Genomic DNA, 225,590 nt, shown 5'->3' on the forward strand with positions numbered 1-225,590 from the left:
CTCAATTAGTTTCGTTTCTGTGGGGAGTTGGCCAAAAAGAAATGTCAGCCAGAAAGCTGACATTTAAGCAATTTCAAACGTTTTGCAGCCAACAAATTGTACAACGGCAGCGCACTGCAGCAAATCACAACAAAAACATCAGCATTGACCTTTTGACATATGACTCGCCTGCTCCCTTGCTCCTGCTGCAGAGCTCCCCAACTGCTTTGCTTTGGTCTTTTGTTTTTGTCTCTTTCACTGACTTCTTAACTTTGTCGTCGTCGTGCCTGGCACTCTCATATAGGACACACAGTCAGGAGTCACAGACAGCGACACACTCACACACACACACACACAGCGAGACATTTTACAAATGTTTTCAATTGAATTGCTCTGATTTTGGCCAAGCTGCAGCAGCAGCTTTTGGCCGCTGGCAGCGCCGTTAAAGCCAACGCCGCCAGCGGCAGCCGAAAATGTCGTGATGATGGCAAATTGTAAATAGCTTAAATGGTCTAAATGGTTTAAATGATTTCAATAGCTCTACTCCAGTGGAGGCGGCTCGTTTGCTACGGCTGCTGTTGCTGTTGTTGTTGCTGTTGTTGCTGTTGCTGCATCTCCTTGCGCTCCCAGTGGTAGCCAGGCAGGCAAACAGGCAGACAGCAACAGCAACAACGTCGACAACAACGACGACGACGACGACGACTACGTGAAGCAGCACTGTTGGCTCGTTTTCAATGGTAACAGTTATCACACAAACTAATGACATGAAATTAGGTATTGGCTTTGGCTCCGACTGCCAACCAGCCAGCCAGCCAGCTTTAGAGACCGTTTTTTGGCTGACTCCGCCAGTTGGAGCAAAGCACAAAAGGTAACACAGCTAACTGCAACAACAACAACAACAAATAAATAGCTATTTGTTGTTGTAATATTTGCCATGGCTACCTTTGATGTTAAAGTTGAAACGGAGAATTACACTTGACAAAATGGTATTTACTTTTTGGAAATATACAGATGCAACAATTGGTAGAGCTTGGTAAAACATTATTACAATTGCATATTTAAGAGAAATTAAAATGAATGATTTAATATATACATGAAAATAAAAACTGTATGAACAATATAATTGGTGAGAGATTTATTAAAATAAATATTACATATTTAATATTAATCATATATTTTTTAAATAATATTTTGTTTATTTTAAAATATTTATATTATTTATTTATCTAATATTATACATACATTTTTTTAATAAGGCTTACAATGTCATATTCAAAGGGAATATATTTATATTATTCATGTATTTAATATTATACATATATCTTTTGAATAACTTTTGTATTTATTTTGGTTTCTCGCTGTGTATATTTTCGTCCGAGATCCATAAAGTCCCCCTCACAGTAACAGCCCCATCCCCTGGCTGGCTGGCCAAGCCCCTCGACTAACAACCGCTAAGCAAAGCCTTTAAAAAACCGTTACAATATGAACAACAATCTGTGTGGCTACCAAAACGTTTTCCCTGTGTTACAACTATTGCAATAATATTTTCGCTTTTCTTTTTTTTTTTTTTTTTGTCTTTTGGCCAGCTCCACTTTAAAATATTCCGCTTTGCTTTATTGATTTGTGCTACCAAAATTATCAGCAAACAAACCAAAAAAAAAGAAGAAGAAAAAGTTAATACAAAGGCAGCAAAAACAGGCCGAGTTCATGATCTTCGAGACAAATAGACAAAAAGAATCTCAGACAGCGCCATTGTTTCGGGATTTTCCGGTGAAATTTTAATAGCACAAACAAATTTTCACAATTTCTGCCAAGCAATTCAAATTTGGCCTGGCATTGAATTATAGCGGCTCATTAGGGCCCTTTTACTTCAATCACGGCTCGGCCAGCGAACCGAACGAACAACCCAAAACATTTAACAATTGTCCATAAAAGGCCCGAATTGAGAACCTGAGCGAGAACCACAACGAAATAATTTAGATCACGAATTGGTTGTCGTATGCAAATTAATCAAACGTCTTCAAGTAATTCAATAATGTCAAAACAAAGCAACGAAATCAATTACTTAACCGCTCGAGAACTTCATCTGTATTAATTACGAGAGAAGCTAAAGAACAAGAAGGAGAGGAAAAGATGGAATATAATATCAATAATGTTAGATAAGACTCTACGTGGAAAATGGAAAAGCAAAGGAAAACACAGGCCAAAATGCTCTCTCGGGGTGGTCGTTAAATGCACATTTATTGAAAGGAATCGGAGACAACATTTAGCTGTCTGCGCTTTGGGTAATCCAAGACGGCATTTAACCAATTTAATATTATTATCTATGATCTTGTAAAGCAACAGCATGTCAGCCCCTAAAACTCTCTAGCGCACTCCCCCCGCTCTCTCTCTCTTTCTCTCTGTCCGAGTCTCAATGTCACTGACTGTAATCAGAGAACAGAGCCAGGCAAACACAACTGGCCCAACCGCTGCAGCCAGCCAGAGACGAGCCGAACAGCAACGAAAATGAGTGAAATATTTTTGTGTGTGCATTGGGGCTCGGCGGCTCCGGTGCTTGCGGCTTGTTCTAATTGGCGCTTGTAGCTGCTTGTAGCTCGAACTACAAAAATCTCGGACTCAAATCTACAGCGTTCGGTTCTTATCTTATACCAGAAATGAGCATTCGACATTTGAGCAAAGAGCATTCCATGGCTGACAGCGCAATGCGACGACGACGACGCTGGGGACGACATTGATGCATGTTTATGTAACAGCAAATTGATTTTTAGCTTAAAGACAACAACAACAAAATATACAAAAAATAAGAGATGTACATAAGAACAGTTATTAGCGAAGATCTAATACCCTTTGTTATGTACACTGAGTAACATTTATATTCGGATTTTGTCTTTTTCAACTTCAAACATAATATTAACTGGAATTAAAAAAGTTTAAATGCTAAATTGTTGATTGAAAAATAATCCAACCGATGGGGTTTGGATCAATATAGTAAATTTAACATAACTAACAAGGATTATAATTCAATTCAATTCTATATATGCTTTATTTTCAAATTATCACATGTTGCTTAAAGCTAGCTTTTTTTTTCTTATACAGAGCTTAGACTTATTTGATGTCCATGCAGCTGAGATATTATATTTACATAGAATTTAATTTAAACATTTTTTTATATATTTAGATGGTAAAGGAAAATGGATGATAAACCTTTAGTTGGGACTTAAAAGACAACTTAAAACTAGATGGGAAGGACAAGGGCCCTATTAACTTGTAGTCAACGATTATACATAAACAGGAACAAATTTGGTAAAAAAAAACCTAATATTAATATTACTAACGTATTTCAAAGCTCTTAAATAACAATTAACGCTTTAAATATTATTTTTATATAATATCTTATTTATATATAAAAAATGCTTTAAATATTATGTATAGCTAATATTCTATTCATTACATATAACAATATTCTTGGTTTGGTTTTTATACTAATATCTTACAAATGCATAAATTTAATATATCTAAAATTAAAACTTTTTTTAATATAGATATAAAAAATATATAGAGCACAAAATATATACAAAATAAAAATATGTTTCTATTCATATTTTAAAACATTGATTTGATAAAATTAATAAAATATAATTATGAAATTTGAAACAATAAGAAAAAACTTTATTCTTTTTTCAATGTTTGTTGTTTGTTTGTTGGACTATTTGCATTTGTAGCAAAAATTGTATTTTACAGTAAAAGTTTATGACATATTTAATATTCTAAAGAGCTAATTCGCTGTCGCTGAAATTTCTCTTCACATATATAAATAGTATGAAAGCGATAATACCAAAAGCCTTCTTTAAATGTAAATGTCGGACATAATTTGAATGAGCATGGGAAATTATTTTAATGAAGACCATTTTTTTTATGACACAGACAAATAAAACTGTTTTACAATCAAAAATTAGTCTTCCCCAACTAATTCAATTCGGAAACTGTTTCAAATCCCATAAATGACTGCTGGAGGGCACAGATAAAACCTTTTTAATGGCACACGGCAACTCTCTGTCTATCTCTCTCTCTCGCTCTCTCCCTCTCTCTCTATATCTGTCTTATTTGATTTGCTAAATTTTACCTCAATTAATTACACTGCATTGTGGTTGATCTGAAAAATCTGGCCAATCTATGTTGCATGCATGTGCAGAGCTATGCGTTCGTGGTGTTTACTTTATGGTTAAATTGATTTTTGGCCGCCTGCTGGCGGTTTCTGCTTCGAACTGGGTCAACTTCAGAGTACCAACTGTTATCAATTCGTCTGAAAATTAAATCAGAACATTTTTAATTCATTTCACAAAATACTTGGTATGCTGCGAATGTGTGCCTGTGTGCGTGTGTGCGTGTGCGTGTGTTCATCTGTTTTAGTGTTTGTTGTGCGTTGAGCTTTGTGGTTTTTGCGTTTTTGTTTTCATCTAAAACTTTAATTGATTTTTAACCCGACCTTGGCCACAGACCAGCTCTGTGGATGCTAGGGCGGCTTAGGCGGCTCGGGCGGGGGTTCCCCCATCTGGCATTTGGCAATATGCAGCCACATGCAATCAACATTCATGCCCTGGCCGCAATGCTGAATTATTCATTATAAATTGTTGATGCTGGTAATTTATAATATTTGCCCAAGTATTTTTCGATACGAAGTTAACAATTTTTGCCGTTTGCCTGAATAGCTAGTGATTCGCCATTAGATGTTTGTGCCACTGCATAAATATTTTCAGTTGTAAAAATAACGAAATCAAATAATTGCGGTTATCTAAATTGAGATATCTGAAAATGTGCTTAAGATATCTGCATTTAAACCGAATATTTGCCATTGAGTGCAACCGTCGGGCAGCTGCTAATTAAACTGCACTTATCGCTGCATCTTTGAGAATTGCATAGAGGGGCACAGTTCGTGCCATGACCAGAATAGTCCATGCCAAGCCCCAAATTCGTGACACTCAATCAGACCCCAAAATGGGCGCCCTTAGCCAAACAGACGGCTCCCAAACTTTTGAGGTGCACCACAGCACTTACGTCACTAACAACACACATACACACACACACAGACAGGCGAGGCACTCGCAAATATGTGAAACAGGGAATTTAAATTGAAGCAAAAATGTGTACAAATATTTAAACATGTGTTCAGCTCTCCCCCCTTGGGGCGCCCTGAAGCTAAGTTGCATTCAATTAAAAGGATTTTCGATTTTACAAAGTTCGTTTTGTCAGGCCCAAGCGGAGGGAGCTGCAGCCAGGTAAATAAGAGTAGGCATGTTAAGCGCTTTCCACATGACAACTGCCACAAAGTAGAAAAGACGCAATTCCGTCTAGGCCATCAGCAGTCTATAAGTCCTGGCATTTTCAAATAGAGCAGACACAAGCAGAGCTCAACAAAAACTAAAAACGAAAAACGAAAAATCCAAAAACCGAAAAACCGACAAACGAAAAAATAAATACAATGAAACAGAAAAACCACAACAGAGTCTTGGAAAACAACAAGCATGTAGTTTAAATGTTCTGCCATGCGAACTGAATTGAAAAGTTGGAATGGCGCAAATTTGACTATGCCAAAAATTGATTAAATGCAACGCACATTCAATTCTGGGCGGGCGGAGATAGAAACCTCTCAATATGGGCGATACTTGGTGGTGCTAAGACTGCAATCAGCCATCGCCAGCTGACCGTAGCCAAAAGGCTCTGGCTAGAAAGAAAAAGAACCAAGTCGAGTCGACTTGAATCTTTGTCTGATGCGGGCACACTGGCTGTCGGCATCGTCTCGTCCTGTATGTTCTCTGCTCTACTGTGTAAACGTGTTGCGGACAGGCTCTGGCTTAAGTTTGCAAGGATATTTCTGTTTGTACGGCAAGTGTATGTATAGGTGTGTGTGTGTGCTTGTGTTGTTTGTAGCGCAGCTTTGTTGCTCAATATCGACTCAGCACACACAGCTACTACACACAAACTGGGTCAACTAAGCATACAATTTTTATTTTATTTTTGGGTTTTAAACACCTCCAACTCCGACTCCGTCGCCGTCTTCGTCTCCAGCAGCAGCAGGTAGCAGGAGTCGCACACGTAGTGCCAACTATCTGAGAATGACGCCAAATTACCAATGCAAAATATCCTGGTAGCATTTACCAAGCACAAATAAAATGAACCAAAAAATACAAAACAAAAAGAGAAGAAAAAACGTAACAAAATGGAACAAAGGAAAATGAAAATTTAAACAACGCTGTAAAAGAAAATTCGCTGCCATTTTGGAATTTTCTTTTTAGGCAGGCAACAGCTGCTGTTGCTGATGCTGTTGCTGATGCTGATGCTGCTGGTTGCCAGCCAACATATCTTGAAACTTGGCTCACATTGTCACACACTAGAGCAAGCTGTTGGCCAAGTCATTGCCACACGCACACACACACACACACACACACACACACACACACAGCTGCACAGGTGTTGTCGGCTTTGAGTATGATGAAGTGGATTGCAATGGCTCAGCTGTGAGAGCTTTGTGCACAGCATGTTGGCTAAAAGAAAAGAGGCCAAAGCTAAGCCGGGCTGCTATCCAACACCATTCAACGAGATCTTTTTAGCAATGTGCTGTGCTTGGCTATAAAACAGACCAAATTATAGGGTATTGCTTTCAGTTGTATACAAAATTGCCAAATAGAACAGAATCAGGAAAAACTTAAATGAATAGAGGCGATGTCACACAGTAGAAACATTATTAATGACGGTATTAGAGTTTAAAAATATATAAAAATATTTATTAGTTTTTACAAATGTTGAGGAACCATTTGTCATTTTACTGCACGTTTAATTATTCATCTGAAAGCTGTTAAATTTTGAGATTATTATTTATTAAGTTTCGTAGATATATATAATAATTTCTCTTAATGTGCACATGGGAAATACTGTATAATTAATACTGCTGTAGTTGTCTACACCTCAAACTACATAAATCTGTTTGTATTTATTGTATTTCATTTATAATCATTGGAAAAAAATATATATTTTCGCTCTCATTAATGACTCATCCAGCATATCCGAATTCCGCCATATATATATTTATATAAATGCAAGTATATTTATAACATTAATACAATTTCGTATAACTATATTCGAAATATATATCATTTTTCACTTTTATATATTTTATTTTATCTCACAATTAGGTCAAGATGTACATAAATGGAGGCTATATTTTATTATTAATATTTATGGCTTTGTCGAAAGCAAACAGAAAATAAACTCAATATTCTTTAATTAAATACAATAATCAAAACTCAGATAAAATTTTTTGTAAATATTTTTTCTTGTGCCCAACCAGAAATAAATTTCAGTTACTTCTGAATTCTTTCCTTACATAAACTATGTTTTTTTTTTTTTTTAAAAAGCTTAAGGCCATTTTATTCGATATTTAATAGAAATATTCCTTGATAGCGAAATATCGTCTGTTGAATTTGGTTATCTCAGTTGCCTGCTTGATACAAATGCGCATAATTTGTTTTTAGCTATATTTGTTTTTTTTTTCCACATTCTCAGCTTAATTAGACCAAATTAAAAGTGTACATTGCAACAGAAATGACAATGAGCACCCACAGAACAAAAAATAAAAAATAAAAAAAAACGAATAGAAAACGAAAAGCTGAAGCACTAATAGCCAAAGGGAAGACGAGCGAATGACTTAATCGCATTTGTGAGACTTTGTTGCATTCGCCCCAGACATTTGCCATAAAAATGCAAATGAAACATCGAAAGAGCGCCAGCGCAGGGCGTTAAGAAGAGCAAAGTCTAGTGAGCAAACAGTGATGGAGTGCAGGAGTTACGCCGTATCACGATGTTGGCTGTTGGTTAATGCCCTGGCTAATCCGCAGCCCGTTACGTTAATCCCCCCAGACAACAATTTTGTTAACAAACGAACATCAAAGGAAATAAAATGTGCAATAAATTTAATTTGCAGCTCCAAATAAAAATCACACCTTCTGAAGTAAATAAATGAGTTTTTGCTGCGGACCAAAGGCAGAAGGGAACGGGAAGGTGCAAACCCTTCAGCGCAGCTCAACTCCAAGTAGTAGGAAAAGCAAAAATAAAATAAAAATAAAAGCGCGACTGGCTACATTTTTATCGCTCGCCTTTATCGCTAAAAGTTGCCAAAAAGACAAAACCAAAAAAGTAACAAAAAAATAATGATATACAAAGTAAAAAAGTTTCAGAGACGACAACAAAATACTCTATATTGCTGTAAACTTGCTATGATTACCTAAATTATATTTGTGGCTCAGAAGTAAAAATTTAAAAATTGTATATATTTAGTTAGGAATTTAAATTATATTATTAATACATTTACCAACGCTTTCGCTAACTTTATCCATAATATTACACCAGCCTTACAGGGTATTCGAATGGTTATATTTTAAAAAGCGAGAGGGGCAACTTAATGCCAGTTATAAGCAAGTGGAGCGTGCTCTGTGTGTGGTTTAACCTAGAGTAAAAGAGCGAAAGACCACGTGAACTTGCAAGTGACTGCAAAGGGAACTCAACACTTGATCAAAATGCCACAGAGCGATTTGCATATTTTAATTAAATTCGCGCGCTTTTGGCCGGAACCCAGGCAACACAAGAGAAAAGCGCAACAAAGAGTGAAAGAGACATATACAGATGAGGGGGAGGTAGAAAAAGGAAGGGAAACAGAAAAAACTGTCTGCTTGCTGTCTTTGCTATTTTTTAAAAATATGTAAAAAGCGCGCAACACATGTGACCACAAGCGTATTAAATTTTGTGCGCACTCCAAACAAACGAAAAAACGTTACGAGCTGGAAACTTGGCTGGCTATGTGGGCTAGCTTAAAAAGAGCGTGAGAGAATGAGAGAGAGAGAGAGGGCGAGAGAGGGAGAGGGAGAGCACGCTCACACCCAAGAGGCGTGCCGCGGGCGTGGGGAGTGGGAGGGGCACTAGCCCGGGATTTGTGTCGGCCAAAGGTAGCCCCAACTAACGGAGTCGCAAAGTGACTGTGTGACTGAAAAGGTCGTACACTGTGCGAAAATTGTGCCAAGGGCCAAGTGGGAATCAGAGACAGCAAAGCTGACACCGAACGGAAAATAGAGAAATGAAAATCTGATGAGCGTTCGGGGAATATCTGTCGTATACGCAATACGCTCTACGATATTGAGCGCATAGCAAGTCGCCGGCAGCTGCAGCACACTGGGGCAGCTTGGCAGGAAGAGAATAATTGAGCAAGGAAGCAAAAGATTGATATTACGCTTGGCAATAGAAAGCAAGCGAGAAAATGGAAAGAATCAATAGACTAAGCTTGGCTGCATGGCATAAAGTTTAAGGAAAACGACGTTAAGAGATTGAATCAATAAGCGATGCTAAATGAAACATGAATAGAGCAGGAATACAGAGAAGATATATTAAAAAAAAAAAAAAAAACATGAGTGAATTTAAAAAAATAAAATGAATAACGTGTTGTTTCTTTATATTGGACACTTTACTTTTAATCTCTGTATACAAAGTGTTGTGTTTGTGAATAAAACTTACTATATTAACGAAATAGCTCAAAAGGAAAAAAATTCATTTTTTATAAACAAAGTCTTTTATAATGTATGTAAATAAATTAAATAAAACTTTATAGTTCGAAGGAAAAAAGTAATAAATATAAAAAAATAAAACTTTCTACATATATTTGCTAAATTAAATATTTTTTAATATCTTAAATTGAAAATAATTAAAGAAACGGCTTTAATATAATACCAAATGAAATATAAAAACAAAGCAAACTATTAACTAATTAAGCTGATACAAAAAAAAAATATATATATATATAACTAAAACTGAAACACAAATTAAATTTTAACGTAAAATGAATTCAATTCGCTATAAAAAATAAGAAAACAATTTTAATTTCAAATATGTTTAAAACTTTTCGACTGTTATACATATATATGTTATACATATATAATGTAAATCAATTTTTGTTCGCCTAATTTTTGGCAGTGTATTGCAGCGCTGGCCAAGCATTAAGTTTGTTCATATTGCAGGCTAGCAAAGCGCTCGGCTTGTGGCTGCTGCTGCTGCTGCTGCTGCTGGTGGTGGTGGTGCTGGTACTGTTGCCTGTTCATCCGCCCGCCCGCCTGCCAGCAACATGGCCAAAGCGCAGTGCAGCATAAAGTGTTAAATTGGATTAATCCACAAGATTTACGCTGCGGGTGATATCAATATGCTAACATGGCGACCGGCTACTACAGCAGCAGCAGAGGCAGACGCAGCAGAGGCAGAGGCAGCAGCCGTCGCAACAGCAGCGTAGGAAGTTTAACGTAAGCAGCAACATGTTGCTCTCGCTGCAGCCAAGCAGGAGACTGCGTCAGCACTTGAGCAGCGGCGGCAGCAATTTTATTAAAACCGGACGCATAGCGCAGCAACACCGGAAATACGCCAACACCAACACCAACAAGTAAGTGTGTCAAGCAGTTGTTGTTGTTGCTGCTGCTGCTGCTGCTGCACGTGAACGACCATGCAAATTTCAATGTGAATTTGGGATTAACGACGGCCGCAACTCGACAGCCTGGACCAGCCGCAACGTGAGCTAGTTGTTGAACAACAGCACAACAACAACTACAATTACAACAACAACAAGGCAATGGCAGTAATAATGCCTTGACAGGCAACAACAGAGCACAACAGAGCAACTCGGCGAAACGCGTTGATTATCCCAATCAGCAACACTTTACCAGCGTAAATCTATTTAATTTGCCATTGGGCTCCATTTCAATGGCCCCTGCCCCAATCTGCTGCCACTGCCGCTGCCGCTGCTGCTGCTGCTGCGCCTCGCTGCTAGCTAACTACAAATCAGCTGTTTGAAGCTCTTGTTGAATGTAATTGAACCTGTTCTTTGAGTTTTGTTTCGTAATTTATTATTGGCGCATGAGTTCTCGGACCGAAAGGAAAATAGCTGCAGCTCCAAGATCGTTGCGCATGATGTGAGCGAGGCATGCGAGGATCGCGTCAAGATCGTGCCTGACGCGTAATTGATTATTACGAGCAACAACTGCAGCAGCAGCAACACTAACAACAACAGTAACAACAACAACAACAACATCTAGAGCCAGCAACATGCCAACATAATGATGTATTAGTTAAAGTTGGCCAACCGGTTCGCATTTCGGCCATGAAAAACGGCTTAGAATTAGGCGGCCGTGATTACATGGCCAAGTGCGTTGAAATTGAAAAGAAGCGGGTCGGCACTTTTGTAGCCAGCCAGCCAGTCAGCCAGCCAACGTGTGGAATGTGGCAAAAGGCTGTTGGCCACAAAGTGTCCTCACTGAACTGAAATCAGTGCAGCAAACAGCGGAATGCGACATGGGCATGAGCACATTGTTGGATATGTTGGCTAATTGAATTCAGTTTCAGCGTCGCATTGAATTGAAGCATGCGATTTATGTGAGTTGGAAATTGCAGCAGATAGTTAATATAACATGAATATTATTATAATGTCAGTTAATAAATAAAATCGAGCAATCATTAAAACAGCCAAACAGTAATAAATTAATTTAATAATTATTGATAATTAAATATAGAAATGAATTTTTGTTCTCAAAGAAAATTTCTGCAAATATTTATAAATTATAATTGCTTTGTTGGTTTAATTTGAGTTATCAATGAAATAGTAATTTTACAAAAATAAATTAATAATTAATTTTTAAAATGTATGACTGAGTTTTTAAAGATTGTATATGAAATATTACTTATAAATAAACATTTATATTGAATTAGGTCGATGATTATTAGTATGATTATTATAATATAATTTCATTATTATTATTATTATTATTATTATTATTATTATTATTATGAAGCTACAATTAATAGATAATTGACTCCAACTTAAGGCTAAGCACTGGCAGCAGGGGCCTTCGACTGGATGGTGTTTATCGTAATTATAAATTATTTTTAAATTAGTATACACAGATTTTATTTTCTAATGGCATTATTTCTATATTTACATTTCATTTTATTTTTATTTAATTTCTTTCATAGAAGGTGGTATGTTTTAGATTTTTCAAGAACAATTTCATTATATTTAATTTAAATATGTGAACGAAATAATTTTATATAAATATTAAATAATTCAGAATATAATTCAGTGTGAATGCTTAATTTGAGTTATTAATAATGTAGTTTTTATATATATTTATAATATTTTTAGATTCATTTTATGATTGCCTATTAAATATTAAACATTTCTTTCAATAATCAATTTATAATTACTAATTAATAATTAATCTTTAAGACGCATACATTTTTGATTGTAATGCATTCAATTTTACGTAAAAATTATATGATTATATTATTTGTTGATTATTATTATTAACTAATGCAAAAAAATATTACAAATATTTAAAGACTTCTTGCTGTTCCTATTTCTATCAACAGCACATTTTATCATTAACTGCATACAGAAAAATATATTAAAATTTGCAAATCTCTAGAACAATCCGGTTTTTGGTTATTAAAATAACAATAAAATATTAGAATGTAGATACCTATATCGAATCTCATATCGCACACCTTGAAATCTATTGTAAATAAAAACTTATAATGAATCATTTTCCCAGTTATGCATTTGCATAACAATAGTCTTCAGATACATATACATGTTCACACATACATATATGTGTGTAGGTACCAGCACACATTTGTATTTCACACGTATCTCTGGCCATTGCAATGACAACAACTGAACTGCAGCTGATTCACTTTAAGCAACACCCCCACAGACGCTGAACGAATCCAAAGGCCATAATTCATAAAAATAAAGGCAGCACATATTCAGAAAGCGAGAGAGAACTCCAATTTTAATTGCCCGACATTAAACGACGTCGGCATTTGAGCAAAGTCACAAATCGAATATAGCGAGAAATCGAAAAGCTAACAGAAATACTGAAAGAGCAGCAACAACAGCAGCAACAACAGCAGCAGCAGCAGCAGCAGCGCTAGCAATTGCAATAGCAATAGCAATAGGAATACCATTACCATTACCATTACCAATAGCAATAGCAATAGCAATGGCAATGCCAATACCAATACAAATGGGATTCGCAGCGCCATAAAATATGCGCACGTTTTGGTTTTGTTTGCCGTTTGTTTGCATACGCGAGAGCCAAGAGGAACCAGCAGACGACGACGAATGGGGCATATGGTATGGCCTGGTCTGGTCTCGTCTGGTATCGTATGGTCTCTGGCCTCTGGTCTGGATCGGGTTCTCTTCTACTTTGTGCTGTTCGATTCTGGTCCAGACAGCATTTAGCGTACGATTTGGCGGCGCGAAAAAGATAAACTCATAAATTATGGCATTGAATGTCACATCGACGACGCGGCAGTTGCACAGTTGCCACCGACAATGGAAAAGGCGAGAGAGAGAGAGAAGGCGAGGCTGTGCGACAGCGACTGCAACTGCGGCGATAATGAAGCCCATTTTAAAGTCAGTGCCATTGAATGCGATTTGATTTACAATCCCATTTCGATTATAATCGATGATGATGTGTGTGCGCGCTTCGGCCATGCCGTGAACTTGCATATAAATACCAATCTGCGACGACAACACAAGTCTTGGCCAGCCCAATGCTAAGCAGTCGCCACTCGGCAGTCGGCAGTCGGCGATCGGCAGTCACAGGCCCATGCCAAAGTCTCTAGCGGTTTTCCAAGGAAATCGAACCTCTGAAGCTTTGATACTCTGCCCACGGGCCAGTTCAACGAGAGGCAGCCGGCTCAACTTTACCTGTTGCGCTCAAGCCGTTTGCAATTGCACTTGAATGCATTTTGGCTTACTTACTTGTCAGCCAAACGAAACGAAACGAAACGAAGCGAAATGAAGCTAAACGTAACGCCGATTGCGACTTCTTCGATGGTGGCAATTGTTTTGATTTCCGTTGATAACTGCAACAGCGGGGGCATTACCCATGCATATACTACAATCAATATATACCGATTTCACCAGGGAATGAATTTGAGTCGAAAGCCCCAAAATAAAAAGATATCAATAAAAAGAAATAACAATGGCCTTTATACTTTGTCACGCGTTGCTCGCCCCGCGCAGCTTGAAACAATTTTTATGGCATTTTAATTGAAGCTGAAAACCAAAACTGAAAGAAAATACGCAACTCTTCGCTCGAGTCTTAATTCAGCCCACGCAGCGATATAATTTATTACAACTTAATTGTTAATGTTGTTCCTGGCTGTTCTCTGCTGTTGACGCTTGCCCATATACGATATATACGTATGTATGTATGTATGTATCTTCATTTTCGAAATAACGCCCCTTAAATGAAGTTGAAACAAAGCCAGCGAATCTTTTGTTGGCATGAGGAACGGATATGAACAAGATCATCTAGTAGATAACAAAGTAGAATTTCAGAAATCAGTTTAAATTATAAATGAAAAGTGCTCGACTAAAAAATACCCTAGCTCTAAATACATATATACATAAATAGGCGATTCTTTAAAAAATGTTTTGATAAAATATATTGAATCAAAAAACAAATCTACATTCTATATTGTTAATATATTCTACCTTTATTTTTAACTCATTTCCATTATCGAAAACAAATTATAAAAATATATTGGATTATATAATTTTTTACTAAAATTATATTTTATTATTTTTAAAGAAAATAATTTTTATTTTGAGCTTATTCATGATATAGTTTTCATAAGGGTTGCGATAACAAATGATACTTACTATATGAACGACTATATATTTATAATCATAAAACAAAGAGCCGGATCGTCCTCTGACCACTCTAGGGTAAACTCTTTACCCAACATTCTATAGACACTAACATATTAAATAATACATATAATCACTCTTCACTCCCATTTTTAAAGCGCATTATGTTGTTCTGCTTAGATGTTGGCAAACAGGAAGCAGCCACAGCCAATTGGCTAGCAGCTTCAAAGATAGCAGCAGAGTCGAATAGATAGACCAAATGGATATATAGTCAAATGGAATGAAGTCGAGGCCATTGAAATGTAGACCACCAAAATTGTTTGGCGTGCATTTGCCATATTGTCTACTTAGCATCTTTCATGTCTCTGTGGGAAGGAAGCTGCTCGTATTTGTATCCGCCAGACAGGCAATTACAGTAAAAGCTCGCTGGCAAGGAAGCTCTGTGCTCAATAATACCAAGTAGACGTCAAGCCATAGAATGATTGCGTTTGGTGGACTCTTTGCCATGCAAGTTGACCATATATATATATATAAATATATATAAAGTCTCTCTCTCTCTATCTCTCTCTTTATCTCTCTCGGTATATATTGCTATATTAAGAAAAGTTGTACTAATTAAATAATAATTGTTGTTTAATAAAGCTTTCCATTAGTTCAAACTTCACTGTACTCTAAATGTGCGCCAACTTGGCAACCATAAATGGCCTAAAATATGGCACATTGCATTCGCATCCATAATTTCATGAACGATTTTTGGATACGCAACCAACTGCCTAACGACCAGGCCCATAAAAGAGAGGCACTCTCTCTCTCTCTCTCGCTCTCTATCACACGCACACACACACTATGTACCTCTCTTGGTCTATTTCTCTCTCTCTCTCTCTCTCTCTCTCACTGTCCGACTCTGCTGCAGGACAAAGTGCAGTGATAAATCAAATTGTCACTTTTGTATATTTTGCACCAGCTGTCGACGGCCACCAGCAGAGCAGAGGCGTGCGAGCTTTTAATATTTCGCCATACCAGTTGCAGTTGCAGTTGCAGTTGCAGCACATTGCACAAGTTGCCACAATCTGTAACGGTAACTGTGTGACGTCTTTGGCGACAGGTAATAGGATGCTTAATTATAATTATTGAAGATAATTCCATGTTATAGATGTTAATATTGAAATCATTAATATAGCGCAGCACTCTAAACGTCAGAGCAATAAAAAAATTAAATTAAAAACAAACTGTAACAGTTTCTAAGGGACATTGAACATTATTGAGATTTTTAAGGCAATATTCGCCATTTAATCACAATTGGTAACAGTTAACATACAAACATTACATACACATGTATCTACGATAATCTGTTCCCTCTATAAAAGCACTTAACATAATCAGTTTAGAGTGGGAACAGATTATTCTGAATCGAAAACTGTTCCCACTCTGGTGACTTTGCGAACTGTTCTGGCTCTATTATTGCGATTACACATACATGCACACATGTAGTACTATTCCAGAATATACCGCATTTAATTAGCAACGCACCCATACAATTGTCATCCACATACATATGTATGTACATACATGTATGCATTTAAATACATATGTAAAGAATAGCCGTGAGCATGAAAACATAGAGCGTTGAATGTGATGTAATTAATGTAAAACACTAATTGATCGATGTAGAGCACTAGAAAAATATATATTATTTTAAAGTATGTGTACATGTAATTATAAATGTATTTTAATGCTTTAAATTAGAGAAGGAGGCGTTACAAACGCACACCCATGCATTGTAGATATGCTGTCCCAATAGGAATTGCTGGCTTCAAATTTTAAAAACACGGCAGATACATATACACATACATATGTATGTACATATGTATGATATACACAGTGTTCACATTGAAACTCATTATACGCGCACGTACTAAGTGGCATTTGATTAGCTAATTGCACACTTCATATTTTCCACTAATTAGCACTTATGTATAACAAAAATTTGCTAAAATTTTCTAGCACGCGAAATTGAAATACGACGAGTTGATTGTTACAGAGATGCTTTTTGCACTGCTATTGTAATTAACTGCTACCGATATAATTAACTACATAAGTATGTGTGTATGTATGTTTATGGAATTGGAGAAATGCCAAGCGTCGACTACGTAACATTCCACAGAATTAAAATAATTACTGAAGCATGTAAAATAACATACATACATAGCTTGGACTATAAACACTTTGGTTAGTGCTATAAATAAAAAAGTTCGCAGAGTATCGATATCGATACTGTTGGCTGCTGCTAAAGTTAACATGCTGTTATATGTAAGTGATGTTAACCAATATCCCAATATGTTAATTTGGTAGGGAAATATGACAGTTTTACTTTTAAATTTGATTATTGTCCACACACAATCAGAACATCATTTGTAATATACTTAACATTAGTGTTGCACATCTATGTATGTACATATATGTATGTGTATGATGTTCAACGACAACTAGGGTGCACGCACATTGACCAGTACACTTTTGTGCAAATAAAAATGCGCTAGTCACGTGCTCACTCCACTAATTCCAGGCTATTAAATCCTCTAGATTGAGCTTCTTCCTCCGCGAGCAATTGCCGAGCAGATTCGATGCGGGCCACGCATGTCGAGGGCGGCGACGCCGACGTCGGAAGAGAGTACCAGCTACTGCTTTTGATGCGTTTCATCATGGCCTGATGCTTTTCGGGACGATAGCGTTCAAAAATAATATAATGTGGGTCATTGATTGGCGGTTTATCGAACATATGCTTCCAGCTCCAAACAATGCTAGCCTTGGCGCGCAGAGCAAAGTCCACACGATTGTTGGCCAAGAGCCGCAATGCTTCCATATTATTGACATCCGTCAATGCAATCGGTTCGCCGTCGTGGGAGTTGCAGACGCTGCCCTCGGGATCGGCGAATACAGCTTGAATATACTTGAGTACGTGCCAAATATGATGATGATCCTTGTTCCATTCCTTAAAAACGGGGCTCAGATCTAGGCTGTGCGATATGGGGCAAATGTGCGGATGGAAGATGTCCTTCTGAAAGATGACAGTGGGCGGACAGTTCTCGTCGGGAAAATTATCGGGCAACAGAATAGAGAAGCGGAATGCGCTCTCCGAATACATCCCACTATGTATGAATATCACACCGAACCAAAGCAAGAGACTGGAGTAGCTGGGTAACGCATAGATGCCCCTCAGTTGCTTCTTCTCTATCATTTCATACTCGGCGAGGACCTTGTACCCTTGATTGATCAGAGCCAATGTCTTGTTTTTGGTCAATGTGGTCTCCAAACACATGGCAACAGCTGAAATTTACGATGCCAATTTCAACAAACTTGCATTCGACTCACTAAAATTTTGCACAATCCGGACAGGTGGGGTGGAATTTAAACGGAGAGTGTGTGCTGGTGTGTGTTGTGTTGTGTTCTATTGTGTGTAATGATTGAAAAGTTTAAAAGGCCATTATGACAAAAATATCCCACAATTTGAAACAGTTGTTACTAGTGTTTAAATAATATCGCTTAAAATATCGATATCGATATGGATAGTGTAGCCAGGGCTGCAATTGTTGATGTTGGTCCATCTTTATAAAAAGTTCTTTGTTTTTTGTTCAATCTAAAATTTATTTAAGCTGAAATTATTTTAAAAAATATATATATATGTCAATTTGTTTTCATTTGAGCCGCTTAACAGAGCAAAACATATGCTTTGAGCATATATCGCTATCGATACTTTTTGCAAACATTGCCAATTTGAACAACTGCCATTCGCTGTTAAGTAAGTGAATTTTTTGTAAACCATTTTAATTGAAAATTTAGTACGGCGTACAGTACTGTGTGCAACATTGTGGCCACTTACATTTATGCGCCATGTCAACTTGGTACACACTACACATGCAGCGATACGGGAATTGCCCACTGGGACAGCGCAAAAACTATGTTCAGCCGCAGTCGCAGCCACAGACGTCGGAGCAGCAGCAGAACAAGCAAGAGCCGTGGACACTTGGAGGGCACGGGCGCTGCGAGTGGGCCAATGTCCAGCAACTGGTACCTCTGCATTGTAAGTGTGTGTGTGTATCCATATGGCTGCAGTTATGTATGTTCTCGCATACTCAGCGGTATATTCAATCATGTCAAGTGTAATAATTTTTGCGAATACTCGCAGCAGATACAAACAAGCTGCACACACGCAGACAGCGAAGTCAACGCATGCTGCGCAGTCAGCGCAGCTAAGAGCCAAGAGCAGCGCATAGACAACAACGTCGCATGTGTTTGTGGATTTTGATTTATGGATGTTGTGCTCTGATGTACGGTTCTTTCACGCACTAGCAACATAATGTGGCATTATAATGTCTCATGTCACACACAGACAAACACACACGCAAGCTGATATTGTGTGTGTGTGTGTGTGTGTGTGTGTGTGTGTGTGAGCATGTATGTACCAGTATACCAGGTATTCAAGAAAACGTATAGAATTAACAGGGTATATTGCAGTTCTTACAGCAGAGGAATATGTCACAGTTTTGTAAGTAAATATTTTAATACATAGTTAAAGTGTTTTAATTACGCACATATGTATATTCATTTTTTGCCTTAGGTAAATTAAATGAAAAGGTAAAGTATATATGTATATATTTTCAATTCTGATTAACTGTGTAATTTAACGAATTTCCTATTTATAAACAGATAGATTGTAGAGTATGATCATTGAGAGGAAACGATAAATTTCTTTAAAATCAAGTTTATATACATTTGCACCATTCTCTTCCAGAATTTGTTAATAATGCAAGAAGAGGGTATCTACTAATAGGAACACTCGCTGGAAGCACATCAATTAATGCTCTTGGCGAAGTTGGGCATCCACTTGGAAGTTCTGCTGCGTAAATATTTGCATGCCAATGGCCGCAGCTGCTGCTAATTGGCAAACGCGAAATCCGGAGACGGCAATTCATATCTCTTCATGTGTTTTTTTGGCACTTTCAACTTAAGGGCAAACATATCATAAAGACTCTGACAGACAGACGCCAAGAAGCTCTCTTTGATAAGTAACCAAACTGTGGCAGATAAGAAAGTCCCAGAAATGATGAGCGGAAATGCAATATTCGTTGCATGCCAGGCAACAGAAGTAAAAAGGCAAAAGTACAAAAAATATATATTTACATATGTATGTATATAAAGTAAAACGAACGGCAACTCATTAAAAACGTATGTATGAGCGCTGCGATATGACATGATATGATATGAGACGATACGTTATGATTTCTGACTTTCTTTCCAGGTTGGTTAACGCCAGTTGTCAGTGCAGTGACATGGGTGCAACACCCAGGCGCAGAAAGGGTCAGCCGCTAGGACTTTACGGCTACACCTCATTTTCACCTACCCACAGCTTTGGTGAGCGCTGCAACCCATGTCAAAATGTTTAGCTTGTTTTATAGCGCTAAGGGCAATTGCTAATATGTGTGTATGTATATATACACCTTAACTGTTTCACCTGTGGGGAATTGCTTGTCACCTGGATACGCCACGGAAACGAATCGCAACATTCAATTTCTGTTTTATTTTATTATTACATTCAGCGCGATCCCTCTCACATCTCCCTGGCTGTTCGTCTACCTTTATGCGGGCAGCAATTTTGTGCCGCCTTTTTAGCAGGGTTTCTTTTTATTTATATTCGATTTTTTTCTGTTTTTACTGTAGGCATGCTGCTGTTGCTTTTCTTATCAGCTTTCTTTCATTTATGCTACGCTGCATTTTGGGTCGTTCTGAGCGCGACTTTGGGCCCTCCGTCCGTTGTAATACGGTGGCATATAACACTTAAGTGCTTGTTGTTGTTTTATAAGATAAACTTTTGCGAGGCCCACATGTCTGGCCAGCAGCAACAGCAACAGCAACAGCAACAAAGAGGCAAAAGAATAATAACGTGATGCCAATTTCATTTACTGCCACTTTCATTAACCGAAAAGAAGGTACAGGGAAACGCAAAAAAAGGCCAAAAATAACCGCAACTGTGGCATGTTTTATTATCGGCCCTCAGAAAGTTTTCGCGCTAAACTTTGTTCTTGAAGTTTGGGCAGTTAAGTTGAGAGTGTGTGTTTTTTATTTGTAGCCCCTGCATAGAAAGGGCAAACATGCCAGTATTTGCAGAAAATTAAAAGCTACGTCAAAGAGGTAAACAGTTGAGAATTAAACAAAAAAAGACTATAGCATAGTTAAATGGAAAGCTCTGGAATTTAGTTTTTTTTTTTTTTTTTTTAATTTCCGTTATAGATATCATAGATATTTTTATACCCTGAACCCATTGAAAATGGGAAATCAGGGTATAATGGTTTTGTTAAAAGTATGTAACAGGCAGAAGGAGGCGTGGCAGACCCCACAAAGTATATATATTCTTGATCAGGGCGACGAGCTGAGTTGATTTAGCCCTGTCCGTCTGTCTGTCCGTCCGTCCGTCCGTATGTATGAACGCGTCGATTTCAGAAGATATAAGAGCTAGAGACTTCAACTTTTTTTTAAAATGTCCGTATAAATCACGCGCATATCGAGTTTATCACTAAAAAACGATAACTCATTCCGATACTTTTTTATCGATAAAAAACCTTATCGAAGATCAGTTAAAAAATTATATCTCCTACATCTTTCAAGCTAGTGTCTCCAAATTTAAAATGTATATTAACATGAATTTTATACAATTTCGGTTTTTGTTAAAATTTACCCCCCACCCCTAAATCCACCCCCTCACCCTCATCTTTGTAAAAGTCGTATATCAAATACTAGAGACTTGTCCTTCGGTATACACATACATTTAAACATTATAATTATGTTCTGAAAGTTTCATTACGATCGTACGTCTAGAAATTAAATTATTCATCAAATAAGTTATCATTATATTGCCACACTTCAGCGCAACCCAAGCGCAATCGCCTGTATGTGTGTGTGTATGCGTGTGTTTGTTTGTATGTGTATGCGTGTGCGTGTGTTTGTTTGTATGCGTGTGTGTGCGTGTGTGTGTGCTAATTATTATTGAAATATCAGTTCCTTGTAGGGTTCAGGGGATCTCGTAGTCGAGCAATCTCGACTAGAGCTTTCTTACTTGTTACATTTGATCTACTGTTTGGAGCTCCAAAGCTTTGGCATATACTTGATTATCCACTTTATCACGCACTAAAATTATGAGAGTAACTTAGTAGCATTATGTGTATACTCTGTTGATTTTCTAAACGTGTCAAATTATATAGATTTTATTAAGCATCCCATATCTATGTATTTCAGAGTTTATTATACGAATTGCATAGCAATTCGACCTTGCACGAACTTGATAAGAGAAAACCTTATTGTGCACAGGACAACCCCTTTTGGTGTCTAACGAGAATGGATACATGTACATATATACATATGTATATGTATATCAAAAAACTCAGGTTAGTATACATTTGACTCTTAAATTTTAATAAACATTAGTTGTCTTTTGTCTTTTAAGGTTTTAAGAATAAAAGAATTGAATATCTGTAAATGCTAAAATGATGTTTACATACATACATACAAACTTTACTTTGGGATAAATCAAATATTGAGGAATAGTATGGAGAGTCGAGGAATCAACTAAAATAATTGTATGCTAACTGAAAGAAAACACAACAATAAATACAATATCTAATACAGGCTATAAACTTCCAATACAGAAAACTTTAAGAGCTATAAACCTATGAAGGGTTTCTGCAACAAGATTTCCACAAACGCAAATTCGTTTATAGCTAATTGAGTTTAATTCAAATTGAGAGCTAATAAGTTAAGCAACTCACATCTGTGTCTAATTGACGCCATTACGAATAATGCTTGTTGAACTGTGTGCGTGATTAAGCACTCAAACTGCTATTATAGAAATTTAAGCATAATTTATGTCACCCATGCGCTGTCTCGTGTAACTTCAAGTTGTTCGATTGGTATTTTGTGAAACATACTTTCAGGCATCCGCTTAAAATGCAAGCAGCAATTAGAACTATTGAGAAAGAAAAGAAAATATGTAATTGCTATAATATGTACACCGAGTTCTCAATTGATTTATGTGAAATTTGTGTAAGGGATTCGCATTGTGTGTGGCATATTCAAATTGTGTGATATGCAATCGTGCTGGACGAACTCTCTCACTTGCCTTTACGTGCGATTATTATTATTATGCCGAAGTTATTTGGTTACCAATGGGGTACGACAACAGCAGCAACAGCAGCAGCAGCAGCTACGGCAAATACTAATATTTGCATAATCGCTGGTAGAGCAACGGCAGAGCAATTATTTCTTTAAAAATAAATTGCATGCACAATTGGTAGCAATAGTAAAAAGCCATGGCCAGGAGTGGACCACCACAGTGAATGCTACGGCTCAGACTCCCAGCTCCGAGTCGGGCCTCGTTGTAGTAGCCAGAAACAGTTGCCGTCTTCAGGTACACAGAACCAGCGACGAATTTGGTCAAAACGGCTTTGGCTGCCGCTCTCCGCCGGCCGAAGGTTTTTTGTTTTCTGTTTTTTATTCTGTTTCGTTTCGTACAGAAAGGGGGGCGTGGCAGCTGAGCAGCAACTGGAGTTCAGTTGAGCACAGCTCGTTCTGCGATTTGTGTGTACGCCTCATTCGTTTATTTGCATATCGATTTGGAGTTTTTAGACTGGCAGAACACGCTGGCTGCTTGGCTTTGCTCGGTTTGGTTTGGTTTGGTTTTTGGGTTCTCTTCTTTTTTTGCGACTCACTGTGCTGTCTTCCTGCTAGCCAAAAGTATTTGCATCCAGCAACGTATACACTTGGCTTCATTTTATTTGCAGCACAAACAATTGCATAATTGCTATGCGGCCATAGAATTTGAATTTATTGGCCAAGCATTTGGCCTATGGGGCCCGGACTACAAAGCAAACAGTTAACCGAACGCAAATCTATAGCTCATAAATTTTCATTCGCAACAATTTCACACCGAGCAGATTTGTGCGACAATTAAATTCAATTATGATCATCATTTTTGGCCTTCTCCTTTCATATTGTCTATTCCTTTCGTTCGTTCCTCCGTTCTTCCGTTTTCGTAGCACACTTATCGTCGCATCGCCTCATCAGAGATGAAAACCCAGTCAATGGTGACAAAATGCTTGAACTGCTGCTGATATGCTCGATAAGCACGTGCCATTAGCTTCTAAGAGGCTGATAGCGCTGCTTGCCCAGCCCAGCAACGTTGAGCTGGGGGCTACGTGGGGCTGGTGGCTGGGGTCAGAGGTGGTCTGGCACTTTGAACAATTTTAATTTGCCGCTCGAACGGGACTTGTCCCAAAGTTTTTATTTCAGCCCAGTCACGTAACCATAACTCGACAGTTGCCTCGGCTGACCCCTTTGTTGTTGCAAGAAAATTGAAAAGTTTCTGTGGCCAAGTGCCTAGAACATTTTCCGCAGCTCAAGCGGTTCGCTTAGGCATTAACGGACGATTCAGCTGTATTTATAGCAAATGACTCGAATCGGTTTCTAATTGAATAGTGAAATACATGAAATATGGATAAGTTGCTCAAGTTTACATTCAAATTCGAGCGAAGAGTTTAAATTAACTCAAGTACATCTGGCATATTTTTATCTGTTCTAAGAATTAAAAAAAAAAAAAAAAAAAACAAATCCTAAAATTATATTAAAATCAAATATATATGTTTCTAAATATATAAAACAATATTATAACATATATATATATTTGTATAAAAATACTAATTACGCTAACACAAAAATTGAATAAAATATATGAGGAAAAACTATAACAGTTTAAAATAGTAAAAACGTATTCTAAATAAATATATTTATGTAAAATGAAATAAGAAAATACAAAAATATAAATATTTAAAAAATTACTGCTAAAAATATATATACTTTTTATTTAGTTTATATAATTATATATTTGTGGAATAAATTAATTAAAAATTAGAGAAAAAGATAATCTGATACATATGCATATTTAATTTTTTAAGATAATTATTTAATATTCTTCCCTTTTATATTTTTTTTTTTCGACTACATATATTTTCTTAAATTTTTCCAGCATAATATTTTACAATTTAAGCGCACATCATTTCCTACATGTCACATATTTACGTTTACACAAATTCATCCTTTACGGGGTATCTGATAGCACAGTGTACACAAATAATCAGCCTTGTGCAAACATTTTCCAACTCAGCCTCGGGAAATAATTAAAATTTTGCAAAATGCTTCTGTTTTCCAATTCGGTTTTTTTTACTGCTTTTCTTTTTTTTTTTTTTTTTTTGTTCATCTGTGACTTGAAAATGCTCGTACATTGCCCTGACATCTGGCGAGTCCTATAAGTCACTCATTATGTCCGCATTGGGTCTCGGTTTATCATGTTCGTGGTTGACATTCGGCGCGGACGTAAATGAAGCAATTTTCTTGACATGCAAAACGTGCAACAGTTGCAAAGAGTCGACTGCACCGAATTGGAGCAACAGTTGCTGTTGCTGTTGCTGTTGTTGCAGTTGCAGTTGCAGTTGCTGTTGCTGCAGTTAATTTTCGTACATATTTAATTCAAGTTAAATTATTGTTAAACGAGCTGCCATGCCGAGACGCGAGCCCAGCAAAGCTGGCCGCGCTTTGATGTGCGCTCCATTAGCCGGGGCCGAGTCAAGTCGAGCTGAGCTTCAGTTTCAGCTTCAGCTTCAGCATCAGCGACGTCAAAGGTAAAGTCGGTTGAGCTCTTTTTGCTTTAGCATCCATTTGCAAGGCAAATCAAAGGCTTAATGAATTCATTTCAATTAAATGCAAAAGCAAAACAGAAAAAGAAAAACACAAAAAAGACAAAACAAAATGAAATAGAAATAAAAGCAAATCAAATCGCCAGCAAACAGCATCGCCGTGATAGACGAATGCCAAAGACCCGCCAGACAGTCAGCCTTTAGCATTAATAAATAGTTGAGCTGAGCTTTGTTTCTACACGACTCTCGCTGGGGGAGCAAGCACACACACACATACACACACACATACCTGTGTGAGATGAGAAGAGTTGGCATTTGAATTGAAAAAATAAGCCAGCAGCTTCTGCTAATTGATAGCGATCTAGAACAGATACCAAATCCAAATACGACCTGACAACCGAGAATGAGCCACGGAATCTGCTGTGCAGGCAAATCAGAGCTCTTCTCTGGCTTCTGCTTGACTGCCACCGAATCATGATAGCAATCAATAGAAATTCTATTTTACATTGCACTGCGCTTTTCTCATGCCAGGCGAGTGGGCACAGCTGGCAGCCCCAGATCTATTGGTTTTTATTTGCAAGTTGTCATGAACTAGGTGTAGTACGCTGAGCAACATTGTGATAATGATTAAATGCCAATCAATAATTAAAGCTAATTAGTAAACAATAAAATTATAGTTCGGAATATTATTGTTATTATTTAATATAACATATTTAAAACAATGTTTGTATATATATAAAATATGTTTTTTTTTTTTGGTAAAAATGTATAATGAGCAATTTTAAAATTGTCGCTTACAAAATTCAGTTTTCTTTTTAATAGAAATAAAAGGTAAAAAAATATACTTTTGCATTAAAAAATACAATTATTAAAAATTGGTAAAAAGTGCAATACTATTTTCTTAATTCCATTTATTTAATATTATTATATTAAATGATTCTGTGGATTGTTGACTATTGACATGCTCTGTGGGCTAATTAAAATATACAAAAATATGTAAGAATTAATAGATCTCAATTGTCTCCTTGTATAGTCTTACCCTTTCGGATGCTCATTGTGTAATATTAGCTCTATACTACATTTTTGCATTCTTCAATGTCTATCTCTACCCATATACATACACATATGTGTTTAAACATTTCACTGGTATGCGAGCAAGAGTCCATTGAAATTCCATAATTTTTAGCAGCCAGAGATTGGATTATTTACGTAGCTACTTAAGACCTCCTGGCTGGGTCAATCACCCTACTTTCTTGACAGCCCAAAAAAGCAGGAAGGCAGACAGCCGGATAGGCGATAAGCCTTAAGCTGCTTAATCGATGACCAAAGAGTTGTCAAAAAATAATTCACAAGGCGGCATCAAAGGTAAATACGAAGACAGCTTGGCGTATACGTAATGTTATCAGCTGTGCAAATCTACCCTGTGGGATCGTTGTTGTTGTTGTTGTTGTTTTATGTTATTTACTCTTCTTCCTTCCCTTTGCTTCGTACAATTTTAAATGCAGCCAACGCTAAATCAGCGTCGGGCCCTTTACATAAGAAATATTTTAGCGTTCGATGCAAAAATGGTAGCAACTCGCAGCGTTCGCTTATCAGCGTCTGACGTATGCAGTCCAGAAAAAAATAAAAAACATAGGGGGAGCTATAGTACCAAAAAAAATAAAAATAAAAAGAAGTAAGTTAAGTAAAATAAAGAAAGAACAGGCCGTGAGATAACGCCACAATGAAGACAGCAGAACGCGCCGCAGTTGAAAAATCGCAGTCGATGCCAAAAGCAGCGCGAAAGACGCATCAAGATAAATGAACGTGCGCCCTGCTTTAGCTGTTGTTCTTGTTGTTGTGTTGACTTGGAGATGCTGGAACCAAAATCAAAGTTATAATAATGCATAAGTAATTTGCAGCAGCGGCAATCAAACAAAGCCATCAGCTGAGGAGCTGAAGAAGAGCCACAGAGGAAGCAGCTCGTGCCACGGGCCCTGCCCTACTCTGGCTGTGCCCAGCTCTTGACAACAGTTAATCAAAGCCAAAACGGATTGACTACGTCCACGTAAGCCAAACCATCAGCTACGCCCGGCTCGGCCAGCTATCGCCTCTTTAGGCAGTTATTTATTAACTGAAAATCATATTATCGGCATATCGCTTACGGCTTTGAATTGGCTGCTGATGCTGCTGCTGCTGCTGCTGCGCTTGCTGCTGCTTCTGCTTCTACTTTTTTGGACTCCCTGAACTTTAAGAGTGTGTGTGCAGTAGCGCGTCTTAAGTTGATCATCCCATAACAATGCCCTACACTCAATCCGAAGAAACACTTGGTTATGCTAGACCTTAGATTCGCCATAGATACAAATATTATTATATTTAAATTCTTACAGAACAAAAATAGATATATATTTAAATTATAAATTTAATTTAATTATTCAAAAAAAAAAAAAAAAAAAAAAAAAAAAAAACAAGAGATAATTGTGTATAAATTGACAAATTGTGCTTTGGTCCACTTATTATCAGTCTCTCTCAATTATATAACCATTTCAAGCATTTTACAAATTCAATATAAATGATATATGTATATTTATTATTCTCATAGAATATGTTATATGTTGTAATTTGAACTATATCATAATTTAAGTAAGAATATTAAATTTGGAAATATTTAAGATAAAATATGTATTAATAATTATATTAACGCCCCTTCTCATTATTAATAATATTATTTTCCAAATGCGATTTATATATGATTTTTGAATATATTAAATTTTGGTTTTTAATTGAGGACAGCACATTAATTTAATGCTAAAAGTCGTATTCTAAAATTATTTTCACTTTTAATTTGTTATTAATATTTTTTTAATATTTGGTTTTATTTATTTCTTGATATTTTTAATGATATTTGTTTACTATAATATTTATTATAATAATTTATTACATATTTATTATTTTATGACTTTTTATATATAAATTTCACGCTTTGTTTATCAAATGTTAATTTCTTTAAAATTTTGTTGTATTAATAATAATATTATTATTATTATTTATATATTTTTTTTGTTTTTTTTTTTTCGAGTACTGTTTCGTATGTCGAGAGCGTATCAGCTGGACCTAACTAACCGCAACCTTCTCAATTTTCACGTCCTTCCGCTGAGCATTTTATTGACTCTTTTTAAGTTGAGCAGTAAAAACGGCAGCACAATGGCCTGAACGAGGCCCAAACCTTAAGTTGCTGCCATAGGGCTGGATAAACAATGCCGCGGCATGTTAAGACAAATGCGCGGACTCAGCCGAGGCTGAGAGGCCAGGGCCTGTACCATTGTGGACTAGATTTTCAAAAACAAAAAATAACAACAAAACAAAAACTGCAAGGAAAATTGAAATCAGGAAGTGTATTATATAATTTTATAGATACTAAACTCAACTTTGACACAAATCGACTGAGCGCGGTCTGTAAACATGACATTTGCTGTACACGAGCAGCTCGAAGAGTGGAAGAGCTGCTGCATGGCTAACAGCCGACTCGTTTAGGCCACAGTCAACAGGCAGCAACAGCAGCCGCAGCAGCAGCAGCAGGAGCCGGCAGCATCTTTAGACGCTGTGCTGCGCGATGCTTATCGCAAAACGTTCAATTATTTTATTTGGTGCAGATGTGGCCGGCGATAAAAGTGCCTCTGATAGCAAACGGCTTGAGCTCCTTCAAGTGGAGGCCAACAATGCAAGCGGGCCAAGTTAATGCTGTGTGAGCTATCGTAGCACAATACAAATACGGCCAAGAGTGCCAGCATGTGTGTCTGCTCGCCCTACTCGCTCTGGCCTCTGCTTTGTATACGACTATATGAGATTCAATTAAAATCACCAGCAACAGCAGCAACAACAAGAAGAGAACCAAATAATTGACACAAGAAAGCAAAGCCGCAAATTTGCTGTGCCGCAGCATCCCCACAGCAAGAAAAAGAAAACAAGACAACAAAAACTGCAAAAAATTGCAGGAAAAAAAACAGAGGAAAATTAATGTCATGCTATAAATGTTTAGTGTTGATGGCCAGGCTCATAAAGTACCGAAACGAGGCTGTGTCCAACGGAACTTGAGCATTAATTGAAACAAAATTAATGAATTCAAAGAATCAAACATTATAAATAAGATGTGGGAGATATAATTATGCTACTGAATTTATAAAAGGTTTTCAATCGATAAAAAAAATAAAGGGATGAGTCGATTTTTGGAGATAAACTCGATATCCGCGCTATATAAATGGACATACTAAAAAAAAACAACTATCTAGCTCTTGTAGCTTCCGAGATCGACGCGTTCAAACATACGGACAGACGGACGGACAGACAGATAGGGTCAAATCGTCTCCGCTGGTCGCCCTGATCAAGAATATATATACTTTGTGGGGTCTGCCACGACTCCTTCTGCCTGTTACATACATTTCAACAAAGCCATTATACCCTGAAAAAATGAAGAGAGACTTCTCGACTAGGAGATACCGTGAACCATGCAAAGAACATTATGATAATTCAGAATATATTGATATGTGTACATTCCAAAACACAAGTCTCTACCACTTAAAATACTTTCTTTTTAGAAATTGAAAAACTGTAAATTACAAAATCTTGATTATCAAATCTATGTACGCACTGAAAATGAAGGCCTGAAGTCTAAGCGTATTCAAATTGGGCTGAAAAAAAAAAAAAAAAAAAAAAAAAACAAACAAACAAACTCGAATATTCTTGATAAAAAAAGAAAACGGATGAGCTATCGAAAAAATATGATAAGCTTCTACTGCGTATGGTATACGGGAGTATGCATTCAACATTGACCAACCTCTTGTTCATGCGCGCTGCCGGACACATCGTCTCAGCTCATCGCCCTGATAAAGAATATGTATATATCGGTATACTATCAAATTGGCCACAAAAGGTTTGCCATTCAATCTGTGAAAGAACAATATTAATATATAAATATTTACATGCGCGCCTAATAATATTTGATATATGCCTATAATATACATACACATATTCATCTACATGATACAAATTTAAAGACAGAAGAATTTTTAATTCAGATCAAATAGGGCGTATCATCATTTGCACGAATTTCATGGAATAACTTCGGCCATGCCAATCCTGCCAGTAAATGCATCCAATGTTTTCTAATTGTTTCGACTCTTCCATTTTGCAAGAGAAATTTTGTCCGTTCAGGTTGCTTTCAAAGAGAAAAAAAAAAAATATTTTAATTAAATTTATTAATTATTTATTATATTTACCTAAATGCACAATTCCAATACCACCAGCCACCTTTCAGAATTGTGGCACAATTATCAGATGAGAAATCATTATCTCTATCATATGTTGAAAATGGTTCCCCCTCGTGGTATCTCATAGAATCTCTAGTATTCCCAGTATGTGTACCAAGAGAGATCAATTTGAAATTTGTATCCTCGCTCCCAATTTTAAAGTTATCATATCTGGCATACCGCTGCTCGTTATCCTGATCAATAAGGTGTATGTAGAGCTCATATCTCTTCTCGTTTGTCATTTTATGTAGTTTTTGCAGACCTATCCAAAATTCCCTATTAAAGTCTCCGAAGCCATGTTTGTATTCGTCCCAGTTTCTATAGAAACCGACCTTTCCATCAATGCGTCGTTGTATTACGGTCCACCCTGATCCAGCGATATTTGAATCACACGACACGGTAAACGGACTCAGTCCATTAACTTCTACTGTTGCTCTTCCCGAATAATCTTTACACCGATCACAACTTTTCGGAAGATATTCAAGACTTTTTTTGCATTCGACTAATTTGTTTTGAAGGCTGCTTAGCTCAAAATCCTTGGCAAATAAATACTTTTCGCATTGAGCTATGTTTTCTGACTTTTTTGGTTTTTGACCAATAGTATTTGATTGATTTGATACGGTATCTGTCAAATTCGCTATTCGCTGTTTGTATTCATTGAGAAGTACTGAACTCTCCTTGGCTGTTTTCTCAATAACTAATGCATTTTTTTCACAAGATGCTAATTTATAATCTAATATTGTATTTTTTATTCCTAAATTTTCCAAATCAGTTTTACATATCTCATACTTCTTAGTCAGTTCACCTATTTGTTGTTTATTGATCTTTAAGTGATCTTCGTGGGTTTTCTCTAATTGAAGTATTTTATTTTTGTTATCCGCGACTAACAATTCACATTTTTTATTTTCATTATTTTTTTCATCTAAATTATTTTTGAAATGAGTTAGATCAGTTTGTAAAGTTGCGATCTCTGCCTGTTTCATAGTCAGACTATCTTTTAATTTTGTATTTTCTTCTCTTAGTTCAAGTTCACTTTTTTCATCACTTTTTGGCTGTGGAGCAATGTCTCCGCTAAGAGTTTTACTTTCTAGTTCTGCGATTTTCTTATCTTTAAGTTCGATATCTTTGGTGATTTTTGCAAAATATTCCATCATAGGCTTAACAATGCTATATGTATAAGGCCCACACTTGGCATCCAGTTCGTCGCGCGATTTGCAAACCTGAGGAGAGTCGAGTTATGCCACAATAAATAAATTTTGCATTTTAATAATAACAGCACCTTCAGCTTAATAAACTCACATTCTTATTTTCATCTACGTTTGCCGATTCTATCGTCGTTGACAAAATAGCTATCACAGCCACAAACACTTTTTGATTTATTATCATTTTGCTTGTGCAAGCCACAAATTATAAATATATACACAGCTCTGCAAGCGTATGTAGATTCGCTTTAAGCACTCCGTGCAAATTAAGACTCGTACTCAGTGGCACTCTCTTTAAATGCATTCCTCAAGCTGTGCAGACCTGCTGTGAGTCTGTTATCAACCAATGTTGCCTTCATAATTTGATTATACTTTAAGGGCAAAAGTTTCCGACTGGGAGAAACCTCACAGGAATTATATACTTCCCAGAATTAATAAGCGTACAAATTCAATGCGAAATTTTGTTGATAAGAAGTACTTGCAAGTATTTTAATGTACATATAACACATTATTCTCATCTTCATATCGGTCAAGAACAAGTATTCGTACATTCTAAAATAACAACAAATAAGTACGAATGCTCGAGTGGAACTCTACTCGACTAGATACCCTGAACCCTTCCTACTAATGATATTCGAATTTCGAACCATGTATAAACTCGTACGCTCTGCTAACTGCGCAGCTAACACCGACTACCATTGTGTGCACACTATTGTTTAACGATTATTTGTTGCCGTAAAACAATTTCTCTTGTCGTAAGACCAGCTACATCAGACATTAAGGACGTGATTGAAGCCTCTTGCATAATAATCGTTGAAGCCATGGCAAAATCGTTAAAGGATTCTTAGATACTATTCGCCTTACCCGACTAGGAGATGCCCTGAACCCTCCAAGCTGATATTCTAATCATTCTGCACTTCTTTTATGCACACATACATACACACGCACGTATTAGAACGCGCCTGCTAACTGCGCAGTACGCACCGACTGCGCTTGGGCTGATATTATACGAGTTTATTTGTTGTAATCTCTAGACGTACGATCTTAATGAAATTATCAGAACTTAATCATAATGTTCATATGTATGTACATTCCTACGCATACGGTCGGACGGACAGACCCACTGATAGGGCCAAATCGACTCAGCTCGTCGCCCTGATCAAGAATATTCATACTTTATGGGGTCTGCAATATACCCTGATTTCCCATTATCAATGGGTCCAGCGTATAAAAACTATATTATGCGCTCTCTCGCAACTCGCTTTACTTTTCGCTTTGACTCTCTTCTGGATTCTATTCCATGCACTATGACATACTAAGTGAATACATGCAAATTTGCATGCATGCATGGACAGACAGACGGACAGGGCTAAATCGACTCAGCTCGTCGCCCTGATCAAGAATATATATACCTTGTGGAGTCTGCCACGCCTCCTTCTGCCTGTTACATACATGTCAACAATACCATTATACCCTGATTTCCCATTTTCAATGGGTTCAGGGTACAAAAATACCGTATTTCTTAAATCTTCAGTTAACAATGAAACCCAAATTGTGTTTAATAATATTAAAAATATGCATACACATATTCATTTTTATTATATGTGTATGTAAAAACATTAAAATATTTATACAATTGGAACAAGAACTTTTAGTTCAGATTACTTTGGGCGTATAAACATTTGCACAGATTTCAGGGAATAGCTTCGGCCATGCCAATCCTGCCAGTAAATGCATCCAGTGTGTTCTAGCTGGTTCGAGTTTTCTAATTCGCAAGTGAAATTTTGTCCGTTCAGGTTGCTTTTAAATAGAAAATAAATATATTTCAAATAAATTCTTTAAATATTCTTCATTAATTGTTAATTAATTTACCTAGATGCACAATTCCAATACCACCAGCCACCTCTCAGAAGTTTGGAACAACTCTGATAAGAGTTATCATTATCTTTATCATATGTTGAAAACTGTTTTCCCTCGTGGTATCTCATAGAATCTTTAGCATTTCCAGTATATTTACCAAGTGAGATCAATCTGAAATTTGAATTCTCGCTCCCAATTTTAAAGTTATCATATCTGGCGTACCGCTTCTCATTTTTCTGGTCACGAAGGAGTATGTAGAGCTCATATCTCTTCTCGTTTGTCATCTTATGTAGTTTTTGAAGTCCTATCCAAAATTCCCTATTAAAGTCTCCGAAGCCATGCTTGTATTCCTCCCAATTCCTATGGAAATCGACCTTTCCATCAAAGCGACGTTGTATTATGGTCCACGACGTATCACACGACACGGTAAACGGAATCAACCCTTTAGCCTCTACTGTTGCTTTACCCGAATAATGTGTACACTGATCACAACTTTTCGGAAGATATTCAAGACTTTTTTTGCATTCGACTAATTTGTTTTGAAGGCTGCTTAGCTCAACATCCTTAGCAAATAAATTATTTTCGCATTGAGCTATATTTGCTGACTCTTTGGATATTTGATCAATAATATTTGAATGATTTGATATTTGATTGTTCGATTTGTCTAGGGTATCTGTCAAATTCGCTATTTGCTGTTTGTATTCATTGAGAGCGACTGAATTCTCCTTAGCTGCATTTTTAATAGCTAATAAATTGCTTTCGCAGGATGTTAAGTTTGTCATCAAATTTCCTACTATGTTTTCTAATAATGCGTTTTGTTTTCCCAAGTTTTCTAAGTCTGTTTTACATTTCCTAGCTTTTTCAGTCGGTTCACCTAATTGCTCTTTATTGATCTTTAAGTCTTCGTGGATTTTCAATAATTGAAGTATTTTATTTTTGTTGTTATCCGCAACTAACAATTCACATTTTCTATTTTGATTATTTATTTCATTTAAATTATTTTCGGAATGAGTTAGATTTATTTGTAAAGTTGCGATCTCTGCCTGTTTCATATTCAGACTATATTTTAATTTTTTGTTTTCTTCTCTTAGCTCAAGTTCACTTTGAATGAGCTTTGCTATTTTTTCATAACTTTTTGGTTGTAGAACAAAATCTTTGCTAAGAATTTGATTTTTTATTAGTATATGATAAATAGTATTAGATTGATTTGATATTTGATTGTTCGATTCGTCTAGGGTATCTGTCAAATTCGCTATTCGCTCTTCGTCTTCATTGAGAAGTACTGAACTCTCATTGGCTGTTTTCTCAATAACTAATGCATTGTTTTCACAGGATGCTAATTTATCTTCAGATATTGTATTTTGTTGTCCCGAATTTCGCAAGTCAATTTTACATATCTCAGATTTGTTAGTCACTTCACTTATTTGTTGTTTATTATTCTTAACATTAACATTAATTTTATTTTCGTTATCCGCAAAAACCAATTCACGATTTCTATTTTCATTATTTATTTCATTTAAATTATTTTTGAAATGAGTTAGATCAGTTTGTAAAGTTGCGATCTCTACCTGTTTCATATTCAGACTATCTTTTAATTTTTTATTTTCTTCTTTTAGTTCAAATTCACTTTTTTAATCACTTGTTGGCTGTGGAGCAATGTCTCCGCTAAGAGTTTTACTTTCTAGATCTGCGATTTTCTTATCTTTAAGTTCGATATCTTTGTTGGTTGTTGAAAAAGATTCCATCAGAAGCTTAACAATGCTATATGCATAAGGCCCACAGTTGGTATCCAGTTCGTCGCGCGATTTGCAAAGCTGAGGACAGTCGAGTTATGCCGCAATAAATAAATTTTGCATTTCAATAATAACAGCATCTTCAGCTTAATAAACTCACATTCTTATTTTCATCTACGTTTGCCGATTCTATCGTCGTTGACAAAATAGCTATCACAGCCACAAACACTTTTTGATTTATTATCATTTTGCTACAAGCGTATGTAGATTCGTTTAAAGCTCTCGGTGCGAATTAATACTCGTACTCAGTTTCACCCTCTTTAAATACGATCCTCAAGCTGTGAAGATCTGCTATGAGTGTGTTATCAACCGTCTCCAATACGTTAAAGGCAAAGGTTTCCGACTGGGCGAAACCATGAATGGCAAGGCAGACATAATAACAATTATATATGTACTTCTCAGAATTAATATGCGTACAAGCTCAATTCAAAATATTGTTGATAAGAAAAAGTACTATCAGGTATTTTATTGTTTACTGAATAACACATTCTTCTCATCTCGAACAATTGTGTTTGCTATATTTTAACAAGTAAGGGTGCTCTAGGAGAGACTACTCGACTAAGAGATACCCTGAATACTACTGCATACTACTGATATTCCAAACATTCTTATGCAGTCGCTGTCAACCGCGCAGTTAGCAGAGCATATATGTTTATATGTATGTTATAAACATATATGCTCTGCTAACTGCGCGGTTGACAGCGACTGCGCTTGGGATGTGCTGCAGTGCGGACAATATTGTTCGACTTTTATTTGTTGAATGATTTCTCTGGTAGTAAGAGTTTCAGGATATTTTTCGATATGCCACGCCCCCAAAGAGACGTAATAATTATTTTTTGGTCATTGATAGAGGAAGTTACTAGTAACAAAACTATGAATTTGAAACTCCAGCTCTTAAACTGTAGGAGATCGAAACTTTTGCGGATACCCACCAAAGTCTATTGGTTTTGGGTGGCAAGCCCGAGTTTATATATTTCAGGTTCGTAGCATCCCAACATAGAATATGAAAAATCACCGATTTGACACGCCCCTAGTTTGCGTAGACATACAATTTTGTTTAATCTAATATATTGCCTAATAATCGCTTAAGCCTTGGTAAAGTCGTTTAAGGATCCTTAGATATTCCCAATCTGCTGTACGTTTTTGGTTGTATTTACTTATATTGTATTAGAAACTTATGCAGTTAGTCCAGATCAAGTTGCTGATCTATGCTAAGACATGTATAACTATATTATGCAATAAAGCGATTCAGTATCGCTCTCTCGCAACTCGCTTTACTTTCCCGCTTTGGCTCTCTTCTGGCTTCGCTTGCACTATGACAAGTATTAAGCGAATGCATACAAATTAGCATGCAGAGCTTTCTCGCACATTGTCGCTCAATGTTATCGCATCGCTTCGCTTATCACGGCCATGCTGACGTCACCCTGTCGGAATGTACATATGCTGAGACCCCAATCATCTGACTCATGTAGGCTCTATGGGCTGCAATTTTAGAAGGTTTGAGCGAAAGTGTACTCCTAATCCAACATCTAACATCGACGAGGTGAAGCTATAGAGGTGAAGATATAGATAGATTGAGAATGAATCGACAAAAAGTCTAACGACGACGAGGCCACTCGAAATCCGACTTAATAGTCTTTAATCACTGCCAGCATATTTGGGTGACATTTTATTTCGTGTATAAAAACATAATATATAAATTCGTAGTATATATAAGCATTTCAAAGTAAAACCAGAAACAACTTAATGCCAAAAAACCTTCTTAGTTGTGTTGCACTTCGATTTGCTTTTGGTGTTATTTCAAATACTTAAAGTTTAAGCTGCATGCGCTACAGTGTGTGATAAAAGTTAGTGAACATGTGCAATTGAAACAAGCCGACGACCAACATCCAAATTCAAACGGGCAGCGGAAATTGCGGGCAATGACACTGCTTCTCGCTCGCACGCACACACACACACACTCTCTCTCTCTCTCTCTCTCTCTCTCTCTCTCTCTCTCTCTCTCTCTCTCTCTTACTCTTAGTCTCGCACTCTACCAATTTATTTGCTATTGTTGTTTTTGCAATTAAAATTATTCGTAGTTCATTTTTTGCGACAGTGCTCCCAAAGGGTTGGGGATACTGCACAGTTTGGGGGGTGTGGCCTATTGATCGCTGATGGTACAGAAAGTTCGCAACGCCATTTTGTCGGGCAAACGGAAACGGAAAGTGTGCCATTATGCGAGTGAGCGAACGGATGCGGAGTCGACGCAGCTGCTGCTGAAGCCGCATCAACAGCATCAGCTGCAACGGTTGCCTGATTTAGTTATCTGCTGCCGAGACCGCACTTTGCGGCAAGAGCTCGTTGTCGTTGTCGAAAGTTGAAGTCGCCTCGCCACAATAAAACAGTCTAATGCCAAAGACCACAGAAACTTTCAAGCGCCACACTCGAATTCAAATGTTTTTTGGACTATATTATATTATTTTTGTTTTATTTTATTTTATTTTCATTTGGATTTTGATTTTCATTTTCATTTGTACTTTTCACATTTCGTATTCGTGAAAAGTTTCGACGCGTTACGACGCCACGCTGCTGCAAATCAAATCAAAATCGCAATCAAATGCAAATTGCTATTAGATTAGTTTGTTTGTCGACGCTCCAAAAGGTGCACCTCTGTCAGGTGGCATCAACTTCAAATTAGACAGCCAGTCAGATAGACAGACAGACAGACAGACACACTGGCAGACAGACTGACAGGCAGCTGGAGAGTTTTTTTTTTTTTTGTGCTGCCGGGATTTACGCATCTGTTGGGAAAGCTGTGACAGATTTTTACCCCAAAAAGCTGAAACTGAAACTGAATTATGTTTGCGTTCGTCTTGCAGCGCATTTTTCAAAATAAATAAGACTGAAGAGCATTTGGGGATATTAGCGAAATGTGGTTACTCTACTGAAACAACATATTTATTATTTCAATACAAATAAGTATAAATGAAACAGTTTATGCAAATTAAAATCAACGTTTACTTAAAATGTATCTAAGATAAGATAAGATAAGATATTATTGTTTCATATTTTATTTACTGATTTGTCATATAGATCATTTAACATTTTACTGATAGAATGGAGAACAAATTCAATGCATATGAAGTATAAATATTATATTAAAAATGTTATATGTTTTTTATATATAATACAGAATATAAATCAAATATTAAATTATATAGTAATATATAATATGTGTCAATATGACTGTAAATTTCATTGATTCAATTTCATTTCGTTTCTTTTAAAACTCAATTATTCATTCGAATGAATTTTTTTTTTTTTTATTAATTATTCATATTAAGTATTCGCCACTTCTGGTTGAAATGATGTCCATTCCTTGTATTGGACGTAGTTTAAACTGTTATATATTTCAAATGTTAAATAAGTACATTTTCAGGTATCCATCTCGATGCAATATTATTTTATTAAAAAATTATTTTAAAATGATTTAGTTACATTTTATCAAATGTATGTATGTACATGGAACGGTCTGCGTTGTATCACACTCGATATCGAATGGAAAGCACTTGTTAGAGTATCCGTTGGGGCAATGCAGTTAATAATAAAGTGACGGAATATGCGACAGCAGCTGTCGCGATTTGAAACAGCAGCCAAATGCCAAAAGGTACGGCCATGTCAGTGGCAAGACTTGCAGCTCAGTACGTCCGTCACTCAATCAGGCAGGCACTCAGTCCGTCAGCCAGTAAGGCAGTCAGTCAGTCAGTCAGTCAGTCAGTATGGCAGTAAGTGCTTCGCTCTGCCAGGGCACACATAAATTCAATTTGATGAAATTAGTTTGTGTGCGGTGAAGTGTGGCGCACTGAGCGATGTTTTATGTTGTCTTAAATTGTTTACTGAATGGAAAATGGAAAATGGAAAACGCTGTGCCATAGGGTAAGGTATACACTGCATGTGTGTAGGTATGCGTGTGTGTGCCTGCATGTGACACACGCTCAAGTGCTACTCCATTATGCCAATATAAAACAACTCGGGTTGTTGATAGAGCAATCAGCGTATCGAAAGAGTCACGAATGCATATAAATAATATTGCCAAGCTGACATCTTTTGGCCACTACAGATTGTCAACAAAATATCCATTTGCTTATTAATTACAATTAATCATAATATTTATTTCCTTGAAACGTATTTTCTGAATAAGAGAGCTTAGGTCTTGTCTCAAATCTCTGTCAGCATAAGTGATGCTAGAACTTCTCTTAGGTTTAATGGACGTTGCTTAACGGTGCTAAAACCTTAGATATGCCTAGGATGATGGAAGACGGTCATCTTTGCTTTATTGCGTATTAGCCTTGACAAGAGCCAATATTCTATTATAAGAAGGGTATATTGGCTTGTAGACCATATTCGAGTAGTCCATTAAATGGCACGAAGAAATCTATTGAATGCCTCCACTACTGAGATCAATTTTATCTATTATGCTAGTTATTTAGCAATCTTTGCTTTGTTCCTTATTCGCACTTCAATTTGAATCTCTTTTCTTTTTGATGTTTAATTATTTTTTGTAATATTTCAAAGTATTTGCTTGTGATTTAAAATTAAATTTCTGATTTTTGCATCTTTTAAAGTGTCTTGTTGAAATGAAACCCAAAATTAACAATAAAGAGTTTAAAAAAATAAATTTAAAAAAATTAATTACATGTCAAGCTATTTTTTTCCAATAAATCCTTTATTGCATAAATTTAGCTGTGAGCAATAATAAAATCCCTATTATATTTTTGCAATAATTTTTCTCTAGATTAGCGAACTCCATATATTAATTCCAAAAAACTCTAACACTTTCTTTAAGTAAAGATATTTAAATTTATTCACTTTAACGAGCGCTATATTATATCTGTATTTAAGCTTTAATAACCTCTTTGACACTCACCTTGACGTAACAATATTTAAATGCATGCCACACATTTTTACTCCATACTCCGCTCTCCGATAGTCAATGAGAGCATAATAAAATCGAATTTAGTTTGCTTACGACACAGTAAAGTTTTAAAATAACTTCCATATCGTGAATGAGTTTTATCTAATTTTATTTTAACGCCAGAGTGAACTTCTTTAGTCACATCTATTCACTGCATCCCCGACAGCTAATGTGTAATTTATAAATTTAAATATTGCCAATAGTACTTCAATATATTCCCTTGGTATTGCTTGGATTTTGAATTTAATGGCAGCTCTTTTGTGGCCACAGATTCTGTCTACTTTCCGAGCTGTTAGCCTGCACATTTTGGCCACATTTGCGCAAAGTGCAGACTGTCAGTTGCCAAATTTGCCTGCTCTCAGTTTTTTTGCTTGGCTGCACAACAACGACAACAACGACAACAACAACAACAACAACAATAGCAATAGCAGCAACAGCCACAAAAAATAAAGACTGCCTTGCTGTCATTGACAAAATCAAAACAATAAGTTTGTTGTTGTTGTTTCTTTTTTTTTTCAACAGAACCAACGAACCGCATGCGAATCTATGCACCCCTTGCTCCCGTCTCTCTCACTATCTTTCACACACACAACTGCCTCGTTATGCAATATGCTTAAACACTCTTCAGGGCATTGGCTGGACACAATTCAGGTCTTGCAACGACAGTTTTTTACTTATTTTTTAATGCACTCTTTAGTCTATAGTCCATGGAGTAAAAGGGCATTTCGATCTGATGCCGTGACATGAAAACTGATATTTATTTAAATGTTTTTACTTAAAAATAAATTTACTTCATTCGAGATTGATGCTCGACTAAGCATTTTCGTTTGTTTGTCCATTCATTTATTTACTTACATATCGATTTATAGGCATATTGATTATCTATTACTATGCTGACAATTACCTAAAACTTTTTAATTAGTTGAACTTGAAAAGTTCCCAATTGTATGCCGAATTTTCATATAATAAACTCAATTCCCTAGCCCTTAACTTTGAGTTGTGAATGAAAAGGTATAGTAATATAGGTACGCTTATAAAATATGCAAACTCATTGATAACAGATTAGTTGACTTCAGCGTACTCAATTGTCATTTGATAGCCAGTTTCATTTTGGCATGGATAGAATTGATTTCGGGTAGATTCCATTTCGAGGCACATCATTTAACAATATTTACGTAGCGAACTGTTTGCCTAACTGGCACTAATTGTTGCACAATTTGGGGCCATGTCACATGACATAGAACAGAAAAAAAAGAAACAAACAAACAACAATCTGCAATAGCAACAGCAACTAGCAACGCTCCAATTTATTGCTGAACCTTGAAAAGTTCTTGCTAAATCTGCATATTTGACAGGCGGTCAACAGGTTAAAATAATTTTTGCATATCTGCATAGTTTGTATTATTTTTTTTTTTTTATATTTGTATTTGTTTGTTTTGTGACATTTGGCCCGAAATTTCTGGTGCAACATTTTGACATTTCCAAAGAAGTTAAATTATTGTTCGAGCTCTGGCTGAGCATTGTCTAATGTGTCTGTCCGTGTGCCTAAACAACTTTAGAGTTGTCTAACAACATTTGCACACATTAGAAATTAATTTCAAAATGCAAAATAAATACTTGAAAGCCAGACAAAGAGTTTTAAGATAGTTAAATATATTTAAATACTATTATTATTTTACTTATAGTTATTTATTTATGTTTTGACTTAAATAGCTCTTAGCCTTTCGTGCATTGCAAATTATACTTATTATAAATAAATACAAAATAATCAATTTAATAAATGAATTATAATAATTATAAGTAACAAAAATTTAGTTAATTTATTAATTTATTTTATTTTATTTAATAACTTAAATTCAATTTAATAAAAAATAATTAACTTAGCACTAAGTTAATTTAATAAATATTCAAGTAAATATTTATATTTAATTTAATTAATTATTTAATAATTCATTTAAAAAATAAATTAAAAAATGTAAAAAAGAAAATGAATATCTGCATATTTTATATTTTATTTAATTTAATAACTTGAATTAAATTTATTTCTTTTCAAAAATTCAGCTTAATTAAGTATATAAATGTATTTAATAAACATTCAAATAAATAAATTCATTTAATTATACTTAATGTAATAAATTCTATTTAATAAATAAATTAAATAATGTAAAAATAAAATAAATATCTATATATTTTACATATATATATTGTAAATTACCGTAACACTTTCTTGCGTTGATTTATACAAGTTATTCTAAACTGTGAACTGTAAAACTATCAAAAAATTGCTAATAAATATGATATGCATAGCTTTTGCGAAGAGATTTGCATAATCGCTCTTTGATCTATTATATTCTTGTGGCTCTATATAATTTAATTTTAAATGGATTCGCTTAAAGCTCTCAGCATTGGACATAAATTCAATGTCGCAGTCTTTAAGTAAGTTGCCAATGCCGTGAGGATCTGATGCGAAGCTGTTATCAAATTTACTTGTTTATCAAATTACATACTGAATATTTAAGCGAACATGAGGCAAAGGCTTCCCATGGGGATATAAACATGCAAGGATTTGCACACACACACAGTATGCATATATATAAATTGTATGTATATATACATATATCTCGCCAAGAGTTACATATTTAAAGCTAAAGAACGCATTAAATCATTGAAAACGAAAACTTTCATTCAAATATACTTCCGTATAGAGAGAATCTAGTTCGCCTATCCATATCAAATTATTGGCATAAATCTGCAGCTGTTTGTTACCTTGTTTACTGAATTCTGTTGACCCACCTACTGCATAGTTATGGCTCAGCTCAGCTATTTGACCTGGACCTGGTCGTGCAAATTGTTTGTTCTTTTTATTTCCTTTTTGTTACTCTTATATTTGACAACTACGATGCTTTTATTGGGCAGCACACACACAAAATTTATGCACCTTGATGTGCGATGGCAAATTATGTACACTTCATTTCGTGCAGCATACGATGGGAGCAGGAGAAACGAAAGAGAAAACAGAAGAGAAATAAGAAAAACTCGCCATATATTTCACACCCGCCTCAGAGCGTGGAAGGTAAAAGCAGAGTAGTTCTTCTGTGTGAGTGTGGGTGTGTGTGTGTTGGGGGGTCCTGGGGTCAGCTTGTTGTTTACCTAACGCTGTGGACGTGCAAAAAGCTGTGTGTAAGTGTATATGTGTGCGTGTGAAGGGAGCAGTCGGGCAGGAGTCGGGGAGGGAAGTCTGCTTGGTGACTAGTAAACTCGACAAATTCGACACAAATGCGAAAATGCGACAAGATTTATGCTAAAGTAATAAATATAAATGTGGTTTTGAGTAGAAAATAGAATTATAGCAATACACGTCCAACTATTCACACACACACACACGCCGACAAAGGTGCGTATACGTAATATGGCATAGGAGGGCGGATGCTGCGGTTGCTGCTCCGGCTGTTGCAGTAAATCATTGTGGTTGGCCTGGCAATTTATTGTAACGCCTTGCCTCCATTGAGGCCCCGCCCATCATTTTGGCCATATGTTACGGCAGCGTAAATATTAAAATAACTTCAAGAACTGGCAAATTCTTTGGCCGGACCCTGCCACGGGCCACGTGGACATTGAGGCGCCGCAATAAATCAAATGCACAACACGGCCAACGGAGCGAATACGTAATCTATTTAAAAATCGACAATTTCTTGTTGTTTTCTTTTTCTGTTGGCAAATCAAATTGCAGCTAACAGCACGCAAAATGCTTATACACACATACATACATATATGTATGTATATGGAGCGAGTGTACAGAGGGACATTCTCATTTCGCATTTTTATTTTGCAATATTTTCCAATCACAGTGAGTGCGAGAGGGAGCGGGCAAACGGTGGCACGCCCACTCTTCATTTCGACAATCGCATCGACTGAGTGCCCCGAAAATATGCAGCATTTGCAGCTTTTAGTCGAATTTATGGTTATTTGTGTTGCACTCTTAATGCTATTGAACTTGTGCTTAACAAATGGCATCGAGTCCAGCGCCCAACAGCGTCGTGCTCCTCCAACTCCTGCTCCTGCTCCTGCTCCACCTGCTGCTCGCCTGGTTACACTCTATGCAAACTCCATTTAGACGATGAAATAAACGTTTGGCGTTGCCTCCTCCCATCGCTCTGGCACTTTAGCATTCCCTTTGTGTGTCTAGTTTTATTTTTGCTCTCTCTCTCTCTCCTGCTTCCTCTTTTTTGGCCATCTTTCAAAACATTTGCAGAGCTACATTTTGTGTATTGCATTTCAATATGCGTTTTTGATATGCGTTCGCAAATTGGAAATACCGACAGGCAACAATGCAGCAAAGAGACAGAAATCTATGGGAAAGAGAGAGGGAGAGAGAGAGAGAGTCAAATGGCAAGTGCCATAGCAGTTTTGTGCTGAAAGTTAAGATCAACAAAGTAAAGTTACTTTATAGTCCGATTTTACGTTGACAGCATATCAACAAATAAAGAATAATATTGAGTGCTGGCAGAGGAACTCCAAGAAGAAGTCGGAACACTCGACATTAATAGTGGATTACTGTGACTGAACGACATAACATATGTATACTAAAGCCAGCGTGATATAACTATCAAGTACACATACACAAAAAAACATACATATATGTATATACGTGTTTAAATTGCTGGAAAGGTAATACAATCGAATATTTATTTATTTTAAAAAATATATATATATATCAATTTCCTTCTATTTGCCTTTTAAATAATTTGCTCAACCTTAGCATATGCTTTCGTTTCCTTCATTTGCGACTCAATTAGGCACAGCGCATTGTGTTTGCTCGCAAGTCAATTAATGAGCTCTAATTGCAAATCGTTAAAAATGCATGTGCTTCTATTATCTTGCCAGCGTGCACGCCCTCCTTGTCATCTTTGATCTGATTTGGGCGCTAATTAAAACCCATATGCGCCAGCTAACTGACAATAATTAGCACACAAGCGCACGCAAACAAACACACAATTAAAACTGCATAAATATGCAAGAATGTGCATGTCAGCTCAACTTGAGCAAAGGTCGACCTCCAGCGCTCTCTCTCCCTCTCTCTCGCTTTATTCCTGTCTCACTTTATATCGCTGTCTCTTCAATTTATCATTGTGCATGCGTTTTTGTGCGTATTAGGCAAGAGTTATTGACTCGGATATACCTTAACCATTTTATTCCGAACTTGACATATGTTTTTGTAAAGACTGTGCTAAAGATTAATCTAGATGTTAATAAAATATTTTAATAAATTAAACTTTTATTGAGCATTAATGTATGTAATGTATAAAAATATATTGTATATGACATCTAAAAATATATATTATACAATTACATAAACTTATAGATTAAAGATGAATATAAATAACAAAATATTATTAATTCAATGCAATTATTTATAGGTTATATTTCCGTAAATATATGCATGTTTAATAAAATCAAAGTATTCATAAATACTCAAGTGTGGCCTATGCTTTAAAATAACAGTTTTCCTATGTCGGATTGTTAAAAGTTCGTACATATTTTGTATTTATTGTATATATTGATATTATATATATTATATTTGAATTTATTATATATTGTTACCAATATTATATTTATATTTAAAATACAATATATTTATTATATAGATAATATTTTTAATAAAAACAAAAAAAAATGTTTTACAAGCTGATTATCATATCAGCAAAGCAAATCATTTTGATATATATATAGCTTTTGACTGCATAATATAAATATAAATTTTCACTTAATTTTTACTTTTACAATTAAATAAATAAAAATAGTAAAAAAAAAAATGTTTTTTTTTAAATAACTACCCTTTCACCTTATTAGGGCATAATCATCCACTGAATAGAGTCGCTGGTAAGGGTATAGAACAGTAGAGCGCATTGTACTGTCAGCGGTAGGCTGACTGCTGTGCAGCACTGTGGCAAAGGCTAAACACTAGTGCAAACACACACAAACACACCAGCCGCGCACAGCAAATAAAGTGAAACCATAATTGTTGTACTTGGCAACTCGACTTGCCTCGTTTTGTGTTTGGGTTATAAAATATGAATAATGTCAGTTGGTTGGCTGGCTGTGTGGATGAATCTGCTCGTAATATGATGTGCGTATTTGCTAAGCCCATTTCATTTGTTGCTGCCACACCCCCAGCCTCATTCATCCCCGCCCCTCGCATTCTCTCTGCTCGCACTAATTTGGTTTAATTTGCAGTCGGTGGGTGGGCGAGCATTTGCTGGGCCGGATTCAGCAGATTTTGTGGTAGTTTGTCGGGGGAGCATAGGCGGGTATTATTTTTAATGAAATGATGCGCGGACTCGTAACTGCAAATTGGCCCCAGTGACCCGAGCGCTAGTGACAGTTGTCCATAAAGTGTAAATGCGATGACTGCCTCCACACCTCAGCGAGCTGCCGAGCTGTCGACAAAGTTATTTGCATTTCAGTTAGTCTGCTGGGCAGTTAAATGTTTCGCAGCGCCACGTGGGCGTAATTAAACACTAAAAGATGAATTTCAACTGGGAGCCTGGCCACTTGTTCTTGGCCTGTTTCGTGGCTGATAAAAAGATTTGCCAACTAAGCGTAGCTCATCAAAGTGTAATTGAACTCTTATGGGGCAGAGCAAGACTTGCATGAAACAAGCCAGGCTATTAGCCACATTAATTGCAATTACGTAGTCAACAACAAACGAAAAATAAAATGGTATGCAAATACAAATATTTACAGCTTGACTAAAATATAATTATTATTGACTATACAAAGCAAAACAAAACAAACAAATAAATAAATATTAAATCTTGCCAAGCATTTAAACATTTCCATTAACTACGACCATTTAATCTACTTATTATAGTTTCAACAATTTGGTGAAATTAATTGAATTGCATTCATTACTGTGGCAGTGCATGAAAAGTCATTTAAATAAATATGAATTAAAATAAAATCGATATCAGCGACCTGCGATGAAAATAAAAACGAAAATACAAAAACAAAAATTGGCAAATTGTTCAACCTTAATTACTTAATGGCTTAAAAATGAGCTTATTGAAGGTCCAGTCCGTTTAACTTGCGTTAAGTTCCGTTCGCTTTCAATGACCACATCCCCCATCCCAGGCCCTGGGCCAGGACAGTCTCAGCTGTAAGTAAACGCACAGCATCTGTGCAAAAGTGCTTGTTGTGAACAGAATTTAATTTTTAATTTACATGCTCTTCGGCACTTGTGAGCATGGAAATCGCGTAGGAATTTCACAATCTTATTTATACGAACTGCGAATGCTCTGTAAATAAATCGAACAAAAATCTTGAACAGAGATGACTTGTTAGTTTTAAATAAAAATTCAACTTCTATAATGTAAAAAATATTATATATTTTGTATTCATTTATGGAAACGTTTCTTTAGTGCATTGATTATTTGATTTTAAAATAGTTTTTTTAAGGCATATTGTTAATTAATATTTTGTACACAAATCATCATTTTTTGTTAGTGCAGATATAAATAATTAATATTTTATATAACAAAAAACGTTTTTACTTAACGGCTATCACTCTGCGTGTCATCCCTTCATTCAGGTTTGCATTGCATGCACTATAAATATGCATGATTACAACAAAAGAATTTAAGGCCTGCATACTGTACGCTGTAATACATATAAATGTAAATAAATATAAATACGTATACACATACATACGCACACACATGTATATACTATATGTATTGTAATGAAATCCCTTTAAATGTTTATGAAAAATTCATGACGCGTGCAAATGGCGCGAAAACAAGTTGTCTGCATGTGTGCGTGTGTGTGTGTGTCTGTGTGAACAACATTGGCCAATGCACTGGGCTGCTTACACAACTGGCCAACGTTGCCACCCAGTTGGTCTGGGTGAAAATGACGGCGCCAAGCTTGCCAGACACGCAGCATTGCATGCAAAATATGTTATGAAAAGAATGCAGGCAATGCATTGTATTGTTGTTGTTGCTGCTGCTGCTGCTGTTGCTGCTGTTGCTGTCTGTACACGTGCACCAGCAGCAGTCAGGCTCTGTGCTGTGTTGTGCCCCATAAATGGCCAAGGAGCATGGAGTCGCCACGCTTGGCACGTGATCACAAAAATGAATCCATTTGTTTGTTTGTTAACTCATTTTACTTCAATTATGCCACAAACAAAAAGTGTTCGAATTGCAAATAAATAATCAAAAAACGTTTTGGCAACCCTAGCCGCAAAAATGGCGTTAAACTGGAAATCGTGTGGCACACTTATGTGAGCGAGCGCGTCAAAGCAGAATATGAGTGTGTCGAGGGAGTGGGAGTGCGAGTGAGAGAGCTGGAGTATAAGAGGGAAACGGGCTAACCGGTTATATAACTTTTGACCGTTTCAATACTAATGAGGCTGTCAAGTGTTTTGCATAAAAAAGCATCAAAAGTGCTTTTTGGGCAGCGCGCGCGCTCGAACGTTTTTTTATGTTAATGGGCGAGGCGCACGCAAGTCGCACACAAACACAAGCAAACAAGCACACACACACCAACCCACATGCGGGACACGCACAAGAGTAAATGGAACTAGGCGGCGTTTGTAGTGCAAGTCAATTTTTCGATAATTTGAAAAGTTTATTTAATACAAAACGTGATTCAATTACAAAACTGACCAAAAAATACACACGCACTGCGAAGTGGCTGTCTGTGTGTGTGAGTGTGTGTGGTGTGTTTGAGTGTGAGAGCAAGTGGGACAGAGTTTGCCCTTTTGCCTTCTCCATGTAACGTTATAACTGCTGTCGATTCGTTTTGTTCCTGTTGTTCGCTGCCAAAAACTATTTTTTTTTGCTGTTTTGCTTGTAAAGCTCAATTTTGTTGTTGCCTTTGTTCGTGTCGTTCAATAGCGCTTTGTTAATGTAACGGAAATGTAGCAGCAGCAGCAGCGGAGGCAGCTGTTAGTGCGTGTGTGCAAGTGTGTGTGTGTGTGTGTGTGAGGCAGCGGCAATCAACGGATGTGGCACACGCTGTGATTGTGGTCAACGCCATCTTTTATTGAGCGAGTGACTTTTTATCGTGCTCACTAACCGCAACACCTGGACCAGAATTAATCAAAAACAACAACAACAACAACAAAAATGAAGGAAATATATTGTTTTGTTAGCTGTTCTTATGTCATTACATAATTGAAAATGGATATTTAAATTGAATTATTTTAATTTACGCCGTAACAGCTCGTAATATTGTTTTAATTAAAAGCTCATTTTTCATTCAAATTTTTTTTTCACATATAACATTAATTGCTTTTGGAAAGCATATTAATTGGCACGGTAATAAAATAAACAGATATATTCATGAATATTGGAGTGTGAATGAGCAGCTATAAACACAATATTTTGAAAACTATTTGAAACGAGTATGAAAATTAACATATTTTTTACTGAATATAGTTGTTTTCATTATTAATATACGATAATAAAAACTTTGCTTTTATTTTTAATAATTGTTTATAAATATATTTATTAATTACTTGATATATTAATTTTCAATTATATAACAATTATATTTGCAACTTTAACTTTTACATGAATATAATATATTATTGTCGCTGTACTAAATATGATTTATTAGGTTTGTATATATTATAAATAATTTAGAAAATAATAAAAATATATATGTATATATGTAATAATAATTAGTAATAAATTTATTAAATATGTTCAAAATTAATAATTAAAATAAGTTTATTTATATCACTTATTTAATTCACTATGCTTGATTTTTTTACAGTTTGTGCCTGAAAAAAATATATGCATCTCAATCCTAAAATTATTTATTTCATATTCTTTTCTATTCAATTTGAAACACTTTACATATTACATATGCATTCCCCTGTGGCTCAGAGTACTTATCCTATGTCTGTATGTGGAGCTAAGTCCCCAAATCGGTAAGTCCGCAGGTATCACAGATAACAAGTGCTTTCACTCAATTATAATCAAATCGGTTTATAGTTAAATTTGTTTGCTGAAAAGTATGCTACACTTATTGCTTGAATTGCATTGGCACAGCTAATAGAATAAGTCAAAGCAATACTAACTGCTAGTTATTACGGATGTAAGTATTGGTAATGGAATAATTTACTCGCACAACAGTTGCTGGTAGCACCTTGTCTGCCTGTTTGTGTCCCAACAGGTAATTCAACGTGTTGACTAACTTTTTAGATTCGTGCTAGCTGCTGAGTTTGTTGCTTTTTTTCATCTTCGTCTGCTCTGGTGGTTTTTGTCAACTTTGCCGCATAACCAATGAATTTTTATGCAAATTGCAATCGCCTTGCAGCTGACAACGTGCCACATTCAACTTTTTGCGTCATCTTTCAGCAAGAAGAAAAGGCGAGACCGAGGCCCCAAGGCGTTGCCCATAAATCTTTGAGCAGCTAGCACCACTTGAGTATATATGTATGTGTGTGTGCGGGTAAGTTGTTTACCTTGTTAACTTTGTGTAGGTGAGGGCTGATTCAGTCAGGGGTTGGCCTGTTGAAAAATACTCGTACTTGGCAATCAGTCGGCATTTGCATAATTTGACAATTGTTTTCAAATTGCAATAACAATTTTAGCTTAATTGTTTTGCACACGCCAACAAATATTCGCGCTGCTTTAATTTCCATTCATTTTATTAGTGCGCCAAAGTTTCTCCAATTGTTTGTGATTGTCTTTTAGGAGAATGGAATGGTAGGTAGAACGGGGAAGGGGGATGGGGAGGGGGGGGGGGAAGGGCGCTGAAGCTGACACACACAGAAAACTTTTTCAATTCAATTGTAATATAAATATTTTACAAATAATTGCTGTCATTTCCACGCAAATAAAAAACTGGTAAAAAGTTTCTATTTTATATAGCGTTTTTTTTAATGGCCACAATTTGCTGCGTTTAGTGGGCGTTTAAAAGGGTGGGCGGTGGGGCGGTGGGTTCATTGGGTGGTTGGCTGTAGATGAACCGCAGCTGTTGCTCAATTAAAATGCATGACTATTGTCAAGTCAAATTACTAAGAGGGTGGCAGCGACCCAATTGGCATTCGAGAGCCTCCGGCATGGAGTAGAACAATTGAAATTGCACTGGGGTTGCTGTAGCATGAATGGGGAAGTAACGTTTTTTTTCTTTTTTTTTCTGCTGTGATTGAGATTGAGCCCTGCTATATGTAAGTTTTTTTCACAAAAGTTTCGGGGGCTTTAAGTTATCCACTCAGCAAAAGAACTTTGCATAAGCAACAGCTGCGCGCATCCAAATTCATAGCAGGCAGTTGCAACTGTCAGAAAGTTCTTATTTCTTCTTTTTTTCCTGATGTAAGCCACAGGCAACAAAGCTGGGGATATACCAACGTAATATGGCACATATATGGGGTATGGAGTACGTAGTATCAGGCTACATACAGCGAGCAGCTGACAAAGCCAAGCCAAAACTTAGAGGCATATAGCCTCTCCTTATATAAGTTAGACTATTATTTGAAACGAACAACTTTTTCAAAGTATTAGGCATATCATTTTAAATATGATTAATTTGAAATATATAAACTTGTAATTTTTATTTAATTTTTTTTTAAATTCTGAATCCATACAGCAATTTTACATATATATTTAGTTATGTTTCTTTTATTTATTGAGCATAGTTCAACTCCATCAAATGTTTTGTTATGCATATGTGTACGAATAGAGGAGCCTAACTAAGTAGGGCAGAGTATTTCTAGCTGAAGCACTCACTGCCTTGTCTCAGTTACATACATATAGCAAAGACTAACTATTGTTGAGCCAACTTAAATGCAAGTTGGCAGCTAGAAGCGAATGCGCTCCAAGTTATGCTACAACAACAACAGCAGTAACTTGAATTCATAATGACTTGGCAAAATGATTTGCAATTAAAATGTGAGCATACACAAAATAGCATTTTGCATCTGCGAACAAAAATCAAAGTCATGCGACGTTTTTGGCCATAAGCTCTAAATTTGCATAACCACATGGCAGAGCTAAGTGAAGGGCGGAAGCGGGCGGGCTAAGACTACCACTACACCTGCTGCTGCTGCTGCTGCTGCAGACTGTATAGACTCTACATAATTAAAATGCTGCAAAATTATACATTAAATGGCCAAAACTTGGCAACATCCGACGGCCAAACAATGGCCCCAAAACAGCTGCCAGCGCGTTGCACCTGGACAAGGCCAATGCATTGGCCAACAGCAGCAACAACAACAACAACAGCAACAGGAAGACAACGTCGAGTGCTTGGCCGGGCTTGGCTAACCAAGCCAACGAGCAACTTCCTGTTTTACAGTTTTAAGCTGCCGGTAAACTCATACATGCTCACACACGCACACTCACACACACACACACGCCTGACTTCGCTTATGCATACTTATGCATATTCACGTCAGTGATGAACCATCTTACTTAATTTGGATGACAGCTGCCAGGAGAGAGTCCTTTGGCTTCCTTCTTATATATGTGTATGCAAAAATCAAAATATTTGCTGAATATTATTTTGTAATTGTGCAAATCTGTCTTGTAGTTCTCAAATAAGAAGCATAACCAAACAATATTAAGAAAAAATCGTTTTCAAGAAAAAAAAATAAATAATGAATTTAAATATAAAATTAGTCACCATAAAATATTTAACAAAAATCTGAATTAAACAATAAATGAAACCTGTGGAGAATAAGAACCGCAAACAAAAAATTTTAATACGTAAAATATGTACAATGAATTTTATTTTATAACTCCTCTTTTTTTTGCTTTTTATAAATTTAGACAATTTATTTTTATACAAAATACTGATTATGATTTAAAAAAAAACCCAAGATAAATATTAATATTTAATTATTAATAGTTATATTTATTTATATAATGTTATATTTATTGATGTAAAATTATATACATTTTCAATAAGAATTTATTTCACTTGTATCATGCTTACCTCTTCTTGTTACAAGTATTTTATAATAAATATTAAATTTCAATATTTATGTATCCATATTTTTTATGATTTAATAAAACTATAATAACAAAACTAAAATAACGAATATAAAAAAAAAGTACTAATGAATATTTAATATTATTTCCATACTTAATGTCAAATTTCCTTTTTAAGAACTTTCACCACATGCTTAAACCTTGGTAATTTGCTCAGCTAGGCACGCACGCATCTCTATTAAGTACGCACACTCATGCACACAGTTACAAACACACACACACACAGGCACACACCCGAACGGAGGTTGCATTAATTTTGCGCAATGCGCTTCGTGTTGCCAACTCGGAACTGTAAAGCTTTTTGGTAAATGTTACGAAAATGTTTGCCGTGCAGCCGTCTAAAATGGCAAACGATGCCACAAAATCAGGTTTTTGGGTTAAACGCCAACGTTTTTGTTGACATTCAAATTTGCATAGCCAAAATGTTGCGAGGACGAGAGACGAAACGTTTTGCTGCTGTCATATTTGATGTGCTCAAACCGAATGCGGAAGTGAGCGCACTGTGTGTGTGTGCGTGTGCGTGTGTATGTGTGTGAGTGTGTTAACTGCTTTTAAATTTGTTTTAATTACAGCCCGATTGCACATTGTTGCAGCTCGTAGCGTTCAGCTGGCAGCGGCCTATAAAATATTCAGCATATTTTTAAGTGCTCGGGCGCGAAAAACGCGCTGATCCTAAAAGTATGCAACGGGCATTGCTGAGCGAATAATAAGAGTAAAAGGAAAACTACAACACTACAAGGGAGAGAACAAAATGAAAATGGAACCAAGTCACTTTTGGTCACTTTGCACAAATATGCCAAAGAAAATTGCAAAATGCCTTTGCACATTTTTTCAGCTCCTCCAGCGCAGCCCAGTTAAGTCCACCGCCAACTCGCAGTGTCCCGCCGAACCGCAACATAAACAGCTGTTTCCGCTAAGTGTAGCTGCCGGAAATGACAATGGCCTGTGTGTAGTTGCTTCCTTGATGGCAATGGCAATGGCATGCCGGACAACTGGACACGTTTGGCCAGTGTGCACTGGCCAACTTCAACAGCAGTTTGCTGGCATCGTCAAGGCAACAAACTGCAGCAACAACAACAGCAACTACAACAAAGATGTGAAGCATAAGGACATTGGCATTTTCTCCTTCATCCTCGCCGACACTGTGCAAAGTGGTGTCAAATGTCAAAGGCACTCGCCTGAATTGTCAAGTAGCTTTTCACACAATTTTCACCTTAAAACAACAAATAAATAAAAATGTGAAGCGTAACTGGTATAGAAATTTGTATATTTATAGATTATATTTATTATATATTTCTTATAAATTATTTTGTAATTTTAAATATTGTCAGTTCTGTAATTGTAGCTAAAGTTGTAGAAAAATTGTAATATAATATATGAATAAAAATATACAAACAACTTTATTGGGTAGTTCATAAATCCATTAGAGTAGAGTTTCACAAACATAATTTGGCCTATTTCTGGCTAGATTAAGCCAAAATGAGTTTAGATGGAACAATCTGAAATTGAGGCAGACTAGGCACAAGTTCTAGTCCAGTTAAGAGCACTATCCACTAGAAGAAAAGACAGTTTAAGCCATCGGATACATATTAATGTACCCAAGTTATTTATTATATATCTTATCAATCATTTATTTTCTTGAGCAGCGTAATTCTATCTGTATATCTGTCTCTCTGTTTGTCTCACTCTCCATCTCACAGTCTGTCTCTCTATCTTTCAAAGATAGATACTGAAGATCATTTAAGTTGTCATCTTTCGGCATTTCTATTGCAGTAAACGCTAGAGTGCTCATAGCAGAGAGACAGAGAGATCTCCTATTGGTCACTTACAGCTCGACTGCATCCTCGACCTCCTCTTGGTGCGCTACATTTGAGCGCCACCTAGTGTATGAGTAGAAGTCGCCCTATAAAAAGGGCGGCAGCTGCAGCATTTCTTCAGTCGCTCAGACCTAGTGGGACTCAGTGCCGTGAGGTGAAAGGAATAGTGTGATCGTTCAGCTAAGCATTCAAGACTTGGAGAATATACTTGATATTTCCTTAGAGAAAATTGAGACAATATGAAAAGAATATAATGGAAAAACTCAAAGAAAATGCTTGGATAGAATGCATTTTCGCAAATGTGCTTTATAATTATAAGTTACAAAATTGTTACTTATATAAATGTAGCTAAACTTGTAATAAAACAGACATTTTTCAGCGAAAATCAGTGTAAAGAGACGAAATTAAATAATAGTTTATAATACTAAACTAGCTTAAGTTAATGATCGACATTCCAAATATTTGTTAACTTTGCAAATATTGAAATTTTATTTATTTTCTTTTGATCAAATAAAATATACACTGGCATTCACCTTAAGCTTATCAGCTTGTTATGTTGTTGTTGTCACTTGTATTATTACACATAACCAAATGTTTATAGAAACGCAAGCATGACTAACTAAAGCTCAATTAGAAGAGAGAGAAAGAGAGTGAGAGTGTGAGTGAGGCTCTTATTCAATTGGGGATCGCATTGCGTATGGTGAGTCGATCGAGAGAAATGTTTGTTTATAATGAACACATCAACGAGTAAGAAAACACCAGCAGCAACATCGGCAGACGCAACAAGTTGCCCCAGTTGCGTGTGGCACAGACAGCCCTAAGACCTTGCCGCCACCCCCAAAAGCCGGCCGTCTAATTTTAACAACGAAAATCAAGCGAAAACAGTTTCTGTATGTAAATAAACGCGCAACAATATCTAAAATGTTGGCCCTTTGGCTCACCAAGAGAGACAGATAGAGAGAGGGAGAGAGGGAGAGCGTACAAAATAAATAATGAAACCATTTCGAAACTTGACGAAGAATCTGCAGAAAGTTTTCGTTTTCGTTCACGTTCTCGATTTCGAAAATAGCATTTAGAATATTGAAGGAATTAGTTTTGAAGACTGTGTCAGTCGCTGCCCAAACGCGAGGCGACGCGCTGCGACGTCCGAGCGAGCCGAACCAACCCAACTATATAAAAATAAATCGCGTCTAAGAAAAAAAAAAATCAACAAAAAAGAAAAAGAAGAGCAATAAGAAAAAAATAAATAGCAATCGGTGCCAAAAATTTCAAAATTAGAGTCGAATAACGTAATGTGTGTGTGTGGCTGTGTGCCGCTTGTTGTGTTGTAAATAAATGAGACAAATGTTAATGCAAATCTATAGCGAAGCCATATAGATAATACTAGATAAATCTCGGGAAACATGTCCACAGTCAGCGCTGGGCGCAAGAACAGCGCCCAGATAGAGGTTATGCAGAAAGCTGGCTGGAAGATCGATGAGAATGAGAAAGGTGAAGCGATAAGCATAAAATGTCAACACGATGACAACTCTCGCTGTCTCTTTCTGTCTGATTCTGTCTCTCTCTCTCTCTCTCTCTGTTGTACAGCCTGCTATATAGATATAGAGGAGGATGACGATGCGAATGCCAACGAGAAACTGGATGAATCGCAGCGCGTTTACTCCCGCTGGTCCGAACTGCCCAATCTGATATTGGAGGAAATATTCACGTACCTCACGCCCAAAGAGCGCTACTACGCCAGTCTGGTAAGTGGCCTCCGGCGCAAGCTGCTGTCACAGCTCACTCCCCCCACTGACTGCCCCCTCAGGTCTGCCGGCAATGGTACAGCGCCTTCTATCTGCCCACCGTGTGGAGCAATTTCGTGGTCGACGATCGCACGCTCACGCGACCCAAGTACAACTACTACTCGGGCTGGCAATATTGCCTGGACCACATGCGCACCCAGAACTGCTTGGCTCGCATCGGCAAGCATCTGAGAGGCATCGAGTTCCGGCCCTGGCACAGCTTCAATAACATCTATCAGTTTATGACGATGCTGTCATGGAGCATAGACAAGGTAAACAAGCGTAGAATTCGGCCTGGACTCTGAACGAAAATGTAATATGAATCTCAGATGTAGTGGAATTCGATTGGCCAGAGAAGCCTTTCTGGTAGCTGAATAGTTTCTTTAGCCAAGCTAAGCCCAAGTCTCGATTAATTTGCAGGGCCTGGAGCAGCATCCGCAGTCCGAATTGATTGGCATGGGTCAGCGCATACGATCGCTGGTCTACCATTTCCCCTGCAACATGTCGCAGCCCAACGACCCCGAGGGCATCAAGCTGTTCGGCACCGGCGGCCAGCTGCTGAAGGGCCTCAAGGAGCTGATGCTGCGCCTGCCCGATCTGCACACGCTGAAGCTCGTCGACTTTGTGCTGGAGCGCTTCGAGGCGAACCATTTGCTGGACGAGGTCGTCTGCAGCTGCTGCACCAAAATGCGCGTGCTCAACCTGGTGAATGTGACGACAATGCATTGCCCCATCATGCACGTGGGCCTGTTTCTCAACTTGCGCGAGCTCACGATATCGCCGCAGAACATCGACGACGACGTCTTGTCCCTGTTGGCGGACACCAAGCTGCGGCACTTGCACCTGCTGCAAAATTGCTATACGCCCAACCATTTGAGTATCAGCGCCTGCGGCGTCAAGGCCTGGCGCAGCCTGAAGGCCACGAATCCGCGGCTCAGGGTTCATCTGCGCGTCGAGAACATGGTGGACGGCGATGTGGTGCTGCAGCCGGAGGCGCCGGTGCACAGCATCACCTATTGGGCACCACAGGCGCGCATCCGCACCGAGCTGCTGCTCCGCATGGTGGATCACTACAAGAATACCTTGGCGGTCTACGGCCACGAGCTCCTGCCACGCTTCAGCAGCCCGAAACCCTTCGACAGTCGCGTCGACAGCGTGCTCTTGCTGATGTGCAGGCAGTGCTTCAATCTGGATACACTGGTATTTATACATATTCATTCTATATATGTATATATTGTACTATATTTACTAGCTGAGAGGTTGGGTATGTGGGCACTTTGAAATTGCGGTTTTACTTGGTTTTATTTCTTTATATGATTGATTAGTAGATACGATATGATTCATTATAATTTTTGTATATTTAAGCAGGCTTTCAATTTAAATTTGTAAACATTTTAGATTTATTTTAATTTATATAGATGAAATATATAGATCACAATCAAATGCATAGACATACCCACGGACGGACAGACGGATATGAATGAACATGCCTTCATAGCTAATAGTGTTGCTCAAGAGAATACATATACGTATATATGATATGTTATAAAGAAAAATATTATAAAGATGGGCAGTGAGACAGAAAAACTACAGGCACTTAGATCAAGGAGTAGAGGAACTGCGGGGCTGGCAAACAGATTTTAGACAAAAATGTATAAATACATATATGTGTAATGTGCAATTGCCTTTAAAACGAGCGAGCATGGGTAAAGCGGTCACAGGGAAAGCAAACTCTGGACGAACGGAAGATCAGAATGTTACGCGAACATAGCTTGATAGAGTAGGTGTTGAAGAACAAGCACGGAGAGATCCACATTTTCGCTCTTTCAATTCGAATTGAAGTTCTCATAAAAAATCATTTAATGCTAATTTAGTGACTGTTTCATAAATTACAATAAGTCTATTATATATCCAAGTGATATCCAAGAGTCTCCAGACAGTATTTTCAGTTGCAAAGTTCCGCAATAAGTTGAATTGTAGATAAACAGCCTAAAATTTAATAATAAAACCAAGTACTGAAATAGCAGGGAGACAAAAAATGGAAAACTATAAGAAAATATGCGGAGAGTAGTTACTAATATTTTTTTTGTATTTATTCAATATAATCCATCAGATAATACAGAAATGAAATCAAGTAATCAACATAACTATAAGAATTTCAAGACTTGAGCTAATTTTAAGTACTTTATTAAGACTCCAAACGCTGTTATCCTTACTCGCATAGCAGACAAATTCTTATGACATTAAACTCAATATTAGCAAATCAAATTTCAGCTTCAATAACTGCCTTTAAAATTAAGAAACTACAAAGAGAGCTGGTTATGCCTCTTAGCTATAAAAAATATATGTGTATATACGTATGCACTTGTCATTTTGTCACATCTTTCACGCTCACTCTCTAACTCTCTTCCTCTCTTTCTCTCTGAACCAGGTCATACGCGAAAAGGTGTCCACGTCGACTTTGCTGCTGCTGGCACGCACCGCCAAGAATCTGCAGAGGCTGCACGTGCGGCGCTTCGCTGTCATCTTGCGGTGCGACTGGCCGCGGCACCCGGAGTGGAGCGACGAGTTCCACTTGTGGCTGAGGCGCAACTCGCGCTCCTATGAGGCGGTCGAACGCGAAATCTCACAGATCTTGGGCTACAAATGGAACTTGCTCAGCGATCGCGACTTCAAACAGCTGACGGTGAATGTTAGGGCGGGTGCGTAAAGCCACGCCCTCTCTCAAATGAGAGAAAAAAAAAAACAAAAACAAAGAAAAAAGAAGTAAAAAACGTGCAACTTGTGATAAACGGTGTAGAGCTTTATTAGCTGATAACAATTTGAGAAAAAAAAAACGAATAAAACAAATATTTACAAAATAAATTTGCAGACTTTTTTTCTAGTCTACGGGGAAAAACATAGAAGAGTTGCTAATTTTTGTAGAAATTGATTTTTGCACATTCATCGTCAATCTAAGCTTGACATACTTATAAGAGAGCTGTCAGCATTTGACTGCGCTCAGTTTACATTAGCAGCTCGACGAAATATGAAAGTCTTGGCAATTATTTTCACAGTTTTAGGCCTTTTGATGGCCCCGTTGGAAGCGACGCCAATTATCAGCATTGACCTGCCTGTGCCCATAGCGATTTCTACGCCGTACTATGGATATTCGTCGCCGTATTACTATAGTCGTCCTTACCATCATCACCACCATCACCATCATTCATCGCCCTATAGCAGCTATCACCATTATTCGCCGTACTATGACACCTTCCCAGGAAACTATTGGTGAATCGCTTAGCCCGAGCAAAAGCTGTCAAAACTAGTCGAAATAAATTTGCAAAATTTGATTTAATTTATTTTAAGAACAGTGAATTGCGTTTTATTCGTGTCTTTAAATTCGAGCTATTTATGTGTGTGTTTGGATGTGTGTGTACAAATTGTCTGAAGAATTGGCGTAAAAAGGTTGAAAATAAACAACATGAACAAAACAAAATAAACAAATACGTTTATGGCTGAACATTGCTTGTTGATACTCAAACTTATAATATATTAATAACATATAGTCAAATGGATTTATATATTATAATTGATTAGCCCACGTAAATCTGAAATTTACTTCTAGTTGATATTTAAATTTGTGCATATATAAATAGATCAATAATATATTATTGTAATATATATTAACATATAAGAAAATTGATTATATTCATGTAAGTCTGAAACCTGCCTAGATTTGATACTGTAAGTTGTCTATATATAATAGATAAACTCATATTATCGGATGAATATAATCAGTTACAACAAATAAGTAAAGTTCATATTTCAACTTATGAATATGATTTACAGTAATTATTTTACACATTGTGATTAAGCTTAGCGTAAGACTAAAATCTTTTGAGCATATGTCAAATCAGCTCTCGATCTCGATCTCTCTCAACCTTTAAGAACTCAATTTCTCCGAATAAACTCGTTAGATCTGCGAAACTACATCTATAAGCATAGTTTGCAACCATTTAAATGAGCTTTTGAAACTTGGCTGAGCTTTGCATAGGCCAAGCTTTTCGCATACGCAGCTCTGCTCGAGCTTTAGCACAGAAACGCAATGGGCGAGCCACGGACTGAACTTTTAGCACAAAAAGCTGACGCTCAGTAAGGCCCACGCCCACTTCGTTGCCGCAACGACCTTGAGAAGGCGGCAACAACAATCAATGCAGTCGCTTGCATTGCACTGGCAACATTCAATGTCAATGTCGTCCAAGCTTTTGCTTTTGCATACTCTCAGGCGGCACATTACGTATACGCCAGCAAGCCTACCAAATAACCAATTATATAGTGAAATAGAAAATATTTGAATAAATGAAAAGTATAGTGCTCTGCTCGCTGTGCTATTAAATGAGAGACTGAGCGATTTCTAATACGCTCACGAGCATCTTGCCGAAAGACAAAAGTCAAAAAAAGATTCCTCTTGGACGAGCAGAGCAAACTGTTGCTGTTTGTTTGGTAAGGCGCCCAGTTTCGTGGTTGACAGTGAAGGCGCCGCATGCCAAATTTTGATCATGACCGCGTAAAAAATAAATACAGCTATTTACACTAAATAAAAATATATGTGTATGTATATGTATGTATATATATGCACATGTATTTGAGTGGTGCCAAACCAAACAAACAATCAAAAAACGTCCGTTTCAATTAAATGAGTACAATAATTGTGTAATCCATCCACCTCGCAATGAATAAGACCATACTGCACTGGAGCTACTTGAACTTCAAAGATGTGCCCATGGACTTGTTCTTGTATGAGGACCTCGAGGAGGTCTACTTGAAAGAGAACTATATATCCGCAATACCCAAATGGCTGCTGAATATATCCACACTCAAGTTCATCCACTTGGCTGGCAACAACCTAAGCGAGCTGCCTGTGGACATATATATGCTGGAGAACCTAGAGTTCTTGGATGTGTCCAACAATGAGATCAGAGAGCTGCCCAAGACACTGGGGTTGCTGCTGCGCCTCCAACAGCTGAACGTCAGCGGCAATCAGCTGACCGAACTGCCTGTGGGTAAGCGAACCACGCCGCCTGGCCTTGACCGCGTTCACACTGTAGATGTCCACTGTCTTCCTCAGAGCTGAACACCTTGCGCAATTTGGAGCAACTGAATATAGCCAAAAATCAATTCCGTCGTTTGCCCATACAGCTGAGCGAATGCGTGCGCCTCAACGAGCTGAACGTGAGCGACAACGAGGCGCTGCTGCATCTGCCCGAGCGCATTGCGAATCTCCCCATGCTGCAATCCCTCCACGCCGATCGTAAATATATAGTAGAAATAATGAGTGATACACTTCTACTCTCTTCTCTCTCTCTCTCTCTCTCTCTCTCTCTCTCTCTCTCTCTCTCTCTCTCTCTCTCTCTCTCTCTCTCTCTCTCTCTCTCTCTCTCTCTCTCTCTCCTTATTTTTCTGTTGCAGGCTGTGCTCTTATTTATCTGCCGGCAGCGCTCTCCAAGTTCATGAACCATGTGCGCATCTTTCACAACACCTCTGTCAACTATATACCCATGATCTACGAGCGTTTCTATCAGAATTTCTACGATAACAGACAGAAAGTGACGCCCATGTGAGTGCAATCAATAAATATTATGTTAATATTAAGTTATCTTATGACTGACACTACTTTAAAAATATTTTTATATTAGTTCTTGAATCAAATTAGAATTTAATTTACTATCAATCCAATGCATATACTATATTATTGGCGTTAATTAATTATATTATCATATGTTCTATTAAGTTAAAATCGATTTTGTATGAAGGCTTTCAATTGGGAAGAATTGGAAAAATATTGCTAATTTATTTTATAAAATTTCATATTTTGCTGCACTTTGATAACTAAAGTATGACGATAATATTAAAAATCAAAATATAATATTATACTAAATATTTGAGTCCTGAATTGAAATCTTTAATAAATTTAATATATATATGTTTTATATTTGATATACATATTTTAGCGCATATTTTGTGGAATTTTATAATGCCAATTAAATTTTCCGTTTCTTCTTTACAGCCCCATCGGAAAGAAAGGATTTTTCTGGGTACGGGAATTGGAGACAAATAAGCTTCTGCTGCTCCCAGTGGGCACACGCAAGATTTATGCCGTGCCCTCGGCGGAGAATCAGGTCACGCTCTATGATGATTGCTTGCATGCGCTGCAGACGCTGAATCGGCACGTGCCTGTCTATGAGAATGCCGCACTGCATCGCCTGCTGCCCGAGCCGTATATGAGTGGCCACATCAACAATGGACCCATTGCTCGCTGCACCACCACCAACTGCTCCAGTTGCCTCTATACAACCTACTACTTTATGGTCGTCAAACGGTAAGCCCACCGCTGGCCGCCATTGTTCTTAAGAGATTCGTTTAGCGCTGTGCCAAAAACAAGATGAGATGAAACCGGTTTCAGTCTTAGAGATGTCGCGAATGGGATCCAATGAAACTTGCTTAAGTCAGAAATTCCTATTGTGTTTGATTTATGTGAGACAAAAATCTATCATGACATATTATAAAAGTGTTAAGGATAGTATAGCCTAGCTGTGGTTCGTAAGGGATTGCAAAGTTAAATGTATATTACTGATAGATTGTGGTGGATTCAAATCTTATTCGAGTGCAAATACCTAGAAGTTCTCCTCGTAGAGTTGACCTAAGCAACAGAATTTTCGAGTTTTAATCACTTACCTGCTTATCCGTTTGTTTCAACATCCTGATTTCCCCACTTTTATATATAAAAATTTCAATTCTTTTGTTTCTTTGCAGACGTGGCAGCGCCTCGAAGCAATTATTCACATGTAATTTTTGCACACAGTACTGCGCACTGCAATGGCTCTCGGGCAATATGAAGAAATATTATCAAGTCAACTGGAAAGTTTGCGACGGTGACGATCTCGATGATGATGAAGATAGTAATGGTGATAATGACAAGACAAGGCAGAGTTAAGTGGGCTGGCGTGATCTTCACGAGTGTTTGTCCAACAAATTAGCATTGCTTTAATTAGACCTTAGTTTTATAATTGTTATTCAAATGCCTAAGCTTTGATTGAGTGCTCATTAAAGTGTCTATCCCTAGCCAATGGGCAACCAGCGCCATATTATACCGTATTATCCATATTACTAGCCTACACATAGCTCTGCGTCAGGCCGCGTTCATGGACATGCACATAATCATCCAATACGCAGTGCACAGCTGTGGGAAATGCCTGGCGACAGTTGATGCCGTGCCTGCCCATGCTGTAGGCATCCAGATAATGTTCAGGCAGAGATCTGTGGGGCCTGAGCAGCATCGAGTTATACACATATTCTATGTTCATATGATTAGCGGCTCTTTGGCTACTCACATGAGCAATCGGTGCAGCAGCTGCGCATAGAGCCCATTGTGCTCGTGGACCTGTCCGTTCTCGCAAATCAGGCGCTGCAGGCAGGCCTGGCCATCTTGGCCACGTTGATTCATGTACTTCAAGGCGAGCTCGTATAGAAACTGTTGAGCTGCATCCACTTGGGTGGGCTGCGAGGCCTTCTGCTGCCGCAGCTGCTCTTTGGTTAATTTAAGGGGACCCTTAAGGTAACTGTGATCTCTGTGATCTCTGCGACCTTTGTCATGACTCCATAGCCTCCACCAGTAGACAGGAGAAGTTGGCTCTGGGAATTGATAGTGAAAGTTCATCAGGCAGACCAGCTGACGCCAGGCGTGCTTTTCGCCCAAGTCCACGGGAAATGCGATGCCGGTTACCAGCTGCAAAGTGTCAAAGGTCAAACGAACTCCTTCGCTGCGTAAGTATGGCAAATGGGAGTACCTTTATAATGCCACCGTCCTCGTAGATCAGGAAACGCTTCTGTCTGCGATGCTGTCGCCAAGTGGTCAAATTAGCATCCATTGCCTGCACAGCGTCCAGCACCAGCAGCAATGTTAAGAGCAAGCCCCTAAAGTACAGGGTAAAGTAAACTAGTTAATTTGAATTGACTAATTCAAGTATGGAAATATGTATACTAAACGCACATTATGTTCATTTTGTGCGCTCGTCTCGTGCTCTCCGGTCGAGCGTTAGGCCGTTTATGTTTCTACGCTTTCGATTGCATCTCTGAAGACCTGTTCCCGTGACGATCTCGAGTGCGAGGTGTGAGAAAAGTTCACGTGCTTTGGCGGGTTTCCTACTTTTACCTGTCGTCTCAATTAGCACGTCTACGCATTGACTGGTGCTATACGCACTGTTAAAGTAACGGAAAATCCATAAGACTTAACGGTTTAGCCAAGTAATTAACATTTCGACCTTGCCTTGAACAACTACAAGCAAAATAATTAAACTTGAGGCCCAAGATGCATTCTCATTTGTTCCCAATGCAACTCAAAAGATATGGAACGATAAATACAATGGAATGAATTCGGATGGGGGTTAGTAGACAGGGTCTAAATATATGTGAATTGAAAGACCCTTAGGCCTATGCTCTATTCTACAGGCTAAAAGTTTTCAAGACAAATTCCATTAGACTTTTAATTTAATAAATTTTGTTACAGAATTATAGTATATAAGGAATATATTTCAATTAAAACCCAATAAAATGACTATATAGTTGAACAAATAACAAATGATTATGCATATAAGATTATAATTATTATGCAATCAGCTTAAAAGATGTAAAAGACAATTACCATGAAGTTCCTATAGAGAGAATATGTACAAAATTGGTTGATGAGAAAGAATTTATATTGGTATACGGTAAGATAAGAAGAAGAATATAAAATGATCTATGCCCACATCTCTATTATGCTAAACTCTCCATTTAACTCCAAGAAGGAATCAAGAGTACTTTAGCAGGGATTTTTTTACTACGATGTAACTTACCCCTAATCCTCCTTTTTTGCATATAAGGGAAGGTGGCCGGGTATTCAAAATCCAATTGTATAGCATCAAATGGTATATTTCGAACTGTTGTTCTTTACAAATGAACTCAACTCTTCGTCTCGCTCAAGTATGTATTTATGTACTTTACCTACTACATACATTCCCACTATTTTACTATTATACCCTAATTTCCCACTATCGTTTCTTTCACTACGTTTTCCCAGCAGAATGTTTCGTGCAACATAAATCCTTTCACCCAACTGCAGATATAATCAAATGGAACTCCCTGACTACGCGCGTTGCTGCAACCAGTTGCTGCCTCAGCTGCTGCCATGGCATTCGATGGCATTGCCATAGAGCTGTTTGTTCCATTTATTAGAGAGACAGTCAGCCAGTCAAGAAGAAAATGTCGAAACAGTTGGGCAGCTGAACTTGGACTTCTAAGAAATACGGCAACAAAGTTTGGCAAACCCAAAAAGAACTAAAATTTAAATCAAAATTTATATTCAAATTTATAAATTCAAAGGTGTTGGCAAAAATTGAGAATGATCCGTTTGCCTGGAATGCCAATGCTGCCAGGTGCGCAGTTCTACGATGTGAGTAGTCAACTGGTTTCATGCATACACACACACACACATACCAAGTGATATACCCACCACTCGCCCACCTCTCTCACCTTCCTCTCTTGCTAGTATACCAAACGCCGTCATCCGCGTCGCCAGACCTTGATGCACTACCAGGGCATACACATGCTCTCGGATCGGCGTGAACCGGAGCTGGTGGAGCCGAATGGACCACTAGTGGACCCCAAATGTCCCCCACCCAGCACAGAGCTGACTTTGATGAGTCCACCCAGAGTGACGACCAAGCTGCCGCCTTGGCTGGCCTACGATAAGCAGGTGCTGTGCTTCAATGCGTACTTCAAGGAGCCGCTCACCGAGATCTATCACGCGCCCTACCAGGTGCGCAAGGTGAAAATCTACTTCTACCTGGAGGACGGCACCATGCAAGTCACCGAGCCCAAGGTGGAGAACTCGGGCATACCGCAGGGCTGTCTCGTGCACCGACAGCGCATACCCAAAGGGCCGCCCAGCGAGCACGAGTTCATCTCCATATTCGATCTCAATGTGGACACCAATGTGCAGATCTTCGATCGGGTCTATCACATAACTGGCTGCGACATCTTCACGAGGCAGTTTCTTAGTCGCGCCGGCATCGCAGTGCCCGTCGCGCTGATGGAGCCCAAGTAGCCACACTAGAGCTGCCAATTTGAGCAGAGGTCAGCTAATTTCTCTTCATCTCTCTTGCAGTGATCCCACCACGGAGCTGCGAAAAAAGTCCGCCATCAGGCAAACGACTCGTCCAGCAACGAGCGCCTTGCCCAAGCGACATGCATTCGCCCAATTCCTGGAGTTCGATCGACGTGTGCTCAAGTTTCAGGGCTACTGGAACGATCGCTCCGAGTTCGGCGATGTCCGGCGGCTGGACGTATGTTACTATCTAGCCGATGATACCATAGACATTAAAGAGAAATTCCCACGCAACTCCGGCCGTGAGGGCACCAACACGTTTCTAAGGCGGGGCAAACTGCCCAAGGAGTTTACGGGCCTCTCGCTGCCGGGTCAGCAAACAGCGATCACATTGCTGAATGTCCTCGGCTCCAATATGCGCGACGTGCGCTACGTGGCAGATCCCCTAAACACGGGCCAGAAGCAGACTGTCTACTACACGGATCAGGATTTGCGAATCGGCGCCGTGCTGAATGTCTTTGGACGCGATGTGGTGCTCACCAGCTGCGATCAGTTCACCCAGCAATATTACAGAGAGAAGGTTGGCAGTGTTTCCTCAGTTATACTTCAAGATATATCCAGCTCAATGGCTCATATGAGAATTCTTTTCCCAGTACGGCATTCAAGACTTTACACCTCAGCCTCTGCCGGAATGCAACGATGAGCGCGTTCTGAATCAGGGCAAGATGCGCCGGCTGCCGCCTTATAATGGCTGGGGCAGCTATGAGGACTCGGAGGGCAACTGCATCACCGTGGAGCCAAAGCCGCCGCAGGCGGACTTTAGGAAGCTGATGAAGTACGACGGATGCATTCTGCGCTTTGGTGCCAAACTGATGTCCATCATACGGGAGAACTGCGAGCGCAGCTTTGTGATTAGCTATTTTCTAGCGGATGACACCATCCAGATCTATGAGGTGGCCCGGCGCAATTCCGGCTTCATGGGCGGAGAGTTTCTGAAGCGAGCGCGCGTGGAGCTGCCCGGACAGGAGAAGTTCAGCTCAAACAGACCGGAATACTATCGCGCTAGTGACTTCTACATCGGTGCCACGTTGAGCCTGAGGGATCACATCTTCCACATCAATTCAGCAGATGAGTTTACGCTGCTCTACATGGAACAGCATGCCAACGAGGTGAGCTATTTCCGTATGTGGCTTAACTCTTAATCCCATTTCCTGTCTTCCATTTTCAGTTTCCCGTTGCGGACATACGTGCGATTATGCAGAAGATCCGTGATGCAGTGCGTCCGAACTACAAACAGTTTGTGCTGCGCTGCCAGCCGAATGCTGATCTGCGCGAAGGCACCACCGTCAGCTTCGATACACTGAAGTCCACCCTGCTCGCGTTTCTCCCTAAGGAAATGCTGCGGAATCATGAGATTCTCACGGTGTGTCGCTACTTCTCGTCGGAGCAGATGCCGCCACCCAGCTGCGATCGCAATCATGTGCGCGCCGCTGCCCAACTGGAACTGAAACGTGCGCTGTGGAACAATGTGGATGAGATCAGGGAGCACTTGAGTCACATAAATCCCACCTGCAAGCCGTACCTAACGGAGGCGCAAGTGAGATCCACGCTGCGCGGCTGTCGCCTGCCGTTCAGCCTGGAGCTGGTGGAGGACATTCTGCAGGTACTGCACCGCAACGAGCAGGGCGAGATTGAGATGCGTGATGTGCTCTCGTTCTTCAACATGGCTGCCGACCAGGTGCCCGACATAGCACCCATCAACATAGCCTTCGAGCTGTGTCCAAAACTGCCCTTTCTACACAAGGGGCGCTTGGTGGACTTCAATTGGTTCTTGCAGTATCTGGGATTGGAGGACGAGATGGTGCGTGACAATCGTTGAGATTGATCACCATTAAATTCAACGAGCCTTCAAGACGACCAACTGCGTCAAGTCGAAAATCTATAAGCTATACTTCGATAATATATAATTATAATTTTTCGATTTATAGTACAATCTCTTGATAAGTGCTTAAATGTAATTTAACTCATTCAACACGAATCTTGAAATACATTTGCAAACATTTGAATACTCAAGATAATGCAATTGCTTCTATGGGTGCTACATGACAGTATTCATATTATATATAGTTTTTACCAGAAAAGTATATACACAAGAAGAACTCAATAAGTTTTTGCAAAAACTCGCATTGTTTTTAAATTAGCTATATTGTATGTAGGCCCGAACCGGATAAAATCGATAAATGTACTATATACTAACTAACTACTACAATTGAAACATTGCCTTTGAAATTCTACAATCGTTGGTTTTATAAAAATTGTTGCATGTTGTGTATATACAAAGAAAATATGGTGACAAATGCATATTGAAAGTAAAGAATTTGAAGGAATGCGCGGAACTTTATGCTTATAAACTAAGTTGTAAACGTTGCTGCTTATAAAAACCATAAACAACCACACACATACATATATACGGCTTAATCAGTGTGCGTTGTTTTATAGTTTGGACTCTGTGAGCCAGTTGAACGATTGTGGCTTGCGATCAGAGGAGGGACTGATAGCCACATTTATGATGGTGGGCCTATCCGTCAGCTGATTGGCCGCCTTTACGGCCGCCTGCAGCTCCTCGATCTCAGTGCAGAAATAGCCCTTCATGCCAAACATTTTCATCATCTCCTCGTAGCGCACTTGCACGCCCAGCGCCGATGGCGGTGTGCTAGAATCAAAAGTAAACATGATAAGATTAGCTGCGAGTTATTTAACGGAAGATAAGATGCGAATCTTACATTTTCGCCAAGTCGCCCTCACTGCGTATTGCCTCAAAGGTGTCCTTGTCGAACCCGCCGTAAATGCCATTGTTGTTCACAATCACAATGGTAATGGGCAGCTTGTAGCGCACCATTGTCTCGATTTCCATGCCCGAGAAACCAAAGGCACTATCACCCTCCACGCAGAGGACACGCTTGCCCGGCGCAAAGTCCCGGCAATAGAGAGCGGCGGCGATCGCAAAACCGGGCCCGACTCCCATGGTGCCAAAGGTGCCAGCATCGAGGCGATGACGCGGCTGCTCGTTGAGCAACATCGAACGACCAATATCCATCGTATTGGCGCCCTCACTAACAATAATTGTATCACGTGGCAGCAGCTCGCGCAGATGATGGAAGACCGCATAGTAGTTCAGTGGCGTCGTTGTATTCAGCGACATCTGCGCAACTGTATCGCGATTCTGCTTGCACTTGGCCACCAGCTGTTTCCACCAATCCTGTTCGTAGCCAAAGCGGAAGTTCACCGCGTTCATTTGCTCGAACAGCTGCTCCGCAAAGGGGCGAATGTCCGACTGGACGGCCACCGATGCTACCACCGAGTTGTTCAGCTCCTCGGGGCAGATGTCTACCTGTATGAATTTCACATCCCTGTCGTAGCGTGGCGGGCGACCAAAGTGCAGAATCCAATTGAGCCGAGCGCCCAGCAGTAATATCACATCCGCTTTTTGAAGCGCCAAGGTGCGGGCCGAGGCGACGCACTGAGCAGCCGTGTCAGAGACCACACCTTTACCCATGGGCGTGGGTAGGAACGGTAGGTTTGTGTTCTCAATGAAATGACGCAAAGTGTTCTCCGCATGAGCGTAAGCGGCGCCCTTGCCAATGATCACCAGTGGACGCTTCGCCGTACGCAGCAACCTCGCGGCGCGTATGACATCATCATGTGGTGGATAGGCGAGTGGCGCCACGGGATGTGCAACAGATTTGTAAATCGTCGATTCAATCGCCTTCGATTGCAGTATATTGCCGGGGAAATCCAAATAGGCCACACCTGGACGACCATAGGTGGCATATCGCACAGCCTTCTCAACGTGTAGCGGAATCAATGCAGCATTGGCAGGACGTGCTGCATATTTACAATAGGGACGCGACAGTTCTACCTGAGGGCACTCCTGGAAGCCGCCAATACCCTCGTGATCCTGATTCGTGGCACCTCCAATCACAATCAAAGGCCAGCAATTTACTTGAGCATTGGCCATGCCACCTAGAAACGAAAAATAGTTTGACTATATAATTCAATGCGATGCATTTGCACTCTTACCCGTCACGTGCAGCAGACCAGGTCCAGAGACAACCAGACAGACGCCCGGCTTCCCCGTCAGATAGCCAATGGCCTGAGCTGCATAACAGGCGGCCTGCTCATTGCGCATGCCAATGTACTTCAGGCCAGCCGCCTGGAAGGCCATCGACAGCTCAATAACTGGAATTCCAATGATGCCGAACACATATTCCACGCCCTGCAATGCCCAGACAGATCATATTTGCATTAAAAATTAGTATATGTGTAGTATATAAAATTATTTAAATCGGACTAAGTTTGGGCTTAAAAATGTGGATTGAATGTGCAAATATTGTCAGATGTTTCTATGGGCACTATATAATTAGACAATAAAGATTACGATGCAGCAGCTGATCAAATATATATATATGTATATCCGAGCTGTAAACTATTAAAAATAAATTATTTTTTACTTTATAAATTTCATTTTAAATTTTTTAGTTTTTTTAGAGGCTTAAAGTTCAATAGGGCGAGTAAAATTCGTATAATAGTTTCCTTTAAAATCTCTTTCAAGCTGTTTATTGATTTTAATCAGCTGCTTAACTCGTGTGATTTACAGCTTACAGACTTTGGGGGGCAAGTATTCAAAACCTTTGGAACACTTTGCAGTTCATATCAAGATTCGCTCCGTATCTATATCACCAAATAGAACCACCGGCTAGCAACAACAACAATTTCGACAACAAAAACAATATACACACATACTCAAAAACATGCAATAACATTGCTTGGCCACTTTTTGAGTGCTTTTTGAACTTTGCACAACAGAAAAATTGGATAGATAAGCGGTTTGGCCCTGATGCCGTTAATTCTACAGTTGAACGCACTGCGCGTTCTCTTACCCCTCTCTCACACGAAGAGTTTTTATGCAAAAACTGCATATCATATAGGAGACAAAAGACAAAGATGGTGTGACAGACAGAGTGGTGCACTTGGCTTACCTGTTGCTTCAAAGATTCCGCAATTATTTGTACAGCTTCGACTTCGGCCATTTTGACGTTGTGTATTGTGCTAAATGTGTAAAGTAATGTGCGCTGTTGCGTTTATACTGCGCTTATAAATAAATAAAGTTAACTTACTAAAAGCAGAGTTGCCTTTCGCGTATGCACACAAATACAGTAACAGGCGAGTGAATGTAGCGACAAGAACTTTACAGTTTGCTGAACTGCTATGAGCGGCTGCCAGCCTGCCAGTCAACAGCAGTGTTAATGTTATCTTAAGTACTTTACTCAAAATGGTACTGTTACTGGTAATGGTATTGCAACAATACATAATATAACCGAAAGTCGATAAAAGAGCGCGCCGATAATTTTATTCAAAACTTATTATAGAAATAGAAACATACATTTTTTAAAGGATTGATGCACAAAAAACGACCTTCATTTTTTAATTTATAGAACAATTATGGCCTGTGTATTTATTCTTACACACTTTTTTATATTTATATTTTACAATATATACATATGTATACACAATATATACATATATGTATATTTTAGAAAGCCCTTTTGTCATCATTGCCTCATATGTGTACGGCCGTGATGAAATTTTATTAAAACTCCATTTATCAACAACACAAATCAGCAACGTAAAAAGCGAAGCTTCCAGTTGTGCATTTTGATTAACATTTAACTAATTGTTGTGTCAATTTGGGGTTTTTTGCTTGAATGCGCAAAAATTAACGTTTGCAGAGACCGCAACCAGTCGCATTGCTTCCCCTCCAAAAACAAAACAAAACAAAAATAAAAATAAAATACAAAAAAAGAAGCTAAATGTTAAGGCCGTTAACAATTTGACGTTTTATATGTTTATGCCGACAGGTTTCAATATCTCTAGTAAACGTGAGTATTACACAAAGTGGGTGTCAAGATTTTGATGGGAAAAGTTGGACAATCGAATGTCTATTTTTATGCAGTAATTACTTTAAACTTGAGGTAATTACCTAATATATTTTCAATCGAGCGAATTAAAATAAAAGCAATTAGGGTTCAAAGTAATAAATACCAGCATTAAGTTTAATAGGATTTGCTATTAGTGCACCCCTCAAAGGTGCACATTAACTTATAAATACAAACGTACATACGACATAATATGGCATATATACACATAGATTACTACGAAATCACAGCAGATTGCCAAGGCACAAACTACAACTTTGTGTTGACAACATCCTCCTTAGGCTCGGTGGTCTGCACCTCATTCCATTTTTGTATCTTCCCCGAGCCGAACACCCAGAAAAATAGGGCAGGCAAAATGTAGGCAGCGGCGCCAATCATAAATATCCAGAACCATTCATCGATGGTGTTCTACAAAAATCGAAAGATTAATTAGACAAAAATCCAGTTAGCTTAAGATGAGTCTCACCTTCTCTTCAGTAAACGCGGCCACGATCAGTGGCGAGAAGATGCCCGGCGTGGTGCCCAGGCAATTGATGATGCCGTACATGGTGCCCGCAAAGTTGGGCGCCAGATCCTGCGAGTTGGCCAAATTGGTGGAGGTCGCAGCGCCATTGAAGCCCAGCGATATGGTCATTATAGCCACACACACGTAAGGATCGCGACCGCAGAATGCCAATATGATGAGCATAATTCCGGGCATGATGTGAGCTGCAAGCCAAAGACAAAAGAGGTTTAATAGTCATATTGGAGACAGGTTGGCCTTTGACTTACAAGGCACGCAGAAGACTTTGCGAGTGAACGTCAGAGTCCACCAGCCCTTGTTTCGAATCCAATCCGCAACGGAACCGAAAGCAAACGCAGCCAGCAGACGCGCAATGTGCGGCAAGCTGGACAGGAAGCCAGCCGAGGAGAGATTGAAGCCAAGCACCTCGCTTAAGAACTTGGGCGTGGCTGTGATCAGGAAGAAGAGACCCCACATGCTGCCATAGTGCAGCAGAGTCAACGCCCAGAAAGGCATCGAGACGATGAGCTGCCTATATGGAGGCCATTTCTAGATGAACAAGAAGTTGAAGGAGAAGCATTAAGCTCGATGGTAATCCATGTTAAGTGTTCTCGATACTTACCGCCTTTTTGCTTAGAGTGCCGCCCAGGCTGTTCTCAATATACTCCCGCTCCTTGATGCTGATGCTGCTATGCTGGGCGGGCGTGTCGCTCACCAGGTAGAACCACAAGCCCACTATGACGACCACAAAGGCAGCGACCACATAGAAGGCCCACACCCAGCCCAGACCCTCGATGATGAGGCCGCACAGGGGCCACGTGATGACCGTACCGAATGTGCCGCCCATCAGCGAGGCCACGAACTTTCCCTTCTCATCAGGCGGCGACCACTTCGAGACCAAATTGTGACAGCACGGATAGACCACGCCCGAGACGAGGCCAATTAGAAAGCGCAGAGCGAACACGGCGTACTTGTCCCAGGAGGCGGCCAAGGGTGTCAGAGCGGTTAGCAAAGCGCCCAGCAGGCAACTGTACCCAGCCACATTGCGACCGCCGAGCATCTCGGCCAGCGTGCCGCCCGGCAACGAGGTGATCATGTAGCCATAGAAATAGCCACCCAGCAGGAGGGCCTGGTCCTGCTGCGTCCAGTCGTAGCGCACGCCATACTATAGCAAGGAGATGGATAATTATAATAAACATATTTACGATATATTGTCCACTACTCACATCTGGCTGCTCCACGAGTGTTCCATTCTCATCTCGCTCCGTTACCATGGCGATGATATTGATCGACAGATTCACACGCATCATATAATTGATGAGGCACATCATGAACAACATTATGGCCACAATCACGCGCTTCGGCACATAAACTGTCAAATAATAACAAATATTTGAGTATATAAATAATGCTCAATTGCTATACTCATTTTTCTAGTGAATGGGTGATGTTGGCTCTCTATTTATATCTAGCAGGATCTACAACTTTTCTAGCTTTAAAGACAAAGTCCTTTGTACTTTTCCGTGTCCTAGTTTTATTTTAATAATCAAAAACATTTAGTTGTAAATTTTGTAGTTTGTATAGTTATAGTTATATAATACGATGGAAAATATAATCAATAAAATATTCTTTTATTTATTTAAAATTAATTTGTGTATATTTTATTAGAGATTCAAGAAGAACCCACAGAAGAAATACATAGATTTATTTATTGTTAGCTCTAGAAAAATCTACAATTGTTGATGAACTTTCCCTCAAAAGTAGGTAGCAAATATCTTCACATTCGAGAGTTTCAGAAGAAAAAATAAATACAAATTCAAACACTTTTTGAGCGGGTATTGGGCAGTCGAAAGTGCCGCAGGTGCTTTCATTGGTTCTTGTTTATTTTGCTACATATGAATATTTCTATATTTATTTTTGTATTTATTTATACATCACCACAATTTGACATGAGCATTAGAGCAATTAGCGGTATATCCCCGGTAGGGGATAATGAACGCGCATGCGCCACGCTCAATATTGAAGCGATTCATTATGCCAACAGCTCAGATCATTTTTTGCACGTGAAACTTATTTTGGATTGCATATGTGTGTTATTGTATGTGTGTGTGTGTGTGTGTGTGTATTTGCATATGTATTTACTTACAGAAGGGAATAACAGCCATTTTGCCGGATTATTGTTGCCTTTATTGCTGTGCCACCCGTCAATATCAACTGAAAGGTGATAAGAAGAAGCAGTTAAACACTTTATTATTTTGCATTAAGCCTGGGGAAAGTCGTAATCAAATTGCTTTGAGTTTAAATAAGTGCCACAATTTAACGTGAAGCGAGAATGCGGATTTATTTATTTATTATTTTCGTCTTTCGGTTTTTTGTGTCATTTGAGTTCAGGTTTCCAAGCGGATATATCTTAAATGAATATTATATCAATTTAAGCAATACATATTCGATTTATTTAAATAAAGGGAAATCCCCTTCTATTTCTTTGTTTTCGTTGTTCATTATGCATAAGTCTAAAATTATAATAGTTTTCAGACTCTTGAAGCGTTATTTAAAATTTTGAGAAAACTATAACTTTAAGATCACAAAACGTGCCAACTGTAAAGCTTAACGAGCTTTACGTAACTTGAATGCCCCAGTCAAGTTTTTATAGGCCAATTAACGGCCGATCTGGCTAAATGAGTTCTACAGATTAATCTTAGTGAATTCTTCACGATTAATTGACCATTGAAATGTGGAACCCAGATTTAATAAGTTCCAATTTAAATTATAAATAATACCAGTGAATTTGAGATTTGATTTGATTTTGCGCGAACTAGGGAAACACCTGATCGACCTGCATTGCCAGTTTAGCTCTATTGTATCTTTCGAGCGGGCTTTTAAGCACAATTCGGCTAACACGTGCGCTCGAATACAGTTACCATATCTGTATTAGCGACATCAAAGAGATATGGGACTATAGTTAGTTGACAAACAGTTTAAGCACGTCTCAGCTACCATTTTAGCCAGGCACGTGAGCAGCATTCACGCCAAATTGAGTTATGAACATGACAAATCGCAATACCAAAAACTCGTCATTAACTTTTTAAAGTATTTTTGATTTAATTCTGATTTATGTGTATATATACTGCATATATACGACAGTTAGTGGCCTGTCATTGTGGCCATTGAAGCAGCCTGTTGATAAGGTAATTGCTCCCAAGCACGCCACACTAAATATTTTTGTAAAGTAATTCCGGTACAAAATTGTTCAGATGCAATCCTAAAATACAAAAAAAAAAAAAAACTAAATAAATAGAGAAACATCTAGAATTGCATTCGCAAATCCAAAAATACTTGACCAGAGTGTTTGTGAATATAATGACGCCCTTGGCACGTCGAATTCGTATATCGGATACGACTTGGACAGCTGTTTGAAAGCCATTCACAATATTGCACATGCAGTTCGCCAATTGGCATTTAGCCTCGTCTAATTTACGTGTGTAAATATTAGTTAGACAGGGTTAAGTACGACAGTATGCCAGGCACACACACACACACTCGTCTGGTAATAAAATTTAAAACACTTTAATTAAATTTGAGAAATAATCATAAATTTCAATTAGCAGCTCTCAAAATCTGATGTATTTCCACAGCTCATATTCAAGGCTGTTCATCTGAGTGGGAAATTTACGATGAGCCATCCTTTACCCTTACGTAACTCACATGACATACATTCATAGCAACTCGAGAGGCATTAATTGCAAAAATTAAAGAAATCTCAGCTAACGAAAAAAGTAAATTTACTAGCGGCCTGCCCACATCAAGAGTCGTCTGATAGATAGGAGCTGCTCTGTAAATCATTCAAAATCTCGGCGTTGCCCGACTAACCAATACCTTAAGCCAAGGATGCACGGTGTTAGGGGAAACATTTGAGCCGGCAGCTATGCCCACAAGTCTTTATTGAATCACATTTTATGCTGTGTTTGTATGTTATCAAATTACTGTGATAATAACCATGAAATTTCCCTGGTCCTTTATAAGGCATTATAAAATGCGCATACGTACGCACAATCATAGAGACATAAATTTATTATAATAGTCAATTGATCGGAGTCCACGATTCAAGTTTTTACGATATGCAATGAAATTTCGAATAATCAAAGCTTAAAATGAATATCTAACGAACTTATGAACAGTAGGAAAACTATTAGAAATATTTTAGTTTATATTGACGAAAAAGGGAGAATAATAGACTTTACTTCATATCTTATACATACAAATTATAAAAAGCTTAACATATAGCAATACTATACTAAACTATATAATCTTACCAATTACTATTCATTGGAATACTACTGTTATTTTACCCACTATCGATACGCGATTACCCCTGCCCGAACCCATATTACCAAGAATTAAACAAATGGCTTTAGAGTAGCTCCATAAAAAAATATTTGAGTTTGTTTGCTGTGATAGGTAATCTTCTAGGTCTTGGACTTAGTCTAGGTTAAACCAAAATTCTCAATGAGCGAAATAAATCCAAAGCAAACAATAAAATTGTATTAAAATGGGCAAAAAACAATAAAGCACACAAATCGAAAGTTAAAGCAACTAGGCGAATAAAGTATATAGCCCCATAGCTCTATAATATTGGGTTATCATGCTACGGCAAAACCCACAGCTCAATAAAAAAATAAAAATATATATGTACATATATATAAACTACTTCACTGTTTTCTGGGTAGATGAACTTGATCGGAAGTTAAATATATGCAATTGTGACGTCTCAATGTATATTTTATAAATGAGCTATCAATAGACACTGGACGACGTGACGTGAATTAGCATTTGCGGAACTTTTATGTACATCCCAAAAGTAGAATTCGCATTAAAGATGTGCCATATTTAACTCTCATTTATTAAGCGAGTCTGAGCAAAACGTTGGCTTAATATGTGTATAAATTTAATTTGATTGGCTAATAAGCGAACTAGTTAAGTCACCTGATATCCTAAACGCCAAATTGGTGTGCAACAAAACATATTGTTATGAGCATGCGATGATTGCTTAAATGCCATTCAAATGTTTACTGTAATTTTTCTAAACAATCTTATATATAGTAATGTGAAACGTGATTAATGATATCTCCCCGAACGGGATTGCATAATATGAAATAGCAACCGTTTATTGATATAATACATAAACATTCATAATTAAAATAAAAACAGCACAGAAACACGATCTGGTCTGGAACATACCACGAGCTCCGTGCCAAGCTTCTGAATATCCAAATGTGTTTTATGCATACATATATGTGCTAGAGCACAACTTTCTCTGTTTTAAGCTTGATATTGATTAGGAGAGAATGCTAGAAATATCCATAATTATTTTATAAAAACAAAATCTCAGTCTTTGACAATGGAAATTCCTATAAATGGAAGGGTAAAACAGCTGAACTATGGGACAATTGAGACCGTCCAATCATGCTAATCAAAATATATATACTTAATAAGCTTGATCGTGTCTGCGTTCATATATGAATAATTTCTTTGTAAGCCAACAATGCTTAGAAGCACTTACCCTGATAAATCAGTTGTACAATCCTCTGACTCAGGCCTTAAAATAAATGTTCATACTACTGAGACTCCATTAGCTACTTAGGATCCAATTACAGCAGACAGGTAGCAGCCACAGAACTCACGCTTACTCAAGATCAACGCTAAATGCAATACCTCTCAAGCAAAATCCCTAATGGACTGTGACTATATAGTGCAATTCAGTTTGAGAATGTGGCTAATTACCTAATCGGGAGCGTGGCGCCTTATCAACATCATTTTTGCCTGGCTTTATAAAATCAGCTCCGAAATTTATGAGACTATATGGCGAGGGCAGAGCGAATAGAAAACAAATCGTCATTGTAAATTATACGATCGGGCATGGTCGCCTGATAACGGGGCCAGCCTAAATGGCACTCATTAAAGTTAGCTTAATCTTCAATTAGCTGTAAAGTAACAAAATAATATGGTTTCGGACCTACGCATGGACTGTGGAACAATATACGATATTTATTGGGCATATACTGATTTGATTTACCAGCAACGAAATCAAAAACTTGCAGCGGGAGTTGGGGCGACTCTGGTATCACGATATCAGCATTGGATCTTGGCCATAGAGCACAATTAAGCCGTTAGCTGTGCGATATACATAAACATATGTAATACCCTTATAACATTTTATGTATCCATAGCACGCATGCAGAAACCATTTACATAAGACATGAGCTCACAATTGACATGGTTTGGTAGTTTATATTTCTTTGTCTTTCTCCTGCTCTCCTTCTCTCCTTCTCTCTAGCTCCATATATCTCTTACTGTCTCTCTCTCTCTCTCTCTCTCTCTCTCTCTCTCTGCTCTGTTGTTAAACAAATCAGCATTAGTCTGTTTGTTTGGCTATCGAACACTGTTGTTTGTGTTTGTTTTTGTTTTTTCCTTTTTTCTGGCGTTTTCTGCAAACCAATTCAATGGCAATGAACCGTATCTCACATAAAATTAAAATATGTGTAATGTACCAGTTAGGTGTAGTTATTCTTGCTTTATTGTATTCGGAGCGCATCGAAAATGCGTATTCAGGGTATATGGGGTTTGCTGCAGTGTACGTAACACAAAGGTAAAAGAAGGTATGAGCGAAAATAATGATGGAGGTCTTGATGAGGATCTTGATGAGGATTTGGATATGCGTCTTGAAGAGAATCAACCGTAGGGGTCGATCTAGTCCTCAGAGTCTATGTATCTACATGTGTATATACCCCTCTGCATAAATAGTAGATCGCATTTTACGTTTGAGCTACATACACATGTATGCATGTATATTTAAACTTGATAAGGTCCAACAGTAGTGTCGATCAAATCCGATCTCTGAATTTTTTTAGGTTAGTATTTTACAGGGTCTATTTGAACCACAGTTTACCTTTACAGCTAATAAACTAAAAATATATATATTTCTCGTACTTTCCAGCTACCACAATATCCATTAAAGTCCTACACACCTCTCCAGATTGTGGGTCTCTCCTACAAGTGCCACCGAATTGGGAAACAAATCTGATTTTTGAAGTTAGAAAGTTGCGCCCATACATATTTGGATGGCCAATTGATGAACGAAACAGTCAACAGCGAAGTTATTCAATAACGTATTTCACTTAAGGCGAGAGAAGAAGAAGCACAGCGTAGGCGTAAAGTGCGAAACGAACAAAACCCAGCAAGTACATACATACATACATATGTATATTTGTGGGAGTTTAAGCTAGAATGCGTGCAACAACAGCTTGATTCAGGGTATTTGCTTGTCTGGCACTCCCGATTGGGGCAATCGTATTTGATTTCATTTGATTTAATTTGATTTGAATGTAAATGTTACGTACTCTCAGACAACGGAATTGAATTTAACTCACTGCACTAATACCCATGGAATCACATTTTTGCACGTTATAATTAAATTTCGAAATTAAAAACACACACACACACACACACACACATACAATCCTATTTGCACAACCCACAATTACATGGTACACAAAATAAATTCGTAGCACTGTTTGAGCGAAGTAGTCAAAATAATTGATCATATAATTAGCAACTTGATTAATGCAAAATCAATGTGAACAAGTAAGAAAGCTCTAGTCGAGACTGCTCGACTACGAGATCCCCTGAACCCCACAAGGAACTGATATTTCAATAATAATTAGCACACACACACGCACACATACACACACACACACGCATACAAACAAACACACGCACACACATACACATACAAACAAACACACGCATTGCGATTGCGCTTGGGTTGCGCTGCAGTGTGGCAATAATAGGAGAACTTATTTGATGAATAATTTAATTTCTAGACGTACGATCGTAATGAAACTTTCAGAACATAATTATAATATTTAAATGTATGTGTATACCGAAGGACAAGTCTCTAGTATTTGATATACGACTTTTACAAAGATGAGGGTGAGTGGGTGGATTTAGGGGTGGGGGGTAAATTTTAACAAAAACCGAAATTGTATAAATTTCACCTTAATATACATTTTAAATTTGGAGACTCTAGCTTGAAAGATGTAGGAGATATAATTTTTAAACTGATCTTCGATAAGGTTTTTTATCGATAAAAAAGTATCGGAATGAGTTATCGTTTTTTAGTGATAAACTCGATCTGCGCGTGATATATACGGACATTTTAAAAAAAAGTTGAAGTCTCTAGCTCTTATATCTTCTGAAATCGACGCGTTCATACATACGGACGGACGGACGGACGGACGGACGGACGGACGGACGGACGGACGGACGGACGGACGGACAGACAGACGGACAGGGCTAAATCAACTCAGCTCGTCGCCCTGATCAAGAATATATATACTTTGTGGGGTCTGCCACGCCTCCTTCTGCCTGTTACATACTTTTAACAAAACCATTATACCCTGATTTCCCATTTTCAATGGGTTCAGGGTATAAAAATGGCACGTTACAAAAAAGAAAACATCATATTTTCCAATAAATTAACAAGTAAAATGCTACAGAATTGGAGAGTGAAAAAAATATCTAGATATTTCCAAAGACATTCGAATGTTGCATAAGCCGAGCGCATCTCAAACGCGAATTTTTAAATGAGCAGCAACAACAACGTGCAGATTGAAAATTGATTGTAAAATATTGAGAGATTTGAAGGAAAAAAAAGAGATAAAAAAAATACAAAAACTAGTTGATATTTCGATTCGAATTTATAAATGAACTAGCGAACATATATTATAGCAACTTTAAATATGAGAAATACTAAAAGCCAGAGACTTTAAATGTAAAATGTAAATCGCGTCTGATTGGGTTCAAATTGGCAAATCATCTCTGCTCTAAGCATCTCACTTCCTTGACTCCGTCCCAGCCAAGAGTTTCCTTGGCCCCCATTCGGGCTGGCTCATCTCTGCGAGCTTGTTGCACTTGCTCCACTTGGGAACTGATTAAGCACTACGATCTTCGATACGAGAGCAAAGCATTTTGTTGACATGGCACACTTTCAACGATATGCAAGAAATTTTTCCATGACACTTTGTGGGGAGATTGCGTGCGACTAAATATCAGTTTTTGTTTTGTTATTCGTTTTGAGTCCTTTCTCAACTTTTGCAAATTGTTTATTTTCGCATTAAGTAATGCTTGCACACATACACATACACACACAGAGACACTTTACTACACTCACATTTTGGATACGCGCTTAGCGCCCGATCTGCCACCAGCTATATATATATCTATATATATATTGGGCTTGGGAGTTACTGGAATGGATGGCAGGTGCTACAGCTGAGAATGCCGCGTAACGAATGAAGCTAAATCGCCAACAGCCAATGGCATATATACTTCACTTAACTTATGTGCGACGGCAACGACAACGACAACGGCGACGGCGACGGGGACGGCAACAGCGTCGTCGACGACGTTTTAAGCAAAACCTCGGCCAACGCTGAAAAAAAAAAAAAAAAAAAAAATAAACGGTTAAAAATTATTTAAATTGTTGTTGACTGCGAAGCTAGCAGATTTTCTCTCTCTCTCTCTCTCTTTATCTCCCTCTCTCTTTTTATATCTCTCTCTCCTCCTCTCTTTCTCCCTCACTCACACACTCTCTGCTCTAGCATTGGTTTGAAAGCGCGCTAGACTAAAACTTAAAAAAAATCGCGTGTTATATTGCACCATCGAGAATTTATGAGTTCAAAAATATTGACAAATTCGTGCCTTTTATGATAACGGAAACGACCAAGCTACGCTTGAATCATAAGCATAAATCCATTTCTAGGTTCTCGACAGTCCTGACTTGAAATAAATTCAAGCAACAACACGCGCTGAGTTGTTTGCTTTGTTAATTAAAACTTATAGTTCAAAATCATGCATATTTTTAGCATGCCCAAACGAAATACCCCAAAAACTGCAAGAGATTCAAACACTGACTACCGCATACCCTTCACAATAAATGGAGTGTGAATAGTTTGCTATAATTTACTATTCGAGTGATTAACGATTAGATTGATGCTGATTGTAATCAATTTTTGTTATAACTATTATAATCTGTACTTTAGCTCGTTGAAGCATTAAGTATATGCCGCGTATGGCAATCAAATGAGACGCAAGCTCAGTTTTATCAAAAACCAGTCATCATTTCAACTAATACGTAAAATATTTTTGTTTACTTATTTTTTAATTAGCGCGTTTAACAAATGCCTGCAAATTTGGCAAGCAAGCGTTAAATTAGCATGAGATAATTAAATATATTTTTTACAACCGAAAATTCTGAAATTTTATTGAAGCATTGACATTACGTTTAAATTGTTGAACTTATTTATGAAGCTTTTTTATTTCAAATCTAAATTAAATAATTATCAAATAATACAAAGCCGTCTGATTGCTTTCGTTAGCTGACCAATTGAACCTCATTAGAGTATCCAATAGTCGTCAAATTAGATGAATCGGTATATCTGAAAAGTCAATGTCACCAAAGAGCTACCCAGAATAACCCTTCCTTGCCCACACACACTGCGGCTACAGATCATCATCTAATCATGCTGCGAGAGACTTTGATAAAAACTGTAAACGCTCGTGACTACTACAAGTAGAAGCTGTAACCTACTCGGGACGCGCGAATGTGTTGTCAGATAATTAATTTTATTGATGCATTTAGCTGCCTGAAGATAAGCCGCGATGAGTTTTTGATAACAGTTGTTAATTTGCTTTGTGTTCGTGCCCTCTTAGTGGTTATCTAAAATGTTTCCCGTAAGAGAAACATATGTTTTAACATCCATAATATTTCATTCACCAAGCCCCCGATTTGGATGCATTGATTAAAACAGGTTTTATATTTTATTAATATATTTTCGCTTAACAATTCTCTGCTTTCGAGTTGCTTTAGTGGTACAGCAGCATTTAAAAACGTACTAGAACATTTGAATGACATAATTTTGCACTACTTAGTTAAATTAATTTAAATTAATTGCGTGGTAAATGAATATAGGTGCATATATCGAAGAATCCTTGTACAATAGTAGCTCGTCAACAAAATGCCTTTCAGGACATGTTCACATAAAGCATGCGCTGTGCACATACCCTACCCACGAGTTTGCTGTACTCGATAATCACATCGCGATCGACATCATCGTCATCTTTCTGTCAACAAAAACAAACCAACAAGGAAATTATTTCATTCGATGAGCTGGCAACAAATAAAGAAGTATTTACTTGTATGAATCTCCCGTAGTTGATGCAGGTCTGTGGGTTGATAAGCAGCATTACATCATTTAAATGCTGATTTAAAAACTCATTCACGTCCTTTGCCGTGGCATCCGGATTTAAGCGCTGATACTTTTTAGCGTCAAGTTTGCTGCGTATTTCTAACGAAAATACAAAACATAATAAAGTCAGCATAAATATTTAATTAGCAGCAATCTGTTAAATACCATCAGTTAACGGGAACCAAACGTAAGTCTCGGGGCAGAGTAAATAGGAAGCAGACAGTTTGCCTTTGTATCGCATCTTGGGACAAGAGTGTATGTAAAAGCCCATATAGTAATACTTTAGAGCGGGCACTCGCTCGGCAAGTGTTTGCACCAAGTCGATTTCCCTATAATCAAAAAAGCCGTAAGTATATTAGTAATTATTATTTGCAAGGTCGACTCTCTAAGCTCACCTTAAAGAACCATATGTGCCCAAGGATAAAAAGCTATAGTCCGGGTCGTAAAAAAAGTACACTGAGCTAACCGAGCCTGGCAGTATATCAATGACCCCAACAGCGATCAGCTTGGTGTCCAGCCAATATTGCTGATGAAAAGATCCATAGCCCACGTTCGGCAAATCATCAATTTTTTTGTGCTGTAAATAATGGCAACATACAGATTAGAACTGCATTTTTATGATCCATGAATTTTGTTGTTCAACATTTCTTATTTGATTGATTGGCAACCTTGAGGGGCGAGTGTTGCAGATGTTCCTGGTAGGCTTTCATATTTTTTGGCGGATCATGGTGTATAACAATCTGATACTTCTGATACAGCTCGAAGCTTTGCGGCAACGTGCGCTTGAATTCCTCACCATCGACATTCACCAAACGCAGCTATGGATTTATAAAACAAAAAAAGAAAACAGATTGTCATTGAAAATTACCTTTAAGGGTGATTTAACCCAATATCGGCGCATGCTTTCTAATGATAGGCGTGCAGGATTATCATTGTGTATGACTAATTGATATTTGCGATACAATGCAAATACTGCATCGGTACAAGTGCGCTGTGTATCTGAGGCAGGCACCAAGGCGATCTGCAACAAATAGCACAAATACGATGTGTGTACATAGAAGGGACAACAATGGAGCACACGTGATACATTCAATATATTCAATATATTTATACCAGGCAATACACACAAACACACATTCTCACAAACGGATGCAATGTATACACATTTGTCGCACTTATTCTTCCTAACAAATAAGTAAGCATGCAGCTCGAGAAAGTTAAGCATTAGCTTGCTTTGATACATACAATACTTAGTTAGTGGCAGCTCTTATCTCGAGCTGCCTAGGAATAAGTTCGCTTATCGATTTCAATGCATACATACAGACCTTTAACTGATGCTTATCAGTTTCCTTGGGGGCAGACAGAAAGTCTTTTAAGGTTTTCTCTTGAATTTTCGGCTGCGGCTGTGGCTGCTCATGCGGAACGCCCAGCTTGGCTTGTCTGCGTTCGATACGCATTTGTTTCGCCTTCTTGCGAGGCGGATTCAAGTTGGGTGCAAGTGCTACATAGGAAAATGCATTTAATCATCATATGTACATATATATATATTAGGCAAATATCTGATAACTCACTTTTAATTTTGTTGTTTGCTAACAACGAAGCCGATGGGTCGCCTGACACTTGAATGGTGTTCGTTGTTTTGATTTGTTCAACATGCGCCTGAACTAAATCCTCAACATGCTCTACGTTGAGTACTGAGGGCTTCTTATCAGGTAGCTGTGGTTGAGACTCATTTGCACTACCCGACACATCAACGTCATCGCCATCACCATTTTTCGGTTGACCCGGCGAATGTGCCTGCTCGTTCGGCTCACGCTTGCCATCCCGCAGAAACTTATTCATGCGCCTCAAAATGCGTTTATTGGACTTGGATAGTTTGAACTCCAGAGCATCGCACTTAATCGTGTAGCAGGGACAGCAGGTTTTGTCATTCTGCGGCTTATAACAATAGTTGCCGCAGCGTCGCCAGCCCCGATCGATGAGGTCTTGGTAATCTTCGCAGGCTAAGCGATATGCATGCATACCTGTATAACGAACACACAAAGAAATAAGAGAGTCGCAAATAAATTCTCTGCAGTACACTTACCATGCGATTTGCTGCAGTTGGTGCCCGAGCAGTAGCCACATTTGTTCGTCTGCTCGCCAAAGTACTGCACAATGCTTACACTCATTATTGCGTATACTGTTCTCCTTACACTCACGCAGTCCTTTCTTACATTATTTTTTAATTTGAGTACTATAGTTTAAATGAATAAGAATCTGCAGCGAATACGATGCACCGATTCTTCTGTTGCGAAATAAAATAAATGTGATGGTATGCTATGCTATCGATATATCGATGTTATGAATTAGTGCTGGAAAACTCACGGTCATTTGCTGTTTAATCCAGAGCTGATCAGCTGAGACTGAACTAGTTCTGTTTTATTATTTGCGGTCAATTGTTGTGATTGTGCTTGAGTTACCTACTTTGATTGGAATGGTAGTGAATAATACTAACGAATAGAGCTTGCTAAAATAAAACTAATTGATATAATAGAAACCATTGCTAAAAGGCATCATGAAATGATTCATTAACTTAATGAACTAAAAAGCGTGTTTAGACGGAAACTACACTTAATCAACACTATTGCATGCCATAGTGCGACAGCCGAATTTAAGAAATAGTTTAATTACCTGAATTTAAGTGTTCTAATTAGCCATGAAGTGAATTAGCTATTAGGTGTATAAAAACAGTAAGTTTCTAATATCCGCACTTCATCTGTGATGACAGATTTAGGCAAACCTGCCATGTAATTCGAAACGGAAAATTGAGTAGTGCGCAGTTTGTAAAGTGAAAGTTGTTATACTCCAAATTATAAAGCTTTTAATTGGTGAAGTGTATATCAGAAAGCCATAGCTATAATTAAATATGCTGATATTCCAAATATATGATGATATTTTAAGTGAACATCTTCAATTAATTAATATTGTTCTGTTGATTTTTCAGATCCGCAATGATTGCAGCGGAAGCATCTGAGTTGAGCAATCACTCTCCCAAGCCAAATGCTCACTTTGAGCATAACATCAAGTTGGCTCGATCGAAAGAAGAGCTCAATGGAAAAGTAATAGTAGCACAACCTGTCCCTGCCACACCTACTGTACCCGCCGATTTGAAGCCTACCTATCTGAAATTGTACACCAATTGCCAGGACCACGCCGCCTACTTTGCCAAGGATCACACGGAGTATGGACAACGGCTGCATGCCGCACATATTGCCTGGCAAGATTTCATAGTGCTTGCGAATCGTCTGGTGCTGCAAATCGAAGCATTTGCCCATGAATATGATTTTGACGAATCGACACCAGGAAACGGATATCGTAGCTTTATCTATGTAACCAATGCTTGCATCGACCATGGGCTCGGTATTTGCCAGCACTTGCTTGCCACTCGCGCCACGCTCTTCTTTCGCAAGAAGTTCTACATGAAGGAGGTAGAGGCATGCTCCCAGTTGCTGTGCTCGATCTGCACCTGCTTACAGTATCTGCTGATACTGCGACAATGGTCCATGAATACGGGCGATCTGCTGGGCAGCGGCCGGCATACGGCCGAACAGCTCTTCGAGTTGGGCGACACCATCAATCAGTATTGTTTCTATGGCCGCTGCTTGGGCTTTCAGTATGGGGACTCCATACGTGGTGTCCTTCGCTTTCTAGGCATCGGCATGGCCAGCTACTCGGAAACGTATTACTCCCAGACAGACAATAGCAGCAGCTCACTGCTAAAAACCACTCGCAGCCTATGGTCGAGCGGTAAATACCTTATGAACCCGGAGCTGCGCGCCAGACGTATTGTAAACATTTCGCAGAATGCGAAGATCGATTTCTGCAAGTCATTCTGGTTTCTTGCCGAATCGGAGCTCATGCACAAACTGCCCAGCATTGTGGGTAGCTCCATCAAAGTGAATCGCATAATTGAACTGCCCGCTGAGCCCCTTCGTTTGCCAGCACGTGTGCAACAACCGGTCAACGGCGCGGACAATGACAATGACAATGAGGTGCAGTTCGTTGATATACCCGTGCCCAGTTCACATTTAGGACCAGGTCTGCCGGTGTCGGTGCGCCTACTCAGTGCGAAGCGACGCGCTGGCATGCTGGGCGAAGGGCGCTATCGTGGCTGGCGTCGCCCATCGGCGCCCTCGAAGTCGATACTATTTCACTGTCACGGCGGCGGCTTTGTAGCGCAATCTTCAAAATCGCATGAGCTATATCTACGCGACTGGGCTGTGGCGCTGGACGTGCCAATACTTTCGGTGGACTACAGCCTGGCACCGGAGGCACCCTTCCCACGTGCCCTGGAGGAAGTATACTACGCCTACTGCTGGCTGCTGAACAACGCGCAACACCTCGGAACCACCGCAGAGCGTGTGATTTGCGCCGGTGATTCAGCGGGCGCTAATCTCTCCATCGGCTTGGCACTTAAATGCATTGAGCAGAATGTACGAGTGCCAGATGGTCTGTTTCTGGCTTACTGTCCTACGCTAGTTAGCTTTGTGCCCAGTCCGGCGAGGCTGTTGTGTCTAATGGATCCGTTGCTGCCCTTTGGCTTTATGATGCGCTGCCTGCGCGCCTACGCGGCGCCGTCTAATGAAAAAATGCAAGAGAAGCATTTGGAGCAGCTAGAAGAAAAGTGCAATGCAGAAGCAGAGGCACGCGTTGGGGAAGTGGAGAAGCTAGCACTCAGCATCAACTCCAGTCGACGCACCTCGACGGCAAAGAGTCCGCTGACACCGCTCGAGCCGCTTAATCGTTCGGATGAGGATGAGAGCAGCGATACGTTTGCCAGCGCCTCCTATCACAGTCAAACGGTAGAACGCACAGATCTGCCTAGCACTGATAATAGCGATAATAGCTCCTGTGTGTCGTTCGAGGATGACTCGCAACCCATCGAACATTATCCGGTTGACATTTCTGCCGAGATACCGAATGATGCCGAATCTGCCGCCTATATTGACAATTTTCTAGATAAATATCTGATTGATACGGCTACCATAGAGGCCACTGAGGACAACACAACAGCGCCGCCGCCATTGCCACTGGCCAATGGTGTCAACAAGAGCAACTCCGAAGAGAACATTATAATTGAGACAGGTCGTGAGATAATTGTGGATACGCTGCCAGGCCGCTTGCAGGAGGCTGTTAATAATATCATTAATCGCTGCACCCAATCCTATGAGATACAGAACACGACGACGTCTGGTCAGCAGGATGTTCGCAATTTAGATGCTTTGATTGCCCGCAGTCCCAGCGAAGAGTTTGCCTTCGAGGTGCCCAAAGATCCGTTTCTGTCCCCATACTGGGCCAGCGACGAGTGGCTCTCCCAATTACCCGAGACCAGAATACTCGTAAGTGAAGATTGAACTAAATATACAATTGACGACGAGTATATTCATTTTTAACTTAAACTTATCTCCTGCAGACGCTTAACATGGATCCTTGCCTCGATGATTGCGTTATGCTTGCCAAAAAGCTGAAGCGTCTGGGTGGCCAAGTCCACTTGCAGATACTTGAAGGCTTGCCCCATGGCTTTCTAAATTTTACGATGGTACGAAATGTGTCTCCTTTGAATTTATCATGCAAGCTAATAATAAATCTTACAGTTGTCCAATGAGGCAATGGATGGATCCAAGCTGTGCATCAAATCACTGCAGGCATTGCTCCAGGCAAGTAAAGATAACAACGACGATAGCACCGCATACGACGCGACTTCCAGTCCCAGTGCGTGCTCAGCTGCATCGCCGGCGCCTTAAACAGAATATGTACTAATCCTTACAAGCATATATTATACATACATATATATGTGTATATATATACATATTTATATTCATATATTAATATTTATACACGGTTTGTTATATGCAACATGGACATGTTGTTTGTGTCGCACAATTCTTGCTTTTTGTCGCATCTCAAATGTTTTTTATACACTTTTATATATGATATTATGAACAACAGAATTAGATTAGCTTTATATGTTTTGTAATGGCAGCTCTAGCTAAAATAATAGATAGGCTAAGGCTTCCAGATTTACACAGCCAATTGTTCAAGTATTGAGAGCGTGCAAACACGCTCTAAAATATATTCTAAGAAAGAGAAATGTACTCGCACAACACTCATGCAAACTCTCAAAAATGTGCCTGTTATGAACGAGTACTTAGCCTAAGTTGATGACATTCGAAAGCTTGCAAAGTTTTATAGAGAACAAAGCTTATATCATTTGCAAATGATCATTTTGACGAATTTCAGTTGCTGTTAATTCCCGACAACAGATTTAGGCGATCTGCTATAATTTAACCACATGCCAACTCTCTTGATATTAAATGTACCCAGTGTTATAATATTAAATGGTTATTGCCAAACAAAAATAATTTATAGTTTGAAATATTTTTTATTGGCCAAAGGAAATGTTGAATGAAAGATCTTAAAACTTAGATGTCGTATGTAAGATAATTAGTATGCGGTAAATGTAAATATGTAAATATGAATACGTTCTGAGTAAATCGCGCGACAGCCTTATGTTTCGTTATCTTCAATCTTTGGCGCCAAATAGTAGCGTATGTGACCCAGATCCTTGATGGCGTATTCAACCACCAACGGCACATCGGCGCACATGGACAGCTGCACCTGGGTAGAGAGCGGCGTTGCCTTGGTGAAGGCGTTCAAGTAGCGACAAGCAAAAGTTAGAGTGACTGGTTCCTGCATATCAATGATAACCGCCTCCTCCTCTTTGTCCACTGATCCGGTTTGAGCCAACTTAATATTGGCTGTTCCAACATCACCGCTGGCGGAGAACTTGACGCCCTCTTTCGTACAGCATATGACAACAGATTCACTGAACTGAGCCAAGTCACGACAGATGCGCGCAAATTCGATTGCCGGCATGCGCACCACACAAGAATACTCTGTTTCTGGAATACCCAAGTGCTCCTGATCGAGATTCATTAGCTTCATCTCATAGTCGGAGACTTTTTCTTGATTAGCCGACTCGAACATGATGGTCACTGTGTCGGCATTATCCTGTGCCTTCATAGTCACATTATCCTCATTATTAGCACACTTCAAGATCTTCGCCATGCTGCCCAGATTCATGCCCATGGAGAGATTACGATCACAGCGGAACTTATCAAAACCATCGGATCTTAACGTCAACGAAACCAGCGACACGTGGGAATTGTCCATGGCCTGGAGCTGTAAATGAAACATATTGCCTTTTATAAATATCTTGTATAAGATCCAAACAGGCTGTGGCGGTTCTTACCTGTATGCCAGAATCGCTGCAATCGAAAGTACCTTCATTGAGCAAATCTTTGATGGCATCCAAGATTTTCTTCAATATCGTGGCTTGTCCCAAACGTGCCTCAAACATTTTGATTATTTAGCTTTAATTATATTTGTGGAATGATAGTTTTTGCAATTCCGCCGAGCGACTTGGTGCTGCGTGTTGCCTATGAGACTATTTAATGAATTCTACCGCGGTAAAACTCGCATTTTGGCGCGAACAGCTGTCAATTTACGCTGGGCACAGCGTTGCCCAATCAGTTCAATGTACAAATATATTTAAGAAGGTTAAATATATGTAGCCCTGGTAGATATTATAAACTGTATGCTTAAATTTATTAAAAATTAATATTCCGTTTAGTTACACACACTTAATGATATTTATTTACTAATTTGTTCTGCAGAAAATTCCTTGGTTTTAATATCTGACTCAATTCATTTATTCCAAGGCCTAGAAATATTTTTGTTTCAAATAACAATTTTCCTGTATGCAATTAATCTACATACTTACCATGCACAGTTCGTAAATTTGGTGTTCCTATAGGATCTATGGTCATAAAATATTCCACCAAAACTTTGTGCTGTCGCATGGCTGCCACACAAACTGCTGGTATTAGCGAGGATAAATTAAAGTCCTGATATGGGCGGCGCAGCAGTAACTCTAGTACTAGCTGCAAGTTTCCAGCATAACTGGCCAACGTTAGCGCATTTTGGCCAAAATAATTGACGGCGTAAATATTTGCACCGAATTCTAGCAATGTACGTGCACATTCCAATCTACCTAGGTAGCAAGATTTGAGCAAAGCTGTATTTCCGTACATATCCACTTCTTCAATATTATACTGTGGATTAGGCTCTACCGTACATATAGTACGCAATGCCATAACGTCATTCGAGGTTACACAGCTAAGCGCTAGAAATATTTATATGTAAATATCATACACACATTTAAATATTGAAGAATATTTACCACTCATTATTATAGTAGAAACTTATTCGATGTAACGGCACTTTTCCCAGGGCTACCCCGTTCAAAGTAACCCTGCAAAATTCTATAAACATTACGTTTTTAGCGTTGTTGCACACAGCTTTTCGAACTGTCAACGTCAAAAGTGGAAAGAAGCAGCACATCCGCTTTCTTTTTCGGCTGAATAGTTGTCGCTTAAACAGGGCAAAATGGTGCGTCTACATATAAATCATGAAATATCTACCCAATCAAACAACAAAAGTTGCACTTCTTTGCCATAATAACAAGTGCACGTCAAACTATACGCGGTGAAACCAAAATGGTGCAGTTAAATAATGTAAAAATGGCTAAATAATTGCGCTGACTTGGGCGGAAATGCAATTTCTGCTTTTGTTGTTTACGATTTGTACCGTACCAGTGAATTCACGAATAATACAAATATGTTTTGCATTGCAGTCGCTCGTCATCCCAGAGAAGTTCCAGCACATTCTTCGTATCATGAATACGAACATCGATGGCAAACGCAAGGTTGGCATCGCTATGACCGCCATTAAGGGTGTTGGTCGTCGCTATTCCAACATTGTGTTGAAGAAAGCCGATGTGGACCTAACCAAGCGTGCTGGTGAATGCACCGAGGAGGAGGTAAATATTAAAGTAACAAACTGGAGGACAAATCTATTTACATTGTTTTTGTTTGTTGTTCGATAGGTTGACAAGGTAGTCACCATCATTTCCAATCCTCTGCAATACAAAGTGCCCAACTGGTTCCTTAACAGACAGAAGGACATCATTGATGGCAAATACTCGCAGCTGACCTCATCTAACTTGGATTCCAAACTGCGTGACGATTTGGAGCGCTTGAAGAAGATCCGCTCGCATCGCGGTCTGCGTCACTACTGGGGCCTGCGTGTCCGTGGTCAGCACACCAAGACAACTGGTCGTCGTGGTCGTACCGTGGGTGTGTCCAAGAAGAAGTAAACTTGCGGCTGGCTGATGCAGCATCGATTCCTGTATACAGGCTGACGCTTCTATTGGTTATGATTCTTCTATACACTATACACAAAACAAGAAAAAACTAATTAAAGTGAAAAAAAAAAAAAAAAACCTAAAAAATCGGGTATTCAAATTTCGAGTGCAGTGGTTTGTGGTTGGAAAAAAGTGAACAAATTTTACTACAGCTCTAACAGGCTTTTGCAACTCCTTCAAAAGTTGAAACCTAGCATTATATTTCAACAATTCTGAGAGCGTAGCCAAAATTAAAATGTCAACGCTAGTGGAGCCTCGAGTAAAAAAACACGGCGCTTGTAAGAAGTTGCGGTTATTAATCTGCAAGAATCTGAGCATACATTTGGCTCATCCCATTGGAATGGCGTTCATACTATTGTTTCCAATATTCACCTTCATGTATACTCAGCTCGATCAAATCATCAATATTCACACTGCAATCAATATTGATGAAAGGAAATTTGGGTCCATAGACATAATGCAGGTGAATGTACCGTAGGTATTTCGGCATTGCGAGTCTGCTCGATCATCCGATTCGTTTAATTTCCTTCCCTAGCTCAATATTCTATTCACCCCGCAACAAAGTCCTTAACGATGTCATTAAGGACGTGGCCGCGAGATTGGGCACCGAAATTATTGAATCTTATTTGTACGCATCTGATCTTGAAAAAGCACTGCAAGATAAAGATGGTTTTGTGGGCATTGAGTTCGAAGATAATCTTATAAATATTGTTGAATTGCCATTGAAGTTCGATATCGCATTGCGATTTCCGAAGCATTTTCGATCGAATAAGACCTCGATAAAAAGTTGGCAGCCCAATTTGTTCTTAAAGACTTATGACTCCGTCAAGAGCTCCCCCTACGATTACGAGGGCTATCTGGTTGTGCAGGCGAAACTATATGAGGCGTTGCTGCAGAGAAAGAACTATTCGATCCTTGTTCCCCAAATAGGCGTCCGGGCCTTTCCCGAACAGATGTACATGAATTTTTCATATTTGACTCCATTATACCATAACCTCTCCGCATACTTTATCTTCATTTATATGGCTCCCTGCTTGATTGTTGGTCAGGTGAGTTTAACGAAAATCTCGGATTCGACGGAACTTTTCTATATCCATCAGGAGCGTAGTCGTTAGCGGAATTCAATCGGAATAAATATTATTCAAGACATACTCTTAAATGCTAATACTTCACATGACCATCGACTCATAGAATTTGGTTTTTCCTAATCTAATAAGTGTCTGCTTGTCCAGAGTCCTCTACTACAATCTAGAAATGAAAATCTAGATCTAGATTAAATTTCATTTGCAACTCACTGTCGTCTATGTCGGATGATACTTAGCTCATAATTTCGAATAGTGTCTAATGCATTCCCCTTTTTGGCGTCCTTTACAGCAAATCGTTTCAGAGAAACATAGACACCTGAGGGAGGTAATGCGCATAATGGGTCTGCCTGTTACGCTGAACTGGATATCGTGGTTTATCGTGGCCTATATACTATATTTTGTACCGACGATCGTTGTTGTTTGCGTTATGAAGTGGTGCATGTGTCCGGCATCCAACTTTCTAGTGTTGATGCTACTTTTTATCATTTACATATTTACATTGGTGTGCTTCACGTTTATGATCATCGGCTTTGTCACCAGCACCCTGATGTCGATGACCTCGTTATTCCTGATGCAGCTCCTTAGTTACGTGCCATTTCTACTGCTGGGAGCTCGTCACAAAAGCTCCTTGGCCATAGTCCTGTCTCTGTTCATGAACAGCGCCATGCCCAGCATATTCCATCAGATTCATAATTTCGAGCTACGGGGCACGGGTGTACAGTGGAAGAACATGTTTCGATACAGCCACCCCGATGACGAGATGACCATCGGTGCCACAATGATGATCATGTTGTTCATGAACGTATTCCGAATCCTAATCGGCATGTATGTCGATCAATTGAATCCTGGCGAATTCGGTGTGGCCAAGAAATGGTATTTCCCTTGCCAGAAGTCGTTCTGGTGCCCATGGAGACGGTATGGCCTTCGATATAGAGATGAAGAGCAAGTATTTCACCCATCCGTATCTGGCAAATCGCAGATCTATGATTCCGACGTGTTTCGCAATAAAAAAGTCATCTTGGAGGCACATAACTTATCCAAGTCGTACGGCAATCACGAGGTGGTGCACGACTTCAGCTTGAAATTCTTTGAGAATGAGATCACTGTTATGCTCGGCCACAATGGATCGGGCAAGTCGACAGCGTTCATGATGCTGGCAGGCATCACAGCGCCCACCTCCGGCATAGTGACCTTGGAAGGCCTTGACATGGCCACGGCTATACAAATGGGCCACTATTCGCTCAGCATTTGTCCCCAACACAATATCCTGTTCAATGAGCTCAGTGCCTATTGGCATATTGTATTCTATAGCCGCCTGAAGGGATTCGAACAGGCCGAAGCGGAAGCTGAGGCCGAAAAGTATCTGGCCATCATGAATCTGTTGGACAAGGCGACCATAAGGGTCGAATATCTCACCACTGGCATGAGGCGCAAGCTCTCCGTGTGCTGTGCTCTGTGCGGCAATACCAAGGTGAGTGCGATCAATGGTGAGATCCAAGGATCTTCACAGATTCCTCCATGTATGCCAGGTGGTGCTCTGTGATGAGCCGACCGCTTGCCTCGATCCTTGCGCGCGCCATGATGTCTGGAACATGTTGCGCATGGAGAAGAATGGACGCTCCATACTGATGGTCACGCATTTCATGGAGGCCGCCGAGGTATTAGCCGATCGCATCGCCATCATGCGTGACGGGCAGGTGCACTGTTACGGCACTGCAGAGAAAATTATTAATAGTCTGGGTCCCGGATATCGCCTGGTAAGTCCGGCATGCTACGCCACTAGCTACATTCAATGCAAATCCCCGGATCTACTCCCAGGTGTGTGTGGCCGACGAAGACTGCAGTGCGGACGAAGTCACCGATTTCCTTAAGGATAACATTCCAAATGTTGAATTGGAAAATATCCTCGGCTCGGAGCTGACGTATCGTCTGCCTGTTCAGCACGTGCACAAATTCACGAATCTCTTCAAGGCCTTGGAGGGCCAGATGGACACATTGAAGCTCTCTAGTTTTGGGGTTAGTGCACCCACATTGCGTGAGACTTTCCTGAAGATAAGTGGACATACGGTTGAACGACGTGCCCAACTAGGTGAACGAGATAGCGAGGATTGTAAGTGACACTAGAAGGGGAACGCATCTGGGATATATGTATGTATATTTATATATTTTTTGATCTAGCGTGGATGACCAAGCCCATGGCGAATCGGGAGCTGAAACGCTCGAAGAAATATCTGAATGACTGGCATGCACTGATGTTTAAGAAGTGTCGACATACTCGCAATCATGCGATATTATACACCGTCGTTATCGTGCTGCCGTTGATAGAACTATTGCTCTTTACAGCTATGCATTCAGTTTACAAACAAGATTTTCTGGAGGAGTTGGATCCCACAGACTTGTCGGGCTATCAGGATCCAATCGTCCTTAAGGAGATGCTGGTGCCAGCTGACGAAGATCCACTTGATTATTATTTAAACAATAACAGAAGGATTGCCGTCGAGTATGAAAATATAGCCATGAATGCGGGCGCCACAGTGATTTCAGTGGGGCAGGAGAGCGTGTCGCAATATATATTAAACCACACTCGACTGGATGAGGAGGGCTTCAGAGAAACCTATGTGGCAGCAGCAACGTTTGACGACACGATCAGGATATGGTTCAATCGACGGATGAACCATGGAGCTGGTCTCTCACATGGCCTAATCTATAGAGCCGTCGCCTCTGCTCTGGCGAACATGGAAATCAGGGTTGTAAACAAGCCGCGTGCCGACTCGGATATGTCAGTTTTGATTGCACATAGCGATCGTCTGGCTCGCATCAATTCCAATTGCCTCTGTGCCTATCTGTGCTTTGCGGTCTCGGTATTCGTTCTGCTGCCCATCTATGAGAAGACATCGCACTTGAGGCATGTTCAGATAATGAACGGCGTTAGCCTCTGGAGCTACTGGCTGGCGAACTTGGTGTGGGACTTGTGCATATTTATGCTGATTATGACAACTTTGCTTCTGTCACGATATCGTCATCCAACAGAATCCCTCTGCTGGTTATCCCTTTTTCTGTTCCTGTTCGGCATCTCCGCACTGATCCTTACCTACCTTTTATCGTTTCTCTTCAAGGACCCGGGCACAGGAATGGCCTATGTGTTGATTTTATATTGCACTATTGGCAAGTACCGGAACAACTCGTTCATCGTTCATCTTAGTCTGTCTTAATTTAGTTATTCATTAATTTTCTACCTTCAATTGATTCTATACAAAATGAGTTTTGAATTCATCTTTCGTAGCTCCTTCAAAGGAACAGCAGAAGATTTTGTTCTGGAGTCAGTAATACGATTTCATTATACTCTTTTCTAGTGTTCTTGGCTGCCTATCTCATCCCGCGGAGACACGATAGGGTCTATATGCATTTTCATAATCTGTTAATGATCCTGCCATTTTATTCGTTGTATGGGGCCGTACTGTTCATATTAACCAACAGCAGCGGAAATAACAATTGTCATGAGGTGGACCGGAAATCCTTTTGCGAATTGCACAGCAGGTGCTGTGGTAAGGCTGGCTCCTACTTGGTTGAAAGCAAAAAGCATGAAACCAAGTCAAGAAATTATCGGAGCTGTGTACTCTTTGCTTCTTTCGGTACTTTCAGATGTAGCCGAGCTGGATATATTCAATTTCCTCGTCTGTCTGATCATAGGCCCAATAATGTTCTTCATACTCCTGATGCTGGCATCGAGAGCGCTGCCCCTGCGATATGCGATCAAGTTTGGTTTGGTTGCGTTTGCCACAAATAAAAGACAATTCATCATCGTCCACTTGAACTACTTTGCAGGTGTCGTTCCAGGGATTGCTCGCTGCGGGACAACGATGATAATGTGCACCGTGCCCGCATGGATATCGACTTTCTGGTCAAAAATGAGGACGAGCTGAAGGCCTGCAGTCTAGTCTGTCGTCGAATCACTAAGAAGTACCGCCGCTATGTGGCAGTCAACTGCGTGTCCCTACAGGTCAATGCGTAAGTACTTATAGAAGATCTCCTAGGTCACGGAAGAAGATAGAAGATAGAGCTACATGTGCATAGGGTAGAGGCTGATTGGTGTGCCTATTGCAGATACGAATGCTTCGGCTTGCTGGGACCGAACGGTGCCGGCAAGACGAGCACTCTGGGCATGGTCGCTGGAGTTAAAATAATTTCCGACGGCGACATCTACATAAAGGGGGTCAACATTAAAAAGTTGACCAAACAGGGTCTACTGAAGATCGGCTTCTGTCCGCAGAAGAACATCTTGTTGAACTATATGACCGGCAGGGACATGTTGAAATTCACCGGCCTGAGCTGTGGCATTAAGAAAGATTTAGTTCCGGTCATTATCGGCAAATTGGCCGAACGGTTTGTGCTCACCAAGAGCCTCGATCTGAAGATCAGGTACTACAGTGCGGGCACCAAAAGGAAACTGAATATCGCCATGGCTGTGCTGGCCCACACGCTCGTCTGCCTCGACGAGCCCACTACCGGCGTGGATATCAGTGCCCAGGAGGAGATTTGGGTGGTGCTCAGCGACATGCGCGAAATGGGCAGAGCCCTGCTCCTCACCTCGCACAACATGCTGGAGTGCGAGAAGGTATGCTCCTGCTTGGCCATCATGGTCAATGGAAGCCTGCAGTTCTACGGCTCGGTGCAGCAGATAAAGCATTACTACGATAAGGGCATTACTATCCGGATTCAAGTGGCCACCGAAATGGAAATGTTGTTGGGGTGAGCGATGGTAGTAGTATGGGCACCACTGATCCTGATCCTGACTCTGATCACACTTTTAGATCTGACGACTCTTCTTTGCACGAATCGGAAGTGATAATCGAAAGAGATGGTAGGTTACGAGAATGGGCCACCTTTGAATGTTTCAATACATAGATTATTGATGAAATTCTCCATTATTCCTTTCAGCTAGTGTATCGACCGTGAATTCTGGTATGTAGACGGTCAGAGTCTAAATGGCCGATGGAAAAGCAGTGTCTAAACACATATCTCTCATTCAATTCTCTATTTCCAGAGACAAGGTGGATGTCTAAAATGACGGTTTTGTCCTCTGAAGATGATGTCAACACGAAAGGAACACAGACTGACAAAAAAAAACGAAAGAGAACTGCGCCCTTATTGACGGAAGAGTCCTCAACGCTTATAAAACAAAAGTCATCCTCCATATTTTCGAGGAGCTGGGGTGATTCGCACATCAGTACGAATGAGTTAACTGAATATGCTGAATTGATCCGCAATGTTGAAGCGAAATTCAAGGCTGATTTTCCAGACTGCTATGTCATGTAAGAGCTGTACTCTATATACATTTTAGCAACTAATCCCTTACTAATTTTAGAGAGAGTTACGCGTATCGTGGCTACGTGGTTATCGTAATACCCGACAAAGACGTCAAGTGGTCCACAATATTCAGATACGTTGAGCAGAAACGCAACTCATTGCAAATCAAGCATTATTCGATTAGTGAGACATCGCTCGAGGATATCTTTATCGATTTCGCGAAACAGCAGGATTCGGACTAAATTGATCGATCAACCAAAATCTGTCTACTGAGAATGTTATGTTGTTAGCTGTTAAAGCAGAAATTTTTTAGTGAAATCTCTCATTTGCGTACCTGAATGCAAATTCAGTGCCGATCACTGAACTTGCGGTCATGTATGTCTAATGTGGAAAAAATAACTCAATTTTCAATTTATCATTCGTGTCATATTCTTAGGGGAATCGTGTTAGAGTCGAAATGTAAGCCGCCAGCCAGCCTCGACTTTGGACTCTCATTTCGCATTAACGCCGACTCTTGTTTTGCTTTTTGAATATGTATGTCAACACAGAATTTTGGTACTTTGAACTCTATGGCTTCACTAAAACTTTCCACACACACACACACTCACAGCCGCCGCCGTCTATGTCTCGACTTTGGACTCTATTTTCGCATTAACGCCGACTCTTCTTTTACTTTATAAATATGTATGTCAACACAGAATTTCGGTACTCTGAACTCTATGGCTTCATTAAAACTTTCCACACACACACACTCACAGTCGCCGGCGTCTATGTGTGTGAGTTAACTGTCTCTTCGATTTCTGGGCTCAATTAGATCAATTAGAGCTTGCCGCATTCAATTTATAGACACACATTTCAGTTGTTGTCTCTAAACAAAACAATTGCAAAGTTAACCCTTCGCCCTGCCATTTCAGTCAATTGGCGTTTATATCGAACCTTGCACTCGACGATATGACGTTTGGGCAGCTCGCATGTTCATATAACGTAACAAAATTATGAAATTGTTCATTCATTTCTAATCATAGAACACTGAATAGCACAACCTTACTGATTGCGTCAAATTCGCTTATCAAAATTCGCACGTATGAAGTTGATACTGTCTATATATACATACATACATACACATATAGTATAGTATACAACATACATACATACATATATGGAATTCGATTCCACAGTCATTTTTCAATGCACTTGAAACGTTTGCAATTGCTTAAATAACTTTGGTGCATTCAGTGTAAATGCACAACAATATTTTAATAATCAGCAAATGTTGCTTCACATAAATATTTATACAAGTATATTAATATAAGTACAAATTTTCGATAACTTAAATTCAACTTTGTTCATTCGTTTTCACACACAGGGGTCAATTGTATATGTGTATGTATATGTAGGTGTATATGTATTGTGGTTAGTGTATTTGGTACATTTTTAAAGATAGCACAAAAGAAACTTAAACTAACAAAAAGTAAAAAATAATCAATCAAGACCGGCTCTCCGCTGCACTAGAGACTCTTGGCTTGCAGTCCCTAATGCAACGCCATAGTTACTAATCCTTGAGGTTATTTGAATTTGTGGCATTCGTTACGTTCACCCACTGAATATCAGCTAGTTATTTCTACGAGGTATACAGACGTGTGCCTAACACATCCTAGTTAACAGTAATATTTGTATGTATATATATGTAGGTTGTATGCTCTTGCAAAATGGAAGACGTTATTTGCGCCCCAAGCAGTTGATCATCTATAGCTATACGCAGGTATACAAGTAGGTCACATTGTTATGCACGTTTTAGGTACGACAACTGCTAAAACAGCTGATAGTATTTTTTGGCAAGCAATTCCCACAGTTCATGCTAATTATACCATGTCATTTAGCAATTAAAATAAATTAGAATTCTCTTATTAGGTGGCTCCAGTTGCCTGTGTTAGCTTTCTTAGTGTTTCATCTGGGTTAGCATGCGCCTGCTTCGTCAAGTGCTGGCGTCGCCAGCGTCGCGAGAGGATCGGCGCAAACAGATCATAGTCCAGCTGCTTGTGGCACTTATCGAAATAGATTTGGGAGTTGTCCGCGAGGTTGAAGTGAGCGAGCGTTAGGCTGGCACAGTAGCCAATTGCAATGGTGACTAAGAAGCCCAGGACACAGAACCACAGATAGGATAAGCGATATAGCCAAAAGAAGTGCGGCTCCGCTCCGGGCATCGTCGCCTGCACCGCCTGCGCCACCTCAGTTACATTCCTCAATTCACACCCGGTGGTGCTCAATGGCAGTGGTGTTGGGGCCGGCTTCGGTCCGCCAAAGCCAATCCAAAAGGCGAAGGTAAGGCCTAGCAAGAAGCCCAGGAGTACGCCACGCTGATTTGTACGCACAGTGCACACGCCCAGGGTGAAAATGCCAAGCAGTGGTCCGCCCACAACGCCAAAGATTGTCAATGAGGCCTGCAGCACGCCACCCATGGAGCCAGCGCCAAAGGCCAACAGTATGCAGAGCAGTCCATAAATGCAGGCAATGATCTTAGTGGGCAGCGTTGACTGGGAGTCGATGAGCGTACGCTTGAAGATGGTCTTGTACAGTGGCTTGAGATAGTCCTCCAGCGTAACGGCAGAGAGCGAGGTGACGGCCGAGGATACTGTCGATAAGCTCGCCGAGAAGATACCCGAAACAAAAAGGCCGCATAGCCCTGGATATTGACCTGAAGTAGGAAACAAAATAGTTCATGATTTGTTGGATCAATTTTCAATCACCCATTATCAATTTACCCATTGTATCCACTGCAAAGAGCGGCATAAGCTGATCCCGCGATTTGATGCGTCCATTGAGAACAGGATCGCAGTCGCGGTAGTAATAGAAGATGGCCAACCCACTGAAGATGGTGCTAAAGCTAAGCATGCCCAGAATAGGCAAATTCCACCAAAGGGCGGACTGGGCACTCCTTAAGTTGTGCACACTCAGAAGCCGCTGCACCTGCGTCTGATTGACGCCGTAGAGTGAGAGGTAAGTGACCATGCCGCCGATTATCAATGACCACAAGGTGTGCCGAACGGTCAAGTCCATTGAAAAGTCGAAGTACTGCACACGACCGCGCTCCTGGGCCACATCCCAGATGGCTCCCAATCCACCAGCTTGAATAGCCGACACGCCAATCACAGCAAAAATGGCTGCGAACATGAGGAACGACTGAAACACATCCGTGATGAGCACAGCCTTCAAGCCACCCAGTGTGGAGTAAAAGGTGCACACAAGGCCCAGGACAAGTATGGCCGTGCCTCGGGGAATGCCCGTCACCGCCTCCAGTGCCAGAGCCGGCGCATAAAGAGCAATGCCCATATAGAGCACCATTTGCAAGGTGAATGCCATAGAGGCGGCCAGACGCGTCGCATGGCCGAAGCGTCGTTCCAAGTATTCGTAGACACTTGTCGTGCGCATCCGATAGAAGACTGGCAGAAATATGTAAGCGGCAATCGGAGTGCTCAGCGCATACGACACGTTTATGGCACCGAACAAGGTGCCGAACTGATACGACTCGTTGGAGACGCCCATTAGTGAGATGCCAGACATGAAGCTGGCCATCAGGCTAAAGGACACCGGAAACGTGGTCATGCTCTGATCGGCCATGAGATACTCCTGTGTTGTCTTTTGCTTGCCGCCCGTATACCGGTAGTATATGCCGATCAGTGCTGATATTATTAAAATGCTCACCAACACTAGGGCATCCCATATATCAAACGTTCCGATGGGCATTTTGATTGTGTGTTTTTTGTTTTTTATAATTATTCCGGGTTATTCAACGTATTTACAATTATTGATTTTTCACACGGCGTTATTACACAGCACAGTTATTGACCTCCTTCACTGTCAATGTTTCTTGCAAATTTTATGGAAAGTTTACACACACACGAATATATTATAGAAATACGAGAAAAATAACACGCGATTATAAACAAATAACCAAAAACAAAGCGCGAATCAACCGCTAACACAACCGCAAAGTTTTGCCGTTGAATAACAACTGATTTATTAAAAGCTTACAGCGTTGCCACCTGTTGGAGCAATTTTGTCTCTGCGCAATGTAAGCAGCTCACAGCTGTTGCTGGCAAAACGGAGCAGACAATATCAAACACATTTTGAATCTGCTGCGTATCAGCTGCAGAGAGACGTTTGTTTACATTTCGGAGCAACTAAGAGTAATTATGAAATTGGGAAATTGTTTAAAAAATGTAAATAAAAATTTCGATAAATATCTTTAATTTTTATAGAGATGGTTATGTATATATACATACATGTGTAAATATGTTCGTCATACATATTTTGCTTACATTTATCAGAAACAATATTCGAATTAAGACTTTGATTGCAGGATGCATGTGCCCTGGTGACGCCGTTTATCGCGTCTCTTGCATTCATCGCTGCAGTACGAGGCAGTAAAGCAGCAATCGAACTCCGCCTCCTGTAGGCAGTGCTGACACCATCTTTTGCGCTTCACTGTCTTCAGCTCCTCCCTCAAGTTCTCTTGTTCAGTCTTGCTTCGTGTCAGTTCCTCGCTTAGGAACAAAACTTTTTGCTGCATCGCATGATAGCCAACAAACGGTTCTCTTAGGCCAGGCGATGGCAAATACGAAGTCGTCTGCATTGAGATTTCTCGAACTGCCTCCGACCTAACGGCCATGGAACAGCGACGCATGGGCTGTATGCGTTTGGATGTTAATGGCAATACAGCTGATGTTATTTTGCGTTTCTTGGCAGATGCTGGCGTGCCAGCGCGTGAGCGCTTAGCCGAGACATTTACATCAGCCGGCTCCATGCAATGGGGTAGTGCACGGTTAATAAGCTCTTCCGCTTCACGAGGATCCGCATAGAAGTTAAACAAATACATAGGCTGATGCAACAACATCATGTGACATCTGAGTTCACGCAGTGCCAGGTTAAAAGTACGCGTGCTCTTCCACTTGGCGTTCAGCTGAGAAATGTCCGCATCTATTGGGAGTATATCACGCGCAGGCACCAAGGCACGCGAATGGGTGCCCCCGAAGTACCGCACATCGTAAATATCGGTCCTCTTGGACATCACGCGTATAACCTGCGAATGAAGGAATATATGATTATACAGAGAATATATTTGTATTGCAGTTTCTACTTTAGCCGGCCAGTGAGGCGATCCATGTTGCTTGGCATAGACCAGTTCGTGACGCTGCGTGCAGGGCTTGGCGAACCAGAATGGCGATCGATCTGATTCGTTTGAATAACGATAGCAATCGGAGCAGCGCCGTATTTCACGTATATCGTGTGTAATGTCGCGCAGAAGCCATTTAGTTGCATTGTATTCCTCGCTGTTGGTGCCAAAGAAGATGCCAGTGTTATGCTGCAAGTCGAGCAGGTCAATGAGGAACTCGGACAAGTGCTTGTACTTCCTCAACTCAATATTTGTAGATATATCTGACAAGCCCAAAATGTCGTTCTGGAAAAGCACAGTCTTAACAAGTGCCGCATCGGGCTCGCTCCAATGCTTTGCCATATACTTCCGCACATCCTTCTTCAACCAAGTGTGGTGCGTTTGCCAGCTGTAGCCCAGCAGGCAGTTCAACTCTTCGATCGATACGTGTGGCGGATTTAACAAATCGGACAACTTTAACAGGCGGCAAGGTGTGCACAGCTCTAAATCGTCGGTGGCCTCATTTGGGACCTCCTCGCTTTTGATGAATGTGCTACGGCGTTTGCGCTGGCGAGCTGGTTTTTCACTAACAAAGAACACATCATCGGAGCTATCTGCTTCACGTTTCAGCGGATCTCCAGGGATGACGTTGATATTGCTATTGTAGTCAAGTTCGCACGAATCAGCTGGTGCTGCTGACGTTGCTTGAGCAAAGGATGTTGGCTGCGTTTCAACCTCTTCTTCGTCGCACGAATTCTCCATATCAGACTCATTCAGTGGGAATCGATGTGGTTGTCCCTTGTCCGAGGGCACCGAGTAGTTGGGACGATGTGGATTTTTACGCTGACAAGCTGCATGAAAGCAACGATCACAGGATAGACACTTCTTTAGTGGCTCCGAACCTGAATAGTGACACTCGAAGCAGTAGGGGTCCGGCTTCAGTTCGCTTATTTTCTGAGAAAAACAAAGCGAAACACGTTTTCCTTTGGCACGCGTAGCTTTTCCCTTCGGGACTAAAATACCTTTCGTTATAGCATCTTCCACGGCCTGAGAGGCCTCATCTAAGAATAGCAAAGATATCCAAAGCAAACTCATACATTATGAGGCATTAGAACTTCATAAATTTTACTTATTCTACGTACCGTCTGACATGGACGATAGCAAGCAGCGTTCCAGTATCTTATTGGATACATATGCACCATTTTTAAGTTTGTGCATCCAATTCGGCACAGCACTTGGTGGGAAACTGCTACCCATTTTCTTGATTACGAAAAACAGGCTAGTGCTAGATGCAGTGAATTCCTTTTATTTATTATTTTTACCAAACAATAAACGTTCGAGTTGCCAGATAATAGCATATTAGCTGAAGTTACACACATCTGGCCACATTGAATGCAGTCAGTGTTGCCACTATTATATACTTTAACAGTTTATATTAAACAATTTTATTTATTTATTTTACTATGGCATCCACGTCTTCATATTAAATTCTAACATTTAAAAAATTTTAAAGTTTTAAAAATTAACCATCTGGCAACGATGCACGCCAACTGACCAACCGCGCCAGTGTGGGTGAGTAGCAGCAGTAGCGACCACAATAGCAGCAGCAGCAGAAGCCCATGGCCATTGTGGAGGCTGCTAAAAATACGTGTAATAATCGCTGTTAATCTAATAAGAGTCCACTGGTAAGCGTTTTCGATTGTAGATATATTATTTCATTGCATCCACTGGATGCAGTGAAACGGAATACGTCCATACCTGGATAGAGTGAAATCATCGCCAGCGCTAGCTCACCTTGCCTCTGACGTACATATATAGTTGTCTAACCAGTGTTTAATCATAGCTAATTAGCGACAGCGGCACACAATGCCCGCGTCAGCATCTGTCATTGCCGACTTGTGCATATACCTACTGACTTGGAATGTGGGCACCCACTCGCCAAAGGACCTTTCGCTAACATCCATGTTGGAACTAAATGGCACTACCAGCTGTCCACAGAACAAGCTGCCCGACATTTATGTAATTGGTATGCAGGAGGTGAGCACAAATCAGGTACTGAACATCTTTCAGGATGATCCGTGGGTACTGAAATTGGCTGGCGCGTTAAGCGAATACGAATACGTTAAGGTGGAGTCGAAGCAGCTGCAGGGTATCCTCATTACCATGTTCGCCCAGCACAAGCACATACCGCACATGAAGGACATCGAGACAGATGAGACGCGCACCGGATGGGGCGGAGTATGGGGCAATAAAGGAGCTGTGAGCATACGACTTAGTCTATACGGCACTGGTGCCGTATTTGTTTGTTCCCACTTGGCAGCACACGATGCCAAGCTGAAGGAACGCATAGAGGATTACCACCAGATTGTGGACAATCACAAATACCATGTGAAAGGCTACCCCCGCATCTTTGATCACGACTTTGTATTCTGGCTTGGCGACCTGAACTTCCGCTTGTCGGGCGATATGTCCGCCTGGGATATACGCAACGCTGTGGAGAATGAAAGCTATGATGAGCTGCTGAAGCTAGACCAGTTGACGCTGCTTCGTGAGTCGGGCAACGCGTTCCACTTGCTGGAGGAGCAACTGCCCACATTTGCGCCCACTTTCAAGTTTCACGAAGGCGGCAACGAATACAATCTGAAGCGACGTCCGGCTTGGTGCGACCGCATACTGCATCGCGTGCAGGCGAACAGTTACCCGTCCATTATGCTGAGTGCCCAGCAGTTGTCTTATCAGTCAAAAATGGACTATACGCTCTCCGACCACAAGCCCGTGACCGCGACTTTTAGCTATAAAATCGAAACACACAATTTGTCCTATACGGATGAGGAGCTGCACGAGATGACGCACGGGGCGGGCAGCACAATGTCAAATGTTAGTGTGTTTGGCTTTATCTTAATTATAGTCCTTAACTCTGTATTTCACTTTTGATTTCACTCTTTTCGCTTCTCTTGTAGCCATTTAAAGCCGAGCTAGAAAGTTTCCAGTGATAAATCGAAACAAGTGTTCCCGCCCAAAGGCAGGCAAATGTGCAATCTCATATCTCGCATATCACCCAGATATCAGAGCTCACGTAGAAAACTTTTACAAGAAATACTCCTAACAGAACACAAGTGCAAATCAATTTATTTTTACAGTCACATTTACATCCATATGTATATTATATGATAGAATCTCAGTGTGGCAAATCGCAGGCTAATCTCTCGACTGTGTAACCTCGTGACGCAATTATATACATCGCTCTATACACGCGTATAGTACAATTTTGCTACATATCATACATATATAAATAAATATATATATATAGCGTGTTTAACTAATTGATGAATCTCTGTTATACTAAGCGAAGACATTGTTAAAGTTCTAAAACTGTTGATTCAATAAAGCAATATCTATTTTTCTATAACCAACTTTTGGCGCTTCAATTTTCTGGAATGCATGTGAGTACTATCTCTAAATATATAACAGATATCGGTTACCCAGAGCATTCAAGGCCCGTTGATTTATTGGTATACAGCGCATTAGGTAATGAATTTTAATTATATAAATAATCAGACGTGATATGAGGTCATTTACTTTCGTGCATACAGTCTACTAAATGAGATTATATTATCTTGTACCTATTTCAATGCAGTCCAATCGCGATAAAAAGTCTTAAATATGTGTGCTTAGTGAAAATTGCTGTCCCCTTGATAAATGAATTAAGTAGTTAAGTTAAGATAGATAGATTGTATATAATGACATATAATCAGAACTAAAGATTTAAAAAAGTTTTAAGCTTTCCAAAAGGCTTACAATTTTTAGGAATTTTCGTTATGTAAGGAAAAAAAAGAGAAAATTCATTCCATATCACATTATAAAATGTTAGTTATAAGAAACCTCAAAATTTATTATATAGTATATAAACTTTCACAAGATATACTCCGAAATTTTTTGTATTACTGATTGACTTTTTTTTTTTTAATATTTAAAGCCCCATGAGGAAGACGTACAAAGCAGTTTTACAATAAACAGCAGCTCTTAAATAAAATCCCTGTTTACTTAAATTGAGTTTAAATCTCGTTTTATGAATTTTTGGTTTATCTCAAAAGCGGTAAAATTTTATTCATTTGAAATCATCAAGATTCGACTGTATATTATGTAGCCTTTCTGGATAATTTATTTCAATATATGTTTGTGTAAGATCTAATTAGTAGATATAGAACAGTTATTAAATTCATACTATTATTAAAGAGTACATTTTATTTTATTACTAGTCATTTAGAGTCATATACTGATCTAGTAATTGTAAATTGAATTTTTGTAAGCAACGGTAAATATTGTGAGCCATAATTCATTTATGGTCGATCCGTAATTCCCACCTACCTTATCGCTTATCTATGCAACAAGTGTTTTTGGGTAGCATTTTAGCGTATATCAGTATATCAGTATATACATATATCAATAATGACTGTCGTCTGCCGAACGAAACGAGCACACACAAAAGGCAATATATGATAGAAGGCTGACGAAACCAGTTGGTTTTTGGTGATTTTGATGTTTTAATTTTTCATTTTTTTGCTTGATCGCTTACGAATGCTCGAACAAAACGATGGTGTCCAATTGCTGTACGCCTGTTAGCGTTATTCTCACAGCAGATACCGGCAGAAGCTTAATGGCTTTGCTGGTGTGCCCGGCCTCGGCAACTGCTGTGCTGTGGGGGTTTTTCGTTCTTTTAATTTGCTGATTGTATTAGATAGTTAGTCGTTGTTGTAGTACTTTGGAGTATCGAGGACTTGGTGTATCTATCTGATTTGTACACACACGTGTCGCAGCCCCGCAGATTCAACTATGGCTAATAATTGTTTTGAAATAGATGAACAGTCATAAATAGATGAACAAGTACATAAATCATTTAACAATATAACCGTAAAGATAATGAACTGTCAACAGTTAAAAGTGTAACTTTTGCTGAATTTAAAACGGGCCCCACCAGAAGCACACGCCCTCCAATCGTATCAATCGGACCTAACAGAGCTCATAGTGTACACAAATCAGCGGGAATCCATGAAGATGGTATTGTTCGAGCGACCGGTGATTTACCCTCAGAGAAAACAAACACACCGAAAATCAATTTACATAAAACTTTGTTTATCTAATATCTTATACAAAGCCAATATTTGGGCTAGCCAAAGAGAGCGCAGAGCCTTGAGAGCATACCCCATACCGAACTGAGGGTCGCGAGCCGAAACTGAAAGCTCTTCTCCACACAGGAAAACTACGTGAGTGGTATGTCCGCAGTGTGTTTATTCGACGTGCAAATAATGTTGTTTGTAAACAAACTTGATTCGATTAGAAAATAATTACCAGCTGTTTGTGAAAATCACGTCTGGCGACTGCTGCTGATAGGCAATCAGATGGCTGAATGCCAAGACTCTCTCCCCAGAACAAAAGAACTTTCCTAATGCCAATTAAACGAACTATTTGAGTGCACAGATATAGTATATTCTGATAATTCAAATCGCACTGATACAATTTATGAGCAATTCATACCAACACAGATAAGCAAATCTATAAGAAAAACCCATACATACATGTGTATGTATGTATATGTATTGATTACTATTTGAAGAATGATTGTAAATGGGTATTTTACTTTCTTTGATATTGATATTCATCTAACGGCATTATTCACGGCCTTTTCTTATCAACGTTCTGCCGACAAACACGATTGCGAACTAGAAGCGACACCTGAATTAGCTACCATCACCTGGCTATCGCTCGCCGAAAATAAAAAGCCCCGCGCCGATCGCAGCCGAACGTTTCGGCTGGTATAAAAGCCGACCCTCGGGGCCGGATATCGCTCAAAGCACAGCCAACGATCGGCCAAGCAACAAGCATACCAGAGCGTTAGCAAGACACGCATACACATGTGCATACATACATACATAATATATTAGCAAAAAGCACCGCGATTGATGAGGCACGCGCTTAAGGGAGTCCCCTAAAAGAGTCGATACAAGCTCACACGTCATTCGTTAAGACATTTGACTACGGAAACAACAACAACAGCATACCAATTGGATATTTGTACACACTCAAAAAACATAGATGAAGCAACCAGTCATAAAATCAATGAACTGTGAAACGGTCTCCACGGCACAGTGACTAAATCGTAGCACAAATTTGGCGATCGGTGAATTATTTATTTTCGCCTGGTGATTAACAGTGGAAAGATACTGATTTGCACACACACAGAGAGTAATCATGGGCGTGAGAGTAATTGAAGCAGATTCGGCGAGCGATTCATATGATGATGAGGAGTGTCCCACATGCAACACGAACCACAAGAGCAAATCGAGCAACGCCAAGCGCAGCGCAACGGAGCCCACGAATATCCATTTGGGCAGCAAGGATCTGGTTGGCAATTGCAAGGAGTACCGCATTGAGAACAACAGCCGCGATCTGCGCATCATTGGCAACGGGAATCGCGTGCGCATCGCCAACAACTCGGGCAGTCTTCACATCATTGGCAACGCGACCAGGCTGAAGATCCAGCACAATGCTGGCTACATCAAGTACACGGGCAACGATGGGCGCATCTACCTGGGCAGCGACTCCCAGCAGCAGACGGTCGACTACATTGGCTGCAATGGGCTGCTCAAGGTGGTCAACTCACTGCAGCTGCACGGCAGCAGCAGCAGCAGCAGCAAGTCCAACAGCAAGCGCACTCCCCGCTCCCAGCCAAAGGTGGCTAAGGATGCGCCGCCGCAGCCAAACAAGGCACCAACTGCCCCGCGCCTGGGCGTCGAGATTGACAACAATCTGACCATAGTCAATGGCATCGCCGGCAACATTGTGATTAAGAATGCGATAAATGTGAGCATTTAGGCCAGGCCCACTTATCTATCTCAAGTCCAAAGTTTAAGCTTAGCAACTTGCCAGCTAGATATAGGCACGATGGCCAGCACGCATGGTTCCTATTGTTATATATAAGCTATCTGACTGCTTAATGTGATTTTGTCATCGGGCATTCAAAGTATTACACGTCACATAATAAGTGTGCGTATCTTCACAATACATTCATCATATATGTGTAACTAGCCTATTTAATATTACATATTTATAAAGTAACAGATGTTGATCATTCTATGAATGATCTCCTTATATTAAAATATTACATCATTCTAAAAAATATTGATTTCCGATTTCCGAAAGCCCCGTTCATTCGTGTGAATTACCACACGGTGCTTTCGGCGTACTTATGCATGTATCAAGAGATGGTATTCACAGTGACCCGAGTGGATTTTCTCTCCAGTTTCCTAGAATCGAGGTCTTACTCATATCATGGCCTGACCAATGTCAACCTGTTGTTGGTCACAATGACTTGACCCACTTTGTTGTCAACGACAATGATAACAAAAATACCCCGGATAAGAAACCAACTTGCGATTGATGTGCTGCGTACTGATTAAACAAGGGATATCACTAAACATTATACCAGTTTTTGACTGTTTTTTTTTTTTTTTTTTTTTTTTTTTTTTTTTTGGTAATTGTACTTACGTTTATATTTTGTCGAAAGTGTCGAAAAAAGCTCGAGTGTCGCATTAAAATTCTGGGGGATTTTTATTTCCAATGCGTACGCACATAAAGCAACTAAATTAATTACAGCAACAAGGTCATTGTTTTCAAAATCCATTGACCGATAAGAATATTAAATATGTATTTTGTACCTTGAACAGGAAACAGAAAACTTATGAAAATTTTAGGCAAGTTGATTCTACAAGCGCTCAGGGATTTTTAAAGTTCAATGTAGATAAGGCAATTTTTTTTATCAAAAATCAAAGAAAGCACAATTGGCATACACGGAAATATATGTACATACATACATATGTATGTATGTATGTATAAAAGACTTAGTTTGCAAACTCGTATATATGTAAATACAATGTGCTAATGAATGCCTAAGTAAATTTACATATGAATTCGCTCAACGACACACATGTACACACATTCATATATACATATATATATATATAAGACAGATATATAGACGTCGCAGCTGGTATATATAGCATTATAGCCACATACTGGATTAATATGTATTTTATTACAATATAAGATAAATTCTCCAACTGTCCCTTAAATGCATCAGGAGATATTATACCGATTTGATATAATATGATCCCAAGACAAGCATTTCAATTACTCCATAACATCATACAGGAGTTTATTATTATGCAATGTGCATAGATATTACACTTTATTCACTTCAAATAAAATTGCCGACAAATGATCATTAATTATTTTTGTTTACAATAATTAATACGAGCTGAATATCTCATTGTTGTGCTGAAACAAAAACTATCGTTACTAGCTATGTTATGTTATGTTACTAGCGTTAACATAACAGACCTCCCCGATATTCGTGCGATACGCGCTCTTTTTTGCGTTTGCGTACGTAGTACGTTAGTGTGTCATGTTATTCTTACGTTCGGCAAGTACGTTTGACGCTTCGCTCGCTAAATTACAAACATTTTGCGACATTTAAAAAATAAAATCATGTTTGGGACCGCACAGACGACAACGAATCGTATGAACGACTTCGAGGTAGCATCGCCACCAGACGATTCTGTTACAGCACTCGAGTTCAGCCCAAGCACATTGCAAGTGCCAAAGAATTTTCTCATTGCCGGCAGTTGGGACAACAGCGTGCGCTGTTGGGAGGTGGAACAAAATGGAGCAACTGTGCCAAAATCTATGAAAACGATGGGAGGGCCAGTGCTGGATGTATGCTGGTCAGACGACGGCACTAAAGTGTTCATGGCGTCATGTGACAAGCAAGTAAAACTCTGGGATCTCGCCTCCGATCAGGTAATGCAAGTAGCTGCCCACGACGGACCGGTCAAAACCTGCCACATGGTCAAAGGTCCCAATTACACATGTCTCATGACCGGCAGCTGGGACAAAACGCTCAAGGTATGCAGCTTATAAAATTATAGCCCTAACAAATTGTATATAAATGGTGGATTTTTAGTTCTGGGACACGCGCACACCCAATCCCATGATGGCCATAAATCTGCCTGAGCGATGCTATTGCGCCGATGTAGACTTCCCTATGGCTGTGGTGGGTACTGCGGGTCGTGGTCTAATCATTTATTCATTGGAGAACAGTCCCACCGAGTACAAGCGTCAGGAGAGTCCGCTCAAGTATCAGCATCGTACCATATCTATATTCAAGGACAAAAAGAAGGCGCCCACGGGCTATGCATTAGGCAGCATCGAAGGTCGCGTCGCCATACAGTATGTGAACCCAGTGAATCCAAAGGATAACTTTACATTCAAGTGCCATCGCTCGACGGGCACCTCCGGATTCCAGGACATTTATGCGGTTAATGATATTGCATTCCATCCAGTGCACGGAACTCTGGTTACCGTTGGATCGGACGGCACATTTAGCTTCTGGGACAAAGATGCACGCACCAAGCTCAAATCTAGCGAGGCGATGGATCAATCTATAACGAAATGCGGCTTCAATGCCAACGGCCAAATATTTGCATATGCTGTCGGCTATGACTGGTCCAAGGGACACGAGTACTTCAACCCCGCCAAGAAGCCACAGATATTCCTACGCTCCTGCTACGACGAGCTGAAACCGCGCGCTAATTGATCAGAAATCCAATTCGGAATCGATTTTAGTTTAAGCCACACAAACATGTTCTGCGAGTAATATCCAAACTTCAGTTGTTTTGTATCATTAAATATCAAAGCGTATCCTGATTTGCATATTTATTCAACTAAATCACTTAATTAAAGAGCTTGCTCTAATGATCTTTCTTGTCGTCGTGGCCATGTCCATGTCCGTGGTCACCCTGGCCCTTGCCGATTCCGAGAGCATATTCAATAGCGATGGTGGCGACAGCTGCACAAAAGCCGACTCCGAGGCCGCGGAACATAAACGTAGCCAGGCGAGAGCGGTGTGTGCCGAATGCCTTCTGTTCGTAACGCCAGGCCTCATTCCTATGGCAGTTAAAGTAGCTTCGAAACTAAATTTTTTTTATATTCAAGAGCTCACCTCAGCCATGGGTCGGATAAGCCCTGGCGGCCAAGCGCTTCTTTGACTTTCAGCAATTGCGGCACATTCTCCACCTTATAGCATGATGGATGTGGCACCGTGTAGGGCTCTCCGTGTCCATGTCCACCCATTATTTATTTTCTGAAATTATAATCAAGTATTTAGTTTTGGTAATGCCAAGTGAACTAACATCTGTTAACCTAGCGCTGAACATTACATAAGTAGGTTCACAGTTTTGTCGCTTTTTAACTGTTGGGACAGAGCATACACATTAAGAAATACTAAAATATCCTTAGTCAATCTATATTATTTCAAAATATCACATAAATAATAGGTAAAATTCAACTTATTAATAAAAATGGTGAAATACACACTTTTGTTGTCACAATATGAACACAAGGTTAACAGACTGTAAAATGTTATCGATAATGTTAATGTGAAATGTCCTAAATATTGCCAAGTACGTAGTAGCTTGTTTACTTTTGGCTTTTGAAAGTGTGGCAACTGCTTGATTTCTATAAACGAATTTAAATAATTTTTTTTCCCGCAAAACGGCATAAACTTTGTCATGAAAGAGAAACAGCAGTAGATATTTTTATTTTTTGACGTATTTATTCATATTTTAAGTTTATTTGCAATCAGTAGAACATCTGTAAATTTTAAACGTGCTTAAGTGAAAATATACATAGTTTATTTATGTTTTTTTTTTTTAAATTTTTTTTTTCCATTTAATTCTCTAGTTATACAATAAGTAATAGTAATATACATGTATATGCGTTTTTTGTTTATTTAAGATTTATGTTTATAGCGTTTCACTTGCTCCTCTCACTTTTACAGGTTAACTGCGATTGCTACAATTAGAAGGGGAACCTTTGTAAAGCAAAGATGAAAAATATAACAAAATACTGTTCTTACGCTTTGTCATTTGCATTGTATGTATGTATTGTAATAGCAGGTATAAAAATGCACGTTATGCATGCCAATTGTTTAATTTAAAATACAATACATATATATTTTATATAGTTGTTTGCTTTTATACTCATTTCTCACAAACTTAAAACATCAAAGTCAGAACGCAGTTTCCTTTGTTCTTCTTTCTCATTCAGCGCTAGGAAATGCAGAAGGCATGAACAATCTATCAATATTTAAGTAAATTTATCTTTAAACTTGTAACTACTTTTGGAAGATACATTTTCAAATAAATTGTAGATATTAAGTTTCACACACTCAACAGATCCTAAATAATATATGAACAATTGTCAGCTTCGTACGTTTTGCCTTGCACTTAACGTATGTTTTGTTTTTGCTTAAAAATGTTGGCATTTCCTTTTCACTGTTAATTTTTGTTTGTTTTTTGTTTTTTTGTGTTGTTGGTTTTTTTTTTTCTTGTTAGCTGAATCACATTTCGAATTACTAAAGATTAGTTTCATAATTTAACACATGTTGCTACAACAATTTAGGTAATTTTTTGAAATCAAATTGTACTTTTTTTTTTTAAATTTAAATTTTATTTTTAACTTATTCTCCGTCCCCGCACGCTAGCTGTGAGTGGGCTCCGCTGGAAGCTCCAATTGGGGTAACTACTGCAGGCAGATTAGATACTTTCCTCGGCCAATATCTCGTTGAGCAGGCGATTGAGGCTGTCCAGGCCAGTGAGAAAGCCGCCGTCGGGTCCATGGTGGACGGGCGCGGTGGCTGGCGGCGTGGGCAACATGCTCCCGTTGCGCGGAACAAAGGCCGTGTGGGCGAAGTCAATGAGACGCACGTCCACGAAGCAGGCCGAGTCATCTGTGGGCGGTGCGGACATGTCCAGCGACTTGGAGCCATGCATTAGCGCCGAGTTGCGAACCGCAGTTGTCGATGACTTTGGCTCGCTCTTGGTGTTGTTGTTTTCGCCCTCGGCACTGGCCCGTCGCTCCAGGGAGTCGAGCAGAATGCCAGCGAGCAGCGAGTTGGATATGTTTTCGCAACTGCGCTGCATTGCCGACCCCGTGTGAGACTTCGATGGCGAGGAGACGGCCGAAACGGGAGTGGATGTTATTGTCGACTTCTTGGCCTCGCGGGAGTCGTCGTGAGCTGCGTAGTGTTCATCGTCGTCCTTGCAGCGCAAACGCTTCACAGCACCCTTCACTGATTTCAGTGACGATGCGCTGGAGGAGGCGGGCGAGACAACCGACTTGATGGTGGCACTTGAATTGCCAGCCGTGTGGGGCGGCGAGGTGAGATCCACGCTGCCGGCTGTTGCTGCTGCCGCTGCATCGAACGATTGCTGTGACTTGTACCGCTTGAACATGGCCTCCGTGGGTCCAATAATGCTGCTGTCGTAATCTGAGCTGCCGTCATCGGAGCTGTTGTTGCCTGTCAAATGGGAGCAAAGCACGAATGGATTAGCATTTCTTTCTGGGCTTATGGTTTCTACTCGTACACTTACATGTCTGTCGCCCGCTTGCCACGGCCTTGATCTGCTCGGATAGGCCGGAGAAATCGTCGCTGCTGTTGCTGCTGTAATTCATCCAGGAGTCTCCGGAATGTGGCGATGAGGTGGTCACGCTGGGCAGCGTTGGCTCAGGGTCCAGGAATACTGTCTCTTCGGATATTGGAATGAATGCAGGTGTGGTGCTGGCATTGGCATTGCTGCCCTTGCCACCAGCCACCGATTTAGTGGGCAGGACACCGCAGCTACGTGGCGGCGGCATGACGGACAAATGCGAGTGCGAGTGCGAGTGCTGTGCCTTGTTTCTCTCGTCGTCTTCCTCCTCCTCCTCGTCGGTGGTGGTCGAGGAGCTGGTGGCCGTTTGCTTGACGCCACGTGCCGCCGCCTCCGCGAAGCCGCGCTTGTGTAAATGACGACGTGTGGCCAGATTCAAGCGCGAGTTTGAATCATTTGATGCATCCGCATCATAGTTGCAGCCGTCGGCTCCGGTGCTGCTGTTGGTGGCCGAGGCGTTGCCGCTATCAACGGCCGCCACCAATTGCAAGTCTTCATCCGTATCGTGCGGTTCCAGTTCGTCGCCCGCCTCATTTCCCGCCTCATCGTCTTCAATATCATCCTCGTCTATGCTGTTCTCCGGGTGATAATCGAAGGCAGCTGTCGGCTGCAGTGTCGCTGACTTTGGCGCCTCCAGCCAATCATCCATATCCATTGAGGGCGGATGTGCCATAGGATTCTCTTCATAGCCTTCGTACACGATGAGCAATGAGCTGTCAGAGGAAAGAGCAGACTCTTAGTATACTTCTCGATTGGAAATGACCCACTTTCTTCAACTTACCAGGAATAGAATCTGTAACTGGACTGCTTCTCGATGACGCGTCGCAGCTGCATCAGCCGCTGCAGGATCTTGCGGATGACGCGAATGCGCAGCCGATAGCCGTTGTAGAAGAAGTCATGCAAGGCGGTCTTGAAGCCCGCCTCGTTGAGCTCGCGTCCCCAGTACTTGTCGCGCTTGGCATACTGCTCCAAGTCCGCCTGGTAGGTCTGCATGCCGCAGAGGCGGACGCCCAGGGAGCCAGAGGTGCTGGCCGCGCACTTGGCCATCTGTTTGGATCGCTTCTCTGCGGACGCATCGTCGCCGTGCTGCCGCGTTCCCATCTTCAGGTCCAGAATACAGGGGTTGCGGAACTGCGATGTGATATTCTCGAGCATCAAGAAATCTGTGAAGCGAAATTTGCACAGATACAGAGATTAGTTAAGAAGCCTCCAGAGATGTAGAATTGTATAAACATTATTAAATGGGGTTTTCTGTCCAAGTCCCGGTCCCGAGCCATGGCACAGGATACTAACATTGCTTATTGGAGTTGTCAAGTTGCGAAATGCTCTTAATAACATCGGCCGCATTTCCGTTCTTATGCACCTTCATTCTGCAAATAATCCAGGCGAGATGTGTGGGATTAATATGGAATCAAGCGAGACAAAAGTACAATGCTGCGAACCCCTTATAGATGGCACAAATGAGTGACCTAAAACAAAATAAGCTGGAAGTTTTCGTTTCGTTTTTCTTTTTCTTTTCATTTTTTGCTTTTTTCGTTTCTTGTTCTTTTCGTTTGTTACAGGACATGTTCCGTTCCATTGAAAACGCAGCGGCGCCATCTGGCGGCGAGTAGGCGATGCAGAAAAAGATGTTGAATACGAAAAGTTCTGCAATAAGTTGTATAACCGTTAGCCGTTTTCAATGGAACCGATCATGGCACAGTTTCCATTTGGATTGGCCATAAAAAAAAAAAAAATATCTCATACACATAGAATGTTGTAATATTTGCATACCCAATACCCGTAACAATGTCTGACAGGGGCGAGTGCGTGTTTGTTTTTTGTATGCATTGCACAATCTAAAACAAAAATAAAATTCATTTCCATTTGCTTGGCTGAATGCTTCAGTCATGTGAGATTTATATACGTATATATAAATATATATAGTATATATATAAGGTAGTGTAAGTGTGTGTGTTTGTGTGTGGGTGTTTGTGTGTGTGTGTGTGGCAACGTGCAGGCTGTCTGACTGTCTATGTCTATGATGGACAAGACTTCTTAATGCTTCTACATACCTGAGTACTTCATCCCGCTTGCGCTTCGAGGCACTCATCTTGCGCACTGGCACCGCGGCCGCATCGTCCCGGAAGCTGGGCGAATAGCGCTTGTCCAGCTTAGCGCCGCCCATGGTGGTTGCTTGCATAACGCCTGGAAATAGAACGGGACCGGCGTGCGATCAGTTTTTGTGTCTCTTCTCGTTTCAGTTAATTTCATGTTTGTTCATTAGCTCTATTTATGTAGTGTGTATGTCAGTTCTTGAGTTAAGTTGGTTAGAATTACGCATATGGATGAATGGGCCTGACTTATCAAAGATGGTTTAGTAGACACATCAGATGGATGGATACATCGTGAATGAAACAGACGAACATGACGATCCCCAATTAATAATAAAATTACTAGAAATACTTAAATTGACTCTTCTCTTTCTCTCTATATATAACATACATATGTAAATACAGACCCGACATAGACTGTGTGCTTTGGACGATTTCGGAGGGACGGAAAGCGGCATGATTTACATATAGAAGGAATTATGGCTTATGACCTAAGCTAAGTTCAGAAACAGAGTGCAATATCAAACTTAGGCAATCGAACGAGAAACATTGTGCATAAATCCGAAAGAGTTTTCATAAATATGTTTGGTTTTCTTTTCTTTTCTTTTCTGTTCTTTTGATTGCTTTGGTGTTTGTTTATTGTGTTCTAGCTTAAGCCTTAGGAATATTTAAATATCTACATATATTTGTACTTAAGGAACTGAATAGCTTAAGATTTAGTTTGGAAAATTAAGTATCGCATTAAATATATATAGTATATAGTAAAATATATATATATATATGTATATAGAGTATGTGCTTTATTCATACAAACCCGTTGAGGCCATATTGCCATTGCTTGCATTTCTAATCGGCTTTCGTACTGTGAGAGTCTCGGAGACGTTCAGTTCCAGAGACAGACAAAGCAGAGCAGAGCGGAGTGCTGAGTGCTGCTGAGAGTAGAGAGCAGAGCAGAGCGGATTAGGATCCGATCCGATTCGATTCGATTAGATCGGCAAAGGCCTAGGGACGAAGGCGACGACAATCACACATGACTTTAGCTCAACAACAACAACGTGTACTCGTTCGGTTATTCGTATTCGTATTCGTATTCATATTCGTGTTCGATTTCGTATTCGTATTCGCATTCGATTGCGTATAGAGGGTCAGTCAGCACGATGTCTGTTCTGAACAAACACATAAAATAAAACACGACATTTGTTTTGGATTTTTTTTTTTTTTTTGTTTTGCTTTGATATTGGAAATAAATTATATTTGTTGGTTGTTTATAGATTTTTTACAGTTTACGCTTTCATTCCGGAGGCAGCTCTCCGATTGGGCTCATTGATTGGTTCAGCGGCAGATCACGAGCACGAGGTCTCTCAGTGGGCACTTCGAACCTTTGGATAATACGAGCATAGAGCGTAGATATGTACATATATGTGTAAAGCCCCCAAGCTACAGGCTGTACGGGCGTGGATTAAAATTGTATTTTTTGTTTTGTTATATTTCTGGGAAGTTGCATAATTTTTGTCAAACAAAAATTGTACAATCCTCTGAGTTGGGTGCATATGGTCAAAGGTATTGGTTTATTTGTGTTTCATTGGCTTGTTCATAGTAGGTGCATATATGCATATATAGTTGCATATATATGTATATATACGTTGCTGGAGAAGAGTTGGTTTTACTTTGTTTACTTTTACGACTTACCCATTGCTGTCACTGCGCTACTAACTAAAAGTTCTTATGTGATAAAATGCAAGTGTGTGCGTGGAGCTTTAGTGGCCAGGCGCTTGGACTACTTCCAGGCGTCGAGTCAGACAATAAGTGGGCATGGCGGCTATAATAATTTTATTTCGCTTTTCGTATTACAAAACTTTAAAAGCTATAATTTACCTATTAGATTACGATATGGTTCAGTCTTATTTAATTTTATTTTTTCGTCATTTTCTTTTTTTTTCTCTTTATTTTTTTTTCGGTCTGTTTTTATTTGTCAATTTTCCATAAAAATGCTTACAAACTACGGATATCACATATAAGAATATAATACTTAAAATAAAAATGATATTGAAATGCGTTTTGGCTTTAACTATGGACAATACAGAAGAGCGCATAAATTGTTGATATATTTATCGGTTTCGTCTTTTGAATATTAATTTTTATTATATCTTATTTTCTTGACAAATGCGAGTTAGTACAAAAGAAAAGTTGAATACAGCATCGAAGATTTGGAAAATGAAGACAGATGTAATATCATATAATTGTTTTCTTTTTTTTTTTTAATCAATCTTTTTTATTTGTATTTCTGTTTTCTTTATTTTCTTTTTCAATGCATGATGGAACGAGCAGTTAATTCATAACGAAATATATTTATATGTATGTGACACTTTTATGAAGCGCTTCGATAGAATCGATAGTCGATAGTCGCTAATCGGTGTGGTTGGTTAATAAGAGAATATAGTCGGTATCTTACCTTTGTACTTGGGCACAAACTTCTGTACGTCCTGCGGAATGTTCTGATAGAAGTCCAATTCACGCAAATTCAGCGGCTTGATCACCGTTGACTGGTTGAGCAGCAAAAGGCGCGTGTGTCCTCCCACCTGAAAGTACAATGGATGAATTGATTAATTGATAGTCCAGCGAGAATATGAAACTTATCGATAGCTGCAAATATTCTGATCATTATCATTGAGCATTAATATTAAGCGCTTGTGTTTTCACGGTATCTGGGTATGGGAATGTTTACTGAGATCTTAAGAGCAGTTAGTCGTGGGGTCATTCATGTAGTATCTAATCAGAGCCTACGTCATGCGACGCCTTGATAAGCAGCTGTTGCTTTGTATGCCAGTGTAATCAATCCTCGATTCTAGTCTTTAATCTTTACGAGCTTTTACTTGTCAGGCAACGCTCAGAAAAACATTCAGCATATCGGATCGGATATATGGCCTGGGTCTCATGATGGGTCTTTGTAAACAATAATAGACATGTATAAATCTCATTTAAAACGAGCGAGCAGGAGAGAAAGAGAGAGAGAGAAATTGACCTGGTTATGGATGAGTCGTAAAAGTTGAAAGAAAGGAAAAAGATACTAGATCTCTTGAATATGAAAGTGGGCGAGTTGACAGAACTCAAAACTCGTTTGAAAGATTTGACAATATAATTGAACAAGATGACATAAATTTAAAAGTAACGTAAATAATATATTGGCAATATTATTTCATTCAATGCTTGCACAAATGGCAATTGACTAAGTGTGTTATACAGTATCAGGGCTCCCAGGAATTGGGTTGAGTGTCAGGTGTTATCTATGCGATGCAATCGATTTACTACAATTTAAAGAATGGACTGCAAGATCTCAGGCCACAAAAGCAAATCGTCACTAGACAATCTGCTGCTATTAGAACTGATGTTAAACGAAATTCAAAGGGTGATAATGTACCAAGTTCTCATCTGCCAAAGTTAGCCACACTTTACAACAAGCGACCTTCTGATAACAACAAGAAACTTTTAATCTGGAGCACCGCAGATAAGAATCGAGAGATCAGAAAATCGAAGAATATAAGAGCCGCATCCACTGTCGTCCCTCGAGGCAAATCGGTAATTATACAATCGCATGACAGAAAAAGTAAGTCCAGAGTATCTCACGTTAAGCCGACTAAGACTCGAGCGGAGCCAAAGATGAAGGCACCCGATCTGACCAGTGGTACAATTAAAACCTGTGATTCAGACCACGAAGGCCGACTTATCATGAAGGAGAATTTTCGCTTGCACGTGGATAAGATGTTCAATTTGCTATTTTCGAGCACATCGACTTTCTTCTCAGAGTTCCATAATAAGCGAAACACCACGGATCTTTGTATTGGTCCCTGGAAGAACGGCAAGGCTGGCGAGCAGGTGCGCACTGTCAATTTAACCGTTGCCCTCCAAGCAAACGTCGGCCCCAAGACCTCCAAGGTCAGCGAGTACCAAACACTGCGAGCTTGCAGCACGCCCGGACAGCTCTACTCCATAGACGTGGTTAGCGTTAACGAGGGCATACCGTATGCCGATGTCTTCAACATAGCCACGCACTACTGCCTAGCGCGTTCGGAGAACAATAGCACTGATATGCTCGTCTTTGGCAATGTCAATTTCATCAAGTCGACCTGGGCGGTGGTCAAGGCGTTCATTGTGAAGCATTCTTACGAGGGCCTCTCCGAATACTTTCAGTGCCTGCGTGACGAGCTACAGCAAGAAGTGTCCAAAAAGGAGCACAAATGATTCGACTATCGAATACGATCGAAGCTAGACGGGTCTTGCTCACCCTGGACATTAGCTGAATCCACATTCTTGATAGATACGATGTCTCTGACATTGTGTTAGCTCAATCTGATTTCAGGGGGCTCTTTGCTCGTGATCCAATTAAATAAGCCCATCTTGTTATTTATGTTTATGTTATTTATGTTATGTTATGTACTGATAGCCAGTATAAGGTTCGGCCTCCTTAATTCAGTGTATGCAACGTATATATCTATGTATATATACAATTTTCGTTTCAAAAAGTATCGCAACATTTGTTTTTCTTTCATTTCAAAGTAATCCCCATAAGATATTGCACCCATATGCCAATCATTCTTATTTAGCTTCTTCCCCGATGGAACAGATCTGGGTTACACGGCACGTGTTAGCCGTCAGCAATTAATCAAATCATTGTATTATTATGCTATTAACAGCCGCTTCCGCTGTTAATAACATAAGTCCCAATCCTAGCTGTAAACTTTGAGTTTATTCTAAGTTTATGGTTTGACTTTTGATTAGAAATTACCTGATTGGAAAGCGGATGAAGCGCGACCTCATCCTCGTTATCCAGGAGATCCTTACTGAGCTGTGTTGTCTTGGCCTTGCTGCCGCAACTATCGGCCGTCGATTGAGAGTTGTTTGACTCGGAGCATTGCCGCAACCAAGACGAATGGACTTTGTGAGCGGGTGGATGAGAGTCGGTCTGTGGCTGCTGCTGTGTTTTGGTGGGCGTGTTGCAGGCGCTATTGTTGTTGCCGCCGTTGCTCACCGATAGTTGCTGTAGATTGGCTGTTACCAGGCTGCTGCTGCTGTTGCTGTTGCTGTTGCCACTGTTGCTGCTCCTTGGGCCAGCCACATGCTGTTGCTGTAGGAAGCTGGATCCGCTGGCGAATTGCAGCTGCGATTGCAGTAGGCTTAGGCTATTTGAGATTTGTGCAACCAGCTGATGTTGCTGTTGTTGTTGCTGCTGCTGCTGCTGCTGCTGTTGCTGCTGCTGATGATGATGTTGTTGTTGTTGTTGTTGTTGTTGTTGCTGCTGCTGCTGATGATGTCCATGGATGCGCTGCTGCTGCTGTTGTTGTATATTTGGAACATGCTGCTGATATGACGACAAGTCAGAATCTCCCATGCCCCAATCCCCCAAGAAATATACCATTCCCTGCCGCGCGAAACAGTTTAACGAGTTACAGTTGCAGTTGCTCTTCTTCTTGCTGTTCTAATTTTCCAAGTTGTTGTTGTCGTTGCTGTATCTGTAACGAGAAAACAGAATTGCATTACAATTGGGTTAAGCAAGCGTCAAACGATCGATCAACTGGCGACCCCCTCCCGGAACCGGTTCCCAAAGCACGCAGCACACATTCACTTTGCACGCGAATCTCATAGAGCTCATGCACTTGTGCATTCCATTCGGATGTCGGATGTCGGATGTCGGATGTCGACAGGCCGGGTTCAATGTCATTTCCTCAACGGAACGAGACATGCAAACTGCATGAGTCTCTCTCTGTTCCGGCTAACAATTATTACATCACTCGATGATAGTGCAAAGCTTTTAATCAGCGCTCTTCAAGACATGGATGATCTACATAGGCTGTCTATAGTGCGGATTCCTCATTATAGCATGACTAACGTACAGAGAGACGCAATGGGACCTTGCAGCACACAGTATTTACTGCAATACAAATATGACGATAATCTAGACTCTATGTACCCTATAGTAGTAAGATTTTCTAGCTAAGATAGCTCTGCCGCATTCTGTGCACTTAATAATGTATAAAATAGAAAAAAACAAGAGATCCGTATCTTTATTATATGATTTAGTGCAGCAGCGAAAAAGTTAAGCCTATAATGTTGTAGACCCTCTTTAAGGGTTATAAACAATCTTTCAGTTAATGTCGCAGTAGTTAGCCCGATCCTAGCCACTATTCGCCAAATATGTGTGCTCAGCTGATCCCTCTTTAACAGATAAGTCATTGATGCATGATGATGATGATCCGATGATCTACACGGCTCACATCACACATTCTACGCTGGGCAAAAAACGAATAGAGCAAATTAATGAAGCGTGTGGTTAATTGATTTCAGTTGAATTGAGAAAAGCCAGACGTGAATCGCGAATAGCGAATTCTTATTGCTTTTGTGGGGTCGATCCGGCGTGTGCCGAAGATCGGTCATTGATACTGAGGTGGCTGGGGCTAGCTGGGGCCATGCTACAGTTATCAATTGGGCAAATGTTAATTAAGTTATCGTTCGGCCAACTGCAAACAACTTGCGAAACTCGGCAGCATCTGCCAATTGCACACACCCCAAGGCGGAAAGCGGCTCTGTCCGGGCAATGCAAATACACGGAGTGTACGGCATTAGCACATGGAACTGCAGACGTCATAAAATAGAATAGCGAGCACACAGAGTGCTAATGCACATTTGCTACTGTAACATCTCTATTTGCTTATCTGTCTGGGTGCATCTGTATCTGTACCTGGTGTTTGTATCATTCATTAGCTAGCAAATATGTGCACATGCCTAATTGCGTTAGGCGGCAGCTACAGGCCAGACGGCGCGACTGTAAAGCTGTTTTATCGCCTTGTGGCCGCCAACTATTATAGACTTTACTTGAGATCCATATACAATTACAATATATACATAGATAGCCTCACTCTATTGTAGATCGTGCCTTAGACATTGGTTTTGCTTAGAGGGGAATCACCTACTACATATGTATGTATATGCATATATAATATATATAACTGTACAATGATAAACGACTTCTGTATGTCCGTAATCGTCGTGTCATTAACATGAAACAGTCAACGATCGGTCATTGCTCGTATCTCGTATCTGGCGGCTGATCCAAAAAGTTAATATTGTTATTGTTGTGAATGTTATTTGTTCGACTCAATGCGACGGACGCATCGTTCACTTATCTTCTTGACTGCTCAAATCCATATGCTACTGCACGTCTTTTTTTGGCAACTTATTTTTAAAAACTTGGCTATTATTAACAGCGTTGCGAATACGTCAACTCAAGGGGTTGGCAAAAAGAAAAATAAATAAACACAAAAACAACAACAATTGTTGGAACACGGAACAAATCGAAGGCCTTAATAGTTCTAAAGGCCTAAGCGTTGTTAGTGCATTTAATTGCCAAGCGATTCTAGTGAGACAGAGAGAAAGCGTTAATTGCGACTCGTACTAAAGGAGGCAGAGGGAGCAACAGTGAGAGTGAGAGAGAGAGACAGAGACAGAGGGAGATAGCCTTCAGCTGAGTCAGACAAAAGCACGCGATTGACAATACAAACGCACAGACGGAGGGACAGACAAAGAGACACACTCATGGGGCTATCCTTATCAACAGAGACTCGGCTCGCGCGTTCAACCCACTTTAACTGGGCCACAAGCAAATTTCGATTCACGCAGCAACAACAAAAAAGCCCCAAAACGAAAGTAAACAAAAGGCTGAAATTTCCCATGCTCCACATGGCCGTTTGTGTATATAATATATACATACATATATGTGCATCTCGAATATATACATACATATATGTACATATATGGCCAAAAGTGGGTCATAGCTTGGCAGTTATCGTTAATTAAACAGCTGTTTACGGCCACACGAAGTGCGTCTACCGTTAGTTAATTACAAACTGCACTTAAACAGATAATACAAACAATAGCAAAAGCATAGCATTGGCACTTAATTTATTGCTAAAATTCAAACGCAAAAAGAAGAACAACGCAAATCTGAATGTCCGGCAGTAATCACAATAAAGCGACAGCAAATCGCATATAAATATGAACAGTGGCTCACGGCTTATTTAAACGTGGTCAAAACTAAACGAGATATACCTAAATTGACATTAGTGTAATCTTATGGCATAGAATAAAAAATGTGTTCATAGCAAATACTAATTTTAGTTGATTTTTAAAAGAACTATTCACTTAATTTAGTAGTGTTAAATCTAATTATAATGATGTTATTATAAGACACACAAGGTTGATAATAGTGCAAAAACAAGTTCAGAGTTAATGAAGAACAGCTTCAATAATGTTTCCTTATCTGTGATATGTAAGTTGAAATAAGATGCGGAATTGTTTTTGTTGACTTCAACATATTTTTAAAAAATACGCTCATTTAATTATTATTTTCCTAAATTTATTAGATTAGCAACTTGCATATACATTTTCGTATATATCCGTTAGTTTATGTGCTGCATGAAATATGTTTTAGGCCACTGTATATATATGCATGCATACATTTATTACTATAAGGCCGTGTGAATTATATTACAGTGAAAGCCCTGTGGAGTGAACAACTATTGTAATTCTGAATTGTTTTGCAGTTTGGCTAAAGATACCATTTGTTTACTAATAGATAAGATAGGCATATTATTATTACTATTATTTTTATATTGTTAAATAAGACTGTTTTTGCATATTATGTTTCCAATTTTAGTCAAAGATTGCCTTAATATACAATATTAAATAAAGCATTCATATAGACTCTGACTAGTTTTTGCTTTGCAGCATAGACACGTATTTCTGGCTCTAAAGAATGCTCGTTTATCATACTTGGAATTTCGTATTATGTATTTATGTTAAAAGTAGAAAATTCTCGCAATGTACATAATCGAAATTGCCTTGGCGCATATACAATATTTCCATTTATTGGGCGCCTGCCTACCTATTTTTGGCATGATACGAAGTTCAGTGCAAATTGCTAAACAAATATTTGAGAAATTCATTTAACACTTAAGTAAATAAGCAGTGTTAAGGCTAAAGCTAAGCCGCCACGCATTGAGCTATCATCGCGAAATCGAATGATCCAAGAGTGTATTTATTTATGAATGCCCAGAAGTGAAAATAGACACGAGCGATGGTATCTGTATACCTATAAACATGCACATGCATGTAAATCAACGCCTAGTTCCTTTATCGCTGCAGCAGGCTCATAGTGCAGTAAAGAGGAAAATTTCGAAATTAGAACGAGTGCCAAAGAAAGAAAGGCCTGTCCTAGGCGAAAATAGTGTATGTACACACACTTACTATGTACGTATATAATAGTACTCTTGGGCACATATACATATGTATGTTATGTATGTATGCACGCACATACTACTGATAACAGAGTCTGACGGACGAGAACGAGCTGTGAGACAAAAGAGAAGTGAAACAATAATATCAACTAAATGGAATAATGAAATTATGAAAAATGGCAAACGCAGAATACATGGTACATGGAACACGTACAAGTATTAATTAAGGTGCTATTAATGAAGGGAATTCCCCTTTGACGGACTTCCTTGAACATCTGTAAAATGAATGGTAATTATCTTATCTGACAATTCAATTTGAGCAAGCAACAAGAAGAGCACGGAATATATCTTTAAATACCTCACTCTTAATTGTGATTGTACACATTTACTTACGTACGAATGTACACACATACATACATACATACATATGTGAATTAACATACAGACATACTGAATTATTTACTACGCATTAAAATGTAGGAAAAGAAAGCCACATGTGGGTCTATATGCGCAGCTATAAAGCGAATGTGATAAAATGGAGCGAGTGCAATACAGAAGAAACTGCAGTAAAGTGTTTGTGCGAATTATATGCTTAAGATACAGTTATTAGTCATGCATACTGAGAGTTTTAGAGGCAGACAAATCTGGCTGATGATCACATAATAATAATGTATTTATTTTAGATGTTTTTTAAGGGGAATTCGTCGAAATGCGCATAATTTACATGGATTGAATTTGTTTTTATTTTTTTTTCTTTTTGGCAGCTGCAGTGGCGGGCGACATTAAATTGAAACGGGTTTAAAGTCAACAAAATGTGTTAATAATTTATGCACACCAACACCAATACACACACAGTCAGATACTCGATCGCTTGATTATAGATTTCTTATATCAAAACAAAAAGCAGCTGTGGAACAGCAAAGTGTACGTGGAACTGGCTACAGTAAAAAGTCATAAAAAGAAAAAAAAAAAAAAAAAAAAAAGAAGAGAAAAACAACAACCGATGTCGATGTCGATGACGATGTCGATGACTATGACGACAAAAGCAGCAGTTGAAGAGCAGATATAAAACACGTACTCATAGCAACAACACAATAGCCACAACAACAACTATGAAAATAACCCTATTCAAAACAAAAGATCAAGACAAATAGCGACGCAGCAGCAGCAACAGCGACTGACCATAAAAAGAAACAAATAAGAAAAAAAAAACGCCTCTTGAACTGACTGCTTCGCGTCGCAACTGCTCTCCCTCTCTTGCACGCTGTTGCTCTCAATGCGTTCGTCTCCTACACTCTTATTCTCTTTTGTCAGACTATCACTCTTTCGACTGCTCTTCACATTGCGTGGTCGTGGTCGTCGCTGCCCATTTTTTCCCATCACCGCCGCCTGCTCTTTACTTGCTATTTTTACAGCACACATCAAAAATTAAATAAAGTTTACTAATACCAGTGCATGCAATCGTATAACGCGCACGCATACAAGCACACTTGCAAAGGGCACGCAACCGAAAAAAAATTTCTAAATGTTTCTGGCTTCAGTTGAATAATTTAATAATTTACCTTTAGGGATACACTTTCCGTACTGTTGCAGTTTTTAAATTATTTGTATTTAATTCTTAATTCAGTTTTCATTCACACAAAATTCCTTAATTCAATTTTCCACATCAAATTTGTATGTGAAAATTTCTGTGTTGTACAAAGCACAAACACACACAAACGTGCATATATATAATTATATGTATATATATACTCGCTCAAGCACAGACTGGGTGGGGAAGACCAGCACAGTTATACTTTAGCTTCTGCTTTGCACTTATGCTTGCATATACAGATGCACACACACACACACACAGCGTATATATGTAGTACATATACAAAATTTTAGCTTCTCAATTAAATTTGATTTTCTCACACGCGTGATTTAGGCTTATTTTGCGCGAGTTGCACTTTATCACAATTTACCAGTATTAAGCGTTGGACACGTCCGATCCGAGCGAGTTGAGGGGCTGAACTGAATGCAAAATATATTTCAGATGTTTCACCAGGCAGCTAGTGCTAGAAGCGTCGCTTCGGCTAGTGCCAACGACCCAACCATTTTATATGAGTGCGAATGCGACAGCCGTATAGTCACACAGCACTTGTTCGTTCGCCAGAGCCGCAGCTGTGTGTGCGAGCAGCAACACATATAAGCACTGCCTCCGCTCTCAGATACTTTTTCAACAGCTGCGCTCTCCACACTGAGATACTTTTCTGCAGTACTCTTTGCTCACAGCCTAAGAGCGGGGGCCATAGCAAATATAGAAAGCATTCCCACTCAGTCCTGGGACTTAGGAATGGCAGATATATTCGCATTATCCAGTTTGAACTGGATAGAAGCTCTATACATATCATATTAACCTACATAAAGCTGACACAAACACATGCAGTTCAAACATTAACCCACGCAAGCTAAATAAACTCTAATTAAAAGTGAGTTAATAAAAACATCTTATCGGGAATCCATTATAGCTTTTTCGAGTACTATTGTTTAAATTTATCAAAGTATCAAAATAATTCATTTAGAAAATAATAGTGGTAAATTCTAAGAAATTATTGTCAGCAGAATATATTTATTGTTCAAATCTTTTGCAAATTGTTTTTTCCTCTCCAATTGTTTGTCCAATAAAAATGTTGTCACAAATATTTACTTGCGGAAGCCAATGGGAACACCTCCTGTGCCCTCTCTACGCCTTCGAGGCTTCCGAGTCGACTTTTCCAATGGTTGGTTATCGAAGTCGACTAATTAAATTGTTGACCAAAACAAGAGACGTAGACAGTCCAATACGAAAAATAAAAAATAAAAATAAGAAGAGAACAGCTGTTTGTTAGCTGCCGATACGTTTCTTATCATTCGCATCTTATCGGCTTTCTATACGTATAAATGTACACACATACATACATACACACATATATGCAATTCCATACCGGGCAAGAGTCCTATCAGTTACGGGTGGCGGATTCAATAACGATTTTCATTTCAACGGACAGCTAATGACTAAATATAGCTTTCTAATTAATCAAAGCATTTTCCATGGCCAGGGTCATTAGAGCTGCTCCAAGATTATTGATAATGCTAATGCGAGGAATTTGGGAATACAGTGAAGCGTCCCTTGACATGATTTTGGCTAATTTGAACAGTTTAAATGTTCCCACGCCCACTTCGTAGGTCTTGATGAATTATAAGATGAGTCTAAGGTAATTTAATTGTAAATTGTTAGGCTTTGTCTACTCCCCCAAGCAACGTGGTTTCTTTCTATCTATGAAAGTGTAGAATATTTTCTGTTTATAAAAAGATGTTCCATTTTTCGTCTTGTCCTACCCATAATAAGCGTATTCAAATTTTCTGTTTAACATTTTATTGGCTGTCTACGAGCATATGAGTATGGTATAAGTGTACACGCTTCAGATTTCAGCTCCTAAGGTCTTTTCGTTCGTGCAAACATACGGACGGAGCTCAAGACGTATAGCACACAATTGGATATACATATGTCTGTACATTCAACTTCTAAAGTTGAGCTCTAGGCTATTTAAACTGTCTGACAGAAGTGCATTTGGTATATGACTAAAGCAGGAACTTACACAGAGAAAGAGATTGAAATGACGTACGTGTAGATGCAAGTGACGTACGTAGTGCCATCGGCACGGATAGTGAAAGACTAGGCTGGTGACGGCGCCGGATATAACAATAGAATGGCGTGAGCAGTCAACGGGCAAACGGAGCAACGTCTCTGACATGTGCAAGCCGTACTATTATTTCCTACATTTATTTTGGCACGTTCCGGATGCATGTAAATTATAGATACACACAGATATACAGATATATACAGATATTTATCTGAATAGGGAAAAACGTTTTTGTCCTGTCGTTAAATGTCAATGGCTATGGAAAATGCTCGAATCGTGACGCAACAATTTGATATTTTCACATCAAGCAGACGGACAGACTGGAGTGTGGAGCGTCGAGCGTGGGCCGCTGATAAATTGCGAGAAGCGACAGAAATGACGCATACGCCTAAATACACCGTACAGACCTAATACACTGACAAAAGAACTGCTGATAAGGGGTGCGGCACACTTCAGGCACTTAAGGCAATAACTGTGAATAACATCAGCCAATTATTTGTGTTATATGAGTACTATCTTTCCAGGAATAATCTTGTCTAAGCTAATGCATAATAAATTTATTTTCTTTTATACAACTTGAATAATCAATACTTTTACATTACAGCTATAAATTTTATTTATTTATTTATTTTGATTGTGGTGCTTAGGGTATAATTTGTTATGTCAATCATTCTAGGCTTGGCTTTAAACGAGTTAAAGTGCCTGACTAGGAAATACTCTAATCGAGCAGATGAGTAGTGTCACGTGCATCCATGCAGATGATATTAGGTCAGCCCAAATTGATGCTTCAACACAGACGGAAATTGCTTGTTCCATTGAGCCCATGGGCCAAGCCTGTTTTTGCCTATTATATAAATTTCCCTTTCATGCCTCTTGTCCATATTGAATGGGTTCAGGCTACAGGCATGCTGTGTGCTGCAGCTCACATATTCAATAGATATATAATGCAGGATCCCTTATATTCTACTGCACATTCAACATTTAAGCATCATCATTTATTCAGTCATAGCCTTCAACTAGCTGCCGCTGCCGCTGCCGCTGCTGCTGCTGCTGTTTGACCCTGGCCATGAGGCAGCCAACTGGGCGGCGCCATTCAGGCTCGTTTCAATTGTTTGCCTGAATTTTGCATCCTTGACACTGGCATTGCCATTGGCATTGACTTGGCATGGAGGCTGCCCCCGTGCAATGCACAAAGGACCCTCTCACAGGCAGCAAGTGTGCCTGCAAATTGAGCAAACAAAACTGATTTCTAGAGATGGCACAAAGCCGTCGTGCCTGAGACAATTTTCACGAGCTGAACTTGGCGCGTGACCAACTGAATTGAGTCTGTACGATGTACTCTAAGCAATCACTCAAAGTACTTTCTGTGTTCAAATAGACGTCCCGCAGCTCTCTATAGCCGAGGCGCTCATAATCGGCTGGTATTAACAGTTTACTTAACTATCACAAGACTTGCACGTGAGTCACTTGTGCCAATAAAAATGTTAGCGCATGTTTTTACGTCGCCTGTTGATTAGTCCGCCCATTTCACGTCGTATATTATATACATACATATATACGTATATTTGTGTTTACTCGCAAACCTTGTCGTGTTTGTCAATCAAAAGTTCTCATACATTCATTATATACACATGTTTGTATATACATATATATGTATTTATATAATATGTTCATTTTCTATATAATTTATATTCATATTCATTTTACAGTAAACACTTGATAATTGAAGCTTGGACAAAACTGAATTGTTTAGTTTTTTCTTTCTTTTAAGGGAATTAGAATTCTCGATAATTTATTACAAATTAATATATGTATGTACAATGTACATTTATGCCTATAGATTTGTATATAGATCTATCTATATCTATATTTAAAGCTAAATAATTATATATTTGTTTGCTTATATAATATAATATAATCCGAATTTTATGACATATTACAAATATTATAATACAAAATAATAATAATTTAGAATAATTTTTTTAATTTAATCATTATATTTGAAAATATTGTTAATAACATTGTTATCATATCATTATATTTATATATCGAATATCTTATCGTTATACTTACTATATTGCGTGTCTCCACTGTACTTTAAATTTGAAAATTTGTTAGATTGTAGGCTTTTTTCTTGCTTCGCTATCGCAGCCAATGGGTCTTAGTCATGCTCGATCTTTGGCAAGCTAATTTTGATGACAGCTGCCAGTAAATTTTACGGGAAATTGTCACTCAACGTGGGTGGGTGGAGTGGACTATGATTGATACCCTATATTGTTTGTTTGCTTATAGCGAAATCGCGTTCATCTGTTAAGTGTTTTGATTTGCGCAATTTAGCAAAACGGATTATATATCGGACGACACCTCATTAATGAAATCCGAGAAGCCCAGAAGGCCACAGCCGCAGACACAGCGCACGTCATGGATGAGCTGAGCCAGTGGGAACTCTCACCTTTAAGGTCCTTGGATGCATCGCAATGACGTGCGGCAAGGCAAGGACAGGGTCGAGTAGGCTGCTGCCACAAGGCTGTGCGGCAGGACTCCCCCTCTCCCACTCCCCCTCTCCATCTATCTATATCTCTGCCTGGCATTGGGGCGGGCATTAGCTAATTGAAGCCACGTGCCGCTGCACAGATCGGACGCGTGCGGCAGAGCAATTGTTGATATTATTAGCCACGTTTTGTGTGGCAGCGCTAAGAATTTTAATAGTATATATACTATGTTGCTTACCAATTTTAGCATTTGAATTTCAATTTGCATTTGCAGTCGACAATTTCAGCTTTAGTTCCATGCAGTGCCTGCCTGCCTGCCTGTTTGTCTGTCTGTCTATCATTCTGTTTTGGGAATTCGGGGTAAGACAGTTTTTATTGAAAACACGCGCTTGGGCTCGTTTAATTGAAAACTGTCGTCAGCTGAAGGCGGTGGGTAGGTGGGCGATGGGAGGTGGGAGGTGGGGGCCTCTGGTAGACAGTCGCCAAGCCGGCAATTGACTTTTGCAATAACAATCAAGTTTACCTATTCGTTTAGCCAATAACGTGACTCACAAGGCAACTAAATTGAGTGAATAACATCCATCCAGCTGCGTTCATTTGGACTGCCCATTGTCATAAATCAAAGCGAAGCCGATTTGCGAATTGAATAAAACAGCTCAGCACCCAGCGAGTAGAGCACGAGTTGAGAGAGTGTCCGAGGATTACTAATATGAACTCACTTTTCATTATTTTGTTTGTTTATTTCTTAAACTATTTCGAGCATTTTTTGTAGTCAGTTCAGAATTTTCGACAATCTAATTATAATAAGAACTAAATTATATTAAATGTGATCGTCGGCTTCTTTCCATTCCTTGTGCAAAAATTCCTCATAAAAATTCCCAAGCAAAACTTTTGAGAAATTCTTTGGCAATGCTTAAAAAAATATTTCAAATGAATTTTTAAAGCAGTCGATAGCTTTCGATATTTTGATTTTAATATATATTATAGGCATTGTATCTATATGTTGACCAGACACCCACAGCCCTGACATTGAAAGAAAACTCGCAGCGAAGACGAATTGAAAAGCATTTTACAATTGACCATTGCGAAAATCTAAGCAATTTATATTAAGTTAGTGCAGACAGGTAGTGAAAGAGAGAGAGAGGGAGAGGGAGAGATATATATAAATGCAGAAAGAGGGGGCGAGATGGAATTAAGCACATTTAGCACGCCGGGACGTCACTTCTTAGCCGGAACAATGGCCACGAGCTGAGTCCGTGAACAGCCACGCCTCGGCAGCTGCCCGGCGAATTCGCTTCCGCCTTGATATTGGCTAGAAGAAATCGGGCATTGACTGGGCGCCGGCACGAGGCCAGAGCCACAAACGAATCGTTTGTAGCAATGTGTTGAATGAAATAACCATTGGCCGCCCGCCCAGGGCCTCCCCCGAGCACACACAATACAAAAGAAACGTATAAACGAGCGACCGAACTTTATTAGCAGCTGTTGCCAACTAAACAGATATAAATCAGTGGGCGAATATGTTGGAGTTATGCCAAGGGAATTTCAATGCTCAGCATGGGCAATACTTGACTAATGCGAAACAGGCCCCTAAAAGTGTTTAAAAAGAGAAAACAAACCCGAAACGAAGCCAAATTTTGACCGCACGTTTCACGAGCTGAATCAAAGCAGCCCGAAAAAGTAGGCAATACCCAGTCAAATACCAAAGACCTACATGTGTGAGATACATATATTGTATATTCGAAATATAATAATTTAAGAAAATGAAATTTTTTGCAAATTTATAAATAAAGAGCAGAGCTGAGCGGACTCTTGACCGACTCAGCCAATGTCAATGGCAGCTGACGAAATGTTTGGCCCACATTACACTTTTTTTCTGTTTGCTGTTTCTATTTCTATTTCTATTTCGATTTCTATTTCTATTTCAATTTCATTTTATTTTTTGTACGTTTTTATACATTTTATATAATTCCTTTTCATGTCGGTTCTTTGGCAAACGGAAACGAATTTGCGACGCAAAAATGTCTATACAATATATATATGCTTTTATATACTATACCTAGTATATATTCATTTGCAGAGCAGCGCGACAAACCCAAAAAAAATAATGCCCGCAATCGGCAGCCCGACTATAATTATATAAATTGTATAAATATTTGAAAAGCATTTGTAAATCCGTATGTACTTACCAATACACACATACATACACACATCCACACATACTTGTGCAGATCAAGTTGAATTTAATGGCAACGATAAGAAAAATAAGTAAGGCCAGGCAGACAATCAGCTAGCACGACGGCCCATTGCGCTATCAAATTAGAATACAAATGGGTAAAGGAATCGGAGGCATATTCTATCAGCTTTCTTCAGTGACAACTTTATTTAGTTTTAAACAATAAATTAGGATTAGATATAACTGCGGTTGAGCAACTAACTAATGTACCTCAAATGGAGTAGGGCACACACCACGAAAAACAAAGTGCGAATCATAGTGTAAATTGCAAATTCGTGATGTTGCACATAAGCAAAAAGGAAATTTGTTGACGAATCGGCACACAGAAAAAAAAGAAGAAATATAAACAAATGCAAAGAGTGCTGTAGTGGAAAGTTCACGACTTGTAAATGCCCTTAGAGTTGCCCGAGAGTTGGTTAAATATAATAAAAATAAACTTAGGATAACAGGAGAAAAGCCAATTATTAAACCCCCTAGATTAATACTATTCAAAAATACAATTTAATACGGTTATTGTGTTGAATATTGTGATCCGTATTCCAAGTACGGCGAAATCATATTTTTTATTCATTTTCGTTTAGATTAATTCTGTATTTAAATGTAAGATAATTTTAATACAGATATACTTAATACACATATATTTAAATTATTGAAAATCATAATGAAATCTTGTAAAATACGAAAATAAAGATAGTGATTTAACCAAAATGATTTATATTTCATATATGTATGTAATATAACCACAGTGAGCTTGCCATGCACGCCTTATAAAATCATCTAGACAGCATAGATTTCTACCAAACCATCATACCCCAATGCATACACAGAGTCTACTTAGGGTACCAAATCAGATCAATATGGAATCAGTCAGCTAAGTACTCGAATTATTGCTAATGTCTTGTATTTAGTTATATAGCCCGACTGTCGACTGTAAAGCATTAGAAATATTTTGTTTTTCTCTGCGCTTACGTCAATGTCTAGCAGAGAGCAAAGAAAGCTCCGCCAAGAGGGGCGGGACTCGGTACATTTATAGCGACAAGAGAACGCTGACCAGAACCTACATCAAAACGATTCCCTCACTCACTGCACCTCACGCATCGTACGTAATCGCGGGCAGCATCAGCGATGATCTATGATCTATGGCGAATCGTTTCCAACTCAACTGAACTGTAAACAGGAGGGGGCAGCATTCGCTTTCGGTTTCTTCCGGCGTCGAAAGAGGTAAGCGTCTGCCTCTTCTCACTCTCTCTGCCGAGTGACATAAACAAAAAGCTGCTTCGTCAGCTGCAATTAGAATCGGCCATTGGGGTTTGTTTTTGTTTATTCAAAATATTCATGTTATAAACAAAAGAAGGAAATATAAACAAATCATGAATGTAAATGAGCTGTCGAATGATTTCAAAGGGGTTTTCTCCCCATAAACAATATTGAATTGCCATAGAATAATATGATTGAAGGGGGTAGGGTGTAGCGATTTTAATCGGGAGTGTTCAGCGGAAACATACCTTGACCTTCCCTTAAGATCTAGTTAATTTTATTCAATTTTAAAATGAAAGTGGGAAATGGGGAAGGCATGTCTCCCATAATTGTATATGACTTGTAAAAGATTGGAAAGAGTTATATTTTATATAAATTTTATACGAACGTCGTAGGCTTTACGGAATCTGTTGTTCATTCCGTTGTTATACAAATCTTATTCTCTGTTGTATCAATGTTAATGCCAGAATTACATTATTTTGATTTTATAATATATATTACTTTTAGCTTTTAAGTGTATAAAATACGTAAGAAGAATGCAAATAGCATCTGTTTATTCTATCGTTATAATACCCATAACTTATGAAGTCATACTCTCTGTTACATGAATTTTACATTTTTACAGCCCTTTCACTCAGGTAACATCTCGCATTTGCTGTAATGTACACCTAGTTCAAACAAATCTAATTATTGACAGCCCACAGCTGCTTTCATTTATTATTCAATATACATTTAAAAATATATATAATATCCCTTGGCTTTAAACGATGCATTTCAGAATGATTATTCATGCATGAAATACGTCCACATTTAGCACGAATCTAGATATGAGATATGTATATATTATATATGTATATACATATAACGATAAATCAGCGCGCAAGTATGCAGATAATTTTAATGAGCATATTTAATATTTAATTATTATAATTTAGCTGCAAATACCACAAGAATTTTCCAAGTGAAATCGTGCAAATATATAAATATATTTTTAATGTATTTATATATACACTTGTTCTAGCTTGTCAAATCAATTAAATTTGATATAATCTCACATGTGCGGAAAACCCGAAAGCGATCGCGACTCATTATTTTCTTCAATTAGATTTTGGCGCACATCTAAAACATATGCCATAAATATGAATATATATACATATATAAAAATATTTATGTATATACGTATATATTTATTATACAAGCTGTATATCTAAGAATTTGCACAGTTTTTGGCAGAACCAAGTCGTTTTGAAAGTTCAAGGATGCATAAGTATTCCATAATGTATAATCATTTCATCATGAAAATTTCATGGCTTATATATATGTATATCTGTTATTATATACACTATTCTTCTTCTACTATATATATTATATATTATTTAATATCTAGAGAAATTTCTAAAATCCAAAGCCCAATGATGTCATGTGAATTTACTATCTGGAATTTCCCACCCCTTGATTTATTGATTTGCAACAGCACTTGGTTTATGAATTATATATTCATATAGGGCTATATGTGTAACTTATTCAGACAGCAAGTTAAAGGTACTAAATTGTCCTTAATGCTCCGTTCAGCCTAAGCAACGCATAGTCACGCACTCCAATTCCAGTTTGTCGTAGTTCTGGGCCCTAAGTAACGGAAAGGAACGGAACTTGAAGCCCGCTCTAATTGGTTATCTAATCGGGTTGTCATATTAATGGGCACCCAGGCAGGGCGAATCAGCTACGCCATAAATAATGGGAAATTTATGGGAATTTCGACTGTCAGCACTTCTTATGGATTCGCCAAAGTTGCCTGCTAATTAATAATAATTATCAAATTGGACAATATTGACACAGGTAAGTCAGACAATATGGCCGAGTGTGCACTTGAGTTTACCATCTGATAATTATTTATATAGATGGAGCGTGTGTCCAACCAGCTCCCCTGTGCCCCACTGATATGCCCCGAACGGCACCTGTAAATGAACCAAGCAAGAAAATAATATTCAATTTTGTTTTTCCTTTGGTTTTTTAGGCCAAATTTCAGCAGAAGCTCATTAAGAATCGCCCAAATTAACGAATTGCGTTGTAAACTATGCTGCAATACGCCATAAAGTGCTGCGCATTAAGTATTAAGTGACGCACTGGGTAATCCAGAATAGCTGCACGGGTACGACTAGTAGATATCCTGTAGGCAGTTGAGCAGAGCATAGATCTACCTATTCAGAACTATATCTTATATTATGTCTATTGAACTTTTTTGTTAGCTAGCTAGGCAAACCCGGCTAAGAGATACTCTGTACCCTGATGGATCACAAATTCACTTCTTTATGCTTGCATCGATTAACATTTAAAGTTTAACATATCTCGACTTGTAGGTATCTTGCAATAAAAATTACTCATATATGTAGATACAATATCTAGGAAAAATTCTTAAATTTTCTTGAAATACTTGAAACATGAATATTAAATAAATAAATCAGTGAAAAATAAATGCATTGAACTGGCATTCAAATTTATCGATGTTTATTTGATAACCAGCATAGCCAGAGAAACTTAATTAAATAAGTCTTAATTGAATTCGCTTGAATTCTAATCGAACGTGACGTGATTCTCGCATTGCCACATTGTTGCCTTTTCAAATGTTAATGAAGTTAAAATGAGTATAATTATTATGTTTCTCACCTACGTAAATAGGTCCATTATTTAGAAAACCTGCACAGCGGGGTGGGTGGTGGCATGGAAGGTAAATAATTCATTTCATATCAAGTGAATGCAAGGAATGCGGACAAAATAGTTTTCAAAACAGATTTTTAGCATGCTCAGAGCATGAAATGAATTTTGTAGCACGAAATTGTTTCAATTCACACGGCATTAGTCATTGAAATCGTGGATAAGCTTTACTCTAACGATATGCGGACTGTATATATAGACTATATATATTATGTATATCTTTTTGGTAAGCACCAGATAATAATCGTTTATATATACAGTATATAAATTGATTGACACACGTCTATGACGTTGGTAATATTTACAGGGTATAGAACCTCAAAGGCAGCACAAACAACAATCAGCTGACCCAAAAACAAATGCATATTTGAGGGCGATTGAATTGCGTCTTCTCTTGAATATTCTCTATTTTGCTGAAAGAAAATTGAAATCTATTACGTTTTCCATTCAGAAGGAATCAAATTTCCAATTCGTCGACTTAGCTGATGCAGTAAATTTAAAACCAAAATTCAATTGGAACCAAAATAAATATACACTTATAACTCTAAGAGAATAGAAAGAGAGACCTTGAATATTAACCATATCATTACGCATATATTTATTGGAAAAATGGAAACCTCTTTAGCAAACCATATCCGGTATCGTCTGGTAAAAAGTTATGGAAATGTATATGCTTATTTCGAGATGTAATACCCGGAATGAATAAAAATAGAACTGCTTATACCATAGGTATTGCCATCAAATGGAATGGAAGGCACGTGTCGCTGTCGTTAAAGGGAATCGATCAACGATGAGACCTTGACAACCTCAATTGCTTTTGCCCGTTAATTTATGCTGTTGAGCCAGCTAACTGTAACAAGCGAAAGAAAAGCGGCTTAAGGTGTTATGTGGGTTGTGTATATTTGTGCAAACACACGTGAGTTAAACAACAGTTACAGCTATAATATAGTTATTTAAATTTTATTTGCATTTAAAACAATTCTATGCTTTAGTTCTTTTGCTTTGTTTTTAGTAATAATCAATGCCCAACAATGCAAACCAAGCCGAAAAATTTAGTCTAAATAAAATCCAGTCTGAAAATCAAATCTGGTTACATCTGTAGCCGCAATGAACAGTTTCGGATGTACGAAATATTCTATAGCCATACAGAATATATATATTTACTATATATAATGTTGAATACATTGCGGCTGTGTGTGTGTGTGTTTTTTTTTTTGTTTGCTAAAACCTAAGAGCTTATGCCTAAGAACGGCTTCTCTATGAATTATTATTATACAATTTAAATGCCGTATCCAAAATTCGAGTACTACGAACGAACTACATTGACAGACAACTAGCATTGCAAGGTGTGTGTGTATGGGTGTGAGAGAGTGTGTATGTGTACAAACTATATTTACGTATAGATATCCTATGGGGGTAGTATAAAAATATATAATATATATATGTCTATATATATGCATGTGTATTTAGTTATTCTCTCTTTATATCTAGATGCCTGTTTAGGATTTACATGCCGAGCAGGCACTCGGAGTTGCCGGCAATGTCGGCGAACTGCGCTGGCTACGCCTGCGTCACGAAGTACATCTCCCCGGATGAGCCGACGACAACGGCATGCGTATCACCAGTGGCTGTTGTGCCACTGAGGGCGTTTGGTGCGGCGGCTATCATGCTGGACATGTCGGTGCCATTGCTGACAATGCTAACGGCGCCGCTGAAGGCCGCATTGGAGCTGGTGGTGATAATTGTTTGCGCCTCGCTGGCATTGCTGCCATGATCTGTATTTTCCACGTGATGCTGCAGGCTGTCGATGTGGTCATACAGTGTGGAGCATTCGCCGCACTTGTAGAGCGGCTCAACGCATTCCGGATGCTTGCGCTCCACGTGCCATCGCAGATTGGCCGCATTGGAGAAATTCTTGCGGCAATTAGCCACGCCGCAGCAATAGGCGCGCTGCTGATGCGTCTGCCGATGCCTGTAGAGGATCGCCTTCGATTTGAATGTACGGTTGCAGATGTTGCACAGCGGCGTATTCGTCTCCGCGTCGTGCGTCTTCATGTGCATGCGCAGCATGCCCGGCCCCTTGAAACTCTTCAAGCAGATCTCGCACTGGGGCTGCTTCTTGCAATTGGCCCGTATCCAATTGGTGTGTGAGTGCATGTGACTCTGGAGGCCCTTGAATTGCCGGAACTCTGTGTTGCACAGGTGACAGATGTAACGACCCGAGCCCAAAGGTGATGTATGCTGTCTGATGAACTCCGTGACCAGATTCGCATCTATCTCGTAATTGTCATCAGCCCCGGCTGCTGCTATCACTGACGCCGTCTGCACCAGCTGCCGCGAATTGGCCGCCGCCAGCTTGCTGCTTATGGTGGGCGGACTATGCTGGTGGTTGCACGGCGTCTCTACCAGTTGCGTTTGCGGTTGGGCCTGTGTGTTTCCACGACGCGCACGTTTCGCTGAGCTGGGCGTGGGACTGGGTGTGCTGCTGACATGTAATGTGGGTGCGACCAATGCATCCTGTCCAAACTCTACGACAGCATTCTCCAAGGATATGTTTTGCAGGTCCACAGACTGCTGCTGCTGTTGCTGGTGCTGCTGCTGCTGTTGTTGCTGTTCCTGCAACTGTTGTTGCTGTTGTTGTTGTTGCTGCTGCTGCTGCTGCTGCTGCTGCTCGACATCTATGAAGGCCTGATCCATGTCGCTGGCGCTGACATCGCCATCGGGCGGTTCCATTATGGCATAGTGCAGCTCATCATCGACATCGCCGCCGAGGCCGTGGTCTTGGTCATCCGTTATATACTCGCATTCGTCCACATTCGTCATGCCATCGCCATCGACTTCTCCGTCCGCATCCTCAAGCATATCGTCCTCATCTAATTGAATCTCCTCTATGATGAAATTATCATCATCGTCTTCCTCGTGCTTGACCCCATCCTCGTGGTCCAGCAGCTGCTCGTCAAAGTATTCATCTGTCTCCTGCTCCTGTGTTTCGCTTTGCGTGTATTCCTCGTCGATGAGCACTTGACGATGCGGGTCCTTTAGAAAGTCTTGCTGCTGATCATCGTCCAGGACTATCGTCTCAAAGGTATGACCCTTGCCGTCCAAGTGTTCGTAAACCTCGTCCAGATCCTCATCGTCCATTTCGCCATCGTGCAGCAGCTGCACATCCGCTTCAGCTAAAGAGGCCCCACTGCTCGTAGTGCACATGTCCGTTGTCGTGGTCGTCGTTATCGCCGGCGCCATGCTTCGCTGCGGCACCAACTGCACCAGCTGTAGCGTCTGTGTGCCGTTCGGCTGCTGAACAATTTGTAACGTTTGGCCATTGGGCGCCTGCAGCAACTGGGGCAGGAATTGCGCCTGTGCCGATGCTGCGGCATTCGATGCCGTCGTTTGTGGGCTGATAATCTGCGCCAGCTGCGGCGTCACAATTTGCGTCGTTATAAACTGTCCATTCGGCAAGAGGATTTGCTGTGCCGTCGTTGTTGGCAGCAGTTGCGCAGGCGCCGGCTGCAGCGTTGGCAGCTGAATTTGTTGTATCTGCTGTTGTGGCTGCTGCTGTTGCTGAAGCAGTGGTGGGGGTGGCGGAGGCGCTGGCTCCGGCAGAAGGTGAACCATTTCCTGGTGTTTCTTTGACTGGCGTGAACTGCCTTTTCGCAGTGGTTTCAGTTTGTTCTTGGGCTGTGCGAGAGTGGAAACAAGAGAATTGATAAAGAAAATCTGGTGCACGATTTCTTTGAATTTTATACCTTCGGCTGTTGTTGTTGCTGCTGCTGCTGTTGTAATTGATGTGGCTGTTGTAGAAGATATATAGATGACTGTTGCTGCTGTTGCTGTTGTTGTTGCTGCTGCTGCTGTTGTTGCTGTTGCAATTGCTGCTGTTGCTGTAGTATTTGCTGTTCAAGTTTTTGGTGCTGCTCCTCTAACTGCTGCTGATGCTTGAACTGTTTTTGCAGCAGCTTCTGTTGCTTGCGCTCTTGCGGTGTAAGCGATTCATCCATTCCAAGGCGTACCGTCAAGCTCTTTATATATTCGCGGAGTTCTTTGTCGCTACGCTCGACAAGCGACTTAAATGCATGATTCCGACTAACTGCATGGACGCATTGCACACAGATTTTGTCGGGCCAGCCCTCGGTGGGCTCGACACGCACACTAGTGCAGTCCATCAGCATTTCGGGTACTTTTTCACTGAACAGCGGACGCATTTCCTTGCGCTCCGAAATGCATAAGCGGCAGATTTTGTCCAATTCCAGTACCTTCTTACGGTCCATCATTGCGACGGCTTCGATAAATCCTTCAATTACAGCTTCTTTCTATAATCATTATGGAATTTAACACTTGTTGCCTGATTTCACTGTAAACCTTTTCCAGAGGCGAAAATATATGAGAATTTTTGTTGATAAGCGCAATTTTAAATTTTAGCGCTTTTAGATATTCTGGCAGCACTGACGTTTGGCCAACGCTCTGGCAACTCGCCGCTAGCGGTGCAAGCGAGACAACTATATAGTCGACACGACACGACGACGACGACAACTAGTTATACACAATTTACCAACCTGGTATTAGTGCGAGCGAAAAATCATATTTTTACTACTTTCGCAGTAAATGAAACAAATATGTTTTGCATGTATTTCTATTAAATTTTTAACAATTATCCGATTAAATTCTCATACTTTTCGCTCTATTGGTCAAGGTTTTTAGCAACATAAGCCAAAAACTGACTTACCCAAGCACTATTTATATAATTTATGTAGCCTCGCTTTGCCTTTGCACTGCATTCGACATTAAATTATTTTTTAAATATGGCCGCGTCACGCGATTTCAAAGCGAAAAACTAATTTTATTTCACATTTTAAGCACTCAAACGTGAGTTTGTTTTGAAATGATGCGAAACAAAAACAAATGGTGCACCAGTTGGTTATTCTGGCAAGGAAATGAAATAACTAGACTTCGACCAGTGCCAAATTAATAAAAATTCGATGAATGAAATTTCTGTGCAACCGCAGTGGTGCTGCTTTTGTCTTCTTCTGTCGACTGCAGAATCCGCGAGCTAGCTGAAACGACGTGAAACGACGATTACCCACACACTCGCGCTGCACGTATATAGAGCTCTCTTTTTTGCTTCGCCCCGTCCTCTGCTTGTGTGAGTGAGATATGCGTATGTGACGCGGCTATAGTTCATGGGGCTGCCAACTCATCCAACACAAAAACGCACCAAATTTTTAGTAGAAAACAAACAACAAACACGTACACATGTGCATTCTTTGTGTAGGTGAAACAATTAACAATTAAGCTTACTAACAAAATGCATTAATATTAAGATTATGTTAGTAGGTGTCTATAAACGAGTTACATACCTTTTGCTGATTAACAGGACGCCAGCTCGCGGATTTTACATTTCACAAACTATATAACACACTTTCACAATTTCACTGTGCCTTGCTTGATTGCACTTTTTGCGACTTTTTGTCGTCCGCCAATGCACTTTTTAATAGATAGGCACATTTATTAATTAGCAACTGCCCCACAAAACACTCACTCGCATCACACACGCCCACGTAACAGCTGCGCCGGGTACGAAAACTTTAAGGACTGTCATGCCATGACGAAAGCTCTTATAAGGTGCCGTCGAAACGGGCACAAATTCAGCTGCCATAGAAAATGTGACGTCACACAGGGCTTTAACATTGTTGTTTATCAGGGATATCGATTTATTATTATTATAAAAGCAAATATCAAGCTAATCAAACAGCTGCTTGTAAAATAAAAAATGAACTGGGTTTCAATTCATAAAAAAACTCTAATTGAATTCTGAACAAAATGCATAGATTTTCCTATATGAAACGTATTAAAAATGTTGCTTAACTTCTAAATGGCATTGGCCGGCGTGCTGCTGGTGTTAGCCAGCTGGTACTTTTGCCTCTCCTTAGTCCTTTTATTGTAGACGCGAACAATTCCGTAAACCAGGATGAGAACAATTATGCCAAAGAGCAGGCAGCTGATCACAAACCAGGGATAGAAGGAATCATCAGCCTGCTGATGTTCTGCCTCCCACTCCGTTAATACCGCTGAGCCATTTACGCTCATCCTGGCTGGTGCTGAGTCCATGTCCCGGAACAGCGACGCTTTGACCAGATTATTGGATTCGGGTGATTCGAATGCCGGCTCAGTGTCGTCGATGCGTACGAACGTCAGTTGGACACCAGATATGTGCTGTCTATAATGTTGCAGGCCAAACCCATAATAATTGTACAGGTCTGCGCTAATCTCTCTATGCAGGTCCATCCACTGGCCAATCACTTGAACCTTCACCTCGCTGCGGGCATCCATGGTTCGTCCAAAATACGCTTGCTCTTGCACATCTATGCCGCCTACACCGTCTATATCCAGCTCCACCATTGCGCCACGATGCTCGAGCAGCAGCGGCAATTTCTCCAGCTGCTCGTCGTTGTAGAAGCTGCTCGTGTTCAAGCGAATCTTCTCGACATATGCATAACTAAGGCTGCCATAAATGGGTTTACGCTGGTTGCTGGGATTCTTGAGCACGCCGTCTCCGAGACGCATTTTGTAGCTGTTGGTGATATTGCGCCATGGCTGGTAGGTGATGTTGCGCAGCTGGTACATCACCGGCTGCAACTCCACAAGCACATTGATGCTGTCGTCTATGCCATACTATAAGAAGGTGCACTGGCAGTTAGAGATGATACAATAGCATATCCCGAATGTACTCACAAAGTTATCTTCAAAGATCATGACCACGCATGTGAACAGACTGTCCATCACATTGTTGACCAGATCGGCGTGCCGGAAGTGGCAGAGCTCCGTCTTTTCGCGCTCCACACTGGTCGCCTTGGCTATGTAGCTGAGTCGCTCGCTGGGATTCAGTTCGGCCGCATAGTTTTGCATCATGATCTTGTACGGCACCCAGGCCAGCACCGAGTCCTCGCCACGTTTGCATATGTCGTTTTGTACTCCACGCCCAAAGAGCTCCCCGTTGAGCAATTTGAAGAAGTGATGATTGCTCCGTTTGATAGTCAAGGAGCCGTGATCCGCGCACATGGTATCATACAGTCTTTCCTGTGGATTAGTCAATCACAGATTTAATTTAATTTAGTACACGCATAAATAATTCCGTTATCTAGGCTGTTCGCATTATCTATTCACAGACACTATTCCCGTTTGCCCGCTTTCTTTATCGCCCAGTTGATTGAATTGGGAATATCTCTCTACACAGTATATAGAGTGCCAGTGCTTATTGAGTTAAGCTGATTTATTTGCTATATAATACTTGTTACATACATATGAACTCAATTTCCCAATATATACGTATAGATATCTGTCCATGACTCAAGTGCCTTGAAATTATCATTTAAGGACCTATCTGTGCTCAACTTGTTCGCATTGACTGCCCGAACCGAACTCTCAACCTTCACCTCGGCTGATTGATCGATTGCTATATAAGGTGGCGGATTTGAGAGACTATTTTGATCACTCAATATGAGTTTTCATGAGTGAGAAATTAGTCGTATATACGTACATATATCTGTTTAATTGCTTTATAATGAGACCGTGTGGGCAATCCATTAAAAAATTTGCAGTTCATTAAAATTTGAATTACCGATTTGCACTATTTGAACTCACCTTTTCATTTGGCGTCAATATTGTTGCAGTTATATTGCATTTTGATTGATTTTGTAGAGGAGCAAGCATTTGCCGCTTGATGTCCGCCAAGAGCATCGGCTCCGTCTCTATGCAGAAATCTGGACGCTCCTCGTACGCCTGGCAGCACGTGGATAGAAGCACCAGCAGCAGAACAACACCCAAGACATAGCTAGATTTGTACATGGCTCGGCTACGAGTGGCGATCTTAAGTATTCCGCTATCGAGGTGCGCGCGCTATCGTTGGCAAATTGAAACTGAGGCTCGCAATTCTAAATAGTCAGCTATTTCGACTCAATCCAAAGTATTCAACTTGACCGCAAATTCCCGATAAATACCGAATGTAGCCATATAACCATATTTATCTATGCGCTGAAGGATAAGCTGGCAGATTCAGAGACGAGTGCGTTCGCATAGCCAAACAACTGAATTGATTAATCATTGAACGAAAACTTTTGGCCTGCACGTCATTTCTCAATGCGAGGCCGAGATAAGATAATAAAAACTAAGCACACAACACTGCCCAATATCTTAATGGGTTCAAACATTTTGTCCATTCCCAACATTTACCTATGCAAAGTCATATACTATAAAGTATTACAAATCAAAATACAAAAGTATTATTTGGTACTTAAATTTATGTTAATAAGAAATATCAAATTATAATCACACTTAATATTAATATAAATCTTTAAATATCAAATAATTTAGAGTTTATTTTTCAATTTTCATAGAAAAGTATATAATTTTTAAAAAACTCTGAAATTGTTAAACAATTCTTATCTTTAATAGTTTTTTTTTCTTCTTTTTTTTGTATACAGTTGCTTTTCAACAAGTTCTTTTTGTTGTATTGTATAGTTGTTTTTTCTTCGAGAATTTTTACACGTTAATTTGTACAAACAATATATAATATAACAGCTAACAAAACTTAGCGATGATATAGCTTCTTTTCTATAGAGGGGGATAATAGTGAGCCCGACGTACACGAGTAACAGAGACCTCTCTCGGCCAAGGCAGCGATATATAATTGATTTTCTATATCTGGACTGGGCGGCTTACTCTGCGGGTAGAGAGATAATCATTATTTATAATCGTGTGGCTGTGGGGAAATTTGAATAGAATTTACCGCCCATTTCGAATTCAATCATTTCAAGATCGTCGTCATCGTCATCGTCACCATCCTCTAGATCAGTATCGTTGTCATCATCATCGCTGGAGGAATCAATATCAATAAAATTGCGATTGCGATGGCTGCGTAGCGGGAAACCGAGGAAAGTTGGACCTAATGGAAAAGCTGATGTGAGTAGAGCACAAACTTGATTATGGAAATTCCTATTGCCAGACCACTCACCATTTTCAGAGCCCGTATCGGAGCCCGTCTCGGAGCCCTCCTCATTAGATTCGGGCACCTCCTCATCATCTTCCTGCAAGCATAGACAGAATATTAAATTCAATATCATCCATCTGCATCTGCATCCGCATGAGCGTTCTAAGCTCGATAGCCGCACCGACACCGGCACCGGCAACGGCACCGGTACCGCCCAGTGTACGTGCTCGCCGTCGCACACCAACAATTGAGCTGTTGGGTGCATGCTGGCGAGCCAGATTTGAATTGGCATGTGACGATTGCCTAAGCCGGCTTGGACGACGGGCGCGTGCCTCGTCGTCAGCCCCGCCAGCACCAATGCCGCCATTCGCATTCGCATTTGCATTTGCATCTGCGTCTGCGAGTGCATCAGCATTGAGCAACGCCATGTTTGGCTCTGGCGTATGTGGGCGTGCCGCTTCTTCGACGATGCGAATTAGCGCAGATTCACCGCCTGGCGCATTGGCGGGCGGTGGCGGCTCCTCTAATGCGGACGTGCCGCCGCCGCCTCTGACGATGCCCTCATCGATGGCCAGATCCTTAACCGCACGCACCTCTTCCGAACGCTCGCTCTTTTTAACACCAACGGCATAGATCTTCACGTAGGTCTCCTGCTTCGAATCATAGCCGCTGTGATCCTCCACAACAGCAATAAGGCTGCCGTTCGCACTGACGCTCAGATCGTTGATATTACGCTTCACGTCGATGGTTGCAATGCTCGAATAGTCGTAAGCATCCAAAACATTAAAGCTCGTATCGTAGGTAGTTGTCTCCATGTCATGATCCCGATCGGCACCCAAGCTGGCGCCATAAATCACATGCATGGGCGAAAATGTGCAGTTACGCTGATCCAGCACCGGCACAGTCTGGAGCAGATGAAACGTGCGCAGATCCCACACCTCCGTATTTGCAATAATCTATAAGGATATCGAGAACATTCAATCTGGATCGGTACATGGTAATATGTAACAGAAGCTTACCTCTAGGCAATTCGGATGAAATACGCCCGAGATGCATTGATTGAACTTGTCAAACTTATGAATCTCCTTGCCGGAGCGAACATCCCAGAGCACGCCATCTGCAAGAGTTACACTTGAAAATGATTTCTTTGACTCCTCACATTGTCGAACTCACCTGAGAGCAGCAGCTCGTCAGTGCGGCACAGCGTCGCTCTATTTTTGGTGTATTGATTGGGTATGGTGGGTGTAAATGTGGACACCTTGGAGCCCGTGTTGATGTCATACAGAACGGCGCACTGCAATTTACAATCATATATTATTAGAGATATTCCACTAAGCTGAAGTAATACCACGTACATCTGTGTGGGTTCCCAGTAAACGATCCTGTGTGGTCTGACTGAACTCACAGTATCCGACCTCGGGCAGACGCAGCTTGGACCGGAACTCGTTGTCCGTAATGGACCACAAAATGGTGGTGCGCAAACGCCACAGGCTGGTGGTTAGAACGAGATCACCGGCACGATTCGCCTGTATAGCATCCACGCCGTATGTGTGGCATATGGAGGAGAACTGTTCGACGCCATCGTTCATATTGAACACCTTGCTCTCGCCCTGATGTGTGCCAACGATTAGGTAATTGCCCACCACATCACAACACGTGAACTCCAGATCATCATAGTCCGCAGACCGCATTGTACGCCAGGGCGCAAAATGTGTGTGGACATGTCGGCGATCGTAGCGTGCCGTATTGAAGCCTGCTTGGGTGCGGAAAAACCGGGAGGTCAAATTATAGTTGGAGCTGACCTGACGGCTGGGCCGTGGATCTGGGCACTTGTGCGGCTCATATAGGTCGAACTGTGGGCAGGTGGTGACCGGGTTGTTGCACAGCGAGTGCTGATTCGTCAGATACTCTGTCACAATGCTATTGAGTGTCACGCGCTTCGGATGCAGAGCCGGAGAGACAGTCAACTCATCCGGCAGTCCCACAGCGCTTGCCTCCGGATTGACCAAGCTGATTTGTTTCTGAAGCGAACGTGTTACCGAGGATGTGGCACGCTCCGTCTTGCGCAGTTTAATGGGTGTTTGCGCGCTCAGATGACTGAATCCAGGAACGCCCACTGCATTAGATCCATTGGCCATACCCGACGTGCCGGCGCCATTGCTGCAATGCGGCGACGCATCCTCTGACAGACTGCGACTCTGGTCGCCACTGGACATGATAGCCGCAGAGACATCGGCCATTCGGCTTCGCAGGCGACTGCGCGACATTGAGCTGATGCCAGATAAACCCTTGAAGTCGAAGGGTGACTGATGAAAGCTGCGCGTCGTCGTCGTTTGCAAGGGCAGACCCACCTCGCGCTGCAGCATCTGAGCAGTTTGTGTGAGGCCCTTGCTCTCCAGGTGCTCAAAAATGAGCTGGTAGAGCTGCTGTTCGTTGTATTGAATGCGGGTCTGGGCAATCACATTCGCCTTGTGCATGTTGGTGAGCGACGGATCGAGCGGTGTCAGTGCCTTCGTTTTTGTCTTGCCGGAGATGCGCTCGAGCAGCTCCAATGCGTACTTCTGGAAGATGACATGTTCGGCTCGCTTCTCCTGCAGTATGGGATCACGCATGAGAGCCTGCAGTTGCCCGCTGGCAAACAGTGGCAGTTTGCTAATGATTTGCCGTACACGATCAGAGCGGGCCAGCCCGGCTAGAGCGCGACATGCCATGCCGCGTATGCAGTCGGCATCGGTGATGGGTCCTTTGGTTTGCATCAGTGAGAGGAGCACCACAATGCCATTGTTTGAGCACACCGACTCCCACACCTTCTCGATCAGCTCTTCGGCATATTTCTGATTGGCTTTGTTCTTACGCGACGAGTTGCCAAACTTCAGGAGGCTGCTGCTGCTGCTGTCTTTTCGTATGATAGGTGAGCATACGCAATGGCAGAGCACGGCCAGAGCTGATTTCAGCACCTCAGCGTCGGCTGTGATCTCGCCGGCCGCTGCGCCCAGCACTGAACAGAAACCAGACGTTGTCGTCTTGTCCGGCATTTGTATTCGCTCACAGAGCACCAGATATACTCGCGGTATCACACAGCACACGCTAAGCACATCCAGGGCCGAGCGCACCGTCTCCGAGCGTCCATTGTTTACCCAATCGTAGCTGAAGGCAATAATGCGCAGGAGCATCGTAATGCCGCCCAGCTTCATTAGCTGATCCACGGGCTCCCAATGAGCGCGCACCGAGGTGTGCTCCTGCAGCGTACGTATCTGCTCGTGCAACTGGTCGAATGTCAGCTTGGCGGCCATCGTTGGCTGTTGGCTAAAGTAGTGCGATGATGAGGCCGATGAGCTCGCATAGTGCTGACACAGAAAGTTGTTGTACTTGTAGAAGAAATGCGCTTCCATGTAGCGCTTCAATGCGATGCACACGTGTCGCACCATCTGACGCGAGGCGCACTCGACATCCTCATTGATTTCAGAGCCATTATCGCTGTCGTTATGACTGGGATCGAGAATCTTAAGTACCGATATCTGTAGCATGAGTAATGGAAAATTTGTGAAATAAACAATATTGTTTATTCATTTCTAGCGTTTACTTACAACATTATAGAGCTTGCGTAGGCCATCTTGTGCGTCGAACTCATCGAGTATCGCCTTAAATTGGAAACTCAAGCTGAAGAACATGGTGGCATGACACTTGGAGGAATCATGACAGCGGCCCAGTATCCACAGCGCATATCGCACTAGATTCGATATTAACGGACGCGGCATGTTGCAAATCCTTTCCATAGCATCCTCACAGTATGCCAAATAGTAAATGGCAATGGAGACGCCCGTGGTGGCCAAACTGGGTCGTGGCACATTCAATAGCAGCTGGAAATATTCCAATGATAGATTAAATATCTGTAACTCTAGTCTTACACAGGGCGATGAAGCTTACCTCCAGGCCGCCGCGCGATATGAACTCCAGTGCAAATTTTTTGTGGCAGAGCAACGAGGCCAGATATTTGAGCACTTCGTAGGCGAGGCAGGTGTCTCGTCTGTCAAGCTCCTCTAGATGTCCAAAGATCAGCGTCATCACATTGTTGCCAAAAGCCATGGCCAAGAACTCTTGGTATTCGCCCAAGCTGGTCAGGAAGCGCATGATGAGCATTTGGCTGGTGTCTGCCGTGGGCGGATGCAGTGGTATATACATGCGCTTGTAATAGCGCGACATGGAGAACGCATCGCGACTGTTCTCAAACAAAATGGACATGTTGGAGGCACTGCCGCTGGCGCCGTTATGCTGCGGCGACTGAGGGGCCGACGCAGCGCCACCGCATGCCATCCAGCTGAGCATGCCCGGCGACATATTGCTGTCCGTGGAGTTGTTGAGCGAAGAGCTCGGTTCTGTTGTGCTGCTCTTGCTCATTCGACTGCATGCCAGTAACAGATGCAGCCGGTTTATCATTTTTGGCACCAGGCGCATGTTCTGCTCCCGACAGGTAATCGCTATATCGCTTACTTCCATAGCAGCGGCCAGTAGGCCTGTGGCATAGCTCTGCAGCGGCTCAATGCTGTCCTCTGCCCAATTGTAAAGCCGATTAATTATGCCATCTTCCTCGGCGGTCTGGAATACGGCTGTCGTCTCAAGACCCGGCATCACGACCAATATGAGCCGACAGGCAATAATATTCAACTCCAGGGAGCTGCGACTTATGCTCTGCCGACTGAAGTAGTTGTCTCGCAGATAATCGTTAAGAAGCTGAAAGTGTTTTTAAGCGCTCGATTAATTCTTATACTTAAAATGGCATTACCATAGGTTTTCTTACTTTGCCCATAAACAGATCCTTGCGAAAGAGCAGCTTCAGCAACAGTCCATATTGGCAGCTGGGATCGGTGCGATACGGGTGCCTTAAGTCCAGAGGATCCGGATCCTTACGCATGTATGAGTCCTTTTCGCGTTCAAATATCTCGGCCAGACTAAAAGTAATTTTATTAAAATAAATATATTTTATGGTTATTAATTGGGTTACCTTCTTAGCGTCGGCACGGGGTCGTAGCCGGCTTGTGTTTGTTCTTGCTCCCACTTGTCAATGATTTGTGTGAGCTCTTTTTTCGTGGCCGTGCGCCTGTCCGCTGCTGGATCATCCTCAGCATTGCCGTTGCCACCTTCTTGGCCATCTTCGGAAGCTTCTTCGTCGCCGTCGCCGTCCCCCTCACCATCGCCGTCTCCATCTCCATCACCATCACCATCACCATCACCATCTCCATTACCATCTCCCTCACCATCACCATCTCCCTCACCATCACCATCACCATCAGCATCAGTTTCAGCATCAATTTCTGCTGCCTCATCAGGTGAATTTTCCATGCTGTTTGCATCAGCCTCGGTTTCCTCTTGACCAGCTTGGTCTAATGTATCATTCAAGCTGTCGTCGCTTTGATAAGCAGCTGCAAACACGATATTGTCGAGTGATGCATCATTTCGGGTCGGTGCATTGAGCATTTCGGCATCGTCTTCCTCCTGCGCTGCAGCATTTCCATTCCCATTCGCATTCCACATGTTTCGAGAGCTCCACGCGGCAAGCGTTGGACACTAGCTCGTTCTGCTGTGCTGGCCAATTTACCGATATGATTTGATTACGCACTTTCAACTCTAAACCAAATATTTGATTTTGTATATATTTATAATTGCTTCAATTGCGTTATTAATATGCAAATTCTGTGCGGCTAAACCACGCGCTTCTCTTTTTGGCAATGAAGAAGTGTGACCGCGCACCACAGAGAGGAGCGATAAACGAGTCGGTTGTACATGGTCAGCGAAAAGAATTTCATCTTGAAAAGGTTGACACCATGTCAAAGGTAAACGTATTTTTTAATATTTATTTAATTTAATAAATGAACCCATTACAAATTTCATGAATACAACGATACATTTGGAAGAAAATATCACAATGCAGATTTTTCTGCAATTGTTTGACATCTAATTTCACACAGTGCATCAACAAGGTGGCAGCACTGCCTAAAATTAATCGCCGGTTATCAATGTTATCGATGTGTCGAGTCATTGTTTTGTTTTGGTTCCTGATCAACTCGCCTAAAATTCGAGCATCATGAGTTTTCTGTTTATACTTAGTTGGATTTCATTAGCTATACAGATCACTTTCATAACATTATCGATAGGTATATAGGTTAACAGCAAACTATGCAATATATATTTAACTTATGCACTTTTACAGTGGCTGGGCTCTACTATTTGGCCGAACTGGCAGAGGAGTACACAACGCCAGCTCGACGTTGTATACTATTCATGATTAGTTTCACAATATTTGTATACCTTCTCCTGATATGCTTTGAGGACTTCTCATGGACCATGATGCTGTGTGGATTAGTAGCGCAAGGCTTCCATTTCAGTATAATGAATAATTTCCCCTTCATACAATTGCTTTCGGTGCCATTAATTGGCTCCGTGGCAATGCTGGTGATTAATCATGTGCTCGCATTTCAATATTTCACTAGCGTCTATGTACCCTTCACACAGGTGAGCCATGAAGACAACCAGAAATACATACAACCAGAAAATCATTGAATTTGTGTATTTCTGTTAGGTACTTGCCTACTTTACCATCTGCCTATGGATGGTTCCCTTTGCTCTGTTCGTCTCGCTCAGCGCCAACGACAATGTGCTGCCCACTACGGTCAGTGGAAATGATCGGCTGATGGGCAGCAGCAATCCGGATGTGGTCAGCAATTACTTTTCGCGCAATAAGAAAGTTGGATTGCTATCGTTCTTCAACTATATTAAGGAGACGTTGCTGCCGGGTCGCAGCAAGAAATCATTTTAGCTAGGATAACTAAAGACTTGATAATCAAATGTGTAAAAAATATCGGGCGTAATCCCTAGTTATTTATTTTGTATTCATGCGCTGTAACAGTTTAGTATTATTAATATGAATATTTTCAATTGATCGGATCAGAGAACTATTTGCTCTGGACCTTGAGGGTGCCATTGGCCATTCCAAAGTAGCATTTGTTTGCCATGTTGACGAATAGGCCCGTTTCCAGGACACCCGGTATCAAAGTTATTGCCGTATTCACCTCGTTCCAATCGTATTCCCGTTTTGCAACAAATCTCCAGTCCAACAGAAAATTTCCATTGTCGGTGACAATGGGACCAGCCTTCTTTAGGGCAATACGTAGCTGTGCCTCGCCTCCAAAGAGCTCCTCGATCTTATGCTTGACTGGCACATAGGCTAACGGCGCAACCTCAATGGGTATGCCCTTGCACCATTGCTCGCCCAGGCGGAGCGAGCGCTTAGTATAGTCTGCCACGATGACGACTGTCTTGGCGCACGAGGCAACTATCTTTTCCTGCATCAGGCAGCCGCCGCCACCTTTGATTAGCACCATGCTACTGTCCACTTCGTCGGCGCCATCAATATAAACATCGATTTTATAATTACGATCCAGATCGCCCAATGTGAGATTGTGATCGAGTATTAGTTGACGCGCTTGGAACGATGACGGCACGCAGATTAATTCTGACAGCGTACCCTCCTTCCAGACGCGCTCCGCAAGCCGCTGGACGACAAACACGATGGTTGAGCCGCTACCAATGCCCAAAACTTTTGTATCTTCGGTCACATATTGATCCACCGCTGTTTCGGCTGCGAGCCTCTTTGCTGCGTCAAGTTCAATTTTTTCGTCCATTTCGCTGCAGAATTTGCGTCTTGAAATAGTACTTTTCGGATGGATGGGAGATCGAATACAAAGTCCAATAAATTGTGGCAAATGCGGTTGCAACAAGTCTCGGCGCAGCAACAACGACTTCAACATGTGCTTCAGCTTTAATGTGCCTTGGCTTCGAATTCACGAATCGAGTTTCAACTTAAATGACACGAGCTGAAATTGGGTTTCATTTGTTAGTATAGGGGTGCTTTGTGTCTTCAAAATATTTTACAATAATTGAAAAATAGCTCAACACAATGGATATATGACATATATTTCCCGGCGCATATAATATCTGTTTGATAGCTAGGAAAATTGTCGCAATTTAATAGGCTACTTCAATTGTAGTTTGCTCACGTTTTTAATAATTGTGTCTAGAGGTAAAAGTATAATTTATAATCAAATAAAGATGTATTACATATGGATGTATGTATGTATATGTATTATCTCTTATTGTTTACAATTCACAGTGTTATCTACTTTCAGCCAATGTTATGTGACCATAGCCGGAATGCTGTAAAGCTTTATTCGATAGTATCGATAAATATTCAAATAAATCAGCCCTGTATTTAGGAAGGGCATTTTAAAGGTCGGAAGCTTATTTGCAATTGGCGGTAACAATTCAAAAATATAAAGTTCAATGGAAAAATAAAAAGAGACTCAAATTTTTATTGCTGAGTACAGATAAAATAAATAATATATAAAATAATATGTAAGGGTAAGTTATTTTTAGTATAGCTAAAACTGAGGATTATAAATGTTAAAATTAGATTATTTCTTATAATAGTATAGTACAAAATTTGAAAGAAACGCAAAGTTACTTTATTTTAAAATACCATTTCTTTTGATATACATATATTCGTAGAGGAAAAAGTGAAAAGCAACGCGGTTAGCAGACGGAAATGCGCCAAAAGTACGGAGCCCAGTTCTACAATTATAGTTCTGGATGCAATCGAGACAATGCAGCGAAAACCATTTGGACAGCAACAGCAGCAGTAGCAACAGCAACAACAGCAGCAGTAGCAGCAGCAACAACAACAGCAACAGCAACAACGGCGAGAAGAAAAACAAACAGAACGAAAATGCAGGAGGAACCACAATACAAAAGTCGTTTAAAGTTAAACGCTATCCTTGATAATGATAAGAAATGGTTGCAAAACCATTAAAAGCATTCCCTCTTGGCTTAGATGAGTGCGAAAAAGGACGTGCCAGTGCTGACCAAAGAAATAAAATGAGGGGAATTCCCCTTGAAAGGCCGACCACAGCCGGCTGCAGCTGTTGGAATATTACGTCTTAGACGTAACTGCTTGGATTATTTCAGTGCCAGTATTTGAGGAAATTTAATACTTTTAGTGCACAAAGCGAAAACTGTTGAATGGAATTGCGATAAAGCTGAAAAGCAAACTACAATCACAAAGGTGATTGCAGATTTTCCCTTGCAAAATGGAACACAAACTGAATGCCAAGCCAACAGCAACAAGACTACCAAACCCAAATACAAGTACACGAAATAAAGAAGCACAATTCGTTAGAGGTAAGGAAATGCCAAAAAGATTTGTGTTAATGGATTTCACTATTAAAGAAATGAATTTCGAATGCAACGCAGCATGAAAAAAAAAAAAAAAAACAAATTCTTCATTTTGCATGATTGCACAACGAATATGAATCTACGATGTGCCCAACCTGAGGTTTGTTAGTACAAATTAATGTGTCAACTTTTGGATTGAATCGCATTTGCTTATTGACTATGTTTTTAAAAATAAGGTCTAATTTAGTCAGTAATAAGAACGGTATATATAGACGGCCTGGTTAGTAGATAGAATAAGTACTTACAGAAAACCGAAAATATATTTGATAAAATAAACTAAAATTTAATTCTTAAATTTGTAAAATTATCACATTAAATTAATAATACATAAAAAAATTAAAATTCAACTTAACTAACTACATATGCCTGTTGCTTTGATTAGTTAGATAAATTAGGGAATTGAAATTAAATTTCATCCTAAAGCGACGCAATAGAAATATTAGAATTAAATAGAAAGAAATACAATTTGGCATAACTCAATTCACTTTATTTTAATTAATTAAATAATTTTCATTAAGTAAATTAATAGCATGATTTGCGATTCGTAAAACAGCGTTTAATATTCACGTTGTTAGGCTAACACTAATGTTAACAATAAACTGTAAACTGAATTGCATCTCAATTATATGTACATATGTATGTACTTACATATGTATGTACTTACGGCCTGTCCCAGTTGACAGCGCTGACAAATCGTGTGCCAACGTGTGCCAATGCTACTTTTTTGGCTAGGGTATAACGAATGCCAATACAAACATCAATTACGTGAAACAAAAGTCCTGCACACACACATATGCACACACACACACACACGCACACACAGAGCCAGATGTGGGCAGCATAAAAATTGTTAATTAAAGGAATGCATTGTTTAATGTGCCCCTCGTGGGCCACAGTCCAACACCTGGCTGCATCCCCGCGTGGGCCCATCACCTGATGCTCGACGCCCGCTCAATTACACGCACAAACTTTGCACAAAAAAAAAAAAAAAAAAAAAAAACAGAAAAAAGAACTTGAAAAGGGCAGCAATTGCAAATGGAGCTGCGCGACCCAGTTGTGTTGCCATCCGATGGCGTTTTCCATTATAGCGCCTAAATAGCGCAGAGGAATGGAATAAAAGGGCAGAAAAAAACTAGGATTGCAGGCGCGGCTCGTTTCTCCCCTATTGCACTTTTTTCCCTTTTCCATTTTTTGTGCTCCATCGAATCAGAATTATGATGGCATCTCCACGGTCCTGCTGATGACGACAATGTCAGCTTGAGGCCCCCGCCCCGGGACAGGCCTTGGCACGGCACGGCACGGCTCTGCACTGCACTGAACGACTTTTCCGATGGGAACAATTTATAATTTGATTAGCACATCGCTGACTGCACACGGAAACAGAGCAGAGGCAGCCAAAGGGACGCAAAGTTCAGCGGAAGTGCATCTGAGTGCATTGAGGCTGCCGAATAGGCATCGTCCACTCACTCTAAGTCTTATCTCTCGAGCTACCTATTGAGTATGCAAAAATCGGGATGGCGGCGCGGGACGGGCGGGCCACGGCGAATCACACTCCGTTAACCGCCTGCCAGCCAAGACAATGACAAATGATGATGAAGTGACACTACGCCCCACTGCGGTCCCACTAAAAGGTTTTTGGAGAAAGGACGCTCGCCCCAAAGCTTATCTTTAGCTTTCAATTAATATTACAAGTGGCTTTTTTATTGCAGCCCAACCGCAGCACAACAACAATCTAGCCATAATAAACAGTTTTCAGTTAGTGTCTGTGTGTGCTTGTGTGCTTGTGTGTGTGGGTGGATCAACACAAACAAAGCGAATTTGCAAGCTGCACGATGACAGAAAAAAAGAAGCAAAGGAGGCATAACAAAAGCCAACACAGATACAAAAAGACAAGGCTCTGCTCTGCTCAGCTCTGCTCAGCTCTTAAAGGATTCGCCGCACAAGCAACGCCCCCATGGAAATTTTCCCGTTCATTCATTAAACAATAAACAGCAAATTCTGCAAGGGGCGTGGCGTCCTCCAAATAGATTAATGGCCGCAAAACAAAAAACCTTGATGCAAATCAATTTATTATGCGGCCTGCAGAGCGCGTTGACCGCCGCATAGAATTTATATTCCAACAATAAGAGATACAGAACTTAATACTCAAATAAAACATTTATTTCGGCTCATTTGACGGACAGCACACCTCAAGACCTCACGTTCTATGGCCAACTGTTGCCCCGAAAGGTGCTGCCCGCCGCTTGGTTAGCCCGGAATTTGGTTAATGTACCGAACTGCAACGGGGACCATGCCCAGCGGCGTGGATCTGAAGCGATTCTTGTTGACCACTTGCGTCGTCCTCAGCTGATTCATCTCCAGTCTCACCAGCTCCATATCCCGCTCGTACAGCTGCCGCATGCGATTCTGTCGGACTATAATGTTGTAGTCATGCGCCGCCTCCACCTCAGCCCTGATGCGGCTCAGGCTGAGATTGAGCGCAGAGTTCCTGCAGCCGTTGTTGCCCAGGCAGTCGCGCCGGTTCATCAGAGAGTTTCTGCGTGGAGCAACTGTTCAACTGAGACGACTGCCAAGTGTATTCAAATGCAAATACTTACAAAATTTGTGCCATTTTGAAACTATATCAAAAGTACTACGAGGAATCGAATATGATCTATATGTAGAAAAACAAAATAACACACAATAAAGGCAGTTGTAAAAAATGTAGTCAGAGGCAACCTTATTTACACAGAGTACTTCTCTCCTGAAACATAGGCAATCAGTTTAAGTGCTTGCTTGTCGAGTTTAACAGAGAGTGTCATACTCTGACACCAAGACAATTTTGAGAGTTGAATTCTTTTCAAGTATAACTTTTTGTTGTGTCAAGTTCAATCCAGATATATTTCCTGTTAATCTGGAGGTCAAGTTTAGCAGCTGGCTGTTAGGCTGCATTTCTAAAAATTCCCTTTACTTACAAATCAATCTCCTTGACTATTTTTGATGATATTTTAATTATATATGATTACTACTTTATGTTGTTTAATTCGCAAAATTTTGTTGTTGCTGTTAAGGTACATGTTAAGTCTAGCAGCTGGTTGTTAAGCAGAATATATATTCATTAAGAAATCCATTTAAAACTCTCTAGGTCAATTAAAGTTGCCTATTCTATAAGTTAAGCCAAGCTCAGTTTGGTTTAAGTGCCAGTAAAATTTAGCAGCCGGCTGTCAGACAAAATCTTTGAAATTAACTAAAGTCTCCTTTTAGTGAGAAATACGTTATAGTGAAGTGCTTGTCAAGCAAGTCTGGTAGGTGGTGTCACGTTCAATTATCATGGCGTTAATTAACAAAATGAAATATCCCATTGATTTGGCACGTGAATAACCACATGAGTGCTGCTGCCAGGAGGAAGGAAGCCTTTGAATATGAAGTAGCTTACGCACTTAGCCGCGTGTGGGTGTCAGCTCATTGAAGGTCGTTTAGCAGCTGCAAATGTGGCAGCAGCTAAATGAACCACAAACAAACAGACCGACACACCGACAGACGGACAGATAGACGGACAAACTTGTTGGCCTATGTCCGGCTACAAGCGCTCCTCCATTTAAATCAAATGTCAGCGCAGTGCTCTGCTGCTGTTGGAGCTTTTAAGTGCAAACACTCGTAGCATACAGCCAGCAGAGAAAACGCAATCAATTTTATTGGGAACGCGCAGCTCCATTCGAGTGGGTAATGAGTGGGTCGGATGACAACCACTTGTAATTATCCAGCTCGGACTTTTCATTAGAGTCTATTAAAGCGAAGATAACTTAAAAAGTACTCGGAATAGCAGTTGCTAGCTAAACAACGTCTTTTGGCTTTCACTCGGATGGGGCGGGGGTGGGGGTGGGCGAGAAGTTGGGAATTGGCAAACAACGAAAAGCCAACACAAATCGTTGTTCGGCACAATTGCAGCACACTAAAGTCAACTACGAGCAGGTGGCAGGAGGCGGCGGTGGGCTGGCAGGAGGCAGATGGCTACACTCAGGTGTGTAATTGCAATGCGAATTGGTCAAGTGTAACAATGTAAAGACGCCAATACGAAGACACTCATACAGACAGGGCTAACACCTACACACATACACACACACAGTTACAGAAATCAATTGGACACATGAACTTATGCAGCCAACAACTGGAACTGAAACTGGAAGTGTGACTGGAGCTGGAGTTAGAGCTGGCGCTGCAACTGTGAAGAAGGAGGAAGAAAATCAAATTGCAAATTGCATTCAAGTGTCACGTGCATGGACACATTTTTGGATCCGTTGCCAGCAGCCCCCAATCGAGTGCCCGCTGTAATGTCGTGACATTTGGGCGCGCTTTTGCCCCCTTCTCCCCCCTTCTACCAACACAGTTGGGTTATTGCAATCGCCGCCAAGGCAATCAATGCCAGAGACATGAACTCCCAAAGTGCATGTGTTATAGTAGCACAAAAGTCACCCACACACACACACACACTCTGGCATACACACACAGAGTCGGTGAGTGTAACACATGCACCTGCGTCATGCTGCACTTTTCGCTGCTCTGTTCCGGGTCGAGCGGGGGGGCTGGGGCTACCATTCATTATGTTGACCACGCTGTCACATTTGCTACGTGACATTTTGCTAACTGCCCCCAAAAAGAGGCAAAAGAGTCAAAGCATTGTCGACTGCAAATATAACTTCACCTATCAGTCCCATTTCCATGGCCAATCCAAGCGCCGAGCACAAAAACATTGCCGAGCTTGCACATAATAGCTTAAGAGTTGCAATAAACCTGATCACTTCAGTGAGTCCCATGTAATGCTAGCATTTGGGATAGTTGCAAAGATTGCTAATGCTGCCTTTTTGGGATAAACTACGGATTTACTAATTTTATTTTTGTTGATTTTACAGATTTATTTGGCGCTTACTGTGACGCTGAGGTGAGTAGAATCAAAAAATAAGTAGAAATAATTTTATAAAGGCACTCTTAATTACAATAATAATAAATTATAGAAATAATCTTTTGTTTTATATATTTTTATTTTTATTTATTTTTTATTTAGTGTACAATATGTACAATATGTACAATAATATATTTTAAATTTTCTTTACACATATTTATTTCATTAATATTTTTTCTTTACTTCACTTGAACATTAATAATAATCATGTATTTCTATTGACTCTATTGAGGTTGTGTGGAAATATATGAGAGGGGATATATAATACATACTGAAGCATTAGCAAAATATTTTCATATTTTAATGAAATAATTTTATAATTTACAATGAAGCCAGAATTTTAAGTTCTGAATTTTATATAAAGCATTATCGTTTCTAGTTGAGTCTAACTCAGACTCTTGGGTTTACTTGCTACGCATTTCCAGGTAACTGCGCTTCCATTGTTGACAGCTGGCCATGTTCACATTATCCGAAAGGGCTTTGGTTCTGGTTGGGTCCGACACTAATCGTCCTCAACTAGCTGTTTAAGCTGGCTGAGTTGTCGCATTACTGCATTCGCCTGGTCTTTTGAAGTAAGTAAAGTTTGATTTGGAAATTAGTGACTCACAGTGGTGGGGCTGCTGAGTGGGGCTATGGGGTGGGTGTGGGGCTGGGTGCTTGTGATAGATGTTTGTATCCTTGTGGCAGATTCGGTCAATCGCTTTGCCATTACAATATACAAAGTTATGGCAATGCTACACTGGGGAGTCCAGAGCCCTTTTAACTGCACTGCACTGCAGTGCGGTTCAAGTTGCCTTTTGAGCTGTTGTGGATTTGTATCGAGATTGCGGCACAGTCAGCTTCAAATTACAAGCAAATAAAGCGTCAAGCAGCACGCCCACCCACCCAGAGCAGGAGCAGCAGGAGCAGCAGCAGAGTTGAGTTATGAACGTGCTGGGAACAGGAAGCCCAACGAATCGAAGCCAGAGGCAACGAGCCCAACACCAGGAACAGTCCTGGCCGTAGCCGGCCATTGAATGCAAGCACAAGAAAGAAGAGAGAAGGTAAAGTAAATGTGCAAACATTTATTTATGCGCCAGCTATGCAGCACTTTAAAGCACTTCAATTGCCCTGATTCATTCAGTGTACTGGGAGCAGAAGCAGCAGAAGTTGCAGTTGTAGCTGCAGCTGAGGGGAAGATTGGGAGTGGTAACCCAAACAAATGCTGTTCGAGTGGATGCTGGACAACGCTTACGAATGACACTAGGCGAGCTGTCTGTCTGTCTTCCCCCGTCTGTCTAGCTGTCTGTCAGGTAGTTTTGCCAATTCAAATTTCAAATTTGTCGAGAATTTGCAATTGCATTCTTCTAGAACCCGCAGCCCAGCCAGCCCCGCCTCAAGTGCAACCCTATAGCATTAATATGCCAGGCTGTGGCCCATGTGGCATATGCATACCCCCGCCTCAGCTCCCAGTCTCCAGCTGACCCTAGGCAGCATAGATTCCACAGCAATCGAAAATGGAATTAAATGTTTTGCAAACACTCGAACGCGTTTGCCTTTACTGAAGCTAAACCAGCAACAGCAACAACAACAACAGCAGCAGGACGAACAGCAGGAGCTGCAGGAGGAGCGGCAACAATAACAAACAACACCAGCATTTCCACAGGATATAAATTAAATTTTATTGCCAACTTTGGTCCGTTTGCGCTGTAAATTGTGATGGATTCCCGCCATTTGGCTTGTATAGTTGTAACACCATAAAGGCACATAAATATACCAGCACACACAAACACACACATATATACATGTATAAATATCTATGTATACGTATATGAATAGAAATATAAGTATGCACGCTGAATTAGTGTGCGAACTAATGAATAACAATTATCCGTAAACCATATCGAGGCAGTAAATTAACTCTGTTTCCCATATGAATAGAGCGAATTCTTTATAGCTCCAATATTTTTAATCTGGCCATTATGCTGCTTCTGCTGCTGTTGTACAAATGTGTGTGTAATGGGAGAACGCAGAGCGGGCAGCGAGACCTGATGTAATGCTCGTCTAGACCAGCAACATGAGAAGGCTGAGGAATGCCTAGAGCGATGAGCTCCAACTCGATATTTTTATTCAACACTTTGCTAAATTGCATTTATTAACGAGCTTACTGCTAAATGTAATGGCAGATTAATCTCAATTTCAATATTATTATTCCTGTATTTGTATTTATTTATTTATGTATTCATTTATTCAAGTATTAATTTATTAATTAATTAAAATATTTTTTCGAATATTCTGTTTATTTTTTTATTTTTTTAATATTTATTAATATTTTACAGGATCATCCTGGTCGGAATTCTGAGTATTTCTGCTACGAATTTTCTCCAAGTATGTACTTATTTAATCGAAGTATTTCGCTCAACTTTTTCCTGTAAGTATGTGTTTGAAGCTTTTTTTTAAGCATATCTCCAAGTATTTCCTCCAAGTATTTCCTTAAGTATATTCTACTAGTATTTCCTCTTAGTATTTCCTTTTAATATTGCCTCTTAGTATTGCCTCTTAGTATTTTCTCTTAGTATTTCCTCTTAGAATATCCTCTTAGTATATCCTCTTAGTATTTTCTCATAGTATTTCTTCAAAGTATTTCTTATTAGTATTTCTTCTTGGTATTTCCTTTTAGTATTTCGTCTTAGTATATCCTCTTAGTATATCTATCCTCTTAGTATATCTATCCTCTTAGTATATCCTCTTAGTATATTCTTTTAGAATATCCTCTTAGTATATCCTCTTAGTATATCCTCTTAGTATATCCTCTTAGTATATCCTCTTAGTATATCCTCTTAGTATATCCTCTTAGTAGATCTTATTAGTATATCCTGGTATTTTCACTTAATATTTTCATTTAGCATAGTTGAGCTTAGTTGAACGACCACTTCACTTCACTTTACAGCACTGACCTCCACCAGGTCTGGGCGACTGAAGAAATGCTTCAGTTGCTGCCCTTTATATAGGGCGACCTTCACTCAAAGCCTCAGTCGCGCTCAAATGTTGAGTTCGGCACTAGGTAGAGATCGTTGCAGTCGAACAAGCGAGAACAATGAGAACACTCTCCGCTGTTGCGAGCAAATATAAATATCAAATGAACTCTGATGTCTACAATTAATGATTTGTATTCGCTTGCTTTACTTAGGCAGACAGACTGTGAGTTAGACAGGGAGACACACAGGGAGCTAATTTGCAGAGATTTCAACACAACAGCATGTGCTCGAGTAGGATTTGAGTGAAAAGAGTAGAGAGTAGAAATAAATTAGAATAGATTGATGCATACTCTCTTAAGAAGTTACTAATAACGGAGCGAAGGCTGGTCTCAAATAGCAGTCTTATTAGCAGCGCTGGTTGCAGAGAGCGGTATCTTAAGGTTAAGACTAACTAAAAGCTTTGGTATGTATTTATATATGCGCATATGTATGTCAGATAACAAATACAATTTCTGCAGCCTTATTGCTTGATAGTTGTGACATGCAAAGTCTTAAAGCGCCATGTTTACTGCCAAACTTTATACGCAACACAGTTCTGAATGCCTCTGCATAGTCAAGGGACAGTCTATTATCTTAGAGCCGATCAATTGAATGTATGTATATGAATGTATATATATATTTATATTATATTCAATGCCAACCATTATGTGCGCACATAAGTTTAGTATTTCGCTGGCATTTAGCAACGCCCTTCGCATTATTATTTGACAGAGCGAAGACTTTTCAGTTTTAATGAGCACTTGGGCGAGTTTTTCATTAGTTGGCGTCGCTTTAATTAACAAAAAATGTTTCGCTATCCGAAAGAAAAGGGCGCAATAAGACACATGAGCTTCAGCCCGGGGCACATTTGAAAATGTTGCTGACGGCTGCCAAGGAACAACAGCAAATAAAAAGTCGCCACTAAGTAGAGTTGTTTTTCCCCTATTTTTTGTTGTTTCCTTTTTTGTAGTTTTGCAAATGTTGTCCATTTCTCCTCGGCTCGTTGGGAAGATGGGGCTGGGGGCTGTTGCACTTGGCGTTAAAAAAGCGGAAAATCGCAGCACATTTTTGCTTTTTAATTAAGCCCTCCATTTTTTATGTGCCTTTCGAAAGCGACACGGCGTGATTCTCTCCGTGCACGAAGTGTGAGAATAGTTTATTTGCCAACAAAGCCCAAAAGGGCGAAAGTAACGTGCGTGCCAAGGGCCGCACACGACCAAGGGTTGGGGCAGAGCAGAGCACAGGCACGTTGGTAACGCCAATCCTGTTGGCCAAATGACAAGGCACACTACACAAGAGTCTAATTGAAGGGCAGAGCATGTCATTTTATTTGGCAATCCAATACGGTAGCCTGATTTACTCTGAAATAGTTATGCACACGTAAAACCCTTTATTTTGTAGCGATATAATGCGCTTTGATAACTATAAGATGCGAAAGTTAAATTTAAGTCTGCCCAAGCTGGAATATGGAACGTGAAGGCGATCGAGTGGGATAGACACATAAGCTTCAATAAAATTAACATAATAATTTCAATGCGATTTATAAAAAACATTTTATATATACTGACCAAAATATATAGACTTTTATTTTATAATTTATATATTATTTTTAATTCAATCTACTTTTAAATCTATAATATATAAATTATAATAATTGGCTTCTTGGTTTCAATGCCAAAAAAAGTGTCAGGTAAGGTGTGCTTATGTTAAACAAATAAAGTCCATTTCATACTTATATACAATTTATAGAGCCGATTGATTTGCTCTTGAAGATCTCCCAACCATCCATATCAATCACAACAGTTTCACGTAAACAAATAATAAATGATAATGCAAGAATACTCATTTAAAATGTTAATTTTAACATTTTTGTTGTTGGTAAGTGGAATTTCTGGTAAGCCGTAAAGCCAGGTAAATTGCAAATTCAAATTATCGGGATTCCTGTGTATATCTACTATATTTAGGTTTTTCCACCTTCTGGAGATTTTGTTAGCATTAGCACGTGGACGACTCTGCACCTTGAAGGGAAGAGGTTACCTGCAGCGACGACTCATGTTATTAGATAAGCACTTAAAGCAAAAGACGTTGGTCAAAGCACCGTCGATCAATTCACCATTAAGTTGGTGCTCTTAAGAGTTAAGTAAACTTAAAGCAGATCTTCCTGTTGGAAGATAGCCCAAGCTCTGATTATTAATGATACAACAGCAACTAATGATACAATAGGAATTATCTTAAACTTACAATAAGTGGACAAAAATTTTAAGATCTTTGAAAGAGAAATGGGAGCAGATATATTTGGGCATTCAAATAGTAAATTATTTTATGACTGAGTATATTCACTTCTGAGTGAATTTCATTTTAAGAATTCAAATCAAGATATAGAAGACATATTACAATGATATAGTAGACACACTTTGGCTTTATCTATGCGACTTCCAATTTTAATTAAAAAGTAAAACCATTTCCATTTGCATAGCTTAAATTACATTTACTCAAATACTCTCATTACGCCCTCGTCAAGTCTTATAAATAGGGCAGAATGTTCGGTGGTGCAGTCAGTCAAAATCGGTGACAGCAACTGAACAGACGTACGTATTACCAAGTCGAGTCGAGTCGAGCAGAATCGTGCTGAGTTGAGTCAAGTAGAGTCAAGTCGAGTAGAGTCGGGTCTAATGAGAGTACATATTTATTCATTTGGATGTAAGGCACGAGTTTTGGAAGCAACACGTAGTGAGAATAACATTAATTGATAAGAGGTGACCGAACGGTTAATGGGTGGGCGAGCTGAGCAGACGTGGAATTCAAACTGGTTTTAGGAACTCAATGATACGATACTGCAACGTTACGGGACTATAGTTGACCAGCTTTACGCCAAATATGTTATACGAGTCTACCAGCCAGTCCTTGGGCTCGTCATCGTTGTTGCGTTTGGGATCGGCTATCTCTTTGCGCAGGGTCAGCAGAAACTCGCCCAGAACGATGCGGCGATGGGTCGGTGCGATTGGCTCGGGGATCTGCGACTCCTGCAGCACGTCCCTAATCTGTTGCAGCATCTCCTGCTGCTCCCCGGAACTGGCAAAGTCGCACAAGTCGCGAAGGCCCACAAACATGATATTCGCATACACATAATTGCGTCCCCTCTCGACCAGGCGCTGCACGGAAATGGGCACCACCTGGCACAGGTGCTGGCTCTCGAAGCGCACCAGCTTCGTGTACTGCAGGTTGCGCTGGCTCTGCGTGAGCCCGTAAATGGCGCAGGCGCCCTGATCCGTGCAGCAGCTGCGGATGCGGCTCCAATTCGCCAGGCGCACCGCCTCGATCATCAGGGTGGCCGCCTGTCGCACGCCCATCAGAAAATCGAATTCGTCGAAATCGGGGCCCAGTGCGCGGCGCAGCTTCCACATGCAGTAGCGCGAGCGGAGGCCACTGAGCCAGAGCATCAGGCATGGGCGCCAGCCCTGGCGGCGGTAGCTCATATAACTCACTTCTCGATTTGGGGGCGTGCAGCGCATGGTACAGCGAACTAGCCACCAGCATTTTGCTCGACCCTGGGGCAAAAGAGGCAACGACACGGCTCGCACGGACTTAAACATATCTAAACAAAAGTGACTATCAAAATTTTAATTGCCGAAACTAAACACAAAAACAAACGCAACTGCGACTGCGACTAAAAATTCGATTTTTATTGGATCACATTTCCCGAAGCAAAAGAGAATTGATTTTTGGCAAAATAGGGTTAACGATTTGAGTATTGAATAGGTTACATTTTATACAAATTTAATATCATTTTGTGATTCAATAGTTGTCTAAATATGTGTTGTGTAAATATGTGTGCATATGTGTTAAACCTAAGCAAAAGTATACAAACATATACATATATACAGTAGAACCATAGATATGATCATCATCTTTCCTCTATATTAAATTTAAAATATACATGGTTCTAGCATGCGATTACGAAAGCTGGAAACCGGAATATTGTTGATAAATCATATTTGAAATTAAGTTATCGTATCTGTGTGTCAATCTGTCTGTCTGTATGTGCTATCCGCCGATCTCATCAATAATTCGATTTTGAAACAAGAGAGTTAAAGTTAGAGTTGGAGAAATAAACTCCCATTACAGAGATCAACTTTGTTTCAAAGGATCGATCAATTTTTTCTCCTTCAATATAGTGGCTTGCAGCCTATTTCCAATAGCACCTTGAAAAACTGAGCATCTATAAAATATAAAAGAGATTAAAAAGCATAAATACAACTTACTCATTCATAATATTTTGTTTTATAAATATTTCAAAGACATTTATATAGAAATAGATTAATCAGGGTATCTCTAGGTCGGTCACTTTTAACTAATCTTCATTGGATTTCTCCACAGCATGCCTGAATTGATGTGCTGCATTGTCGGCCTTTTGCTGCCAGCTATCGTTCTATCGCACGATAGTTCCTATCGTTTACCCAATGCACTAAAGCCGCTGCACTACGATCTGCGTATATTAACCCACCTGAATGCACCCCAAGATCTGCGCTTCGAGGGCACTGTGCAAATCGACTTGCAGGTCCTGCATAACACAAGGGATATAACGCTGCATGCCATAAACTTGACCATAGATGAGGCACGCATTACTTTGTCAACGCGCAACGGCAGCAGAAGTCACAGCGTAAGCCGCATTGAGCGCAATGAGACGCTCGAGTTTTACACCATGCGGCTGGATGGGGAACTGCAGACCCATGAGCAGTATGTGCTAGGCATACCCTTCAGCGCAGCCTTGAATGCCAATGATGTCGGCTACTACTCGAGCTCCTTTCGCGACCCAAAGACGAACCAAACGCAGTGAGTACAAGGATAGTTAGATCTTCGATTCAATCTCTGTATTCTTTGGGTTATTCCCTCAGCTACTTGGCGGCAACACAGTTTTCCCCGACCTTTGCACGACTCGCCTTTCCGTGCTTCGACGAGCCGCATCTGAGAGCCACTTTCCAGGTAACGCTGGGCTATCATAAGAACTACACCGGAATGAGCAATACGCCCGTCAGCAAATGCGTGGATCAGTAAGTTTCTGACCGACTCAAAAGATCCTTCGTGGCTTCGTGGCTTGAACAAGATTGTCATTGCAGTGGTACGCTTAGGGATTATGTGTGGTGCCAGCATGAGCCGCTGCTTAGCACATCCACCTATCTCGTGGCCTACGCCGTGCACAACTTATCTAGCCTGCCGGTGGTGCACAGTGAAACGCACAACAACGTCTCCTTTCGCAGCTGGATGCCACCAGATGCAGTTAGGGACGGCTCTTTCACTGCGAATTTCGGACCTAGGGCTTTGAGCTATTTGGAGAAACTCTTGAAGTTCGTGTTTCCCTTGAGGAAGGTGGATCAGGTGGCGCTGCCCTCGCATAAATTCAGTGCTATGGAAAACTGGGGCCTGGTCACGTTCAAGCAGACCAGATTTGTCCATTACGATGACGAGCTGATGCAGGATAAAGAGGATAAGTCGTTCACCGTGGCACATGAATATGGACACCAGTGGTTCGGTAATCTGGTGGCCATTAGTTGGTGGAACGATCTGTGGTTGAAAGAGGGACCCTCCACGTACTTCGGAAACCTGGCCCTGGATGCTCTCATGCCCGAATGGGGCAGCCTCCAGCGCAGAGTGGCAGAGGACCTGGCTACGTTCTTTTGCAAGGATATGTACAACGATACAATCGCCATTTCACGCGATGTGCAGGACTCGAAGAGCATACTGGGTCAGTTTACTCCATATGCGTACGAGAAGGGATCCCTCATGATGCGCATGCTGCACAAGTGGCTGGGCGACGAGGTCTTCTTCATGGGCATACGCAACTATTTGCGGAGGCATGCTTACGACAGTGTTAGACAGTCGGATCTGTGGCAGGCCATGCAGGAGGCGGCAGACCTGCAAGGCTCAGGCGCAGCAGCGGGTGACATTCGTCTGGCCACTGTAATGGACAGCTGGACATTGCAAAAGGGCTATCCGCTTCTGAATGTGATTAGGAATTACAGTTCCAGTACCGTCTGGATTGATCAGGCTCGTTTCATGCTGGCAGCTGATGGCGGGGAGCCCACTTGCTGGTGGATTCCGCTCACGTTTGTCAATCAACGCCAGGGAAACTTTGACGAAACGCAGCCCCAGTTCTGGCTCGAGTGTCCAAGCACGGGCAAGACATTGCGCCTACGCAAGGACCCCGCTCCCAACGAGTGGATCATGCTGAATCCCCAAGTGAATAGCATTTACCGCGTCAACTACGATGAGCCCAATTGGCGAATGATTATCAAAACACTCAACTCGGCTGACTATGGCTCTATTCACGCACTCAATCGTGCCCAATTGCTGGATGACCTCCTAATGTTGGCCGCCACCCGAGAGCAGAGCTACGATTTGGCTTTCTCGATGCTGGAGTACTTGCCGCGCGAGGCAGAGTTTCTGCCCTGGGATAGAGCCGTTGCCATGCTGAACGATCGCGGTCAGCTGCTAAGGGGCGATCAAGAAAGGATCTTCCGAGTAAGCAATGAAGCTGCAGCTGATGCAGGCTAGACAAAGATCGTATCTAATCCTATTCATTGCAGACGTTCATGAAGAAGCTGGTGACACCGCTCCTACTTCGTACGCCCCAGCTGAATTCGGCGCAGCTGAGAGCCAAGTCAGGTTCATTCGCTGCCCTCTATCGGCTGGCCTACAAGGAGGCTTGTCGCTACGACGCGGCCGACTGCATCAGCCGGGTGGAGGGCTTGACGCAAGACGATGCGAATGGCAGTCAGGTGTCGGCTGACTATCGGCTTATTGCGGACTGCACGAGCATTGAGCTTGGCAACAATGTGCTCTTCCAGGCGATACTGAAACGCTTTCGAGCCAGCGATTCCGATGCCAAAAAGAGTGCCTGGGCCACAGCACTCGGCTGCAGTCGTGACTTTGGTCAGCTGCGACCTGTCCTGGACTATTTGATACAGGCAACTGACAAGGTCACATACAATTACTATATGCAAGCGGTCACATCGGCTTTGGAGCGCAAGCACTTGGCCACAGAGATCGCCGATCACATTATGCAACATGCCAAAGCAATCAAGTAAGTTGACTGTATTCAATTACCATTCATTATCTTACTCACTGTGTCTCTCTCTCTCCCTGTCTCGCTCTGTTTTGCAGCAGCAAATTGAGTTTGAAGCAAATTCAAATCCTGCTCAATCGGATAATAGGCGATTTAATCACTGAGCTTGAGGACAATCAATTGAGGCAGCAATTGAGAGGCCTTGACAAATTTGAGGCTCAGCTGCAGGCGGCACTCGATAGGCGTGACACCAATCGCTATTGGCTGACAAACCGCGCCGAGCACTTTATTAAAGCTTTAACTAAACACACCTAGGAGCCCTGGCTGAGCTGGCTAATTGAGAGTCAGCTGCGACTGCTTTGGTTCTGTGAATAATAAAACTACATAGTCTAATATGGGTATAGCCCTCAACTTATTCATACGTCAAATTCCAGCTCTTGCTTAGCAGTCGAACGTCTGTGGTATTAATTAAGCCAATGATGATGAAGATTTCTTGGAATTGAAATTGAAAGGAATGCGTCTCCTTTCACTCGCCGTGCAGCGCAAACGGCGAACGTTCCAGCTTCCTGCTGTTTGGCCTGTCAGAAACTTGCCTTCCGTGCCTTTGACTTGTAAATTGCTTGACACGGGACATGACACACACACACATACAGAGAGAGAGAGAGAGAGAGAGACACCACACACGGCTCGCTTTTGTTTGGAATGCGACTTCACTTGGCATTTGACGTTTACACGAAAATGACAAAATGTTTCGCTGTGTGCCCCAGGCTTGACACGACCAGATGATTTGGCCTGTCTTCAGTCAATGTATTAGCTGTCCTTTTTGCCTGCCTTCTTCGCTAAATCCTCTTTCATATCCTGGCAATTAGTGAAATTAATCAAAGCGTCTTTAACTGATTCGCTATAGAAAGCATTCATTTTCTGTTATATATGGAATATATTTCAATTGGTCACAAAAATACCTCTCTCAATCCTTAACATGTGCATTCGGTATTCATTGTTTTTCATAGCCTAAAAAAGTATATTTAATTAACTTCGATAAGCTTAAATAAGAAAGTCTTGCTAAGCCTAAAAGTATGCAACAAAAATATATTCTTATAATCGGCAATTTTACAGGGTATGTAGACGCTAGCCTTAATTTCAATTACCTTCATAATTTATGAAATGCAAATGAAAAGTATCCCAAATTAACGGCATTAATGATATCGAAACATTTTTGTATATTTTATACACATATATTAAATTAATTAAATGTGTTTTGCCAGCCGATAAACGACATACCTGTGTGTACATGTGTGTGTGTGTGTGTGTGTGTGTGCATTGATGTGTAAATGATTTTAACACATATTGACAGGCTGAATTATGAGTGGCTCATGTTTGCATTCGCATCGCAACTTTTACTTATTTATTTATTATAAATTAATTGAACGACAACACGGCAATGTGATGCCCTTACAATATTTGCCTGTCAAATTATCAGCCTGCAAACAGAATTCCAACGACAGCAGGCATTCAAATTAATACAAATGATGTGCGCTCTGAATTTACAATTCACCAGTCGCAATTCGCAATCAGGCGGCAAGCCACAGGATATGAATTATAATACGCAGGCGATAAAATTGAAGTCAATGTTATTGCAAAATATTATCAGAGTTGAAAACGATTTGACATAATGCAATTGTTGCTCAGGGATTAATCAATTACATTTCTGATAACAACAACAACAACAACAACAATTTGCACGTTAATGAGTTGCAAGCTCTTTTGTTTTAATTGACTCTCGGCATTCCGGGAAAATATTAACTAGTTGAAAATTTAGCTAGAAATCAAGCAATTATGATAACAGCAAGCGAGAGTGAGACAACACGCACTGCATAATACTCGCTCACAATCTCTAAAACAATTCAATTCAAATTAATTATATGATGTGAATTTAATTATAACAGTTTCCGATTTGCAGCTACAAAAACTTGTATGCATAAATATATCCCGCCCCATTGGGCGTTTCCTTATCATATTAATTAGAAAAATAATAATATATAATAATCTAAGCAAAATATTCTGGTCTTCCATAAAAATTCTTCAAGAAGCAACATTGAATGTCATTCAACATGTGCATATGCGTGTGTGTGGGTGCCTGCCCATGTATGTGTGCGTGTCATTTTCTATATACATATGTGCTCTTTGCAGGGTTCAGGGTATCTCCTTTACATATTATTACATATTAAATTGCAGACGTGAATTTAATGTTTCATTTAAATTCTGTGATAATAATGGAAGAAGAGACATTTACTTTCTAGTCAACTTTCACGGGGCCAATTGAAAAGATTCGTCAGTATAACGTTTGCAGTTCCCCATTGGATCATTTATTAGTGTACATTGGGAGTCTTCCAAGATAGACATCGTAATTATCGTACGCTCGTTAAGAGTCAATATCAAATTGTCTGCTGGCATTTGGCTAGTCATTCGAAATTAGCCTAATTAGCTCTAATTGCATATCGAAGTGAATGGCTGCAATCGGCAGTCGGCAATCGAGCCATCTGGCGCATTCGAGCCATCTGGCGCATTTTTGTTATAGTTCATTGTAATATAATTGGGTCGCCGCCCGATGCATCAGTCGTGCAGTCGTCCTGGTCCTGCACCTGTCCGGGCTCGAGTTCGAAAGGCGCGTTTATTTCAATTATGGCCACACCTGGAGCTGCGCACTGGATTTAACTTTTGTTGTAAATTTTGCAGTGTGTTTGCCCATTTAGTTGCATGTTTATGCTTCTTCTCCTTGTGCTTGTGCTTCTTCTTCGTCTACGGTGCCATTTGGCAAGCGCCGTAAATTCAGTCAGATGAAAGAAGTGGAGCTGTGGGGAGAGGGAGCCAAACGAAACAAGAAAATGTTGTTTGTTTTAATGGCACCAAGAAAATAAATTCATTAAAAAGTTTTAGCCATGCGAATATTTAATGCAAATATTTTGCATTCCCTCCGGATATACATACACCTACATATATATATATATGTCTATGTGTATATAATTGCAGCACAGGTATATCAAATATCGATTTAGAGTTTCATTTAGTTTGATTTCTTGTTCGCCTCTCATTCTGTCATTTTTCAGTGCCTTTATCGACGTCATTAGAAACAAAACTTTACTTTGCATTTATTGCTTCCTTCCCGATGCTGCTCGGTTCTGTTTGAATTTTGCAGGACATGCCACTGTTACGGTGTCCTTTGTGCTGGCGCCGCCAGGCAGACACATTCATAGAAACTTGCCACCAATTGCCACAAAAGCCAGCAGCAGGAGCGGCAGGAGGAGCAGCAGCAGCAACGAATCCAAAAACTTGCAGTCAAGCAGCACAAGTTCCAGAGGTAGCTATAGCAACTATATGACTACGTCTACGTCTTGGACTGCTTCTACTTTTTCTCCTTCGGCTGCCGCTGCTTCTTCTTCCTCTTCCACATCTTAGATGGCAAACTTACAAATTTAGATTACAAGCACAATTGGCACACATGTTTGCATAAATGCTGGCAAGATTGTTTAATTTCGTTTAATTAAATTGCAAATATTTTATACAGCTCGTTGCTGTAGCTGCAGCACTTTACTGGCGGCCCTTAAATTCTCAATGCACCAGATGGACCGAAACTAGCTGCTCTGATCATCTTTTTGCATGCATGAGATTTTTGTTTCTACAGCTGCTGCTCCTGCTGCTGCTCCTGCTGCTGCTGCTTTGAATGGGCTTCCCAAAATGTGTGTAATTAATTAATTAATTTCAACATTGTCGGAAGCATCACAAAATGCAGATAGAGAATGCAATTTGATATCAACATCAGCTGCGGATTATTTATTTATTTTTCATGCAGAGAGTTTTTAGCTGAATAAGCTCTATAGTTGCATGAAATATCGATGTACAGATTCACTTAAGCTGCTAAGCACTCGAAGAAGTCCCATGCCATTATAGTAATTACATTTATGGCCAGACATCGAAACCCTTGCTGTGGTCGAATGCGCTGCGCTTCATTCAAATGCAAATTTCATTTACAATTGATTCAAGTCGACGGCATCCGGCTGACCGCTTCAAAGGCACCTGACGGGATGCACGCTCGCTGGGCAAAGCGCATAACCTTGAAACTAAATCGAAGGCCGAAATAAGTCCGCTCGCCTGTCCGCCTCAAACAACAACCTCGGCGCAAAGTGCCTGGCAGCGTAGCAATAACATTGCCGGGAAAACAGCATACCACGCGGCCAACAGCGTCAAGTTCAAAGAAGTCCCGCTTTTTAAGTGCCTGTCATTGTTGTTGTTGGGTGTGTTGGCACTGTTGCCACTACTCCATCTCCTGCTGCTGTTTACTCTGGCTCTTCGCAGGTGCCCGCCAGCACCCACACTGCCAAAAGAAAAACACTTTTAGCACGCATCGAAGGGGAAAACCAATAGAGCAATGCTTGAACGGACGCGACCTGGAGAGCCAACACGAAAACCGAACCGACTCGACAGGCATTAGGACACAACAACAACTTCAAAAGTGAGAGTGGGTGTGGGTGTGAGTGTGGGTGTGGGCGTGGACGTGGTGGGGCTGCTCAGAAGCAGGACATCAGCTGTGTTGTTGTTGCCGAGAAGCTGCCAGCAAATAGCTAGTTAAATAACTAGCGGTAAATATAAGTGCTTTTATTTCGGCATCAAGTGTTGCCGACAAAAAATAAAAAAACAAAAACAAAAGAGAAAAGAAAAATAAAAATAGCAAATAAAAAAGCAAGCAGCACTTGCGTAAAGATAATATTTTTTATCTGACAGCTGTGTGCATATTGTGGATCTCGTGAAATCTTTAAAAGACCTTATAATATTTTTTTAAAATTTTTATTAATAAATGATTATTTAAATTTGTTTAATTTTGTTTATATTATTAACTTATTTATTTATTTGGCATTAATTTATTTGTGCTAATATTAAATTATTTATATTAAATAAATATTATTACTTGTAGAGATATTATGATGAAGAATTATCATTTGAATTTATTAAACTTTTATTATTGTACTATTTGCTTTAGAGGCATTATTAATATTTTTTTTTTTTATTTTTTATTATTATTATAAAGTATAATTATTAAATTATACTTATTATCTATTAAATTTTGCTAACGAGTTTTTGTAGTATATATATAGTGAAATCAAAAATAAAATATTACTATTCAAAAGTTATTATTAAATTATTTGTATGGAACTATTATTATTGCTTACGATATATATATATTAAATATTTAATAAATATTTGATTTACTGATTCAAGTCCTGGTAACTAATGAGCAGCTAATCTTAACAGAAACTAAAAAATATATTTCTTAGGGCTGTATATGATATCGTTAGACCATGAAGAAGGAAAGAAGAATTTACAAAGGGGGGTACAAAGAGATAAATAATAGAGTTTAGTCAAAATCAAGCTCTGTAGATCTTAGTCTTCTCTTACACCTAGAGAGACTATCCAGGTTACCTTGGGGCACATAGTTTATTTAGCTGAGTGTTGAATAATATATCGTATGCAGGGGACAAAAAAAAACTCTTGCAGGTTCTGTGCTTTCTAGTTTGTTGCGAATTGTAAGTAGCCATAGAATCTTTGGCAATCTCTTGAAGAAGAGCAAGGTGCTTGTTCCCCAGCACCACTTCTATTTCCTCTTTTTTACAATTGAGAGTAAGTCAAGTTCTGTCACTCTAACTGCCCCCTAACGTCTGCAACAAATTTGGCTATTGAAGTTGCGCAATATTTAACATCAGCCGTAAAGTCGCCTGCATTTTGTAGAGAATTGGGATTGTAAATGCCTAAAGAAACCATCGAAAGGATGACATACATTGGCATTCCTTACAGGATTTCCCTGTAGTATATGATTCACCATAAATATTTTCAATAATAATAACATTGGTTCTTTTACATCTAAGCATGATTTGCAACCAATAAAAATTAATAAAACTATAATAATTAAAAACCAAGTTCAAATCACTGATCAAAGTATGACCTCAGAAATGAAAAGATGTTTATCCGTTAATGGCAAACAGTCTGATAATAATGGAACCACGTTGCATCTGCATATAGAACAGAGCAGTTTTATTTCCTGGCTCACTGTGACATCGCATTTGATTGTCTCTCACTCTCTGCAGGGGCATAAAATAACCATTGGCATCCGCTCTCGCTGGAAGCAGCACCACTAGGAGCACCACCAGCACCACTAGCAGCAGCAGCAGCAGCGGCAGCATCACATATTCTATTCGGGAATGCATATGCATGAGATGGCATTATTTCGATGCTGCGAACAATGGCGCAAAGATTCAAATCTCTCTGTGTGCTGTCCTCCCCACAGGACGAAACAATGCGTCATCCTGGCATTGTGCTCTCGCTGGCGCATGACAGCAGCAAGCGCAGCGGGTGGCCAACCAAATGGAGACGAATGGCGATAGACTGGGTGGTAGAGTGGAGGGGTGGTTGGGTGGTTGGCTGGTTGGGTTTGCTGGCTGCCTGTCTGCCGGCTGCATTTGCCTAAGCGCCAAAATATTAATGATGCTGCGTTGCCTGGCATATCATCATTGTGCTAGCGTTGATTTTAATGAGACGGCTACGGCACATGGCGCGTGGGGCGAGAGCGTGGAACGTGGAACGTGGCACGGACAGTTCGCCGAGAATTTTCTTCAACCGCTTCTTAAAATTAGGGGTGTTTATTATTTTTGATTGCTGGCACGCGCCTGAAAACGCAGTCCCAGCGTATCCCTTGTCCCATTGTTGTCCAACAAATTGATAGCGCGTGTGCAAATTTCTTGCTTTTTGTTTTTTTTTTTTTTTGGCCTCAATTTCCGTGTATTTTTTGTGCGTCTCCCCTTTCGAGCAAGTGCTTTGTTTATTGCTTAATGACTCATTTCTGGAACGGCCCCGTGACAATTGGTCCTTTTGTCCCAGCCCTTAAGCCTCTCGAACACCCCGCCCCAGCCAGACGAAAGCCAGCTAAAAAGTTGGTGTGAAAAGCCAAACAAACACGCAGCAATTTTCGGCCCATGAAATATGAATGGGAACGGGTCTAGATGGGTCGCAGATGGGGAACGGGACGAGACGGCGGCCCGGGTGTGGCTTTATATGCGAATGTAACTGTGAGTGTGACTGTGAGTGTAAGTGCTTGTCCCGGGTCCGCAGCCAGAGTCTATGTGGTCTGAGCTCTTGGCTGTCTGGACTAAGGCAGCACATTCTTCATTGCCTGGCCCCTGCTCACATCAGTACTGCGCGATAGCACGTTCCACTTCGTCTTCATACACTTTGCCTTCGACAGCCTCCTTGATGCTGCATTTAAACCTTTGAGGGCCTTTCAGCCACGCAATTAGCACAAATCACGAGCTCCCCAGTGTCGTCAATTAAACGCTTGACTTGCAGTCCAACGTCAAACGCTGCGATTGAATTATTTGCGGATTACAAGTAAAGCAAACAGACTCATTTCTTGGAAGGCAATAAATTCATATTGTGCTGCCATGATTAATTAGCACGCTTTTGATTGGACATATTTGAACTAAAATATTTATCACAATTATCATTTTATATTATTATGTATTTATTGTGGACAGTTGGATTTCTAGAATATTCCTTTGGTATCCGAATTTTAGTATATATATTATTGGGTGTCTACAAATTAGGCAATTTGAAAATGTAGTACGAGGATTTCGAATTATAAAGATGTTGAGTTTTAAGGCATATTTAAGACCATAATAGCAAACTGAATTGAATACTTAGAGCTTTGTATCTATCTTAGCAATACGAAGGTGTACTGGAGCATTCTGTTTCTAAATTGGTTTATTAAGTAATATAATTATTTTTATATAATTTGTTTTTTATCTTTTTTTTTTCAACTTTTTTATATTTCCCTTAATACCTCTGTCTGTTGCATCCTCTATAACTTCATTCTGAGCACGAGCGAGATGGCAATAGGGGTCATTCAGACAGAGTCGCTTTCACTGTCCGTGGGCGCAGAGAAGTGACTGAAAATTGGCATTCAAAAAACGCGCATCGTGAAGGAGAGCACAACGTAAATTCGTTATTTGTCGAACGAAATTCTAATTGACGATGACCAATATAATACAAAGTCCGCATACATATATAGATGGACAGTATACATTTGGACGGTATACATTTTTATATTTAATGAAATATTTACAAATTAGTATTCTGCTCAGTTTTAGGCAATTTTAATCTAGACAGAAATGAATTAAATAATTGTTCAAGGTTCAAGGTTCATGCTCTTATGTTCGTAGCCATAGAATAGTTTTACAACTTTTTCAATATAGTCTTTAGTATTTATCATATGTTTATTCTAGCTGAAAACCAAATTAATTTAAATTCTGAGTTCTCTCCTCATTCTAGCAGATCTAAGTAGCATAGAGTACTCTCTCTCTCTCTCTCTCTCTCTCTCTCTCTCTCTTTTCCTCTTCTGTTCACACTTGCATGCCTTCAGTTCTATTCTTCAGATATGTTGAAATCTGTTTTTAAATTCCATTTATTTAATTTAAATCCTTTTTCCCTGTTCTGTGTGCGCGTACGAATACTGTTATTTAATGCAAGTCTCATTATGTGTGAATGTTTGACTTGCGAACCTTCACATTAAGAAAAGTCCTTGTCATTGCATATTTTGAGAGAGCTGTGCAATTTTTAATGCATTTCCACAGTGAAGTATTGCTTGGATTTTATTTTTATTCCTTTTCTTTATTCTTTTTGTATTGTTTGTTTACTTCTCATACTTCATCTACTTGGGTAGCTTGGGTAGTTCTCAGAGAATGTTGTTGTTACTGTTGCTGTTGCTGCTGCTGCTGCTGCTGTTGTTGTTGTTGTTGCTTTTAAGCATTCTTATCGCCGTTGGTAGCATTTCCGTTTTTCTTTTTCGTGCATTTTTCATTTCCGCCTCAGCGTCGCAGCATTTCCTTTCATTTTTCACACGTTCTCCCCTCAGTGTCCTCAGTGCGAGAGCTCGAACCCACAACGAAAATCCCAGGGACCCAGGGAACCACGGGCCCACGGCCCACTTTGACGCGACATGCCATATACTTATTTCCCATTTATATTATTTTGTAATGTATATTATGTTTCGCCAACCCTTTCGGGTCCCTACTCCGGCCGCTTTGACACTTTCGGAAAGCCTTTAAGGAATTGATTTTCATACAAATTTATCACGCCAAGCAGACAGGCAGACTCGAAGACTTTAATATTAAAGTCAATGACAGTATATCATATCATGCATCATCAGGGACGAGTCGCAGTTTGTTTGCCCATGCGTAATATTGTCGGACTGTTAATTTTTCGGTACATGGCTGACACTGAATGGCAGTGAGGCGCCATTGTCATAGAGGCCCAGCCCTGTTGTGTCCAGGCCCAGTCTGGAGCCAGTAAGTGTACATGGCTCCATTGTGAGAGTTTTTATGGGGGAGGCATGGCAGTTGCTGGTTGCTTGGACACCAGGCAATACCAGAAATTGCCATTTGCATTATTTTCACGACAATGCGGCCAATTCATGTCAAATAGAATGGTATGGGCAGGCATAGAATTGACTGCGACTCCGACTCCGACTGCGACTGAGGCGATAGTAGCTAAAGGGGCGCCAGCTACAAGTGACGGCGTCTGGGGAGCGATGAAAATTGATTTTAATGCCAAAAATTATGTTATTTGCGCATGTTATGGACAAGGAAACCAAAACTGGGAGGCGCATCAAAGAAAAAATGCCCACACCAATAACCAATGGGTGCGCACTTGTGCCAAGTATCCTGAGAAGGCGGGCTAAATGAGGAGAGGCAAAGTCCATTTACATAATATAAGTACACACACATGGTCACGGGAATACCCTATACAGACATCAGAGGCTCCTTACTCAAGTTTATTTAGTTAAGAATACGTAAGTGAACTAAACTAAATTTCGTTTTACTGTTAACTTAATTTAGTTTAGTAAGCACAAATTTATAAATAAAACAAACTGTACACAATCTAATCAACTATTAATTAAAATTTCTCAATTATCGATGATCGATAATTTATTATTTATTATTTATCGATAAGTCAAAAGAACATTATGAAAATTACAAATTATCGAGACTCAATTGTACACATATTAAACAGTGTAAGCATAATATATGAGCATTACCGTTAACATTTAATCGATTACGGATTATAGCATTTATCAGGGCATCCCAAATGTGTACATAGTCCTGCCTAAACTCCGTTAAGGCATGCTAGATCTTTAAGCTTGGTTTGGTCTACATCGATTGTATTGGGAATATATCGAATTTGAATAGTCTTTTTACAAACAATAGGAAGTTACGTTCATCACAATCGTGCTCGTGTGTTAAGTAGAAGGGTATTTTCCCGTCTAGCAATACTTTAGATTTAGCTGAAAGCGTTTTATTATAATGAACTCGAGTATATTACAAACGATATATACGTGCAAATGGAGCTGGCTATTAGCATTCCCGTCCGTCTCATTTTCCGTGCAGCAGCTGAAATTGTTGCGCAAATAGAAATGCCACAAAAATCCCTCGATTCAAATACAACTGTAATTTGTCTTAATAAAGACATACATTTTATCTGCAGATTCTTGTAATTTCAAAGTTTTTATCTACAGTGAGCTGATGCAATAAAACTAAATGCATAAAATCAGTAAGCAACTACTCATTGCTCGACATTGACATACCACGTGAATCAGTTTTAGTTGGGGAACTCTTTTAAAATGCAGTTTCGGATCTTATCTTTGACTCTCCTTTTTTCTAGTAGAGCCGACTTGGCCTGGTTAGTTTTGTATACACGCTTCCCCGCCTCTCTCTCTCTCTCTCTCTCTCTCTCTCTCTCTCTCTATCTGTGGAGTCAGCTAGCCCTTTGCCTGAACTGCCAGAGATAAAACCGGACAAACTTTGGCCGCATCATAAAATGCGGCGCAATCTGCTCCGACAGCTTGTTCAGGTTGTCGCAGAGTCGCTTTCGATTCCGGCTGCCGGCTCGTGCGGAACTTTTGCAATTTTTTCGTTGATGCCATAAAAAGAAAAAACAGAGAAGAAAACAAAAATCAAATTGCATTGGACTTGGTTTAATTTGTGTGATTTATTTGCGTGGCGCCTTGACTTGGTTTATCTGGCCGCATGACAATGACTTTGATTTCGCTAGGCGCTAGGAGCTGGGAGCTAGGCTAGGCGTTGCCATGATTCCGGGCCATAAATCAAAATAAAACTTTGTCACTTGAGCGTTGCGCGCACAACTCCTGGCTAATCGATTTTAAGTTTATGATGTCGAAGGAATAACAATAAAAATTGACACCGCTCGCCCGGGCGGGGCGAGTGGGGCGGGGCCGGGACGGCATTGATCATAAAATTTTATTGCAAGAATTTCGCGGCATACGTAAACTGATTCGCGGCTCTGGCGAATGTCGAAATGCGAAATCAATGTCGCAGCTGCCGCAGCTAGAGCCAGAAATGCTCGACTCCTTTCCCACGGACGGCCCCATGTGCCCCAACTGCTGCTCCATTTATTCTATTTGCTTGCATTTGCTGTTCCTGGCTGAGGCCGCACATGATTTGCCTTTCAGGCGAGGCGCCACCGCATGAACTCAAACTCAAACTCGAATTCGAATTCAGCAGACTCACAACTCGAGCATGGCCTCTACACTTTGCCCGCGGCACAGTGCTCCAAAAATGTCAAAGTGCCGTCTCTGACACCGCTGGGCCGCTGTGGCTTGTGCCCTGTTGTCTCTCTCTCTCTTTCTCTGGGTGTGTGGGTATGTAGGCGTGGCTGTGGCAAGGGCACTGTTTAACATGCTCGCCTGCCACAGCGGCCTGTCTATGTGTATATGCACCATGTGTGTGTGTGTGTGTGTGTGTGTTTTGTGTCTGTGTCACCCGCGAGAAATACGGCGTATTTTTCTTCTTTTTTTTGACCCACTTTGGTTTGCTTTGCCGTGCTCTGCTCAGCTGCGCTGCGCTCACACTCGGCTGTCACTCGACTGAGCGTTTAAATTGGGCGACGCTTTGTGAAATATACATTTTCATAAACATAATGCAAACCGAATTGAATTAACCATGCCAAATATGGAACAAGCGCCAGCCAGAGCACAATTTTTGACAAAACCAAATTAAGTTGTTCAAACTGGCAAGTGGCAGGCGAATTTCGGAGTATTCATATATTTTGGCGACTCCCTGCACCTCTCACCTCACGCCGTGGCACTCACGGATGAGGCATTAGCCATAGCCATAGCCATAGACTCGACTCTGGCTGAGAGCCTCCAGCCCAAATGACATTATTATGAATGCATTCAGAACGAGGCTGTCTGGCAGCAGAGAGGCTCACCCGACTAGACCAGTTCCGTGTGTGTGTGTATGTGTATGTGTATGTGTGTGTATGTGTGCCGGCATTGTCAACATGCTAGCTGGTTCGCAGCACGACAACGACTCAACTGGCGCAGCTACTTGGCCAAATTTGCATAATAGAAATTAAAATGGATTTTAATTTTTCCTTTTTTCCAGTTGCTGTTTTATTTTCTTCCTTTTCTTTCAACATACATATATGTATGTATGTGCGCATGCTGCCGCTGCTGCCACTCAGTGGGGAGTGCTCCCGCTTTGTTTACCTTGAAAACTTGGCGTCAAGTTAAAAATAAAGTTGGGAGCCAGTTGGCGTGCTTTAAGCCAGTCACCTGCTTATGACGGGGTTTATAACTGCTGCGGCAGGAAATATGCCAAATGAAAGTGCTTAAGGAAGCCGACGAATGCAATGCAAGTAGGCTGCCTGGCGTGCCATATGTGCGCAGTTACTTAGGATACTATATGCAGGTGCTAATAGTTGCATTCATTGAAGCAAGGAGTTCTTTCATGCTTCAGGTTGAATCAGTTGAAGACATACTGGCTTAAATAAATTTAAATTTTAAATTGATTTAAGTATACTAAGTATGTATTAATTAGTGCTTGATGAAACAGTTTCAAGTAATAATAATATTTGACTTTATTGTGTTGTCTTTAATTTTCAATTTATAGGTTATTAAAAGGGGAGACAAATTCGAATTTAATTTTATTCATTTTAGTTTTAATGAATTGAATATTTATTTAAATATATTTAGTTAGTATTTCGAGCTAGAAGTGAATAAAGTTGAATGTAACATTTGCATTTAATTTGCCGTTAATTAAGCAGTGATTTTTCCTATATGTGTGTAGCCTAACTTTGCTAATGAAATAAGGTTTTATTTATATCTGAAGTGAACTTTACAAAGCTTAAGCTGATATTACACACAATTATACATATACATATATATTTATTAACTTATTTGTATTTAAAACTTCCATTTTTTTAAATCAATAGTATATAGTTTATTTAATGTGAAAAATTTCAGTTATTTTTTTTTCTTTTTTTTTAATTTTTAACTGTTTTAATAAATTGTGTTTTGTTTTATTTAAACATTTCATCGAAAATATTTACAATTATGGAAATATTTTGTTTTAGAAATGAGTTTGCTTACATTTTTAGCTTAAGTCAGCTGAAGAAATTTAACACTATATATATTTTTATAAAATAATCTCAAGTTGATTTTATGTTTATATTTTACATATATTTCGTTAGCACTTAGTATTTGCCCAAACAGTTTAAACCAATAAAAATTTGAATTCACTTTAGCAATGATGTATATATTTACTATTTAAATTAAAAAAAAAAAAAAAAAATCAATTTTTTGTGAATTTAAAAATATTTCCCAGTTGATTTATGTTTACTTTTTAATCATATTTTTATTTTTATGTTTATATGTAAAATGTATGTAGTCAGTTAGCATTTATTATTTACTGAAACACTTAAATGTTGTTATATTTATTTTATAAATTACAAAAAAGAAAAAGATGTCTATCCATTTTAATCCTCAGTCAAACTATATTTACTATTGTACTTATTTATTTAGTGTTTTTCAATGCAGTTTAGGGAAATAGAAATATTCAATTTCATTTCAGCAATTTATTTTATTTGAAAAAGTCATTTTCATTTCTATTTGAAGTAAATTCCTTAGATTCAGGAACAAATTTTTGGGTTGATTTTATGTGTGCTAGCATTAAATTTATTTTTGATTCAAATATATATTTGCTCTAAAAATGTATAAATAACTAGACATTTTAATTAAGAAATGCAGCAACTAATGAACTAGACTCTGCCACACGTAGCGTATTAGTAATATTATGAAGCATACAAAAATATTTGCCACATTTGCCATGTGCACACACACACACACACATACACACAAGAGAGTAGCAATTGCATATAAAGTTTGTAAATCAGCTTAGAAAATGTCGCATTGAGAACAAGCTGCAATTTCAATGCGGACAATTGCCAAATGCTCGGGCAAAGTTTGTTTACAGCTGAGACGGCTCTTTTGCATCACAAGGAAGTAAAATGGCATTAAGGCAGCATTCAATGATTTAAATGTGAAGAAAGCGCCACACACCAAGTGACTGAGAGAGGCTGTGAGTGTGTGTGTGTGTGTGTGGGATATATACACATACATACATATATACTGTGCTTAAATACTCGGCTCGCCTGTGGTGCAAGTTAGCTGGAAAATCAGCTCGGCATAAAATTGCAGCGCCAATGTCGGTCACTGCCTGCAATGGCTAAAAAGGATGCTCAGGGAGCCCATACTCACACACACACACACACACACATACACATCTGAAGTGCATATGTATTTGCTTAAACTTTAACATCATGTTGTCCTTTAGCATTTGCAATATTTGCTGCAGTTTTTGGCCTTGTAACATTTTGTTGCAAATATTTTTGTTGGATGGCAGCCAAAGAGCGAGCCGGAACAAAAAGGCGAAGAAGAGCCCAAAAAATAAATAAGCTTCCCAAATTGTTTTGTCATACGTGCGGTTGGTCAGGCCAAGAGGACAGCTGGCTAAGAGCGTGTGTGTGTGTGTGTGAGAGAGAGGGAGGGAGAGAACTCTATAGAATGCCAGGCTTGAAATCTATTTCTCGTCGTCTGCACGTATGTGTGTGTGTGTGTTTGTCAGCAAGTTGTTCCATTTTTCTGGAGCAGCTTATAGTTGCTGCGTGAAATGGCTGGACATGTTTTGTGCTTCCGTGTGGACTTAACCCATTCTCAAGTGATCCTCTGTCCCCTCCTCTTTCTATCTCTCCACTTTCCTCAATATACGGCTTTCGAGTGGACATCAGCTTAGCCATTTGCTTTGTTGGCCTTTATTGAATTGCTCGAGCCCTTTAAGTTGCGCCCTCTTCCTCTCTCTGCTCTCTTGCTCCTTGGCCAGCTTGGGCAGTACATTATTTCGCCTGGCTGAAGCCGGCCTGACTTTTGCTCTGGCTCTTTTGAGACTCTTTAAAATCAAAATGCTGTCGAATTATGAGTGGCTGGGCAATGTAGCTGCCGCTAAGCTCAACCTTGAACTACAACAACTGGGCTAAGCTGCTTTCATGTTGCAGCCGATTTGGACTTTTTCTTCTACTAATTCTCTTTTTTGGCATCCTACGGCGGCGGCGGCGATGGCGGCGGCGCTTTTTACTCGCTTTTCAGAGGCAATTTCGGATCCGTAAATTAGTTTTATGTTTCTCGATTTTGCTTTTATTAAATTACCTTTTTCATGATTACTTGCAAACTTCATTTGGAAAAATGCCTTCGAACGGAAATGGCCAACACCGCCGCCGCCGCCGTCGTCGTCGTCGTCGTTGCCATCGCTATAGTCCTTCGCTGGCTGCGCTATAATTTGCGCCATTTTGTAATTTCACAGCGCCACTCGAAAGCGTCTCGCTTACACAGCCTCAATGCGCCCATTTGCGCTTCCGCTCCAAGGGTCGAAGGCCTAATAAAGAGTCCTTGCCTCAAAGATACTACTAAAATGTATATATATGTATATAGATGTATGTGTGTGTGTGTGTGTGTGTGTGCACGCTCGGTAGCTCTCTGTCTGCCCCGGTAAACAGTCTACAGGTTAATTATCTTTGGCGTAATTTAGTGGCGGCCACAGCCGAAAAAGGCTTTTCATTTTAATTTATTTGACCAGTAAAAGGATTAGATTAGATGCCCCTGATAAATGGCCGTCAGCGCGCCAGTTAACTAGAAAACCGCGCTCTCAGTCTTCCAGCGCTAATTGTGTTGGGCCCCACCAGAATTGTTGCAACCAACTCGAAGTTCTCTTGGCTCAGGTTTGAGTAGTTCAATTATAATACTTGTACTGATTACAATGGATTTGCCAGAATGAAAGCTTAGCTCAGGTCTTTATGAGTTGCTAAACTTTTGCTCAAACCCCCATTTGAATAATAGCCCACATAATTTCAGATAATTTAGGACCCATTCAAGATTCAGAAACTTTTAAATTCAATAAGTAATTCATTCCCACATTCAAGTAATGGGGCCTCCTGCTCACATGGGTCTGGCTGCCTAGGAATAGCAACAAATATCATTAGAAAAATTGAAAATTGCAAAAAACGATGCATAAGTAAAATGTGAATTGCGGATGTGAATGTGGATGTGGATGTGGATGTGGTATGGATGGATATCCACTTGCTTACAGGCTATAAATCAAGAGAGCTCTGTGCGGAGTGCAGGACGCAGCAATCCGAAATGCGGGCGTGCGAGCGAGAGAGCGAATTGCGAATGTGAAATCCGACTGCTGACAAGTGTCACAGCGAGATGTTATGACAAAGTGTCAAAAGAATGTTTGACATGTGACTGTCTGTCCGTCCGTCCGTCTGTCTCAATGTCAGCCTGCTTGTCTGTCTGTCTGTCGGGTCTGTCTGTCTGTTGGGTCTGTCGGGACTGTCGGGTGTGTCGGATCTGTCGGGCACCTCGGGTGCCGCAACGCATATTTCACATACATATATACGCACTCAGGGGGGATGCTGCTTTTTGTTCGGCTTTTATATTGCCGCCTTTTGTGATTTAGTATTGCTTGACGAATTTTCGCTCTTCTTTTTCATTTACAAATACATGCTATATAAATACATATGTATCTATGTATATAGAATATATTGTATATTGGCAAAGGTAATGGACATGGAGCTTCACACGTTTTTTGTTTACCTTGCCAAAGGTGGCGAGAACCGCCCAAGGACCGGGACCGGGATCGGGATCGGAGCCGGGAACGTTACTGGGAGTGGGTCCAGGAGTTTGAGTTTTTTTTATATAGATTGCTCAGCCTTTTGTTAGGCAGCCGTGGCGACGTACGTAATTCCCTATTGTCAGCAGCTTTTGGAAACGCAGATCAAGGGATTCAATTTAATTATAATTTGAAAGCGTTGCTCCTAAATATAAATTAAACATTAGTTATTTAAAGCCAACGGCAGATGACTGGTTTATTGCCAGATCCCAAGCCCCCCAGCAGAAGAGTTGTCAATGAATTGGCATTATTAAAAGGAATATCATGTTAAAAGATGCAGATACGAGAGGAGTGCAGAAATAATAAAACCAAGGCAACAAAACGTAGAAAAAAGGCGTCCATAAAGAGAAAAACAGAAAAAGAAAAATTCCAAGCAAAATCGAAGAGGCATATAAAAATAATATTGCAGCAGGAGGCGGGCACAGCCTCCGAAGACGGAGGGAACGCAGCAGTTGCTCCGCGCGCTTTGATTCCCAGTCCACTTAGCCGCATCGAGGCCCGGCAGTCCTCTGCGAAGCTCTAATTGTCGGTTAGGCTCCCAGTTGCCGGTGCATGCATAATTTCCAATAAGAAACGAGCCGTGCAACGCCTGGGAGCTGTCTGCCGCCAGTCAGATTGTCAAATTGCCAAGTCAAAGGCGTGTGTATGTGGCTTGTAGTTTGCATATCGCGTCGATTATATTAATGAGCGATGCATTTAAATGCGTGTCAAAGGTCGCGCAAATAGCTGCACTCACTGTGCCCAGCTGGACTACAGTGACGTCTTTTCTAGTGCGCACAGCGCTACTCAATGCAGCAATGCTGGCACTTAGCTCTGAGCTCGCCTACCAACTTACTCAAAGGCTTGTTGAGGACTAAACTCGCTAATTTGTTGCCAATAACACCGTCTTGAGAACTCCCCATTTTAACAGCTGCTGTTATATCAACAGTCAGAGTGATTTTAATAGCGCGCGAGAGTTGTGGTTTTTAAGTTAACAGCAAGTGAGAGTGAGAGCGCCAAAGAGAGCGAGCGAGTTGTGGATGTTAAGTTAACAGTGCAAGTGGGGAAATTTTAACAGTTGAGAATGGCACACAGTTTAACATTTACTTGTTGACTGTGGCACAACAGAAGGCAGGCAAATAATTGCTATCCTGCAAAAACACATCTTAAGTTTGAATTAGTATTAAACATGCATGTAAAATGTATTTAGTAATCTATTTATCATATTCCATAAAGATATAAATTGCGTCATATAGATAGGTATTTAACTGCTATGCATTTAATTATTTTCAGCTGGCAGGACTCGACCTTTCTGTTTATTGTTTGTATTTGCATTATTAGCCAAATGATAGATACAAATGGGTCAACAAAAGTCTGCCAATCAAAGATAAACCAATTCAGAATTTGACTGCCTTGCTTGAGGCAGCTGCGTGTGGCCTTTTTACCAAGAGAAAACAGTAGAAAATGGTATAAATTAAATAAAAACATTTAGACATATTGAAATCGATGCATATGAGAAATATTTTTGTCTCTTGGCAACTTGGAGTAAAAAAAAATCAAATATATATGTATTTATATACATACATATAGTATAAGATCGCAACGTAACGCAAGGAAACAAAACCAAACAGCAAAACAACGTAACGAAAATATGCAAATGAAATATTTGCAAAACAAAATTTATGCAAACCGCCGGGCAGGATGACTTTAAACTGGATGAATGGCTGAGTGGATGAGTGGCTGACTGGATGAGTAGCGGCGGGACGGAGCTTGACTGAATGGGCGAGTGTATGGTTAGGTTAGTTGCGCCCGAAACTGTTTGTCCAGTCGAGAGACAACCCGCCCCGCCCCAAAAAGTTGACATTAGTGGCTGACCAAAGTTGGGCGACTGTTGGGCATTTGTGTGCGTTCTTATTTCGATTTGGGGGCCCTTCATGAGAAAGTGGCCTGTTTACATTATACTTAAATTAGATTAACTAATTCAATCTGTGGCCAAGTTCTCTGCTGACCAGCGAACAAACTTTGCCTGCCCAAGTTTTCAGCTTCAGCTGCGCGAATCTGGATTACAACTGTCTGCCCGTTTACTATCTCTTTAATTTCTTTTTGTTTTCTCGTTTATTCATTTCTGTCCCACCCTATATACATATATATTGCTTTTTTTCGCTCGGCAATTAACATGTCTCTAATTATGAGTCACAATTAGTGCGGTTTTTCTGCCTGTTCATTATGAGGAAATATACTTTTTTCTGGCTCTGTTTCTGGTTCTGGCTCGTTGTTTTTGCGTGCCCATTTGAATAATTAACTATTTGGAAAATATGTTTGCCAAATACAAACATATTTAATTAGTCGAGCCAAGAGTACATGCGTGTAAAAGGATGTCCCCGGGCCGCTTGTCCTTATGCCTGTGAGTCCCCCATGTCGAGTCGCTAATTGTGCAGGAAATCATGTGAGTTGCATGTCTAAGATATTTTGGAAATCCAATTTACTCTCTTTTTGGGAAATTAATTACCAAATTTATGTATATTCGATATACTGTTATTGATCAAGGTTTGGTTTATTTCGGGTCGATATTTGGTTTACTTTCATTTTGTAGAAATCCTTTATAGGAAACTCCATATACATGGCATTTATTATCAAATCCAAATCTAGTCAGCTTCCAATTACAATCCGAAACATGGACCTGCTTTAGTTTTTATTTTTTTGTCAAACTACTTTGTACGACAATAACAATTTTTTTTTCTCTCTAACTAATTTCTAAATTCTTTGACTGTTCACGATGTGTCAATCAATGGGCCAAGCGATTTGCGAGCTGAAGCATATGCCGCTCTCAGGCGATAAGGAGCTCGACAGCCAAATTAAGAAGTGGGTTAAATGGGATCGCAACCAGGACACATTGTCTCAAATAATGGAGGCAGTCAGGAATGAGGATTGGGACACGTAAGCTTCAGATTAACCGACCGTTTTACCATTTTCAATTTCAATATCAATTTTAATTCCGATTTCATCCACCCACCCAGGCTGCGGTGTCGTCTCTGCCGACGCATTGACTTCGGAACGGCCGGGCTGAGGGCCGTAATGCGAGCGGGCTTTGATTCCATGAACGAATTGGTCGTCATACAGTAAGAATCGTTCGCGTTAATTAGGGTGAAAGGGTTGGGGGGAGTATAAAATGTAAATGATATCATATAACTCTTGCTCAACAGGACCAGTCAGGGACTCTGTGCCTACATAAAGGAACAGTGCCCGGACGAAGCTGAGTGGGCCGAGCGCGGCGTTGTAATTGGGTTCGATGGTCGATACAACAGTCAACGGTTTGCGGAACTAACAACCATTGTCTTTTTGAGCAACAATTTTCGAGTATTTCAGTTCAAGCGTATGGTCGGCACCCCCTTCGTGCCCTACACAGTGATGAGGATGCACTCGCTAGCCGGTGTGATGATAACTGCATCTCACAATCCCAAGCAGGAGAACGGCTATAAGGTATACTGATTGATCGAGCTATCTGATATAAATGCTCACTATCACAATTCGTGTCTGCAGGTTTATTGGAGTAACGGTGCGCAGATAATACCGCCACACGACGAGGGTATTCAAAATGCGATAATGGAGAACTTGCAGCCACATCCGGATTCTTGGGATGAGACGCTGCTCTGCGGCAACGATTTGCTGTCCGATCCATACAACAACGTTCTGCCGCCCTATTACGATGCGCTCAAGAAGGAGATATCGTGCCCGCTCATGGAGGCCAACGGCAGGTGCCCATTAACCTTCACCTACACCCCGATGCATGGCGTTGGCTATGCGTATGTCAAGCTGGCGTTCAGCAAGATAAACCTTAAGGCCGTAATACCCGTGATGCAGCAGGTTGCGCCCGATCCAGAATTCCCCACGGCACCTTCGCCCAATCCGGAAGACCCGAAGACTTTGTGCTTGGCAATCGAACGAGCCAATGAGAAGAAGACGGAAATCATCTTAGCCAATGATCCGGATGCGGACCGTCTGGTTGTCGCCGAGCTCGATGAGACTAAGAATTTCAAGGTGTTCACTGGCAACGAAATGGGCGCCCTGCTCGGCTGGTGGGCATTGGAGAACTACAAGATAAATGAGGAGAACCCCGACATAGCCAATTGTGTGATGATCTCCAGCACAGTGAGCTCGAAGCTGCTGAAGTCCATGGCCCAGGTGGAGGGATTCACGCACCACGAGACGCTGACGGGCTTCAAATGGATCGGCAACAAGGCGATCGAGGAGCAGAATGCTGGCAAAAAGGTGCTTTTCGGATTCGAGGAGGCCGTCGGCTACATGATTTCCACCAGTGTCGTCGATAAGGATGGCATCCGAGCTGCGGCGCACGTGGCCACCATGGCCTGCTACTTGCGCTGCAAGAAGTGTATGACGATGCAGGAGAAACTGCGGGACTTGTACGAGATGTACGGATTCCATGCCACTGTTGGCTCCTACGTGATGTGCACCGACAGTGGACTAACCAAGAGGATCTTCGATCGTCTGCGCACCTTCGAGGACGGTCAGGAGAACACATATCCGACGAACATCTTGGACGGGGAGTACGAGGTGGAGAGCGTGCGGGACCTCACCACGGGCTACGACAGCAGCACTCCCGATAAGAAACCAGTGCTGCCAGTCAGTGAGTCCTCCCAGATGATAACGTTTGTCTTTAAGAATGGCATGGAGGTGACACTGCGAACGAGCGGAACCGAGCCAAAGATCAAGTACTATGCCGAGATGGCCGGCAAGCCCGAAAACAAGCATTGGGACGAGCTGACAACGACACTCAACAAAATGATGGATGGCGTTATCACTGAGTTCTTGGAGCCCGCAAAGAATGGGCTGAAGGTGCGCAAGGAAGAATAAAATTGAAATGGGAAGGGTTTTCATATATGTATAGGGCCCCGCAAATTTTTAGTTTTCTCCACAAATTTTCAGTTATTTCAAAATGCATTACAAATGCAATATGATGAACACGAACCATGCCTGATACGAATATGAAAACAGATATTTCTTGATAATTAGATAGATGGTAAAAAAAATTAATAAATAAAACTATCAGTGTAATCAACACCATTTTGGTTCGGTTAAAATATACATAATCAAAATACTTTATGGTTTTTTATTTGGTACATCATTAAAAGGAGATTTGGCGAGTTTGAGCCGGAGTTCCGATGTTTCTTTCAATTATGTTACCACATTTAACACTCTGTTATAATGTGGCTGTTAGCAGAGTAGACTGTAGACTGACGACTCAGATTTTGCCTTCTACTTTATTCACAATTTTCAAAGACCTCATCAGTACATGTCAAAATTATTTCAGGTGAAGTAAGATATTTTCTGTAATAATAAAAAATGGTTTTGTTCCTTCGCGCGCTTACCGAGAGATTCTCCTCAAAGCCTTCTTCCTCTTGGCCTCGACTATATAGAAAATCCACAGCTAACCTCCAGCAATATGAGACGCAGCAGAACTCGCGGCACGCTTCGACCATAGCACGGAATGTATTACAGGATATAATTTTTAATGGACTCGTAAGACGTAGTACATGGAATTTGGTATTCCACCGGAATCCATCTTGTATGGCAAGCTTTCATTGTTACTCTGGCGACAGAGTTCTCGATGCTCAAATCAGCAATTGGATGGATTGGGATCAGAGTCCACATACGAAGGCTCAAATAATTGATGCTATCAAACAAGAAGATTGGGAGACGTACGTTGAAATTCAATGAAAACAGCATAATCATTAATATGTTCCTTTCGATATTCGATATTCGATAGGCTTCAGGCCTGCATGAACAATCGGATGACACTCGGCACAGATGGCTTCCGAGCGCCGATGCGAGCCGGGTTCGACGGTATGAACGAGCTGGTTGTCATACAGTAAGTCTGTGCATAGTTCATGGTTAATTAGTTCTGTATTTTTTTATTTATCCTCCGAAGGACTGCTCAAGGATTATGCGCCTATCTGAAGCAGGAATATCCGGATGAGAGCATGTGGTCTGAGCAAGGCGTGGTCATCGGATACGATGCGCGCTACAATAGCAAACTCTTTGCGGAGTTGTGTTCTATTGTGTTCCTGAACAACAATTTCCGGGTACACCTATTCGGGAACTATATCGCTACGCCCTTTGTGCCGTTCACAATTTTCGAGCTAGATTGTCTAGCAGGCATAATGGTAACAGGCTGCCACTACCCCAAGAATATCAACGGCCTTAAAGTATGTCTGTCTCTATCTGTTCCCATTGTCGTCTTCTTACTCTTCCTTCCTCTGGCCCTTTCTTTGATCTCCAGATTTATTGGTCAAACGGAGCTCCAGTCACATCACCTCACGACACGGGCATTCAGCGTTGTATTCGTCAGAATCTGGAGCCTGCAGAAGATTCCTGGAATCAGGAAGCTCTAGGCGCTACCGAATTACTGAGTAATCCGTACAAACAAATCGTTGAGGCCTATTACGAATCACTCAAGTCACAGCTCAGTACATTTCTGGAGGACTGTGAAAAATATCCTCTGAATTTCATCTATACGGCGATGCATGGCGTTGGTTATCCGTACATTGAGCTGGCATTCAAGGCTATCGAGTTCGATCCAGTCATACCTGTGCTGGAGCAGGTCACCCCCAATCCAGACTTCCCAGACACGCCGATACCGGATGATGCACTCTTCCTGGCTACGCGACGGGCGACCATCAATAACGCTGACCTTATCTTGATCAACGATCCGGTTGCCGGTTGCATGGCCGCAGCCGAGGTGGTCAAGCGAAAATATCGAGTCTTTAGCAGCAACGAGCTGGGCGCCCTGCTCGGCTGGTGGGCCTGGGAGAACTATGTGATGAGCGAGGAAGAGCCCAACGCATCCAACTGCGTCATGATCTCGAGCACTCTCAGCTCCAAGATACTGAAGTCGATGGCGGAGGTCGAGGGATTCTCGTTCCATGAGACCCTGAACGGCTTTAAATGGATCTGTAATAAGGTGCTCGAAGAGGAGGGCAAAGGACGGAATGTGCTGTTTGCCTTCGATGAAGCTTTCGGCTACATGCTCTCCACAAATGTGCTCGACAAGGATGGCATAAGTGCTGCGGCCCACTTGGCCTCAATGGCATCATACCTTCGATCGGAAAAGGACATGAAATTGCAGGACAAACTGGACGAAATATACGATAATTACGGATATCACACTAGCCAAGTGTCCTATCACGTTTTCGACAACGAACGCATTATCAACAATATCTTCCATCGCCTGCGCACCTTCGACGATGGCCGGAAGGATACGTATCCGACGAGCATCCTGAACGGCGAATATGAGATTGAGAGCGTGCGTGATCTGACGACGGGCTACGATAGCAGCACGGACGATGACAAGGCGACTCTACCATCTAGTAAATCCAACCAGATGATAACGTTCAGCTTCAGCAATGGATTTGTGATAACGTTGAAAGCCAGTAGAGCTCAGCCCAAGATCACGTATTATGCCGAAATGTGCGGGGAGCCGGAGAATAAGTCGTGGACTGCTCTAAACAATACACTCAACGAAATGGTCGAGGCTATTGTCAAAGAGTTTTACGAGCCCGAAAGGAATGGACTCAATTCCACAAAGGGCAAGGAGGAGGAACTGAGAAAAGTCTGCATGTATGCGCTGTGAATGTGAACAGTCTAAAAAAAAAAGGAGAAGGGCGTTTCGTTTTCTGTCGCAAATAAATTTTGGTGTCACCATGTTAGTGCTTATTTTAACCCACTTAACTTGATTTGTAGTTCATTGTCAGCCTTCTCGACGTAGTAGGTCAGGTCTTGTCTACATTGTCATTTCAAAATTAAATTTCGAAATCAATTGAAAATAAAGGTTGAGGACGAAATGTGTACGAAATTGTTGCGTAATTGGTCTAGCGTGGTGCGGGCTATCGCTGCTAAACGGGAATCGCTCAATGTGTGCCAGCATCAGCAGAGGTGCTTCATCTTGCCCCCAAAGCCGGATGCGCCCAAGGTGAAGGTAAACAGCAAGGTGGTAGTGCCCCAGATCGTATTCAAGTACAGCCCCTTGAAGTACTACATGAGCAAGCTGCGCATGTGGAAGCTGAAGTGGACGTGGGATCGCAACTTCAAGGAGCACGACTTTGTCGAGGAGTCGAAGAGGGCAGCCGTCTCGCTGACGGACATCATACGCATGCGCGATATGAAGAGCATTGATCAGTTCTCGTCCTCGAATGTATACTACCAAATGGCCAACGAGGCGGTCAACTTTCCGCACAAATCGTTTTCAGAGTTGCTGCGATTCCGCCAGCAGGACATTCGCCAGGCAGTTCCCATTAATGTGCATCTGTACAACATACTGGGGTTAAGGTATGCTGTGATCGATGTGGTTTTTGTCGGACTGCGCCACGTGGCGGACTGTGAGAGCTCGGATCTGGAGACCATGAAAAATGCGATGATCGATATGGAGCCGGAGCTCAAGCTGCAGCTGGAGGATCCCGCCTCTCAGTTGCCCTATGTGTTCATTGAGCTTTTCATGCGATTCAGGCGAAACTATTCGAATGCTGAAGAGCTCGCTGGAGTCGAGCTGCAGAACCATACGAATCGTTGGCTGGTCTCAGTGTACAAAATTTGTAGATTCAACATATTTACCGTGCCGCCGGCCATCTAATGGAATGTTATGTTTATTGTTAATCATTTGCAAAAACTATGTAGTTTTGTATGTATCCATATTTTGAAATACAAATTTTGTAAGAAGAAAATTGTATTTTTCATTTACTGATTCACCATTAAAAGGCAGTGGTATTTGAAATTTTTATTACACGCATTCCTATTTTTTCTTTTTTTATTGAATATCTGTATAAATTTAGCAAATAAGTAAATATATTATAATAGGAATTATTAAACTTAATCCCTTTTGTGCTTTTCTGGTAAATCTGTTGCTTTTATATAAATAATAGTAATAAAGATAAATAAATAAAAAATTCTAATAAAATAAAGAAAATTAATACTAAATGATTTTTAGTTATTTATTAAAAAATTAGGTTTAGCTTTAAATTCCTTTCTTTTGCAAACAACCTTTGTTAAATAGAGCTTGAACGCATACTTATTTAGTCAAGTGTATGTAGGCATATTTTGAAAACGACAATTTTAGAAGAAGAAGAAAGCTTTTTATATATTTGTCATTGTTCTGAGTCAGCTGACTTGAACTAGTTCATATACTTCAGGGGAACGCAGAGAATTTCAAGTCAAATGGCATTGTGAGTCTATTGAGCTAAAGATTAGCTACATATTATTTCAGTTTCCTAATTTTATTTTATATATCCGAGATGTCTAGCATATGCCCAGCAGTGAATTGGGGCAACAAGCCGAAGCCGGATATTATCGCATGTAAGGCGATAATCAGAAGCATGTTCTCCAAGAAGTACAAAGAATTGGCCTGGATATTCTACGAGCCCATTGATGCCGAATTTCTGGGCCTGTACGACTACCATAACGTTGTGAAGTGCCCGATGGATCTGTCGACCGTCAGATACCGCCTCAATTCGAATTTTTACTCAAGCGCCTTCGATTTCGCTTGTGATGTGCGCCTCATATTCTACAATGCCTATCTATACACAAGTCCCGGCCACTTGTGCTACGATATGGCCAGGAAGTTGCAGGTCATATTTGAGGATATGTTTTCCAAGGTGCCGAAGACCTGTACACCCAACGAAAGTAGAAAGTGTTACGAATGCGAACGCGTCAAATTAATGCAAAGCCTAGAGCAAAGTGATGAGCAAAGTGAAGACCAAAGCGAAGACCAAAGCGAAGACCAAAGCGAAGAGCAAAGCGAAGACCAAAGCGAAGAGCAAAGCGAAGAGCAAAGCGAAGAGCAAAGCGAAGAGCAAAACGAAGAGCAAAGCGAAGAGCAAAGCGAAGAGCAAAGCGAAGAGCAAAGCGAAGAGCAAAGCGAAGACCAAAGCGAAGACAAAAGCAAAGAGCAAAGCGAAGACATCACTATGTCATCTCATTCCAAAAACAACACCGCAGTCCTTGCCGAGTACAATAACCAAATGCGCCAGGCACAGTCTATCCCTCTGCGGAAGCAGGAGTCCGCGCCGCGGACGGCCTCCGAAGAGGACTTGGAATTGCATGCCAGAGTGCAGCAATTGGAGGGCATCATGCTGTTGAACGTCATACACATGGTCCACCAGATGGAGGGCATTACTTTCGGGAATGGCTACAAGGTTATCGAGTTCGACGTGTGCGAGCTGAAGCCCAGCACAAAGCGCTCCATCATGGCCTACATGGCCAGCAGAGGCGTCACCGGCAAGCGCATACCGCGCGTGAAGAGAAACTATTGATTTTATTTAGCACAAACTTTTATTGCTTAACTATAGTCTTTGAGATTTTCACTGTCAATAAATTTATGTTTCCTCTTATTATTAGCCTATTCTATGTTTTGTGGGTCTCCTTGTAGTTGTCCCGGAACCGTCGTATGTTTCTGAATTCGCCGTTCCACACCTTGTTGCGCATTATGTCCCGAGTATTGGCCGACATGTAGGCGTAGAAAGTCTTCCGCGGCGGTCCGCTGCGGCACAAGTAGTTGCCCATGGCGTACCAGCAGGCACCCATGTGACTCATGTACATGTCGTTCAGCTGACTGTAGTAGTTCATCCTCACCTTGGCGGCCTGCACGGGAACGGGAGGAGTGAATGGGTGAGTGGGTGAGTGGGCACAGCGGAGGCGCTTCAGTGCAGTTACTTACCAGGGCCTTGGCCTGCTTGCAGTAGCCGAAGTTCTCCTTGCTCGGCGGCAGCTTGTCCATGCCCAGCAAGTCAGCCGGCGGCGGATTGGCCTGCAGCATGGTAATCAGCTCAAATATTTTGATCGATTCGAGCAGGTTCTTCTGGATCTCGTCCTCGGTATATTGCTTGCCGTAGCGTCGCTTTATCCACTCCTGCAGCACGGGCAGCTTGTGAGCGTCAGGCAGGGATGCCAGGACGAATCGTTGGTTTTTCTTGAGCTGGTCCAGTCCATCCTTGAGCAGACGACTCATGAGCTCCGGATCATCTGGATTGAATTTCTCCACCTCATAGCTGAGTACCGCTGCCTCCTGGGCCTTCTTTTTGTCATCGTCTTCCTTGGCCTCCATTTCGGCACGCTTCACATTGACGCCCTTCATCCAAATTTCCTTGGCGCAGCGCACCACGGCGTCCACGATGTCGGCTCGGTGGTTCTCGTGACTGCGAATGCTGTGCTCGCTGGTATCGCCAGTGGAGGCGCAGCTGTCCGTCAGACGAACGCCATTGATCTCTTTTTCCATTTTTTCGATATCTTCATCGGATGTGACGGACGCTTTCTTGCATAGGGGAGCCGGCATTTCATCGCCCCTATCCAGGGCATTCACGAAGGCCTTGGCGATCACCTTCTTAATGTCCTGCGGCTTCTCCTGGCCCGATTTGAAAATGCGCTTGTACTTGAATTGATAGGGCTTGTGGTCGGTGGGTGCCACGAAAAACGACTTCTTGGTCTGCTTGCCCTGAAAGCGCACCTCCACAGAGGACTCCTTGCGATTCTTTCGCAGACTCTTCAGCTTGCTGTCATCCAGCAGAAAGGATATGCGGTGCTGGCTCTTGCCCTTTGGCGCGAAGCATGGCATCGGGTCATTTTCTGGGATCAGCTCGGCGTTAATACCCGAGTTCGGGCACGGATCCGCTGGAGGCTCAAACTCGACTGGCTCCTTAATCAACCCACCGCCTGTGAGCCGTTTTCCAATACACTTGTCGGTTACCTCCGTGTGTGCCAAGTGCAGCCCGTCCCCAATAAGGGCGCGTCCTTTTTGCTCCTGCGGCTTGGCTGCGGGCAGATCTACACGTTGCTCCTGGCACAGCACGCAGTCGGTCTTTTCAATCGTGTGCACCGTTGTGCTTTCCATTTTCAACGCATAGCGTTTCATGCAATCGTCAATGTCGCGCTCCAGCTGAGCTATAATGCGCTTTTGGCGTATCTGGCGATAGGGTAACGTCACGTCCATCAGCTCTAGGCAGCGGTTGCGAGCCATCACCGTCATCTCGTCCTTGACCAGCTGCGTTTCCCCAACTGCGAATTTGTGGTAGGTGCACATCTGTGGCTCATCGCTGTTGTCAGTTAGGGCTCTTTCCAGGGCAGCTGCCGCCCTGCGGCTGAACCTGGCTCTGCGCTCGAGGTATTTGATGTGGTTCAGATGATTGAAATACTTGTCCACCGCTTCACCCACAATACTCTTGACGAGTCGACCCACCGGATTTAGGTTGTACTCGGCGAACCACGGCGGCTCCGTTTTCCTACCATAATTGGGCGGCTTATCCAAGCGCCAGAATGGGAAAGTGGCCACCAAATTGGGCGGCTTACTTATGTATTTAACGACGATTTCCTTGGGCCTCGGCTGGCGCTGGAAGTATGGAGACTTGGTCGAACGACTAACTGTGACTTTCTTCGTTGAGCGTCGTTCATGCACCACGTCCTTAGAGGGTCTCGGCTGATTGTAGCTGGGGTGCTGGCGCTTCAATTCCAACTCACTCAGCTGAGGCGGTGGCAGGATGCGATCCAGCTCACGTAGGGTTGGCAGCAGGTCTATTTTCGACAGTGCCATCATCAGCAGCTTCTCGTTGGTGGTGTATTCACCGTTTTTGCGACAGCTCAGATAGTAGCCCTCGAGAATGAAGAAGAGGAATGCTAGATCATTGCCACGACTCAGTACCACCATCGTGCGAATCTTCTTCTTGGTAATAAGCGGACTGAGGCCCAGACGCATCAAGCTCTTTTCCACGCGATAGCAAGTGCCCTGCTCGAAGTCATCGCGCAGATCGTTGCAAAGCTCCAAGACGGTTCGCTCCTGGTAGTCCGATAGGCCCAAATACCATTTGGGCACATCAAGTTTCTTTTGGAACTCCTCCAATTTCTTTAAAAAGTCATGTCGCCCCATTTTGCATTAAATTAATACGCATAATTTTGCAAACGTTCAATTTAACACAAGGATGAAAGAAAAAAAAAAAAAAAAAAACAACTATAATTTCACCAGTATTTACTGAACATGGACTACTTAAAAAAAATAAAAGCAAATGATTTTCTCAGAACATACACAACTCTTAATTACATACGAATAATACAAATTCTGATTGATATTTCTAAACTGTTCGCTCAAAGGCTGCTAAACTCTCTCGGCCAAATGCCTTGAGTTACATTTCATTTTGGTTTTCAGGGTAGTAAAACCTCTACACGAATGTTCGTTCGTCTTGGTCAAAAATTCTAAGTGTAGAAATGTGTGCTTGAGCAGCGCATCTATTGATTGTTCCTGATCCTGTTGATTGTCCTCAGCGGAGATGCCGCTGCCCACCGTGCGGGGAAATCAGAGCCGCCTTGCCAAAAAGCCGGCGAGGTTTATTCAAGTATGCAAGCCATTGAGATATAAGCCCATTGAGGCGATACCATGCTGTGCTCTATCCAATCCGATTATCAATTCAAATTACGATTCTAAATTACTGAATCAGCGCGTGGCTGTTAAGAGAAAAAGTAAATGTCCCCTGATGAAGGGAAAAGCGATTCAGACCAATGATATAATCTTAGAAAATAAGACAACGCAATTTCCAGACATCAGTCGTATTGTCAAAGAGGAGGAATATGTTGAATACAAAGTTATAAGGCCCTCCGGCTCAACGGAAACTGTACATAAGAAAACAACGTCGGACATCAAGTATGATAATCTGAATTTGGTTCATGGCATCAAGCTGGAGCAATCTGTGAGCAAACAGATCGTCAAGTCAGGCAGTATGGATATCATGTCGCTAAATACAAACTATTCGGATGAAACCACTGATGGAAGAGTGTACAAAAAAATAGAAACTCAATCAAAGTCTGTACATAAGGGAAAAGAAACACGACAGGGTCACATTGAACTGGTGTCTTCGTCGAAGCCCCGCACCCCCTCAACGTCCCAACGCTCCTCGCGCTTGTCCACTCATCGTCGATCCTCAGAGAAGCCGGCAATAGGCATGAAATCGGGACTTAGCTTTAGATCTCGTGTTTCAGCAATCGAAGGATCAACGCATTCTGCGGAAAAGTCGCCGAGGAGTGGAGGAGGAAAAGTAGACAGTTTTTGCAACGAAAGCCACAGAAAATGGAAAGATATAAAATCAGCGAGACTTCCGGGTCACAGCATTAGACATTGTCCAATTCATCATAAAAGGAAACAGGCCAACAGCGAAGTAGTAGACGGACTAAAAAAGAATCTTAAAAGTCAGCCTATACAGCAGTCAGGTTTATCCCAAAATATCTCAGTTAATTATAATACTGGTATTTTAATTACCGACCAGCAATCAGAAGGCTCAGAATGTCAATCTAATGACCATTTAAGAAACGAACAAAAACAGGAAATGTTAAGGCAAATAACAGCTTCAGCTACAGCAATTCAAAATCAGAATATTTGTTGTGATTATTTAGTTGCCGGTCAGTTAGTGCAGGGAGTAGCAAATAAATCAAACTCAATAACCGAGGAAATGATGGACCCAAAGACAAGAGGTCCATCCACGAATGCTCCCAATACCGATTCAATGGATTCGAAATCAAGAAAACCTTCTGAAAATGCATCTCCAAGGGGTCAATCCCAAGTTGCTTGCTGTAGGGAAACAAGGCGGACTTCAGTGAAATCATCTGCAAGAGGTCAATCCCAAGTTTCTTCCACTGGGGAAGAAAAGAGGAATTCCGAGAAATCATCTCCAAGAGGGCAAACCCAAGATTCCCCTAATGGGGAAGAAAGAAGGATTTCCGAGAAATCATCTCCAAGAGGCCAATCACAAGCTTTTTCCACTGGGGAAGAAAAGAGGATTTCCGAGAAATCATCTCCAATAGGCCAATCCCCAGTTTCTTCCACTGGGGAAGAAAGGAGAATTTCCGGGAAATCATCTCCAAGAGGGCAAACCCAAGATTCCCCCAATGGGGAAGAAAGGAGGATTTCCGAGAAATCATCTGCAAGAGGTCAATCACAAGCTTCTTCCACTGGGGAAGAAAAGAGGATTTCCGAGAAATCATCTCCAATAGGCCAATCCCCAGTTTCTTCCACTGGGGAAGAAAAGAGGATTTCCGAGAAATCATCTCCAAGAGGGCAAACCCAAGATTCCCCTAATGGGGAAGAAAGAAGGATTTCCGAGAAATCATCTCCAATAGGCCAATCCCAAGTTTCTTCCACTGGGGAAGAAAAGAGGATTTCCGAGAAATCATCTCCAATAGGCCAATCCCAAGTTTCTTCCACTGGGGAAGAAAGGAGAATTTCCGGGAAATCATCTCCAAGAGGGCAAACCCAAGATTCCCCCAATGGGGAAGAAAGGAGGATTTCCGAGAAATCATCTCCAAGAGGCCAATCACAAGCTTCTTTCACTGGGGAAGAAAAGAGGATTTCCGAGAAATCATCTCCAATAGGCGAATGCCAAGTTTCTTCCACTGGGGAAGAAAAGAGGATTTCTGAAAAATCATCTCCAAGAGGACAATCCCAAGATTCTACCAGTCGGGAAGAAAGAAGGAATTCAGAGAAATCATCTCCAAAGCGTCAGTCCCAAGTATCTGCCAGTGGGGAGGAAAGACGGATGTCAGAGAACTCATCTGCAAGGTATCAATCCCAAGTTTCTGACAAGTATGAAGGAACAAGTAATGAAGCAAAGAGGGCTTCAACAAAATCTTCAAAAGATCCATCTAATAGTAATTTCAATGAAGAGCCCAAGACCGATGAGGAAAAGGCTGCGTCTCCAAGACATCAATCAGATTTTCGTTTTAATGATATCGCAGTTGAACAGAAAGCTTTGCTGCATCAGGATGTCAACAACGCAGGATTACAAGAATTTGGTCTAAATCAAAATAATGAAGATTCAGGGAACAATTCAGGGCAAGCAAAGATCAAAACTCGCGTTTATAAATCAACCGAGGAAGAGAAAGTCGATGCAGATGGAACTCGAGCTAACTCCCTATATGTTGACTCCTTATCTGAAATGGAATTGGCGGACAATAACAATGCTGAGCTCCAGACAGAAGAGAGCGAAGAAGCTGAAGATGTCGCCCAGCTTAACAACTGCTTCAGGGGACCGCAGTGGACGAATGCCTGCGGCTATTGTTGTTCCGGCTATTGGCGAATGTGCAATATGCGGGGCTACAATAACCGCATGAATTTTCCAGGGGTATCCAACTGCAATGGACAGTGTTGTTCGTACAACTGCTGTCGTCCCCGACAGCGTTAAAGACTCTCCTGCAGCTTGGCAGTGCCAGCAGGAGTTGGCATTTAAATAGCCTCGGCACACAGCAAAACAATAAATATTTGCCTAGCAACATTTACATATTGTCTTGCTGAGAGCTTTATCCTCGCTACGGCTTACTTGACACAATTCTCGCAATTCCTAATAATTTGCGGTTGACCAGATTGTTAATATAACTGGCGATTAGCAGAGCCATAAACCTCTGTGCACTTTCCGAATTAAATGCATTTCAACAGCAAAGCCCCAAGTTTATTCAGTTGCATAAATAGCTCTCGGTTGGCAGCAAATCCAACTGCTTTGCTTCCTTGTTGGCCAACAGCTCTTGACCTGCAAATAAAGATTACATGGATTTCAAGGCAGTTGTGCTAGCCATGGCTAAGTAAACTTTGCCTTGGGCTTACGCAGCGATTTCATTTTGTATAAAAAATAAATGCTCTGGGGAGCAGTCCAGGTAGCATACATAATTAACTTAGCTTTGGCATTTTGATATGCCCAGTTTTAGTTTCTTAAAAACCGTCACAGCATAAACATTTAAGAGTGCTCTAGTGGGGACTACTGGATTAGGCGATACCTTGAACCCTTAAAGAACTGAAATTGTACTCATTATACGTTTACTATATATGTACATACATCGTACATATGTGCATATATACATACATATATTCATTTATATGTACTTATATACATACACATAGATACGTTTACATACATTTTGCTGGAGTTTTAGGCGCATGGTATCGTATTTTTCAAAATCTATCAAAGTGAACATACGAAGTAAAAGCAATTGAATAAGTTTCATAATCATATAAAGATATTATATTTACAATTTCAAGTTGCCATCATTTATGGGCTACGAGATCCCTGCGCTCATATGAACTGACAGACAAACGGACGGTAGAGTGGATTGACAGACCATATTGAATGGACAATACCAATACAATACAATACACCTCAGTTTCTCATTTTCAATGGGTTTGCAGTATTAAAATGCCTGGATGAGCTGAAAAATTACACTATTAACTCTAGCATATTATTTCTCTTTTTTCTTGTTATTTGCCATGACATCTCTGTTCTCTAATATTATTTCTGTTCTTCTAATATTTGCCCTAAAATTGCCTTTCATAATATTCAGAGTAAACGACATCACAAAGAATTTGTCGAGTGCACAGGTAACTGGGCCAGCACCTGGGCAAGAGGCTGAGTGAGTTGTCATTAAATGGGAACTGTATCTGGCTCTCGTATCTTGTGGCTGGGCCAGGCTCGCCTGTTGTCTCTTGCCTATTTCCTAGTTTTGTCATAGGGAAATTGAGTATCTTCATTTACGGATATTAAATGCCTTGCCCACTTGCCAGCTGTCAGGGCGGCAGCAAACCGAAAAAAACCAAAAGTCGAATTGATAGCAACTATGCAGACGAGATATGTTTTGCAATTTAATTTGTTGTTCAGTACGATTCGAACGTTAGGATTTATTTTAGTCAATGCCAGACTTATTGAGCGAACGGCAAGTCAAACGGAAGTTCAGTTTTGGCCACTGAATATGGTTTTCGCCGCTTGCCACAACTCCAGCTACTCGTCTACTTAGCAAGGCCACCAGCCTGGCAGCCTGGCAGCCTGGGCAGTCCGGCATCTGGCAGCTGGCAGCTGGCAACTGGCATTCACTGTTGTTGCCTTTTGATTTTATTTCGTTTCATGTTTTATTCACCACTTCCGCCGGAAATAGACATATGAGCGTGTGCGCTCGCTGAGCGTATTAGGTGGCAATATGCCTTTAGTTTTTGGCAGCTCGATGGGCCCGGCTGGTAAACATTTGTTTTGCCCAACAAAGTAGAAACTGTTTTCGCAAACAAATCCCACATAAATGCTCAATTTATAACAAACCGGAAGTTAAACTTAATCAAGCGTACTTTTTGGCTTATTGTTTAGTCTGTGTGTGTATCTCTCTCTCTCTCTTTCTCTCTCTATCTCTTTATCTCTCTCTGTCTGTCTGCCTGTCTCTCTTTGGCTCGTTGTCCCATCTGCTTTTCCGTATTTACTTAACATATTTTATTGCGATACTTTAGCTGCTCTATGATGGCTGTTTCGCTCTAGGGGGAGATTATATGGGGATTTGTATGGCACTGTGATTTCAGCAAAATATTTTCATTTTTCTGGCATGAGAGCTGCCTGCATTGTGAATCCTCCTTTCGGTTTATGCATTTATGTATGGCTACGCCTGCTCCACAAATATATTTTGGGCATAGTTTTACTGTTTGCAGTTTATGTGATAAATTGTATTAGACTCAAACATGACAGTAAACATTTATGGCCAGACAATGTTATTATTGTGCTTTTTTTTTCTCCTCAGTTGCTCTGGTATAAAGAGCAGTTTATTGAAAATTTAACTAAAACCGAAGGCCAGACCTGAGCATGCGCTGCGCACGTATGGAGGAATGTTTTATGCTTTCCCAAAGCAATTTGACTCCTATTGTCTGTCCATTGTTCCGCTTTATTAACTTAGCTGAAAACGACATCAGCCAACATGCATCCCTGCATTCCGGCAGCCTTGTGCATAGATAATGGCATATCTTCTTAGCATATTCCATTCAAAGTTGTGCAATAATTGAAATCGACATTAGACTGCATTACTTAGGTTGTATGCAAATTTGAGGGCAATTGCGAAGCAATTAACCCAAATGAAATAAGTTTGTAAACATGTCTTCGGGCGGTGGCAAAGTGGGCGTGTCTGTCTGCTTCTCGTTTGCCATTGTTTGCATTCAGTTAGTTAGAGCTCAAGTGAGCACACGCACACACACACATACACACACACACACACACACACACCCACGCAGAAGCAAATAGAATTATACGGCGGAGAATGCAACTATGAATATGTGTGCGCATCTTGAAAGGAGGAGGGTGTGTGCCAGGGGGCGTTACAAATGTTTTCCATTTGCTAATACGTTCGATAATTGCAGATTGCCATTGCTGCATACGAATCATACGAGTGCTCGCTCACAAAGGTCCTTAGAGACTCCAGCAGCCAGCATCAATCAGAGCGGGGCCCGAGCTGAGCAGGTGAGTCGATTATCTACACGCTGCCACAATTAGAGCTCATTGTTGTTAAATCGCATGGATGTGCATGGCTGCATCGCCTAACAAAGGCCAATTCAAGACGGCAGACGATTCGTTAACCTGATTATGCCATTTCGGTGACGGGCTTTGCATAAGAGTCTCGAGAGCTCTGCTGGCAGACGTCAGTGATTTTTCAGTCACAGCAAACAAAAATTAAATATTTTTTTTGTATTTAGGACAAACGAGTCACCAAAATTTCGAAATTAACGAATCCTTAAAAGTTATGGGAATATGTCGGTCAGGCCGCCAATGAAATTTGGATTCGCCCGATTAACTCATGCCCATGGAATCCTTCAGCGGCACAGACTACATCCAGCGACAACCCATGTACTATTTCGACCGGTTTTCAGTGGCCACAGAGTGCGTAAGACTTCGGGCAACTCTGGCATCACATCGGGAAGCAAAGGCAAGTGGTCGCTACATCTCAATCTGGAGCGCGCCCAGGACCGAGATCGACCGATTTCGTTGCCTTTGATGGTTTATTTATACAGTCCTTGGATGATGTTTAGTACTAAATTAAACTTATGGATACTGAAATTACTCTGGGATTGGCGCTTTGCCGAACTGCAATTTGTGGACAATGCGAAGCAGGCGCTGGTGCTGATCACCAAGTTTATTGTGGAGCAACACGAGGGCTACATCAAGCGCTGCACGACCCCGATGGGATACAAGCAGATCAGGCACGATCTGATCGGGTCCAATGCCAGCCCCGCCAAGCTGATGGTCTTTGACAAGCGCCACATTCGCCGGGCCATTCCCCTGAAGATTCAGCGCCTGCAGCACTACGATCACAAGTTCGCCTTCATCGATATGATCTTCTTGGCGTGCCGGCGTACCAACGATTTTGTATCGAAACAAGAGATGCAACGGATGCAGAATCTTGTGGCTCAGTGTGCGGACACCAGCCACATATTCGTCCCCAATCCCATTATCTGTGCGGAATTTTTCGTGCGCTTCAGGCGAGATTACTCCCTGCCGTGCACAGTGCGTGCCGGCCATTGGCTGATATCCACGTACAAAATACTACGCTTGGATGTGCTCAACACGCATCCCGAGTTCCATGTTGGCAGTGGTGTCTACGACATCGTCGATGGCGTCCAACCACTACATCAGAAAGCGACTCACGCCTAATTTCAATATGAGGTGTATAAAAAATATATGCGAATAAATTTTGTTGTTGAAATTGAATTGTTTCAGCGGAGATGATGGCAGCTCTTGGAATTTGAGGCGCTCATAATCCGCACGATAATGAGCCCAGTGCCAGATGGCGCCCGCCTGCTCCACTCAACAGCAAACTTGTGTTAGTGAGAGGAGCAAGCAAAAAAACGAAAAGATAATGGGAAAAATGGGAAAAACAAGAAACTGCAAAGTGCAAGATGTGTTGCTGCACTCAGCCCCGGGGCTGCCCCTCGAGCTAACTTTGTTTTGCTGTTGATAAGCCGGCGACGCTGCTCATGAATTCCTAAAGCTAAATGCAGCGAGGGGGGAAGCACAGCTGAGAAGCAGGCCAGGCAGGTGCCTGCCCGATGGACATGATAGCTCAATCAGCTAGCTGAGAGCTGCCCACAAGTGGACAGCTCCAAGTGGGCTGCAATCGCAGCCATATACCTATTGAGTTGGATATACTCGCATAGGGTGAGCTGGTTTACTCTGAGCATCTAAGATATTATTGAGTTTTTTACCTTAACTGCTTCAGTTAAGAAACAGATATAGAACGATTTGTTTAAAATTTACGTGTGGGAATATATATATTCATAGGAACTAAATGACGGGTGCTTAGGTATAGAGTTTAAATATTCTTTAATTATTGAATATAAGGATACATATATATAAACCTAGTAAAAGAAATTTTATGAGGGCCACATTTAGAATCTTTATATTTATTGTAAAAAATTCAATTAATTGCCAATTAATGATTCTCTTTTATATATTGCATATTTCTGATGCATTCCGAAAGTAAAGTACTCAAGATTAACGTAATCCTACCTAGCCCCAACTATCTCACCACAACAAATATTAGCATCAACCACATCCTCGGCAACTGCTCCGCAATTTTCTACCCTCACACTCAAATCCTCACAAACACCTGTCTTCCGTGACACCTCCCTATATGGACGTAATCTATTCAGGCACCATAAATGATAAATATCCTAAATTAAAGTTAATCATATTATTTGTTTGTAAATAAATTTTAATCGAGTATAAAAGAATAAATAAGTCGTAGTTACATTAAACAAAAAACGAAAAATTAACATATTATATATTTTGATCATTATTGTAATATTGCTCATACAAAAGTTTACAACTCGAGCTTTTCGGGCTTTTCGCCCATAGTACATCACTACATAGCAATTGTCATTTAAAGGCTACATAAATACTAGACTAAAATATAATTTAGCTGGCATTAAGAGTCTTTGACTAGAGTCCAGGTTCTGGCTTTCTCCCGCAGCTATCACAGTAATGAGTCATAAATTTATGACAATGATATAAATAGCTAGACGATTGGGCTGCATAAGCGCATTTATGCTGGCGAGCAATTTGCTTCCAAGTCAAGTCGAGTCAAGTCAATATATCTCGGCGTATCTTACATATCAGCTGGCGCGCAAGTTATTTCCTCAGGTGAAGGAGAAAAATGGTGAGGAGCACACGAAGTCAGCTGGCTGGCTGGCAAGTCGTGTCGCTTATCGGAACACGTTTCACTGCCGGCCCGTCGATAAGTTGAATTTAGTATGCGTTAGCTAAGGCTATGGGCTGCCAAGGAGGAGGATGCAGACTGCGCCAGCTTGCTCGACCACATCTCCAGATCCCCCACTAGCCGCTGCTTTGTTTGAACTTTGTGCGATATGCTTTCTTTCGACACTTTGTGGCTGCGGTTGCTGCTGCTGCTACTGCTGCTCCGCTGCATTTGAATTTAAAGCATGCAATTTTATGCTTTTAATTTTACGCTTAATAAATTTTGTGGCTTTGCACAGAGCAATTTAGCCAAGGCAGCAGCTGCAAAGCAGACGAGTTTACTTTACCCACCCACACACACACACACAACCAAGTAATAATGAATTTAAGCAGCGTAACAACTTTAATGAGCACTGCGAAAACATTCAAAGGGCATAAACTCGGTGTCTGCGATAAACATCTGCATTATCTTCAGGGCGAATGAAAGCCCAGCAAGACTAAACTTTAAATTCTATTGTGCGTAGTTCGTAATTGTATATTGAAAGTATATGTGGTTTCTGTGGCTGCCACACACACTCACACACACACACACAGCAAGGATAAGGGAAACTCTGGCAAGACAGCTAAGCTGCAATCCACACGCTCCCATATCATACATCATTTGCTGTCAAGTTTTTAAACTGAAAGCACTTGGACAAACAAAAAGTTTAAAAAAATACAAAAAGAGAGTAGAGAAAAGAAGGACGCGACGGCGACAACAAGTTGGGCGTGTCGAAAAACTTGAAATTGTTTTCAAAATTGCAATGTCACGCCACTAGCCCCCTCCACCCGCCACGCCCACACAACAGAATAGAGCCACAAAGAAGGAAAGTTTTGGGTGGGCAAGAACCCACAAACTTGGCATAACTCTGTGTATATACTTATATCTATCTAGCGCTCTGACGAACTTTCCCATATCCTATGACAAGTTTGAGTGGAGCTAAAGCGATTTCAAGACATTCCAAATCTATAGGGGAAAATAACAAGGAACTTCGATTGTTGTCCAAGTCTGATTCGCTGGTAGAGGCTTACGTGGCGTATACTCTACTCTCGATACCCCGTTCGATATGCGGACTGCTGCAGTTGCAGGCAACATTTGCTCATTTGCAGCAATGACATTTTCGTTTCAGACTCCGACTCCGACTCCGACTCCTTCTCCGACTTGGACGCGCAGCTGACCGCTTTAATGGGAAGCCAAACAAACGACGGCATCGACAGGACTGGACTTGCAACGCGAACTTGGCAGCCTGCGCCTGTTGATGACAATGACTTTTTAAATTGTTTCACAAAAGTGTCAGAGTGGGCCAAAGAGAGAGCCAGAGAGTAAGAGAGAGAGGGAAAGCGAGAGCTGTGGTCAGCAAGTCAGCAGCTGCTGGAAAATAAATGAGCTCAGTATGTTGGCCAAAAATGTATGCGACCTGCTGTCCACTAGTTAGCAAAATGATGCTCATCATCATCATCATCATCATCATCATCATCAGCATCATCAGCATCGGCGTTATCACCAGCCTTCGTGCAGCATGAGCGAGCGGAATCCGACTTTATGACTTCATTTTGCCAACTGCTCGCCCGCCCGCACTCGTTGCGGTCTTCACGCAGCTCAATTTGCAGGTGTGGTCGCCCCACCGCAGACAGCGTTGTCACCGCTCTGCGACTGCAGTGCTTAAGCTGGTCTGGTCTGGGCTGGGCCAGTCTGCATTTGATGCTGTCGCATCGACAATGCACAGACACTATTAAAGAGACATTCGTTGCCTTTCATTGCTGCGTGTCCAGGCTGCCTCACACAGGTGTGTCTGGAGCTGGGGCTGGGGCTGGGGCCACTCATAATCAAAGTGCGTTGAACGAGAGGCTTTCTGACACCTCAAATTGAGTACAGCTCGAGCTCAGCTCGGCGATTAAAGGCTCATTCAGCGCCTTTGATATGTGCAATTAATTGCAATTCTCTTGCGCGTTTCATACAACTAAATTAATCCCTTCATAATGCAAAAGAAAGCAGCAGCTCCTTAGCTGAAAAACATACAAAGAGCACAGCTAAATCCCAAGAGGTGTTTGGAATTCACAATAGACAGACACAATTTGATAAAAGGGAAGCTAATTTACCTTTGCTAAAAATAATTATATTTACAATTTCTTTTAATTATTTATTACTTACAATTTCTATTTGAGTTCTAGTGAATATGTATTACATATTGATTATTTAATTTGTTGCAAACGAGGCTGAGCAAATGCAAAACCACTGAGCAGCTGGAAAGGAATCTCAGTGTGGCAGGCGTAAAGCAGCTGCTACTCAAGACAACAATTGAGGGGAGTCCAGATAAAGGACAGGGAGCCATACTGAACCAGTGCTTCGGTGGCTTCAAATACCGAATACAGCAGCGCTGACTCCTGCAGTGGAAATGCGGCCAAGGAAGGCTAGCAGTCAGAAACGATTTGGTTATCCATGTCCATGCCCATTCCATAGTATGTAGCTCTGCGCGTGGATGTCTGCTTGCTTGTGTTCTCCTGCAATTGTCAGTGAACTAGCCTCTAGTTAGGACGATTCCAGTTGGAAGCTGCTGACACCTATTATAATATATTTATCCACTCTACTGTCTGTCTATCTATTAGAAAGGTCCAGGACGTAAGCTCTTTTTGGACGTCTTTGATTATTCTTATTATTATGAAGCCTATTGACACATATATTTCTAAATATCTTGACTTAACCTCGTCTTGGATACGAGGGACTTTGGGGTGGATATCTCAATTAGTCATTAATGATCAGCTGTTATTGTTCATAGCGTCTTTATGAATTCTTAGCTGCTTATGTTCGTATTGGGTCTCTCACGGACAGTACTTCATTTGCAAATATAAAATATAGAACACTTAAAGAACAAGTAAGGAACAAACATTCATAATTACAAATTGACCTACTTTCCATTTGACAGTGGACGACTCTATACGCTTTTATTTTAATCATTTACCAATTGACGACAAAAATCAATAGTGGCCCATAAAAATACTCAAATGGGCACAAGAATATCGAGGACCATAATTCAAAGTCTAAAAGCAAAGTTGCAACAATCAAACTTTATAATTACTTGCCCCATTGATGTGTGAGTTTAAGAGTGTGTATATGTATGTGTGTGTGTATCCTATTCAATGCAAGTCAGTTGCGTGTGTGTACGGATGGAGCACACTTCAAGGAACTCGGAGCTCGGAGCTCCCCCTTCTTACCCAACAACAATGTGCATAAAACTTTTGCAGCACATGGGGTAAATATGGTAAATATTTAAAAGAAAAGTTTGACTTGAGCGAACAAAAAGAGGGAAAAAAGAAAGGAAAAGAGACTAAAGAAACAACAACATGCACTTGAAGCGCAGCTGATGGCGGAACCGAGGACTTAGCGGGACTTTCAAGAGTAATTGTGAAACAAATAATTTTCAATTTTTGGCTGCACTTCAGCCGAAAACTATATGCGATGTACGCTCACTGAGAGCATATAAAAAAAAAAAAGTGTAAATAAAAATAAAATAAACGCCTTTAAGAATTATTTTTAATGAGCGCTCGTTTGGTTAAGAATAATTTATGCGCTGCCTGATGAAAATTTACTTTCGTTTTAATTAGGAGCTGCGCCAAAGTGGAAAAGTGCGAAGCGCTGCGCGGTGCAAAAAGACGAGAAATTAAATTAAAACACTTTCGTGCATTTAAGCAAATAAAGAGTGACGGTCACGTGGGCGTCCTGGCATGGCACGCCCACCCGGCACACACACCTGGTTGCACTTTGAGGTTATGTAGCAAAACGCATGCGGTTTTAAGCACGTGACGCGCGCAGCGGAGTTTTATTTTTTAATTAAGCTGTTTACATTAACTCGCAATGTCCTTGGTACGCTTTACCTTTATGCACTGTCGCGGTGCCAGCTTGTTTGTTTTTGGCTGCCGCAAGAAAATGCTCACCTTTCTCTGTGTGTGTGTGTGTGTGTGTGTGTGTGTTGCAACAAACTCAAGCCTAGACCCAGGCTTGTCCGTTCACCATTGTGGGTCAAGTGAACAGCAGAGCCTTTGCTCTTGCACCTGTCGCCGGTACAATTAAAAATGTGCACAAACAAGAATCGCACTTTCGGTTGACACTTTTCCAAGCTTTAACAAAGCACTGCGCAAGCATGCCCCCTGACCTCTGCACAAGAGCCGAAAAGGGGGCTAATGCTGCAAAAGTAGAACTTTAACAAGGCACCGCCTGTAACAAATGTTAGCCTGTCCACCCGAAAAAGACAAATGGGGCCAGTCGAACCTTATGCCTACTCAATGGACATTCATACGTATGTGATATGCTTTACACTAATTAAGTGTGAAATAGAATCTCTGTACGAAAAATATAACTTATATATTCAATATATATATAAATTAAAAACTTATTTAATTAATTTTTTTTTTTTTTAAATATATTCAATTATATTAATATTAAACTTTTCAATTCCAACTTCTGAACTACTGGAGTACAGTAAATAATATTATAATAATATTATTATATTATATATAATATTGTTATATATACTATAAAGAAATATCATCATATAAGTAATATCATTATGACTCATATGTGATGCTATGGTATTTTCCAGCTGCGCCAGTTCGCAATTTAAAATCTGAGAAAAATTCATTATAATATACATTCCATACATTAACATTTTTTACATTTTTACTGTGGTCACGTGATCTGTATCACAAATTGTTTATTATATTTATGGTTCGTAAACTGATTTCCGATATTGTGAAGATCGTTTTTGTCTTTTTGTTTTATTAATAACAGATAACATACTTTGGTGTATGTATACATGCGTATAATTAACATTTATACAGTAAAGTTTCATATACATACTATTTTATTCCAGTTCGTAAATTGAATTTCATGTTTTTGACCCGTAAGCTAATTGACTATGTGTAACATCAATTATTAAACACTTAAAAACAGGAAGATTTTTTGTAACACATATTTTTTCCTTTGATTAATGCGCTGACATCGGTTAACGGCCAGATAGCTAAATTGGCCGGTGCTGCAGGTGAACGAGTCTTACCTGGCGCCCTTGTTGAAGAACAAAATATATTTAAATAAAAATTAATTAAATTGAGCAGCAAAGTCAATTAATTGCTACATTTTTGGTTAATTAAAGCCATTGAAATATTTATACGTGTGGCCTAGGCACGTAAATTCCCATGTGCAGTGCCACACAATGCAATTAATTAAAATGTTTTTTTCATTCTTTTTTATCAACAGTTTTGTGTGTGTGTGCGTGTGTGTGTGTGTTTGTAGCTGCTTTGTGTCAGGTGGTCCCAGGTGAAGCAACATTCAAAATAAAAACAAGCGCAGCGTAAAAGAGTATATTTAATTATCCCGTGATAAAATATCGATAGCAATTGTTGTTCCACTTCAATCGTTCCGCTTAGCAGCAGCGGCTGAACCGTTAGTTCAACCACTGCAGAGACTGATAAAAGTCGAGTACCTATAATAGGTATGTATGTATGTATGTGTATGGAATACAATAAAATTCCTCGGCATTGGCCCTTTCATTGCCATCGGGCTGCCATTGACAACCTGTCGCTGATGGAGTAATGTCACGCCCCATTGACTTTAATAATGCAATTTTCTGGCTATTTCTACTGATTGACAACGATGGAGAAATACGTCGCACGCTTCCCGTTGCCCATTGCCCGTTGCTCGTTGCAGGTTGGAGATTGTTGCCGCTGTATTAGCCTCACTTTGGATAATAGCGGCACTTACGAGTAGCTTCTGCTCGCTTGGCAAGTCGACTGGGTTGTTAGAGTTGGGCGACATTAGCTGTGACTGGATCTCAAGACTATTTCTTGGATGCGACATCATTATATAGTGTTATGGGAGTTTGCGATTAGTATGCAGACTTTGATGAATCGGTTCGCTCCGATTTCGTAAAAATGTATTAACAAGAAAAAATATGATTAGTTATATCAGTATATATTAAATATCATAATTATATTATATTTGATATTATATTATATTTAAGATGGGAGTTTACTATGGCCAGTGCGAGGATAGCTAAGAAGTTCTTGACAATTCCAATTTCAAATCTTAAGAAGATGAACCTATCTTGGATCTCAGGCTCTGGAGTAGCTCAAATATATTTTCCCTTACTTTAAGTAAAATGCTGCAGAACATTTCTGATTACAAAAGCCTACGAATTTTCAACATTCCACAAAATCATCCAAGCTGACTCTAAAATGTATCCACATGCCTTTTAACATGCTTTCTGTCAATGTCAAAAATTCAAAATATTTATCATGAAACACACCATTATCTCATATATGTGGATATACAATGGATATATACTGTTATATAACGGGTATACGACTGTCAAAGGATGAAGTGTGCAATGCTGCAGAAGACTTTCTATGAAATTACAAAATAACTGAATCTAAATTCATCTAACACGGCATCCGGTCATCAAGCTATGATACAAAATTATTTTACTGCTACGACACAATAAAAAATGAATTTTTAAATATTCCTTTGCATTTTACTCTGTGAACTGAATCGAAAGAATATAAGTATCTGAGCGCAGGTATGCCAGCTATTGGCCATCTCCAGTAAACTGCTAATTTTGTGCCAATTGTGCGTTCCATTGAGTTTTATGTGGCACTACAACGCCGTCGTCGTCGTCGTCGTCGTCGAAGCCGGGCATTGGCTATTGGAAGCCGTGTAATTGACGCCATGTACGAGCATCACTTTGGCATGTGTGCAATGTACATTGTGCAGCATAAAAACTTGATTAGAGCTCGCCAGAGCAGGAGGAGCAGGAGTAGCTGTGTCTGTGGCAACGGCAGCAGAAGTGGTCGTCGGGGCTCTGGACAATTACTAAGCCCGATGCCAACATGGACAAAGGCGCATGGTCGAACAAATGCTACGCTTTGTGGGCAAATTAGCTGGACGAGGAAACAAAGCTCTGCATGGCAATGCGACTGCGAATGCGAATGCAAATCCAAATGCAAATGCCAGCAACGATAAACGTGCTGGCGGAGCTGAGGCTTCAGCCCAACCAGACGCCGTCACAGACATCATAGGAATGGACGCCGCATCTGTGGCCTTCAACAGAAGCGATGCGTCGGCAGCAGCAGCAGCGGCAGCAGCAATCGCCACATTAGCAGCTCTTCTGGTCATTACCTCTTTTTTCTTTTAATTCCTTCTTTTTGTTGTTCTCCTCCACGCATTTGGACAACAAAGACCGCCCGCTGGGTTTCGGACGCGCGTGCGTGCCTTGTGCTGCGCTGCCTTTTAGCGCGTTTTAGCAAACAATGAAAACGCTTTTCCGTTCCAGTTGTGTTTTTTGTTCCGCTCTCTGTTGTTGATCCTGCTGACGGCTCGGCTGCATAGCTAACAGGGGCTACCGATGACCCGTCACGTCACGTCACGTCACGGCATCTCATCTGAAATTCAAGCTAAAACCAGAGCGCTTCATTCCCTGCCAATTGCACAAATGTCACACAACTGAATGGCAACGGAGACCACCATCGACATATGGCCAACTGTGATTGCCTGTAAGGGCTTAAGAGTAAATTAACATTATGTTAAACTGTCTGTGTAATCCTCGAGAATTGAGAAGGTCAACTTCCACTAGATCTTAGACCCGTCTGCTGCCAAGCGCTAAGAACCTTAAATAGGCTTAAGCCGAACTCTGATGTCGGGGACCCATGAAATTCAATTCCTTACCCGAGCAAGCCATTGTACGACGTGTGAGCTATAAAATGCAAGTTGAGAGTCGGCTTATCTCTTCAGAACTTCTCAGAGTTTTTGGGTGGGAGGAGCCGGCGGGCACTCGGCACTTCAAACTTTGCGCATCGATGCAAATCGATCATCAAAATTTACGAGTCAGTGCTCGAAAGTGCGTCGTAAAATTGCGCCCAGCAAACTAATTAAGTACATAAAATGCGAATTAATGGCTTTCAAAGTGCCGTAAAAAATGCAGAGCGCAACAATTAGCCAAAAGTTCTGTGGATCTACTTGGAGGATGTGCAAATGCAATGGAATGCGAATATGTTGTTAGCCATAAAAGCAAAACGAGACTCCAGCTCGGGCCTGCCCAATGTGCGGCCTTTTCGCATTGGCAAAAAAAGAGCAGAAAAGGAAGGAGAAGAAAAGCAACCAATGCAAAGTCGTTAAAAGCAACCAAAGTTGTTGCCGGAAGGACCGCAATCGGAGCACAGTCTGCCATCTGGATGCTCTACAGCTAAAGTGCTGAAATGATGGACTGAAATGAAATGCTTGGCATAGGCCAAAGTCAAGCAGAGATCCGTTGTATTCCTCGACTTTTTATTTTGGTTAGGGCATTATTGATGCCAGGCTTGGGGGACATAGCGAAGCATTCGAAAACTTTTTAATTTAATGCATCGTCGTAAAAATTGGATACTTTGTTAGCGAGTCGGCTGTAAAAATAGTTTTGCTTTGGCTCTCTGATTCCCTTCTTGGTTAGCTTTCCCTCAATCTCTATCAGTCGCTCTCGCTCTTTCTCTGTGTATCTGTCTCTGTCTCTGTCTCTCTTGGCTCATCTGTCTTTTCCTTGCAGCGGCCGGCCACGTCACGAGCTGTCAGCCAAAGTTGACCTAATAAGCAAGTTGGCAAAAGTTTCCATTTCGGTTTCAGTTGCAGCCTCAACTTTGAACTGGCTGCCAGTGGGCGGGGCGGGCGGCTAGAGCGCAGGATTAGGCCGGGCTAACGCGCGCCGCGTGACCGTTTCAAATTAAAATAAATTAAATGCGGCGCGCGCGGTCGCAAATGTCAAAACTGTTTGCGGCTCAATTAGCCGCACTGTCAAAATTTACGTACGGAGCTGCCGGTTCGACAAGGCCTGCGCGAGGCAGGCCGCGCACTGCTCGGATGATGAACTGTAAATTGGATGTGGCTGTCTCGTTGATAGTGCCTGTGGAGCTCAGCTAGGAAGACTCGTGGGCGGGGAGCGGGGGCTGGGTGTGGAACTGGCAGCGCAGCATCAAGTCAAAACTTCTGTATATGATGAAAGCTGTCCCAAACACGCTCTGGCAGCCAAATCTCTGGCTCTGGCTGTCGCTCTGTCCGCCGCCTTAAGCAAGCTTAAAAGTTGTGCCACGAAACTTTTACTGCCAATAAGCAGTAAAACAAAGGATTTGTCAGATTTTGAAACAATAATTTTAAGCAGCCGTGTAAATAAAGCAAACTGAAAGCAAAGTTAAATAAAATGAAATTAAAATAAATAACATTTACAGCGCACACTCTTGCCCCAAGTGCGTCTAATACCCTGTAAGCCTTCGTGTGAATGAAACCAGAGAAACATCTGCCGCTACAACAATAGTAATAACAGACCCTTGAAGACACTTCGTGTTAATATATAAATGTACTCTTAACTTATGGTAATCTAACCAGATCTTAAGCTTGAGATCTTGTACGTTAAGTAAGAATGGGAATATTTATTTGACAATTATTAAAATATTAAATGCAAAAATTAATTCTGTTAAAAATATTTTTCAAAATATATTTAAAAATTTTTCAAAATATATTTAAATATTTTTCAAAAATATATTTAAATGTATTTCATTTTAATTTTTTCTTTTTTTGAATATGTAAATTTGCATTTATTATTTGTAAGAATAAAAAATGTATTAAAATAAATTCCAAAAATTATAAATAACAGGATTAGGGTAAACCATTCTCTTTTTAATCATTTCAAGAAATTCTATTTTGATACATATGTATTATCTGTACACATATTCTACTACTATACTAAATATATTAGTACACCGTAAAAAATGATTTCCTTATCAAATACTGTGCTAAATGGAGTAAAATGCTATAACATAAATTTCTATATGACCTCGAAAATATGCTAGAAATATGTTAAAAATAGCGCTGGACCACAGGATACAGGCTAAACAGGCGACATCTAGCCTGAAATAGGCTAAGCTATCAACACTTCTGAAACATTTCTGAAAGACAGATGGTACCATGAATAACATCGCTGGCTCGAACCAGCGATGGGAGCAAACATCAAGTAAACGATTAATCGATGTTATCACAGATCTACTTAGAGGTGGTTATGGCGCTTGTAGAGGATTTGCTGTTGCTCCAAATTGAAAGACAGTTTGACAAAGCTACTTAAGAGTGAAAGATTAGGTGTATCCGAAAATCGTACTTATCATATGCAGATTCGCTCACTAATTGCAAATGCTAGACTCTGGGTCATAGACACGATTACCTCTAATTAAGCCAGGTGCTGCGGTAGCAGAGACAGCTGCAATGACCAGACAACGCCCACAGAGAACTGAATCATGTGCTGCCGTCAGAGACGTTTGGCGCCATCGTGAAGAAACATGACATTTTAATTGGACAGCCGGTGGTAACAACACCTGAGTAGAGTATAAAAGAGAGAGAGAGTGGGCGGGCGAGAGAGGGGAGGCTAGCATTCAAATTACCTGAAAAGCAGAGCAAACGATTTGGCTTCTAATTAAACGACAATTGCAAATGTTTGGTGGCATTTAGTGAGAGGAGCGTAAAGAGAGAGACAGAGAGAGGGACAGAGACAAGGACGAGGGCAGTGAGAGGCAGACAAAATATTTCTGCCCTGTATGCGGACGTCAATTGTCACTGATCCAAATTTATGCAAATTGGCAGCTGCAACCTGTGTCCACCAATGACTCCGCATGAGAGTGTGTCGTCTGCTCTCTGGGGGCTGCGTGTGTTGCAGCACATGTTGGCCACATTTCATTTTGCACGCGCCTCCAGTTCGCAGTTCGTTTGTCCTCTTAATGGCCATGCAACAGCGCCAAGCCATTCATTTGGCTGGAACAGGAGCTGCAGCAGCAGTAACAACAGCAGGAGTAGTAGCAGCAGTAGCAGGAGTCGCAGCAGTTGTTGCTAGTTGGCACTTTGGCTGATTATTAAATCACAAGGAGAACTGGA

At 40.6% G+C, this 225,590-nt stretch overlaps 37 protein-coding genes across 52 annotated transcripts; 17 read left to right on the top strand and 20 right to left on the bottom strand.

Moving 5' to 3' along the window:
* Positions 1-17,084: 17,084 nt before the first annotated feature.
* LOC108655221 (protein crossbronx-like) lies at positions 17,085-18,242 on the bottom strand. The gene is made up of 2 exons (XM_089262020.1): positions 18,098-18,242; positions 17,085-18,052 (listed from the first exon to the last, which is right to left on the bottom strand). The coding sequence occupies exon 2, from the start codon at positions 18,042-18,044 to the stop codon at positions 17,274-17,276; it is 771 nt and encodes a 256-aa protein (XP_089118146.1). The 5' UTR covers positions 18,045-18,052; positions 18,098-18,242; the 3' UTR covers positions 17,085-17,273.
* Positions 18,243-30,513: 12,271 nt separating this feature from the next.
* On the bottom strand, positions 30,514-32,135 carry LOC108652873 (microfibril-associated glycoprotein 4-like). Its single transcript, XM_089262187.1, has 4 exons — positions 32,049-32,135; positions 31,936-31,969; positions 30,720-31,446; positions 30,514-30,658 (listed from the first exon to the last, which is right to left on the bottom strand). Exons 1-4 carry the CDS (start codon positions 32,133-32,135, stop codon positions 30,520-30,522), a joined length of 987 nt encoding a protein of 328 aa, XP_089118313.1. The 3' UTR covers positions 30,514-30,519.
* A 1,368-nt stretch (positions 32,136-33,503) lies between these two features.
* Positions 33,504-35,830, bottom strand: LOC149091181 (uncharacterized). 2 transcript variants are annotated; one of them, XM_089262302.1, is made up of 3 exons: positions 35,705-35,830; positions 33,824-35,625; positions 33,504-33,751 (listed from the first exon to the last, which is right to left on the bottom strand). In XM_089262302.1, exons 2-3 carry the CDS (start codon positions 35,386-35,388, stop codon positions 33,613-33,615), a joined length of 1,704 nt encoding a protein of 567 aa, XP_089118428.1. In that variant the 5' UTR covers positions 35,389-35,625; positions 35,705-35,830; the 3' UTR covers positions 33,504-33,612. The 2 variants fall into 2 exon arrangements, with proteins under 2 accessions (XP_089118428.1, XP_089118429.1); XM_089262303.1 differs by having other exon boundaries at positions 33,824-35,817.
* A 20,638-nt stretch (positions 35,831-56,468) lies between these two features.
* Positions 56,469-60,515, top strand: LOC108655206 (uncharacterized). 2 transcript variants are annotated; one of them, XM_089262708.1, is made up of 6 exons: positions 56,469-56,870; positions 56,967-57,124; positions 57,187-57,435; positions 57,584-58,363; positions 59,595-59,886; positions 59,917-60,515. In XM_089262708.1, the coding sequence occupies exons 1-5, from the start codon at positions 56,783-56,785 to the stop codon at positions 59,871-59,873; spliced, it is 1,554 nt and encodes a 517-aa protein (XP_089118834.1). In that variant the 5' UTR covers positions 56,469-56,782; the 3' UTR covers positions 59,874-59,886; positions 59,917-60,515. The 2 variants fall into 2 exon arrangements, with proteins under 2 accessions (XP_089118834.1, XP_017962432.1); XM_018106943.3 differs by having other exon boundaries at positions 59,595-60,515.
* Positions 60,516-61,351: 836 nt separating this feature from the next.
* On the top strand, positions 61,352-64,272 carry LOC108654973 (uncharacterized). The gene is made up of 5 exons (XM_018106601.3): positions 61,352-62,208; positions 62,274-62,456; positions 62,615-62,762; positions 63,213-63,524; positions 63,959-64,272. The coding sequence occupies exons 1-5, from the start codon at positions 61,878-61,880 to the stop codon at positions 64,137-64,139; spliced, it is 1,155 nt and encodes a 384-aa protein (XP_017962090.1). The 5' UTR covers positions 61,352-61,877; the 3' UTR covers positions 64,140-64,272.
* Positions 64,273-64,280: 8 nt separating this feature from the next.
* Positions 64,281-65,629, bottom strand: LOC108654974 (uncharacterized). The gene is made up of 4 exons (XM_018106602.3): positions 65,196-65,629; positions 64,993-65,119; positions 64,537-64,931; positions 64,281-64,471 (listed from the first exon to the last, which is right to left on the bottom strand). The coding sequence occupies exons 1-4, from the start codon at positions 65,204-65,206 to the stop codon at positions 64,318-64,320; spliced, it is 687 nt and encodes a 228-aa protein (XP_017962091.1). The 5' UTR covers positions 65,207-65,629; the 3' UTR covers positions 64,281-64,317.
* Positions 65,630-66,516: 887 nt separating this feature from the next.
* Positions 66,517-69,916, top strand: Efhc1.2 (EF-hand domain containing 1.2). Its single transcript, XM_018106599.3, has 5 exons — positions 66,517-66,635; positions 66,732-67,285; positions 67,350-67,869; positions 67,943-68,458; positions 68,518-69,916. Exons 1-5 carry the CDS (start codon positions 66,585-66,587, stop codon positions 69,166-69,168), a joined length of 2,292 nt encoding a protein of 763 aa, XP_017962088.1. The 5' UTR covers positions 66,517-66,584; the 3' UTR covers positions 69,169-69,916.
* On the bottom strand, positions 69,237-72,580 carry Hacl (2-hydroxyacyl-CoA lyase). 2 transcript variants are annotated; one of them, XM_018106600.2, is made up of 5 exons: positions 72,467-72,580; positions 72,329-72,398; positions 71,370-71,565; positions 70,073-71,312; positions 69,237-70,002 (listed from the first exon to the last, which is right to left on the bottom strand). In XM_018106600.2, exons 2-5 carry the CDS (start codon positions 72,377-72,379, stop codon positions 69,783-69,785), a joined length of 1,707 nt encoding a protein of 568 aa, XP_017962089.1. In that variant the 5' UTR covers positions 72,380-72,398; positions 72,467-72,580; the 3' UTR covers positions 69,237-69,782. The 2 variants fall into 2 exon arrangements, with proteins under 2 accessions (XP_017962089.1, XP_089118833.1); XM_089262707.1 differs by having other exon boundaries at positions 72,329-72,528.
* A 794-nt stretch (positions 72,581-73,374) lies between these two features.
* LOC108655138 (sialin) lies at positions 73,375-83,187 on the bottom strand. The gene is made up of 7 exons (XM_018106859.3): positions 83,017-83,187; positions 75,934-76,001; positions 75,014-75,159; positions 74,410-74,952; positions 74,057-74,336; positions 73,752-73,993; positions 73,375-73,693 (listed from the first exon to the last, which is right to left on the bottom strand). The coding sequence occupies exons 2-7, from the start codon at positions 75,950-75,952 to the stop codon at positions 73,535-73,537; spliced, it is 1,389 nt and encodes a 462-aa protein (XP_017962348.1). The 5' UTR covers positions 75,953-76,001; positions 83,017-83,187; the 3' UTR covers positions 73,375-73,534.
* Positions 83,188-84,646: 1,459 nt separating this feature from the next.
* Ate1 (arginyltransferase 1) lies at positions 84,647-87,425 on the bottom strand. Of its 3 annotated transcripts, none has more exons than XM_018106470.3 (8): positions 87,180-87,425; positions 86,665-87,117; positions 86,419-86,594; positions 85,762-85,911; positions 85,489-85,670; positions 85,259-85,422; positions 85,041-85,192; positions 84,647-84,968 (listed from the first exon to the last, which is right to left on the bottom strand). In XM_018106470.3, the coding sequence occupies exons 1-8, from the start codon at positions 87,262-87,264 to the stop codon at positions 84,870-84,872; spliced, it is 1,461 nt and encodes a 486-aa protein (XP_017961959.1). In that variant the 5' UTR covers positions 87,265-87,425; the 3' UTR covers positions 84,647-84,869. The 3 variants fall into 3 exon arrangements, with proteins under 3 accessions (XP_017961959.1, XP_017961958.1, XP_030238883.1); XM_018106469.3 differs by lacking the exon at positions 85,762-85,911 and adding an exon at positions 85,962-86,114; XM_030383023.2 differs by lacking the exon at positions 85,762-85,911.
* Positions 87,426-87,498: 73 nt separating this feature from the next.
* On the top strand, positions 87,499-91,222 carry Hsl (hormone-sensitive lipase). Of its 2 annotated transcripts, none has more exons than XM_089262366.1 (4): positions 87,499-87,575; positions 88,080-90,474; positions 90,549-90,674; positions 90,730-91,222. In XM_089262366.1, exons 2-4 carry the CDS (start codon positions 88,087-88,089, stop codon positions 90,877-90,879), a joined length of 2,664 nt encoding a protein of 887 aa, XP_089118492.1. In that variant the 5' UTR covers positions 87,499-87,575; positions 88,080-88,086; the 3' UTR covers positions 90,880-91,222. The 2 variants fall into 2 exon arrangements, with proteins under 2 accessions (XP_089118492.1, XP_017961956.1); XM_018106467.3 differs by lacking the exon at positions 87,499-87,575 and adding an exon at positions 87,623-87,825.
* A 275-nt stretch (positions 91,223-91,497) lies between these two features.
* On the bottom strand, positions 91,498-92,646 carry PCNA (Proliferating cell nuclear antigen). Its single transcript, XM_018106472.3, has 2 exons — positions 92,388-92,646; positions 91,498-92,317 (listed from the first exon to the last, which is right to left on the bottom strand). Exons 1-2 carry the CDS (start codon positions 92,493-92,495, stop codon positions 91,643-91,645), a joined length of 783 nt encoding a protein of 260 aa, XP_017961961.1. The 5' UTR covers positions 92,496-92,646; the 3' UTR covers positions 91,498-91,642.
* Positions 92,647-92,736: 90 nt separating this feature from the next.
* Positions 92,737-93,512, bottom strand: plu (plutonium). The gene is made up of 3 exons (XM_018105033.3): positions 93,378-93,512; positions 92,919-93,320; positions 92,737-92,858 (listed from the first exon to the last, which is right to left on the bottom strand). Exons 1-3 carry the CDS (start codon positions 93,382-93,384, stop codon positions 92,779-92,781), a joined length of 489 nt encoding a protein of 162 aa, XP_017960522.1. The 5' UTR covers positions 93,385-93,512; the 3' UTR covers positions 92,737-92,778.
* On the top strand, positions 93,446-94,741 carry RpS18 (ribosomal protein S18). Its single transcript, XM_018105034.3, has 3 exons — positions 93,446-93,586; positions 93,831-94,016; positions 94,083-94,741. Exons 1-3 carry the CDS (start codon positions 93,584-93,586, stop codon positions 94,350-94,352), a joined length of 459 nt encoding a protein of 152 aa, XP_017960523.1. The 5' UTR covers positions 93,446-93,583; the 3' UTR covers positions 94,353-94,741.
* Positions 94,636-101,053, top strand: LOC108652874 (phospholipid-transporting ATPase ABCA3). The gene is made up of 14 exons (XM_030383006.2): positions 94,636-94,874; positions 94,936-95,449; positions 95,775-96,956; positions 97,015-97,242; positions 97,304-97,595; positions 97,664-98,650; positions 98,839-99,030; positions 99,128-99,242; positions 99,311-99,493; positions 99,590-100,234; positions 100,297-100,346; positions 100,424-100,447; positions 100,530-100,797; positions 100,851-101,053. The coding sequence occupies exons 1-14, from the start codon at positions 94,636-94,638 to the stop codon at positions 101,032-101,034; spliced, it is 5,103 nt and encodes a 1,700-aa protein (XP_030238866.2). The 3' UTR covers positions 101,035-101,053.
* Positions 101,054-102,010: 957 nt separating this feature from the next.
* LOC108654025 (putative sodium-dependent multivitamin transporter) lies at positions 102,011-104,537 on the bottom strand. Its single transcript, XM_018105027.3, has 2 exons — positions 103,555-104,537; positions 102,011-103,487 (listed from the first exon to the last, which is right to left on the bottom strand). Exons 1-2 carry the CDS (start codon positions 104,534-104,536, stop codon positions 102,700-102,702), a joined length of 1,770 nt encoding a protein of 589 aa, XP_017960516.1. The 5' UTR covers position 104,537; the 3' UTR covers positions 102,011-102,699.
* A 78-nt stretch (positions 104,538-104,615) lies between these two features.
* Positions 104,616-107,328, bottom strand: LOC108654024 (uncharacterized). The gene is made up of 3 exons (XM_018105026.3): positions 107,087-107,328; positions 105,930-107,005; positions 104,616-105,872 (listed from the first exon to the last, which is right to left on the bottom strand). Exons 1-3 carry the CDS (start codon positions 107,199-107,201, stop codon positions 105,135-105,137), a joined length of 1,929 nt encoding a protein of 642 aa, XP_017960515.1. The 5' UTR covers positions 107,202-107,328; the 3' UTR covers positions 104,616-105,134.
* Positions 107,329-107,425: 97 nt separating this feature from the next.
* On the top strand, positions 107,426-109,353 carry LOC108654027 (inositol polyphosphate 5-phosphatase K). 2 transcript variants are annotated; one of them, XM_089260863.1, is made up of 2 exons: positions 107,426-107,629; positions 107,788-109,353. In XM_089260863.1, exon 2 carries the CDS (start codon positions 107,811-107,813, stop codon positions 108,876-108,878), a length of 1,068 nt encoding a protein of 355 aa, XP_089116989.1. In that variant the 5' UTR covers positions 107,426-107,629; positions 107,788-107,810; the 3' UTR covers positions 108,879-109,353. The 2 variants fall into 2 exon arrangements, with proteins under 2 accessions (XP_089116989.1, XP_017960518.1); XM_018105029.3 differs by having other exon boundaries at positions 107,551-108,821; positions 108,905-109,353.
* A 2,247-nt stretch (positions 109,354-111,600) lies between these two features.
* On the top strand, positions 111,601-113,143 carry pirk (poor Imd response upon knock-in). The gene has a single exon (XM_018105032.3). It carries the CDS (start codon positions 112,194-112,196, stop codon positions 112,815-112,817), a length of 624 nt encoding a protein of 207 aa, XP_017960521.1. The 5' UTR covers positions 111,601-112,193; the 3' UTR covers positions 112,818-113,143.
* A 1,246-nt stretch (positions 113,144-114,389) lies between these two features.
* Rae1 (ribonucleic acid export 1) lies at positions 114,390-115,700 on the top strand. The gene is made up of 2 exons (XM_018105030.3): positions 114,390-114,905; positions 114,964-115,700. The coding sequence occupies exons 1-2, from the start codon at positions 114,489-114,491 to the stop codon at positions 115,594-115,596; spliced, it is 1,050 nt and encodes a 349-aa protein (XP_017960519.1). The 5' UTR covers positions 114,390-114,488; the 3' UTR covers positions 115,597-115,700.
* On the bottom strand, positions 115,701-116,525 carry ND-B12 (NADH dehydrogenase [ubiquinone] 1 beta subcomplex subunit 3). The gene is made up of 3 exons (XM_018105035.3): positions 116,376-116,525; positions 116,002-116,142; positions 115,701-115,946 (listed from the first exon to the last, which is right to left on the bottom strand). Exons 2-3 carry the CDS (start codon positions 116,130-116,132, stop codon positions 115,751-115,753), a joined length of 327 nt encoding a protein of 108 aa, XP_017960524.1. The 5' UTR covers positions 116,133-116,142; positions 116,376-116,525; the 3' UTR covers positions 115,701-115,750.
* Positions 116,526-117,341: 816 nt separating this feature from the next.
* Positions 117,342-147,801, bottom strand: Ip6k (Inositol hexakisphosphate kinase). 2 transcript variants are annotated; one of them, XM_018105021.3, is made up of 8 exons: positions 147,586-147,801; positions 125,366-126,089; positions 123,035-123,161; positions 120,544-120,676; positions 119,783-119,859; positions 119,271-119,652; positions 118,433-119,202; positions 117,342-118,359 (listed from the first exon to the last, which is right to left on the bottom strand). In XM_018105021.3, the coding sequence occupies exons 2-8, from the start codon at positions 125,993-125,995 to the stop codon at positions 117,596-117,598; spliced, it is 2,883 nt and encodes a 960-aa protein (XP_017960510.1). In that variant the 5' UTR covers positions 125,996-126,089; positions 147,586-147,801; the 3' UTR covers positions 117,342-117,595. The 2 variants fall into 2 exon arrangements, with proteins under 2 accessions (XP_017960510.1, XP_089117726.1); XM_089261600.1 differs by lacking the exon at positions 147,586-147,801 and adding an exon at positions 131,432-131,896.
* Positions 143,219-147,719, bottom strand: LOC108654023 (uncharacterized). Its single transcript, XM_089261601.1, has 4 exons — positions 147,586-147,719; positions 146,955-147,282; positions 145,978-146,541; positions 143,219-145,909 (listed from the first exon to the last, which is right to left on the bottom strand). The coding sequence occupies exons 3-4, from the start codon at positions 146,500-146,502 to the stop codon at positions 143,792-143,794; spliced, it is 2,643 nt and encodes an 880-aa protein (XP_089117727.1). The 5' UTR covers positions 146,503-146,541; positions 146,955-147,282; positions 147,586-147,719; the 3' UTR covers positions 143,219-143,791.
* Positions 147,802-148,037: 236 nt separating the features above from the next.
* On the bottom strand, positions 148,038-150,516 carry LOC108654026 (uncharacterized). Its single transcript, XM_018105028.3, has 3 exons — positions 149,870-150,516; positions 148,961-149,305; positions 148,038-148,900 (listed from the first exon to the last, which is right to left on the bottom strand). The coding sequence occupies exons 1-3, from the start codon at positions 150,071-150,073 to the stop codon at positions 148,097-148,099; spliced, it is 1,353 nt and encodes a 450-aa protein (XP_017960517.1). The 5' UTR covers positions 150,074-150,516; the 3' UTR covers positions 148,038-148,096.
* A 98-nt stretch (positions 150,517-150,614) lies between these two features.
* mahj (LisH and WD40 domain-containing protein mahjong) lies at positions 150,615-157,053 on the bottom strand. 4 transcript variants are annotated; one of them, XM_018105019.3, is made up of 11 exons: positions 156,217-157,052; positions 156,013-156,163; positions 155,142-155,945; positions 154,802-155,074; positions 152,570-154,732; positions 152,388-152,508; positions 152,234-152,331; positions 151,808-152,170; positions 151,239-151,311; positions 151,014-151,181; positions 150,615-150,947 (listed from the first exon to the last, which is right to left on the bottom strand). In XM_018105019.3, exons 1-11 carry the CDS (start codon positions 156,744-156,746, stop codon positions 150,943-150,945), a joined length of 4,749 nt encoding a protein of 1,582 aa, XP_017960508.1. In that variant the 5' UTR covers positions 156,747-157,052; the 3' UTR covers positions 150,615-150,942. The 4 variants fall into 4 exon arrangements, 2 of the variants coding, with proteins under 2 accessions (XP_017960508.1, XP_017960509.1); XM_018105020.3 differs by having other exon boundaries at positions 151,014-151,169; positions 156,217-157,051; XR_016197004.1 differs by lacking the exon at positions 150,615-150,947 and having other exon boundaries at positions 151,074-151,169; positions 151,239-152,170; positions 156,217-157,053.
* Positions 157,054-157,163: 110 nt separating this feature from the next.
* Positions 157,164-158,151, top strand: LOC108655135 (protein TEX261). Its single transcript, XM_018106856.3, has 3 exons — positions 157,164-157,366; positions 157,423-157,724; positions 157,792-158,151. The coding sequence occupies exons 1-3, from the start codon at positions 157,297-157,299 to the stop codon at positions 158,026-158,028; spliced, it is 609 nt and encodes a 202-aa protein (XP_017962345.1). The 5' UTR covers positions 157,164-157,296; the 3' UTR covers positions 158,029-158,151.
* On the bottom strand, positions 158,058-159,130 carry Rpi (Ribose-5-phosphate isomerase). The gene has a single exon (XM_018106854.3). It carries the CDS (start codon positions 159,017-159,019, stop codon positions 158,165-158,167), a length of 855 nt encoding a protein of 284 aa, XP_017962343.1. The 5' UTR covers positions 159,020-159,130; the 3' UTR covers positions 158,058-158,164.
* Positions 159,131-162,637: 3,507 nt separating this feature from the next.
* Positions 162,638-163,247, bottom strand: LOC149091182 (uncharacterized). 2 transcript variants are annotated; one of them, XM_089262319.1, is made up of 2 exons: positions 163,097-163,247; positions 162,638-163,035 (listed from the first exon to the last, which is right to left on the bottom strand). In XM_089262319.1, the coding sequence occupies exons 1-2, from the start codon at positions 163,108-163,110 to the stop codon at positions 162,747-162,749; spliced, it is 303 nt and encodes a 100-aa protein (XP_089118445.1). In that variant the 5' UTR covers positions 163,111-163,247; the 3' UTR covers positions 162,638-162,746. The 2 variants fall into 2 exon arrangements, with proteins under 2 accessions (XP_089118445.1, XP_089118447.1); XM_089262321.1 differs by having other exon boundaries at positions 162,638-163,048; positions 163,097-163,208.
* Positions 163,248-170,947: 7,700 nt separating this feature from the next.
* Positions 170,948-175,909, top strand: LOC108652875 (aminopeptidase N). 4 transcript variants are annotated; one of them, XM_089261327.1, is made up of 7 exons: positions 170,948-171,046; positions 171,096-171,209; positions 172,812-173,267; positions 173,330-173,485; positions 173,552-174,953; positions 175,019-175,515; positions 175,596-175,909. In XM_089261327.1, the coding sequence occupies exons 3-7, from the start codon at positions 172,813-172,815 to the stop codon at positions 175,810-175,812; spliced, it is 2,727 nt and encodes a 908-aa protein (XP_089117453.1). In that variant the 5' UTR covers positions 170,948-171,046; positions 171,096-171,209; position 172,812; the 3' UTR covers positions 175,813-175,909. The 4 variants fall into 4 exon arrangements, with proteins under 4 accessions (XP_089117453.1, XP_089117454.1, XP_030238870.1 ...); XM_089261328.1 differs by having other exon boundaries at positions 171,096-171,190; XM_018103073.3 differs by having other exon boundaries at positions 170,963-171,046; positions 171,096-171,134.
* On the bottom strand, positions 171,103-172,116 carry LOC115562164 (uncharacterized). Its single transcript, XM_030383011.2, has one exon. The coding sequence runs from the start codon at positions 172,025-172,027 to the stop codon at positions 171,236-171,238; it is 792 nt and encodes a 263-aa protein (XP_030238871.1). The 5' UTR covers positions 172,028-172,116; the 3' UTR covers positions 171,103-171,235.
* A 19,312-nt stretch (positions 175,910-195,221) lies between the features above and the next one.
* Positions 195,222-197,676, top strand: LOC108655069 (glucose 1,6-bisphosphate synthase). Its single transcript, XM_018106767.3, has 4 exons — positions 195,222-195,536; positions 195,617-195,718; positions 195,803-196,079; positions 196,140-197,676. The coding sequence occupies exons 1-4, from the start codon at positions 195,376-195,378 to the stop codon at positions 197,469-197,471; spliced, it is 1,872 nt and encodes a 623-aa protein (XP_017962256.1). The 5' UTR covers positions 195,222-195,375; the 3' UTR covers positions 197,472-197,676.
* Positions 197,677-197,869: 193 nt separating this feature from the next.
* On the top strand, positions 197,870-200,469 carry LOC108655070 (phosphopentomutase). The gene is made up of 4 exons (XM_018106768.2): positions 197,870-198,316; positions 198,385-198,486; positions 198,547-198,823; positions 198,898-200,469. The coding sequence occupies exons 1-4, from the start codon at positions 197,961-197,963 to the stop codon at positions 200,245-200,247; spliced, it is 2,085 nt and encodes a 694-aa protein (XP_017962257.2). The 5' UTR covers positions 197,870-197,960; the 3' UTR covers positions 200,248-200,469.
* LOC108655071 (uncharacterized) lies at positions 200,458-201,334 on the top strand. Its single transcript, XM_030383005.2, has one exon. It carries the CDS (start codon positions 200,458-200,460, stop codon positions 201,241-201,243), a length of 786 nt encoding a protein of 261 aa, XP_030238865.1. The 3' UTR covers positions 201,244-201,334.
* A 512-nt stretch (positions 201,335-201,846) lies between these two features.
* tbrd-3 (testis-specifically expressed bromodomain containing protein-3) lies at positions 201,847-203,114 on the top strand. The gene has a single exon (XM_018103074.3). The coding sequence runs from the start codon at positions 201,902-201,904 to the stop codon at positions 202,916-202,918; it is 1,017 nt and encodes a 338-aa protein (XP_017958563.1). The 5' UTR covers positions 201,847-201,901; the 3' UTR covers positions 202,919-203,114.
* On the bottom strand, positions 202,928-205,689 carry LOC108655068 (uncharacterized). The gene is made up of 2 exons (XM_018106766.3): positions 203,323-205,689; positions 202,928-203,246 (listed from the first exon to the last, which is right to left on the bottom strand). The coding sequence occupies exons 1-2, from the start codon at positions 205,519-205,521 to the stop codon at positions 203,010-203,012; spliced, it is 2,436 nt and encodes an 811-aa protein (XP_017962255.1). The 5' UTR covers positions 205,522-205,689; the 3' UTR covers positions 202,928-203,009.
* A 65-nt stretch (positions 205,690-205,754) lies between these two features.
* Positions 205,755-209,074, top strand: LOC115562163 (uncharacterized). Its single transcript, XM_089260891.1, has 2 exons — positions 205,755-207,191; positions 207,759-209,074. The coding sequence occupies exons 1-2, from the start codon at positions 205,919-205,921 to the stop codon at positions 208,817-208,819; spliced, it is 2,334 nt and encodes a 777-aa protein (XP_089117017.1). The 5' UTR covers positions 205,755-205,918; the 3' UTR covers positions 208,820-209,074.
* A 2,983-nt stretch (positions 209,075-212,057) lies between these two features.
* LOC108653121 (uncharacterized) lies at positions 212,058-213,128 on the top strand. The gene has a single exon (XM_018103437.3). It carries the CDS (start codon positions 212,177-212,179, stop codon positions 213,074-213,076), a length of 900 nt encoding a protein of 299 aa, XP_017958926.1. The 5' UTR covers positions 212,058-212,176; the 3' UTR covers positions 213,077-213,128.
* Positions 213,129-225,590: the final 12,462 nt, after the last annotated feature.

This window comes from Drosophila navojoa, chromosome 5, assembly GCF_054131105.1.
Source record: "Drosophila navojoa isolate 15081-1374.11 chromosome 5, UAZ_NAV_1.0, whole genome shotgun sequence".
Lineage (NCBI taxonomy): Eukaryota > Metazoa > Arthropoda > Insecta > Diptera > Drosophilidae > Drosophila > Drosophila navojoa.

What these genes read in the sequence shown, in the direction of transcription:
- LOC108655221 (XM_089262020.1), bottom strand. Translation starts at nt 18,044, where the DNA reads ATGTGTTTGGAGACCACATTGACCAAAAACAAGACATTGGCTCTGATC.
- LOC108652873 (XM_089262187.1), bottom strand. Translation starts at nt 32,135, where the DNA reads ATGATAATAAATCAAAAAGTGTTTGTGGCTGTGATAGCTATTTTGTCA. An exon ending in ACGTAGATGAAAATAAGAAT is followed by an intron (nt 31,970 to 32,048) that starts GTGAGTTTATTA and finishes GACTCTCCTCAG; the next exon opens with GTTTGCAAATCGCGCGACGA. An exon ending in CGACGAACTGGATGCCAAGT is followed by an intron (nt 31,447 to 31,935) that starts GTGGGCCTTATA and finishes AAAATGCATTAG; the next exon opens with TTATTGAGAAAACAGCCAAG.
- LOC149091181 (XM_089262302.1), bottom strand. Translation starts at nt 35,388, where the DNA reads ATGAAACAGGTAGAGATCGCAACTTTACAAACTGATCTAACTCATTTC. An exon ending in TATTGGAATTGTGCATCTAG is followed by an intron (nt 33,752 to 33,823) that starts GTAAATTAATTA and finishes TCTATTTAAAAG; the next exon opens with CAACCTGAACGGACAAAATT.
- LOC108655206 (XM_018106943.3), top strand. Translation starts at nt 56,783, where the DNA reads ATGTCCACAGTCAGCGCTGGGCGCAAGAACAGCGCCCAGATAGAGGTT. An exon ending in AGCGCTACTACGCCAGTCTG is followed by an intron (nt 57,125 to 57,186) that starts GTAAGTGGCCTC and finishes CTGCCCCCTCAG; the next exon opens with GTCTGCCGGCAATGGTACAG. An exon ending in TGTCATGGAGCATAGACAAG is followed by an intron (nt 57,436 to 57,583) that starts GTAAACAAGCGT and finishes ATTAATTTGCAG; the next exon opens with GGCCTGGAGCAGCATCCGCA.
- LOC108654973 (XM_018106601.3), top strand. Translation starts at nt 61,878, where the DNA reads ATGAATAAGACCATACTGCACTGGAGCTACTTGAACTTCAAAGATGTG. An exon ending in GCAATCCCTCCACGCCGATC is followed by an intron (nt 62,457 to 62,614) that starts GTAAATATATAG and finishes TTTCTGTTGCAG; the next exon opens with GCTGTGCTCTTATTTATCTG. An exon ending in AGACAGAAAGTGACGCCCAT is followed by an intron (nt 62,763 to 63,212) that starts GTGAGTGCAATC and finishes TCTTCTTTACAG; the next exon opens with CCCCATCGGAAAGAAAGGAT.
- LOC108654974 (XM_018106602.3), bottom strand. An exon ending in AGGACGGTGGCATTATAAAG is followed by an intron (nt 64,932 to 64,992) that starts GTACTCCCATTT and finishes GACACTTTGCAG; the next exon opens with CTGGTAACCGGCATCGCATT. An exon ending in CTGCTGCACCGATTGCTCAT is followed by an intron (nt 64,472 to 64,536) that starts GTGAGTAGCCAA and finishes GATGCTGCTCAG; the next exon opens with GCCCCACAGATCTCTGCCTG.
- Efhc1.2 (XM_018106599.3), top strand. Translation starts at nt 66,585, where the DNA reads ATGATCCGTTTGCCTGGAATGCCAATGCTGCCAGGTGCGCAGTTCTAC. An exon ending in GTCGCGCTGATGGAGCCCAA is followed by an intron (nt 67,286 to 67,349) that starts GTAGCCACACTA and finishes TCTCTCTTGCAG; the next exon opens with TGATCCCACCACGGAGCTGC. An exon ending in AGCAATATTACAGAGAGAAG is followed by an intron (nt 67,870 to 67,942) that starts GTTGGCAGTGTT and finishes TTCTTTTCCCAG; the next exon opens with TACGGCATTCAAGACTTTAC.
- Hacl (XM_018106600.2), bottom strand. Translation starts at nt 72,379, where the DNA reads ATGGCCGAAGTCGAAGCTGTACAAATAATTGCGGAATCTTTGAAGCAA. An exon ending in CGGAATCTTTGAAGCAACAG is followed by an intron (nt 71,566 to 72,328) that starts GTAAGCCAAGTG and finishes TGGGCATTGCAG; the next exon opens with GGCGTGGAATATGTGTTCGG. An exon ending in TGGTCTGCTGCACGTGACGG is followed by an intron (nt 71,313 to 71,369) that starts GTAAGAGTGCAA and finishes TTTCGTTTCTAG; the next exon opens with GTGGCATGGCCAATGCTCAA.
- LOC108655138 (XM_018106859.3), bottom strand. An exon ending in CACTCGTGGAGCAGCCAGAT is followed by an intron (nt 74,953 to 75,013) that starts GTGAGTAGTGGA and finishes TCCTTGCTATAG; the next exon opens with TATGGCGTGCGCTACGACTG. An exon ending in CCGCGTTTACTGAAGAGAAG is followed by an intron (nt 73,694 to 73,751) that starts GTGAGACTCATC and finishes CGATTTTTGTAG; the next exon opens with AACACCATCGATGAATGGTT.
- Ate1 (XM_018106469.3), bottom strand. Translation starts at nt 87,264, where the DNA reads ATGAGTGTAAGCATTGTGCAGTACTTTGGCGAGCAGACGAACAAATGT. An exon ending in CTGATAAGCATCAGTTAAAG is followed by an intron (nt 86,115 to 86,418) that starts GTCTGTATGTAT and finishes TATTTGTTGCAG; the next exon opens with ATCGCCTTGGTGCCTGCCTC. An exon ending in TTGGTTCCCGTTAACTGATG is followed by an intron (nt 85,193 to 85,258) that starts GTATTTAACAGA and finishes TATTTTCGTTAG; the next exon opens with AAATACGCAGCAAACTTGAC.
- Hsl (XM_089262366.1), top strand. Translation starts at nt 88,087, where the DNA reads ATGATTGCAGCGGAAGCATCTGAGTTGAGCAATCACTCTCCCAAGCCA. An exon ending in TACCCGAGACCAGAATACTC is followed by an intron (nt 90,475 to 90,548) that starts GTAAGTGAAGAT and finishes TATCTCCTGCAG; the next exon opens with ACGCTTAACATGGATCCTTG. An exon ending in GCTTTCTAAATTTTACGATG is followed by an intron (nt 90,675 to 90,729) that starts GTACGAAATGTG and finishes TAAATCTTACAG; the next exon opens with TTGTCCAATGAGGCAATGGA.
- PCNA (XM_018106472.3), bottom strand. Translation starts at nt 92,495, where the DNA reads ATGTTTGAGGCACGTTTGGGACAAGCCACGATATTGAAGAAAATCTTG. An exon ending in GCAGCGATTCTGGCATACAG is followed by an intron (nt 92,318 to 92,387) that starts GTAAGAACCGCC and finishes TTTCATTTACAG; the next exon opens with CTCCAGGCCATGGACAATTC.
- plu (XM_018105033.3), bottom strand. An exon ending in AAATTTACGAACTGTGCATG is followed by an intron (nt 92,859 to 92,918) that starts GTAAGTATGTAG and finishes AAATATTTCTAG; the next exon opens with GCCTTGGAATAAATGAATTG.
- RpS18 (XM_018105034.3), top strand. An exon ending in GTGAATGCACCGAGGAGGAG is followed by an intron (nt 94,017 to 94,082) that starts GTAAATATTAAA and finishes GTTGTTCGATAG; the next exon opens with GTTGACAAGGTAGTCACCAT.
- LOC108652874 (XM_030383006.2), top strand. Translation starts at nt 94,636, where the DNA reads ATGTCAACGCTAGTGGAGCCTCGAGTAAAAAAACACGGCGCTTGTAAG. An exon ending in TGAACGAGATAGCGAGGATT is followed by an intron (nt 97,596 to 97,663) that starts GTAAGTGACACT and finishes TTTTTGATCTAG; the next exon opens with CGTGGATGACCAAGCCCATG. An exon ending in TTTCCAGACTGCTATGTCAT is followed by an intron (nt 100,798 to 100,850) that starts GTAAGAGCTGTA and finishes TACTAATTTTAG; the next exon opens with AGAGAGTTACGCGTATCGTG.
- LOC108654025 (XM_018105027.3), bottom strand. Translation starts at nt 104,536, where the DNA reads ATGCCCATCGGAACGTTTGATATATGGGATGCCCTAGTGTTGGTGAGC. An exon ending in CTTTGCAGTGGATACAATGG is followed by an intron (nt 103,488 to 103,554) that starts GTAAATTGATAA and finishes TTCCTACTTCAG; the next exon opens with GTCAATATCCAGGGCTATGC.
- LOC108654024 (XM_018105026.3), bottom strand. Translation starts at nt 107,201, where the DNA reads ATGGGTAGCAGTTTCCCACCAAGTGCTGTGCCGAATTGGATGCACAAA. An exon ending in GCTATCGTCCATGTCAGACG is followed by an intron (nt 107,006 to 107,086) that starts GTACGTAGAATA and finishes TGCTATTCTTAG; the next exon opens with ATGAGGCCTCTCAGGCCGTG. An exon ending in CGCCTCACTGGCCGGCTAAA is followed by an intron (nt 105,873 to 105,929) that starts GTAGAAACTGCA and finishes CTTCATTCGCAG; the next exon opens with GTTATACGCGTGATGTCCAA.
- LOC108654027 (XM_089260863.1), top strand. Translation starts at nt 107,811, where the DNA reads ATGCCCGCGTCAGCATCTGTCATTGCCGACTTGTGCATATACCTACTG.
- pirk (XM_018105032.3), top strand. Translation starts at nt 112,194, where the DNA reads ATGGGCGTGAGAGTAATTGAAGCAGATTCGGCGAGCGATTCATATGAT.
- Rae1 (XM_018105030.3), top strand. Translation starts at nt 114,489, where the DNA reads ATGTTTGGGACCGCACAGACGACAACGAATCGTATGAACGACTTCGAG. An exon ending in GCTGGGACAAAACGCTCAAG is followed by an intron (nt 114,906 to 114,963) that starts GTATGCAGCTTA and finishes GTGGATTTTTAG; the next exon opens with TTCTGGGACACGCGCACACC.
- ND-B12 (XM_018105035.3), bottom strand. Translation starts at nt 116,132, where the DNA reads ATGGGTGGACATGGACACGGAGAGCCCTACACGGTGCCACATCCATCA. An exon ending in TTATCCGACCCATGGCTGAG is followed by an intron (nt 115,947 to 116,001) that starts GTGAGCTCTTGA and finishes TAACTGCCATAG; the next exon opens with GAATGAGGCCTGGCGTTACG.
- Ip6k (XM_018105021.3), bottom strand. Translation starts at nt 125,995, where the DNA reads ATGGTATATTTCTTGGGGGATTGGGGCATGGGAGATTCTGACTTGTCG. An exon ending in TTCATCCGCTTTCCAATCAG is followed by an intron (nt 123,162 to 125,365) that starts GTAATTTCTAAT and finishes TTGTACTTTCAG; the next exon opens with GTGGGAGGACACACGCGCCT. An exon ending in AAGCGGGATGAAGTACTCAG is followed by an intron (nt 119,860 to 120,543) that starts GTATGTAGAAGC and finishes GATTATTTGCAG; the next exon opens with AATGAAGGTGCATAAGAACG.
- LOC108654023 (XM_089261601.1), bottom strand. Translation starts at nt 146,502, where the DNA reads ATGATGGACCGTAAGAAGGTACTGGAATTGGACAAAATCTGCCGCTTA. An exon ending in AGCAACAACAACAGCCGAAG is followed by an intron (nt 145,910 to 145,977) that starts GTATAAAATTCA and finishes ACTCTCGCACAG; the next exon opens with CCCAAGAACAAACTGAAACC.
- LOC108654026 (XM_018105028.3), bottom strand. Translation starts at nt 150,073, where the DNA reads ATGTACAAATCTAGCTATGTCTTGGGTGTTGTTCTGCTGCTGGTGCTT. An exon ending in TATTGACGCCAAATGAAAAG is followed by an intron (nt 149,306 to 149,869) that starts GTGAGTTCAAAT and finishes ACTAATCCACAG; the next exon opens with GAAAGACTGTATGATACCAT. An exon ending in TGATCTTTGAAGATAACTTT is followed by an intron (nt 148,901 to 148,960) that starts GTGAGTACATTC and finishes ACCTTCTTATAG; the next exon opens with TATGGCATAGACGACAGCAT.
- mahj (XM_018105019.3), bottom strand. Translation starts at nt 156,746, where the DNA reads ATGTGGAATGCGAATGGGAATGGAAATGCTGCAGCGCAGGAGGAAGAC. An exon ending in TATCGCGCGGCGGCCTGGAG is followed by an intron (nt 155,075 to 155,141) that starts GTAAGCTTCATC and finishes GAATATTTCCAG; the next exon opens with CTGCTATTGAATGTGCCACG. An exon ending in TTCATCCGAATTGCCTAGAG is followed by an intron (nt 152,171 to 152,233) that starts GTAAGCTTCTGT and finishes ATATCCTTATAG; the next exon opens with ATTATTGCAAATACGGAGGT.
- LOC108655135 (XM_018106856.3), top strand. Translation starts at nt 157,297, where the DNA reads ATGAGTTTTCTGTTTATACTTAGTTGGATTTCATTAGCTATACAGATC. An exon ending in TTTCATAACATTATCGATAG is followed by an intron (nt 157,367 to 157,422) that starts GTATATAGGTTA and finishes GCACTTTTACAG; the next exon opens with TGGCTGGGCTCTACTATTTG. An exon ending in TCTATGTACCCTTCACACAG is followed by an intron (nt 157,725 to 157,791) that starts GTGAGCCATGAA and finishes TATTTCTGTTAG; the next exon opens with GTACTTGCCTACTTTACCAT.
- Rpi (XM_018106854.3), bottom strand. Translation starts at nt 159,019, where the DNA reads ATGTTGAAGTCGTTGTTGCTGCGCCGAGACTTGTTGCAACCGCATTTG.
- LOC115562164 (XM_030383011.2), bottom strand. Translation starts at nt 172,027, where the DNA reads ATGTTTAAGTCCGTGCGAGCCGTGTCGTTGCCTCTTTTGCCCCAGGGT.
- LOC108652875 (XM_089261327.1), top strand. Translation starts at nt 172,813, where the DNA reads ATGCCTGAATTGATGTGCTGCATTGTCGGCCTTTTGCTGCCAGCTATC. An exon ending in CCAAAGACGAACCAAACGCA is followed by an intron (nt 173,268 to 173,329) that starts GTGAGTACAAGG and finishes TTATTCCCTCAG; the next exon opens with CTACTTGGCGGCAACACAGT. An exon ending in CAACATGCCAAAGCAATCAA is followed by an intron (nt 175,516 to 175,595) that starts GTAAGTTGACTG and finishes TCTGTTTTGCAG; the next exon opens with CAGCAAATTGAGTTTGAAGC.
- LOC108655069 (XM_018106767.3), top strand. Translation starts at nt 195,376, where the DNA reads ATGTGTCAATCAATGGGCCAAGCGATTTGCGAGCTGAAGCATATGCCG. An exon ending in AACGAATTGGTCGTCATACA is followed by an intron (nt 195,719 to 195,802) that starts GTAAGAATCGTT and finishes CTTGCTCAACAG; the next exon opens with GACCAGTCAGGGACTCTGTG. An exon ending in AGCAGGAGAACGGCTATAAG is followed by an intron (nt 196,080 to 196,139) that starts GTATACTGATTG and finishes TCGTGTCTGCAG; the next exon opens with GTTTATTGGAGTAACGGTGC.
- LOC108655070 (XM_018106768.2), top strand. Translation starts at nt 197,961, where the DNA reads ATGGTTTTGTTCCTTCGCGCGCTTACCGAGAGATTCTCCTCAAAGCCT. An exon ending in AACGAGCTGGTTGTCATACA is followed by an intron (nt 198,487 to 198,546) that starts GTAAGTCTGTGC and finishes TATCCTCCGAAG; the next exon opens with GACTGCTCAAGGATTATGCG. An exon ending in AGAATATCAACGGCCTTAAA is followed by an intron (nt 198,824 to 198,897) that starts GTATGTCTGTCT and finishes TTTGATCTCCAG; the next exon opens with ATTTATTGGTCAAACGGAGC.
- LOC108655071 (XM_030383005.2), top strand. Translation starts at nt 200,458, where the DNA reads ATGTGTACGAAATTGTTGCGTAATTGGTCTAGCGTGGTGCGGGCTATC.
- tbrd-3 (XM_018103074.3), top strand. Translation starts at nt 201,902, where the DNA reads ATGTCTAGCATATGCCCAGCAGTGAATTGGGGCAACAAGCCGAAGCCG.
- LOC108655068 (XM_018106766.3), bottom strand. Translation starts at nt 205,521, where the DNA reads ATGGGGCGACATGACTTTTTAAAGAAATTGGAGGAGTTCCAAAAGAAA. An exon ending in GCAAGCAGGCCAAGGCCCTG is followed by an intron (nt 203,247 to 203,322) that starts GTAAGTAACTGC and finishes GTTCCCGTGCAG; the next exon opens with GCCGCCAAGGTGAGGATGAA.
- LOC115562163 (XM_089260891.1), top strand. Translation starts at nt 205,919, where the DNA reads ATGCCGCTGCCCACCGTGCGGGGAAATCAGAGCCGCCTTGCCAAAAAG. An exon ending in TGAAAATGCATCTCCAAGGG is followed by an intron (nt 207,192 to 207,758) that starts GTCAATCCCAAG and finishes CATCTCCAATAG; the next exon opens with GCCAATCCCAAGTTTCTTCC.
- LOC108653121 (XM_018103437.3), top strand. Translation starts at nt 212,177, where the DNA reads ATGTCGGTCAGGCCGCCAATGAAATTTGGATTCGCCCGATTAACTCAT.